This window comes from Hemiscyllium ocellatum, chromosome 21, assembly GCF_020745735.1.
Source record: "Hemiscyllium ocellatum isolate sHemOce1 chromosome 21, sHemOce1.pat.X.cur, whole genome shotgun sequence".
Classification (NCBI taxonomy): domain Eukaryota; kingdom Metazoa; phylum Chordata; class Chondrichthyes; order Orectolobiformes; family Hemiscylliidae; genus Hemiscyllium; species Hemiscyllium ocellatum.
The window spans coordinates 42612066-42828880 of NC_083421.1; the positions used below are offsets into that span (position 1 = coordinate 42612066).

The 216815-nt window shown below is 39.8% G+C and overlaps 1 protein-coding gene across 10 annotated transcripts; it reads right to left on the reverse strand.

Annotated features, from left to right (window-relative positions):
• Nucleotides 1-280: 280 nt before the first annotated feature.
• Nucleotides 281-159530, reverse strand: strbp (spermatid perinuclear RNA binding protein). 10 transcript variants are annotated; one of them, XM_060841391.1, is made up of 21 exons: nt 159349-159530; nt 118461-118533; nt 98668-98865; nt 84726-84920; nt 66632-66810; nt 65523-65758; nt 59683-59848; nt 59078-59225; nt 55635-55729; nt 55131-55226; nt 54678-54789; nt 54214-54311; nt 48842-48956; nt 44979-45083; nt 37189-37397; nt 30903-31070; nt 27275-27409; nt 20596-20736; nt 20091-20217; nt 9715-9759; nt 281-529 (listed from the first exon to the last, which is right to left on the reverse strand). In XM_060841391.1, exons 5-21 carry the CDS (start codon nt 66668-66670, stop codon nt 435-437), a joined length of 2130 nt encoding a protein of 709 aa, XP_060697374.1. In that variant the 5' UTR covers nt 66671-66810; nt 84726-84920; nt 98668-98865; nt 118461-118533; nt 159349-159530; the 3' UTR covers nt 281-434. The 10 variants fall into 10 exon arrangements, with proteins under 10 accessions (XP_060697374.1, XP_060697371.1, XP_060697373.1 ...); XM_060841388.1 differs by having other exon boundaries at nt 118461-118539; XM_060841390.1 differs by lacking the exon at nt 118461-118533.
• Between the last annotated feature and the right edge of the window lie 57285 nt (nt 159531-216815).

Here is a 216815-nt window from a genome sequence, read left to right on the forward strand (position 1 = left end):
TTTACCACATGTTATGACATTTCATTTCAAAATTTCACTGTTGAACCCATTCAGTAAATGGCTAGCAGCAGAGCTGACAAAGCAAGTCAAATTCACAATACTTTTACTTAAGTACAAAAACAAATACATGTAATAATTTCAAATGCAAATTCTAATGAAACAGCAGAGGATTAATATATATTAAAATGGAGGAATAGGGAAAGCGAATCAACTTTATAATACAGTTCAAATTTCTAATCGGAATCATTAATAAACAATGCTCATGATTTTGGTTTAAACATTTAAACTCTAAATTTAAAGTAAGCTACTTCCAATGTATGTTATTCGTGCAAGGGCTGGATAGAGATATGACCATGAAACAGTCTGCCTTTGTTTCCTAGCCCACAGCTGAACTAACACAAAAATACGTTTTCAAGTCTCACAACCTGATGGTTCTAGAAGTCAGAGTCGAAATCCTGAGGACCCAAGTGAATAATAAAAGGTGCGATGGCCCGAGGCTGGTAATAGGGATTGTCAATGAAAAAACCACCTACAGTAAGGAACAAAGCAGAGAAGCAAAACTGCACATTAATTACCATTGCAGTGAAGCTATTTCATGAGCATTTATATTTCTCTGCTCCTTTAGCTGTATGTGGAATTTTCATTGCAAAAGGGGCAATCTTAGTCAAAGACATTAAAATTCTAAAACACATTTCCTACTTTGATATCATATAGTTCATTTTCAATAAAGCAGAGAAATGTAAAATTTGCAACAACCGGGGTTTCAGACACTGCGATTAGACACTTGGAATAAACAAAAAAAAGACAAGATCCATGAAAAAAAACCACAGCCATCATTTTGGAAGATGTGCAACTGCTTGCTTATAGATCTTATGGAACACAGGTGCAATGGTCAACTTGTCAAAGCAATGAGCAGCAATATTCCTAACGTTATCCTAGAGACATCCAAACAAACCTTTCTATGCAATGAAAACAAAGCAAGACAACAAATTGCATGCATGCTCAAAACTCAGCTTTGCAAAGAACTAAAAGTATAAGCGTTTATGCAATTTAGGGCAGCTTTGCAAAGCTGTAAAAATTTAAAAACAAGAATAGTTTCTCTTTTCAATTTTTTTTGCTGATTACAGTCAACTGCAGGAAGTGGTCCGCTTTTGGAATAATATTTCTGAATTTGTTCTTTAGGCATAATTAGAAAACAGAGAATTTGCCCATATAATTATAGGAAATATTCCCAAATTAAAAATGCTATACACAGCTTAAAGCAGCTTTTCATATTTAGCCTTTAAATCTGCCACTTGAGTTCTGAGATGTTACAACTAAAAAATTTATTTAATGTATGTAACTTCGGGATGAGTATGGCTGAAGACATATGATGTCAAAATAAAGAGGGATTTTTGAGACAGGGAATCATATAATTATAAGACTTATTATAGTCTGTCGTGAAATGGAAAAGCTCCTAGTTCACTTCAAATGGGTGGAATAGCTAGTTTTCACATATGGAGATATATTAGTGTTTCTTTTGTTTAACCTCAAATACAGTCAAGAACATGGACCACCACATTTGCATCAGACCATCAATGTGATCTCAGCATTTTAGCACTCGAGCATGTACCACAGGATGAAGTCCTTACGAAAAACATAACTCGACATTGCTGGATTATTTACATGCAGAGCAAAGGACTACTACAGCAGTTCTTCATAGTCCTTTTCAAGGTGACGCCATTTTAACTCACCACCATCTTCTCAAGGGTATGTAGAATGGTTAAAAGAATGGTTTCGCTACTATCACTATTATTTTATCTACTACTTTAGATTTCAGCTGAGCTCTTTGTATTCCATGGTGACAGAAGGCTCGGAGAAGCACCATGCGCACACTTAATGAACTCTTCTGCCCTTCCATTCAAATATCCTCATCACAATAACTCAGAAATCCCTCTTTCCAAATACTCTCTCACTCATTCCCTCCCTCTACACCCTTCATACTCACAAAACCCTTTCCTCTCTCTCTGCTCAGATGCACTCAACTCATCCACTCCCTCTTCCCTATCCTCTCACCCACCTGGATTTCTGCACTTTGCCCAGACTCATTGCTGCTCTTGTCCCTGCTGTCAATTGGCAGCTGTCATTGGTCCTCAGAGGGTGTCACTTTGATCTGCACTGTGGGGAAGAGTGAGCTGGGGGTATGAGATTGGGTCCTGGGGTTCAGACCCAAGTGGGCTGGGAAACACTATTTCTTCCATCACTGGGCAATTGCCGAGTGCCTACAGAGGCTGAGACAGAGGTGATAAAAAACAATGACTGCTGTCAAGGACAGAATGGGGCTAAAACCACAGCCAGCCAGAACCCTTTTCCGGGCTCAAGATTGGAGCCTGAAGTAGAGTAGCAGGCATGACTGCATTGGGAGCAAGTCCATAGGCAATGAAGCCTCATACTTTGAGAAGATCTACCTGCCCTATACCGGTTGTTGTCATTTGTGCAGCAGAACTGTCATGAGAAAGATGGCCAAGTGCAGGGATGTATTTTGGAGGTTGCACATCGGAGCAGCCTCCTACACCACCTAAGCACCCAAAAAGGAAGATATCAGGGTGGTAATTTAATTACTTGGAAGTCAAAGCCAGTCCAGATTAAAGACAAAAGGTGATGAGTAACAGCGCCCCCAGTCAGATGGAGGCAAGAAGTAAAAGAATGGAATTCTGTGATCCAAAAAAACAGGAGTTCTACAAAACGACAAAAAAATTCTGATTCCTACGTGTTAAAAATAAGGATATGTGAAATCCTTAATTATGTGGAGTGGATCTGCTTGCCATTTGTTTCAGAGTCAAAAACCCAAAGCTATATTTACTAGTTAATACACAAATCATTCCACTAGAACTGTGAACCCATAAAATACTTTTGGAATACTTTCTATATGCTGGTTTTAGACACAAGCAAGATTCAACAATAACTGTTATTGGTTGGGGACTGTTCAAGAACTTTTTTCACTTTTCTAATGTCAAAAGGAATAACCCAATGATAACAAAAATGTTAACAATCCAGATCTGAGTTTTATTTTTCATCAGATGTATTTAGAAAATCCAAATCTGGGTGGTGCAAAGAGGGGAGCGAATAAGAAATAGATTTTATCTTGCCTCCATTGAGAGTCTGACCAACATCAATTAGTCTCTGATTTTGCTTTCCTGTCTTTAGGTTTAGCACTACTTGGCTAAGATTAATCACTGTATCTATTGACTCTGCAATCAATGTTCCATAACTGAAATGCTAACATAATATCACCAGACTACCTTAATCCTGCTTCTTCTTGGTTGGGTTTGTAAAGCATCAATTGAAATCTACAATGATATTTTACTAATAATTATGTCTTGAAGTGTCCAGCATTGCATTCAGCATGAATTCAGTTTTAACACTGTTTATATATAAAGAACGAACCATGGTTACAGTGAAAAGGCACTTAATCTTCGAAAAAAAGATCCATTTATAATAATGTTTAAATACCACAAATCTCAAAGCCATAGTAATGTTGACAATAGCATTATCTGTTTAAACTTTTCCAAATACCCAGGGCCTACTACTACTATTGGGTTTCTCTAAATTGAAGGGTTTTGCAGGAACTAGAATTAATTAGATGGCTTGCCGGATCATTCCTTTACATTCTTGGTTATCAGATGTACTACTTTATTTTGTATCCATTTGTATTAAATGTGCAATAAATAATACAGTGAACAATTAACTTAAATGACATATTTAGTTTTTTGATCTAACAACTATTTTCTACAGACATCACTCCTTAGTCGACTTATAAACGTCAATAAACAGTCACATTTCTTATAAATTCAATGTCAACACTTCTTTCCTGACAGACAAGAGTTCACACCAGTCTCTCAAGTAGAGGAATTGTTTAGTTAGGTTTGGAAAGAAAACTTTTAAAAACCTTCAAAACTTCAGAGGAATTTAGAAAAAGTAGATGTTGACTGATAACAATGCTTAAGTTTAGGACCATTTTAAAAAAACCAGTCCAGTTAAATGATAACTATTTTCTACACAGTCCATGTGCATTATGTTTGCCATTTTTATGTGCTAATTAAATGATTTTCTTGAAATTAAAATTCAATAAATAATCTAAAATTACTGCTGTTGCTCCAGTTGGCCTGATGTTGAAATAATAAAATATTTTCAGTAATCAGTATGCAATTGGCATGATTTTCACTTTTGCAATCTGCCCACAATTCTGGATTAGATGTCCAAAAAGAAAAAAATGGGGAATTTCTCCTCAAACTCCATGGGAATTATTGTTTTACAAAAATCAATTTGCCAGGAAAAGCTATGAACTTGTTGATAGAAATCAGTATACAGAACTTCAAAGGAGGCATGATCAATAGGAAAGCTATTTAGACAAAGCAAAGCATTTGGGATCTGAACAGAAGAACAGAGCATAAAAACAAAGCAAGTTATGCCAAACTCTTATAAATCACTGGTTAGGCCCTAGTTGGAGCACTATGTCCAATTTTAAGCCAATACTTTAAGAAGGATATGGCTATGGCTCCAAGGATTAGAGAATATGATGAGAGTTTACATAAATTAGGCTTATATTTTCCACAATATAGAAGTCTAAAGGGCAATTTGATTAAGAATTTTAGGAACTTGAAAGGAATAAAATGATACATGGGGGAAATTAAAAAAAAATCTCTGAACAGGAATTTGAGCACAGGAGATGACCTTAAAAACAGAGAGCAACCATTCAGAGGGAATTTTAGGAGAAATCTCTTCGCAAAAGGTGGTAGAAGTGTGGAACCAGTAAATGATGATAATCTGGAATGCACTGCCTGACAGAGCAGTGAAATAATATTTAATAACTTTAAAAAGAGAACTGGATGAATTTGACCACAATGGGAAAAGGCAGAGGAGCTAGACTAATTGGATAGCTCAAGGAGCTGGCACAAGTAAAATCAGCCTAACAGTTATGTTTTGTGCTGAATGGTTGTATAATATGCGTATTTTGCTTTCACACTGATTTACAAGTGCTGTATGTACATTTTAAATATATATACATCATTATGGAGATTTAGCAATAGCATATATATGATATTTCAGATATTGTTCAGCAGGAATCTACAATTTTGATAAGAAATTTCCTATGTTCCTATCCTTCTACAGTATCAAGGCTCCTAGCAAGAAATACTTAAAAAGTACTTAAAAATTTAGTACTTTTAATTTAGACTCAATTTAGAATCAATTACATTTCAGGTTTTTTGTACACACCTTGAGAAACTGCTATCATTGACTTCCATTCTTACCACAGTCCAATATAGTCAAAAGATTTTAAGAGGAAGGTGTCCTTCTCAGAATAAACAGCAAACAAACCTGATTGGTACCTTAATCTTAGAAAGAAACGTTGTAATCAAGGACGATCTTAAAATAATTCTCAAAGCCTATAAAAGTGGCATATCACTTCCACAAAAGGCATGCATATACATAAAAAGGGCATTGGAATAAAAACGTTGGTTAACAATTATATAAACACAAGCATCTGAAGTTCTGTTAGGCTTGACAATGATGCAAGAATGATGGCCCATGAGTGAGACGTGTCACTTGTTCAAAAAAAAACAGCAGCACTCAACAAGAATTGGGACAATTAAGTAGCGAATATCCATGGGGACCTTGTTGCTGCTTCAGATTCTTCATTTTGTGCAGTGGGAAAAAGATTCTCAGCAAAGGAGTTTTTGTTTTGTTTTAGTACTACAGCTCATCAATTAAAAACCTGTCTACCTCGAAGCAACTAATGCAAGTTAAGGTTCATCTCAAATAACTATAAAAAAGGCCACAAGAACCAAATATGAGATTATGGAGGCAAGACAGCCTTAAGCCAATTTTAACACACATGCTTCATACCAGGAGTGTAGGAAAGACATAGGTATATTAGCTCACTTGCAGCTTCCATCATTTGTATAACATTCAATGTGACCTATCCTTTTTTTGAGACAACTCAAAATAAATTTTTAAATATTGCTATAAATAAAATTTTAAAAATTGAGGAGGGAGGGCAAGTACCATTTCATTACACAAATGATGGCCAGTACAGAGCATATGCACAATACTGGGTTAAGGCTTTGCTACATAAAGTGATTTATAAAACAGGCAATACACTGGCTAGTTCTGAAACAAAGTGTTTATTTGTGATCAGAGATCTATTATCTATACATCCTTCACAAATAAGCTTCCATAAAATTCTTCAGAAGCTATGATTCAATTAAAATGTCTGTGAGGTTTTTTTTAAAAGTTTATTACTTTCTACCACAGAAGGCTGGCATAAGTTATATTGAGAATGAGGTAACATTTCACAGTACATCTTCAAGTTTTAATGAACTAAGCCTTTTTGTTAAAATCAAAAAGATAGGAAAAATTATTTTACAAATAATTTGCTTCATACAACATTTTCAAAAGAAATTTAATTAAAAAAGCAACTTTTTTCTCCTAATGCTCACTTTTTTTGCTATTGTGATCAGAATCAGTTGTTAGGCTTCTAATACAGTAATTAGCTGAAAAAGGAGTAAAGGGGAACAGGATATGTTGGAATTTTCATAACAGGGAACAGAAGCATTCTCTTGCCTGGCAAACCTATAGAGAGAGAAGAAACGAAAGGACCCCAAATAAGTTTAATGGTCCATTAAAATGACTTAAGAATATAAGGTTCTGTCACCGTAGATCTTTCCAGATTAGCCATTCAATTTCAATGTATTTATTTTGCTTTATATATACCATCTAATTTTATTGAACCAGTTTACAAAACAATAGACATTAAAATGGATACTATTACAAACTGTGCAATTCAAATGTTTGGAAACTTGAATTTTTATGCACAGCTGTGCCCACATGATATTTTTATTTAAGTCCTGAAAACAAGTATAAAACTTTGAACATTTCTTTATATGCTATGTTTTAAAATAAAACTTATCCTGCTGAAAACAAACCTCATTATTTGCATAAATGATTTATTAAATAATTATTAAATGGAACAGTAGGAGTAGCTGTAATTCTGCTAATTCGAACAAAAATAAATTGAGATTTCTATTTAACCCAGGTGTTGAAAGAAAATAGCATGCAAAATGGTGTTAAATATTGGAGCTGTGGTTCATGATACAACCTCATCATGTTTGCAAAATATTCTCTTTCCCAGCTGAGCCAACTCTCATTTTCTCTTTAAAATGTACCCATTTCTATCTTTTAACAGAGTATTTTACCAGACTTTGTAATCAGTAATATTTGGAGCAGGGAACTTGTAACAGAAAATAATTTCAACTAAACGTGTATATATTGCTTGACAATGGAGATCGACTTGGACATTAACTGTTTCACTCCAATAGTGTGTATATGAAGTTATAATTCTAGATTACTATAAAGAAGTAGTCTCTAGCCCACCCGGACAGCAAACTCTAAACAGATTTACACCAAATTGCTTCAATAACCACTTCAATAAAAGCTATACTACTACGTAGTTTTCAGAAAATCTGAATCTAAATCAGATACCATCCACAGAAACATTATTTTGCATTTCATTTGAAAAGCATATCTGGAAAGATCTATGGGTTGTTAATTAAATGTTATTTGGTTGAATACTAAGTTCTTGTGGCCTCACAAAATTCTACATATCTAGACAGATTTCTTATTCTCAATTTTAATCATCATTAGAAATCACAAAGCAGCAACAGTAGGTGTTTTAACAGCACCAGATGACTGAAGTGCAAATTTCCCAACATGCAACAGCTTACAAAGGCATTAAGACACTTTCAACCTACAGCCAAGGAAACAGCCGTGTCGAATATTGTTTTGCATCACATCTAGACACTGGAGAAACACAGAGTCTTTATAAGAGAAATGATGACAATCATCTCTTTTGAGAAATAACATTAATTTGGACTGTGTTGAACATTGCTGCAGTGACGTTGCAACAGCAACTGACAGAGAAAGAGTTGCAGTGTTCTGGATTGATTTTGGAAATATAGCAGGTAAGTTATTTCAGATGCATACCAGCTGCGACTGTCTTAGCAAACTTTGCAGATTTATATTTGGAACTACCGTGATATTAAACTGTTCACATGTGCAGCCCAACTCAGACTCCAAATAAATCTTACACTTGCTTGTCATCATTTGCACATACGACTCATTCAAAGCAACAGCATGGTGCCAGTTTCTGTGATTAAATCAAGCTTATTTTAGTAAGTTATGGAAACCTGTCTGTATTGTTGCAACATTAGAATAAGTGTGTACTACAGTACAAAAAATGTGAGAACAGTGAAAAGGTTGGTAAAAGCTGGAATTAATTATTATTCTCCCAATACTAAGCATTTACCTGCTATAATGAAGTGTGGTGGGGCCAATGACTTGAATATTGCTGAAAGTGTACTACAAAATAATGATTGTTTCAAGTTGCCTTGATTTAAAATTGTACTTTTCGATTACGTAAGCACATCTTTAAAATCTTGATTTACTAGATAAGACGACAAGTTCTGTTTGTCTACCTCAAATACTTTCAAGGTTACAGATTTAAATCAACTTTTAAATTCTATCTTTTTTCAGCCTCAACCTAATTAAATTAGATAATAGTCAAATTTATTTTGAAAATTTTGAAGAACAACTGGGAAAATTTGAAACAAATCGAAGAGTTTTACAGCTGGGGAAAGATTCGTTTTGGTCACAGATAAAATTGTTCACAAGATGAAATATTTTTCACAGTCCTGCTTTTGACCAAAATGCCAGCCATTTCACTAAGCTTTTCAGCTGTCAAGGATATGCAAACTGTCAGAGAATCAATCATCAGATGGGCAGAAATGTTGATATTCTTCTATCTTGCTGCTCATCGATTTAATGTGTGGGTTACAATATGAAGCTAACCAACCCCCTTACATTCATGTTCTAAAGGCCTTTGGAATTGGAATCTTTGCTCAAACATTTAGATAAATGAATGCTGGCATATCATTCAGCAGCATTACACTTTTTTTAAAACATAAATGGTGTAACTTCTCAACTAATTATGATTTCATTTAACATTTATAACTTAAAATTAATTATGCCTGCTTAGGGCTACAGGATACTTGCCAATTTGTCTGGCAGTGCAGTGTGCTTTGAATAGAGCATCTAATGGCTGTAAGCATTGGGACATTTAATAAAATGTACAATTTAGCAAGGAAGGGGACAAGCAGTTTATAAGCAGTCCCTCTACAATGTAATTTTTCTTTGCAAGAGAAGCTCCAACCATAAAAATAAACACAAGGTTATGCTGAATTCTCCCATTGCGTATAAAGTTGTGTCAAAGATCAATGGACTACTTTTGTACAAACTTATAGATCAAAATGAACTTGTTACTATTAAAAAAAATCTTATTTTTAATAAAATGCAACATTGAACCCTTCAGAGTACTTAAGGCAAATGAATTTTTGAAAAAATTTAAATTGTCTGAGTTTTCAATATATTCCATATTCTCGAGAATGCTACTTCATAAATGTACAAAATTGAAATCAGAAATATTTTCACAATGGTGGTTGAATGCACAAAGGTAGAATTAACAAAAAGTAATCAGGAAACATTTTTCAGTACTCGGTGGGTTGTCAATATTCACATATACAGATATCTCCACAGGGAGATATATATATATTCTAGATTAAGGAACAAAGGAAATGATCCTCAGCATAGAGTCATAATCGACTGAGTTGCCATACATACCGTAAGCTGGGGCAGCAGCACTGTATCCATATGGTGCCCCATAACCTAAAGATGAAAGGAAATCAATGTTATTTTCTTCTTTTAGTACTAATGTACTTTGTTAGTAAGAATACCCAAAGTAATAAAAGTAATTTTATTCAGTAATCTACTTTACTGCTCTTAATTTACAATATTGCGGGTCCACATGCTTGTGGTTTCATTAAGAACTACATTTACCCATTTTCAAACACTTGTCAAAAATTAAGTTAAAACTAGTTACCAAATCAATCCCAATACAATACACTGCTTTCCTTTCTTAAAAAGGACACATGTTTTTGAGAATGCCTACAATAAAATCAAAAACTAAAGCCTTCATCACGAAGAGTGAGTAATAATATTAAAACCGTAGGTAAAACATGAATATTTTCACAATTAAAATTATTCTCCTCTTTTTTCCTAATTGTTACTGAAAAGGCGTGTGCACCTTCAACAACGTCTCTTCACCAATGAATATACCAATGGGACTACCCTCATCTGATTTCACGGTTACCTTCTCATTATAGCCACAGCATATGTAGTAATGGCTTAATTGAAATGTTAACTTGTGGCATTTCCTGCCACAGAGGGTTGTTGAGGTGGGGCCATTAAGTATATTCAAGACTAAATTAGATTTTTCATCAATAATTGAACCAGTGGTTTTGGGTAAAAGGCAGTAAGGTGTATTTGAGGGTTATCAGATCAGCCATGATCTCACTGAATGGCAGAGCAGACACTATTGGCTGAATGACCTACTTCTGCTATTATGTCTTAAGAATCTCTTTCTCATTGAAATGCTGCCTCTCAAAGACACCATCCGGAAACAGTAGTACAATGAGAGCTATCTCTCACTCTCCTAATTGTGCTTTTCCTGCGATGTTATCAGGTCACTTGTAAGATATATGTCTTGGGTAAGTTGCAATTTCCTCCAAGTAAACATTGTGAAGACCAAAACCTGTTTCTTCAATTCCTGCCAAAAAGACAGACATCACTCCTATAATCATCATCAGTATATCTGTCCACCTAAGGAATTCATGTCACTGGTCATCACCTGGCTGATCAGCTGAGCCTAGAGCCAGATCTCTGACCACACATTTGGCAGGTGCAATTTGTCCTTGAGATTCCTGGCATTCCTTTCTTTGTTCCTTTTTCATACTTTCTCTTGCTGACGGGATTCTTGCAGAACTTTGAGCGAGGGTCACCTGGCATTGATGTCTGTATTTGATATCGCATTTCTTGAGGCAAGTCTTCAGGATGCCTTTGAAGCGCTTTCTTGGTCCTTTCGTTAGACTGTCTTCCATGAGCTGGGAAAAGATTTCTGCCTTAAAACAGGTTGCTTTGCTATGCTTGTCCTCCCAGCTGTTGCAGAAAACAGTCTCAAACAGCGCTGATGGTGCTTCTCCAGAGCCTTGAGGTGGCATCTATACATAGTCCAAGTTTCGAAGCCATATAGAAGAGTCAGAAAGACAAATGACTAATACACAAGGCTCTTAGTACCAGTACGCATGTCATGGTCAAAGACTTCCATCCTTTAGTATTCAAAGGCAGTGCCTGCAAATTGGATGCTACGTTGGATTTTCACATCAATAATGGTCTTGGATGACAAGTGATTCCCCAGGTAGGGGAACAGTTGCACATTTAAGAGGATTTCTCAGTTTATCTTAATTGAGTAATAGACTGGAACAGGATGGTCAAGAATGAATACCACTGTCATTGAGTTGTACCTATGCCATTATCTCAGCCTGAACTAGATATTTGCAATCTCAGCATCCTTTTCAACTCAGCTCAATCAAACATAGTCCTCTACTTTCTTCTTTTTCTTAAAATCCAGACTTTGACAATTTTTTTGATCATTCTTCTTTAGTTCAGCGTTTAATTTGATAGGATATTGAGCAACGTTGAAAAGTGAAACAAGGTATTAATACATAGCATCTTTCATAACCATTTTACATTCAAACAGCGCTTCACAGCCAAGGAAATATAGCAATCAATTTAACAAGCATATAACCTACTTCAAAGACATTGAGTCTGTGGGATAAATATTGACCAAAATACTGGGATAAATTCTCTCAAAATAGAGTCACAGGATACTTTATATGGTTGATAGATCATTGACAGATAGACCTTTGCTTTAACATCTCATCAGAAAAACTGCACCTTTGTCTTAATGGTAAGGTCCTGGAGAGTGTTGCTGAACAAAGAGACCTTAGAGTGCAGGTTCATAGTTCCTTGAAAGTGGAGTCCCAGGTAGATAGAATAGTGAAGGTGGTGTTTGGCATGCTTGCCTTTATTGGTCATTGTAGGAGTTGGAATGTCAAATTGTGGCTGTACAGGACACTGGTTAGGCCGCTTTTAGAATACTGCGCTCACTTCTGGTTCCCCTGCTGTAGGAAGGGGATTGTAAAACTTGAAACGGTTCAGAAAAGGTTTACAAGGATGTTGCTAGGGTTGAGGGTTTGAGCTACAGGGAGAGACTGAATAGGCTGGGGCTATTTTCCCTGGAGCAAAGGCTGAGGCGTGAACATATAGAAGTTTATAAAATTATGAGGGGCCTGGTTAGGAGCCCTGAATAGCCAAGGCCTTTCTCCCAGGGTCCAAAACTAAAAGGGCATAGGTTTAAGATGAAGAGGGAAAGATTTAAAAGGGACCTAAGGGGCAAGTTTCTCACACAGAGGATTGTACAGATATGGAATGAGTTGCCAGAGGAAGTGATGGAAGCGAGTACAATTACAACATTTAAAAGATATCTGGATGGGATTTTGAATATGAAGAATTGAGGGGGATTGGGACCAAATCCTGGCAAATGGGACTAGATTAATTTAGGATATCTAGTTGCAATGACGAGTTGGACCAAAGAGTCTATCTCCGTGCTACACAGCTCTATGACTCTATAACTGGAACTCTAAGCTTGATTTTCGTTCTAAGTCTTGGAAGGGGACTGGAATCCACTATTTTCTGATTCAGAGATGAAACTGCTATGGTCCAAACCGTAGCTAATGTGGGTGTGTAAAATATATGCAAAACATTGTGACTTGGGAGAGCAGAATGCCATGTTAGCTAAAGGGGACCTAAGGGGCAAGTTTCTCACACAGAGGATTGTAGAGATATGGAATGAGTTGCCAGAGGAAGTGATGGAAGCGAGTAAGAAAACTTCTTCCAATCTCTGGACACTTCGCCAAGTTAGTATGGGAAGAACCAAAACATGAGAATAGTAAGATACAGATGACATAACAATAAATCAATTATCTACAAACATTTTTTTCCAGTTCTTAGAATTAATAACCAATTGAGTGACTTATCTATGGACTACCATTCTAGCAAGAATTGCCATTGTCAGTAGAACTAGAAGGACTAAATTGGAGCGTGGAAAAAAGTGAAATATATTAAGACCGTTGTGTATTCTAGGGGCTCTTAACATTCAATGTATAATTTCAAAAATCCAGCAACTACGTCCCTAAAAATTAAGTGGCTTCTAAATAACAAAATAGATGGCGTTGTATAGTATTTTTGGATTAGCCACTAGACTAGTAATCTTGAACTTCAGGAAATTGGTATCTTCACCTGGTCTGGCCTACATGTGACTCCAGACCAATGTGATTAACCCTTATCTGCCAGCTGGCTATTAGGGATGAGAACTATATGCTGGCCTAGTTAACAATGCCATATTACATGAATGATTATTAAAATTCTTTGAATTTAGTTGCCAAAAATCTCAAAAGGCCCTGCACGATTTGTAACATAACTGAAAGTGGACTTTCCCGTGAACAAAATTTGATTCCAAATTCAATTCTCAATACAGTTGCTAAGTAGTATGCGAAAATGACACACTGAACCACGTCAATTTTCCTTTTCTCTCTTCCCTTTACAGAAATGCCTGACCTCCAGATGGTAGCTCCCTTGATTACTTCACATGATCATTGGCAGCACAGCATAAAGTTATAATCACTGGAAAAATAAACCATTTAACTGATTTGCCACAGATTAGTTTACATCATGTAACCCTGGGATCCATGTAAATATAAGTTTTTAAAATGGTAAAAACTTTAACCGTTGAAAGACCGGAGGCGACTGGCATTGTATACCCTTGAGTTTAGAAAGCCAAGAGGGGATCTGATTGAGACATATAAGATTATTAAAGGATTGGACACTCTGGAGGCAGGAAACATGTTTCCGCTGATGGGTGAGTGCCGAACCAGAGGACACAGCTTAAAAATACGGGGTAAACCATTTAGGAGAGAGATGAGGAGAAACTTCTTCACCCAGAGAGTGGTGGCTGTGTGGAATGCTCTGCCCCAGAGGGCAGTGGAGGCCCAGTCTCTGGATTCATTTAAGAAAGAGTTGGATAGAGCTTGCAAGGATAGTGGAATCAAGGGTTATGGAGATAAGGCAGGAACAGGATACTGATTTTAAGGATGATCAGCCATGATCATATTGAATGGTGATGCAGGCTCGAAGGGGAGAATGGCCTACTCCTGCACCTATTGTCTATAACACAGCAGCCCACCAGCAGGGAATGTGCTGTTCCTGGAGTTCTACATTGGCTACACTTTCCAGGTCATGAATAAATAAGACAGATCTCCTGTTACTGGTGCAAAGTGATTTAAAAACAACAAGGTGGGAGGGAATGCTGAAATAATCTCTGGGCATTTATTCATCTTGGGCACCTGAATAAATTAACCTTGATACAGATAAACATTTGTTACTTGTTCAAAATCGTTTAAAAAATTGTTGGTTAATCTTTGCCACATTTAGGACAAGAGTGGAAAGGATCAAGCAACCAACAGTGAATGTCTGTAAATTGAGAGACTACAAATATGTGCTCATTTAGCTGACACACCCATCTATGTCTGATGACTGACGCTGTACTAAGAGACCAGGAGCTTCAATTAAGTCTGTTTGGCATTTCAGACTTTTGCACAGGTTTAAGATGTATTTTTATATGCTCAGGTTTTAAACTGAGTTTGACAGCTGTCATGCTAGCATAATTAGGAGTTGAATTTGGAGACCTTACAGAATCCCCATTGTAGCATCCACTGCAGGAACTGCCTGGGAGATTGAATTTTCCATTGGATAATCCATCTACATCAGAAGCCTTCAGTCTCTATCGAAACTGGATCCAACATCCATCACTCACCTGGCCCTGACCCGACATACACCTTCAGCTCCAGACACAAACAGATTCTCCCCCCCTCATACAAACCAGAAACGAACTGGCCTCCCACTCCATATTAGGAGAAAGTGAGGACTGCAGATGCTGGAGATCAGAGTCGAGTGTGTGTTGCTGGGAAAGCACAGGTCATGCAGCATCCGAGGGGCAGGAGAATCGATGTTCGGGCACAAGCCCTTCATCAGGAATGAGGCTGGTGGGCCGGGGTTGAAAGATAAATGGGAGGGGGTTGGGGTGGGTAGCTAAGAAAGCGATAAGCAGATGAAGGTGAGGGAGAAGGAGATAGGTCAGAGGGGGCAGTGATGGACAGGTCCATTGGGGGGTGCCAAGTTGGAGGCTTGGGACTGGGATAATACTGGGGGAAGGGAAATGAGGAAACTGTTGAAATCCACATTTATTCCGTGTGGTTTGCAGGGTTCCAAGGCAGAATATGAGGCATTCCTCCTCCAGGCATCGGGTGGTAACGACTTGGCAGCGGAGGCAGCTCAGGACCTGCATGCCCTTAACAGAGTGGGAGGGGAAGCTGAAGTATTCAGCCACGGTAGTGGGGGGGATGTTGGTGGGTGCGGGTGTCCCAGAGATGTTCTCTGAAACAATCTGCAAGAAGGCATCCTGTCTCCCTGATGTAGAGGAGACAACACCGGGTGCAAAGGATGGAGTAGATGACATTGGTAGAGGTACAGGTAAATTTCTGACGGATGTGGAAGGATCCCTTGGGGCCTTGAATGGAGATGAGGGGAGTGTGGTATGGGCACAGACTCCAGGAGTGGGGATGTGGGCTGTCGGGGATGTGGACCTGACGAGGGAGTCGCAGAGGGAACGCTGATCGGGGTAGGGAGGGAAATATATCATTGGTGTTGGGGTCCATTTGGAAGTGGCAGAGAATGATGTGATTTATCCAGGGGTAGGGTGTAAGGTGAGGACCGGGGGGGGGATTGGACTAGACTAGACTAGACTAGACTTTTAGATTAGACTAGACTTACAGTGTGGAAACAGGCCCTTCGGCCCAACAAGTCCACACCGACCCGCCGAAGCGCAACCCACCCATACCCCTACATTTACCCCTTACCTAACACTACGGGCAATTTAGCATGACCAATTCACCTGACCCGCACATCTTTGGACTGTGGGAGGAAACCGGAGCACCCGGAGGAAACCCACGCAGACACAGGGAGAACGTGCAAACTCCACACAGTCAGTCGCCTGAGGCGGGAATTGAACCCAGGTCCCTGGCGCTGTGAGGCAGCAGTGCTGTGAGGCAGCAGTGTGGGCTGGTGGATTATAATGGGAGGGCCAGGTGGTTTTGGGGTTGGTGGGGTGGATGGCGAGGAGACGTCTCCCCCGGTCCTTACTTCTACCCCACCAACCTCTGCATATATCGCATTAACCTCTGCCACTTGCGCCACCTCCAAATGGACCCCACCAAAGATATATTTCTTCCCTATCAGCGTTCCGGAGAGACCATTCGCTCCGCGACTCCCTCCTCAGGTCCATGCCCCCACCAGTCCACATAGCACTCCTGGCACCTTTCACTGGCACCACAGGAAGTGTAAAGCCTGCACCCACATCACACTCCCCTCATCCAAGGCCCCAAGGGATCCTTCCATATCCGTCAGAAATTTACCTATACTTCTACCAATGTTAGCTACTGCATCCGTTGCACCCGGTGTCGTCTCCTCTACATCAGGGAGACAGGACGTCTTCTTGCAGATCATTTCAGAGAACATCTCTGGGACACCCGCACCCACCAACCCCACCGCCCAGTGGCTAAATACTTCAACTCTCCCTCCTACTCCATCAAGGACATGCAGGTCCTGGGCCTCCTCTGCCACCAAACCGTTACCACCCGACGCCTGGAGGAGGAATGCCTCACATTCCACCTTAGGACCCTGCAACCACATGGGATAAATGTGGATTTCAACAGCTTCCTCATTTCCCCTCCACCCCTGACATTATCCCAGTCCCAAGCCTCCAACTTGGCACCACCCTCCTGACGTGTCCATCACTTCCCCCTCTGACCTATCAACTTCTCCCTCAACTTCATTCACCTATCACTTTCTCATCTACCCACCCCACCCCCACCCATTTACCTCTCAGCCCCGGCCCACTAGCCTCATTTCTGATTAAGGGTTTATGCCCGAAATGTCGATTCTCCTGCTCCTTGGATGCTGCCTGGCCTGCTGTGCTTTCCCAGCAACACACTTTTGACTCTGATCTCCAGCATCTCCAGTTACTCCTCCCAATCCACTACAATCCTCACTGACAACCTCCAGACCTAACTTGTCCCACCCACCCCAACATACCTTAAATACTGCATCTCTTACCCAACGACGTGGCACTCTACTCCTTACTCATCTTGCATCCTACCACTTTCCCATCTGGTACTCAACTTACCTGATTCCCTACTGAACTGGAATCCTACCTCTGCTACCATACCGGCAGCCTGCTTACATGGCACGCTACTGTTTCTGATTCTTCATATCCCCAAATCAAAACACTCACCTGGCATCCTTCCAAGCAACCTACCATTACACTTACTTTATGTACTTATGATTTAACAGCAGCTGTTAGCAGTTTCAGAATACAGCAGCTGGCTACTGTGAGAAGGGGATATGGTTTGCCTTCCTCTGACAGTTATTTGTTACAAAAGCATTGATTGTCAGAGCTCCAAACTTGAGGGAACCCAGAGTAGAATCTCCTCTCAAAAACGTGGAGCTCCCTTCTTTTATTAAAAAAAAGGGGCCACAGTGGCATGAAATTGTTACTTCAGAAAATCTGATCCATAATTCCTGGATACATGAAATAAAAATATTCTATTCAAAATGGAAAAATAAAATCTCAATGAAAAATAGAAACCATATTCTGAATGACCATTCACTAAAATTATTATACGCTCTACAGTTGTTTATTTGTTCAGAAATGTAAATAATCAACAATATTTGCTTGTGGATTTCCCTAATGGATAGTCATGTATTACCTGTGATTGCCATCTCTCTCAGAAAGGAAATGTCCTAGTGGTATTATCACTAGACCATTAATCCAGAAACCCAGGTTTAAATTCTGCCAGATACCCTGAGTAGGAGTGTGACGGGTTGATTGGTTCAGGAGTTCAAGGGCTCTTATGGTGCACTGGCAGAGACACTGCCTTGAACCAGGAGGCCCACCCACTCCAGTGGTGGGTAACAACATCTCTAAACAGTGCGACTTGTTTTGCAACTGTCTGAATAATATGAAAAGAGCTAACCTAACTCTTGCATTCCTCGAGTGATACCCATAAGATAAACGAACAGAGAAACTGACAGTTTTATAGCGTAAACAAGATTATTCTCGGTAACTTCAAATGCCCTTCAGGAACTCAATCTGTCCTCCTGCTTTGGTCTGGCCTACATGATTCCAGACATAGAGCAAAGTGATTGACTTTTAAATGCCCTCTGAAATGGCTAGTAAGCCACCAGCTGCACCAAACCATCATGAAGTCTAAAAATAGGAATGAGACCAAGAAGAACCACTCAGCATAAACGTATGCAAAGGGAAACTCCTCCTTACTAACCTCGAGGGGGATTTGTGCCTCATTTGGGGAATCTGCCCCACAGACTAGCCAAGCAACAGTCTGACAAAAATCATATCTTACAATGTTTCAGACAGCTCGGTCCTGTCAAACAGCAAGATAGATCCACCAGGGTTGGCTGCACAGTGCCATACTGTTTGGAAAGGAGTGACCCTGGGAGTCCTCAACCTTGCCTCTAAGTCCCATGAAGTCTTATGGTATCAACTCAAACATAGACAAGGAAACTTCCAAGTGATTATCATATACTGGTATCATGCATCATGTATCCATCAGCTGATCAATCAGTACTCCTCCATATTAAACACATCTTGGAAATTGCACAGAGAATGGCAAGGGCATAGAAGGTACTCTGGGTGAGAGACTGCTCTATCCATCAACAACTTCTGAGGTGAGCTGAGACGGACTGCTCTTGACATCAAGGCTGAATTTAACAAGAGCTCTGACAAAACTATAGTCAATGTGATTTGGGTGGGACATCTCTCCCCTGGTTGGAATCATACCTTGCACCAAGGAAGATGGTTGTGGATGTTGGTGGTCAATTATTTCAGTGTTCAAGGCAACAATGCAGGAATTCTTGGGTAGATACTTTCTAAATCAACTTGTTAAGACATGTTTTTCCACAGCACTGGAGCAGCTTGAACCTGAACCCAGGCTTCCTAACTCGGAAGTTGGGACACTAGCATTGCACCACAAGAGCCCCAGTTCTCAAGACAGCCATAAAATCTTCAGCTAGTTCAATGACATTGAAGTTCAAAATTGCAGGGATGTTTGTTGATGATTGTGTAATGATCAACATCATTTGTGACTTCTCAGATACTGAATCACAAGACCTAAAACTATCTTTAGATTGGGGCTGATAAGTGGCAATTAACTACACAACTGTCAGACAATGGCCATTTCCAACAAGACAGCATCTGGCTATCAATACATGAAATTCAATGGCATTACCATTGCTCAATCCTCCACCATCAACATTCTGGGGATTACCATTGCAAGTGAACTGGATAAGTCATATAAATGCTGTGGCTACAAGGGCAGGTCAGAGACCAGGAACTCAGTGGCAAACAATTCACATCCTGACTCATTCATGCCTGCCCAAAATCTACAGGGCTCAAGTCAGGAACGTGATAGAACACTCATTATTTGTCTGGATGGATTCAAGTCAATCAGCAATCATGAAGATCAAAACCTTCCAAGTAGTAGATGCATGGCAGCACTAGCTATAAGTTCCCCTCCAAGCAAGACACTATTCTGACTTGGAACTTTATTGCTGTTCCTTCACTATGTGTATTCAAAATTCAAGGATTACAGCTGGATTACCACCATCTTCTCGAGGGCATGATTTGGAGATGCCGGTATTGAACTGCGGTGTACAAAATTAAAAATCACAACACCAGGTTATAGTCCAACAGGTTTAATTGGAAGCACATTAGCTTGCGGAGCGTCGCTCCTTCATCAGGTGGTAGTGGAGGGCTCAATCCTAACACAGAGTTTATAGCAAAAGTTGCCTTCTCTAGGGCAATTATGGATGAACAATAAATACTGGCTAGCCAGTGGCACTGATATCCCAAGAACAAAGAAAACAATTTGCGACTTTTAAAACTGCTATTCTGCTACATTCCATACCTGGTGTTAGATATCCTGGAGCAGCTGTTACTGCTGCACCAGCAAATGCTCCTCTGCTCAAGGCCCCTCTGCCTCTGCCTCTAAGCGTTGGGACTGCAGCTGCTGGAGTAGGGATTGGGCCCTTAGCCTACACAAAATGAATCACAAAATGCTTAAGTCAAAAATCATTTCATTCAGATTAATGTATCTGTTAAAATAAAAAAGCAGCATAATTTCAGCTTTAGAGAGAGTCAATCCAGAAGGGTCTAGTTTATTAACACACATTCCACTTACAGAGTTTAAAGCACATTTGCAGAGCTTACAAGCAAGTAATATTGAAATGTTATAGAAATTGATAAAATTGCAGAAATTTTTCTGCAATTTTATCAATTTCTATAACCTTTGGATTGGTAAATATATTTATTGCTGAATCAAAAACTGTTTGCATGTTATGTGCGATCAAACACTAACCTAATTCACATTGCTAAATGCTAAAGAAGCAAGTAGTAAATAATAGAAACTTTACCGGAGGACCTGTCCTCTTTTTCTTGTTGTTTGCAGCACTCGGACCAGAAAACAATCTTTCAAGGGCTGCTAAAGCAGCACTGGCTTTTGCGACTTTCTTATTAGGGCCTGCTCCTTTGAACTTCTGACCATCTACTTCCACCTGCAAAGAAAATGTGAAATATCAATTAGATGGCAATAGCAGTACTGATATGCAGACGAATATTGGCGCGCAAGTCCATAACTCCCTGAAAGTGGCAACAAAAGGGGATAAAGTGGTAAAGACAGCATACAGCATGCTTGCCTTCACTGGTTGCAGCACTGAGCATAAAGGTTTGTGAGTCAAGTTACAGCTTATTAGGTCACACTTGGAGTACAGTGTGCAGTCTGGTTGCACACTATAGGAAGAATGTGGAGGCTTTGGAGAGGGTACAAAAGAGGATTAGCAGGATTTTGCCTGGTTTGGAATGTATGAGTTATAAGGAGGTTGGACAAACTTGGATTGTTTTCACTCGAGGGGTCACTGCTGAGGGGCAACCTAATAAGGAGTATACATGAGATATAAGAAATAAGAAAATTACATGAGGCATGTATAGGGCGGATAGTCAGGAGTCTTTTCCCCAGAGTGGAAATGTCAAATACTAGGGGGTATCTGTTTAAGGTGAGAGGAGGAAAGTTTAAAGGAGATGTACAAGGCAAGCTATATTTTTACATAGAGTGGTAAGTGCTCAGAATGCACTGCCAGGGAAGGAGGTGTAAGCAGGTATGTTAACAAAGCTTAAGGCATTTAGATAGACAGGTGAACAGGCAGAGAACAGGAGGATATGGACCGTGTGCTGACAGACTGGGACTAATATACAATTGCATCATGGTCAGCACAGACATGATGGGCCAAAGGGCCTATTCCTTTGCTGTACTGTTCTATGTTCTAGATCCTGTAAAAACTATTAGATAATTATGAATAACAAATTGCAAATGGCTCATATCTAACTCATTATGGTAAATTGTCTGTAGACTGAACTGTACCTGCTGCCAAGGATTTGTAATGTACTTAAGGCATCAAATGAATCAATAGCAATATTTATTCATGTCCCTAACAGAATTATTATATTTACAAACCACTTCTGTCAATACCAAAACCATGTTCAGATTTGTTCAATTTCTTAAAAAACATCAGTGCAAGTATGCATATATACAAAGACTAGACTTTGAATAAGAAACGTATGCAAGTCCAACAATTGCATTGTATAGCCAATGAATGGAAATTTAATGTCAAACATTTTCTATTTATGCACATGGAGAGCAAATGATTAACATCCTTACATGAATAAATTATAGCAGGAGTTATACAGCACAGAAATAGATCCTTCGGTCCAATCAGTCTATGCCGAACATAATCCAAATGAAACTAGTCCCACCTGCTTGCTCCTGGCCCAAGGCCCTCCAAACCTTTCCTATTCATGTATCTACCCAAATGTCTTTCAAATGCTGTACTTGAACCCACATCCACCACTTTCTCAGGAAGTTCATTCCACACGCAAACTACCTTAGTGTGCAAACAATTTGCCCCTCATGTCTTTTTAAAATCTCTCTCACCTTAAAAATGTGGCCCCTAGTCTTGAAATTCCCCATCTTAGGGAAAACACAACTACCCTTAACTCTATCTATACGTCTCATTAATTTATGAAATTCTATCATGTCACCTCTTAACCTCCTACGCTCCAGCAAAAGAAGTTCCAGCCTTCCTTTATAACGCAAAACTTCCATATCGGTACGTCCCGGTATACCTCTTCTGAACCCTCTCCAGCTTGATAATATTCTTCTTATAACTGGGCAACCAGAACAGGACACTGTATTCCAGAGAGGCCTCACCAACGTCCTGCACAACCTCAATATAACTTCCCAACTCCTATACTCGAAGGACTGAGCAATGAAGGCAAGTGTGCCAAACGCTTTTTAACCACCCTGTCTAGATGTGATGCAAACTTCAAAGAATTATGTACCTGCACCCCTAGGTATTGTACCAAAATGCAATACTTCGCAAAAGATTTTAAAGTATTTTAGCATCTATGTTTCGGAATAGTCTAGTAATGAGCCTTGCCCCTTATACTCAGTGTTTCACTTGAGATAACTAGGTACATTTTCAAACGTGATGAGGAAACAAAGAATAATGAGCTCAATTCAACTTTTGCTTTTTACAACGCTGGTTTGGATTTATGCATTAGGCCAAAATAAACAGTGGTAGTTTTTACTATCTTCTATGTTTCTACAGAAGGATTAGGCTATTCAGTTGGGCGATCAGCCATGATTATGATGAATGGTGGAGCAGGCTTGAAGGGTCGAATAGCCTCCTTCTGCTCCTATGTTTACCTTGTATCTTGCAACGCTCCTGGTCATCAGATGGATATTCTTGTCTTGCAAGTTAACAGGCAGAGCAAGCAACTCCTTAGGATACTGTAAAGTGACTTTGTATCATGGTGATAGGAAGAATCTGTTCACCACAAGATTCGGCCTTGACACTTTGCTAGCTTGATTGCATAGTCAGTAGTTTTCACGGCCAAGAGGAGCTTGGTGAAGGCACTTGAGTAGGAGGAAGCAAAGTAGCTTTGTGGATAAAGGAAAAAGGGTGGAATGGAACAGATCGCAGTATTGTGCAAATTCTTCTTGGAGGTGCTTGGCAGTTAGGGTTTTAAGACAACTGTTAGTGGTGGAGAAGAGAAATCTATAGTAATCTTTGATCTCTAGAATCATTGAGTAAGGTGTGATTTTGCCAGAAAAGAATGAAATCTAATAGCATATAATATTAATCAGCCAGGTGCGCCAAAATGGGTAAACCAGTTTCCACCACAGCTTTACAAGACTGCCCTCTTTAAATTTGAGGGAGTAAAGATGAAGTCTATTCTTGGGGCTCAATTAGAATAGCAGATAGCAAATACATTATAGGGGGATAGAAAACAAAGACTAAAATGAGGGAGTGGTTAAGCAAACTGACGACTGCAGGAGCATCAGGTCTGAGGGGAAATTGCGGTCTTTGAAGAAGGAGGCCATCTGGGTTGTTCGGTATTGGAATTGGTCCTCCTGGGAGCAGATGCAGCAGAGGTGAAGGAATTGGGAATATGGGATGGCGTTTTTACAGGGGGCAGAATGGGAGGAGGTGTAGTCTACGTAGCTGTGGAACAGTCCATCTTCCGCAGCTACACTGGCACTACCCCCCACCTTTTCCTCCGCTACATTGATGACTGTATCAGTGCTACCTCGTGTTCCCACGAGGAGGTTGAACAGTTCATCCACTTTACTAACACCTTCCACCCAGACCTCAAATTTACCTGGACCATCTCAGACTCCTCCCTCCCCTTCCTAGACCTCTCCATTTCTATCTCGGGTGACCGACTCAACACTGACATTTACTATAAATCGACCGACTCCCACAGCTACCTAAATTACACCTCCTCCCACCCTGCCCCCCTGTAAAAACACCATCCCATATTCCCAATTCCTTCGCCTCCGCCGCATCTGCTCCCACGAGGACCAATTCCAATACCAAACAACCCAGATGGCCTCCGCAATTTCCCCTCAGACGTGGTTGATGATGCTCTCCACTGCATCTCCTCCACTGATTTTCCTCCGCTCCTCCGCCCTTGAATCCCACCCCTCCAATCGCCATCAGGACAGAACTCCACTGGACAGAACCTACCACCCCACCAACCTCCAGTTACATCGTATCATCCTTCGTCATTTCCGCCACCTCCAAACAGACCCCACCATCAAGGATATATTTCCCTCCCCGCCGCTATAAGCATTCCGGAAAGACCATTCCCTCCGCAACTCCCTCATCAGGTCCACACCACCCACCAACCCAACCTGCACTCCCAGCACCGTCCCCTGCAACTGCAAGAAATGCAAAACTTGCGCCCACACCTCCCCCTTCACTTCCCTCCAAGGCCCCAAAGGATCCTTCCATATCCGTCACAAATTCACCTGCACCTCCAAACACATCATTTACTGCATTCACTGCTCCCGATGTGGACTCCTCTACATTGGGGAAACAGACCGCCTACTTGCGGAACGTTTCAGAGAACACCTCTGGGACACCCGCACGAACCAACCCAACCACCCCATGGCTGAACACTTTAACTCCCCCTCCCACTCCGCCAAGGACATGCCTCCTCCATCGCCAGACAATGGCAACACGATGCCTGGAGGAAGAACGCCTCATCTTCTGCCTAGGAACCCTCCAACCACAAGGGATGAATGCAGATTTCTCCAGCTTTCTCATTTCCCCTCCCCCCACCTTATCTCAGTCCCAACTCTCAGACTCAGCACCGCCTTCTTGACCTACAATCTTCTTCCCGACCTCTCCGTCCCCACCCCCTCTCCGCCTATCACCCTCACCTTAACCTCCTTCCACCTATCGTATTCCCAGCGTCCCTCCCCCAAGTCCCTCCTCATTTCTGAAGAAGGGCTTATGCCCGAAACGTCGATTCTCCTGTTCCTTGGATGCTGCCTGACCTGCTGCACTTTTCCAGCAACTCACTTTTCAACCTAAGTAATTGTGCATGCTTTGGGATTTTTGATTTCACAACTATAAATTGCTACCTCATCTTAGTAATGATTGTAGCCTACATCTCAAAAAAGAATTATGGCTGGCGTTTAAGCACTACCACTTGTTTAACACCTTAAATTTTTCCACTCTTGACCTGAATTGTGCAATTGCATGAACTGTAAGACAAGAACATATGGGAAGATCACAACTTAAGTTTCCTTCCCAGCCACACATGATCCTAACTTGGAACTATTTTGCCATTCCTTCACAATCACGGTCAAAATCCTGGAACTGCCTTCTGACAGCTCTGTGTGTGACAATACATTTAAAAACCTGTTCAGTGATGCAATGACACACCTCTGAAGCAGATGGGACATGAACCTTTGCCTTCTGGCTCAGAGGTGGGATATTGCTGTATCACATCAGTTCTTGTGGGTGTATTTACACGCCAACAACTGCAACAATTCAAGATGTCAGCGCATTATCACTTCTTCAATGGGAATTAAGGATGGGCAATTAATGCTGATGTAGCATGTGATGCCTACGTCCCCTGGAAATTACTTAGTATCAAACCAAACATGGAGAGATGCAAAGTGGCAGGGCAAGAAATGCAAGTGACTTCTCAAAGATATTGGAAATAGCCAAACTTAAGATGCGAATAAGTGATATCCTTCCAACTGACCTCAGTGGAAATTATGAACAGTTGGTTTCATATATGCTACCCATAACAAGCATGAATGACACAAGTCGTCAAGCTGTACCATGTTAGATCTTTTTTAATGAAACATGGATATGCTTTATTATAGATACTTTGTTCATGTATAAATCTCTGTATTATTATAAAATAATTGTGATTGACACTTCAAAACATTCTTCCTTGCTATCATGCAGTAACAAAAAAGGCATTAAACTCAGTCTTTTTAAAAAAATTCATTCATGGGATGAGGGCATCACTGGCTAGGCCAGCATTTATTGCCCATCCCTAATTGCACAGAATGCCGTTAAGAGTTAACAAAACCATTGTGGGTCTTGAGTCACATGTCGGCCAAACCAGGTAAGAAAGGCAGATTTCCTTCTCTGAAGGACACTAATGAAGCACATGGGTTTTTCTGACAATTGACAATGGATTCTTCATCATCATTAGACACTCAATTCCAGAATATTTTTTCTGCTGAATTAAAATTCCACCATCTGCCTTGGTAGGAGTCAAAATCCAGTCCCCAGAACAATTTTGGGTCTCCGGATTAACATCCAGCGATAATAGCACTAGGCCACCCACATAACTTTACCTTATGAATCCTTTCCCAGTCAAAAGTATGCAACAGAATGGATTCTGTCACTGCCGTCATTGCTTGCGTACAGTTGGGCATGGTTGGTCAGTGTTTAACACTGCTGCCCCACAGTGCCAGAGACCCAGGTTTGATTCCAACCACAGGTGACTACCTGTGTGGAGTTGCGCATTCTCCCTGGATCTGTGTGGGTTTCCTCTGGGTGCTCCAGTTTCCTCCCACAGTCCAAAGATGTGAACTTTAGGTGGTTTGGCCATGCAAAATTGTCCAGTGTCCAGGGACATGCAGGCTAGATGGATTAGCAATGGGAAATGCAGGGTTACAGGGATAGGGCGTAGGGGATAGGTCCAGGTACGATGCCCTGAGGGTCAGTGTCAACTCCATGGGCTTATTGGCCTGCTTCCCACTGTAGAGATTTTATGTTTCCACATACATGTAAATCATTAGCAATATTTGGCTGAAACAGCATAATTAATGCACATAGGTTGAAACATCAGGTAAGTTTTGAAATTTCAAACGAGAAGCAGACTTGTAAACTGTGGATACTGCAATCCGGCCCATGCATATAGAGAGTTAACACTGACATGATATTATTTAAACAAAGGAGATAGAAATAAACTCAACTGTCTGCTGCAAGTACTCCAAAGAGCAAAAGTCATTCACTGATCTGCTCACAGGCATTGCTAAGAAAACACCAAGTGACATTTGCTATTTTAAATTCATTTTTTCCAAACAATATGCAATGGCTATTCAAAATTAGATATTAAAATTAAAGCATTAAATTCTAAAATAAAGTACTTTAGACACTGTCAACCTAAACTAAATACCAGTATAAACACAAATATTTGCAGTATTAATTTCTAACATACCTCCATAACAAAGCGTTTGTCATGACTCCCACCAGTTTCAGATATCAATTCATATTTCAAACCCCTTCTCTTCTCATTTAGCTCCATAACTGGATTTTTTCCACTGGCCGTTAGAATTGGGCCCTGCGTTCTCATCTAAATATGAAACAAAACAAATGAATGAAATATTTAATGCACCATTGCATAGTTTGTTTTAAACAGCAGGCAATAAGTCCATTCAGAACTTGAGTTCATGTTGGACTTTGTCGACTTCTATTCATCTGTTTTTTTCACTGATTTCTGGGGATTCCCAGCTATACCGGGAGGGTTGGAAACTCTATCAATAGTTTTTCCAACATATATTTTCTCAGAACATTGTGTATTTAGGATAGTCCCATACCATAAAAAGACTTGCACATTTATAACATCTGATCATATCTGTCATCTATGTCAAGGGAGTTTCATAAACAATAAATTACTTCGATCATTTCAGATATCCAATTTTATGGAAAGGCCACAAACTAGCACACCGTAATGTAATGTGTCAAGTTTAGAATAGGGATGCAGAATTGGTTCAAGAATAGAACACAGAGGGTAGTGGGTCACTTTTCAGATTGGAGGCCTGTGACTAGCAGTGTGCCACAACGATTGGTGCTAGGTCCATTGCTTTTTGTCAATTATATAAGTGATTTGGGTGTGAACATAGGAGGTATAGTTAGTAAGTTTGCAGATGAGACCAAAATTGGAAGTGCAGTGGATAGTTAAGAAGGTTACCTCAAGAGTACAATGGGATCTTGATCAGATGGGCCGATGGGCCGTGACATGGCAGATGGAGTTTAATTTAGATAAATGTGAGGTGCAGCATTCTGGAAAGGCAAATCAGAGCAGGACTTCTATTTTTAATGGTAAGGTCCTGGGGAGTGTTGCTCAACAAAGAGACCTTGGAGTTCAGGTTCACAGTTCCTTGAAGTTGGAGTCTGAGGTAGGTAGGATAGTGAAGAAAGGGTTTAGTGTGCTTTCCTTTATTGGTCAGAGTATTGATTACAGGAGTTGGGAGATCATTGGTTGGGGCACTTCTACAATACTGGTTGCAATTCTGGTCTCTCTCTTATAGGAAGGATGTTGTGAAACTTGATAGGGTTCACCGAAGATTTACAAGGTTGGAGGGTTTGAGTTACAGGGAGGCTGAAGAGACTGGGGCTGTCTTCCCTGGAAGGCTGAAGGCAGAGGGGTGACATTATAGAGGTTTATAAAATCATGATGGGCATAGATAGGGTAAACATACAAGGGGTTGGGGGGAGTTGAGAACTAGAGGGCATAGGTTTAGGGTGAGAGAGGTAAGATTTAAAAAGGGACCTAATGGGCAACTCTTCCACGCAGAGGGTGATGCATGAATGGAATGAGCTGACAAAAGAAGTGGTGGAGGCTGGTACAATCACAGCATTTAAATGGCATCTGGATACGTAAATGAATAGGGTTTACAGCGATATGGGCGGATAGCTGTTCCCATGCTGTACATCTCTATGATTCAGAACCTAAGACTCAGAACCTGCAACTTAAATGATCTTCTTCACATTTTAAGAACGTTTAGAACAGCTGGTTTCAGCCATATTATTTGTGGGTGAGTATCCCATTCAGACAGTATTTTCTTATAAACTAGCGCACCATCATTCATGTTCTTACTTCTGAAAGATAATTAACTGCTACAGAGTTGTAGATAGGATTTTGCATTATATTTGTCAACCAGCTGTATCTTGCTCAACCATTTGGGGATTTATGGTAGTATCTGAAGCCAATTAGCTAAACTGGGATTTTTTTTTCTAATCTGATCAAATCTGAAGGGTTAATAAATATGAAGTCACCAATTACTTATGAGTGACATAAGCTGCAGTCGCAAGCATTTCAAACAGCAAATTCATGTCACGTGGGCAGTGAATCAGGTGATAAGCAAGACTCTCAAGGTCTGAGAGGGGCATCTAGGATGGGAAGAACTTCAAGAATAGAATGTGCTCACTTGCAGTATTTCTCAAACCCAATTCCTTCATGTTTGATGCAAGTCAAAATGTTCACAAAAAACAAATTCTACTGAAGACATCTAAAGCTGGAATGAGAAACACACATTCCAGCAACACATTTCTCTCAATATAAATAGGACAATTTTATCAGAAGAAACTCAACACTTCCGATGCTGGTTTTTTGCTGCATAAAGATGGTAAAATAATAACTAAGCAGTGCTACTAGTCCATGCTTCTGAAATTTTAGTCCACAATAAACACAAAAGAGGAAAGGGTGGCTGTTATTTGTGCTTATTAACAATTCATGTGGAAAGTTTGAAATTTAGCCCTGCACAATATGTAAACATTTTGAAATAAGCTAGTCAGTATTTTGATCTGAAATATAACTATTCTTCTGAAATTTACACTTTGCAGGAAAATTTTCTCATTTTGCATGCAGCATCCACATCAAACATTGCTGGATTAGACATATCACTGATCATGACAATCTACCTAAACTGCAGAACCATGAACAATGAATTCATCTCAGAATAAGATTTCAATTTCCCCTCGTCATTATACACTTAAAACAAATTCATCAGGGAACTGGCACATAGTGGTAACTGATCCTTTTGCTGAAAGCACTGGAACATGTGTTGGATTTGAAAATTGATATCTCATGTGGCAACCATGGAGTTTAATATAAAACAAATATTAGTAAAGCAATTTTTTTTTGTTTCGGTGGGTGGGGTAGGGGGGTGATATTCAGCTCAGCTTTAAAAGCAGTTCAAACTTGCTTATCAACACACAAAAAAAAAGAAAATTCATGCTAAAATGATCAGATTGAAGATTTTTGCAGGTGCAGGGAAGATGAATGAGAGCTAAGTTTACAATATTTTTTACCTTAAAGTTGCTAAAAAAATCTCAATTTGTAGTTTAAGTATGAAAGTAGTATTTTAGTCCAACTTGCTCACTCCATTACCCGTGACTTGACCAGATAATTTTGAATCTGTTTGCCAAATCACATCCATCACACTTTCAAAAGTTGATCCATTTGGTTTTGGATGTTGTTTGCTGAGCTCAAATTAAATGTATTAAGTGGCAATCAAATTTTGCCACTTCAAATGTTCAGGTAATCAAAAATACTCCAGTAACTTGATCAGTCAAATTTAACTGAAATATACTGCTAACTTAATGGGCAACTTTAATAATTCTATTTGCACTATTAAATGTTAATTATTTTTCCTTTTAACATTTCAATTTGAAACACTGATAGACTTGAAAGCTGCTCAACCTTTGCTATTATCCAATTAATTTGCTTTGTTTCACAAGCTTTCAGGAAAATAGTTATTTGTAACTCTAAAGCACATACACTTGGAAATGTATATCTTGGTTTCTAATTGCCCAACTGTGAACTTTTGGACAAGCATGGTAACTAGTTATGTCCAATATGATTACTTTCAAAAGAAAACAAAATAATAAAAAGAAAATTATTTTTATGTATATTATTTAACTAAATATTGTGAATACCAATTTTATTTAACCTGAAACAATGCAAATAGTTAAGGGTAAAAAAAAGTGTGAGATATCAATGCAAATTAACAAACTGATTCGTTACACCATTTATTCATAGTTACATATTGGAAATCTGGCACCTCTAGAGTATTGGTACTAGCAGTAGTAGCACAGCCAACTGTGTCATTGCTAGAATTTGTAGAAACCGTTTCATTCTTATCATCGCCTGAGGACTTTTCTTCCATTTCCTGAGATTCAAAACCCATCTTCAAATCCATACCAGTTGGACAGCCCATAGCTTGCAGTACCTGGAACAATAGTGACATTAAAACAAATGGTGACTTCAGAAGTTGAATGTTTGTTTTGCCCCAGTGGAGGATCTCGAAAAATTCTATTTAGCATTCAGATCACTCACGCAATTGCATTAATCAATTCACTACCACTATTTCTTTATTTTTGAAAGTTGACAAGACTGACAAGAAAAAAGATCTAGTCACCCATCTAGTGAATCTGGAATCTCAGAGGTCAGTCTGGTTGGGGTTGTTGGGTCCTTATTTCAAAAGGCAAATTAGTTATACAATAATTCAGCGGCTTTCAGAGTAATATTTTGCTGTTCACCAAAATTAACAAGTTTTCTGAATTCAATTGTGCAACATGCCATGGATGTGTAGATTATTACCAGGGCCTTAAAAATATCATTCACAACTTTGGGTTTTTGTTAAACAACAAAACCTGATCAGCACAAGATAGCTTGCTGCATTTGAAATCATGACTGCTACAGTCAACTACAGAGCATCCAAATGAAGAATACTCGTGATCATTATTCTTGCGGCAACTGAACAAAGAGTTCTGTAAAACAGTGCACGAAGTCCAAAAACAGCAGTTTTAAATTTGTATTTCTGGCTGAAATGGAGCAGTGGATTAATTTTTTTAAAAAAAGCAATAACTGGGAAATTCTTTTACCTGGCTGGGTAGTTGAGGTCGGTAACCTCACAACCTTTAAAAAAGCATTTTGATGAATACTTAATGTGTCATACCATTCAAGGCTATGGGCCTAGTGCTGGAAAGTGGGACTAGTGTAACTAGTTATATATTTCTAGTGGTACAGATGTGATGGGCCAAAAGGCCTCTCTTTGTACTGTATAATTCTATGAATCACTAACTGCATATTAACGAACATAAAGCAGTTTCATATATTAGAATTCTATGTTTGAATCTGGTAACAACTGAGATAGTCAGCTAAACTACAGGCTTGAACTCATACCTGTTCCTGACACATTTCAAAACACATTCCTCCTTTACCGTTCACACACCTTTCTGGATTCATTGTTGGAACATGATAAACTTGTGGATAGGTTGCTAATTCACATTAAATTGTTTGGTGTGGCAGCATTTCCAAGAGATACATAGGATATCTGTACTTATGTAAAATCTAGGCCATTCTACATCTGTCTGAAAACAGAAGGGTCTCAAAAGACTTTAACAGCTGGTATTAAAAACCATAATGAAATAATTTGTTTGTAAAATTGCTCAGCAATAGATAACATGAATTTAACAGGCAACTTAACTGAATTGATAAGTGAATGAAGGAATACAGGAGAGCACACCAGAAACAGTACTAAGCATACTTAAAAAAAAAGTCAACCTGGCAAAACTACAAATCAAGATTACCTGGGAGCCAAATAGCATAAGCAGCAAGTGACAGATAGAGCTAAGTAACCACCCAACAACTAATCAGATTTCAGTCCTGCCATATTCAGTCATGTTTAGTATTGGACAATTAAACAACTCTCCACAATATTCCCATCTTCAATAATGGGTGAGTCCAGCACATCAATGCAAAGATAAGGCTGAAGCATTTGCAACAGTCTTCAGCCAGAAGGGCCAAGTGAATGGTCCATCTCTATCTCCTCCAGACCAGACTTCAGTCCACGTTATCCAGAAATGGTTGGATACCATGTATTGAAAAAGCTACAGGGCCTGATAACATACTAGCAATAGCACTGAAGACATGTGCCCCAGAACTGTGCATGCGCCCACCCAAGCCAAACTGCTCCAGTACCACTCAACATAGGCATTTACCTGACTGTGAAGAAAATTTCCCAGGTATGTTCTGTACACAAAATCAAGATAAATCCAATCCAACCTATTATTACTATCAGTGCATTCTTGATCAGGAAAGAGACAGAAGGCATCAACAGCACTGCCATCAAGCAGCATTTGTTTGATAATAACCTGCTCACTGATGCTCAGTATAGGTTCTGACTTCATTATAGCTTTGGTTCAAAAATGGACAAAAGGACTGAATTCCAGAGATGAGATGAGTTTGACCGGTCTATACACTGAGGCCACATTTGATCAAGCGTGGCATCATGGAGCCTAGTTAAACAGGATTCAACTGGTATCAGGTGAAAATCTCTCCACTGGTTAGACATACATGGCACAAAGAAAGACAGTTGTGGTGACTGAAGATCAGTCAACTCAGTACCAGGATAGCACTGCTGGTGTTCCGTGATAATTTCTAATCAACTTGTCTAGAATGGTATTACACACTTCAGGAGCAGATGGGACCCAGAGATTGGGATGCTGCCACTGCACCACAAGTGTACTAGACCTAACGATCTTCAGCTGCTGCACCAATGACCTTCCCTCCATTAGAAGGTCATTAGATGTTCACAGATGATTACGCTATTCAGCCCTATTTGCGATGCCCCAGACACAAAAGCAGTCCATGTTCAATTACATCAAGACTTGTAATAGATCTGAGTTTGGGTGGACAAGTGACAACTTTCACGTCACACATGTGGCAGGCACTGACCATCTCAACAAGAGAGAATTCAACCATTACCCTCAATGTCCAATGGCATTACTATAATTGAACACTCCCCCTCACCCCCTCTAATACCAATATCCTGGGGATTATCATTGAACAGAAAATGAACTGGACTGGCCATACAAATACTGTTGACACAAGGGCAGATCAGAGGTGTGGAATCCTGCAGCATACAACTCACCTCTGACCTGCCCAAAGCCTGTTCACCACCTACAAGGCACAAGTCAGGAGTATGATTAAATATTCTCCAATCGCATGGAATGAGTGCAGCTCTAAAAACACTCAAGAAGCTTGACACCATCTAAGATAAACTAGCCCAATTTATTGGCATCATATTCACAAACATTCACTCCCTCCACTGCCATAGCTAAGTGGCAGCATTGTGTGGCATCTACAAGATGCATTGCATGCATAACTCACCACATGACAGCACATTCCAAGCCCACAACCATTACCACCTGGGACAAGGGCAGCAGATATATAGAACACAACCATGTGCAAGTTTAGATTACTTACAGTGTGGAAACAGGCCCTTCGGCCCAACAAGTCCACACCGACCCGCAACCCACCCATACCCGTATATTTACTCCTTACCTAACACAGCAGGCAATTTAGCATGGCCAATTCACCTGACCCGCACATCTTTGGATTGTGGGAGGAAACCGGAGCACCCGGAGGAATCCCACGCAGACATGGGGAGAACGTGCAAACTCCACACAGTCAGTCACCTGAGGCGGGAATTGAACCTGGGTCTCTGGTGCTGTGAGGCAACAGTGCTAACCACTGTGCCACCCAGGTTTCTGTCCAAGCCACTCACCATGCTGACTTGGAAATATAGCACAACTGCTCCAATGTCATTGGGTCAAAACCCTGGAACTCCTTACTACGAGTGTGGATCTACTTGCATCAAATGAACTGCAGCGGTTCAAGAAGGCTGCACATCACTACCAAGGAATGGGAAATAAATGCTGGGCCAACCACCGACATTCACTTCCCATGAACAAATTAATTTTTTTTGCACTAGTTGTGGAAAGGCAGATATTCATTTGAAATCCTGAGTCAATACTGCAGAATGTGAATTATGTAGCTAATAGCCTCACACAAACTCTGTCTCAGCTATGCCACCATGGGTGTCAAAAGTAATGAGAGAATCTTCCCCTGAAACGAGTAGAAAAATTAAAAGGTATGCAGTGACTCAGCTAGAGCATTTTCACAATAAAATTGATGTAAGTATGAAAAGAGATGACATAGTGACTCTTGACTAATAATAAAGCTTAAGGAGCAAAACTTTCAAAAGGAAATGTCAATGCATTCTTGGCCAGCTCAATATTATATCACGCAGATTGTGTGAGGACCACAAATCATTTTTACCCCATTAGAACACACACATTGTAATTTACATGCAAACTTTTACTGCACTGTTTCTTTCAGGATGCAAATAGTATCAATACTCTTCCAAGTAGTGTGCTATATTGTTGATACCAGTAATAATTTAAAACTTCTGCAAAATTAGCCCTAATTTGGAATACAATTAGTTCACAACTAGTGCTGAAAATTGCAGATTTCCTCTCACTATCATCCACGTTAAAGATTATATGCAAATTTAAATCAGTCTTTTCCACACATATTCTCAGTACTCTGTAGTTTATTTTTGCAGAATTTATGCTTTACTATTGATCCAGTTGTTGTGGTTTTGCCACTGATCTTTGAGATCAAGTTAATACCTGGCTTCTAACTTCTGGTTCTGCTCTTGGTATCACTGTAATTTTGTTTCAAGATACGTAGGCACTGCGAGCAAGGACAGCGTTTGTTGTCCACCATTAATTTTGTTGAACTCAGTAGCTTTCTAGGCCACTTCAGAAGCAATGACATTTCTGTGAATCTGGAGTCTCAAGCAGGCTTGATTGAGGACTTATCATTTGATCTTTACCCAATGACATATGAGAAAAACAGAGATTCAAAACGAAGGTCTACTGTGCTCAAAAACTGTGAATAATATGATTTGAAACCTAGTGGTGTTTATCAACATGTTGTACCACCTTCATAAAACAACTTTAGCTGAGGTACATCAATCTTTAATAGCTCATAAAAGGCATATTTCCTGGAGACACTAGTCCCATAAGGAATTTGCAACCTTTGCCTCATTTATATCAAGGTGATATTACGATTGGTGACTGTTGAATGAATGAACACTAGGTCCATTGTAAATATACAAGTCTTCAGCTCACTGCCCAAAGGCAGCAGCACTGTTATCCAATAATACAAATGGCCAAAATGAAAAACAAAACTTCATAACTCCAAGCTACAAAATGTCAGAAAGATAAACAACTGGTAATCTTGGGTGGAAATTGGCATAGTGTGGACTTTCAGGCCCTATAGAGGTCAGGAATAGCAGCAAATACTGGTGCTGGCTAGTATATGCATTTCACTGATTCTGATGCTGTCTGCAATGGAGGAGGCAGCCAGCTAACTCTTTAAAAGGGTCTTGGCAATGATAATTAAAAGGAAGTCAAATAGGATTTTCCAAATCAGCCTTCAGTTCTCCATCTGCACTGGGGACTGGGTGGGGTTGCGATCCATACGCCAGAAGACTGAATTCCAGGTAGGCTGTCCTAGTTAACTTGGTGTCAGTGTAGCAAATGGCCATCACCTACAAATGCCATTTTTTTTAAACTTTAAATTTTAAAGATGTTGGAGAGATAGTAACCCAATATTACTGGAACCTATAGATTCAACAAACAAATTGCATCAGGTCACAACTGGATGCTAGTTTTGTGAACTTGTGAGTTACATGGCTCAGGAGTACCTCCCAATACCTTCAACTGGCTTGCACTCCCAGTGAACATTTCCAGTTTCTTTGAATTAGGGTACATGCGGAACTTCTTTTAATCAACCTGTTGAAGATATTTCTGTCAGGATTTAAGCTGCAACATTCTTGCATCCAGTCCTCTCTCCTATGAATAGATTTAGTTGCCAAGTTCTTGTTCTTGGATAGGAACAGATGTATGACCAGAGGTGAGAGATCCATTGAGGGGGAAATAAATTTAACACCTAAGAACTGGCATTTTGGATGGCTGAAGCAAACTTCAACAGAAGCAATCTGAAAGTAGAATACTGCAGATGCCAAAAAATGAAGTAATAACAAAAATGCTGAAACGCTTAACACATCAGGCAGCATTTGTGGAGAGCAAAGCAGAGTTAATGTTTAAGGTTGATGACCTTACTCTGTTTCACTTGGAGAGGCAGTTCGATTGAAAGACAGTCTCCTTCAATAGTTGGCAACATTTAACAATAAGTAGAAACACAATGTAAACATGAAGTGCAAGTGGAGACAGATTGAAATGAATTATTCAGCATACAATGATCTTTAAGTATAGCAATTGTATGCAAGAAATCAGAACAATATTTACTCACTAATAATGGATCGATCAAAAAAATTAAATCCAAGTAAATTTGATTGTTGCTTTCAGTGGAAGTTGCCTATTCATGGCATGATTACAGATTCCATGAATATTTTTACCCAATTAGCACTATCAAAATTTACTTGAACAAACCAAGAAAACATCACATTACAGTGGGCTACCATATCTTACCTTAACAGCTACATTAAGTTTGGCTGTTTTTTTGGAAGGTCCTGAGGCTTCATAGGTTTTTCCATCAACATCCACAGACATAGTGAAAACAGGTGCATGCACAGGACCAGATTGTGAAAGAAGCTTGTATTGCAAACCAGGTTTAATTTGATTCAGCCTCATCAGAGCATTCATAGGTTGGTTAACGTCTATTGTTTTGCTTTCCATTACTAAAAAGAAAGTGTAACAAAGAAAATCTTAAAACTCTTCAAACGTTTTAATTTTGTTAGAAAGAATAGTCCTACTTTAGAAATAAAACCATGATTTTTCTGTCTAAAAGCTTAACAGATTTAAGATGTATAAACCAAGTTTTGATTTCACCAAGTTTTTTTTATATATGGGACTTATTGTGCCCTCAGAAACCTGGCTGATTTTTTTCTGTGTAGCCAGTAGATGTTATTTTAATGAAATATTTAATTGATAAATTTCTGGGAGTTTAAGTACAAGCGTACCTTCCCACAAGTCACTGCAGACACACAGCAAATATTATGGGGAAATCATTACCATATTTAACAGGTTTGCTTCTACTGTCCTGTTCTTTCTAATATTACGTGAACTAATGCCTAACTGACTTCATCATAACCTTTTATTCCCGGAGGAGGAGCGCCTCATCTTCCGCCTGGGAACCCTCCAACCACAAGGTATGAATTCAGATTTCTCCAGCTTCCTCATTCCCCTCCCCCCACCTTGTCTCAGTCGGTTCCCTCAACTCAGCACCGCCCTCCTAACCTGCAATCCTCTTCCTGACCTCTCCGCCCCCACCCCACTCCGGCCTATCACCCTCACCTTGACCTCCTTCCACCTATCCCACCTCCATCGCCCCTCCCCCTAGTCCCTCCTCCCTACCTTTTATCTCAGCCTGCTTGGCTCTCTCTCTCTTATTCCTGATGAAGGGCTTATGCTCGAAACGTCGAATTCTCTATTCCTGAGATGCTGCCTAACCTGCTGTGCTTTGACCAGCAACACATTTGCAGTTTTATTCCCGTCACCCATGATCTAACATATATTCCTCACCTCTGATGCAGTGTAACTAACTGATCTCCAATCATTTTGCTCCACCATTAATGGTTTGAATCTTGGAAGATTTATCTCTAACACAATTTCTTACTCAACCTTTCAAAATCACTGTAATCTTTGAAACTCTGGCTCCTTTTTTAGTCGAAGTTCCATTTTGATTACATATAAATATATGAAATAGAAACAGAAATAGAGCCCATCAAGTCTGTTGCACCATGACTTTAGCACCTTTACCACAACCTGAACCTCATGTCCACCACGTAGCCATTTGACATCATGTACAAGCTAGAATGTAGTCCAATTTAAATTGGAAATCTGCAAATTTGATGAATTTCTATCATAAACTCTGCAATTCGCTCCTGATTTCATTCACCATTCCATCATTAAGAATTACATCAATATTTTGTTTAAGCTAGGAACTAAGTTTCAATTAAATATTCTAAAATGTCAGAAGGTTTTCTTCCAAATCTGTCTTTCTTTCATACCTGTCTCAATAATTTGAAAAATGTACAGCCTGGGATGACATTTAGCCTGGCATGGTCGAGTTGGATTGAAGGGTCTGTTTCTCTATGCTGTATGACTCTATGAATCAATGTTTGCTCACCTGCCCCATTCGCATGTTATGCTTCGCCTGGTCAAACTCTATTGCTTTCCACTCCGCCTCGAGAACCCAATGAATTCCAAATCTCATGTACAAAGTCTTGTTCTCTCTATACTTTTGCATACCTCGAAACTTGCCTGATCTTATTCCGATTCCCTTCGGATCTTTTCTTTTAATCCATTGTTACTGCAAGGACTTCAATTGTTTTTTTCCTCCATGCTTAAATCTTCTTTTACTATATTAGGTAATGCTTTATAGATGCAAGTTATTGTGCATTGAGATCTCTCTCTTTCAGTTTGTAAACCAAAAATACAAGTTTTTTGAGAATACCAACACTCCAATGAAAAAACTAACACTTTGCCAATATGGTTCAGAGTTGCTGAAGACTCCTAATTTGCCATCTTAAGTAGCTTCCAATTTGTTAGCTAATGCCAAACCTGCAACAACCAATATTTTAGCCCATCTCAAAACTACATTCTAAATGCCCCATTCACCACTCAAGTTTAGAAATGGAAATGGAAGCATGGAAAGAGGATATTTTACTCATGCCTTTGAAAGTATTAGTGCCAACTATAACCTCATTATCTTGTTCTTTACATGCATCCTTTAATAGATAACCATTTAAACCTTTAAGAACTATAAATACTTTTTACTCTTCAAGATTGAACGCGCCAGTTTCAAAAGTGACAGATGTTTTAATTAACTCTTCCAGATTCTAATAATTTCCGTTTGAACAAAGCTTCAATTTATGGCCTGTACTGTGATCCATTAACCACTGGAAATAATCTCTAATTGTCTTTGACACTTTCAATAATTTCACCCTAAACTGTTGAATTCCAGAAAATATAGCAAAAGTTGCAAATCCTCCCAACATTTGCATCACTTGAATAAATTTAATAAATTTCACCTTTTCATGCAATTAATATAATTTATTGAATAACGTACACTGATTCGAGTCATAGAGGTCTACAACACAGAAAGGCCTTACAGGCCATCAAGTCTGGGGCAGTTACTGTTCCCTCCACCAAGGGGAAAAGTTTTTTCCTATCTCACCCTCTTGCCTACCTATGCCTCTCAATTTTACACACACCAATCATGTCCCCTCAGTCTCATCCACTCCAATGAAAACAATTACAGTCTATCCAATCTCTCTTCATAAATGAAACTCTCCACCCAGGCAAGAGCCTGGGAAATCTCTTCTGCACCCTCTCCAGTGGAACCACGTCATAAGAAATAGGAGCAGGAGTAGGCTATCTAATCCCTTGAGCTTAAAAAGGTGTTGCTGGAAAAGCGCAGCAGGTCAGGCAGCATCAAAGGAACAGGAGAATCGCCGTTTCGGGCATAAGCCCTTCTTCAGGAACGAGGAAGGTGTGCCAAGCAGGCTAAGATAAAAGGTAGGGAGGAGGGACTTGGGGGAGGGGCATTGGAAATACGATAGGTGGAAGGAGGTTACGTTGAGGGTGGTAGGCCGGAGAGGGGGTGGGGGCAGAGAGGTCGGGAAGATGATTGCAGGTCAAGAAAGCGGTGCTGAGTCCGAGGGTTGGGACTGAGAAAAGGTGGGGGGAGGGGAAATGAGAAAGCTGGAGAAATCTGCATTCATCCCTTGTGGTTGGAGGGTTCCTAGGCGGAAGATGAGCCGCTCTTCCTCCAGGCATCGTGTTGCCATGGTCTGGCGGTGGAGGCGGCCAAGGACCTGCTTGTCCTTGGCGGAGTGGGAGGGGGAATTAAAGCGTTCAGCCACGGGGTGGTTGGGTTGGTTCGTGTGGGTGTCCCAGAGGTGTCCTCTGAAACTTTCCGCAAGTAGGCGGCCTGTCTCCCCAATGTAGAGGAGGCCACATTGGGAGCAGCGAATGCAGTAAATGGTGTGTGTGGAGGTGCAGGTGCAGGTGAATTTGTGACGGATATGGAAGGATCCCTTGGGGGCCTTGGAGGGAAGTGAAGGGGGAGATGTGGGCGCAAGTTTTGCATTTCTTGCAGTTGCAGGGGAAGGTACCGGTAATGGAGGTTGGGTTGGTGGAGGATGTGTGGATCTGACAAGGGAGTCGCTGAGGGAGTGGTCTTTCTGGAACGCTGATAGGGGTGGGTAGGGAAATATATCCTTGGTGGTGGGGTCTATTTGGAGGTGGCGGAAATGATGAAGGATGATACGATGTATCTGGAGGTTGGTGGGGTGGTAGGTGAGGACCAGTGTGGTTCTGTCCTAGTGGCGATTGGAGGGACGGTGCTCAAGGGCGGAGGAGTAGGAAGTGGAGGAGATGCGGTGGAGAGCATCGTCAACCACATCTGAGGGGAAATTGCGGTCTTCGAAGGAGGAGGCCATCTGGGTTGTTCAGTATTGGAATTGGTCCTCCTGGAAGCATATGCAGCGAAGGCGAAGGAATTAGGAATATGGGATGGCGTTTTTACAGGGGCAGGGTGGGAGGAGGTGTAATCTAGATAGCTGTGGCTGAACACTAACTCCCCCTCCCACTCCGCCAAGGACATGCAGGTCCTTGGCCTCCTCCATCGCCAGACAATGGCAACACGACGCCTGGAGGAAGAACGCCTCATCTTCCATCTAGGAACCCTTCAACCACAGGAATGAATGCAGATTTCTCCAGCTTTCTCATTTCCCCTCTCCCCACCTTATCTCAGTCCCAACCCTTAGACTCAGCACCGCCTTCTTGTCCTGCAATCTTCTTCCTGACCTCTCCGCCCCCACCCCATCTCCAGCCTATCACCCTCACCTTAACCTCCTTCCACCTATTGTATTCCCAACGCCCCTCCCCCAAGTCCCTCTTCCCTACCTTTTATCTTAGCCTCCTTGGCACACCCTCCTCATTCCTGAAGAAGGGCTTATGCCCAAAACATCGATTCTCCTGTTCCTTTGATGCTGCCTGACCTGCTGCGCTTTTCCAGCAACACATTTTTAAGCTCTGATCTCTAGCATCTGCAGTCCTCACTTTCTCCTATCTAATCCCTTGAACCTGCTCAGCCACTCAATAAGATCATGGCTGATCTTTTTTGTGGATTCAGCTCCACTTGCCCGTCCACTCACCATAACCCTTAACATCTCTCTTATAATGTCGATTCCAGAAGTGAACTTGATATTCTAACTGTGGCCCAGCTAACTTTTCATACAGTTCCAGAATCAACACCCTGCACTTAAATTCTATGTCTCAGCTAATAAAGGCAAGTACCCAAATGCCTTCTTAACCACTGTATCTGTAGATCCCACTAATTTAAGGGACCAGTGAGCATGATGACCAAGATCCTTTTGTTCATCATAAAGTCACCTAGTCAGAGAGATCGATAGCACAGGAAAAGGCCCTTCGACTCATCGCCAGTCAAGAACAATAGCTATCTATTCCAATCCCATTTTTGAGCACTTGGCCTTATATGCCTTGGCATCGCAAGTACACATTTAAACACTTATTATATGTTGTGGGCTTTTACTTCCACAACCCTTACAGGGAGTTCCAGATTCCCACCACCACAGGGTGAAAAGTTTTTTCTCACATCTCCTCTTAAAAACATTTTACCCCTTACTTTAAGTCTACGATTTCTAAACACAGATCCCTATATCAAGGGGAAAAGCTTCTTCTTGTAAATAAGAGTCATATACAGGATAGACATCTTACTCACATCCCCTCTCAACATCCTCTGCTCTAAGAAAAACAACCCTAGTTTGTCCAATCACTCATTATTACTGAAACTCTCCAACCCAGACCAACATTCTGGTAAATCTCCTCTGCACTTTATCCAGTAGTATCAGATTCTTTCTACAATGTGTATCCAGAACTGTACACAACTCTGTAGCTAACCAATATTGTATACAGTTCTAACATAACAACCCAGCTCTTAAACTCTATGGATCAGCTAATAAAAACAAGACTCCCATATGCTTTCTTACTCACTTTACCTACATGTCCTGATAACTTAAGGGACTGGTGTACATGCACTCCATGTCCTTCAGATCCTCAGTATTTCCCAGGATCCTACTGCACATCATATAATCACTGGCCTTGTTTGTCTTGCTGAAGTGCGTCATCACACTTTTACTGGATTGAATTCCATTTCTCACTGATCATTTATATCCTTCTATAAACTAAGGCTACCTTCTCCATTATTCACTACCCTACCAATTTCTGTATCATCTGCAAAGTTACTGATCAATCTTCCCATATTCAAGTCAGTACAGACTATTTCTCCATTGTCACTTCTTTTGTACTCCAAGTCCCACATATACAATATAGAATTTTTGACTTTTTGAAACCATTTCCATCTGCTGTATTGCTTTTTAACAAGCTGCATTTCTGCACAATTGGATACTTTGTGCTTGTACATCAAGAATTTTAGCACTTACCAGCTTCTGTGCATTGTTCAATTATGTAATAGTCTTCTGTTGTGATAACTCTATGAATTGCATTTGCCACTATACTTAGTTCCCTTAATTACCTATCTTTTCTTGTACATCTACATCTTTCCTCCAATTTCCCGTATTCTTTTGATACAATTCCCTCTGTACACACATCCAGCTTATTTACATTTATGGAAAACCAGAAAAAGCTCCAACTCAGATGAGTAGAACATGCCATGGGCTACATTCTGACAATCAAAATAAAACATCAACTTACTCCTTTGTTTTTGCTTTGTGTCCTGTTATTTAGGCGAGCATGTCATCATGTGTATTGTTGTTTACAAATCTATATTTGGGACCTCAAGTGCATTTTGAACATTTTTGTGTCATTGCAATTCAATAATTTCTCAAATTATTCCATGCCATTTCGAATACATGCAGTAGATCTCAGATCATCAAGTATTTTCACTATTTTCAAGTATCCTGCTATTTGGAAAGACAGACTCTGAAGCTGCTTTGCTTGGTGAAATTAAAAAATAAATCACTGTTTTTGATACACTTACCATAGCACTTTACTGAAATCTGTTACGATATAAAAGTATGCAAATGTAAAAATCAAGGACTTTAATACATTTAGATTTCCATACAACGTTGAAAAGCTTGAATGCAAGTAAGCTGAATGCATTGAGGAAACGGATATTGTTTTTCAAATGATGATTCTGACAGCCTTGAGTAGGCGCCGTGGAGGATAACTACATGGTAAGAGGTTGACGAATGACAGATACCATGTCACTTACTCTTATTGCAAAAGAATACATTTAGAAATAATTCAACAAGGCTTTTCAGAATCTTTAGTTAACAGCAAAAATGGTCCAAACAAATTGGTATTGCTTACTCAAAGTTCAAAAACTGAGAGGACAGTTAAAAATAGAACTTAACAATGGATGCAAGGAGAACCATTTCACATATATGTTTGTTGATGTCAATAAAAAAAATTCACAGGAAAATTGGATATTTTTCTGAAAAAGTGCACTGAGGATTTGACGAGAAAGCAGAGTGTTGATTTTGATCAAAAACACTAGTTTGTGGGGATAATGGCTTTCAATTGATCATATAATACATATCACATTGTTTCACATTGGGTAGTTAACCTATATCAAAATTAAGACCATAATCTTATAATTTCCTTCACGTTGAGATACTTGGTCTTAGGCATCATGTTCTTAAATTATCCTGTTCTTTAATTCAAGGGTTTTTTAAAAAAATCATATACTGAAGGTGGATCTTAAGAGTAAATATCATTAAAAGGATAATAGTTTGTTCTGATATAAAGCAATAGTTCCAGTCCCATGCAATCCCACGTTATAAGAAAATCATGCAATAGCAGCACCATTTAATACAATGGGAACAGAATCACATTATAGCCAATTACAGGTAAGGAAAGTTTGTGTTTTACAAATAATGGTTTAAATTCTTCAATTGCATTATAGCCAATTCATGTTGAAGATTCACGTATTGTAGCAGAACCGACTGCAACTCGCATTTACAGAAAGCAAGTTGTTTTGAACAAAAATATCAGAAAGAGTGTTGGTAGATTTATGATAATTCAATGTTAGAATAAACGTAATAGAATTATCACTTGAAACATATGCTTTAAAAACTTCTCCACCTGGAAGAGATAGTTGCAAATTGGGTATTCAATCGTCTAAATAATGAAAAACACAGGTTGAAATGTACCCCCAAGTGTTCTATTGTCTAAGATATATTGATGGGGAAATGTAGATATTAGCATACTTTTTCTCAGGTTCCTTTTCATCTTTTTATTTGGATCTTTGTCATCTCCCATACCATCTTCATACGGTCTCTTCAATGGTACTGACAGTGGACCTGCAAAAAAACCTGAAGCATTTTACTTCACTTTTTGTAAGGCGAAAGATCTCATCAACAAAATTATGGTGATTTGTACTGCAATACTATGGGCTTTGACCATTATCATTCTTCTAGATAGTATTTAAGAATAAGGGTACCCCTTTCAGCTTGTTCAGCCTGCTGTGTCATTTAATACAATCATGGCTGATCACATGCCTTTTACCAAAACTATTCCCATAATCTTTTGCACTATTAATAGCCTTCTGATCACCAATCGCTACATCAAACATACTCAGACGGAGCACCCACAGCTCCCTGTGGTAAAGAATTCCAAAGATTCTTTTACTTTCAAGAACAACATAGAACAGTACAACACAGTACAGGTCCTTTGGTCCTCGATGCTGTGTCGACCTTTTATCTTACTTTAGGATCAAACTAACCTTCATACCCTTCATTTTACTATCATCCACAAGCCTATCCAAGAGTCACTTAAATGTCTCGAATGTATCTGACTCTACAACCACCGCTGGCAGTGCATTCCATGCAACCACCACTCTAGGTATAGAACCCACCTTTGACATCTCCCCTAAACCTTCCTCCAATCACCTTAAAATTATGCCCCGTTGTGATCAGTGAATAACTCCTCAGTTGTTGCACAAGTAAAATGATCAAGCTACACAAGATAAAACAACAAACTTACTTTTGCTATGCACTACATATATTGCAGTATCTCAGATTCTGAGGGGGCCTACCAAGTTAGATGTTGAGGTAGTGTTTCCCCTGTGAGGGAATCTACAATTAAAATAGACAGCATAACAAACAAAAAAGGGGGTGAATTAAACTGGAGATGAAATTTCCTCTGAGGGTTGTCAGTGTTTGCAATTCTTTTCCAGAGATCAGTGGAAACTGTATTAGGGAATATATTGAAAATTACCTTGGTAATTCAAAGCAATCATACAGTTTTGGAGAGGGAGGGGGTGTCAGGAATGCCAAGTTAAGGGTCACAATTAGAACGCATGGGCATGTTGATTAGTGGAGCAGGTTTAAAGAACCAATTGGCCGACTATTCTTGGTTTTTATACTATTTGTGAGGGAATCTATACCAATATGTGTTTGGAGGGAGCAATACATTTAAGTTGTGAAATGCACCAACACATACATCAGATCTTGCTTCAAAAGCGGGTTCAACCTCAGTTGGGAGATTTCACTGGGTAAAGAGCAATCCAGATATTAGATTAGATTACTTAGATTAGATTACTTACAGTGTGGAAACAGGCCCTTCGGCCTAACAAGTCCACACCGACCCTCCGAAGAGCAACCCACCCAGACCCATTCCCCTACATTCACCCCATCACACTACAGGCAATTTAGCACGGCCAATTCACTTAACCTGCACATTTTTGGACTGTGGGAGGAAACCGGAGCATCCGGAGGAAACCCATGCAGACACGGGGAGAATGTGCAAACTCCACACAGACTGTTGCCTCAGGCGGGAAGTGAACCCGGGTCTCTGGCACTGTGCGGCAGCAGTGCTAACCGCTGTGCCACCAACATATAAGAGGTTGCAGAGCAGTCACTTGCTCTGTGCAGCTAGAAAGCAAAGTCAGCACAAGGAAGCTGAAATGGTTGTTTACTTAGTACAAGATAGTTGGGATCATTTAGATAATTAGATGTTCAGGTGTAACCTGGTCAATTTCAGTGGGATGAAATCACTGAAGAGATTGAACAGCTGTTCAGGGAGCAGTCATTGGGGCAGTCTCAGTTGGCATCCTGTTGCCTGAAAATTTCTTGTAGGCAAAGAAGCAAGACGGCCTTCAAGCTGAGTTGGAGCTGTTCTTAAAGGAAAACGGTAGCCAGGATAGAAGCTGAGGTGTCTTGCAAGGAAAACAGTGTTTGAAGGATTTTTTCTTTAATGACTCAGTGATCACTAACATCTGCGAGGATTGCTTATTGTTGTACTGGTCATTTTGTGGTAACCAGCTTGCCTGTTAATTCATATTTGCCACATGTTAATTCTGGATGTTAGCACAGATGCACATAATATTTACAGTTTGAAATGGTGACTTTTGTATAGGTGAAAAACATTTTGTTGCTTACAAATCATAGAATCTTGAAGTGTTAAACTTTTACTGAGTAACTAAGATTTCTAATTAGAATTCTAACCAAATCACAATCTTATAAAATGCACTAAACAGATGCAACAAGAGATACCTGACATTGGTACATGAGAGGAACTTGCTGCAATTTTACTGCAACTCAAGTCCAAAATTAACTGTACAGACTGTTGCAGAGAATTGACAAAAGCAATCGCAGAGAGAGCACTGTTTCCTTGGCAACTCTAATCCATTCTTTCTAAAGAAAGTTGATCCAAGATAGGTCTGATGACTCAATTCATGAGGCCTAGCAGATGTCTTCCTTGTTTTGAGGTTCTGACAATGACAACAACTGTTCTTAAGTGATAAACATTTGTCTCCAAAAATCAGTTGTCTAAATTTTGGTTGACTGCTTACTGCATGTTTTATCAGCCTAATGCCAAACATTGAGGTGGTGCCGAGGACCTGTCTCTACAGAGCCATAAATCTGCTCGAAAGAAGCGAATGCAGTCTTTGTAATTTTACAATGTAATCAACATTTCTTTTAGTCCCTGATTTGTCAGTAGTTTCATCCAGTGAAACTTTCAGTTTTATTCAAACTATTTATTCAAATTCATAATGAATGGAGCGGAGACCAATACTTTTAACATATAGCTGTCATTAAATATTCCAGCCACAGCAAGGAAGTAGAAAGGCAAGTAACATGTTAGCCATTCTTAAAAGTGGACTTGAGTACAAGGATAAGGAAGTCAGGCGATAAGTAAACAGAACTAAAGACAGTACCTCATCTACAGCATGGTGCAAACTTTGGTCTCAATTTTCAAACAAGGATATGGTTCCCCAGGAGATGGTCCAACTAAGATTCACTGAGTTTTGTTTTTGATTGAGAGGGCTGTCATATGTTCAGTGGCTGAATACACTGACCTTAAATTTTCTGTGGTTTTTATGAACTATGATCTCCAGACATCAAGCAATCGAGCTATTAAGCAGGGTAAGCTGTCAATCACACTACGTATTCTCATATAATAAATGAGAAGTAAAATACGCTTAATGTTTCAGTTAATTAGCATTTTATATAAAGCAAAATGCTTGTTATAAACATAGGATTGAGGAAGAAATTGGTATATCTAACCCTAAACGTCATTTAATTTATCTCAGAGGAAATGGCATTCCACAAATATAAAATTAACCTTGTACAGTCAATGAGGCCAGTAAGCTGTAATCAGAAGTTTAGTATGCCATAAAAACCCAGCATACGGGTTCCTTCCACAAGTTGCAACCCTTTCAAGATTTGTTTTCATGAGGTAAAAGCATCAACAGTCAGGTTGTCAACTGAGTAATTCTTTCTTGAAAGAACTGTGGAAACTTCAACAGACACTCTACTCCTGTAAACAAGTGTAGAATCAATCAAAGCAGAGCAGTAGTAATGTCCTACCTCCAAACAGGAGGCCCAGGTTCAAGACCCACGTGCTCCACAGGTGCATAGTAGCATTTATGAACAGGTTGGTTAGAAAATATAGAACCAATTACTACAACTCTGGTTTTCCCATTTAATTGCATATCTGCAGACTTAAGAAATTCACTTTGGAGGGACAATGACAGTGAATGCTGACAGTTTTCTATTATTACTACTTGTCAAAAAAAAACAGATCAGTGTGTCAAACTACATCTTGCAAAAAATGAACTTCTGCTCACCATCTCGCTCATTCACAGATCTGGACCATTTTTGAATGGAGGTTCTTGTTGATGGAAGTGGGTCCATCTCCAGTACTTTGTAGATTTGACCAAAGGCCATGAGTCTAAGAGCATGCTGCAAGCACAACATTTACAAATAAATTAGTTACAATTTCATAGACTTATGCAAGATTTTAGATTGGTTTGTGTTAGCTAACAGAGAAGAGCTTCACAAATGGCTTAGCAATTTACCCAGGGAATAAAGTGAGCGATGCAGGCAAGGAACAATTCAGTCATGTGCAAAACATATGCAACGGAGGTAGAATTGCAGTCATAATTGGTAGAAAAATTGCTTGGATTTTCATTTCTGATTTGATATTCAGCAACTTCTGCTGGAAGTACATGTGGACAAAGTGAGTATCAAGTTTAGCTTTACTGTCATTATATCTGAATAGCCTGTCAAAGTGGAGGAGTATGTCAAATAGACATCATACTACGCAGGGACACAATCTATTAACGACATCTTTAAAAGGAAGAATTAATGTCTCCCGATAACTAAATTGCATGAACTTTCCCAATATTCTCCACACAGAATGCTCCCAATCACACCCAGGCTACCAAGAATGTTTAGAAACAACACTAAGTTTAATTCATACCATTCCCTGGCTAGTTTTTTAAAACCTCAGTACCTTTTTTGCTTTCAAGAGTCCAATGGCAATTCAAATCCACGCAAGTTTCATCATTCTATTTTCTTGTTTGGGAATTTGACAGTCCCAACAAGTTAGAGGAAAAGAAGAAATGATAATAAGTTTAATACTAAAATACACAAGGAGGAAAGGCCTGGAAGCACATGTTGATAAACTTAGACAAGGAGGGGCAGAGAGAGGCTTGTGCGTACATATGTACATATACATTTTCCAATATTTATATATAATGAGATAATCTGGTCAGGTTTTATTATGCCTAGTCCACAGAACAGAATGTACAGCAAAGAAATATGCCACTGGCCAAAAGATTCATGCAGGGTATTACATTCCACATAAGCCACTCTCTGTCACTGTTCATCTAAGCCTAACAACATATACTTCACCTCCTTCCTTGGTGTCAGATGATGGCTCAATGGTTAGCACTGCTGCCTCACAGAGAGAGGAACCTGGGTTCAATTCAAACGTCAGGCTGTGTGGAGTTAGAATATTCTCCCCACATCTGCGTGGGTTTCCACCATGTGCTCTGGTTTCCTCCCACAATCCAAAGATGTGCAGGTTAGGTGGATTGGTCATGCTAAATTGCCCGTAGTGTCCAAGGACAATAATCCAAGGTAATAACTCCTGGATTACTACCTGAGCCATGAGCTAATTGGCACAGGGTCAATAAGATTAAGCAAGTAAATGAGTGGCTCAAAGATTAGTGTGGGAGAAATAGGTTTGAGTTCATGGGACATTGGCACTGGTACTGGGGAAGAAGGGCCATGTTCCGAGGGGATGGTCTTCACCTGAAGTGTGCTGGTACCAGAGAAATGCACCACTTGGGCTGTAGAAAGGGCTTTAAACTAAATGGGAGTGGGAGTGGGGGTGGGGGTGGTTCAGTTATAGGGGAAATTAGAAAACCCATCTTAAAGGAGGAGGTAGGAGTGCAGATTAGTGATGTGGCAGATGATTACCAGACAAAGGTGAGGGACAAAACAGGTGAATATCTTTATGCATCAAGGAATTATAGTTGGGAAATTTAACAATAGAACAAATTTAAAAGCTTTATAATAAATGCCCAAAGCATTTGAAACAAAAGTAATGAGTTAATAGTGCAAATAGGAACAAAAGAGTACAATTTGGTCGCGATTACTGAAACATGGTTACAAGGAGACCAAGTCTGGGAACTGAATACCCAGGGGGTATTCAGCATTTCAGAAAGATAGACTGAAAAGAAAAGGATGTGATGTGGCCTTGCTAGCGAAGGAAAGAATCAATGCTTTAACTCGAGATGACATAAGCACAGGAGATCAAGACATAGAATCAGTCTGAGTAGAAATAAGAAATAGCAAAGAGAAATAGTATTTGGTCAGAGTAATCTATACAGCAGTTCTGGGGCACAGAATAAGCCAGGAAATATTAGAGACTTGCAAGAAAGGTACAACAATAATCATGGACAATTTTAACATGCTCATAGATTGGAAGAATCAAATTGTCAAGGGTAGCCTGGAGGCAGAGTTCATTGAATGTAAGAAACTGATGAAGGAGCAGCACTCTGTAAAAGCTAGTGTTTCCAAATTAAACCTGTTGGACTATAATCTGGTACTGTGTGATTTTTAACTTTGTACACCCCAGTCCAACATGGACATCTCCAAATCTTGAATGTAAGAGGTTGTTTCTAGCAGCAGTATGTTGTGGAAGCAACAAGGGAGCAGGCCACCCTGCATTTGGTATTGTGTAATGAGGAGAGACTAATTGATGACATCATAGTTAATGATCCTCTATGGAGTAGTGACCACAGTATGACAGAATTCAAAATTCAGTTTGGAGTGAGAAAGTGGAATCCCATAGCAGTATTCTGTAATTAAACAAAAGAAATTATTTGGCATGAGAACAAATTTGGCCTACGAACACTGGGTAGAAAGGCTAAATGGTAAGACAGCAGATGAGCAGTGGCAGATGATTAAGGAGCTACTCAATTCTTCACAATTAAATTATATCCTGATGAGAAAGAAAGGTGAAGGTGGTGGTGATGGTGGGGTCGTGGAGCGATTGGGTAGCAGTTAAAAAAAAGACATCCACAGCTAAGTAAAGAGGTCAAGGACAGTATAATGTCAAAAACTAAGGTCCACCATATTGCAAAGGCCAGTGATAGGCTGGAAAATTGGGAAACTTTCAAACATAAACAAAGGGATGCTTAAAAATTTATAAAAAGAGCTACGGTAAATTATAAAAAGAAAACCAGCACAAAATATCAAAAAGGATAGCAAAAGGGAAGAGTCACTCATGTGAATATTGGTAGAATATTGGAAGATGAAACCAGAGAGTTAGTAGTGGAGAGCATTAAGATGGCGGAGACGCTGAATCAATACTTTGCCTCAGTTTTCATAGTGAAAGACAGTAATATCACTCCTGTTGGAAAAGGCAAGTCAGAACAACAGATAAAGTAGAATTTAAAACAATCAACATCGATAGGGAAACGGTACTACGCAACCTATTAGGATTAAGGTCAGACAACTCCCCCGGGCCTGATGACCGACATCCTTGGTTACTGAAAGTAGTGGCTATGGAGATCATAGATCCATTGGTTACAATATCCCAAAATTCCCTGGACAAGGAAAAGATTCCAGTGGATTGGAAAATGGCTAATATAACTCCCTTATTCAAAAACAGAGGGAGGTACAATGTGGGAAATTACAGGCCAGTTAATTTAACATCTATTGTTGGAAATTGTTAGAATCAGTTATCAAGGAAGCAATATCAGGACATTTGGAAAGTCAAAATGCTATCTATCAGAGTCAGCAAGGTTTTATGAACGGCAAATCATGTTTGACTAATTTGCTAAGTGTCTTTGAAGATGTAACAAGCAAAGTGGATAATGGGGATACTGTAGATGTAATTTATCTGGACTTCCGGAAGGTGTTTCATAAGGTGACGCACAAAAAGTTAATTCACAAGGTTTGATCAAATGGGAGTAAAAAGTGAGGTCTGCAGATGCTGGAGATCAGAGCTGAAAATGTGTTGCTGGTTAAAGCACAGCAGGTTAGGCAGCATCCAAGGAACAGGAAATTCGACGTTTCGGACCAGAGCCCTTCATCAGGAATGACTGATGAAGGGCTCTGGCCCGAAACGTCGAATTTCCTGTTCCTTGGATGCTGCCTAACCTGCTGTGCTTTAACCAGCAACACTTGATCAAATGGGATTAAGGGTAATTTATTAGCCTAAACAGATGACTGACTGATGGACAGAAGACAGAGTTAGAACAAATATTGTTTTTCTGGATGCCAGAGTGTTTGGTCCTTGGACCTAGATATTTACAATCTACATTAACCGACTTGGATGCAGGGATAGAAGACGCAGACGACACGAAAATAGGCAGGACAAAAAACTGCAATGAGGAAATAAAAACCTTACAAATGGATATAGATAGGTTAGGAAATGGGCCAAAACATGGCAGATGGAGTTTAATGTGGATAAGTGCGAGGTTATGCATTTGGGTCAAAAGAATAGTAAGGCGACCTATTATCCTAATGGGGAGAGTTTTTGGCATGCTCCAGTGCAGAGGGGTCTCTGCATACTCGGTCATGAGCCACAGAAAACTATCATGCAGGTACAGCAGATAATAAAAAAAAAACAAATGGAATGCTGGCTTTTATATTTAATGGAATAGAATACAAAGGTAAGGAAGTATTGTTGCAACTATATTGTTGCAAGGTATTGGTGAGACCACACCCGGAGTATTGTGCAGTTTTGGTCCCCTTATTTGAGAAAAAAGATGTACTGGCACTGGAGGCAGTTCAGAGGAGATTCACAAGGTTGATTCCAGAGATGAGGGATTTGTTGTATGGAGAGAGATTGAACGGTTTAGGCCTTTACTCTCTGGAATTTAGAAGAATGAGGGGAGATCAAATTAATGATGATAAAAGGTGCGGATAAAATAGACATGGAGCAACTGCTTCCTCTTGTTGACTATTCTAGGACAAGAGGTCATTGTTTTAAATTTGCTACCCTTTATCCTAAAACTAAGTTGAGGGGAAACTACTTCTCTCAAAGGGTTATGAATTTGTGGAATTTGTGACCCCAAAGTGCAGTGGATGCTGGGACAGTGAGTAAATTTAAGGAGGAGTTACAGATTTTTAATTAGTCATGGATTGAAGGGATATAGAGAGAAGGCAGGAAAATGGGGGTGAGCAGCATATCAGCCATGATCAAATGGGCTGAATGGCCTAATTCTGCTCCTATTCCTTAAGGACTTATGGATGTGCAGGCTAGGTGGGTTAGCCACATACGAAATGCAGGTTGCAGGTACGGGAATGGTTCTGGGAGGGAAGGTCTTTGGAGTAGCAATATGGAATCGTTTGGCTGGATGGCCTGCTTCTTATTCCCATCTTATTTACTTATCCAGTTAAATCCTTTCATTTAAATGAAAAGCTTTCATAATTATCACCTTCCACACTTTCTCAACTGGCAAATAACAAGATATAAAGATATGTAACCACTAAATTCGTAAATATATTTTCTTCTGCATTAAGTTTACATAACTATTTACAAACAATTATTGTTTACAGGTATAGGTGGCCTGAATACACCCATATTCAAAAACAAGCCAAAGTTTCATAATGGGAAGAATATTTCTTATGATTTACTACAATTCTATTTCACCAAGTGAAATTTTTCAATAGTCATGATTCTGATTATCAAACATACCTGGGCACTATGAGTAATGTTGTCCATTTCCTGAGGAGTCATTGAGATTAACACATCAGTTAGATCTTTTTCACAAGGATCATGTAATCCTGGACCACCTGCATAGGAAATAAACGAAGATTTAACATGTCAAGCAGCAGACATGTAGTAGAATAAATTCTCTATGTCAACATACAACACTTAGTAACTGCTTAGTTCATAACCATTCTAATAAACTGAACATATTTTCATTTGAAATTTATAAAAGATAAATGTTAAATCTTATGCACTTTAGCTGATTTAAAGTGATGCTATCCCAGTATTTGGCAGTGACTACTAATTCGGAAAGCTTCATACAAAAACCGAACACCACACATTATCTAGCTTATTAAAATTAAACAGAACTTTTGAAAAAAATGTCAAAATATCAAATTCTAATATGAGCAGTTCTAATACATTTGTTAATTGTGAATTGAGAATCTTACCAGGTAAAAGAATCCCTGATGCCAAGCACTCCATTACACGTCTCAAGGCTTCACCAGCCCCTAATGGTCTATTACTAGTACCTATGGCTTTTTCACAAATAAGTTCAAGGGGCTAAATACAATAAGGAACAAGAGATCAGTCACATATGGTAATACATAATGGAGATTTTGTTTTCACAAAATTACATCCATTTCAAATGGATGAAAGATTTTCAAGAATACTTCCAAATAAATATAATCCCAAATTCTTAGTTCAAATTCACCTGGTTAGTGCCAAGAGATAAACTTAATTACAATTTCACCAAGATAAATCCCTCAAAAGCTTGCATGAATTTAAAGTTATATTTGATGTATCAAACTACTACATTTAATTAAAACCAGAGTGTTATTCCAAAATGTCATTGTATTTGGGCCATTTTGTTTGACAAGGGTACAGCCTATATGTAAACTTACCCAGCCTTTCAATGGTCCCCATGTGGGCACTCTGTTGCATAAATCACGTAGAATACGAATCACAATTACACATGACTTTAATCCATTTGCCCTTGCCTAAAACATACAGAATTGTTGTGATATGATGTGATATGATGTAATTATCATTGGCTTTGCAGATGCAAATTACATAGTACCTTGGTACTTCTCAGTAACTTAGAAAATTAAATTAAATTATCATGCAAACAAAAATGAAAATTTACAGAGAACAAACTCCATCTCTAGAATGATCGACTTCAAATACAAGCAAAAGGATAAATGTTTAACAATTGCTTTTGTAGCCTCATGATAACTAGCAAAAATAAACTACCTATTGTAGTACACCGACTGAGCTTAAACTGAGCGCAGAGTACCAAAGCTACAAAGAGCAAATGAACAGCATCAAATGTTTCAAAATAACAAATTATTTTAACATTAAAACCTCATAAGGCTACAATAACAATAAGGTAAGAACAAGTAGCCAACCTGAAACCATTTGGCATGTCGCAGAGACGCCAAGGCGTTTAGGCATTTCTGCCTGTCCAATAAGTCCGGTGGATCTTTCATCGCAAAATTTTCTACTGGTGAATGGAATAAGAAGACAGATACAGTTTGACCAAGGGGTTTCTGTCATTCAGTACTAGGGAGTGGCAGCATCCTAGGCAAACAAGGCTCCCAGAAATTTTAATGGTTTAATAGTGCATTGTGGTTACTACAACAGCCATTTACAGTAACGTGAACATGTGAGACAGAAGCAAAAGGCATTCATTCGGGATACGAATCAATGGCATATCAACTGCAGAGTATATGATTCTGAGTCTTATTTAAAATGCAGAACACAACAGATTATACCACACAGCAGATACTTTTGTTGACTGTTAGACAGGCCTCCTTTAATTTCTGGTTTCTTGGGTAGCTCTATATTAAAATAGTGAATAGGAGAGAAAACATAACCTACTCCCAAACTTTTGAATTCTTCAGCTTGGATTTCCCTTAGCGATAATTTCAACTTATGATCAAAATGAAGAGCTCACACTATCAAAGTAATGTAAAAATGGTTTTGCAATTCTCTCTTATTGCTGCAACACAACATCAACATTTCAGACCCAGGGAACCAGAAATTAGCTATGTACGGCCTTATCATTTTAATACCTTATGCAAGTGCAACTTGTGGAAGTTCTTGTCTTCTGAAAAGTTCTCATCAAAACTGTCAGTTGGCTTTAGATTCCGATGGAAGTAAACTACCCATAGAGACTTGCAACAGAGGTATTAAAATGTAACAGAAACTCAATCTGGCAGTTAACCCCTACTGAAATTTAAAGAAGCATATAACAATTTCAAATATTTTCAAACAGTTGGAGTTTTCTGCCTTTTAAAGCAACAAAAACATCTGCTATAAAGTACAATATTTCTTACAAGGGGTACAAAGATAAACTGCTGTAGATGGGTGGTTAATAGTCTAAAACATTGGATTAGACAGCATAAAGGATGACTGTCTGCAGGGGCAATTTTTTCCTAACCATGCAATTCAGTATCAAAACATATCAAATTGCAAAATCTCACTCACTTCATCACTCAGCTATGTCCTTTCCTTCACCTCCCCCCACCCAAAAAAATAGCTTATTACCAATTTGTTCAAAACTATAAATATAGCTTCAGTCCCTATTAATGTCCAAGGGCGATGGTTAATTTAAACAGTGCTCCCACTATTAAATTTTGTTTTTTTTTTAAAAGGGTCTTGCAATCCAGTTCATTGCACTGAAAACTGTTCTCCTATAAACTTGTATTGAAATACAACAATACATTCTTTTTGCAGTCAGTCATCTTTTACATGCAAGTTCTACAGAAAAAAAAAGGTAAGGGCAAGGGACAAAGAGCAGGCAGTGAATGGGGTAGACTTGCACCAAAGTCCCTTTTAAAACACTCATGTATTCACTTCATGCCCTGTACAATTTTGAGTTTGAAATTAATGTAAGCTTCCAAAATGCGAGTTTTGCCATCAAATAAAGAAGTGTTCTATGGCTCATGATGACAGCAAAGTATATAACTCTCTGCAGAATAGATTCAGAATGTATGGCAGAAAGCCGTTCAGCAGGGAAAATTATGCCCACTGCCAATATAAAAGTTTTACAGACACCCAAACTACATTTCAAGCAGTATGAATCCAATAAACATCTCAAGAGGCTTTATACCTGTACTGTATGACATCATGACTGACTCTATATTGGATTTTACAAAATGCTAAAATGTTAAAATCTTGGTGAAGAAATTGAAGCAACGGTAATAATTAATTCAAGAACTAAATCGAGAAAGTTTAACTCAAAATTCTTCAATTTTTGTTGCTGTCACTACATTAATTTCAAACCGATAATTGTAAGTCACATGGTCCGTAGATGTCAACAACTTGCTTATCTCAACTTTTCAAATTATGCAACAGCACAAGCGACTTCAAGATTTCCCCCAACCTAGAGAGCAGGGCATGAATGCACATGAATCATTCGTATAAGACAAAATGTAAACAGCTGAGTAAGTCTCCTAAGCCCACATTGCTTTGGGTGCTGATTAGTGACTGTATAGCATACTGTGAGGCAGGAAATTCTGTATGGTATTAACTTTAGGTTAATGTGTACTTAAATCAGTTGGTTTTCACTAATGGAGTTTATTTGGAAATTTGTTAAGTTTCTAAGCTTATTTTATACCATAATTTCTTGCTGAACAGTAGGAATATTACTGAAGGGACTTGTAGCAAGTCTAGAAATGGGGAGAACAGCAACAGGGAGTCCCCTCCTGCCCAGGTGGGCACAGCTGCCTCCATTCCCATGACAGAGAGCGGCCAGTTGGTCAAAGGTCTGACATTGTCCAGTAAGGCTCAACAAACTATCACTGACACGCTTTGGAGACTAAACCAAAAAAAAAGCCTACAAGTAAACAATAAAAACAAATTAACACTACTTTATTCTTACCAGCTCTTTTCCTTTCCCAATCTCAGTGCTGTTCTAAGTTTCATGCACTTTAAATAAATGTACTCAAAGCATATTTGAAGATAATCATATTTATACTGACTGTTTGAATATCAAATACCCTTCAGGTTCAAAGTCCAATTCTTATAAGTTACACATGATATAAGAGCAGTGTATTTATATTACAGATTCTTAAATTAGAGTCAGAAAATGTAGGTTGTGCTTAACAAGTTTCAATGTTTTAAGAGGTTATTTATTAAGAGAAATTCTGTTGAAGCATTGCCATTTTAAAATCTTGCCATTGGTGCTTAGGGCTACAAACAAAACTGCATTGCCTACATGTGTTGTACTGCCATACCATTAAATACTAATGTTCTGCACAAACATTAATTATCTGCTATTCTCTTCCAAAACATATGAATCCTTTTGAAGTGTATAATGGTTGGTTCTACGTCGATGAATGCTTCTGGATTAAAATGCATTATTATTTCTATTATATTGTGCATGGTTTGTATTTTACAGCACTGAGATGGGGCAAATTGACACTGTATAGATTATTAAAAACACAGAAAGTCTTACAACATTTACATGGGCAGAACATGTTGTGAAATATGCAAGAGTCAGGTAACTAAATACAAATAAGAATTACTAATATGGAGTTGTACACCTTTAACCATGGAATACTCAATTTTACTTAAGATGGTGCTGTATTTCAATATCATAAATTTACAGGTATCAATTTATTTAGAAATCTGAATTAAAATAACTACGTTTGAAATTCTGGATAAAGAACTCTTTGCTTTTCATTTTTGAAATGGTCCGCATGCTTTGCTGTAAGTGACCGATGAGACCTCAGAAGTAATTTTCAAGGTGTGTTCAAACCTGCTCTGCAAGACCACAGAAGTCTTACAAGCAAGCAACAATATAGAAAACATGTAACACGTATCTGATAAATGCTGGGCAATATACCTCCATCTTCTTTCTTTTCCATTTCATCTCTCACCACTGGAGAACTCAGAATTATCTTGAGTGTCAACTTGGGTTCTTTTGTATTTTGAACAGTAATAGCTGCTTCTTCCACACACTTCTCAACTTCATATTTTTCTTCTGAAAGTTTCTAAAGATGCCAAAATTTGAAAACATTGACACATGCAATTTTAGTCTAAAGAAACAAAGCAGACTACATATACATTAGCATATTGTGAGGAGAGGGCCCGCATGCCCACATGCGCGCGCAGCAGAGAGAGTGTGAGCATGAAACAGCGCACATGTGCAAGACAGCAACCAGTGAGTGGAAGGGAGGGAAAGCATGAAAGAGGGAGACACATGAGGGGGGGGTTGGGTAAATCAGGTGGTTTCTTCAACCTGATGTCATGAGACTTCGTGGGGTCTGCTTCAACTAACCATATAGGTTGATGAATTTTTACTGGATTAGATCCTTACTTTGTACATTTTGGCAACAGTTATTAAACAGTGTGTCATATAGTCCAAATCTAACATTTCTAACATGCAGTCACGTTTAATCACAGTTGGAGCATTTTCCTATCAAGCAAAACAGATTTAGCCAAACTCACCTGTATTTGTATTGGCAGATTGGTATAGACAGTGTGTAATAACTTCTCGGTTGGTTTTTCTTTACACATCAGCACAAGCTCCAAATCCAGATCCCCCTTTATCAGTAAACCCTTTGCAACCAATCCAATTCGCATCACTCCACACAATACTCGACCACTCTGTTCACTGTTGAATCAAGATCAATTATATGATTTATTTTTCCTTCAAATAGGGAAAAGTAATTACATGTGGCAAATCTTCTACAAAGAGCCAAAATAATTTGTCCTTTGAAGGGCACAATATGGTGTAGCACAGTGGTTAGCACAGGTGCCTCACACATCCACGTATCTGGGTTTGATTCTAGCCTCTGATGACTGTCTGTGTGAAGTTTACACGTTCTCTCCATTTCTGCATGGTGCTCCCCTGGATGTCTGGTCTTCCTCTCATAATCCAAAGATGTGCAGGATTAACCAAAGAAAATGAGTGGTTACAGGGATTGGGTAGAGGGGTGGATCTGGGTAGGATGCTCTTCGGAGGGCCAGTGTGGACTTGATGGGCTGAATGGACTACTTCCACACTAAAGGGATTCTATAATTTCTATGGACCTGGTGTAGGAGAATGAGCCAGGCCAAGTGGTACAAGAACTGTGACCACAATTCTCTAAGTTTTAAAATACTCGTAGATAAAGATGAGAGTGGTCCAAAGGGAAGAGTATTAAATGAGGCATAGGCTAATTATATCAACATTCGGCAGGGAAGTGTGGATTGGGAGCAGCTATTTGAAGGGAAGTCAACATCTGATTCGTGGGAAGCTCTCAAAGATAAGTTGAAGATAGTGCAGGATAGGTATGTTCCTTTGTAAACAAGGGATAGGAAAGGCAATATTTGTGAACCATGGATGACAGGAGAAATCGTGCAACTAGCCAAGAAGAAAAGGGAAATGTATATAAAGTCCAGGCAGCTAAGAACAGAACGGGCCTTGGAGGAATATTGGGAGAGTAGGACCAATCTAAACGAGGAATCAAGCAGGGTAAAAAGGATCTTGAAGTAACTTTAGCGAGCAGAAATAAGGAGAATCCCAAGGCCTTTTATTCATATATAAGGAGCAAGAGGGTAACTACAGAAAGGGTTGATCCGCTAAAGGATAAGGAAGGAAGGTTGTGTGTCGAACCTGAGAAAATGTGTGAGATTCTGAATGATTACTTTGCATCTGTGTTCACTGAGGAGAGGGACATGATGAATGTTGAGATTAGAGATAGATGTTTGTTTACTCTGGATCACACTGACATAAGATGCATTGGGTAGGCTAAAAGGATATTAAGGTGGACAAATCCCCAGGACCAGATAAGATCTATTCCAGGTTGTTGAGGGAGGTGAGAGAGAAAATAGCTGGGGCCCTGACAGATATCTTTGTAGCATCCTTAATCACAGGTGAAGTGCCGGAGGACTGGACAGTTTCTCATGTTGTTCCCCTGTACCAGAAGAGTAGGAGGAATATTCCAGGTAACTACAGACAAGTGAGTCTGACATTAGTCGTGGGCAAGTTGCTGGAGAAGGTGTTAAGGGATAAAATCTATTTATATTTGGAAAAGAATAGGCTTATCAGTGACAGGCAACATGGTTTATGCGGGGGAGATCTTGCCTACAAACTTAACAGAGTTCTTTGAGGAAGTGACCAAGTTGATAGATGAAGGAAGGGCTGTAGAGATCATATACATGGACTTTAGTAAGGCATTTTGGTAAGGTTCCCCATGGTAAACTAATGGAGAAAGTAAAGTCACATGGTGTGCAGGGTGTTCTAGCGAGGTGGATAAAGAACTGGTTGAGCAACAGGAGACACAGAGTAGTAGTTGAAGGGAGTTTCTCAAAATGGAGAAAGGTGACTAGTGGTGTTCCACAGGGATCAGTGCTGGGTCCACTCTTGTTTGTGATAAACATAAATGATCTGGAAGAGGGCATTGGTGGTCTAATCAGTAAGTTTGCAGATGACACGAAGATTGGTGGAGTAGCAGAAAGCATAGGGGACTGTCAAAGAATACAGGAGAAGATAGATAGCCTGGAGAGTTGGGTGGAGAAGTGGCAGATGGAGTTCAATCCAGGCAAATGTGAGGTGATGCATTTTGGTAAATCTAATTTTAGATTGAACTGTGCTGTAAAAGGATGTGTCTTGGGAAAAGTTAATGAGCAGAGAGATCTGGGAGTTCAGGTCCATTGTACCCTGAGGATGGCTGCACAAGTGGATAGAGTGGTCAAGAAGGCATATGGTATGCTTGCCTTCATCGGAGTGGGTATTGAGTATAAGAGCTGGCATGTCATGTTAAAATTGTACAAGATATTGGTTCGGCTGCATTTAGAATACTGTGTACTGTTCTGGTTGCCACATTTTACCAAAAGGATTTGAATGCTTTGGAGAGGGTGCAGAGAAGGCTTGCGAGGATGTTGCCTGGTATAGAAGGTGCTAGCGATGAAGAGATGTTGAGTAGGTTAGGATTATTTTCATGAGAAAAAAGGAGATTGAGGAGGCACCGACTTGAGGTCTACAAAATCGTGAAGGGCATAGACAGGGTAAAGACAGGGTATAGATAGGGTGGATAGAGATTCGCCTTTTTCCCAGGATAAGGGATTTAATAACGAGAGATCACATGTTCAAGGTGAAAGGAGATACACGCGGAAAGTACATTACACAGAGGGTGGTAGGTACCTGGAACACATGGTCAGCAGAGGTAGGAGAGGCAGGCATGCTGGATTCAGTTGAGGTGCGTCTGGGCAGATGCATGAGTAGACAGGGAGCAGAGGAATACAGATAGTTAGGAATTGACCGACAGGTTTAGACAGTGAATTGGGACCGGCTCAGGCTTGGAGGACCGAAGGGCCTGTTTCTGGGCTGCAAATTTTCTTTGTTCTATGATATTTTTAAGCTTTCAAATATACTATTTATTAATATATAGATATCATATCCTGCAAATCTTTGTCAGATATGATAATTTTCTAAAGTAAATTAAATATCAAATCCAATTTTACTACTATTTCAGGAATGCCTTACAGAGCATGACTTACAGTTTCATCCCCATCTGTCCGGAGCTCACCGAGTTATCCTAATCTGCAGTCACTGGTTACAGTCTTTCTGCCAGTGAGAAAAAAATTCTCCCAATACACACTCAATAGTTTTGAACACTTCAACTCTCTCCCTTAACCTTCCCTAGCTTCTTCACATAACTGAAGCTCTTTCTACTTGCTCTCATTCCAACAAATCTCCTCTGCACCCATAAATTATGCTGTCAACAGTTGTGCAAAATAGTTCTCTTCAGATAGGCATTATCAGTGATTTATAAATACTTAAACTAAACCCCTTGCTTTTGCAATTCATGCATCTATATATACTGTTGAGGCACGAATACTAAGATCCAGTATTCCATACATGTTTATTAAATGGCCTTATTAGCTGTTCTTACTATCTTCAAAGCTTTTTGTCTGTGAACCCCAACATGTATCTGTTCCTGCACTCCCGTGACAATTGTACCATTTTGTTTTTATTGCCTCTACTCGTTCTTCTTTCCAAACTGCATCACTTACTCTAAATTTCATCTTCTGTGTGCATATTTAATCCGCCAACCTCTCTGCCTTCCTGAAAAATGCTGCATCATTTGGTATCAGTACACCTCCAAGCTTTCTGCCATCTGCAAACTTTGAATTTAGCCCTAAGTCCTGGTCAGTGGTGCGTCAAAATTATGACCACAATACCAAAACCTGGAGATATTACTGCATTCTGCCTTCAAGCCTGGAAAAAAAAACACATGCCACCATTCTCTGCAGTTTGTCTTATTTGCCATTATATATTCATGCTGCTAGAGACTTTTAACCATTACAATGATTAATGTAATTTAGTACAGAATTGCAAAGAAACCCTGGTGCTCAACAGGAGGAAGAGCATCCTTAAGATAGTTTTGGGAAGTGTCTAAGAGGATTCTGGAAGAAGATTTTCCTTCCTAATGGCTTCGATTTTGCTATCACGTAGCTCTTTATTGAGCACCTTCTCAAAGTCCATATATATGACGTCAACTGCACCAGCTTCACCAGAGGATGATTGTAAATAGTGACTCAATTGGATTCAAGAAGTCTGCTTACTCATTACAACTTAGTATGGAATTGTGAAGAACCCCCAATGCTCAACAGGAGGAAGAGCATCCTAAGGATAGTATTGGGATGTGTCTAAGAGGATTCTGGAAGAAGATTTTCCTTCCTAGTGGCAGCGTATAAAAGGGAGGCAAGCTCTAGTGGGAGCAGCCATTTTGGAGAGAGGCTGTGAAGATGAAGTACAGGCTTCAGTAGGAAATTCAGCTTTGCTGAGGAGGGTGAGCAGCATTAAGGTACAGCATTTTCTACTTGCAACTCACCTAAGCCAGTTGCTCTTTCAACTAACTGAAATTAGTGCTTAGCTGTGCTTCCCTACCTTGAATTGTTCCTTGTAGCTTTCCATAATTGTTCTAAACCTACTAATACAGTGAACAGGGTTCTAAATAGCTCCATTTGTCCCACTTCATTTTCAAGAACCAGATCAGTTATGTACTTAGTCATAGAGTCACACATCACAGAAACAGACTATTTGGTTGGAATAGTCCATGCCAAACATAATCCCAAACTAAACTAGCCCCACATGCCTGCTCCTGGTCCATTAATCTCCAAATCTTTTAATCATGTACCTATCCAAATGTTTTTTAAACATTGTAGTAGCACCCACATTTACCTCTTCCTCAGGGACTTCATTTGACATGTGATCCACCCTCTGTAAAAAAAATTGTCCCTCATGTCTTTCTTAAATCTCTCTCCTCTCACCTTAAAAATGTGCCCCTAAGTCTTGAAACCCCCCTGAGGGAAAAGACAACTATCATTAACTCTATACCTCATTATTTTATAAACTTCTATCAGATCACCTCTTAACATCCTATGCTCCATTGAAAAATGTCCTGGCCCATCCAGCCTTTTTTCATAACACAAAGCTTCCATACCTGGCAACATCCTAGTCAATCTCTTTTGAACCCTCTCCAGCTTAACAATACCCTTTCTATAACTGGGCAACCAGAATTGGACACAGTATTCCTGAAGAAGCCTCACCAATTCCTGTAAAACCTCAACATGACTTTTCAACTTCAATACTCTGTTTTGTTTCCTTTTGACAATGGTTGGTTGACTCTCACTGGAGTGTCTGCTGCTGGCCTGTTTTCTTTTGACTGGCTTGTTAGCTAGCTGGCATCTAGTACTCAGAGCAAAATAGACATCTTACCTGCAATGCAGCGAAGACTGTTGCATGGTTCTTACACTCACCTTCACAGCACATTGTACTTTGGATTTCTGATACATTACGACAACACCTGCTGACCAGAACCTCTAAAATGCTCTAGACATGTGCTACATTGTTTCTGCAGATATTTCTCATATGGAGTAATGAGGGTGGAGGCACAGTCCCAGGAGACCAACCTCAGCTCCATATGACAGAATACTTTCTAATATTTCTTAATTGGACTGAAAGATTAATTTGGGAGCTATGGCCATAGAAATATCATGTAAAATTCTAAGATAAACAATGCAATACAATGTCATTTGCCAAAACTTAAAATAATCTCACGCTTCTGCAAGTGGGACATGTTCATTAAAACTTTTGGGCTAGAGAACCTACTTAACCAATGTTGAACACATTTTACAACTATAATGTGCTAGGAACTAATTAACAAACAATGTCAATTAAAATCTGATAAAAATCAGCAGAACACCCTCTCACTGAAGCTGAAAGGAGAATCAGTTACAAAATCCCTTCTCTAAGAAAACAATGCATCACCCTTCAGCAACATTGGCAAGAACCTCACTTTGTATTGCTCTCTGAAATGCCGCTTTTCTTCACATCTGTTGCTCCATCTTCACTGGTATCCAAATTGACGGACTGCAGATTAGTTCCATCCAAATAGTCTGATACATGTTTCAATGCACATTCAACTGTTGAAACCATATTCTGCACAGCCTCAAGCTCCTCTTGGGATGGATACACCGAGGAATGTTTTGCCATAACATGTCGGTCATCGTTAGCAAATGTTCGGATTGGTCGCTTCAAAAAAAAAGAGAAGTTTATATATTGAACCAGTTTTCATTTGTATGTAAGAACTATGTTAAGATCCATGCACTGGATAATGTCTACAGATTCTCTTCTGCAAATTCCTTCATTATTCATTGTGAGAGGAATATGTAAACTTCTGTTTTTAGCCTAACTACAACTTCTGCTCAACAGAAAACTCAAAGACAATCTGGAGATCACAGTTTTCAACTTTAGGAGGCCACAAAGTGTATTGTTCTCTTTGTTCTTTCATGGTTTCATTGCTACTTGTTAAGGGATTTTTCTTCTCTCTGCTGGAAGCACATAACAACCAATGTAGCACCCTGGAGAGCAAGGCCCACTTGTAACTGTAGTATCATTATAATCACGTTCAGAAATGTTATTTGTTACCTCTGACAATTATAATTCACTTACTGAATAGTTGTACAATTAACTCAGCAAGATGTAATTCCCACTCATTATTCAAAACATATGGACAATAAGGAAAAAGCAGATGATAACAAGCTTCATTGACATATAATGGCATAACTATCCACTTCCTTACAGATATTTTAGAACAGCCCATGGTAATACTGTAAAATCTGGAGTATAAACCTTCCCTATCTTAGTGTTATACAACACTGACGGCTTACAGAGGATGCATATTTAAATATAATGGGACATTTTATGAGCTGGGTAGGGAGCAAGGCTGCCTATGATGACTGCAGATTCAAAAATCAGCCTTTGATTTGAGGAGAAAATGCGAAGGGTATAAATTCTCAATCACATATCAGATAACATAGGACAGGTTAAGAGCTTGACATGCAGAGAACTTAATTTGAAGAATGCTGAAGACCCTACTCAGGTAGGTAATGTTAGATTGCTTACCTTCTGTATGGTCTTCTTCATTCTTTCAACATATTTCATCCTCCAAATACAAATGATTAAGCCATCACCCAAACAGGGGAAAATTGCAAGACACTGTCCATTTAAGACCTTTCATCCTTGCAAGCCACATGATCTCCCCCGCCTGTGCTGCATACAAGGTCTCATTCTGTACCTCAGTTCTTTCATGGAGGAGAAAACAGAAGAGATCAAATTGATAGCGCAAAATACACAAAAAATTGGTGAGCCCAAGTGAATAAGAGAGGTGGCATGGTTGGAGCTACCCAGAGTACTGTTTTCTTAAACTGCATTGTGGAAAGTAGTTTCCTTTGCTGTTCTGCACTTCCTGCAATTTCAAACTTTCCCATATGCATTTAGTATAGTCGTATATGCAGACAGAATAGCTGAGCTAACACACTTATTTCACTTGCATGGTTTTAACATGGTCACATGGCAGTGCTTATGCGGTTGAATTAAGGTTTATTGATTGGTGTTTTATCAACCACAAGTACTGAATAATATTCATTAACTTGATGCCAAATCCACATGTTTGATTGCAAAGACGCATTTGGGATTGGTAATATAAAAGTTGACAACATGCAAAGTCATAAACAAAGTAAGAGTAAATGCCATTGAAAGATTATAAAAGAATGTTATTTCAGTACAGAAGACATTTGACTAGAATTTCATGCTTCAGCTGCTAAGGCATGTATCTACCTAGATTGGTGGTAGAGTACCGGAGGCAAGTACTTTTCCTTTCCAATTATTATAGATCAACAAATCAATAAAGTCACTTCTTGATTGTGTTTTGAGCTATTTAGCACATCAACATTCCTGAACAGTCAGTCAGTCTCTTTGCACTATTTAAGGTCTCAAGTAGGCGGCACGGTGGCACACTGGTTAGCACTGCTGTCTCACAGCGCCTGAGACCCGGGTTCAATTCCCGACTCAGGCGACTGACTGTGTGGAGTTTGCACGTTCTCCCGTGTCTACGTGGGTTTCCTCCGGGTGCTCCGGTTTCCTCCCACAGTCCAAAGATGTGCGGGTCAGGTGAATTGGCCATGCTAAATTGCCCGTAGTGTTAGGTAAGGGGTAAATGTAGGGTATGGGTGGGTTGCGCTTCGGCGGGTCGGTGTGGACTTGTTGGGCCGAAGGGCCTGTTTCCACACTGTAAGTAATCTAATCTAGTCTCAAAGCTTTAAATGATTTTGTTTTGTATTCATTCATAGCTATCACTGGCTAGGGCAGATTTGTTGCCCATCTCCTGAGGACAGCTGACAGTCAACCACGTTGCAATGGGTCAGACCATGTGAGGATGGCAGTTACCTTTCCTAAAGGGCATTTGTGAACCAGATGGATTTTTCAGATGACGACGACAATTGTCACCATTAGACTCTTGAGCCCAGATGCTTATTTAATTCAAATTCCACCACCTGCTGTGGCAGGATTCAAATCCAGGTCCCCAGAACATTACTTGGGTCTCTGGATTAACAGTCCAGCAATAATACCACAAGGCCATTTCCTCCCCGGGTGGATTTACATAACCCCATCATGTTTGATCTCAATTCCATAATTTACCCCATTACATTTTTCCAATGACATGTGCAGACCTGGTCAGTTATTCTGTACCCTATCATGCTATATAGCTGAAGAACAAAGTTTAATTTGGGGTCCGTATTACACCTGGGAGGCTGCTATTACGGCTACGCCAGCTTTTCCAATTACCCTGAGATTCCTATATATGTATTCAACTAATATGCTATTTCTCAGCTTCAATACATATTCATACATTCCCATTCTAATCTTACTGGATACATCAAACTTTGAACTTTAAATGTTGAAAGACTAAAAATAGTGGAAGTCCAAGACATACTTTGCGGGGGGAAGGAGGTTGTATTTCATGGACACAGATCACAACCATGGACAGAAAATGGAATTTTAAGCTTTAGATCTAGAAGACTAGGACACAAGAGGGGTAGAGATATGTAATGTGGAAAATGGTTTTTAGACCACTCCTGGAATGCTGTGATCAGTTCATGATACATCTTAGGAAGGATAATATTGGTCTTGGTTATCAGCATAGGAATACAGCATAGACTTATGAGGAATTGCACTGGACTCCAAAGGCTGCATAAAATAGTTATGTATTTCCTGGGATTTAGAAGTTTAAACAATGATTTGATTAAAAATTTCAAGATTATAAATAAAAACATGTAGGGTTATGATCTCCATTCAGACAAACAATATTTAAAAAGAAATTCAAAATTACACTTAAAGCTGAAAAGGATGACTCAGGATTTTACGTTTTTGCTGTAGAAAGTGACAAAGAACACACCTTATACTTCTAAATATGTAAAAGGAAGCTCTGTTTATATGTTTACCACATAATCACCCCCTCCACAAAATTACATTCCAAAACAAACAGTTCACAGTCACTTCCAGCTTCTTAAGGGTTCACATTTCCCCATTTCACGGAGTATCAATCCCAAATCACCATTTTCTAACAATTTTTGGAGAGCTTGTCAAATCTCCTACCAGAAGAACAGACTGGTCTTTCTTCTTCCCTGGCCATGGCAGGACGAATCTTGCAGACTTCGATAAAAGGGGGAGTGGGGGGGTGTGTGGTGGTGGTATTACTTCCTCCCACCCACAGAGAGTGGAATGATCTCCCTAAGAAAGTGGCGGATGCAGGTACAGATACCACATTTAAACGACAAGTTTGTGAATACAAAAGGTTTAGATGGATATTAGCCAATAGCATGCAGGTGAGACTAATTTAGTTTGGGAACATGGTCAGCATAGAGTGTTTGGACTGTGGAGTGTCTGTTTCAACGCTGTATGACTCTGACTCGTTGTAGCAGTGCCAGTGTCAGACTGGGTAGACAAGGTCAGAAGTCACAACATCAGGTTACGGTCCAAGAGTTTAATTTGAAATCACAAGGTTTCAAGGTGCTTCTACTTGGTGTGGTGTGACTTCTGACCTTCTTTAGACTCTTGAGTGAGAATTTGTTTTGCTGCAAGTAGGGTCACCTTTCAAGAAGCTTTGTAGCAAATCTCCTTCTGCATGAAAATTGAAATTCACATAGAAGCATTGTCTTTAGTTAGACAATTGTCTCTGTAATCTGGTTTGATAAAGCTCTTCAAAAACATCATAGCTGCCTTCTAAATTACTTCTTGATCAGTGTAAATTGGAATACAGAAGAAATTCTCACTTAGAATGCTTTTTACTCTAAATTCTGTATTCTCTATGGTTTTTCTTTAGAATCACAGTGAATCAGTTGGTCCATGTTCGAATGTCAAATCTTGATTTTATTGTGCCAGATTTTTTGTAATGTTTAAATCTGAAAAACACATTTAGATCAGTCAACAAGAGTCATTCTCCAATTAAAACATGGGATTCCAGTTCATTTAAAATTCCAGTTCAGCCTCCTGGAGAACATTGTAGAGGTTATACTAAGGTTCCACTAAAATTTCCTTTGTTTTTAGACAACATTTGCAGTTTTTTTTCATTCATTCTGTTTTTTTTTGGGTCATCCCACTTGAATTGTTCATTACTTGAAACAGGTTCGTCCAATTCCTTCCGAGTAAGAGATGCAGTTTCCTCATTTTGTGTTTTAATTTCCTGATCTAACATTCATAGTTAAAACTATCCTGGGCTAAAGCATTGTCTCTCTGTCCATTAGCTTGCAGTGCTGCTGCTATGTTCTGTTTTGACTCCTATGGGTTAAGATCTACAGTCAAGTTCAAAGGCAGACAAAGTCAAATGCAAGCAAATGGAATCTAACTCTTTATTGTGGTCAGAGATCTAGAATTCTTTCATTTGGAATGTTTAAACTTTTGATTCTTTGGGTACATTTTTAGTTGAAATAGGGTTACAAATAGTTCATATGGTTTTCAATGCATATTCAGTTTTAATGGATCTGGCTGAACCACATTTGGTTGAATAAACCTTCATTGCTTTTCCGACGAAATGCCTTGTCACAAAACAGTCTTCCCTTTCAAGAATTTTCATTCCTTTCTCTTGCCCCTCTTACAAGTTCAACTTGCCTCATTTGTATATGAATCCTAGTAAACTTTTATTTGGATTTCTATGTAGCTTAATAGAGAACGCAGCTGATATTTCCTAACGTCTGGAAACCCATCCCTCCCCTTGCTTGTGGAAGCTGTAGCTTCTTTAACTTAATAAGGGGCTGTCTATGATTCCAGATGGAAGAACCAAGCCAACCGAATAGTTTATGCAATGCTGGCCTCAGTAGCTTCACAGAAAGCATTCTCATAGGGTATAGAAGACGGGGCAAGATATTCATTTTAATTAGAGCTATTCTGCCTAACCAAGATATTGGAAGATCCCCCCAATGTTGAAGGCCCTGCCTTATCCTCTCCAATAGATGTACAAAATTGACTTTATACAACTGGCCACATATTGGGGTGATAAAAATACTTAAATATAAAAAACCCTCCAGAGACCACCGAAAGGGAAAGCGAGATCCGTCCGATAAGTGGGACATATTAACGCGACCACCCATCGACATGGCCTCAGATTTTGTGAAATTAATTTTGTAACCTGAGAACGCACTAAATTAATTAATTACTTGGAACGGGCAGGGCACGGTCATCAAAGGATTAAGAAAAAGGAGAACATCATTTGCATAAAGGGTAATTTTATGTTTACCCGTACCAACCCTCTGAGCCATTATATTAGAATCAGCCCATACAGCTTCCGCTAGTGGCTCAATTATTAGCATGAACAACAACGGTGAGAAAGGACAACCCTGATGGCAGCCCCTACCCACACCGAAGCTATCCGAGCCTAAACCATTGATAATCACGGCTGCTTTGAGGTCATTACACAATATTGAGACCCATTTAGTGAATACCTTTCCGACACCAAACTTTTCCAGTGTGTAAAACAGGTATGACCATTCAACCCAGTCAAATGTCTTCTCCACATCCAACAAGACTACTATTCCTGGTATTCTTTCCTGATGACATTCAAAGCCCTTCTAATATTATTAGATGATCTACGGCCCTTAATAAACCCAGTCTGGTCCTCTTTTATGATGTGTGGTAACACCCTCTCCCACCTCAATGCTAATATTTTAGATATTGGTCTGTATGATGCGCAATCTTCTGGGGCCTTTCATTTTTTGACAATGAGAGAGATATTCGTCTCTCTCCATGAATGAGGTGGGTGGGGAAGGCAGCCCTGACCATCTGAGTAATTATACATGTCTATAAGTGGACCAGCTAGTACTCCTGTAAACTCTTTGTAAAATTCAACCTGGAATCCATCTGGGCCAGGTGCTTTGCCGCTCTGAAGCTGCTTGATTGCGTCAAGGGAGTTGTCAGGGGAGCATTCAAAATCGACACGTGTTCCGGGGCTAAGTCCGGAAAGGCCAGGCTTTTAAAAAAGGACTCCATCTTCTTAGCTCTGTCTTCACAATCCTGTGATTTATACAAATCAGAGTAAAACTCTCTGAAGATTGTGTTGATCCTTTTATGATCATGAGTCAAAGTATCAGCACTTTCCCTAAGTACGTGATAGCTTGAGGGGCCTTTTTTTCCCTTGCAAAATACGTTAGGTATCTACCAGGCTTATCGCCATATTCATATAATCTTTGCTTTGCAAATAATATTTCCCTCTTTGCCATTTGGGTAAGTGCAGTATACAGGACTGTCTAAGGTGTAAGATCTAAGGTAGTGTAATCCTCTGTAACTTAGCAACAGAGGTCCTATCAACATAAGCTAACTCAGCTGCCTTCAAGCGAGCCTTGAGTAGATGCTGTTGTTCTCCCTTTTGTTTCTTTTGGGTCGCTGAGTATGAAATGATCAGCCCCTGCACATAGGCCTTAAAAGGTCTCCCACATCACCGATAGGTTACTGGCCGTACCTGTGTTAATTTCCAAAAAGGTTTTGAATTCTTGAAAAACATGTTTTACGACTTACTATCCTTCATTAAGACAGAATCCATATGCCAATATGTCAGGGGGTCGTTTAATTGTCCCTAGTCTTGATTACCGTGTACACTGCAGCATGATCAGAGATTATCATTTTACCTATTTTGCAGGATAGTATGGAATTCAGAAAGGTAGAGCGAGCAAAAAACAGATCATTCTAGTGTGACACTTATGTGGATTAGAATAAAAAGAAAAATCTTTGCCTTGCAGTTGAAGGCATCTCCACACATCTATTAATCCTAGCTCCTTATTCAAATCCACCAATGTCCGGATCTAGGAGATATACCCGCAGTACTCTTGGGTATCTTGTCACCTCCGGGTCCATAATACAATTAAAATCTCTTCCTATAATTGTGTAACGAACCCCCAAGCCATCAGTTTGGAGAATGCTTCTGTTATAAATTTGAAAGGGTGTGCCAGGGGACAATAAAGATTCAAAATCCCATACTCCTCTCCATTTATAAGGGCTTTGATCAGTATATATCCAGATTCATCCTTTATCTGACTTAGGATTTTGAAAGGAAAGTTCTTCCGAATGAGAATGACTACTCCCCACTTCTTGAACTGAAAAGATGAAAAGAAGGCCTGATCAGATCCTCCCTGTTGTAACTTCAAGTGCTCTTTATCCAGTAAATGTGTCTCCTGTAAGAGAGCTATATCAACCCTTTCTTTTTTGAGGTTTGATAGTATTTTCTTCCTTTTGATTGGTGAATTACACCCCTTGACATTTCAGGTGCACCACTTAATTGAATGTCTAGCCATGATCATCTAGGCAAGTCAGAGACCCCCCCGGGAGGAAGAAACCCACCCAAAACACCCCGAGCAGACTGTAGAAAATTCATAGAAATTCTTTACTGCACTCACGCCAATATAGTGAAAAACTAGGAAAAATATAAAACACATTTAAAAGGGGCATCACTTCCTGTCAGTAAACCCATCGTATCCTCTCCCAACCAGCACCCCACCCTCGACCCAGGCACCACATAGTAAAATAAAGAAAGTAAAATGTACTATAAAGCTAAAGTTGAAAGTGAGTTCCCCACCCCGCCCACCCACACGAACTCCTAAATACATTTAGTAAAGACAATACCAAGCATAAGCATATAAAACTATAAAGTTACAATCTCAGCAGGTAGTAACTCAGCCGAAAAGAACCTGTCCATTCTCCTTTTGGGGCAGATTGTTATTTGCCATGTGCATGCAGTATTTGGCAAATACACCATTAAAACCTCTATAGTCCATGCATCAGCTATAAGCCCATAACCCTCAATTCCCTTGGTCATTAAAAATCCATAACTCAGCCTTGAATATACTTAACAACCTTGCCTTGAGCTCTCTGAAGTAAAGAATCCCACAAATTCATAACTATTGGAGAAAGAAGTCTCTTCTCATCTGCCCTAAAAGGGTGTCTCCCTCATTTATCTGACAGGGAGAAAGAACCCAAACACAACTATCCTGTCAAGATGCCTAATAATTTTGTATGCTTCAATAAGGTCTCCTCTCATTACAACCTGCTCAACGTATCCTCATACGAAAATCCAACCATCTCCAAAAACATCCTAGAGTACCTTCTCTGAGCTGCCTTGAATGCCAGTTTAACTTTCTTAGATATGGAGATGAAAGCTATTCAGGTGTGGTCTGATAGATACTGGAGTACTTTTAGTAAGATTTCATTATTTTTATACTTGATCCCTTTGCACTTATTTTCCCTATTATCTGAACTTGTATACAAGCTGTTTTGCCATTCATGCACAAAGATCCCTCTGCGCTGCAGCTTTCTGTAGTCTTTCTTCCCATTTAAATAATATTCAGCACTCTATTCTTCCTGCTAAAGTGTGTAACTTCGCACTTGGCCACATTAGTGTTTTCCCCACTCACTTAACCTGTCAATATCCCTCTCCATATACTCACTGTGTCATACTTACCAATTGCCATCCCATCTATTTGTTTCATCCACAGGATCAGGAACTATTTTATGTGGCACTTTTGCTACAGTAGGAAACTAATATAGAGTAGTACTTGTTGAGACAGGAAACAGATGTAATTTAGGAACACAATCTGCACACAAATCTGTAACAATGTATCGATCATGATATTGGTGTCAACGTGATCATCACACTCGATTACCTAAACACAACTTCTAGTATTGTCAATATATGCATTTCCAAAACAAAACTCACCATAGACTTGCCGATACTCTTAGACTATTTATAAAAGGACTATCACAATAGTACCTTGATGGAAACCTTAATTTATTCATCCATTCGTTAGAGATGCTATAAAAATGTAGCAAATTTCTTGCAAATCAATATTTCACCAAACTGTGCTGTGTATTTCATACCCTGACATCCCAGAGTAAAATGCTGGGTTATCTTGTATAAACTCTTGGTTGTATGGCTATTTGCTGGAACATTTCTGTATTGTGTCCCTTAATTGCTTCAGTGTATTAAATCAAATTCTGTTCTTCACATCTTTGTTACGATGCAGGTTTAAGTTCTGGACTGATGCTTTTGTGATTTATTATTACTTGCCCCCTAATGTGGGGTCAGTCAGACACACAGCTAGCTCAGCAAAATACAAAGTGTGCAGAAAGTTTGTACAAAATATTTCAGGATGTCATCGATTTCACTACATGCTCCCATAAGATCTGATATCACTACAATAAAGAAACTGTATCGTGACATTCCAAATAAACAAGTTAGACTCCTACCTGGTGTCATGAGAGTTTTAACTTTGTCTACCCCAGTCCAACACTGGCACCTCTTAGCTATATGGCTAGCACATGGATTCGATGCGTTATGATTTGGTCCCTGTTCTGGCTGAAGTAGACTTGAGGCTTCCTATTTCAAACTATTAATACTTTTTTTAAAAAAGGCATTTCTCCTTGGATTCTTGAATAAACACCATAAACCAGATTTCAAAAATAGAACAGGTTCAAGTTCTAAATTGAGGCAAGATGAATTTTGATGGAATTGGACAGGAGCTTGCAAGGGTTGAGTGGAGTAGTTTGTTTGCAAGCAAAGGGACCTCTGGAAAATGAGATAACTAGAGTTCAAGGTCTACAAGCTCCTGAGAGAGTGAAGGGCAAGGTTGGCAAGAATAGGGAACCCTGGATGATAAGAGATATTGAAACTCTTACCAGAAAAAAGGTACAGGCAGCTGGGATCAAGGAAATCCCTGGAGGTATACAGGGATTACTAAAGAAGGAAATCAGGAGGACGAGATAGCCTTGGTTGAGAAGATTAAAGTGAATCCAAAGAGGTATTTTAAGGAAAAAGAATAACCAATATACTGTACAGCTACAACATGACCTCCCAACTACTGTACTCAATACTCTGACCAATAAAGGAAAGCATACAAAACACCTTCTTCACTATCCTATCTACCTGCGACGCCACATTCAAGAAGCTATAAACCTGCACTCCAAGGTCTTCTTGTTCAGCAACACTGCCGAGGACCTTACCATTAATTGTGTAAGTCCTGCTAAGATTTGCTTTCCCAAAATGCAGCACCTCACACTTATCTAAATTAAACTCCATCTACCACTTCTCAGCCCACTGGACCATCCGATCAAGATCCCATTATAATCTGAGGTAACCTTCTTCACTATCCACTACACCTCCAATTTTGGTGTCATCTGCAAACTTACTAACTAAGCTTCTTATGCTCATAACCAAATAATTTATATAAATGATGGAAAGTAGGTGGATCCAGCACCAATCCTTGTGGCACTCCACAGGTTACAGGACTTCAGTATGAAAAAAAAACTATTGGAAAGATGTTGTGAAACTTGAAAGGGTTCAGAAAAGATTTACAAGGATGTTGCCAGGGTTGGAGGATTTGAGCTATAGAGAGAGATTGAATAGACTAGGGCTGTTTTCCCTGGAGCATCGAAGGCTGAGGGGTGACCTTATAGAGATTTATGAAATCATGAGGGGCATGGATAGGATAAATAGACAAAGTTTTTTTCCCTGGGTGGGGGAGTCTAGAACTAGAGGCATAGGTTTACAAAGGAAAGATATAAAAGAGATCTAAGGGGCAACTTTTTCACACAGAGGGTGGTACGTGTATGGAATGAGCTGCCAGAGGAAGTGGTGGAAGCTAGTACAATTGCAACATTTAAAAAGACATCTGGATGGGTATGTGAATAGGAAGGGTTTGGAGGGATATGGGCCGGTTGCTGGCAGGTGGGACTAGATTGACTTTATGACCCTAGAGAGAGAATAGGGCCCCTCAAGGACCAAAATGGACATGTATGTGTTGAACCACAGGAGATGGGCAAGGTTCTCGATGAATATTTCTCCTCTGTATTTACCATGGAGAAAGACAAGACAACTTAGGAGAAAGTGAGGACTGCAGATGCTGGATATCAGAGTCAACAGTGTAGTGCTGGAAAAGCACAGCAGGTCAGGCAGCATCCAAGGAGCAGGAGAATTGTCGTTTCGGGCATTAGCCCTTCATCAGACATAGGAACTCAGGCAAGTTAAAGGTGATATCTTGGGAACAGTCCATGTCACAGTCATAGTCATAGAGATGTACAGCATTGAAACAGACCCTTTGGTCCACACCATCCATGCCGACCAGACATCTCAAACCAATTTAGTCCCACCCGCCAGCACCTGGCCCATATCCCTCCAATCCCTTCCTATTCACATACAATTGCAACATTTAAAAGGCATTTGTATGGGTATCAGCCTCCACCACTTCCTCTGGCAGTTCATTCCATACACGTACCACCCTCTGCATGAAAAAGTTGTCCCGGAGGTCTCTTTTATATCTTTCCCCTCTCACCCTAAACCTATGCCCTCAGCCTCTGATGCTCCAGGGAAAACAGCCCCAGCCTATTCAATCTCTCCCTATAGACCAGAAAATAACACTTTCTTAATTCCTCTACAGTACACTGCTCCAGGTTAAAACTATTCACTTATCTGTTTCTCTGCTGTGACTTCGCCCAAACAATTTCTCCAAGATCAGTTGTGAATTTCACTGTTTGTTGATTTTCCCAGATGCACTCCGACGTCCAGCGAATTCAAACAGCAAGGGCCATCTTCACCAGCAGAGAGGTGGTGTTGGATGTATTAGAACGTATGATGGTGGATAAATCTCCTAGTCCTGACCAGATATATACAAGAACACTGCAAGAAGCTAACGTATAATTGCGGGGGCCCTGGCTGATGGTTTTGCATCATCATTAGCCATGGGTGAGGTCCTGGAAGACTGGAGAGTAGCGAATGTTGTGCCATTATTTAAGAAGGGCTGCAAAGAAAAGCCTGGGAACTGTTGACTAGTAAGCTTAACATCTATGGTGGGTAAGTTACTTGAGAAGATTGAGGGATAAGGTTTGCATTCATTTGGAAAGTCAGGATTTCATTAGGAGTAGTCAGCATAGTTTTGTGAGTGGGAGATCATGCCTCACAAATTTGTTAGCGTTCTTTGAAGAAGTGACCAGGAAGGTTGACGAGGGCAGGCCAGTAGACATAGTCTATATGGATTTCAGTAAGGCCTTTTCTAGGTTCTACATGGAAGGCTGTTCTGGAAGGTTAGATCACATAGAATCCAAGGCAGGCTGGCAAACTGGATACAAAAGTGGCCTGATGGCAGGAAGCAGAGGGTAATAGAGGAAGGATGCTTGTCGGACTGGAGGCCTGTGACTAGTGGAGTGCCTCAGGTGTTGGTGCTGGGCCCATTACTGTTTGTTATCTCGATCAATGATTTAAATGAGAATGTACAAGACATGATTAGTAAGTTCGCTGATGACACTAAAATAGACGATATGGACTGTAAGGAAGATTATCAGAAATTGAAGCAGGACCATGATCAGCTGGGGAAGTGGGCCGAGAAATGGTAAAATGGAGTTTAATATAGATAAGTGTGAGGTCTCACATTTTGGAAAGCCGAATCAAGGTAAGAGTTTCATTATGAATGGTTGGGCCTTAAGGAGTATGGTGGGATGGAAGGACCTTGGAGTTCAGATGCATGGTTCTCTAAAAGTTGAGTCACAGATAGATAGGGTAGTGAAGTAAGCTTTTGGGACACTGGCCTTCATCAATCAAAACACTGAGTATAGAAGTTTGGAAGTTACGTTGCAGTTGTACAAGATGTTGCTGAGGCTGCACTTGGAGTATTGTGTTCAGTTTTGATCACCTTGTTAGTAGGATGTAGTAGACTGTGAAGGAGGTTATCTTAGAGTACAACAGGACCTTGATAAGATGGGCCATGGACCAACGAATGGCAAATGGAGTTAATTTCAATAAATAGGAGGTGCTGCATTTTGGTAAGGCAAACCAGGGCAGAACTTATACAGTTAATGGTAGGGCACTGGGGAGTGTCAAGGTGACAGAGGTGCAGATGGATAATTCTTGAAAATGGAGTCTCAAACAGACAAGATGGTGAAGGCGGCTTTTGGGACACATTCCTTCACTGGTCAGCACACTGAGTATACGGAGTTGGGGTGTCATATTGCAGCTGTACAAGACATTGGCAAAGCCACTTTTAGAATACTGTGTTCAATTCTGGTCTCCCTGTTGTAGGAAGGATGCTGTTAAACAGGAGAGAGTTCATAACAGATTTATAAGGATATTGCTGCAAATAGAGGGTTTGAACTATAGGGAAAGGCTGAATAGGCTGGGACTTTTCCTCCTGGTGCATTGGAGTCTGTAATGTGACCTTCAAGAGGTTTATAAAATCATGAGGGCATCGATAGAGTGAATAGCCAAGGTTTTTCCTCCATGTTTAAGGGCATCCAAAGCTAGAAGGCATAGGTTTAAGGTGAGGGGGGAATATTTAGAAGAGTCTTGAGGGGCAGCTTTTTCACGCAGAGGGTGGTGAGTGAATGGAGTGAGCTGCCAGAAGTGGTGGTGAAGGGGTTACAATTACAACATTTAAAAGCATCTGGATGGGTATATAAAGAGGAAGGATGGAGGGGGATATGGGCCAAATGCTGGCAATGGGACTAGATCAATTAAGGATATCTGGTCAGTTGGACCGAAGCTTCTGTTTCCGTGTTGTATAACTCTACAACTCTTCTTCCATTGCCTTTTCAGGAAACAGAGTTCCAAACACTCGCAACCCCCTGAAAAATATTTACTTCATTTTTAATTGAATGATTGTTTATTTCTGAACAGTGTCTATGCGTTCTAGATTGTTCCCTATGAGGGAACATCCTCTTGACTCTCAAAACCTCTCAGGATCCTATATGTTTCAATGAAGTTGCTCTATGCTCTTTGAAACTCAAGCTGATAAAAGCGAACATCTATCTAATGTTTTTGGAAACAGCAACATGTCCATTCAAGAAATTAGTCTCCAAAATCTACCCTGAACTGTCTGCAATGTACTTAAATGCCTTCTTAAATAAAGTCCTGTATAAAAGTGAATAAACCCTCCTTTGGTATTCAACTCCCCATGCACTCTATTAACTTTCCCAAATATTTGCTGCACCTGCAAACCAATCTTTTGCAATCTATGCACTTAGGCATCCAGATCCATCTGCATCTCAGAGGTTTGCATTTCCTTAAGATTCCTTAAACTTTAAAAACAATTATTCCTGCCAAAATGGACAATTTTAAAGTTTCCCACATCATAAGCCACTTGCCAAATCTTTACCCACTCAATTAAGGCAACACACATATATTTGCTTTCTTTCCTACTAATCTTTGTTGTTGGCATATCTAGCAACAGTACCATCCAACTCTTATTCCAAGATACTTATGCAAATTGTAAGCAGTTGAGATCCAAACATCGATCACTGTGGTACACCAATCAGTACATCTTGCCAACCTGAGAAAGATCCACTTATTCCAATTCTCAGGTTCCTCTTGGGAATGGGCAGAAGATTGATTGGCTATGTGCTATCACAATACCTTTAGCTTTTATTCTACACTTAAGTTTGGATATAGCACTTTGTCAAATGCTTTCTCATAATCGAAGTATTGTATGTCCAACAGTTCCCCATTAACCACAGTAAAGGGCAGCTCTTCAAAAGAGCTCCAATAGATTGGTTAAATATGATTTCCCTTTCCAAAACAACGTTGGCTCATCTGATTATCTCAAACGTATCTAAGTGCCGTGCTATAACTTCTTTCATAACATAGTCCAACATTTTCACCATGTCAGTTACCTGGTCTGTAGCTTCCTGCTTTTTGTCTCCACCCTTTTTGAATAAAGGAGCTTCAATTTAGCAGGAGACTCTGCAAATCTAGGGAGTTATGGAAAATTAAAACCAACACATCAATTATGTCAATTGCTACTTCTGTTAAGGTCCTAGATGAAATCCATCAGGACCTATGCATAAGTTAGCCTACAGCACCAACTATTTATTCAGTACCACTTCCCAGGTGATTTTAAGCTGAGCTCCATGTTCCCTTTTATTTATTGATTTATAGCTGTGGTTGAGATGTTCCTTGTACTTTTTTTATAGTGAACAATGATTAAAGATACCTTCTCAACTCACCTGTCATTTCCTTATTTTCCATCAATTATGTTTTCTTTATCTGATGCTATCTTTAAGCCTTTAGATAACCATGGATAATGGATTCATCTCTCGAAAGCTTTCTTGGTCATTAGAATGTATATATTCAATATATTGAAATATCCCTTATGTCTGCCAGTGCATCTCTATTAAACTACCCTTCAACCTAATTAGCCAATTCACTTTAGACAGTTCTGCTTTCATGCCTCATTATTGCCCTTATTTTAAGTTTAAAGGCTTTACACCACAATATTACAACTGTAGGTTGTAATGCCATTTGGGACTCAATTTTGAGGCTGTGCTGATGCAAAACAGGTCCCTAGTGGATATTACAATTCAGAAGAATAACTTAAGAAGTTCCAGGCCTCAGTCTCCAAACACAACAGATAGTAATTTGTAATAGCATGCCCTCTGGACCCATTATAAACCAAGACAAAAAGCAATAAGTGACCCCAGACAGTAATTAAAAAAGAAGATAGTGAATTGTGCAATAAAGTGCTGAGAGTGCTCTTCTGACATCATAGGCAAATCAATTAATTTAACATTAAAACAGTGGTTATTTTAACACTGACAGATTGTTTCTATGGAAGTTAGAAAACTGAATACATTTACCACGTTGAACGATGGAGCAGGCTTGATGGGCTGAATGGTTCACTCGTTCTTATCTTTTGTGTTTCTTAACGTAGAAGTAATCAAATATATAAAATACATCCACAGGAAGTTTTTCCTGTTAACTCTTCACCTCCACAACCACCATCACGAGTTGCAAGCTCTGCCTTCAAGACATTCACCATCCTGTCTTGAAACATGTCTCCGATCCTTTAGTGCCACAGTTGTGTCAAAACCCTGGTATTCCCTCCCTAATGGCATTGTGGGTCTACCAAAACCACATGACTTGCAGCAGCTCAAGGCAGTAGCTCATCACCACCTTCTCAAGTGCAACAAGGGACGGGTATTAACTGCTGATCCAGCAAATGATGCCCACATCCGAGTGAATAGAAAGAATTCAAATATTACTTAGCTAATTATGTGCATTAATATTAAATTAACAGATATTCCATATGTCCTGGACACAGTGTCAAAATATGACAGTAATTTATTTCAAGTCAAGTAAGGTAATAGCTCTTGCAGCAAGATCTGTCATATCACACAATAGCAAAAGGTACTGCTGTGGAAAAGACAGACATGGAAAGATCTCAAAACAGCCTCAAATTTGACACCAGCTTGATATGTACAGATTCAGAACTATCCTTGCAAGACATAACCTCAAATGCAACAAGCTTTCAGAAGCTATTAAATAATCTAGGGTTAGGGAACCCGACAGAATGGGAAAAAGATTTAACCAAACAGAAAGAAAGTAGTTTGAGAAAAAATTCAACACTACTGCAAAAAAATATTTTAAGAGGGTGCCAAATATCTTTACTCCTCCCAGCCTGGGTTTGCTACTCCTGTTATTCAAAGTATGATGTGAAACAACTAATACAGATGAGGAAAATAGATGTCAAACCAGAATAGGAGGTTCACTAAAGATCAAAAAGAAAATTGCGAACAGTCTGCAAAACAACATTCAATAACTGTAACAGTCCTGGCCTAACCTGATGAACTAAGATGATATTCCCTTTAAAAACAAAGATGTTGTTAGCATATCACACTAAGACAATGTACAAATAATACAACTGATACTGATCCCTCAAGAGGAGCCAAGTAAAGAATTCTCAAACCAGCAATAAGCTGTGGATAAAGACTTCACATTGCACTTTTAAAATGTTTCCCATTTGTTACCAGGAAACGTTCCTTTCTTTTTCTAGTGGTCTCAAATATAGAAGTCATTTTATATAAGAAAAGTCGAACAGATAGGTTTGCACACTACAGATCTATTATATTATACACTTTTAATAAAATCATTAATATTTATACATTCATCTTCCTTTACTGCCCATTTTTGACAAGTCTTCCCCTACTATATATCCAGACATACCTTTTACAGAAAAGGGTCGACCAGTAATTTCTCCAGGTGATTACTGACTAGTAATCCTGAACAAGCAACAGGGAACTATTGCAGCCACTAGCGATCAACAGTCAAAGTCACAGAACCATAGAAGACAGAAACAGACCCTAATGTCCGACTCATTCATACTGACCAGGTTTCCCAAATTAAGCTAGTCCCACTTCATTGCACAATTCATGAATACTCATTTTATTGTGGTTTTTGGATTTATTTTCCATTTTTGTTTCTTCATTCTATCTCTACGGTGATGTTGTACTAAACCGACAAAATAAAATTCAGAACTCTTGGTGCATCTGCATTTCCACTGTTCTTTTCATAATGTGTTAATATCAAAATCTAAGCTCCAAATTTTATGTACACAGTTTATTTTCATTTCAGTTTGCAAACAGTTGTGCAAAATATTATGCTAAATAAATGATGGATCCGAGGAAAGACACTTGATACATTGTTAAAACACACCCATGCAGTGCTTGGATATAATGCAGCCTTTGACTATCATCTAGACTATGATTCTTGCACTTTCAAATTATACCCAATACGATACTGTGCAGCATATTGAAAGCATTGTGGTTAAAGCTGATTTATAGTCATTAGACCGATGAACAATTTGTATCAAATTTTGCGAAGGTTAACAGACTCTCAAAACATTTGCAGTGAAATTAGTATCTTTGTTGAAAGTGTGTTTCCTGACCCCCCCCCAACATACCACATATGTGCCAACACCCATCTCCACTCAACCTTTTTCCCCTTCCCAAGCCACACTCTCCCCACTGCCCTTGAGCCAGCCCCACCCCAGTTCTTCCAGCTAATGTAGATACTTCTAAAAGATTTTCTTGATTTGTTGGGACATTTTTCAACTTCCGTCATTATTCTGTTATCAGTTAGTATCTGGTACACAAAACTACAAATTTCCTTAAAAATTTATTAGAGACTGGGTGAAGACTTTGGCCTTTAATTCCTCTCATGATTACAATAAATTCAAAGCACACTAACCAATTATTTTAATTTCATCATAAATAGATTTTGCTTCTATTACTAGATCTGATTTTAAAGCAATATACAAGTCCATAATCAAAAGTAACACTTCTAATAATGTAAATTTTAATAGTATTAGTAGCTATTAGAATATTTTCCTTAGGTTTCATTAGTCTTTTTTGACATTATCGTGTAATCAGGTGATATAATAAAGTAATTTGAGCAGAAGGTTAAATGATGCTGACATGCAGCATCTGTTCACTTAACAATAGCCAAGCTAGCTGATACATCTGTCAAAGTATCCTGATTCACTCACTGCAATGATTCTGCTACATGGAGGACAATGGCAAGCACCTAAAATTTTAGCTATGCAGCACAGTGCAAGGTCATTTGGCATCTTATAGCAGCATGTTAACACCGGTTTCATTACAGCGTGTAATTTATGAACATCCTCTTTGTAATTAATAATTCATATGCTGCAGACTCTGGAGGCTTAATTCTGTGGTTTAAAAATCTTGGAAATAACTCAAGACAATACACTCTGTACATGGAATTATAGTACCCATATAGTTAATATCAAACTACTGAATAGATTTTTGTTTTACTGAGCTGCTTTGATTGCATCCATTAGACCAACAGCTAATGTATCACATGAAACAAGGTCAGAAGTGACAAAACCCAAGAACATACCATGATTCTCCACTTGCTGTTCCAGCTTCCCTTCTCCGTCTTTTCCTGTTAGATGCTCCTTATGTTCAGCAATTTTGTCTTGCCACTGGTTTTCCCTTTCACAGCAGAACTTCCTCATAAGCTCTTGTAATCCCTCTACAACTCAGATCTCAAAAGTAGCAAATGGTACAGCAAGATGACGTTTTTTAAACGTACCTATAAAGAAAAACACCAGCAGTCCAAAGTGAATTCCTAGTAAAGTGCTATTATTATACAATATCTTTTAAACTAAAAAAAAATACAAATCTCAATTCTGAAATCATATGATTCTGTGTAACTGAAATACCACTCCATTAGAATGCAGACAACTTCACAAAAGTGGTCATACTATTAAGGTTAAATTGACAGAAGCTCTGGAGAATATGGAACCAGCAGTCTGCAGTATAACTAATTGAATGCTTAGTTGCTCCTTAGTCCCAAGATTCTGGATAGGTGAAGCAAGTCAAGGTTTATTCCTTCCTGCTTGACACAATCAGAAACCACATCTGTTGCTGAATGTGCACAATATTTAAAAGCCTGTTATTTTGCCCCCCAGATTGATGAAGTGTATTCAGTCTAAAGAGATTAATTAATTCCCATCTTAAATATTTTTTCACATACACACAAACTCTCAATTTGTTTTAAGAAAAGAGTTTAGCTTCCAAATCAGAATGCTAGTTTTCCAGTTTTAAACCGACTGCAGTGAGCTAAAAATGCCTTCTCAAAGATTTAGTAATGCAAACTTTTTATGATAGATCTTGCAAAGTGTAAATTCTGCCAAATGCGTCTTTGCAGAATTTCACTGATTATGCTTGACATGAGATTTTTTTTTGTTTGTTGTGAACTATTAACTTTTTGTTTTGCTACAGTCAGCAACTAGGTAGCAAAGGTAGACACATTATTTTGCCAAAGGAAAAGCCCAGAAGACAAATCAGCTAACTGCAGAAAACTCCATGAGGTGCAAATGCCTAAAGAACACACAATATGGAATCTAACTTGTTGGCTGCATAATTGGGCTGCAAAAGGTTGCATACTATTGTCAAATAAAGGCAACATATTTAATATTGATATAGGAAATCCAGATTTTTTTTCAGTGTATTTTCAAAGGGCTGTTGATATATCTGAGATGACATCCTGCCAACAAACAATTGGTTTTGCAGTTTTCTATCAGCAGAAAAAACCAAACAGTAAAGTGTTACAGACACTGGAAATCTTAAATAGTCAAATCCTGGAAATAACAAGAATGACCAGCATCTGTGGAGAAGAGCTTAAAATTTAAGTCTGACATCCTTTTGACAAAAGGGTTTTCACGTCTATATCTCTCTGCAATTGGCAATGAACAGCTTTGGAAATTACAACACATACACATACGTTAGGTCCATCTTAAAAGTAATGGACAGAAAGTGAGTGATTAGATTAGACTAGGTTTCCTACAGTATGGAAATAGGCCCTTCAGCTCAACAAGTCCACAGTGACCCTCTGAAGAGTAGCTCCCCTTCCCTTTTATTTACCCCTGACTAGTACATCTAACACAATGAACAATTTAGTGTGGCCAATTCACCTGACCTGCACATCTTTAATTGTGGGAGGAAACCGGGGCACCCAGAGGAAACCCACGCAAACATGGGGAGAATGTGCAAACTGCACACAAGTTGTCCAAGGTGGGAATCAAACCTGAATCCCTAGCTTTGTGAGATAGCAGTGCTAACCACTGATCCACCATGCCAATATCTTGATTGACTTATACGTTTCTTGTGAAAAAACACTGTTTTATAACTGTTTATATACTTGGTTTGTGATCCAACAAAATGAAATCATGAGAATCATGTAATGGCGTATTTTACACTTATGAATAAAATGCATCCTAGTGGTCAGTGATGCCAAACTTTAAAAAATACCGAGACTGAAAACTCAAATATAACAGACTTTGAGAAGTGAGACTTCTCAGCATATTACAGAACACTTCAATTAGATTCAAGAATCCAAAAAAATCCAACTTCAAAGAACAGGATATGATCTTGTTACTTTGGTAGTTTTGGATGTAGGTTTGCTCACTGAGCTTCAAGGTTAATTTCCAGACGTTCTGTCACCCTACTGGGTAACATCTTCAGTGGGCCTCAGGCAAAGCACTGCTGAAAATTCCTGCTTTCTATGCTTGGGTTGGTGATGTCATTTCCTGTGGTGAAGTCACTTCTTTTTTTCTCAGGGGTTGGTATATGGGGCCTAACTCGTTGTGTTGGTTGATACAGTTCTAATTGGAATGCTACGCTTCTAGAAAATCTTGTGCATGTCATTGTTTGGCTTGTCCTAGGATGGATGTGTTGTCCCAGTCAAAGTAGTGTCCTTCCTCATCCATATGTAAGGATACTAGTGAGAGGGTCATGTCTTTTGTGGCTAGTTGGTGTTCATGTATCCTGGTGGTTGGTTTTCTGCCTGTTTGTCCAATGTAGTGTTTGTTACAGTCCTTGCATGGGATTTTGTAAATGACATGAGCTTTGCTTGTTGTCTGAATAGGGTCTTTCAAGTTCGTTAGCTGCTGTGGTGGGTTTGTGGGCTACCACGATGCCAAGGGATCTGAGTAGTCAGGCAGTCATTTCCGAGAGGTCTTTGATATAGGGGAGAGTGGCTAGGGTTTCTGGACGTGTTTTGTCTGCTTGTTTGTGTTTGTTACTGAGAAATCAGCAGACTGTGTTCATTGGGTACCCATTCTTTTTGAATACACCTTTGCTCTGGGTAGTTCCTCTGTGCTGCAGAGTGTGTTGGCTCATTGAAATAATGTTCTGCTGCAGCTTCATTTGTGGATATTGGGGTGATTGCTTCTGTAGCAATCATGTATGAGCTTGGCATTCCAACCGAAACTCTATCAACAAGCTCGAGTTAGACCCCATCTACCAACCCCTGAGAAAGAGAATAGGAAGTGACTTCACCACAGGAGGTGGCATCACCATCCCAAAGAAACCCAAACATAAGTAGAAAGCGGCCCACTGAAGATGTTACCTAGTAGGGTGACGAAATGTCTGGAAAGGAACCTTCAAGCTCAGCCTTGCAGAGTAAGGTCAGGGGTTAGGCCCTGTTATTTGTAGCTGGGAGCAAGAATTGAGGCTGAGGCTGCATTGCTGTCCTGGTGTGAGAGGGTTTGGGATATCTATCAGGGTTGAGAGGAATTTATAGGAGAGTGAGGAGCCAGTTGTTAAGGTCAAAGATGAGGAAAGGGATTTTGCATAGGCTACATCAACAGCTAACCATTAAATTAAGCCAAATCTCAAAAAAGTATTAATCCCTACATTATTATCTGAGGCATTTGTAAATTGACATAGGATAAATAAGATTAAAATGATGAATATATGGTTGAAACACTGTTACAGGAAAAAATGGATTTCAGCTTGTGGGACACCTTCAGCAGAGTAGGAAAAGTGGGAGCTGTAACACTAGGATAGACTTCACCTAAATCTTGCTAGGACCAGTATTATAGCAAATAGTATAATGAAGGAAATAGTTGTACCACTTCCTAGAACATTACACCTGTATATGAACCGAGTAAATTAAAAAGGACAATACAGCAAGGTAGCAATTATGGCAGGGAGGATGATTGCAAAGAATGTACCAGCAGATTGAGATAGAGTTTAGAAAAATGGTAAAAATAAAATTAAGGGCTCTGTATTTGAACATGTGTAGCATTTGCAACTAACATATGAATCATCAACCAAAGATAAATTAATAAATGACCAGATACCCATTCTACAGGGAGGCTACAAGGAAACCAAATCTGGTAGCTGAGTATCCAAGTGTACATAACATTCAGCAGTATTAGGATGCTGAGAAAACGTAGTAGGGTAGCTCTATTAATTAAGCATAGCATTAGCGGTGTACAGTAGAAAGAAAAGACCTTTGTTCCTAAAGTTTTTTTAAGATTACTTACAGTGTGGAAACAGGCCCTTCGGCCCAACAAGTCCACACCGACCCGCCGAAGCGCAACCCACCCATACCCCTACATATACCCCTTACCTAACACTACGGGCAACTTAGCATGGCCAATTCACCTGACCCACACATCTTTGGACTGTGGGAGGAAACCGGAGCACCCGGAGGAAACCCACGCAGACACAGGGAGAACGTGCAAACTCCACACAGTCAGTCGCCTGAGGCGGGAATTGAGCCCAGGTCCCTGGCGCTGTGAGGCAGCAGTGCTAACCACTGTGCCACCGTGCCGCGCCCGAAAAGCAGAAAACACTGATGGGGTGTTGTTTATTCGATGCTGATCAGAAGTGATATTGTAAACAGCTACAGAAATCAACAAATAAGCAGTGCATGTAACAAGGATAAATCAAATATGTACAGGGTGGAGTTTCAATCTACAGAGACACAGTGAATCTAATTAATGCAAATATTGTGAAGGATAAGTCCTTAGAATATCTGCAAGATGGTTTCCAAGAGCAGTACATTGAGACACTAACAAAGGAATAAGTTGTTTCAAATCTCGTATTATGCAATGATAAAGGGCCCATTGATACCTTGTTTTAAGAAAGTCTTTAGGAAAGAGGAATGATGACTTTTCATATTAATGTTCAAAAACCCAGAAAACAAAGTATTTCAACCATGACTAACAAAATAAATCAACAACGTCATTATATGAGGGAAAATGCATGTAAAGTTTCCAAAAAAAGACAAGCCTAAGGAACTAATGGTATTTCAGAATCCTGCAAAGAAAGACAGAGAAAAAGATTAAGAAAGGGAGATGGTTCATTACAGTGGAGTCAAGAGAATTTACAATGAGAAATAAGGAAATGACAGAGAAATTAAACAAATGCTTTATGATTGGCATCCCTAAGGAAAATACTAAAAACTTCCTGGAAATAATGGAGAATCAAGGGGCAAATTTAAACGAGGAACGAGATAACAATTAGTGAAAAGGCAATACTAGAAAAATTACTGGATACTTCAAACAGATAGATCCCCTGGACCCAATTATCTACATCCCTGGAAGCTGAAAGAAGGGTCAGTAGATATAATTGATTCATTGTGAATAGTCTTTCAAAATTCTATAGACTTTGGAACAGTTCCTTTACATCTGAAGGTGGCAACTATAAGCCCACAATTTAAGAAATAAGGGGATAAAACACAGGAAACTACGTTTAGTTTAACATCAGTCATAGGTAAAATGCTGCAATCTGACTAAAGAATAACAGGATACAAAAAAAAATGGCACAACTGGACAGTCAACATCAATTTATAAAATGGAAATTGTATGTTATAAATCTGCTGGGAGTTTTTCCTGAGGATGTAACGAGCAGAATAGGTAAGAGTGAAATAGTGAATGGAGGTACATTTAGATTTTCAGAAAACTTTTGATAAAGTCCAACTCAACAGGTTAGTAAACAAAATTAGAGCAAAAGAGATTGGGATCAGGAAGGAGAAGAGTACACCAACATGGATTGAGAACTGATTAATGAACAGAAACCAGTGAGTAGAAATAAATGGGTCATTTTCTTGGTTGGTACACTGGCTAGCAGTGTATCCAAGAATCATTGCTTGTATCCCAATTATTCAGAATCTGTCAATTACATGGATGTGAAGATTAAAGGCAATGTTTCTGAGTTTGCAAAAGACAAAATGTAGAAGTTAGAGTTGTCAAGAGGGGATTTGGAGAGGCTAAGTGCAGCCAAAAATAAGACAAAGTTGATAAATGCTAGATTATTCACGTTGGAAGGAAAACAAAGCCAATTTCTTAAAATGGTGAGAAACTGACAAGGGTTGAACTTCAAAAAAAACTTGAAAAGCCCTACTAACGAGTCACTGAAAGTTCACATGAAGACACGGCAAGCAATTAAGGTGGCAAATTGTATGTTATCCTTTAATACGAGGGGATTTCAGTATATGGGTGATGAGATCTTACTTCAATTTTCCAGAGCCTTGATGAGACGACACTTCTAATATTGCGCATACTTCTGGATTCCCTAACATGTGAAAGATGTACTTGCTAAAAAGAGTGTGTGCAAAGATTTACCAATAAAATTCCTGGGATGCAGGAATTGGTTATGAGATAAGATTAAATGTATCTTAATTCTCGGAAATTCAGAAAAATGATAGGTGATCTTATTCAAATGTAATTCTTACAAGGCTCACCAATTAGATGCAAGAAGGATGTTTCCCTTGACAGAGTTGGATGGGACAGTAGAATGTGGGGTCATAGCCTAGGCATAAACAGCAGACCATTTAGGACAGAGATGAGGAAGAATTTTTTTCCTCAGAAGGTGTGAGCCTTTAGATTTCTCTACTTCAGAACGCTCTGGAGTTATGTGTATATTCAAGAATTAATCTGTGGAATTCTTTACCACAGAAGGTTGCTGAGGCTGGGTCATGAAAAATATATTCAAGGCTAAGACATGCGTATCTTTAATCAGGAATAGAATCAAGAGTAATGTGGACAAGGTAAGAAAGTGAATCTGATGATCAGATTCAGCCATGATCACACTAAATGGCAAAGCAGACCCAATGGACTGAATGCCCTACTTCATTTCCTAAGTCTTATGCAATTGATAAACTTCTACATGATGCCCACCACCAAATCCTCTTCTCTGTTCTAAGCATTCTGAAGGCATCATTCCATTCATGATAATCTGGTCTTATTTGCTGTAAGATTAACTAGATAAAGTATTCCCACATCTCCACATGATTAAAATATTAATAAATTTAAATTATATTACAATTATGACTGAAAATAATTGAGTTATAGATAGAGTCAGAATCATAGAGATGTACAGCATGGAAACAGACCTTTTGGTCCAACCCATCCATGCCAACCAGATATCCCAACCCAATCTAGCTCCACCTGCCACCACCCGGCCCATATCCCTCCAAACCCTTCCTATTCATATATCCATCCAAATGCCTCGTAAATGTTGCAATTGTACCAGCCTCCACCACTTCCTCTGGCAGCTCATTCCATACATGTACCATCTTCTGCATGAAAAAGTTGCCCCTTAGGTCTTTTATATCTTTCCCCTCTCACCCTAAACCTATGCACTCTAGTTCTGGACTACCCGACCCCAGGGAGAAGACTTTGCCTATTTACCTTATTCATGTCCCTCATAATTTTGTACACCTCTATAAGGTCACCCCTCAACCTCGGAAGCTCCAAGGAAAACAGCTCCAGCCTGTTCAGCCTCTCCCTATAGCTCAAATCCTCCAACCCTGGGAGCATCCTTGTAAATCTTTTCTGAACCTTTCAAGTTTCACAACTTCCTTCTGATAAGGAGACTCTAAATGCATGCAGTATTCCAAAAGTGACCTGAACAATGTCCTGTACAGCCACCACCCAACTCCTGTACTCAATACTCTGACCAATAAAGGAAAGCATACCAACCACCTTCTTCACTATCCTATCTACCTGCGACTCCACTTTCAAGGAGCTATGAACCTACACTCCAAGGTTTCTTTGTTCAGCAACACTCCCTATAGCCTTACCAAACTGTGTTTCATTTTGCTTTCTGATTTTAAAAAAAAACTTAACTGATACCAAAGAATCAAAACATATGGTAAAAACGTTGCTATCGTATAGGATAAATTAGAAAAATGTCCATTAAATATTATTCAAAATTCAACAGCTCTCATTCGTCACGGTCTCCAAGAAATCTCAAAAATGAATAAACAGAAGTATAAGAATGATTATCTCCCTGAATTGTTTCTTTCCCAAATATAGTAAACTACAGTAAAGACAGTACAGTTCTATATGCAGCAAAAGGTCTCTAGATTACCAGTCATCAGATGAACACAGAAGACATAGAACATTTGACTCATCTTAGTTCATCTTTCTAAAAAGATATGTCAGTTCTCTCCCGTTGAGATATCAAATTTTTTTTCAATACTTGAAGTGTTTCATTTCTATTCCAGTTGTAGAGAATTCCGTTGTGTGCATCGATTATTTTTCTGTAATAAACAACTTCTGGAGATATACATTAAGTTTCCTTTTTACTAGACCCATTCTCAATGTTTAAGGAGTAATTGTCCATTTCTTCACACTATTCACTAATAATTATTTTGCATTCTCAGGCCAATAAAGCAGTTGTAGATTCATAGAATCCCTGCAATGTGCAAACAGGCCATTTGGCCCATTGAGGAGAAAGTGAGGACTGCAGATGCTGGAGATCAGAGCTGAAAATGTGTTGCTGGAAAAGCACAGCAGGTCAGGCAGCATCCAAGGAACAGGAGAATCGACGTTTCGGGCATAAGCCCTTCTTCAGGAATCAGGAATTTGACCCATCGAGTTCACACCAACATCCGAACAGCAACTCTCTACCCCATCCCCTGTAATTCTACATTTTCCATGGATAATCCACCTAGTCTGTGCAGCCCTAGACATTACGATCAATTTTGCATGGCCAATCCACCTAGCCTGCACAGCTTTGGACTATAGCTGGAAACTCACACAGACACGGGGAGAATGTCTGTGCGGAGTATGCACACTCATCTAAGGCTGGAATCAAATCCTGGTCTCTGGTGCAATGACACAGCAGTGCTAACCACTGAGCTACCTACCGTGTTGCCCATTTACAGATAGATGAGGCTGTTCATTCTGGGAGAACACAAGAACATTTACTTAAATTGAGAAAAGCTGCAGAAATCTATGCAAATCATTTTAGAGAAGCAGAGCTGTTTCAGTTCTCCGCGACTGACACTATTTGCTGAACAATGGGCAGCAGTAGATGATAGATTGAGGCAAATCTCTCACAACAGTTGGATAAGTTTAACACATTCTCAGAGGTTACTTGGAGATTTACCCACTTTCACATATGAGGACACGCTGAATTTCTGATGACGTTTTAATGGTATATAACATTATCTCGGTTTCTTTCTCCAGATACTGCCTGACTTGCTGAATATTTCCTACATTTTCATTTTTTACCCCAAATACCCAACATTCATATCAATGTGCTTTCAAATGGGTTAAATCTTGAGGTACACAATATGTAATGTCTCTCCACAGAAATAAAAATTTTTATGCACATCAAGGCTTGGCTCCAATTATAACATTCAGCACTTAATGATATGATGAATTACAACAAGAGGGTTCAACAGATCTAAAGCAACAGAAAACAACAACTACTTCAAAATGAAAAGATTGCAAGCAGGCAGATGTAAGAAAAGGCAGATTCATTTTGAACAGGTATTAATTCAGATAAAGCGGTTGTTGCTGATGGTTAAATCCCAGACATTATGTATTTAGCTTCTCATTAGCATTATAATGGAATCATTGTCATGTTGACATTACAAGTGACTTGGGGAATTGATGTTTTACTATATCAGATTCATGGCAAGCCTTTAACGGCAACCACAGAGCAAGTCATAGAGATGCACAGCATGGAAACAGACCCTTCGATCCAACTCGATGCTGACCAGATATCCCAACCCAATCTAGCCTCACCTGCCAGCACCCCGGCCCATATCCCTCCAAGCTCTTCGTCTTTCTACTTCTCAGTTTAGAAATCTTCAAAACCTCTCTTTGGCCATGCTTGCTCTCCTTTCACTTTATAACCTTGTTTCTTGTCATAGAGTCATATGGATGTACAGCATGGAAACGGACCCTTCGGTCCAACCTGTCCATGCAGACCAGATATCCCAACCCAATCTAGTCCCACCTGACAGCACCTGGTCCATATCCCTCCAAGCCCTTCCTATTCATATACCTATCCAAATGCCTCTTAAATGTTGCAATTGTACCAGCCTCCACCACATCCTCTAGCAGCTCATTCCATATACGTACCACCCTCTGCGTGAAAAAGTCGGCCTTCAGGTCTCTTTTATATCTTTCCCCTCTCACCCTAAACCTACGCCCTCTAGTTCTGGACTCCCCGGGCCCAGGGAAAAAAGACTTTGTCTATTTATCCTATCCATGCCCTGTATGATTTTATAAATTTCTATAAGGTCACCCCTCAGCCTCCGACGCTCCAGGGAAAACAGCCCCAGCCTATTCAACCTCTCCCTATAGCTCAAATCCTCTAATCCTGGCAACATCCTCGTAAATCATTTCTGAACCCTTTCAAGTTTCACAACATCTTTCTGATAAGGAGACAAGAATTGCACACAATATTCCAACAGTGGCCTAAACAATGTCCTGAACAGCTGCAACATGACCTCCCAACACCTGTACTCAATACTCTGACCAATAAAGGAAATCTTACCACACACCTTCACGATCCTATCTACCTGCGACTCCACTTTCAAGGAGCAATGAACCTGCACACCAAGGTCTCTTTGTTCAGCAACACTCCCTACGGCCTTACCATTAAGTGTATAGTCCTGCTAAGATTTGCTTTCCCAAAGTGCAGCACCTCACATTTATCTAAATTAAACTCCATCTGTCACTTCTCAGTACATTGGCTCATCTCATCAGGATCCTGTTGTAATCTGAGGTAACCTTGATTGCTGTCCACAACACTCCAATTTCGGTGTCAACTGCAAACTTACTAACTATACTTCTTATGCTCACATCCAAATCACTTATATAAATGATGAAAAAGTAGGGGACCAGCACAGATCCTTGTGGCACTCCACTGGTAACAGGCCTCCAGTCTGAAAAACAACCCTCCACCACCACCCTCTTGGCTTCTACCTTTGAAACAATTCTGTACCCAAATGGCTAGTTCTCCCTGTATTCAATGAGATCTAATCTTGCTAACCAGTCTCCCATGGGGGGGGGCCTTGTTGAATGGGAAAGAAAGTGAGGACAGCAGATGCTGGAGATCAGAGCTGAAAATGTGCTGCTGGAAAAGCGCAGGTCAGGCAGCATCCAAACAGCAGGAGAATCAACGTTTCGGGCATGAGCCCTTCTTCAGGCTTATGCCCGAAACGTCAGTTCTCCTGCTCTTTGGATTTCCTGAAGAAGGGCTCATGCCCGAAATGTCGATTCTCCTGTCCTTTGGATGCTGCCTGACCTGCTGCGCTTTTCCAGCAACACATTTTCAGCTCGGGCCTTGTTGAATGCTTTACTGAAGTTCATACAGCTCACATCCACTGCTCTGCCCTCAATCCTCTTTGTTACTTCTACAAAAAATTCAAATCAAGTTGTGAGATATGATTTCCCATGCACAAAGCTATATTGACTATCCCTAATCAGTCCGTGCTTTTCCAAATACATGTGCATCCTGTCCCTCAGGATACCCTCCAACATCTTGCCCACCACAGATGTTAGACTCACTGGTCCTTACCACCTTTTCATATTAAAAAAAAGCAATACAAGTTTAGAATCTAGCACAGAATTTAAGACCATAAAAAATAGAAAGAGTGGCCATTTGGTATCTTGAGTCCGCTTCACCATCACAGGATCACCACTGGATCATTGCTGATCCGACATTTCTCACATCTAATTTCCTGCCTTTTCTTCATAACACTCAAATCCACCAGTGATCAAGAATCTCAGCCTTAAATTCTGAGGCTATGCTTGCTGCTCCTAGATTCTCCTATGAGGGCTAACATCCTCTCAGAAGTTACCCTGTCAAACTTTTAAGAATCCTCCAGTATATAGAGTCCCCACCCATTTCGTCTTTGCTCATGAGACGTCCCACAATACCAGGAGATCATGGCGAACCTTCTCTGAACAGCCTCAAATGAAACAATTTTAAGGGGATCAAAGCTGCTCTCAGTAGTCCAGATACGGACTCATCAGCACCTTGTACAGTTGCAATAAGACCTCCCTAGTCTTATACTTAAAACCCCTTGAAATAAGGGACAACGTTCCAATTGCCTTCCCGATAAACTATTACACCTGTGTGGTTTTCTACGTTCCCTGAACAAGTACACCAGAGTCCCTTTGTGTTGCACATTTCTACAGATTTCCTCCATTTAAGTAATAGTGTTCTCCCTTCTAAAATAAACAACTTCACACTTTCCGTTATTATACTCCATTTGCCAACATTTTGCCCAATTACTTAACGTATTTACACCTGTTTGTAAACTATCTGCATCTCCTTCACAACTTGCCTTTCCACCTATTCTTGTGTAATCTGCAAATTTGGCTACACTACATTTACTTCCTTACTCCGTCATTGTAGAACCACTGATTCTGATAGAACTTCACTAATTACAGGTTGCCAACTTGAAAAAGAACCCCTTATCTCCACTCATGGCTTCCAGCCCAGTAGCCAGTTCTCTATCCACACCAATATACCAACTCTAACACCGTGAGTTCTTATCTTATGACTTAACCTTTTGTAAAATACCTTGTCGAATGCCTTTTGGAAGTCGAAATACAACATCTGCTGGTTCCCCTCTCCACTCTGGTTGGAACTTCCTCAAAAAAACTCTTAACAAATTAATCTAATTTCTCTTTCACGAAGCTGTCCGGACTTTGCTAGATTAATGATTTTCCAAAATTCTTATTACTTCCTTAATAATTAATTTCAATATTTCTCCAACAGAATCGTGTATAGCAAATGCCATGGATATTTGAAGAATACATCAAGACTACATTCGCGTGGGGAAAAGTAAACTTGCCTAACTTAAAAAGCTGCTCCATTCCAAAAAACAATGTCAGCTGGTTACATTATATTTTTACCTTTAGTGCACTAGTTTAACAGAAAAAAAACTTTTGCAGCTCTTTCTTGTAAGCAAAAACATGCATTTATATATTGCATTCACAGTTTGGTTGTTTTATCAGAAAATTCCATATGGTAAACTATCCTGATGTGAAATGAACAGGAGCTCACCTGAAGGGGAGCATTTTCACCACATCATTTAAAAACAAATCTAAAAGGATATTAAGTCATTAGGAAAGCCTACCATCTGTGTAAAGAATGCTACGGTGAGACAGTTCCTCAATTTTGATGTAGTGATAGGGGTGGAATGTCACCAAAGTATTTCCAAATCAAGATGGCATGTGACTGGGAGGAAAGTTTGGCATGATGCCCTTCAGATAGTAGACAGAGGTTGTGGGTTTGGTTTGAATGATATTGTTGAAAAGGCAGCCGTGGAATGAATGTTAAATCCATTACCCAGCTTCAGAAATGCAACCTAATGAGAGCTGGCAAATTGAGGCACTCATCCCAAGGTCAATATTAAAACCAGAGAAATTTTTAGAAGTTTGGTATTAAAACTGAAAACAGTGGCAAACAATTAAACAACTCACTCCTTAAAAATGGGGAGTACAACACATCAGTGCAAAAGTTAAGGCTGAAGTATCCGTAACAATCTTCAGTTAGAACTGTTGAGTGGATGATCCATCCAAGCCTCCCAGAATCGCCTTCAGTCATTTCATTTCACTTCACATTAGATCAAGAAACACTTGAAGACACAGGGTTCTGCCATACTGACAAAATTCCAGCAATTGGACTGAAAACCAGAGGTCCAGAAACTAGTGTACTGTAGCACAGTAACAACACTGGAATCAATCCAACTATTTAGAAAACTGCCTAAGTATCTTATCCACACAATAAGCAGGACACATCCAGATAATTACTGCCCACTATTCCTAATCATCAGTAAAATGGTGGGACACGTCATCAACAGCACTATCAAGAAGCACTTGCTTAGCAATGATCTGCTCCTAAACTCTCACAAATAGTAATTGCTGGAGAAACTCAGTAGTCTGGCAGCCTCATTGAAAAGAAAATGAAGTCAACATTTTGAGTCCAGTGACTCTTCTTCAGAACTGAAGAAATCTGTATCCATATGCAGCAAGACCTGGACCGAAAACAGCAAATAATATTATTGCCACAATAAGCATCTTCACCACAGAGTTTCTTAGTATTCTCAGTACTGAATCTCCATCAACATCCCAGAAACTAAAGGTGGATTCACATATACATGCCATGGCTACTCAAACAGGTCAGAGGCTAGGAATCCTGCAGTAATTAACTTACCTTCTGACTCCCCAAAGCTCGCCTACCTTCAAGACACAAGTCAGGAGTGTCACAGAATACTCCCCACTTACCTGGATGACTGCAGCTCCAACAACACAAACTTGACACCATCAAGGACAAAGCATCCAGCTTGATTGGCACCACATCCTTAAACATTCACTCCCTCCATCACCGACACTCAGCAGAAGTGTACACGATCTACAAGATGCACTGCAGAAATTCACCAAGGCTTCTTAGGCAGCACCTTCCAAGCCAACCATCGCTGCCATCTAGAATGACAAGGACATCAGATAAATGCCAATATAAAGGAACAGCACCACCTGCAAGCTCCCAACCAAGGCACTCATCGTCCTGACAATGAAATATGTTCCTGGTCCTTCTTTGGGTGAAAATCCTGGAATTCCATCCTAACAGCATTCTGGGTGTTCCTAGGCCAAATGGACTGCAATGATTCAAGAAGTAGCTCACCATTATGTTCTGAAGAGAAACGAGTGATGGACAATAAATGATGACCCGCATAGCCCACATTCCTTTAATGAATATAAAATAAACACTCAGGCCTGCTAATCTATCCAGGAGGAGAGGCAGTCTTTTCCTTACCAAGCTCAGTTATTGGCCTAGACATTACAAACAGGGTCAGCAACCTTGATCAAATTTTTAAAAATCCATTACCTTTACTTTTAAACATCAGCACTGAAGATTCCTCAATGGAGGCCTCCTTTTACAAACTTACAAGTCCTCAAATCCAGCAACATATAAGATTACTGCAGAAATCACATGCTCCTTTACATCATTCAGTGCCATATTTGTTAGTTAGAACATCCAGCAGACATTTTGAAAACTACTGTAGAAAGGTAAATATGTAAGGTAAGCAAGGGGTAGGGGTGAATGGGTAGGGACAAGTGGGCAAGTGGATTGAGGAGGCTGTTGAATTAGGTCAGGTTGAGAAGCGTTAGATCTAGAGTTTGGGATTTTTTTGGAGGGTGGGGGGCATAGTCAAGGTTTATTGTGTATTAGAAGGGCACGGCAGTATTTGAGAGAATAGCTTTTTAATTCTCCAACATTTCACAGGTAACTATTAAGCTTTAGTGAGTTGGGACAATTGTGAAGTCTCTCACCTCAAAACTTCTCAGAGGATTCCAGTCAAGTAGAATACCCATCAGAATTTTCACTATCCTGGACAAATTCATCAGAGTAATCTGTATCAGGAAATCTGCATGGTCCCAATATGCAACTTTACTCTACACTGCTCTAATGTCTATCTGACCATCAGAATATCTGGATCAATAAAAGGTTTTTTTTAACATATTAACAGATAATGCTCTTTTGAATCCATGAAGGTGTTGACTCGAAGTATTAACTCAATATAATGCTCTCTTCAGATCCAAACATTATGCCATTTTGTAAACACTGCAAAGCTTGAAAATATTGGTAAAATCCTAGAGGCATGATTTCACCATGAGTGTTAACACATGCAGTAATAATTTAAGATAATATTTTGTACAAATCCATGGTCCTTGTGAATAAGAAAGTTCATTTTCTTAAAAGGGGATCTTAAACTAGTAATGCACTGCACGATAATGCAACAGTTCACAATTTTTCCAAGGCTTTTCATGTTTTAAAGACTTATTGTTTTTACCTAACAGACTTCCTTGCATTAGTAGCTACCCAACAGAATCCTGCATCATGGGCAAGCACTGTGGTTAGCAGCTTCTGGAAGACAGATGTTACAAACCATGGCCAGCTATTGAGTCTACTTTTCTGACTTCTCATTTTTCAGAAAAGTCCCAGGAATTTTGGTGATAAATATTCTATAGCTGATATTCAAACTTCATGAACAGCGGCTATATTATTTTCGCAGAATTAAATGATGGTCAAAATAGACATCTACCTAAGCCCAGCAGATTCATTTAATACTATCACATGATTTTTGTTACTAACGCAAAACTTGGTAAAGTAGTTATGTTTTAAACAATTTCTAAAGGCAAAATAGAATGTCATTTAAAAAAAAAGGAATACTGAAAGTTTGCTAAAATCTGGCCAGGGACAAACCGACATAAAACTTGGTCATCAGGAAAAAGCCGCTCTGGCCAACACTCATAGAAACTTAAGGCAAAGTTTTTGCAATTTGGCAAAAAAGATGTACACACTGGTCATTTCGTAAATAGACTCCTAAATGTAGATCTCGAGGGAGAAGAGAGACAGCTTCCTTCTGTGCCAAAGGAAGAAACTACTTTGGAGATAACTACTCAGCAAGATGCTAGTGATAACAGGTGATCAGATTGAAGAGAAAGGAATTACAGAAATGTCAAAGACAAATAAGTATTAAGAGCATACTATGCTATTGTCTAGCTGTATGATCATGGTCAGAAGATGGCATGAGATTTAAAAATGGACACTGGAAGACTAATTCTGGGATCATTAACAGGGAGAATACAACTTGTTGAATGGCAGGGAGAAGTTTGGGACTTGATCTGCAAGACTCCATATTTGTTGATATTGCGGCATAATGCAAAAACATGGCACTGAATTTTCAGTTCTTAATTAGTTGATAGGGAGAATACCTTTTCTGTAGTTTAGTGCATTAAGTTGCCTAAGTAATGTCTCAATGGTGGCTGTAGTTTGTTCGTTAAGATTTTAACATATGAAATCTTTAGAAGTTATCAATATCCAATAAAATCTCTAAAAAGAGATGCGAATTTTCCAATCCCTATGGGTACCATAACATTTTTAAAATAGGTATGCTATGTTTCAGTCTCAAATAACATTGAATAGCAGGTAAACAGTAGATAAAGAGAGGCTGCCGATATCATCTACAGCAATGGAAGAGTCACTTTAAACTATATACAAGAATCCATCAGCAAGTAACAATTAAAATCTATAATAAATAACAGAAGTGCCTTCAATACTAAAAGTTGCCACCGAGTGATGATACGCTTCAATTTGAAGACTCACCAGAACAGTTTGAAGAGAAAGAGACTTGAATTAAGGCTTCAAAGAAATATGTAAATTAATGCTAATAACCACTTCTCTTTCTCAAGAGGACATCAAATAATTCATCACTAATAAATGATTTGCATAATCTACAGAAAGATGTAAATCTTTGGCACACGTATCTACCTAACTTTAGTTGAACAATACACTTAAATTTAATGATTTTCTGTATGAGAGAGAAAATAAGAAATATTTTTGTAAAAAAAAACAATTTAGTACACTCTATAGAGGATACTGATGACTGAAGGGAGTTAAAAGAAAAACAGACAGAGAGAAAAAAGATTTGAACTAACAGAGTTAAAACAAGATATTATTTGTTGTTGGTTAATTTGGAAAACAAAAATGTCCAAGAAGTGAACAAATAGAAAAAAGAAGAGTTAAATTCGAGATAGAATGTGCAACAGGCCTCAGAGCACTTTGAGGGAGCAAGCAGGACTAGAATGGGTGCTAGGGGAGATGTTCAAAATTGAGAAGGCTTTGGTGGTTTAATGACAGGATGGTCATTCATCAAATGACACAAATGAGAATCATTTTACAAAAAAGAAAACACAGGTGGAAAATGAGAATTTCTTTTTATATGATTTGAAGGTGTCAGTGTTGGACTGGGGTGTACAAAGTTAAAAATCACACGACACCAGGTTATAGTCCAAGAGATTTATTTGGAAGAACTAGCTTTCAGAGCGCTGCTCCTTCATTAAGTGGTTGTGGAATATATATATTTTTATATGCAAGGAGTTATGATCCAGCAGCCTTTTTGTGCAGCCTGATACCAATTAAAGTGACTTCCAAAATCAATTTGGACTGATTACTTGAAAACAGAAACTTGCCAGGCTACAAGAAAAGCACAAGGGGAGTAGAACTAATTTGATAGCTCTTTCAAAGAGCTGATATAGACACAATAGGCTAATTTGGTCTTTTGTGAAGCAACCTTCCAACTCGGCACTGCCCTCATGACCTGTCCTACCTGTCCATCTTCCTTCCTAACTATTGTTTCACCCTCCTCTCTGACCTATCAACATTACACTTACTTCCATCTACCTATCGCACTCTCAGCTACCTTGCCCCACAGCACCACACCCTTCCCATTTATCTCACCACTCCTTCAGCTCACAGCCTCGCTCCTGGTGAAGGGCTTTTGCCCGAATCATTGATTCTCCTGCTCCTCGGATGCTGCCTGACCTGCTGTGCTTTTCCAGCACCAGACTTTTGATCATAATTATATGATTATCTAATAGTAGTAAGAAGAAGTAGCGCAAAGGCGAAGGGTAAGAAACAGCATTACTCCAGCAAGAGGATTTGGAAACAAAGCTGCTTTAAGCCTACATTCCTCCTAAAAATACAGACATCCATTCAGCTAATTCTGCAAGGGAACTCCAGACTTATACAACTGAAGATATAGATATCAACTGTGGGACAAAAGTAGTGGTGATTATGCAAGAGCATCTAGAATTTAGGAAAGAGTGTTCCAAGGGTTGTACAGCTCAAAGATCAGGAATGAGAAAGACTAAAATCATGGTGGGAACCAAGATGAGTCAATAAACACAGATGCAATAAAACAAACAAATGATGAATTCTGGAAGTCTGAAGGAAAAATAAAGTTTGGAGAAATTCAGCAGGTGTGGTGGCAGTGTCTATGGAGAGAAAAACAAAGTTAATGTTTCAAGTCCTGTGATCCATGTTCAAAAACAGGTGTGAACACGTGAGTGTATACAGCTTGATGCAAGATAGAGTACAAGCAGCAGGTTTTGCCATAACCTTAAATTTAGTGAGGGTGGAAGACTGAAGGTTAACCAGAGAAGCTAGTTTGGAGATATCAAAATGAATGGGCCATTTCAATATTAGCTGAGGCAAGTACAGAGATAGCATCTTGGTGATGGAGAGGAGACAGGCATTTATAATGTGAATCAGGCAATTTTACTTGCAACTTTTTAAAACAATATGGAAATATATTTTGCACCTCTTACTTTGATCAATAAATAAGATAGCAACAAGTTCTCTGCAATGGCTAACAATCATGTATCTAATTTGCAATATGATTTTAATCTTTGCCATAATTCTTCCTGTAAGTCAGTCCTGTCAGTAAATTATTTTTATTTAATTTTATATCTATTTGCAGGTACTATTAAGACAGAGCTCTCAAAGCTAAAACAGAATGATTTAGCTTAAAAAAACCTCCAAATTTCTTCACCTCACCTTGGAATGCAGGCAGCATCAGATACACAGAGAATAAATCAACATTTACAAGGAAATTACAGTGAAAATGATGGATATAGAGTGCAATTCACTGCAAAAAAGTGCTGCATTAGTGTAAATCCAGTAAAATGCCATGTAATTCACCCAGAAAGTAGTGGCAATCAAAAAGTGTATGGTTGTAAAAGAATAACAAATGCCTTTCTTGACGTTGAAGTAGGCACATAACCATCAGCTTGCTGCCATGAAATATGATCATTTAATTGTTATGTAGCATCCAACATTAAATTGCTCCAGAATTTTAATTCTGTTTGTTATAAATAAAGTGGTAGTATTGTCAACACTTAGGGCCATTTCATACCATCTACCTTTTCTTTCCATATAATAGAAAATGGATCTGCTACCAGTAGCATGCATGCATCTCTGGCGAAAGTTCCAAAAAGCACAATGAGAAGTATCACCAGTATTAGTTCCTGCTTCTGGAGAATCTGAATTAACAGTAAAAGAGCACAATCATTCAAAACTAGAACTGTCTTTTTAAAAATCAACCCGTTCTGAAGTGTTATAACACACCTTGGGACAGGGAGAGACTTGAATCCAGGTATTCTGGCCCAGAGGCAGGAACACTACAATTGCAGCATAAGACTATTTCAATTGGAATTAAATGCCCTTAACAATCAAAACTCTAGAATCAAATCAATTGCCTACCAGCAATGAGGCAAGAATGGACCAACTGAAATCTAGGACTCGTCAGCACATTGTTGGCCTGTAATTCTCCAGGTACAGATGAAAGATAAACTTCATTCTTGCAGTTTTAATTATCTGAACCTTGAAATGTTATTTTCTAAATGACTGATAACATAATTTAGATGTAGAGGTGTCAGTGCTGGATTGGGATGGACAAAGTTAAAAATTACACAACACCAGGTTACAATCCAACAGGTTTATTTGAAAGTACTGTACTAGCTTTCAGAGTGCTGCACCTTCATCAAGTAGCAGGATCATAAGACACAGAGAATTTATAGCAAAAGATCAGAGGGAGTGTCATGCACGTAACTGATACGATATATGGAATAAACCTAGATTGCTGTTAAGTCTTTCATCTTTTCAAAAGGGTTGCAGGTTTTGGTTCATTAATATGTAAATCCCAGAACTTCTTTCAAATCACATTCTCGAGATCGAGATGCGATGGCAAAGTCTCACAGCGTAGTCTATGTTATGTTGTGATCTCTTGTTATAAGTTCTGTCTCTCTTATGATCCTGCTCCATAGCTAGCTGATGAAGGAGCAGCACTCTGAAAGCTAGTACTTCCAAGTAAACCAGTTGGACTATAACCTGACATTGAGATTTATAATTTAGGAAGAACAAACCTTCACATTCTCTGTGAATCTGCAAGTTCTTTACAGCCACAAAAATTCTCTTATCAGCAAGGCATAGTTAACCTGCTTTCAGTGCTAACGGTGAGCAATAAACACTGGCTAATTTACTGCCCTCTTCAAGTAGTACCTTATTTCAAGTTCTTTAGTCTTGCCCCATAAATCAGTGCAACCCATGCGATCTAACCCACCCCTATTCCCCATGAAAGCTGACAGCTTACGTACCTTTGGTTTACCAGGTGAATAGGCTGGCTCTTTCTGGTCCTTCGTGGAGCTGAAGTAAATGCAGCCCAAGTAGAAAGAGGCCATCAAATGGCTGTTACTTGATAATTAGAGGGAATTAATTGGAGATGGACCACAAAGGTTGACCATGGACATTCTTGTTCAAAACCTGAAGTTCTGAGGTGATTGGAATGAGATAGGTCTCTTACTGGTACTAAATCTGTCTTATTATCTGCCTTGCTTGTCACTTCCCCTGCTGCTTCTCAGAAGAAAAGATTTGCTATTAAAAGTATTCTTAGATTCACTACAGTGTGGAAATAGGCCCTTCAGCCCAACAAGTCCACACCGACCCTCCGAAGAGCAACCTATCCAGACCTATTCCCTTACCTGCACCTAACACTACAGGCAATTTAGCATAGTCAATTCACCTAACCTGCACATCTTTGGATTGTGGGAGGAAACCAGAGCACCCAGGAGGAAACCCACGCAGACACAGAGAGAATGTGCAAACTCCACACAGACAGCTGCCTGAGGCGGGAATTGAACCTGGGTCCCTGGCGCTATGAGGCAGCAGTGCTAACCACTGAGCCACCACAGCTTAAAGTGTAATGCTTAAACAAAGTTCAGTGTCCAAGTTTAATGTCGATCTGTTTCTGTTGTAACCACGTTAAGCTTATGTGGATCCAGAGATTGGGCCCTGATTTTGGACATTTTTGATCAAAGAAAAAACACCCTTGCTTGATTTGACATGCGTTTTTCTGTGTATTTTAATCCCACTTATTATAAATTTGGACTTCTGAAATTTCATAAAAGTGGTGTGTGAATCATCAACGCCACACTCACAGGAATCCGATTCACGAGAGAGGAAGAAAAGGACAACCAGCTCCCATTCCTAGACGTGATGGTACAGAGAACACCGAACGGAGAATTCAGCACGAAGGTATACAGGAAAGCCACACACACAGACCAAGTCCTGAACTATGAAAGCAACCACCCCAACACAAACAAACGAAGTTGCATCAGGACACTATTCAAAAGGGCCACAACACACTGCAGTACACAAGAACTCAAAAAAGAGGAAGAAGAACACCTATACAAGGTATTCACCAAAAACAGATACCCACGCAATTTCATCAACAGATGCCTAAGGGAAAGGCAACAAAACGAGGACATGCCACAACCCAAAGGACTAGCCACACTACCATACATCAAGAGCATTTCCGAACTGACAGCCAGACTGCTGCGACCACTAGGACTCATAACAGCACACAAACCAACAGCCACTCTCAGACAACAACTCACCAGGACAAAGGACCCGATACCCAGCAGCAGCAAAACCAACGTAGTGTACAAAATCCCATGCAAGGACTGCACAAAACACTACATAGGACAAACAGGAAGACAGCTAACAACCCGCATCCACGAACACCAACTAGCCACGCAACGACAGGACCAGTTATCCTTAGTAGCCACACACACAGACGACAAACATGAATTCGACTGGGACAACACTACTATTATAGAGCAAACCAAACAGAGAACAGCCAGGGAATTCCTAGAGGCATGGCACTCACCCACTGATTCAATCAACAAACACATCGACCTGGACCCAATATACCAGCCACTGCAGTAGACAGCAACTGACAACCGGAAGCGGCAGAGACAAGCCACTATAAATGCTGAAGGAAACATGACAGAAGCGCTTCACAGGATGCTCCCAAGCACTGAGGATGTCACCTAGAAAGGGGACGAAACGTTTGCAACAAAAACTCCCAGCTCGGTGAACGGAACCACAACTTTTTGGTAATGTGATGACCAGAACTGTATTAAAAAATGTGGCCAAACCAAAGTCCTATACAACTCTAACATGACCTGCCAACTCTTGGACTCAAAATCCCACCCAATGAAGGAAAGCATGCCGTACACCTTCTTGACCATGCTATCGACTGGCGTTGCCACCTTCAGGGTACAATAGACCTAAACACCCAGATCTCTCTGCAGTTCAATTCTCCCCAGGGCATTTCCATTTACCATATAGTTTACGTTTGAATTAGATCTTCGAAAATGCATCCTCATATTTGCCCAGATTGAACACCATCTGCCATTTCTCTGTCCAATTGTTCAATCTATCTATATTCTACTGCATTCTTTGACAGATCCCTTCATTATCCCACCAATCAGTGTCATCTGGAAACTTGCTAATCAGACCACCTATACCTTTCTCTACATCATTTATGTATCTCACAAACAACAGTGGTCCTAACATGGATCCCTGTGGAACACCACTAGTCACAGTTCTCCATTAGCAAGTTTTGAGAAGATTTGTAGCTCAGGTTGAGGTTCTAGATGTAAGTTTGCCCACTGAGCTGGAAGGTTTGCTTTCAGACATTTCGTCACCATCCTAGGTAACATCAGTGAGCCTCCGGTGAAGCACTGGTATGGCCACTTTTTTTTTAATCTGTTTAGGTTTCCTTGGGTTGGTTACATCATTTCCTGTGGTGATGTCATTTCCTGTCCTTTTTCTCAGGGGGTGGTAAATGGGATCCAAGTCAATATGATTGTTGATAGAATTCCATTTGGAATATCATGCTTCTAGGAATTCTTATGCGTGTCTCTGTTTGGCTTGTCCTAGGATGGATGTGTTGTCCCAGTTAAAGTGGTGTCCTTCCTCATCTGTATGTAAAAATACTAGTGAGAATGGGTCATGTCTTTTTGTGGCTTGTTGATGTTCATGTATCCGGGTGGCTAGTTTTCTGCCTGTTTGAAATAATATTCTAATGCAGCTTTGTTTGTGGATGTTGGGATGACTGACCAAATGCTGAACTACAGAAGCATTGAACATTGTCCAAAAAGTAGCATTATCCTAACAAGGCGACAACACTAGGAATTCTCCAGTCCTCCAGTACCTCACTCGTATTCAAGGATGTTGCAAAGATATCTGTTAAGGCCCCAGCCATTTCATCTCTTGCTTCTCTCATAACCTAGGATAGATCCCATCCGGACCTGGGGACTTGTCCATCTTTATCCATTTTAGAATACCCGACACTTCCTCCCTCTTTATGCTGATTTTACCTAGAGTAATCAAACATCTATTCCGAACCTCGACATCCGTAGGTGAAGTTCTAAATTGAAAAAAGCTAATTTTGATGGTGTGGGAAAAGATCTGCTACCCTGCCAACCCATAATAGGCCCACAAAAGCAAACTTGGCCAAACTGTACAAGAAACACCCAGAATGCCTCAGCAGGGACCAAGCAGGCTGACAAGTGAAACTAGACAGCACTCGTAGACTAGGGAATACACTTCAAGCACCCACTAACAATGACAAAACTATCCCAAAGCCCCAAGGGCTGTTTCACAACCTAGCAAAACCAAAGCCACACAAAGAACAGGTTAGACAGAGAGGCACCAGCAAGAGCAATACGCCCAGAACAAGATAATGGAAACACCTCACCACTTCAGGGGAGACATTAGCACCTACCTGCGAAGAGGAATGGAAGCTCCATTGATACTGATCAGGATGCTGCTTCGTGTAGAGAATTAGGACATTTCTCTGATAACTCTTTTCCGATTAGCACCATTGTAAATGGATTACTCCATTTTCAGGTACATTCCAGATAATTGTATTTTCCACTTTTCTAATTAGCCTTATTGTACAGGATTATTATAAAAACTGACTTTTCCTCAGCTCAAGGAAGTGCCAGTTCTGCGTCAGCCTAGTCAACTTCTCTTCCAGCCATATCACTTCTAATAAGCAGCATGTCAATTTCACCCAATCTGGTTTGTGAGGTCTCTACTTTATTGGACAAATTTCTCCGACAGATGGTATTAGGCAAGAACTTTCAACAGCTGACTGGGGACAGATGTTCACAGGTAAAAGGATGGCTGGAAAATGGGAATCCTTCAGAAATGAGATAACGTGAGTCCACAGACAGTATTTTCCTGTCAGGGTGAAAGGAAAGGCTGGTAAGTGTAGGGAATTCTAGAGAACTAAAGAAATTGAGGGTTTGGTTAAAAAAAAGGAAACACATGTCAAGTACAGACAGGATAGATCAAGTGAATCCTTAGAAGAGTATGAAAGCAGCAGGAGTATACTGAAGAGGGAAATCAGGAGGACAAAAAGGAGGCATGAGACAGCTTTGGCAAATAGAGTTAAGGAGAATCCAAAGGGTTTTTACAAATACATTAAGGACAAAAGGGTAACTAGGGAGAGAATAGGGCCCCTCAAAGATTAGCATGGCAGCCTTTGTGTGGAGCTGCAGGAGATGGGGAGATGCTAAACGAATATTTTACATCAATATTTACAGTGGAAAAATTCATGGAAGGTATGGAATGTAGGGAAATAGATGGTGACATCTTGAAAATGGCCATATTACAGAGGAGGAAGTACTGGATATTGAAATGCATAAAGGTGGATAAATCCTCAGGGCCTAATCAGGTGTACCCTAGACCTCTGTGTAAAGCTAGCGAAGTGATTGCTGGACCCCTTGTTAAAATATCTGTCTCATTGATAGTCACAGGTGAGGTGCCGGAAGACTGGAGGTTGGCTAACATGCTGCCACTGTTTAAGAAGGGTGGTAAGGACAAGACAGAGAACTATAGACCAGTGAGCCTGACCTCAGTAGTGGGCAAGTTGTTGGAGGGAATCCTGAGGGACAGGATGAACATGTATTTGGAAAGGCAAGGACTGATTAGGGATAGTCAATATGGCTTTGTACATGGGAAATTATGTTTGACAAACTTGACTGAATTTCTTGAAGAAGTAACAAAGAGGATTGATGAGGGCAGAGTGGTCGACGTGATCTATATGGACTTCAGCAAGGCATTCAACAAGGTTCCCCACAGGAGACTGGTTAGCAAGGTTAGATCTCATGGAATACAGGGAGAACTCGCCATTTGGATACAGTACTAGCTCAAAGTAGAAGGATGGTGATGGTGGAGGGGTGTTTTTCAGACTGGAGGCCTGTGACAAGTGGAGTGCCACAAGGATTGGTGCTGATTCCACTAATTTTCACCATTTATATAAATGATTTGGATGTGAGCATAAGAGGTATAGTTAGTAAGTTTGCAGATGATACCAAATTGGAGGTGTAGTGGACAGCGAAGAAGGTTATCTTAGATTACAACGGGATCTTGATCAGATGGGCCAATGGGCTGAGGAGTGGCAGATGGAGTTTAATTTAGATAAATGCGAGAGGCTGAATTTTGGGAAAGCAAATCTTAACAAGACTTATACACTTAAATGGTAAGGTCCTAGGGAGTGTTGCTGAACAAAGAGACCTTGGAGTGCAGGTTAATAGCTCCATGAAGGTGGAGTTGCAGGTAGACAGGATAGTGAAGGCGGCACTTGGTATGCTTTCCTTTATTGGTCAGAGTATTGAGTACAGGAGTTGGGAGGTCATGTGGCAGCTGTACTGGACATTGGTTAGGCCGCTGTTGGAATATTGTGTGCAAGTCTGGCCTCCTTCCTATTGGAAAAGATGTTGTGAAACTTGAAAGGGTTCAGAAAAGATTAACAAGGATGTTGCCAGGGTTGGAGGATTTGAGCTACATGGAGAGTTTGAATAGGCTGGGGCTGTTTTTGTTTGGAGCATCTGAGGCTGACGGGTGACCGTATGGAGGTTTATGAAATCATGTGGGGCATGGATAGGATTAATAGACAAAGTCCTTTCCCTGGGGTCGGGAGTCCAGAACTAGACAGCATAGGTTTAGAGTGAGGGGAGAAAGATAGAAAAGTGACCTAAGGGGCAACCTTTTCACGCAGAGGATGGTGCATGTATGGAATGAGCTGCCAGAGGAAGTGGTGGAGGCTGGTACAATCTCAACATTTAAAAAGCTATCTGGATGGATATATGAATAGAAAGAGTTTGGAGTGATTATGGGCCAGGTGCTGGCAGGTGGGACTAAATTGGGTTCAGATACCTGGATGGCATGGATGAGTTGGACCAAAGTGTATATCTAAGACTCTTCGTCCCTTTTCTGGGTGAATACCAATGCAAAGTACTCATTAAGAATCTCACCCATTTTGTCTAACTCCATAACTTTCCTCTTTTATCCTTAAGTGGGCTAATCCTTTCTTTAGTTATCCTTTTGCTCCTTATATACAAATAACAAGCTTTGGGATTTTCCTTAACCCTGATCATTAATGATATTTCATGACCCCTTAATTCCTCGTTTCAGATTGGTCCTACTTTCCCGATATTCTTCCAAAGCTTCATCTGCTGATTGCTTTTAAAAACAGTGTGACAGAAATTTATTCCTGGACAAGGTTTTTGTTTACAATTGGAGAGTTTAAGAGCAAATAAACAGTGTTGCAAGGGGAAACTTCCAAAACTTTGAAAATAGCTTTTTAGTTTTTTTTGGGGGGGGGGGGGGGGGGGGGAGAAAGAGTTCTGCAGCATAAGGCCAAAGCTATATGTGTAAAGCAATTGCTCCTGAGAAAGGGAGAAGATGGTTCAAAGTTATTATCTTAATGCAAGGGGTTTAGTAAAAGTTCCAGACTAGAAGTATTTAGTTAAAATCCTGAAAGCAATATCTGAAGCTGAAACGTTTAAGCTGAATTGTAAGAAAGCTCCAGGAAGAGGTCATCAAATTCTCTCAAGACTGGGAGAAAAAGCCACAGTTAAATCAAGTCCTATGCAGGTGGGTACTATAAAAGGCTTTTTTTTGGATTAATGACATTAAATTTTTACTGTGTCTCAAAATTATGAAATGTGTATTATATTTAAAGTTGATTTATTCTACTTTATCTTCATTTCTTTTGCATAATAAACTTGTTTTATTGATAAAACATGGTCTACAGTAATGCATGCTCATGTTTCAGTGAGCAATCAGCTCAGTAACAACCAAGAAAAAAAAATCCATCAAACAAGACTTCAGTTTGAGGTCTGACTCGTCCGCTAATAATATCAAATGGGAACACAAGTCTGAATCCAACTCTAATCTGATTTTAAAATGATAATAATGTTAATGAATGGCAGTTTCAACTTTACTGACAATTGCACTGGAAATGTTTTGCACCTGGAATCTGCATCCAAGACTCCATTTGATATTTTTAAAAAAGTATTAACATCTCAATACTGCTAGCATGTTCAGTAAAATAGTGCCATATGACTGAGGATCTAGGAAAGAGAAGTGCATTTTTGAACTCATTAATAATCATTTGTACTTGATTTACTCCCAGGTGAACAGCAAACCAAGTTTTCATTTCAGCTGACTCATGAATTACTTCAACTCATTTGTCACGACAAATAAAAATCAACAGAATTCTGTTTAAAATCAATACCAGTGTAAGTGAAACCATTGTTGAAAGCAGAATCCAATACGAAGGCTGGTTTGTATTTATAATCACCAAATGCTGGTGCTGAATAGTCACTTAAACTATGAGTAAAAGCACCTTTTCTCCCTTTAAGCACAAAGTGAGGACTGAGTTTGGCACTTCCAAAACTTAAAAGTTCCTCTCATTTGACCCTTTATTTTATTATTTGAACCCTCATTTTGATGTGTCCTTTATTTAGACACAAGGTTAGGCAGTGAAGAGCACAGCTGCTGCCTACCTCTAGTCCTAAAATAGAGGAAAAAAATATGGAAACTGGAGATCCGAAACAAACCAATAAACAAACTGCTGAAGCAACTCAGCAGGTGTGGCAGCATCTCTGAAAAGAAAACAGAGTTAAAGTTTCAAAACGTTATTCTATCCTATTCAGTTCACAAACTTGATCTAGAGATGAGCTTCCAACCTCCATCACTCAAGCTAGCTAGTTCCACCCTGATTTCATTCCTGTTGAGCTCATCTACTCCTGGACACACTTTTGACTGGTTTCCCACTTTCTACATTCCATAATTCGAGGGCATCCAAATCTCTGCTGTCTGTTTTAATTCACATCAAGTACCATTTTCCTAGCATCCCTGTTTCCTCTGACCTATAGTGTCTTAGAGCCAAGCAATGAAAGACAGTGTCTTGATTATAAAATTTTTCCCTCCTCATCTCTATAATCTCCTCAGCCTCACAACTCACTGAATTATCAGAGATCCTCTAATTTTGGCAATATCTTATTGATACTTCTCTACTCACTTTTTCCTATAAGTGATACCCTGAAATCTCTTTGACCAAGTTTGGCCATAAAACTGTTTGGATTATTTCACTTTTTTTTACCTCAACTATGCTGTCCTTAGATCAGTCTGTTATTTTTCTCAGTCTGCATAGAGAATGTCTTCCCAGTTAAAGCCTTAAAATTTCCCTTACTTTATCAGAATTAGAGTGAGGTTGATCATGGCCCAGTAGGTTAGGGGAAGGGAGAGAGGGAAGAGGCAGGGGCAGCTAATCATGTAGTCTCCATTTCAGTGACACTTACTGATGGAAGTGAAGGTGAAAAAGATGGGGGAAGGGTCTGTTGCCATGCTGTTTGACTCTGAGTGTATATGAAAGGGATTTCAGAGATCAGGGTCTGTAAAACATAAACTACTGACTCTAAAAGGCAAATGGATAAAATAACAGCCCAAACACAGTGGAGAGTGAACCACATAGTAGGTTTGCAATTCAAAGCACCCACAAATTTTTGCAGCACTAAATTTAATGCCCTTCAGTTCAGTGCCACAATGCTAGATTTTTCAAACTTACAACAGCTGGCATTATTCCTTTATCAATACATTGGATCTGTTACCCAAATCATAGCCATAATGCCACATAAGAGAATCCTGAAATGTACATTATCATTGACCAAACTAAAATTGGTTCAACCGTTTTATCAAAAACATCTGAATCAATAATTTAAACTGCATGGTCCATAAACAGTTTCATTTCTCAGCTTATGAATGTGATCCTCTGTGAGTAGATGGACAGTGCAACTCATTCTTGTTGACACAGCAAAAAACTGAAGTCAAATCAGCTGTGCAAACTTTCATAATTAGTGACATTTTGTGCTGCAGAGACATGTAAAACTCCAAGCTGTGTTATTCCAATTTAAGCTGATGCAGAATATTAAAATTCAGTATTCCCCACATGACACCTTTCTGCTGAGCATATGATGATATTTTTATTTTGTTGTCCAATAATAAACAAAGTTAAAAATTCTTCTAATATATTATAAGACACAAATGATCAAGCATTAAGTGATATTTTTATATAAAACCTCAACAATGACACAGCTTTATGCCAATATTGTGCTGAAGTCTTGCCAACTTTGCATTACTTTGAGAGTCTACATTGTCCTTCCATATTTTTAGTTGTCTCTTGCCAAACAATATCTGCTGATTGGGATAGCAAACAAGAATTTGACTCTAACACTACCAGACCAGTGATTTATTAATTTCAAACTTTCCTTCTGTGTACTTCTAGGTAAAGCACGAAAGCACCTTAAGCACATGGCGACAGTACTGTAGCACACACACTAGTGATGTGCAATTACCGATCTTATTTATTTTAATAATGGGTACATTCTCTTAGATGTCCATCATGTGTATACTACTTCTGTATATAAACAACTTCAGATTCCTTAGAGGTTCTATGTGGCATCACGTACAAGATAGTAGAAATGTCCACAGATTAAAATTCATGATTTTGTGGAAGAAAAATACATAATACTGAGGTAACCTGTCCATGCTGGTCAAGATGATGGTATTTTGGAGGGGTAGGGATTTTGAGGGCAACAGATCCTTAGGTCCAACCAGTCCATGTCGAACATAATCCCAAACTAAACTAGTCCCACCTGCCTGTTCCATATCCCTCCAAACTTTCCTTTTTCACATACCTACCAGTGTCATAACTAATCAAGATCAAACATTACTTCATCAAGAAATTCATTCCACACGGGAATCACCCTCTGTGTAAAAGATTTGCCCCTTATGTTGTTTCTGAAATCTCTCACCTTAAAAAATGTGCCTCCAAGGGTAGCGGCTATATTAATGTGCCACAAAAGCCCTACCCTTTAGCACATACTTGTATACATCAGAAATACTTTGATTGCCTCATTTGTGCTTCAAACAAGTTTCAGGGCAACAGGTAAAAGGAGTATCCATATATTATTATAGGTCAATGCTTCCATTTGTTGTTCTGTGGAGCTATGAAGGCTTCATATTTAGTAACTTTTTTTAAGGACTTGAATATTGATGGATTGTGGGAAAATGGACTTTGTGCATGTTTTGTAAATTTTTTGTTAAATGATAAATGAAAGGACAGGCCAAGTGTTGTCTACATGGACTTTAGCAAGGAGTTCGAGAAGGTTCCGCATGGTCACCTTTATTGGTCAGAGTATTGAGTACAGGAGTTGGGAGGTCATGTTGCAGCTGTATAGGACATTGGTTAGGCAACTTTTAGAATATTGCATGGAATTGTGGTTTCCTTCTTATTGGAAAGATGTTGTGAAACTTGAAAGGGTTCAGAAAAGATTTACAAGGACGTTGCAAGGGTTGGAGGATTTGAGCTAGAGAGAGAGGCTGAATAGGCTGAGCTGTTTTCCCTGGAGCATCGGAGACTGAGGGGTGACCTTATAGAGGTTTCTAAAATCATGAGGGGCATGGATAGGATAAATAGACAAAGTCTCTTCCCTGGGGTGGGGGAATCCAGAACTAGAGGGCATAGGTTTAGGGTGAGAGGGGAAAGATATAAAAGAGACCTAAGGGGCTAATTTTTCACGCAGAGGGTGGCATGTGTATGGAATGAGCTGCCAGGGAAGTGGTGGAGGCTAATACGGTTGCAACATTTAAGAAAGGCATCTGGATGTGTACATGAATAGGAAAGGTTTGGAAGGATATGGGCTGGGTACAGGCAGGTGGGACCAGACTGGGTTGGGATATCTGGTCAGCATGGACAAGTTGGACCGAAGGGTCTGTTTCTGTGCTGTACATCTCTATGACAAATTGGAGATTTTATGTAAGAGCCTCTGGAAAATCATGTGACTTCAGTCAATTGTTTGGAATTAGCTCTTAGAAATCACATGTAGGAACAAATTACTGCAAATGCTGGAATCTGTACTGAAAACAACATGCTGGAGATCACAGCAGGTCAGACAACATCTATGGCATGCTCTTTCTCCATGGATGCTGTTTGACCCACTGTGATCTCTAGCATTTGTGTTTTCAGCTTCAAAATCACATGCCTGGTTTTTATGGCTACAGTGTTTGAAAATTATTTTGGATCTCAGCTGGTGGGAAGCCTGCTGATCTCCCTGCCTTTTTAAGAAGCCTTTGCTCAGAGTCCAGTGTGAAACCTAATTGTTCTCTTTGAACATTGTTTGGAAGACTGATTATTACTGTGTATCCTAAGCAAAATGTACGTTTCCCCAGAAAGTTATTTTGAAATTCATCTGAACATTTTACACCTCATCTTCTGCAACTACTAATCATTATTGGCCAAGAAAAAAAAAAGTGTTTCACCTCCAAGAAAGTGAACCTTTTTAAGAGAATTTTCCTTCCTTTCACCCGGTGTGTGCATGCGTGTACATGTGTGGTCTACTTAAAAGGTGCAAAGATTTATATTTCACAATGTAAATTGTGTTAATCAGTTTGCCATTTTGTTAAATAGGTTTTGTTTTATAATAAATTATTACAAAGTCAATTTAAGAAATTCTTACTCTCAGAAAATATGGCCAATTATATTCTTCCTCCATACAGGGAACTGAGAGAAACATTTAATTTTATGTTGCAGCCCAGGGAGTAGTGGGACTAGACAGAGACAGTGCACTCATGTAATTTTAGTCATAACAGTGTAAATTTGGAACAATGCAAATGAATAAGGTATTTTAACCAATAACCATTGGTAGTCTGTTTATTGAGTGTTTCCACTATTGGTGCAAACAACACTGCCACAAACATGTTTTCACAAAAAGCATGTCAAAAATTAAAATATATTGAGATGACAAAGCTCACAAATTGTTCATCTCTTTCCACTTTCAAAGCAAACTCTAAAAAGTGGCACTTCAGTTTAAGGAAATGATCAATGCTAGTTCAAGAATGTATAAACATACTGGCATACATGAAACTTCATTGTGCATGTAATTCACACTGTGCAACCATGGTCAGCTTTCTATTACTCTCCAATCCACACTTGAGAATGTGTATAGGGTATAAGTAGGTAGAGAAAGAGTTATGTTTCGAGTTTTGTGAAACAAGGGGTTCAGCTAAGCTTGATTCAGATCAGGTAAGAACTTGCAGTTAACAATGGGGTGCTGGAGGCAACGATAATGGGTTAACAAGGTGGAAACATTCATTATGTAGAGCCATTTAACAATATTGGAAGCATTCAGTATGTAAGGTCAGTTTAATAAGGTGAAAAGTATTCATTATGTGAAGCCAATTAAGGTTAAGAACATCCATTATGTTATACCAGATGGCTGATTCTAACGGTTACCCAACATTTATGTATGTTGCCTTATTTGGATGTTCCTCCCTGTAAAATTACTATATAATTCATTAAGAAACTGCTATTCGAGACAGACGACCAAGAACTCACGTCTCTGTGCACGTGGGCAATCGTCCTTTTCCTACAGCACCCGGAATAAGGATGAAGGAGGTAAAACTATACTGCGTCCCTAAGCGTTTTGCTTCGACTAAGGGGACAAATACAGGATGACGCACCGACTAGCTTTTAAATTGAAAAGTGAGCATCCGTGATCAATGCGTCTTGCTTTCACTTTTAGTGGGTGGAAATCAAGAGTTGTGTGACACAAAGTCTAACCAATGACTAAAGAAGAGTTCAATGGGTCAATCTATTCAATATTATAGCTAAAAGCATTTTTTTTTGAAAAATCAAATCCATTAAGACATTCACAAAGAAATGTTTCATATGCCGTGTATAAAAAGTAATTCCACAGTTATACACAATACTCGGGCATCACTTATTTATCAAGCTTCAAATAACATTTAAACAAGGGGTCCTCAATGATCCATTAGCTAACCCTGATATTCTGACACTGAAATAAAATACGAAACAATTGCTCAACAACACTGAAGTGATTTCTATGATTCAAAAGGACAACTGACACAGTGTACCATTGTTACCAAATAAGAGGTTCTATTGCAATAATGGTTATGCAGCCCTATTTTGTAAAATATGTACATGAAATGAGTCACAGCTGCCCAGCCCTACCTGGCCTGCAGGAGATGGGATGTAAGCTACCTTCCTGAACTGTTACAATCCATGTGTTGTAGATACATCCACACTGCTCCTTGGGAAAAAAAATCCAGAATTTAGATTAAACAGCAAGTAAAGTAACAATATATTTCCAAGTCAGGATCGTGTGTAACACTTTTTAAAAGTAGGGGTTAGGGGCTGCAAGAACACAAAACACACAGGTTGTGATCAAGAATTTGTAAGTTGCAGTCAACAAATATAGAAGCCAGCATGTAGAAAAAGTTTTTAAAAAAAATAAAATACAATGTCAGAAACTGAATATTTTAGTTGACAGATTGTCACCACCCACTGACTATGCTTACAGCTGGCTTGCTTTCCTGGAGGGAGAGGAGGAAAGAGAAAGTGACACAATGATAATGTCACTGAACTAATAACTCAGAAGCCCAGGAATCAGGTCTGCGGGCACCAATTCGCATTATGGCAGCCAGTGGAATTTACATTAAATTAATAAAATGTTTGGAAATGAAAGCTAGTCTCAGTTGTTGACAATGGTTCACTATTTCAAATGGCCCAGCCAAAAACTCAGTTCAAGGGAATTGGGGATGAGCAACACAGCTCTTGCCAGTGATAATATCCTACAAAAGAATTTCGTTTTAAATGAACAGTTGGATACAAAACTCTCTCTGTCAATGAGTGCATTCATTCTGATTGTTCACAGTTCACAACTTCAAAAGATTTCACTTTTGTTCCATACAGATTGCTTACAATTTGTATTATGTGGCAAATATAGTGACATGAACACAATGTTTGACAAGCACCAGAATCTATTAGGCAGCATTGTTAAAGAGGGTCCAATAAAGTAACTGAAGCAACCATAAGGATCAATTACATTTAAGCATCCACATGTGGGGTTGGATAAAAAGGACAAAAGAAAATAAATTGACGTTCTTTCTTTCTGATACCAATGTACCAAAAAGTGACTAAATATGGCAAATGTATATGATGAATAAAACGGAGTGATCAACTATTCTGCTATGAAATAAAATAAACTCAAGGATGTCAAATAGCAACACCTCAATTCAGCTAACAAAACCAAACTGAGAATTGACCCCCAAACAAGATGTAACTAAAGTAACACATTTAGCAGAAGCCTACCATTTTTCTTAAAAAGGGGCAGTGCTAGAGAAACTCAGCAGGTCTGACAGCATCTGTGGAGAGAAAGGTTAGAGTGGTGCTGGAAAAGCACAGCAGCTCAGGCAGCATCTGAGGAGCAGGAAAATTGACATTTTGGACAAGAGCCCTCCATCAGGAATGAGCCCCATTCCTGATGAAGGGTTCCTGCCCGAAATGTCAATTTTCCTGCTCCTCAGATGCTACCCGATCTGCTGTGATTTTCCAGCACCACTCCAATCTTGACTCTAACCTCCAGCATCTGCAATACCCAATTTCAACTTCTGTGGAGAGAAAAAAAGAGTTAACATTTTGGAATCAAGTGGCCCTTCTTCAGGACAGGTAGCAGCTAGAAAAAGGAAAAAAGAGAAGCTAGAGAGGTGATAATGGGAGTTTTGAGATGGTGAAAATGAGTTGGTTGTACTGAAAGCACCCATGACGTGATAGCATGTGGTGCGAGGGGATGTGTTACAGATATGAATGGTATGGAAACTTGAAATTGGAATCCTGAAGGCTGTGGGGTCTCCAAGTAGATAAAATATCACTCCTCCAGCTTGGGTAGGGCTGGGGTAAAGCACTGCAGCAGGCCTGAGACGGAAATGCTGGCATCAGAACTGTGGTGTATTGACATACCACCAACACCACCCTTGTTTGACAGGTGTTCAAAAACAAACCAAAACACAACTGAAACAGGGCTCTGGCTTTCTCAATGTTACAACTCTCTCTACTTTTGATACTTTGAAATAGCAACAGACCACTGGCTAAAAAAAAGTGAATGAACAATGGAATGCATCTTTCACTCACCATGGTACCAGCAACAAATACATAACTTTGAACTCCGTTCCATCTAAGCAGGCCAGAAATGCTTGGTATTTAGCATTGTGAAATGTGTAATTAACAGCCTGATATGACAGACTGAATGCATTTTACGTCACAAGTGCACCACACAGCAGTTCAGAGGTTTGCTCCAATGTTATCCTGTGTGAGAGTTTAAAGGAGTTACACTCTACAAATTGGGCAGGTTGCACGTACACTTCAAGCTCCCTTCACAAAATATGATACAGAAAGACAGCTGGAGTTAGTATCTTTTTGGGCTGGTGAAATTGGGGGATGTGGATTGGTAAGTTGATGGTCTCAAAATAAATGGCTGAGGACCACCACTCAAAAGAGAGAATACTTTACAATAGAATACGTAGAAGTGGACATGCTCCTCATAGCTCCAAATAAACTTCACAATTCATGCTGTCTACTCCAGCCCAATCATATCACACCCCTCAAATATTTAGAGCATTGGGATTGAAATGCTGCATATCTGAAACAGCCTTCTTCTAGATTGATGAAAGTCTAATATTTTGAGAAACAGGTTGTTATAATTTCTCTGTCATCTATCACAGAAAGGCCTAAAGCTCTCACTTTTATATTCAGCTACAAAAGAACAAAGGAACAATCAGCTTTCCTGAAAAGAAGAAAAGCACTGTCTTTTTCAATTCATGTACTACTTAGATTTTCCACCCTATTTTGGCAAGGGTTTCATTTCCCCTTTAACCAGTTTCCTTCTCTGCAAACTACTATGATCAAACCACTTCATGTGTGGTATCTTCCTCAGTTATTAAACAGAGAAATGAAGTTGTGAAAGTATAAAAATATTATGCTTTCTGTAGCATCTGAATCTAGTAATATCCTCAATTCTACATACTTACCCATGACAACTATTTATTGTAGAAAACTACAAGCACTGCCAAGTCCACTTGAGCAGATTATAACTAAACTATTTGCTACTGGCCATCTGAAACAGTATGCTACTTCTTGGAACAGAACATTATTATTGCAAGTCTATTGCCAAAATGTAATGCTTTTGTTAGGAATTCTCTGAAGTCCAGTCAACACAACAGTATTATTTACTGGACCTCTGACATCCTGATAATGCAAAAGATTTGAATGAGAGCTCATGAACAGTCAAACTCCAACTTCTATGCAGATTTTGTGAAAAATATTATTGTTTAAAATATACAAACGCAATAATTAAAATCCTGACATTCAGTTTGTCATTTCGCTTGATAGATGTCAAATTTATATCCTTTATTAATATTTAGAGCAGCTAAAAACAAACCAAACTATATCAACTGTACCAATTGAAGTTACAATGATCAAAGTCCATATATTTTTCAAAAATCTGGTTATTCCAGATTTCCAGATAACAACTGACCAGGTAACAAAAGGCAAGATGAACGGTCAACCTAATTGTTTATGCCCATGTAGATTTCGCAAATTCCTCCACGCTTCAGTTATAAGTCTATTTAAATTAAAGCTAAAATACCCTGCAGGCAAGACCACATCATAGTTGACAGCAGTGACCATCTGTTAAAAAACTCCGAGGTGGAAGTTATCTGGAAAACTAATTGATGAGTAACTGGATATTTAGCAGCATAACATTCTGAGTAAAGACAGCCCTTTGAATCTTTAAGTGAAACACTGACCAAGAAGATGGAGCTAAATTATAATTCGTTTTTGCACTTTTGAAGATGAGAAACTTTTAAATCAAAGGTCTTAGATACCAGCTTATAGTCCAATAGGTTTATTTGAAATCATAAGCTTTTAGAGCATAGCCATTCAGGTGAACTGGACTTCACACAACTGGTGTAGTGTGAATTCTGACTTTATCTTCCCCAGTCCAACACCAGCACCTCCACCGAGAAATTTCTAAGATTGTTAAATTGAGGCAATGAAAAAAAGCTGCAGACAACTTAAGCTGGTAGCATAGAACATACTGTTCCTTAAAAAGTGATAACAAAAGTAACAATCTTACGATAGCTGCTGAGTCTGGTTCTTGAAGAAGCACTTCTAAATTTCCTCTGCCAAAGTCTAGGAGTATTTTTAAGGCCAAGTCATAGCAGAAACCTAAATATGGAATGGATACCCAGTGCCACCTTTACGGAATTAAAACTATTCAAAACAACATCTGCACGTACTGGAGGGTTTTCGCAAAGTTAACACATCTGGTCTTTCTAGAGACAAATTAGAAAATCCAGTAAAGATTTGGAAAGTTCTGAAATATCAGCTAAAAGAAAGAATTAATATGCCCCAAGAGGTCATACAGACCAGTTTCCTGTCCAGTTTGTCAGAAGATGCTGCAAAGCGTAACTTTTCCAAACAGGAAGGGTCAGAAACACTGAGTCAATCATCACGTCCAACCCAATGTCCACACTCAGAGTGGCATTACAAAACAGATGATAAATATTGATTTAATGATCATTAGGTATTGAGCAACAACACAAAATTTTCACATTGCAGTGCAACATTTTCATACATTGCTGTGCAACATTTTCATACATTGCTAATAGAGAAGCAAACACCACCCCAGCACGACTTGTGCTTTGGCTGCAAGTGTGCATTACTTTGCCCAAACAGTCTAATTTATTTTGAGACTCGAGACTTTCTTCCTGAATAAATACAGAAGTATGAGAGAGACACTCAACAAGTACAAAATTATATTTGCACCTCTGCCCAGTGTGTTATTTATATGAAATATAAATACTTGGATACCAGCGAAGGTTAGGATATGCAACAAATTTAGATTATACAAAGTTATTACTGTCAATGGTGATACATTGTGAAGGGACAGAAATCAGCTCAAACCAGAGTGAGGAAGAACACTATAATGATGTAAATGATGCAGTGATGTAATACAGCAACCAGCAACACACACAAGTTGTCTCAGGTGCAAACAAGAACAATCCGTTACCTCTCCCAAAGGCTAAATGAACACCAAATCAGGAATTGCTGTCACATCTCCAAAGCGTTACGTTAAAGTTCAAAGTATTAATTATGTACATCTGTTTGGGATAAAATTTATAAAAGGCTGAAGGAGTATTGCGTCTCAGTTAGTATAGCTTCAAAAACATATTCATTACATCATCACTGTATCATAGTGCATGACCCAAAGATTTCAGACACCACCTTAACTGGTATTACATGAAGGAAGACATGCAACAAGCATGTTATGTGTATTTTTAGGCTTAATGTTATCCCAGACACTGGTGTGTCTATGACTGTAAATAATAGCTAGCTGTAATAAACATCAGGGGGATTCTTCAACACCATGTTAACCACCTTCTGGTTTCTTAAGTCACAAGAGATAACAAAAGCATTGGAATATTTTGCCTGATAATGGCAGCTAAAAATAAAAACATATCACAACATTTAACCGCTATGGATGATTCCAAGTAATTAGTTCCACAATCCTATCTTGGAGATTAAATGGCAATTACATTTGGTACAAACAATTTCAAATGAACAAGACTATGAAGTAGACTATGAAGAATTTCAAAAGCTCAATGCAAGTTTGACCAATTTGCTTTGATTTCCACTAACTTGGATAAAATCATCCCTCATTTCTTTTCCTTCCAAAGATAAACAAACAGTCTTAATTTTAGTAAACTTCAGCCAGTCAGTCAATCGTTTTGACGCTGACCAGTTTTGTATCTAGGCCCTGGTTTCAATTTTTAAGAGCAGAACTGAACTTAATATTGTAATTCATCTGACATAACACCACATGGCATTAACAGTTTGGCACTAAACTTGATAATTCTATTTTTCTACTGGGAATAGTCAAATATAGTTATTCTGAGGTATACTTTTAATTGGAGATTTATTTCAACCCCTCTACCAGTTAGTTTAGTACCATGTTGTTTTCCCCTAACTGTGTTTCCTCCAATGTTTTTCTGTAGTTCCTTAGATGGTTCACTGTGTAGTGATTGGAACCAGGTGGATTTCGTTGACAAGATCCATGATTGGGGTTGTTAACCTGGGCCAATAAGGAAGACCTGACTGATCAATATTAACAGGGGACCTTTGGGATTTGAGGTTTGTCCTCATCTCCCTGTAAAATGGTCAAACGGTGGGGTTTGGGGCCTAGCTTTGCTGCTCCTCTCCCTTGTAAAATTACTGTCTCTTGTACAGCTGTAAATGTTTATTGTAAACTGTTTTGTAATTTGTTTAATTAAAAAAAATTAACAGGGGACCTCACTGGCCACCCGGGCGTTTTCCTATCTTCCTGGTGGTGGAAATTGAATAAAGATTTGTGCACTGTGTCTCACACCTGCATGCACACACACACACACACACACACACACACACACACCCCCCATGGTGCTGGGGAAAAAAATAAGCACGACCGCAGTTAGGTGGTAGAGAAAAAATAAACAGGAGTGTTCACTACTTGTCACTGGGGAAAAAATATAAACAGGGGACCTCACTGGCCACTCGGGTGTTTTCCTATCTTCCTGGTGGTGGAAACTGAATAAAGATTTGTGCACTTTGTGTCTCTCACTGCGTCTCACACCTGCACACACACTATGGGTGCTGGGGGAAAAATGAGCACTACCGCAGTTAGGCGGTAGTGCGCGGGTTAATAAAAAAGGGGGAAAAAAAGAAAAAAAAAGGAGTGTCTAAAAAATATATATAAACGGGGACCCCCTTTGATGTGAAGGACACTGCTTGTCACTGGCCACCCGGGTGTTTGCCTATCTTCCTGGTGGTGGAAATTGAATAAAGATTCGTGTCTCACACCTGCACACACACACCATGGGTGCTGGGAAAAAATAAGCACTACCGCAGTTAGGCAGTAGTGTGAGGGTTAGTTTAAAAAAAAGAAAAAAAAACAGGGGACCCAGCACTACAGCAATTAAGCAGTAATATGGCAAAAGGAGAAGAAAAAATTTTTTTGAAACCAGGGACCCGGGATTTGAGGTTCCTCATTTCCCTGAAAACTGGTTGGACAGTAGAGTTTGGGGCCTGGCTTTGCTGCTCCTCTCCCTTGTAAAATTGCTGTTTCTCTGTATACAGCGGTTAATGTTAATTGCTTTGTAAACTGTAAATTGTTTAATAAAAAATAAACAGGGGGACCCTCTGGAGAAGGAGCACGCAGTGTCCACTAACACCCTTAAACTGTTCAGGGAGAGGTGGGCGCTGCAGGGAATGGAGTGCATTATCTCCCCCTCCGACTCTATTTTGATTTAATCCCTGCCCTCCCCTTCACTGTTTGATCACGCAGCATTGTCCTTTGATGTGAAGGACACTGCTTGTCACTGGCTACTTGAGTGTTTCTTTCTCTTCTTGGTGGTGGAAACTGAATAAAAGGTTCGTGCACCTTGTGTCTTTCACTGTGTCTCACACCTGCACACACACAACGTGAGTGCTGGGGAAAAAATAAGCACTACTGCAGTTAGGCGGTAGTATGGGGGTTTAAAGAAAAAAAAAACAAAAAAAAATGAACAGGGGCCCCCAACTGCTTGTTCTGTGGTGCTGTGGAGTGCGTGGGCAATGCATATATTGGTTGTGGGCACTTGCACTTCCTTTTTGATTTCCTTAAAAACCTTCTCTGTTTTTGGCTTCACTTCAATCCCACGCTCCTAATCTTTAGGCACTCTGTGTAGAGGAAGAAGGGTAATCAGAGGACCTCTACGTGAGTCTGCTCTTGGGCCTGACCAAACTGGCCACAAACAGGTCCAGGCAGCAGGCTGTGGATGGGGTCATTATGGCCAATTGCCTGCCCCTCTTCTGCGGATATATCAGAGTCTGGGTGTCCCTGGAGAAGGAGTGTATGGTGTCCATCAACACCCTTGAGATTTTCAGGGAAAGGAGCGCACTGCAGAGAGTGGAGTACATTATTTCCTCGTCCAACTCTACTTTGATTTGATCCCTGCCCTCCCCCTCGCTGTTTGACCACACAGCATTGCCCTTTGATGTGAAGGGCACTGCTCGTCACTGGCCACCTGATGTCTCCTTTCTTCCTGGTGATGGAAATTGAATAAAGATTTGTACATTTGTTGTCTTTCACTGTGTCTCAAAGCTGCACACACACAACATGGGTCCTGGGGAAAATATAAGCACTACTGCAGTTAGGTGGGGAGGAAGAAGAGAAAAGAAAGTATATTAAAAAAAAACAAGAGATTTAGAGTCTCATCAGTTTCGGGCACTGATTCTGTGTTGGCTGGTGCTATATTCATTGCGTTACTGTAAGTTTCTGCTTCTTTTTCAGGAGATACCCAACTCCAGAACTGGCTGCATTATTTAGCCAGTTTGTTAACTGGTATTCTTTTTTTATGGAGGACTGATTTCTAAACTGCCTGATCCACACAGTCAATGTGTTTCAGGTGTAACTCAGTTCTCATTAGGAAACTGTGTGTTTCACTGTGTTCTTCTTTTCTCTTACATTGAGAAAAGGACAATGTTGATTTTGTGGCCAGACTTAGCCCTTGGACTCTAGTTTTCTTTGTGTCTTCACTGTTTTTTGGTGTTTGAACTGAGCCCTTGTGAGAAAATACATCTGACCAGATGAGCTGTTCCTGTGGGAAGGCCTGGCCCTGGGGCTGGGCCTCTGTAAAGCCTGAACACCTGTGTGTGTGCATGCTGGGAGGTGAGCACTTGCTGCAACCTGGAGTTTGAGAGTAGACCCTGCCTTCAGACCAGACCAAACACCCCTGAGAGTTAACTGCACCTTTACAATGTACTGTGTTCCAGTGAGTGGGCCTGGTTCTAAGGATGGGCCAGGATTCTATGGAGACTGAACAGCTGTGTGCTGTGGGGTATACATTTGCTGCCTTCAGAATTGGACTCTGCCCTCGGTTGTGGACTCTGTAGTTTGGAGTGGACTCCATTTCTGACAAGGCACTTTGTATACTGGAGTGGACTCTAATCCTGACAATGGATTTCACATTTTGAAGAGAACTGAATATGGTAATGGACTCTGTACCAGAAAGGAAAGCAGGACGAGCTGTCCTAGAGGTGGTCGGAAGGTGTGTCAGGGTGGTCTGCCTTTACAGTGGCCAGAAGGTGGAAGGGCCGGGTGGTTTGCAGGGTTGCTTGGGGTGGGCGGGGGGTGGATTTTATGCACTCTTTTTTCTGTACATAAGACAAACAGTCCAATTACATGTCATTGTTACTGTTTTGTGACCGAAAGTGGGATGTGAGGTTTGTCCTCCTTCCCTGAAAACTGGTTGAACGATAGGGTTTGGGTAAAAAATATGAGGTCTGCAGATGCTGGAGATCACAGCTGAAAATGTGTTGCTGGTCAAAGCACAGCAGGCCAGGCAGCATCTCAGGAATAGAGAATTCGACGTTTCGAGCATAAGCCCTTCATCAGGAAGGATGGGTTTGGGGCCTGGCTTTGCTGCTCCTCTCCCTTGTAAAATTGCTGTTTTTTTGTATACAGTTATTAATGCTAACTGTTTTTGGTATTGTTTAATGAAATAAAAAAAATAAATAGGAGACCCCAAGCGCTTGTTCTGTGGTGCTGTGGAGTCTGGGGACCATGTATATACGGGGTGGTGTTTGCACTCCTTTTTGATTTTCTAAAGCACCTTCTTCTGTATTTGGTTGCACTTCAGTCCCGCGCTCCTGATCTTTGGGCACCCAGTACGGAGAGGGGAGGGCAGATCTGAGGACCCCCCTCATGGGTCTGGCCAAACTGACCATAAAAAGGTCCAAACAGTGGGCCGTTCGGGCTGATTGTCTGCGCCTTTTCCACAGCAACATACGAGCCCAGGAGCATGCGATGTCTACCAGCTTCCTTGAGCTGTTCAGGGAGAGGTGGGCAGCTCAGGGAGTGGAGTGTTTTATTCCCCCCTCCAACTCTATTTTAATTTAATCCCTACCATTCCTTTCACTTTTTTGATCACACAGCATTACCCTTTGGTAAGATGGACATTGCTTGTCACTGGCCACCCTGATGTTTTCCTTTCTTCCTGGTGGTGGAAACCAAATAAAGAAACAAATATAAACAGGGATTTTAGAATCACCTCAATTCAGGGGATTGACTCTGTGCTGGCTGGGCCACAGTCAGGATGTTACTGCTGCTGTTGGTTTCTGATTTTGTTTGGAGAACCAGATTCCTAAACTGGCTGGTTTACAAAGCCAGTTTTGTTAACTGGTATTTCTTTTTGAATACAAAAAGAGAAAAAATATTAACATGGAGTTTAGAATCTCCTCAGTTCAGGGGATTCACTCTGGGCTGACTGCACACAAGTAAATAAAAGGTGACTTGGTGACAGGACTCTGTGCAGTTATTTCACATTGCAATCCATTTGGTTCTATTCCAAAAGTTGAATTTTTTCACCATAACCAAAGAGAGTTTAACGTATTTAACATTATGCAAAGGGAACGAACAATTTGTGCCATTGCCTAACTACCATAAAATGACACCATAAACCAGTCACACCAGTTAAACAAGAATTGACCTATTTTCTCACATACCAGTGTTTCCCTCCTCGATCACAAACTAGTTTTAATGTGCTCCAGAATTACAAATTCAGTTCTATCCCATACCATGTTTAGTTTATCCATCTGTCCTCAAAATCAATAGATTTTGGAACTTTTAAGCAAATATGATTTCTATTATAATCTTATAATTTTGTCACGCATCAACTTAATTCAAAAAATGGATCAAGTCACAGATCCTTCCCAACGTTTCAAAAGAGTTACAATTTTCAAATGAGTACTGAATTAAAACTAAAATATCAGTTTCTCATGAATTTCAACAATATCTCATCAAAAGAGAAACCAAAACCACATATTGTATTTTTATTTCCCCTACATTTTATTAATGGAATCTTCCCATTCTATTAGATTGGACGGCCAGGCAAGTACCAGGAAAAAGTTGATGAGTCCAATACTGCCCAACCTTGGACCAGTTTCCAGGCATGTGTTGCCACAGGATTTGGTAATCCCTTCAATAGAGATGGGGAGCTGGAGAATCGACATTTCAGGCACAAGCCCTTCATCAGGATTCCTGATGAATGCCTTATGCCCAAAACGTTGATTCTCCTGCTCCTCAGATGCTGCCTGATCTGCTGTGCTTTTCCAGCACCAGACTCTCGACTCTGATCTCCAGTATCTGCAGTCCTCATTTTCTCTTCTTCAATAGAGATGGTCAATTAGTGCAAACAAAGCCACACTCAAAGGGCCATTTTTCCACACCAGGTGAATCTTACTTGCCAGAGTACGGAATCTGGTAGTGACTTGGAAATGTTGTCTCAGAGGAAAGTTGGAGCACTGTCGGAGCTGGCTACGCATGCCCCATGTCAGAAACACAGGGGTCCTCTGCCAAAGAAGTAGCCAGACCCTGTCACATCTCTGCTCCATTTGGCATTTCTCATGAGCTGGCCTCCATATTTACCTCTTGCTGGTGACCATATATTTGAGATGTGTTGGCTCAGCATCCACAGAAGTTCCCAACACTGCAGAAAAAAATCAGTTCTACACCTTCAACTAAAGGTATGCAACATAGCAGTAAATTTATGGCTGAGTGAAAAACTTGTAAGCTTCAAATTTAAAACGACCGGCTAAAGATAAAGATGTGCTATACAATACCTATAAGCATCTCACTTACTCCCCTGGCAATATAGAATAAAATACGTATTTCTGTCTCATTCAGTGAACTGGTAGGAATATATCACAGTTTATACTTGCTAGATAACATTCCAGATAACTAGTTTTGCAACTAGACTCTTGATGGCACAATAAATGCTGCCTTGACATCAAGGCCAATCATCCTCACGTACCCTTAAGTGCAACCTTTTCTTCCACATTTGGACAATGACTATCATGAGATAAGCAGCCAAGTGGGTCTGATGGTACCCAGAATCCATATTGCTGGGGGCCACAGAAGGAAGAGACAGACTGTCCACTTTGCACATTGCTGAGTATATTTGCAAATGTTTCAGCCTTTAGTAGACTCCTTCATTGTTGAGGATGGAGATGTCTGAGCATCATTCTCTCCCAGGGTGTTGTTTAATCTAACTCTACAAATCAAAAGTGGAATGACAGATCTATAGAGCTCAGATCGAACCAACTGAATGTGGGGTCATTCAGCTTTGTCTACAGCATGCTGCTAATGCATGTCTGACGTGCATTTTGTTGTTTTTAATTTCACCAGGTAAACCAATTTGGTGGTAATGCTAGTATCAGGGAATATACCAGGTCATGACTTTACTGATTGTAGTTGAACACTACTGCTGCTGTCACAAGGCACCACAGTGCCTCATGGATGATAAACTCTTCAATTACTAGATGTTTGAAGTCCATCACATTCAGCACAGTGGCAGTGCCAAACAACAAATGAAGAGTACACATGAACTGTGCAGCAGTTACCCAACAATTCAGTCACAGACAGATGCATCTACTGCAAGTAGATATATTTCATCCCCACTTGTTGTTCACTTCATCACTTGCTACAGCCAATCTAACAGCTGTGTCCTTTTAGACATAACCAATAGTAATGCTATAAACCACTCTTGGTGAAGAACGTTGAAGTCTCTCATCCAGAGCATATCTATGCCTGCATCATGCTTAAATGCTTCTTTTCAATTAGTGTTCAACTTCATGGGGTCAGAATTCAATGTTGGCAACTCTCAAAATACCTCTCTCCAGAGTGTATACTATGGTGCTACCATCTCTGGTGAAGACAGTGCTACTGTTGTTTAGGACATTATCTAGGAGCAAAAGTAGGCAATTAATCCCCTTGAGTCTGCTATACCATTCAACACAATCATGATTGATTCCACCTCAGCCTCAACTCCACTTTGCTGCTCACTCTCCATAAACCATCAATCCATCCAATTAAAATCTGCCTGTCTATCTCCACTTCAAATGTATTCAATCACCTAGCATCCACTCCACTTCGGAGTAGTGAATTCCAGAGATTCAAACCTAACAGAGAAATAATTTCTCATCCGTTTTATCCTAAAGCTAAGGCCTCTCATTCTAGATTATCCGACTAGGGGAAACATCCTTTCAAAGTCTACTTTGCCAATCCCATTTAGCATCTTACATAACTAAATGAAATTTTATTCTTCTTTACAGGCCTAAATTGCTCAAGCTCTCCAAAAGACAAACTCATCTCTGGAATCAAACTAGTGAACCTCCTCTGAACTGCCTTCAACTGCTTCTTCAAGTAAAAGGGAGAAAAATTATATATTATACTCCAGATGAAATTTGATATTGCCTTGTGCAGATGCAGCAACACTTTCTGATTTTTATATTTCATTCCTATAGTAAAAAATACAAAAAATCTTTTTACCTTCTGTTACCTGTTGCACCTGCATACTGGTTTCTGCAATTCGTGCACAAGGACACCCAGATCTCCCTGCATGAAGGACTCTGACGTTTCTCTCCATTTTAGGTAATAAATTGCCTCTGTTCTCCCAACCAAAATGGATAACTTGCCACTTATCGACATTAAACTCCATCTGTCATGTTTTGGTCCTTTCATCTAACCCATCCATATCCGAATGCAAATTTATTATTTCTTTAATGCAACTTACTTCCCAACCTATTTTAGTGTCATCTGCAAATCTTGCTGCAGTATTTCCTAATCCTTCAAAATAAAATTAATATAGGTTGTAAACGGCTGGTTCACCAACAACTCTCCCCTCCCCCCCATCTTTTTTTTCTTGCAAATATATTTTAGTTGGGAGTTATTGAACATCTCCTTAAACAACTGCCACTTTTAATCTTCCTGCCCAGCCTAGGACCAAATCTGTCCTCATGCCCATGTATTTACCTTTGTTTAACTCCAGAATGATAGTGTGGGACTCCAATTTCTCAGTCCCTAAACTGAATTTGAAACTCTAGCATGCTAATGGTCACTCTTCCCTGAAGGATTCTTTACTACAATGTCAATAATTAATCATTTCAAAACACCAAGTACCCTTAAATACTTAATTGTCAAATGTAGTCTTGCTGCAACCTTACTCAATATGGAATCCAGAAATCGTGCACTCCCTAGTTGGTTCACCACTGCACGGCCCGAAGAAATAATCTCTAATACATGCAAATTAATTCTTCCTCGAGGCCACCCTTTCCAATTTCATTAATTCATATCACTCAATTATTGCTGTATCTTTCTTACAAGCCCACAATATTTCCTGGTTTATATTACCCCACTGCGAATTATGACTGCCATTTGAGGGATGAGAGTGTGGTGCTAGAAAAGCACAGCTGGTCAGGCAGCATCCAAGGAGCTGATGAAGAGCTTATGCCCGAAATGTCGATTCTCCTGCTCCTCAGATGCTGCCTGACCTGCTCTGCTTTTCCAGCACCACACTCTCTACTCTGATCTCCAACAACTGCAGTCCTCACTTTCTCCTACCATTTGAGGATGTATAGATTATCCAAATGGACTATTTAGTTATACCCGGACTGATCCTATATGTTGATCTCCAGTGCCTATATCATTTCTCACTTTAGCACTTATTTCTTCCTTTACAAGCAAAGCTATACCACCCCATAGTCTTGCTGCAACCACAACTCAGGAGCTACCACAAAGTAATATCCATTCATCTTGATTTTCACTGTTAACTCACCAAATTTCAAATGTTTTCTTTTCCCTTCTCTTTTCTCGCCTCTTATTTTACTTACCTCTTGTTGAAGAGTTTGGTCATGGTGACGGCAAGTGAGCCCAGCGTGGATTCGTGCCTGTGGTGGTGGACGCAGCTTTGGGGTCCTGGCAGCTTCTCCATCTATGAGGCAATCCTAATACTGAGTCATAACTGCTGCAGCAGTGGCGCATTTGGGTTTCCCATGGCATCTACGTCCATCACAGATTCATGCATGTTTTTGGGCCTAGAACCAACCATCGGCAGGGTTGGCAAAGCAGCTTCATGGTGGCAGCAGACTTTACTTTTGGCTACTGCAGCACACTTCGACATCAGTGGCATCTGCATTGGTGAGGTACAGCGAAGACTCATGATGACATTTGCAGTACAGGCAAGATGGCACCAAAGCATGACACCTTTTATTCCGGGGCAGCAGGGTGGCGAAAGTGACTTCTATCTGGCCATTGGGGCTATAGCTGAGCACTTAACAAAAAGGACTGTAAAAAGTTGAACACTTCCTTTATTTTTTAAATTTTACGTTTGGTTTATTTTTCTGTTTTAAGATGGCACTGGAGAGAGGCGACACTCCACAACACTTTTCACTGTATTTTGTGACAAGATACACGTGCCAATACATAAATCAAATCAAATTTTCCCATCGAAGATTAGGGAATCGCTTGCTTGATTGGTCGGTGGGATAGCTCTCCCAATTTCTGCATTAACCACAAGATGGGCTACCCAGTTTAATTCATTTATTAGACAGTAAATGCTCAACACAATTGCCATAGCAAATCACTTAGTAACAGTTAACCACATTATGATGGATCTGGATTCATACAGGGAAAAGAAATCTGTTGTTCTTTTGAAAGGTTAAACATTTCTGTGAGGAGAAAGAAGTGCAAGTTAAAATAATTCAACTTCCCCAGAATAATTTGTTTAAAAGAGTCAGCAGTAAGTCAAGCATCACTAATTCTTCTTTGTCGATATAGCAATTTTTACTGCAGTTTCTTCACTCAGTTATTCAATATGCACTGATAACATGCACTATTAACATTATTTCTTAAACATTCCATAAATATTTCTTACACAGCATGCCAGAGGATTCATATGAAAACAAATGCCACGTGATGATTTTAGCAAAGTGCAACATATAGATAAATAAAAGGGAATCAAATATTATTTTCATACCACCCAAGGTATGCCACCTAAGGTGTCTGGAAAAGCTGCCATTGTTGGAGACTGTAATAATGACTTGATTCGTAAAAGTGGAAACAAATGAGTGTAGTGTAATCCAAGACAGGAGGAACAAAGTTTAACAACAGGAACCAAATTATAGTTTTCTTAGTTCTTACTCATTAACTTAGTGCGCAAAGCTCCTGAGTACCTCTTGGACTACTAAACAGGGTGGCTTAATTTTTGCCATACACTTTTGTGTCATTATCTATTGCCAGCAAATATACGGTGATAATTACCTTGGCAACCAATAATTGACGTTCTCAAAAAAAAATTTAAACTGAAGCTTCCGTACAACAGGTTACGAACACATGAATAATTTGAAATGGAGCATAATTATATTTTTTTTAAAATACTTAGTAGTTGGATAATTAAATTGAATAGAAGCGGTTTTAAATAATCAAACTTTCTGGTATTGAAAACTGACAGAGTAACCTTAGCAGGTTTTCAAGTATAACATTTCAAACACGATTCAAGGAGGCATTATATATCTCAAATTCCATATTAACATAGCCCAAGAGTGTACTGAATATCGCAATGAAGTACCTACCACTAGTCCAAAGACTTGTGCTTTACAGCTAATAGCTACCAGCTAAATAGCTAAAACACTATTTAATCAAGCATTAATTATGCATATATAGCTACAGACTATATATAGTTCAGCAATAACTAATTTGTGTTCATTTGTCTGTTGCACATGTAATCGATTTACAAAGCAATTATATTCTCAAACCACTTGACCATTAAAAAAAATTATATAATTCAATTGAGAGATTCAAATACTGTAATGAGCACTTAGGAAATTTTAATCCCGTGTGCACAGTTAAAAATTGTATTGACAAAACAGTGAACATTAATAATAACTACAAAACCTTTAATTATATATCTAGAAAAGATAAGTGCAAAGTATTTATTGTAATAAAGTTTAACAAAACTCCAACAGATTAACAAAGATGAAAAGCTTAATCACACATTTGATATATTTGTTAATTTTATCAGAATCCATAAGGAAGCTTCACCTTCAGGGAAGAAAAGTCAAAAAAAAAGGTACTGCAAGCAAGATTATTGTTTGGCTAAGATCAACTTTGATCAAACAGTAAGATACTTCAGAACCAACCAACAAAATAAAGCCACTGACACAAAGTAAAAAGCAAATTATAAAGATTTTCTCACTAGACCTTTCGTCACCACATTGGTTAGCATCCACAAACATTTGTCTGTTCTGTCTCATTGGTATCCGTACATTCACATTGGTGTGGATGGAATGGATTTTTAATCGTGGGATATTGGCAGCACCAGCAATGGGATAGAATAGAGCCAGATTTTTTTTGGGAGGGGGGGAAACGGTGCATGGAATTTTGCATGGCAGCTACTTCAATAACGATCCCAGAATGGGACAGGAAGGAACAGAGTATATCAACATAGAAAAGCAGGGGAAATGATGACAGCATGAGGGCCTCTTCAACCGATTTGCAAGTGCTCTTAACACCATCCAGTGATACATTACATGTCACCATCTCAGTACATATTCAACCAACTGTAAAAGGTCAAAAATCCAACCATCGGCTGAAAAACAAGGCCTAATTACAATGAAGTACTCACACCTCATCACTTAAGTCTGGAAGGAAACAAGCATGCCAGGTGATCTCAGGGACACTGTAAATGAGACCATGTTCAAGAAAGGAAATCGGTCTGACTGTGGAAATTTGAGGGTTTTCCCTGTCTGTCGAGGAAAAAGACATCACGAAAATCAGTCATTGGCAAATTGCCCTCCATTATGTCAGAAATTTTGCTACTGTCACAAGTCTAGCTCTTAGCTGTAGCCATCCCTAGAATGTGTTATTGTACAAAGACTACATCTAGTAACTAGGAATACAAAAATATACAATAGAGTTAAAAAGAGTCTTCAATCAAAACCTATTATGATCATTATTTGTTCAGATTAACCATCACACTCTCTCATAATTCACTGCATTTTGTTTCATTTCAAAGATCCTGTCTCTCTACTTTGAGCAGTTCATCAGATAAATGTTACTTCAGACCAAAGCTGACAACTACTAACTATTATTTGCACGGTTCCAGAATTCATACACCAATTACTGAAGTTCCAATTCTGTCTTCTGTTGTAATAGCCAGATTTTCTAAAAGGCACTTCCTTGGTCATTCCAGTTGTTTTTAGCCTTTCCAGTGTAGCAATACTTGCAGCTAGTTGTTGGTCCATTTCCAAATCTTACAAACATTGAATTGTCCATCCTTTCTAGCCCATTTATCGCTAAACATTTTTCTTGAATTTCATCAACTTTAGGTAACAATTCTTCTTCGATTGAATAAAAGTGAAGCTAATTTTTCATACACATACAACACATATGCAATTCTTAACTAACAATGTGTTCAGAAGCATTATGACACATAATGGATGAGGATAGATATTGGAGGTTCTAGTCAAGAATACAAAAGAATCATATTAGATAGACAAATGGGATTGATTGAATCTCTTAAAGAGTGTAACAGTGTAGGGGCATTCGTAAAAAGAAAACCAGGAAGACAAAAGAGGGGATATGAGATAGCCTTGGCAGATAAGGTTAAAGTTAATCCAAAAGAGTTCTACAAATACATTAAGTGGAAGGGAGAAACTAGAGAGAGATTAGGACCCTTTGAAGATCAACGAGGTTGTCTTTGTGTTGAACCTAAGGAGATAGGAGTGATATTAATGAATGTTGTGCACCAGTTTTAACTGTTGAGGAGAAAGTGGAGGTTAGAGACCTCAAGGAAATACAAATCGTTCTGTTATAATGTACGTTTCCTCAAAGCACATTCATTGTAACGCAACCGACAAATTGAGGATGCTGTTTCTACAGTGTAAACCAATAACCTGGTATTGGCTGTACTGTGATTACAGTGCCAATGATTTAAGCGCAGTTTCTAAAGTGCCATAGCAAAAGAATGCAACCATGTTATCGAAGAACTAACTGCAAACATTGATGTTTTGAAAATAATTCACATAGAAGAGGAAGTGCTGGAGATCTTAGGAAACATAGAAGGAAGATAAATCCTCAGGACCTGATGATGTGTATCCCCGGATGTTGTGGGAAGTCAGGTAGGAAACTGCGAGGCCCGTAGCAGAAATATTTGTATCATCATCTGTAAACATGGGTGAAGTACTAGAAGATGGCTAATGTTGTACCATTGTTTAAGAGAGGATGAAAGGAGAAGCATGGAAACTATAGACTTGTGAATCTAACATTTTGTTGGAGGCAATTCTGAATGATAGGATTTTCATGCATTTGGAGAGGCAAGGACTGAGTAGGGATGGTCAGCATGGTTTTGTGCATGGAAAATCATGTCTCAACTTGACAATTTTTAAATGAAGTATCCAAAAAAAAGAGTGATGACAACACTTAAATTATGATTACAAAGAAATCTCAATTAATTGGATCAAAGGACTGAGGAGTGCTAGAGGAAGAGTAATTTGGATGAATGTGAGGTATTGCATTTGGTTGAGTCTTATATAAATTAATGGTAGGGGTCCGGGCAGTGCTGTAGAACACAGAGACCTATAGACCATAATCCTTTGCAACTTGAGTCACAAGTAGACAAAGGTGGTTAAGAGGAGTAGTTAGTATGCTTGCCTTCATTGCTCAGACCACTGAGTATATGATTTGGGATGTCATGGTAAGGTTGTACAGCATGTTGGTGAGGCCTCTTCTGGAGTACTGTGTGAAGTTCTGCCCATCCTGTTATAGGAAGGATACTTTTAAATGAAGAGGGTTCAAAAAGGATTTAACAAGATGAATGGAGGGTTTGAGATACAAAAGTAGACTGGAAAGGCTGTAACGTTTTTGCACCAGAGCATAGGAGGTTAACGGGTGACTGTAAGTGGTTGAAAAAAATCATGAGGTGCAGATATATGATGAATGATCAGGGTCTTTTTCCTAGAATGGGGTAGTTCAAAATCGGGGCATATTTTTAAGGTGGAGGAGAGATTTAAAAAGGACATGAAGGGCAACATTTTTTTAAAACTCAGAGTGGTTCTCAGTATGTGGAATCAGCTGCCAGAGAAAGTAGTGGATCTGGGTAGAGTTACATTTAAAAGACGTTTGGATAAGTTCAAGAATAGGAAAGATTTGGAGGGATATGGTCCAAGCATAGGCAGGTAGGACTAGTTAGAGATCGTGTTCGGTTTGGGCCAGTCAGACCAAATAATCGGTTTCCATGCTGTGTGACTCTATCCCCTTCACAACTGGTGAGATTTGAACCAAGTCTTTTTGCCCAAAAAGATAGAACACTACCACTTAGAGTCATAGAGATGTACAGCATGGAAACACACCCTTTGGTCCAATCCATCCATGCCGACCAAATATCCCACCTGCCAGCATCTGGCCCATACCCTCCAAACCCTTCCTATTCATATATCCATCCAAATGCTTTTTAAATGTTGCAATTGTACCAGCCTTCACCACTTCCTCTGGCGGTTCATTCCATACATACACCACCCTCTGTGTGAAAAAGTTGCCCCTTGGGTCTCTTTCATATTTTTCCCCTCTCATTCTAAACCTCTTGTTCTGGACTCCGCAATCCCAGGGAAAAGACTTTACCTATTTACCCTGTCCATGCCCCTCATAATTTTGTAAACCTCTAAGGTCATCCCTCAGCCTCCAACACTCCAGGGAAAACAGCCCCAGCCTTTTCAGCCTCTCCCTGCAGCTCAAATTCTACAACCCAGGCAACATCCTTGTAACTCTTTTCTGAACCCTTTCAGGTTTCACAACATCTTTCCGATAGGAAGGAGACCAGAATTGCACGCAATATTCCAACAGTGGCTTTACCAATGTTCTGTACAGCCGCAACATGACTTCCCAACTCCTGTACTCAATATTCTGACCAATAAACAAAAGCATAGCCACTGATTAAAAGAGAATAAAGTTCATCCTCAATTAATGCCCAAAAATAAATTGCATAAAATATAAAGTATCCAGACCGGATGTGCAAAAGATTAATGAAAATCTTTTCAAAATGCAGAGGAACTCATGTTAATGAGGAAGAGAGTTGGGAATCTATGTAATGAATCATAAAGCTACTGCTGGAACACAAAGGTAATTTGAAACAATTAATGGAACATTGTACAACACAACAGTCGTAGCCTAGACTGTGGTGCTGGAAAAGCACAGCAGGTCAGGCAACATCCAGGTAGCAGGAGAATTGACATTTCTGGCATAAGCCCTTCATCAGGAATCTGAGCCTTGGTTGGAAACCATTTGAGCTACTGAATCAATCTTACATTAACAGTAACTATGATTTAAAACACTACAACTCCAATTGCAACCCGGAAATGTGACAAGAACAATAGTGCATAAACACTCAATTCATAATGCAGCAGCTTGCCCATGTGCAACTGTTCCTGACAGCGGAGGGAGTATTAAATTTTCCCTCTATCCAAATTACTGTAGGTCACCTGGTTTTGTGCAGCTACCTATTACATCCTCTAGTGTTAGGGCTGAGTTTTTTTTAAATTCATCATGGCATGTAGGTGTTGCTGCTGGGCCAGCATTTATTGCTCATCCCTCGTAGACCTTGAGAACATGATGGTGAGCAGTCTTCTTGAACCTCTGAAGTCCATTTGGTCTTAAGTATACTAACAATGCCTTCAGGGAAGGAGTTCCACAGTGAATTGACAATGACAACATTTCCAAGTCAGGATATTCAGCAGCTTGGAAGGAAACTAGTGTCTCCACGCTACTTGTCGTTCTCAAAAGTAATATGTATAGGTTTGGAAGACACCAAGGAGCCTTGATGAATTTTCACAGTGTATCTTGTAGATGGTACATTGCAGCTACTCATGATGTTGATGATGGAGGAAGTGAATATTTGATGATGTGGTGCCAATCAATCAAATTGCTTTGCTTTGTCTTGGATAGTGTCATGCTTGAGTATTGTTGAGATTGGCTTTCAATCAGGCAAGTGGAGAAGATTCATACACCTGACTTCTAGATGGCGAACAGACAGACGGAAGTTAGGTGATGAGTTATCAGTTACAGGATTCCCACTCTTGAAACTCCTCTTATGCCCATATTTATAGCACTAATCCAGTTCAGTTTCTGGTCAATGGTAACCCCAAAGAATGTTGATAGTGAAGACTCAGCAATGGTAATATCACTGAATGTCCTGGGGCAATAGTTAAATGAGATGGTCATTTACGTGAGATGGTCATTGAATGGCACTGCTGTGGAGCAAATGATAAATGCCTTTCATTAGCCCAAGCTGGGCTATTGTCCAGGTCTTGCTGCATTTGTGTACGGACTGTTTCAGTATCTGAGGAGCTGCAATGTTGTACTATTGAAGCCATATTTCTACCTTATCTTCAGAGGGGTCACACCCACATAGTAGAATGTCATTTAACTTGTCAAAATGAATTATGAACCAGACCATGAAAACAAACAAAACAAAACACACACTGTTTATGTAGGGTGTTCGAAGTTCAGATAGCTCAGCTTTGAGAAAAAAACACTTAAAGACCCTTAATTTCAATCCCGGAGCATTGCTTCAAATCCTATATGGGTTGTATATAAAATACTTCTGTTGAATTTTACCAAATGGTATTGCATAGTTTCAGCTAATTGAAAGTAGGGAGTTTCACTTAATGAAATTTCCTGATTCCATACCTTCATAAGTCACTAAATCATCAAAAAGCTTTTATTACTTTATATTCCCTTTGTAAAACATGTTAGATAAGGTAGATTCAAAATCTTGCATTTGGTAAAAGGCTACACGGTACTATTAGTCTGTGCCAAGACAACTTATTCATCTTAATGCAGCATCTGACTCAGACACTGCACAAGCATAGGAAACACTCCCTTAAATGTTGCTCCACAAGTACGTGCAGCCAATTCAAGATGATTTAGATTTAGTTCTTCTTGAAGCTCCATTTGCTCTTTGAGGTCTTTAAGTTTCTTGAAATTTTACTTAGTCTTTCCATCTGGCCTTTCTCAAGATGTCTTGAGCATGTGCAACACAGATTCAGCAGAAATTATACAAAATGACTGTAATTTTGGCTCGTATTCCCTTGAATTTGAAGATCAAACCATGATCTGAGATCTTTAATGATGGAAGGATATGATAGTGTAGATTTCTGACAGAGAAACCTAGAACAAGTGGGCCTAACCTCCCGATCGGAGCTGTACATTTTATGAGTGAAATTAGGAAGCATTTTTATCCCAACTAGTGTTAAATCAAAATCCGAGCATTCAGTGAAGTCCCTGTCAAAATACACACCAACTGAAACCATCATTCTGGATTAGCTGGTGTACATTTCTTTTCAGGAACTCTAAAGAAATAGAAGTGTAAAGATTGGTGCCAGTTCTATCCCTCATCTTTGTATACCCCTTTAAAGTAACCCACCTTCTGCCTAACACTATTAGATACAAAGGTATCTAAGATACTCCATCCCCTCAACACACACATTTTGTTTTATTTATCCAGTAGTAGTGAAAAGCAGAGGCTCCAAAATGTCTTCCGAGGGAGTAGCTGTTATCACATCCTTCTAAGAATGTTTCTTTTATCATTAGTTTGTCATCTACCTCCCAGTTTCTGACCCAAGCCACCTCCCTGGCACTTTAAAGACAATATTCAGCATTATATGCTAGATTTCTGATGACACAAAGACAGGTAGGAAAGTTAACTGTGAGGACACAGAAAAGTCTATATAGAGATTCGCAGGTTAAACATGGGTGAAAAATGACAAGATTATAAAAGTGGGAAAATGTGAACTTGTACACTTTGGCAGGCAGAACAGCAAATCATTTCAGTACTTAAATGGAGAAAGAATGCAAAACTTTGCAGTGAGGAAGATCTGGATGACCTGTGATGAATCACAATAACTTAGTATGCAGGTACAGCAAATGATGAGGAAAGCAAATGCATTGTTGCTATTTATTGCAAGGGAATGGAATATAAATATCAGAACATTTTGCCAGTATTGCGTGCGCTGGGAGATCCAGAGGTACTGCACACAAATTTTACATCCTTGCTCAACTAAGGAGACAAGAAGAATTAGAAGCAGCTCAGGGAATGTTCACGAGTAATTAATGGAACGACAGGACTGTCACGTGGAAACAGTTGGACTCGGTGAAGTTTAAAAGAATGAGAAATTATCTTATTGAGACACAAATCAGAGTGAATTTGTTGGGATAAAATGATAAAATGTATTTCCCATTGTGGAAGAAACTAATTTTTAAATCCTAATTCTAAAGAGTCTCCCATTTACGACAGAAAAAGGGAATTTCTTTTCCTCAGGGTCACTAATCTGTGGAATTTGCTTCCCCAGAGAACTGTGGGGCATAGGAATATTGGATATTTTTAGAACTGGAGTTAAATATAATCTTGATTGATAAGGAAGTCAAAGGCTCTTGGAGGTGGACAGGAAAGTACAGTGGAGACCAGAATTCAAATCAATCAAACACCATCTTACCAAATGGTGGGCAGGTTCAAGGGCTGAATGGATCATTCCTGATAAAAGGCTTCTGCCCGAAACCTCAGGTTTCCTGCTCCTCGCATACTGCCTGATCTGCTGTGCTTTTGCAGCACCACTCTAATCTCCAGCATCTGCAGTAACCACCTCTGCCTCAAGGGTTGAATGACCCACTCCTGCTCCTAATTTGTAGGTCTTTATGTTCATGTCATGACCTCATTTAACTCACCACTGGAAAGGTAATTAGGGATGGGCAACAAATACTAGTCTTGCCAGGGACTTACACATCCCATGAGCAAATAATTAATCAAATTATTGGAAATTAACATGAACCCCAAACACTAGCAAAATCAAAAGAGCAATAAAGTAGCTTGATAACATTCACCATATAATTAATGCTTGCAGATTATTAATCAGACATTATATAAAAAAGTAATTTATAAACTCTTGCATGCTCATGGTCAGTTTCAGCCAAGCCCTTAACATCCCACAATTGTGGAAGACTCCGCAGCTCCCCTCCCACTTTATTTCATCTCCAAAACCAAACTAAGTAGTACTTGTTCTGAATCCCCTCCCCTACCACAGCAGACCCTCACCCAAACCCTCAGTTCTGACCACAGAGGCTCAGCTATCCAACAGCTTTATAGCAACACAATCTCCTGGGGGCTCCACAAGCCACTTCATGACCAATTACATTACAAGTGAAATCCAGCACTGATTCACTACAACCAGGTAAGAGTCTGTTATATTACTTCTTCCTTTCTCTCCACCAGATGAAAACTGCAGCTAAAAACTTCAGCCCTGCCATATGGCCATCCGTAGAGCACACCCTCTTTATAAAATGAGTGACAGCAGCTGGTGGGGTGAGGCTAAGTGACAATAGCTGGGGTTCAGGCATCAACTGTTTTGGAGCTTCCTCGACCTGAAGATTCTTGACTGCACACTGAACAGCCTGAACATTAGGGATTGACTGAAAGAAAGAAAGAAAGAGCGAGGTCAACTTCAGCAACTCTGAAGAGATGGAAGTTAAACACTCATTTCCAATGGTGGAATTCTAAATGTTAGGTGGAAATTTCTCATCTAACAAGCAAGAAATGGTCATCTTCCATAGCAAATGCAGAAATCAAGGTCCAACAATAAAAATAACATTCTCATTTTTCAACGTTCTTCCCAAAGAAATAGAAACCTAAGACTTGGTTTGGTTTTCTTTTAAAATGTGGCCTTGCTAGCTATGACATGATGTTTATTGACTGCCGTATCTGTACTTCTAGATCTCCTTATTCTTCCATTCTGCCTAGACTTGCGCCATCTAAGTAATAAGTGAACCCCCTGCAATATGCACTACCTCCAAGTCTTGAAGTTCACTTGTCAATTACTGGCTCGCTCTCCCAAGTTTATTGTCTACTATCTATTACAGTTTTCTAGCAACATCTATCCCCCAGTTTGGGGTCATCTACAAATTTAGAAATTTGTATTTTTGGTTCCAAAGTTCAAATCATTAAAAGTAGCCGTACAAGCACTAGTACTTACAGATCACTATGTTTCAGTTTCTGCCACGCTGAACTCTCCTTTACTTGTAATCTCCGCTTTCTAACTTGAAGCCAGCTCACAATTTATTATCATTTGTGCCCAGATTTCTCAGTCTGACCCTATACAACCTGTCTATTATGGAGCATCTAATTTCACATCTTCAAAAAAAAATCCAGATAAATTACATATTTTTCATTACCACCATCAACTCCATTTACAACTGCCTCAAAGTTCAATAAAGTTAGTCAAGCAAGATTTCCCTTTATATTCTCCATGCTGAACGTGCATTCTGATATTTATCATTCTGTTCTTTCCTTTAGTAAGGATTGCATTATTTTTCCTACCACCAATATTAAGCTGGCTTATGTATGATTCTCTGGGCATGGTCTGCCTCTTTTCTTAAATGCAGGAATTACATTAGCTATCTGTCAGTCTTCTGACACTTTACCTTCTTCTAATTAGTTATTTTTAAAAAGGTGAAAGAATGTTTTTCTACCCATTTCTTTGATTGCATCTCCAAATTTTGAAAGAATCAGTCTGGCTTTATCCTACTGGAGTTTGACTTTATTTAATGTATTTCTTTTTGTTTTAAATGCAGTTATCTCATTACCTATATCATATCTACTTGTTCCCTGGTAAATAGTGAAGTGAAATAGTTATATGATATTTCAGCCATTTCTCATTCATCATCTGTGGTATTAACAAAAAAAGGCTGTGATAGTAACTGGATCATGACAGTCAGACATGCTGGCAAAATATTTTACTGGTATTTTATGTTCCTTGATAATTTAATTCCATTGCTGTTTGTTTTCCTAACTGTTTTATCACAGTCTCTTCATATTCTCTTTAACATGCACTTAACACATTCCACTTTTCTAAACCTATTTTCCCCCAATTTGTCAGTTTCCCATTTTCTTTTAGCAGAATAAATCTTTCCTGAACTTTGCTCAACACCATTTTAGATGTTTCCAATAATGGTTTTTTTTAAGCATTGTTGCTACTGTCAATGTCAATTTTCCCAAGTTCTATTCTCAAAGTCAAATTTTCTCCGATCATACTTGTACCCTTCACTATCAACTTAAAATGCACAATGTATGTTGTTCTACTCGCATGCACTGGTTCATGCCTTACTATAGATGCAATAGCAAATCTTCCCTTAAGTTTTGTATTACATAACAGTTAGAAACCAGTCCTTCACACAACGTAGAAACTCCATTCCCCTATCCTTTTTGTTTACCTCTTCACTGCAATTAATATCAAGCCAGTTGATCTAAGGATCTTGCAAAAACAATACAGGTGATACTTCCCTAGTAATTTAAGGTACTTGCTGTGGACTTGCCCAAATCTGACAGCCAGGTCTGCATTGGCTTTAGTGGTGATAAGCTAAAAAGGATGGAACTAAGTTAGTTGGAATGGCCTAAAAGCTTGAGCAAAGACAGGTTAAAATGGTTTAGGAAAAGCATTCCACAGATTGGGACTTAGGCAACTGCAAATATCATCATAATTGATGGGATAAAGAAAGGGTGGGATACATCAGAGAAACAACGACTTTGGGGTAGGCCAGTAGAGTCAGTTAGTGTGTTAAAAGGAAAAGGGGATGGAAGCTGATCCTAGGTATTGTGTGATATGGCTTAAAAGGATGGACAAAGAATTGGGTCGCATCAGCCTAACATGAAAATATTGCTAGAATTTTATTTTTGTTGCATAAAAATATTGTAAACTCCCTACCTAACTGCATCGCAAGAGGACTTTCACCATACAGATTACATATAGAGCAAGATGCTGCTCATCACCAAGTTCTCAAAGAAACTAGGATTAAGCAATAAATACCAGCTCTGCCACATTGAGGAAATAACAATTTTAAAAATTCTTTGCAGTTTTGTAATTTATTTCGAAGCAACGTTTTGATCGCATTTAAAGCCAACTATACTATAACCATGATTTGGAGATGCCGGAGTTGGACTGGGGTGTACAAAGTTAAAAATCACAACACCAGGTTATAGTCCAACAGGTTTAATTGGAAGCACACTAGCTTTCAGAGCGACGCTCCATCAGGTGATAGTGGAGGGCTCGACCTTAACACAGAATTTATAGCAAAAATTTGCAGTGTGATGTAACAAATTATACATTGAAAAATTGATTGTCTGTTAAGCCTTTCATCTGTTAGAATACACTGATAGTTTCACTTCTTTCATGTGTAAATCACAAAGGTTTTGTGATTTACACATGAAAGAAGTGAAACTATCACTGCATTCTAACAGATGAAAGGCTTAACAGACAATCAATTTTTCAATATATAATTTCAGTTACATCACACTGCAAATTTTTGCAATAAATTCTGTGTTACGATCGAGCCCTCCACTTAGACCTGATGAAGGAGCGTCGCTCCGAAAGCTAGTGTGCTTCCAATTAAACCTGTTGGACTATAACCTGGTGTTGTGTGATTTTTAACTTTATACTATAACCACTTCATTTCACAGCAAGTTCTTCGCAGAAAGTTAATGAATAATTACACATTGATTAATTGATTATGCCCTCCTTCTTCCATCTCCTCTGCTCCTTTGATTAATTGTAGCTATGCAAAAGACGGCACAACCCAACAGCACTTCACAGGCGGTTCCAAAGCACTGAAGAAGTCACCTAGACATGAAATGTCTGCAAATCAACTTCCAGCTCGGCAAACACACCCACAACTACGGCAACAGACAGCTATAAATCTTTACACAAATGTTGATATGGGTTTGTGTTTTCTGTTTCAGCATTTTGAAAATGACGCTTTTTCTATACACTTTATTGGAAGGAAAGCTCAAAAAAAATCAAATTATTTTGCTGGGAGAAAGTCTTTTTTTAAACACATGGCAAATCTTCTCCATGTGACATTAATTTTTTTTAAAATTTGATTCATTCCAAACATACAAATTCTGTGCAAGAAAACTTGCTACAACCCATAATTAAAAACTAATTTTCATTGCCTAAAACTTAAGTAACTCTTGCCATATTGAAAGTATTTTGTTCAAATCGAAAAATGCTGACAATCATACATTCCACATGAATAAAAAAGCAGCAAGTATCATAACTGAAGTAAATACTGTGCGAGCTGGAGATCTGAAATTCAACAAAGATACTGAAGAAACTCAGCAGGTCTTGGCAAACAGAGAGAAACAGTTAATGTCTCAAGTCAAATTATGACATCTTTGGATCTGTCACAACAGTTGAGTTGCCCTTTCAATTTAAATTGCATGCACCTATATTTTGAATTAAAAATAAATGTCTTAACATTTTCTTTCAAAGCCAGTATCAGACCAAGACCATGATTGACAATGGAAGACACAGCTTTGAAAAAAGGTGACCGGGCCCACAGGTGCCAACCTGACCTCCTAGTCAGTGCCCGTTTAATTCCCTTTCTAACATGACCATCCTTGGCCTTCTCAATTGCCACAGCAAATCAGACTGCAACTTGGAGGAACAACAGCTCATCTTCCGATTAGCAGCCTACAGCCTGCAGGACTCAACACTGAGTTTTCCAATTTCAAATAGCCTCTCTTCCCACCTTGAGATATTAAAGGTTAATTTGCTCTGATGACCTACAGGAAATTGAATGTCCCAAGGCTAGGGGGAGATGCCTCTGACTTACAGGTAGTTTGTAAGGAATTTATATTCCAATCCCCTGCCATTCAGAGCCATTTCCTAGTTATTCAGAATAAAAGAACTGCATTATCATCTTATTCAAAATCAATAAGAACATTACAGTTGGAATTTTGAGTACTCCCTGTAGTTAAAAAAAAGATTCACAATAGATTTGACCATTAAGAGGTGATTTACATTATATTCTGGAAATGATGTAGTCACTGTATTGTGTCTTGAATGGTATGTGACTGGGTGCGGGTTGTCTTGTGGGCATTTCTGACTGTGATGCAAAGATTTTGTTCTCAAAGAAAGACTGTTTCCTTTGTTCAGAGAGATCCCTTGACATGACTTCACAAACATTGCAAAGTGTGTTAAAGGGTTCCTCCAGAAAGCTTATTTTGTACTCAGCTTAATAAATTTTGTTTGTTCACAGAAGGTGGCGTCTGCAGTTGCATCAAGAGTGTAAGAATCTCAGGGAAAAAAATCCCACTCCCTTCCCAGCCCTTCTGCCGCCCTTCCATTCCTCTAATCGACTCTTCCTCCCAGCTACCAACCGGATTCATTCTTCCCATCAACCAACCAGGTCATAGCCTCTACTTGTGTTCACTTATCCCTACCTCACCATCCTGTCCTCACTCCCCCAACCACCCCCTTACACGCGGTTCCCCTTATACCTACCCCCAATCCTGAAGAAGAATCATTGGACTTCTCCACCTCATGATGCTGCCTGGCTTGCTGTGTTCTTCCAGCTGCCTGATTGTCTACCTTCTATTCCAGCATCTGCTGTCTCTTGTCATGAACAGAAATTGTGGTGTCTCTGCTATGATGATCAAAATCACATTGGGAAGTGTATTTCCTCAATCATCAGGGTCATGAACAATTCCATTCTAAATGATATTGTTCATTTATTTTAAATTTAGCCAATTGTGACAATACTATGGTTTTAAAGAAGTATATTTTGTCCAAGTTTTAAAATGATAAAAGGTCGGGACAGAGGCGCCAAGTTGTCTGATTGAAGCCAATGAAATAAACAGCTTGCGAGCCCTTTTTTAAAAAAGGGTGAGTTGGAACAAGAGAAGCAGCCTAAATGGGTGTGGTCAAGAATTGCATGAGAGACACAATTTGTATATTACTGAACTTGCCTTTGCTAAAAGTCATTTTATAAGATTTGGATCAGAGTGATGCTGGAAAAACACAGATCAGGCAGCATCCGAGGAGCAGGAAAATCGACGTTTCAGGCAAAAGCCCTTCATCAGGATCTGCAGTCCTCACTTCTGCCTAGTTCATTTTATGGGATGTTACAATATTAGAACAGTTAATTAGTAGTTAATGTATTTTGTTAAGCATTTCAATAGAGTTATGGGTTAAGCTAATTCTTTTATCTATATTTATACTACAGTTAAAATACAAAACATGTGTTTGGTCAAACTACTCGATTAAAAGCTTTCAAATTGCATCTGGAATGCAGCATTTTACACTTAACTTTAAAATAAGAAAAAGTTAGGGTCCAGGCTATCATAAAAATTTTGGGGGGAATTTAGTCTGATCCATAACATAATACAGGTCATTCTGCTATGACACACGTTTTGTTAACACAAATTCACTATAACACGATTGACAAACTGGATGACACTGTTTCTAAAGTGCAAAGTTATAACCAATACACGCTTTATAACATTATTCCAGTCCCAATAGTTTAAATAGTGCTGCCATTACATGATCTTTTTTAATGACATGGGATTACAGGAGAACGGAACTACTGCGTTATAGCAGAACTGACAGTACATTGCAAAACAAATGCAAAATGAGGCAAAATATTGAAATACAAGCTAATCTACAACACACAAACCACAGGGATTCAAGGAACAGCTCTCATCAAATTTAAGGGCAATTAAGGATAGGCAATAAATGCTGCTCGTGCAAGTGAGATGCACATTGTATGAATTAAGAAAAGTACTTATTCACATAAATACATCAGAAAGCCTCATCCTTTACATAAGTGAATGCACAAGTGAGTGTAGACTGATGAAAAAGTAACAAAAAGATTCATCTTAATTTTTTTTAGGTAACCAAGTCTTACTTAAATTGTATAGTCCTATTCAAATTGTCCACAATTAAGAATTGTGTGCCCAGGCCCTTTAAGGTTTCCCATCCTTTCAGAGTCATACAGATCTATAGCACAGAGAAAAAGGCCTCCAACCCACACACTACAAGTAGTTTAAGAAGTAAGAAGTTACATTTCATTGATACCATGTGCCCAAAACAAATAGTTAAAAAAGATTCAATAATCCTGAAAGGGAAATTTGTCTAATCAAATTTCAGAATATTGAGGAACCTGCTCAGGAACTGGTTATTTTAGATCAAGCATTGTGGGAAGAGACAGCATTCTTCAGTAATCTCACAGTAAAGGAGCTCAAGATAGAGATCAAATGATAAATTTCATATTAAAATTTCCATGTGGTAAGATTAAATTTGAAATTAGATTCCCAAAGTTAAACAATAACATTCACAAAGAAGGGTAACATTAGCTTAAAAGATACGCTGCTGATAGTAATGGCACACATTCCTAGAGTCATAGAGATGTACAGTACAGAAACAGACCCTTCAGTCCAACTCGTCCATGCCGACCAGATATCCCAACCCAATCTAATCCCATCTGCCAGCACCTGGCCCATATCCCTCCAAACCCTTCCTATTCATGTATCCATCCAGGTGCCTCTTAAGTGTTGCAATTGTACTAGCCTCCAACATTTCATTAAAGAAATAATTCATAATTCTAAATACACATTCCCTTGAGGAATAAAATCTCTATTGGAAACATGGTACAAGTGGCTAATTAGAGAAATTAAGGATAGGATTTGATTAAAAGGGGTTTATAATATTTCAAAAAAAAGTCTAACCTGAGAAATTATTAACTTACTTTTAAAAACCTAAAGGGGAAGCAAACAAGTGTAAATCGATAAGATATATAAAAATACACTGAAGAGCTAATACAAGGATACAAAAATGAAAATTATTTCTTGTCTCTGTCTGAAAAAGTTAAGGGGAATAAAGTAGTGGCAGAAATGTTAAACAATCAAAAAATTGTTTGTCTTCATGTTTTCCCTTGATATTCAAAGGCATTACCGTCACTGAATCGTGCCACTATCAATGCGATTTTTGAGATTTGTAGCTCAGGTTAAAGTTCAGGTTGTAAGTTTGCTGGCTGAGCTGGTGGTTTGTTCTCAGATGTTTCATCACCATGCTAAGTAACATCATCAGTGAGCCTCTGCTGAAGCACTGGTGTGCTGTCCCACTTCCTATTCAGGTGTCCTGGCCTGTTAAAAGGTGGGTGATATCATTTCCACTTTTTCTTAGAGGTTGGTAAATAGGGTCCAAATCTGTGTGTTTATTGATGGAGTCCGGTTTGAATGCCAAGCCTCTAGGAATTCACGCGTGTGTCTCTGTTGAGCCTGTCATAGGATGGATATGTTGTCCCAGTCAAAGTGGTCGAGGAGAAAGTGAGGACTGCAGATGCTGGAGATCAGAGCTGAAAATGTGTTGCTGGAAAAGCGCAGGTCAGGCAGCATTCAAGGAGCGGAAGATTCGATGTTTCGGGCATAAGAAGAAGGGCTTATGCCCGAAACGTCAAATCTCCTGCTCCTTGGATACTGCCTGAACTGCTGCGCTTTTCCAGTCAAAAAAGTGGTGCCCTTCTTTGTCTCTGTATATGCATTCTAGTGATAGCTGGTCATGTCTTTTGGTGGATAGTTGGTGCTCGTGTATCCTGGTGGCTAGTTTCCTGCCTGTCTATCCGATGCAGTCCTTGCAGGGTATTTTGTAAATGACATTTGTTTTGCTAGTACAGGATTCTTTAGGGTCATTAGTAGCTGTTTCAATGTGTTGGTATGTTTGAGGGCTACCATGATGCTAAGGAGTCGGAGTACACAGAACATAGAAAAGTACAGGCCCTTTGGCCCTCGATGCTGCACCGACCTGTGAACTAATCTAAGTCCATCCCCTTAGATTATCCCATCATCATCCATATGCTTATCCAAGCACTGCTGAAATTCCTCTAACGTGGCAGAGTTAACCATATTGGCAGGGAGGGCATTCCAAGCCCTTACCACTCTCTGAGTAAAGAATCCATCTCTGACATCTGTCTTAAATCTATCACTCCCCAATTTGCAGTTTTCCCCCTTGTACAAGCCCACCCTATCTAATCCTCTGATCATTTTGTATGTCTCTATTAAATACTCTCTTAGCCTTCTTCTCTCCAATGAGAACAGGTCTAAGTCCCTCAGCCTTTTGTCAAAAGACTTTCCATCCAGAACAGGCAACATCCTGGTAATTCTCCTTTGCACCTTTTCCAATGCTTCCACATCCTTCCTGTAATGAGATGACCAGACTGTACACAATATTCCAAGTGAGGCTGCACTAGAGTTTGTACAGTTGCAACATGACATCCTCTACCACTAAAACCTAACACACCGCTTCTTAAAAGCACTATCAAACTGGGTGGCAACTTTCAGGAATCTATGTACAAGGACACCAAGATCCCTAAATAGTTTTTTTTCAATTAAATACTGGGAAAATCAAAGCTCTTGCCTTGAATCCAAAACACAAATTTTACAACTTTGCAAGACCAACTACTATCACTTTTGGAGCCAACCTGCAAAATCCAAGTATGCTATAGTTAGAGTTCCAACCTCATTTACTCCCCAACACTTCGGCTGTAACAATGTTGAAAACTGTGGTGCTGGAAAAGCTCAGTCTTGTAGTCATCTCCGAGATGTCTTTGATATATGGTAGTATGGCTAGAGTTGCTGGGTACATTGTCTTCTTGTTTGGGTTTGTTGTTTAAGAACTGGCAGACTGGGTTTAATCGCTCTATAGGTATATATGCTGTGTAGGTATTTTTCTTCTGTTGTTCGTAGTTCCCAGGTGCTGCAATGTGTTGTGGCCCATCTATATAATGTTTTGATGTAGCTCCATTTGTGGGTGTTGTGATGATTGCTCCTGTAGTTAGATATATGGTCTGTGTGTGTTGCTTTCCTATAATTGCTGGTCTGCAGTTCTCCATTGACACTTCGTTCTACTGTGACATCTAGGAAGATGTTCTCTTCCTCTTTGGTGAAATGTACGCCAAAGATACACCAAGGACACAGACAGCATCAACTCCATCAGCAAGACCAGCATCCTCAAGCTAGTAGACCTGTGCCTCACTCCTCACTTCATCTTCAATGTCAAGACCAACAAACAAATCAACAGGCTCACCAATATCAGGATTCTTAACAGACGCAATAATGCAGACTTGGACTAACAGCCCTGCCCACAATCCAACCCAAGTTTTGAGTCAGTTATGTGGATGACACTTTTGTCATCACAAAATGGAACAAATTAGAAGAAACCTACAATGTCATCAACATCCTTACTGGCATAAATTTCACCAAAGAGGAAGAGAACAACAACAGACACCCCTTCCTAAATGTCATATTAGAATGAACAGTCAATGGAGAACTAGACCAGCATCTGCAGGAAAGGATACTTAACTACAGGAGCAAGCATCCCAACATCCATAAACGGAGCTGCATCAAAACATTATTTGAACAGGCCACAATACACTGCAGCACCCAGGAACTACGAGCAGAAGAAAAATACCAACACAGCAAATACAAGAACAATAGGTACCTGATAAACACAATCCGCCTATTCTTAAACAACAAACCCGAAAAAGACAGCATAACACGCCCAGAGACTCTAGCCACACTACCATACAAAGACATCTCGGAGATGAGTGTGAGACTACTCCAACCCCTTGGTATCATGGTAATCCACAAACATATCAACACACTGAAACAGCTACTAATGAACCTAAAGGATCCTTACCAGCAAAACAAATGTCATTTACAAAAAACCTTGTGAGGACTGCAAACATCAAACGACGTGACCAGCTATCACTAGAATGCATATACACAGACAACGAAGGGCACCATTTTGCCTGGGACAACACATCCATCTTATGATAGGCTAAACAGAGACACACATGGGAATTCCTAGAAGTCTGGCATTCAAACTGGAACTGCATCAATAAACACAATCGATTTGGACCCCATTAACCAACCTCTAAGAAAATGAAGTGGAAATGATATCACCCACCTTAACAGGCCAAGACACATGAATAGAAATGGGACAGCACACCAGTGCTTCAGCAGAGCATGGTGACGAAACACCTGAGAACAAACCTACCAGCTCAGCAAGCAAACTTACAAACTGCCAGTATCAATACTGTGAGGGTTATCATTGGCCAGAAAGTGAAAGGGTCATCTGTTTAAATATTATGGCTATGTGAGCAGGTCAGCAGCAGAAAATTCTGCAGCATGTATCTCACCTCTGTCCCCTAAATACTCCACCATTTATGAGGTACAAGTGAAATATATAGAATACTCTCCAATTGCCTGGATGAATGCAGCTCAAACAAGAAGTTTGTCACAACCCTGGGCAAAACAGTGCACTCAAGTGACATTCCATTTACCATTTTTAACATTCACTATCTCCACCAAAGCAGAGTGACAACAGTGAGTACCTTCTGCAACGTGATGCAGAAATACACCAAGACTAATTCAACAACATCTTCCAAACCGGCAACCTCTACAATAAAAAATGGCAGGGGCAGCAAATAAATTGGAACATCACTCGCTGCAAAATGCCTCCACGTCACACACCACCCTGACGTTGAACTATAATCACTATTCCTTCAGTCATTAAGTCATAGGCATGTAACTCCAACTCAAACAACACTGTTGGTGTACCTACAGAACTTGGACCACTGACATTCAAGAAGCTGTCTGACAAAACTCAAATAGGGATGGGAAATAATTACTGGCCTGGTCAGCAGCAGTCACAGAGCATGAAAAAAATGAATTGAAAAAAAGCATGTTGAAAAATAATAGAGCCAAGAGACCAACAAGCAAGGAATTTAATTACATCTAGTAAAGAAACATTACTGGAGAAATTGATGGGACTGAAATCTAAGAACCTTCTGGATCCAATGTCTTACCTGCTAGGTTTTAAATGAGGTAACTCCAGACATGGCAGGTGCATTGTATTTGCTTTTTCAGAATTTCCTAGATTCTGAAATGGCCTCAAGAATGAAAGGTGACAGAAACCAGAGAACTGCAGCTCAGTTTAGTCTGCCATTAGTAGTATGGAAATTAAGAGAATCTATTAGTAAGGAAACAGCATCAGAAACGTGTAGAAATCATAATACAGTTTGGCAAGGCACAGTTTTATGAACAGGAAATTGTGTTTGACACATACTCAAAAAAATTAACTAGGAGGCTCAGGAGAACAAGTGGATATAGCATATTTGGACTTTCAAAAGTCATTCAACAAAGGTGCCCCACAGATTATTACACAAGATTAGTGCATACACTGAAACACAAGCTGAAGACCATTCAGCCAACCTGCCCTATAACACAGTCATATCTGATTCCTGTGTCTCAATACCATGATCCTTGGTATCTTTAGCCTTTAAAAATATATTTCCTTAAGTATATTCAATGATTTAGCCTCCATAACCCTTTGTGGTAGAGAATTCCAGAAGTTCACCAAATTCATTCACTGCAAAACCAATTTGTGGAGGAGCAATGAGTAAAGTGCCATAGGGATTGGTGCTTGGACTCAAGTAACTTAGAATGTCAATGGCTAATTAGGTGTAACATATTCAAGTTCAGTGATGAAAGATAAGGCGTCTGCGTGGGTTTCCTCCGGGTGCTCCGGTTTCCTCCCACAGTCACAAAGATGTGCGGGTCAGGTGAATTGGCCATGCTAAATTGCCCATAGTGTTAGGTAAGGGGTAAATGTAGGGGTATGGGTGGGTTGCGCTTCGGCGGGTCGGTGTGGACTTGTTGGGCCGAAGGGCCTGTTTCCACACTGTAAGTCTAAGTCTAAGTCTAAGGCAGACAGTAGGTTCAGAGAATGCTGGGAGTAAGACCTAAAGAAGTTGTAGAAGATTAGAGGCCAGTAAAGCCATTGGACAAGGTGACAGTGGGTGAAACTTCATGAAGGAAGTGTGAAATTATTCATGCTGGTAAGAAGAATACAAACATTTTTTTAAAAAAAGGCTAGACTAGTAAATGATGGTAATCAGAAGGTGAACAACTCAAAGGCAACATGCAAGTACAGCAAACAATTGGGAAAGCAAATTATATGTTAGTTTTCGTTACAAAGCATTGGAATTTAAGTGTAAGGATGTCTCGTTGCAATTGTATTAGAATTTGATTATATCACACTGAAGAATCTATATACTGTTTTGTTTGCCTTATCCGAGGAAGGAAATAATTGCTTGGATAGGGGTTCACCAGATTAAAATCTTGGATGGGTCTAAAAGCATGAATTAAATAGAATGTGCTTACATTCTTGTGTGTTTAAAATGAGAGGTGAGCTCATTGAAAATGGTTAAATACTTGACAATAGATCATGAGAGAATAAAACCAAAAGAGCGGAGGTTGCTGTAAATCAGAAACAAAAACAAATTGTTGGAAAAGCTCAGCAGGTCTGGCAGCATCTGTGGAGAGAAATAGGAGTTAACGTTTTGGGTCAAGTGACCCTTCCACAGAACTGATGATGGCTAGGAAAATGTCAGTTTATATGCAGACAATAGCAGGGGTGGGGAGATAAAGAGTAAACGATTGGTGGAGATAAGAGACAGACAGACAAATGCTGAAAGGCTGTTTCCCTTGGCTGGAGAATACAGAGTTTTACGTTAGAAACTCAAGGTAAGAGATAGGCCATTTAGGGCTACGATGAAAAGAATCTCATCATTTAAGGGTTCCGAATCTTGAACATTCACTATCCAAGACAGCTTTGAATACTCAAAAAGAATATATTCAAAATTCAAATAGATTTTTGGCACTAAAGGAAATAAGTGAGGAAATAAGGCAGGAAACTGCAATGGATGTACAAGAGAAAAAATGAGGTATGCAGATCAGAGTCGAAAAGTGTGGCGCTAGAAAAGCACAGCAGGTCAGTCAGCATCCAAGGAACAGGAGAGTTGATGTTTCGGTCTTATGCCCTTCATCGTGGATTCCAACACCACACTTTTCAAATGGATGTACCAAGGGCTGACACAAGCTTACCAAATGACTGCAGCTAGTTTACATGGTCCTAATTGTAAGCATGGGATCAACTTCATGTCAACTGTTGACAGGTAACTTTATTGCTTTGCTGTGAAGCAAGTTGTTTGAAGAGTACTCCCGTAACTCAACAACTGTATGATGAAGCCAGTCTTCAAAATGTCCAAAAAGGCAGATTTCTTATGGCAATACACTATAGTTCTAAACCAGAACACAAAAGTGTGCCCAAATATGAACGTCACACTGATCAAAAAATTTCAAACTGCTGGAAAATAAGATAAACCCTCTCTTATGTATAAGAGCTATCGTTAGTTCATTTAACAGGTGATCAAGTTTCAATTTGCAGAAAACAAACGAAGTTAGTTTACAACATCATATCACACCTGAAAGTTTAAGATTACTACATCTCAGAACATATCATCCAATTATCTTCTCCAACTTAGACTGTATTTAAAATTTCAAAATGCATAATTATTCTAACACAATTCCAATTTTGCAGTCAATTCAGAGAAAGTCCATTCCAATATTAGGGTATTTTTAAAAACATATTAGGAATTATTAAAATAAAGTGTATAATATTTGTACATGGCCTAAGTTTCGACGCTTTGAGCACAGGAAAAGCAGAATCTACAGCAGTTGTATTTTTAAAAAAAGAACTTTCGACATTGCTCGTCTCCAATGCCATCATGGTCACCTTAATCTCAGTGGTTCCTAAGAGACGTACGTAACTTTAGCAAATCACAAAAAGATCTGGAGAAGTCAGTATAGTGTGTACTCGACGCGGAAAACGATTCACTTACATGTATGCTATAAATATACTGCGGAAGACACCGTAGGTATTTTGCAGTATTGCATATTCTAAACTTAATGCAATTTTGCAAAACTGAAAGAACATACCAAATTTATATAGGAGAACATTTACAAATAATATCGTTTGGCTTATTTGGAAAGCTCTGGAAATTTTAACAAGGCGGACTGGTTTTGCAATGCATAATTAAATACTCTGCATAGCAACAGAAGAGAATTTATAGAATTCCGGCTGACACATCTTACTGCCTAAAATTGTATACGAAATGAGGTTGAGTTTGGTGTACATTTCCCTTTATACACTGAAAACAATGAATCTCACCAAATAAATAGAAATAAATTTGGGTCAAGGACAATGCGTCAAACCGAAATTTGCACAGAAAAGAAAATAGACAAACCAAAATTTGAAACGATCTGGACAGGACATATCTGCTTATTATTTGCAAAAGAAATCCCTTTTTCCCCCAATTAGAAAACGTCGATTTGTGTCAAAGTGCTCACGTCGAACAATGAACCTACAGCGACTAGCCTGCCAAATAGTGGACCTCAAAAAAAAACCCAAAACGGTGCTCACTTTCACTAACTTACAGGTTAATTACATTGAAAAGGCAATTAGATTGAAAAGGCATTTAAAAAAAACTGCAGAGAGGGAATCTCCAATCTTATACGAATTACAATCAAATCGTCCTGCGTGGGAGGAATCCACGTTCATATGTTTCTTGCCGTACAATAGCAGTACAATGTGAGAATGAGACAAAGATTTGTGCGCTTTCATGTTCAAATATTTTCTGGTAGCAAGGTAGTACAAATCGGTCCCTCGCACGAGACAGAAATCACCAAAGGCATTGCTGTCAGAAAACCTTCGACTATTTTTACAGTGACATGGAACATTTCACAATTAGAACAAATGCACAAAAGGCTCAAGACTCGGGGCAGTCAAATTAGGTAATAAAATGTCTTAAATCTTACATAACACCAGAGTTCTATTTATTCGTCAGTGTCAAAACAATTTCACTTAATTAATTAATTATAAAACAAAGCCACAAATTAAGGCGGGGGCACTTTACAAAAACGCCCATATCTTTGTAATTTAATCTCAGCCAGGTTAAAAAAAACCTTTAAACACCCACTTTCCATGTCAAAGGTCATCAGTTCCCAATGAAAAAAGTAGTCAGGAACCCTTCAGATACAATTATTTTAAATTACCTAACCACGAAAGTACATGAACAAAGGAAAAACTCCTATCCACCCCTAGCATCTACGTAATTTTGACTAAATTCGCCTTGCTAACCTAGCGACCTTCTCTAATTAAATCAAAGTTTTATTTTAAATTTTTACCAAAATGTTCACACACAACAAAATCAATGTCCTATAGGGCACAATTTATGGCAGGAAGCAGTGTTGGACACATCTGCGCATGCTCAAAAAGGCCCGGGGGAATGGGTTCACTATTTCGCAGCTTACAGGATGGGACTTAGACCCTAACTCTACCACGCGAGAGATGGAGAGGAAAAAAATAACACAGACGTTCCGAGCACGTTGGTAATTAAAATAAAGACAGAACATAATGAGCCGAAACTCACCACAATCAAATCGGTCACTGGTACCTGGTGTCCCAAGAATGTAAATTCATTCGCTTCACGGTAGATACAGTCAATTTAAGCCCATGAATAGGAATCTAAGTGAGCTGACCTAGCACGTCCTCCAGTGCGGGAACTCAACCCTCACTCCGAGCACCGGCACCAACCGCCGCTCACGTGGGGCCGCACCGCCTCCTCTCATTGGTTTGTTCCGCCCCTCTCCTTGGAGACCGGGCCTTCAGCACATCGGAGCGCAGAGCAGCCCGACTCGAGGTGCTGTGAGGAAGATAACAGCCGGGAGAGGTAAGGAACCAGGGAGAGAGAGAGGAAAAAAGAGGAGGAGGAGTAGGGAAGAACGGTAGACAGATGGAAGACTGGTGTTTTGAGGCCAACAGGAGGAAACCCACTCAGGCCGCCGAGTAGAAGAAGGAAGCTCCATTTTAAACGGGACCCTGGAGTACGGAGGGTCTGGAAGAAGTTGGAACCCCCGGGAATAGGTTTGACATGGAGGTAGTACCACAGTAAGCAAACGAAACAGATCTTATCACACTGGAGGATGGGTGGACTTATTTTTCAAACTTAGCTTTCTGGAGCTCATTGGATTTTGACAGGAATTCCAGAAGTTTGGTTTTGTAGGGGGTGTCTGTTGTTAAAGAGTCCCACTTGATCACTTCACACAGACGAAGGCAAATCCTTTAAATTCATTAAAGCAAAATAATGGTTGTGTTCTGCATCCAAGTTAACTATTAACTGTCAACTTGTCCCTAAACTTAGATAACGATTGGAAGGATTGCTCAATAGTCAAATATATTTTGGTTAATTGTGTTTGGTTGTATTTCTCAAGTCTTCTTACCTTTTAGCTCTGTGGCCAGCCACACCATGGTCCACTAGATTCATATATTTTTATTTCTGTTTACAATTATCCACTGAGCTGTCAGCAACTTGATATTTGAAAAATAATGGAATCTTGGACTTAAGCTATTTGTGTGGTTTCTTAGTGCATACCCATATGGTTCCTGAGGATGAATACAGTTTTCTGTAAGAAATAGGGCAAGTATTCAAGTGTAAGAAAAGTACTTAAATCAAAATCATTTATTTATTTTAAATGGAGAATATTCAATATTGTAATTTCAAGTCATTGTTGATTAAATATAATGTTGACCACTTTTGAGGCATCAGGATGCTGGGAATATGTTTTGGATGAGCAAGGGAACTGCAAAAACTTGGGAAGATCATGCTGCTATGGTGAGACAGAAACTGGGTTTTTGGGAGCACCACTTCCCCGTCCGTGTGGGTAAAATCCTGGCTATCAAGTATGAGGTACTCTTGGTATTGCTACATGTGATGTAGTTCTGGCCTGTTCCCTGAATCTGCATCTTTGCAGTCATCTTCCACTTCAACAGGACAGTGATAAAGGCTTTTGGTATGCAAACCTTTATTGGTTATTGCATTGAGTATAGTTGGGAGGACATGTTGTAGTGTACAGGACACTGGTTAGGTCACTTTTGAAATGCTGTGTTCAATTGTGGTCTCCCTGCTAAAGAACGGATGTTGTGTCACTTGAAAGGATTCAGAAAAGATTTACAAGGATGTTGCCATGGTTGGAGGGTTTCGGGGAAAGGAAAATGCTGAATAGGCTTGGGCTATTTTCCCTGGAGTATTAGAAGATGAGAGGTGACCTTCTAGAGGGTTATAAAATCATGGGTGGTATAGATAGAATGAATAACCAAGGTCTTTTCCCCAGGTTGCAAAGTCCAAAACTAGAGGGCATAGGTTTAAGGTGAGAGGGGAGAGATTTAACCAGGACCTTGAGCAACTTTTTCACGCAGAGGTGATGTGTGTATGAAATGAATTGCTAAAAGTGCTGGAGATTGGTACAATTACAACTTTTAAAAGGCATCAGGATGAGTATATGAATAGGAAAGGTTTAAAGTGATATGTGCTAAATGCTGGCAAATGGGACTACATTAATCTAGAATATTTGGTCGGCATGGACAAATTTGACTGAAAAGTCTACTTCCATTCTGTACAACTCTATGACTTTGTCTGTAGACAAACCATTTACAAAGCTCTGGATAAGGAAGGGAAAAGACATAACCAATACTTCTCTCAACCTGATGGCGACCTTTGTGTGTGGCTACATCAAGCTATACATAGACCCTTGGTATGCAGGCACCAAATGTCACCACTTACTGAGGGTTCTACCTGTATCTGATGTTACGAAGGATGTGTGTAGCCTCAGTGCCACAAAAGCTGCAAGTAATAATGGACCACTACATATCACCTGTCCTTAGTGAAATAATTTGCAACGAAAACACCTTTGACCATAAGTTCATCCGGTATAGTTAGCATATAATGTCCTAAAGACCCTATGGGAAAAGGAGAGAGTGGATCCTATCGCATGGTTCCCTGAGCAGACTGTGAAAGTCATTTTGTACTATACCTGATTGCCAGAACTTTTCAACAAGCACTGAGACATAGCTTGGCTAGTGGTGAGAAAATCACCACCCTTCAGATACTTCATGTACACCCAGTCTCTGTGTGCCACTGCACATTGCCCTCAATGCAGCTGCACTGGTGAAGAAAGTGTCACTGATCTCCTCCTAGAATGTGCCTTTTCAGAGAAAGTTTGGAGAGAGATGCAATGATTTCTGTAAAAGTTCATCTCCAGCAACTCTATGATGCAGGACTCTGGGAATAGAGCACAGAACTCACACATGTTGACTGTGCTTGGAGACCTATCAACTCTGTGAAAGAAGCTCTTTGGTCAGCCAAATCTTGTTGGACTTGCCACATAAACGAGTTGACCTTGAAGTCTGGCACATTCCTAGGTCCAGGACTACATGCTGAGGATGCACTAAAACTTGTAGCAGCTGCTGCTGCTAAGGCACTCTGGGGAAAGACCTCCATCTCAGGTTGATCTTCCAAAGTATAAAAAGGACCTGTTCAGTTATCAGACCCTCTCGCTGCCTCAGAGTATATAAATAGTTTCCTGCATGAGTAAGGAATGCCTTTGATTTTTGCAATTGCATGGAAATGTTAAATTCCAAAGTTTGTTTTTCTTGATGTGCAAAGACTATATTGAACTGTTTTCATACCTATGAATGTATATGACATTTTCCGTGAATAAAGTGTATTTTTCTTTTTAAACAAAAAGGCCTGGTCTTCATTAGCTATCTATAAAACCTACATGAAACAGACATTCTAGCAGCTGAGGCAATTGAATCCAAAAATGATGAAGCTTTCCATGATCTGAGAGTCAGAAGTATGCAAGATTTTGGAGGTGGTTAAATCCTCATTTCACTCCAAACTTTTTTCCATCTTTGGTTATATTGTAGCACAGGAAAAAGAAGATTAAGACCTCCTAAATCTGCTCTTAGCATATTTTTATAAAGCATCCAGAAATCCATGATCCATGATACCCATAGCCACTCCATATGTTTGCTGTTCAGCTGGATCCTTGAGCATGCCTGGGAAAACATGGAATGAGAGAGACCAAATTATGCCCACCAGTGAATCCATTAGATAGAGCAGCAGAAGTAGGCTATTCAGCCCATCAAGTCTGCGATGCTATTATGAGATCATGGCTGATCTGGTAATCCTCAATCCCACAATCATGTCTTTTATCCATAACCCTTGACTCCCTTACAGATTAAAAATCTGTTGATCTCCGTCTTGGGTATTCTTTATAGCCCAGCCTTGACAACCACTGCACAGTAAATAATTAGAGAGATTCATTACCCTCGGAAAGCTGGTTTTTCCTCATCAGTCTTGAATGTGTGGCCCCTTATTCCAAGATCATGCTGGCATTTCCTAGACGCTCCCAAAGGGAACAAGTTTTCTACCCTGTCAAGTTTTCCAAGAATCTTTATTTTTCCTTAAGATTGTTTCATTCTTATAAATTCAAATGAGTACAGGCCTGCTCAATCTCTCCTCTGATACCAGCCTAGCAAACATTGTCTGGACCGCCTCCAATGCTAGTATATCTTTTTTTTAGGAAAGGGGCCTAAAAATGTTCACAATATCCCAGTTGTTGTTTGACTAGTGTCTTAAATAGTTTAAGTAAAACCTTCCTACTTTTATACTCCATTCTCTTTGAATTAACGGCCAACGTTCCATTTGCTTTTCCTGAACTCATACTAGCTTTCTGTGATTCATGGATGTGGATTCTCAAATTTCTCTGCTTAGCCTTCTGCAATTTTCCTTCATTTAAAATAATATTTTGTTCCCCTATTCTTCCTGCCAAAGTACATAACCTAACATTTACCCACATTCAATTCAGTCTGCCAAATTTTTGCCCATTCACCCAACCTGTACTCTTCATCAGTTATCTTCCCACATATTTTTCTGTCATCTGCAAACTTGCTTATTGTACATTTACTTTCCTCATCTAAATCATTAATATATATATATTAAATAATTGTGTCCCCATCACTGTCCTTGAGACAAACACTCTACACATTATCCCAGCTCTCACGTTATTTAGCCAATCCTCTACCCATGCCAATGAGCTACTTCCAAAACCATGGACTTTTATTAAAGAGCTTAATATGTGGGACCTTATCAAAACACTGAAAATCCAAATATATTACTTTATATGTCCTGAACTCTAGTAAACTTGTTAGGCGTGAATTTATCTTGAGAAAGCCTTGCTGATTCTGATTACCATGTTTTGTATTTCTATATGCTCTAATATTACATAATTTATAATTGACTCTTTTACACTTTCTCATGAATAAATATAAAACTTACTGGCCTGTAGTTATCTATGTTTCTTTTTGTCTCTTTTTCCAGTTTAAATAAAGGTGATACATTGGCAGTTTTCCAATCTTCCGGGTCTTTTCTAGACTCTAATGAAGATTACTGCAAGTGCATGCACTATCTTTGTAGCTACTTCCTTTAATACCCCAGAAGGCATCCTATTTTAGTGAAGCCTTCCCAGACTGGGGTGAACTGTTTTTATTGTATCATCAAACATGCAACTAGATTGTAGTCCAGTGTTCCAGTCTACAGTTTTAATTAACTAGGCCATTTATATCAGGTGCTTCTTAATGATTATTGGGATATGAGGCCATTCTAATTGCCCTTGAATAGTGGTGAGCTGTCTTTTTGAACTGCTGCAGTCATAGAGATGTACAGTATAGAAACAGACTATTCGATCCAACTCCTCTGTGCTGACCAGATACCCTAAATTAATCTAGTCCCATTTGCCAGCACTTGGCCCGTATCCCTCTAAACCCTTCCTGCCCATCCAGATACTTTTAAATGTTGTAATTGTACCAGCCTCCACACTTCCTTTGGCAGCTCATTCCATATATGCACCACCCTTTGTATGAAAAAATTGCCCCTTAGGTCTCTCTCAAATCTTTCTCCTCTCAATCTAAACCTATGCCCTCCAGTTCTGGACTGCCCATCTTAGGCAAGATTATTTTCCCTATTTACCATATCCATGCCACTCATGATTTTGTAACCATCTGTAAGGTCACCTCTTAACCTCTGCCCCTGCGGGGGAAACAGTCCCAGCCTCTTCAGCCTCTCGCTATAGTTCAAACCCTCCAACTCTGGCTACATCCTTGTAAATCTGAACCCTTGCAAGTTTCACAACATCTCCCAATAGGAGAGAGACCAGAATTGCACACAATATTCCAAAAGTGGCCTAACCAATATCCTGTACAGCTGCAACATGACCTCCCAACTCCTGTACTCAATGTTCTGACCAATAAAGGAAAGCGTAGCAAATGTCGCCTTCACTCTCCTGTCTACCTGCGATTCCACTTTCAAGGAGCTATGAACTTACACTCTAAGGTCTCTTTGTTCAGCAACACTCCCCAGGACCTTATCATGAAGTGTATAATTGCTGCCCTGATTTGTCTTTACAAAATGCAGCACATCACATTTATCGAAATTAAACTCCATCTGCCACTCCTTGGCCCATTGTCCCATGTGGTCAAGATCCTGTTATAATCTGAGGTAACCATCTTAACTGACCACTACACTTCCAATTTTGGTGTCATCTGCAAACTTACTAACTATACCTCCTGTGTTCACATTCAAATCATTTACATAAATGACAAAAAGCTGTGGACCCAACACCGCTCCTTGTGGCATACCACTGGTCACAGGCCTCCAATCTGAAAAGCAATTCTACTACCACCCTCTGTCTTCTACCTTCAAGCCAGTTCTTTGTCCATATGGCTAGTTCTCCCTGCATCCGCATAATCTAACCAGTCTACCAAGAGGGATCTTATTGATTGCTTTACTGAAGTCCACATGAATCACATCCCTCACCAATCTTTCTACCCTCACAATCTTTCTCATTGAGTGTTTTGTAAAAGTAATCAAGTAAATGAGACATGATTTCCTAAACACAAAGCCTAATCAGTCTTGCCTATCTATGGAATCTCTACAGTGCGGAAACGTCCTTCGGCCCAACAAGTCCACACTGACCCTCCAAAGCGTAATCCATCCAAGCCTGTTCCCCTCTCCTATATTTATCGCTGAGTATTGTCCCTAACTTACACATCCCTGAACACTATGGATAATTTAGCATAGCCAATTTACGTAACCTGCACATCTTAGGATTGTGGAAGGAAACCCATACAGACAGGAGGAGAATATGCAACTCTACACAGACAGTCAACCAAGGCTGGAATCGAACCTGGATCCCTGGGGCTATGAGGCAGCAATGCTAACCAATGAGGCACCATGTCACCTCAGGTCCTATTCCCTCTCTAGTTATTCTTTTTTCCTTTTCATATACTTAAGGGTGAATTCAAAAAGATTCTTTATCATATCAACCAAGGCTATTTCGTGCCCCCTTTTCGCCCTCCTGACTGACGTCTTCAGTAAACTCCTGTATCCCCTTTACATCCAAATGCATATAAATCCTGTCCCTCAGGATTCCCTGCAATAACTTGCTCACCACTGATGTCAAGCTCATTGGTCTATAAGTTCCCTGGCTTTTCCTTACCACCTTTCTTAAATAGTAGCACCACATTTGCCAACCTCCAGTCTTCTGGCACCTCACTTGTGATTATTGATGATCAACATATCTCAGCAAGGGGCCCCCTAATACTTCCTTAGCTTCCCACAGAGCTCTCAGGTTCACCTGATCAGGTCCTGGGGATTTATCCACCTTTATGCATTTTAAGACATCCACCACTACTTCCTCTGTAGTCTGGACATTTTCCAAGATGTCACTATCTATTTCATGTTGTAATGGTGCAGAACACACACAATGCTATTTGAAAAGGGGTTCCCATATTATGACCCAACTTTACTTCAGGCAGGCTCATGCAATGGTAACTTTGTGCTCGCGGTTTTCACAATGCTATCCATTTTGGTTTAATCAGAATAAGTCCTAGGGCAGGAGCTAAATTCATAATGTGAAGGAACCCTTAAATGTTAGCCAAAGTTAATCAATACTTTAGACTACAGTACTGAACACTTTTAGAGATACAGTGCAGAGAATTCAGATAAATATATCTGCTAAAACTAAATTCAAACTATTGGTATGTGACTTTAAATTGATTAAACATTTAAACTGGGAATAGGAAAATTGAGAGGAAGTAGAAGAGGGTCATGAGCAGAAATGAAAAAGTGTTGATCGGTAGACAGGGGCAAAAGGAAAACTCTCAGTTTGTTGATTTACATGTCCAAAATAATACAATAGAAATCGGGCTAGGTGATCAAATCTTAAACAAAAACAGACATTGCTGGAAAATTTGAGTCTGGCACCATCTGTGAAGAGAAAGCATATTTACAGGAAGGATCACTGGACCCAAAACATTAACTCTTTATTTCTCTCCTCATATGCTGCCAGACCTGAGTTTTTCCAGCAATTTCTGGTGTTATTTCAGATTTTCTGCGGTTCCTTGTGTTTTTTAATTAAATCTTATGGTGCTTTGATGAGACTGAACCTTTCATACAGTATCTAATTCTGATGACCAATAAAGGATGCTTTCAGGTTCTGAAAGCACAAATCTCAAACCTCCAAGATCAGGAGTCTGGATTTTGAAGAAAAACTGAGGAAACATGAGAAAGAAAATATCTTGGTGGTGATATTATGGTGTTATGTAAACTTGGCAATGACATGAAAGAAGTTAACGAAGAATGTTACTTGAAATAAAAATTGTGGGACATATACAAGGGGAAATGATGAAGAAAAACAAAAGAATGTTCTTAAAACCCTCCAACAATTAAGATCTGAAATAATGAGATACTACACTTGTGAATTAAATCTTCAGTGGCAATGAGGCTAGTGACATTAATTGATATTTACTGCTCTGTTAAAATTTACCTACGTTTGACTAGACAAACCATAATATTGTTTTCTGGCATGTTTAGTAAGAATGTACTGCAAATTTACATTAGAATCTCAAACGATATATGGCATTAAAACATAATGTCTCAAATTTTGTGAGGTACAAGGGTAAATTGGGTAGCCATTTTATGATCAGCAGTTTTAATTTCACGTGCAGGTGCTGGGAAGTTAGTGCCTAATTTACTATATAATAATGGTGAGCACTAATTACCACAAAATTCAGGCCATCATCTTGTGAGTCGTCAACCACAAAGAACTTCCCTTATTTCCCATCCCCACTGAAAGAGAACAAACATTAGATGATGTACTATAGAACTACCAAGAAAGGAGTTTATGTTCTTTAAACGTTTCTAGCAAGTACGGCAAAGGTGGTATATGGTGACCTGCACAACTCACTGTGACGTTTAAGTGTATTGTTACCGTCTCGAACTACACATGCACATGTGCCCTGTCTAATAGTTCCAAGATATGGAACTTCAGCTGCACCTGTTTGTCTTTCCTGAATCAAACCTTTAGAAACACATCCTCAAACCTGAGTTTCTGGATACCCCTTCCATCATATTAACAATTTTGATTTAATTCTTTTAATATAGCTTTCTCTATTATTAAAATAAAAACATTGGTACCATAAAATGTCCTTTAGGGCATTATCCACTTTCTGATCAATAAATTTCATTACAGAAATATATACATATTTATTTATGATTTGGATGAAAATGTAGGTGGTCTGATTAATAAGTTTGCAGACGACATGAAAATTGGTGGGAGTTCTGGATAGTAAGGAAAATTGTCAAAAGGTACAGCATAATATAGATCAGTTGGAGAAATGGCAAATGAAGTTTAATCTGGACAAGCATGAGATGATGTACTTTTGGACCTCAGATACAACAGCAAAGTATACAGTAAATGGCAGGTCCTTTAGGAATACTGATATACAAAGGGATCTTTGAATGCAAGTCCGTAGATCCCTGAAAATGGCAATACAATGATGTGGTAAAAAAGGCATTGGACATGCTTGCCTTCATCAGTCAGGGTACTGAGAATAAAAGTTGACAAATCATGTAACAACTGTAAAGAACTTCAGTTAGGTCAAATTTGGAATATTGTCTGCAGTTCTGGTTGCCACTCTATAGATAGGATGTAAAGGCTTTGGACGTTTAGCAGGATGTTGTCTGGATTGGAGTGTATTAGCTATGAGGAGAAGTTCAGATAAACTTGGATTGTTTTTGCTAGAGCATCAGAGGTTGAGGGGCAACCTGAAAGAAGTATGTAAAATTATGAGAGGCATTTATAGGGTGGATAATCAGAGTCTTTTTCTCAGCGTGGTAATGTCAAATACCAGTGGGCATTGGTTTAACGTGAGGGGGGTAAGTTTAAAGGAGATTTTGTGAGGCAAGTTTTTTTATAAAGAGGGTGGTAGGTACCTGGAATGCGCTGCTAGGGGAGGTGGTAGAAGCAGATACAATAACAATGTTAAAGAGGCACTTACAGGCAGGAAATAGAAGGATACAGACCATGTGTAGGAAAATGGGATTAATTCAGAATGGCATCTTTGTTGACGCAGTAGTGCTGGGATGGGAAGTCTTTTCCTGCATTGTGCTATTCTATGTCCTTGTGAAATTTGGGGTTTCAGCTAATTCTCATGATTTAAGGCAATTAAGAATAAAGCACATTTTTACCTTTCAGTTTTCATTATCATCTGTCAGGAATAGATTATCAATTGTGAAATATGTCACTCTGGAAGACTGACTAAACATTTGCGTACAACAACCTTCGCTTTGTACTGAAACATCATGGGTTTTGTTTCCTGTTATGGATTATATGCTGATATTTTCCCTTGCATATTGTTGTGAGAATAATTGTGAGAATGCATCACTTCATAGGTCAACTATCTAACATTCTCAGTTGCTTTTAGAATTATGGATTTTCTCAAATGTATTTTCTTACAATATCGTAAAACTAACCAGTTGATGTTCTTTGCTTTCACAACTTGATAACATTGTACTCTTTTTGTTTCACCAAATTCTTCTGTTCCGAAAGGTTTGCTATCAATGATTCTATAGATGGTATTACTCCATTGGATCTTGCCAGCTTAGTCATTATTCAAATATAACAAGTGAGTTAAGGATAATATTTTGCTTACAATGAACAGCAGTCTTGTAACTCGATTTCAGATTTGTTACGAACTACAATGATCTGTTGCAGAATGTAGAAACCAAATACAATGTGGCACAGTAAGAAATCACAGAGGATAGCGAGTCTCAGAATTGTTGGCAGATAATTCAACTGCTGGGGGAATCGATGCAGGAGACGTTATCTCGGACCAGGAACCACAAGGCCTTGCATAATATCTGCACCAATGCAAGTTGGATAATAATCGGAACAGGAACCTTGACTGAAAATAATTGCAAACTCAAAGCATAGATTTGGGTTGTGTTTGTCTGTAGTTATTCAGATTAGTCAATTTATACTGGGGATTTAAACTGGCATCTTCCTAGTTTGTCTGGCTCAGTTGCATATTGACTAAATTTACAATAGTCATTAGAGGATCCAAAAGCTTCCTCAGAGCAAAAATGGTTTCTTTTCTTCCCTGCATTAAAATCTAAGCTGCTAGCATGAGATATTTTCTGTGAAAGAATGATTAACTATGAGGTCCTCCGTGATTTGGGGCTGAAATTGTGAAATCAAGTGATTTTTTAAAAATTGAATCCATGCACTGGAATATTCATTCCTGACCTGGAAAATGTCCACTGCATTTTCTAAATGTGTTGAGTTATGTGAGCTCATGGGATGATCTGTCACAATCACAAGCCGTTGAGACTTACTGCCCTCTGTGAATCTCCTTACTGTGCCACATTGTATCTGGTTTCTACATTCTGTGGGAGGTCATTGTAGTTTGTAGCAAATCTGTAACTGAATTACAAGACCACTGTGCATTATATGCAAAAACACTATTTTTAATTCATTGTGGAATTTGAGCAACACCAACAAGGCAACAATTTATTGGCTATTTCTAACTACCTTTGAGAAGATGATGAGGAGCACCTTTTTGAATGTGTGGTCCCATTCTGTGTTGGTGTATCCATACTGCCATTAAGTAATTCGTTCGGATTTTGACTCCATGATGATGATGGAACAGTAATAAAATCTCATGCCTTACTATTTGGTGGGGAACGTCCCAAACGTCAGCTGCTGTTATTCTGCTAGTTATTCTAGTTAACAAATAAATCACTATTAATCTTGTAATGCAATTTTTACATGTATTTCCAATCTGTTTTAGAATTCAAAAACAGTTGAGCAGTTCTATGTATATTTAAATGAAATATTAAATAACTTCTTTTATTTGCTTTAGGGATTGTTTCAAATCATGAATTGTGTTGAATTGTTACTCTGATGAGAAAACAGTCACGAAGTGGATTTATCAGCCAGCTATTTCACCATTTAGTCCTGACTTGTGGAAGATCCTCTTGCAGCCTAGAATCAGTATAATTTTGACACCCCATTCTAGGACCAGATATATTTAGTGACATGCTATAATTAAGGAAATCCCTTAAGCGATATATTATTTTGTATATAATATTGAATAACGCTTAAAATAAAGCAATCTGTCATGTTAATATGAGAGAAATGCCCAGACACTTGGCTCTTTGTGGTCTTTTTGAGGCTAATTGTTGGCCTGGGTACCAAGAATACCAGCATTGCACCCATGTATGTCTTTCAGTTGTGCCATCTGGTCTATCATATCCAACTAGGATGATGAAAGGAGCCAGCATTTAACATTTTAGTTGAAAGCCACCATCGTTGACAATGCAGTGCTCCTTCAGTATTACCTATGTTATGTGCTCAAGATCTGAGTTGGCCTTTGAATCCGTGAACTTTCTGGCTTAAAAGGAGAATGCTACCATGAGCTAAACTGATATCATTGCTTAAATTAGAGAAGGCAAAATTTTGGAAACATCAGCGTAAAACACATAGGAATGATGAAAATAAAAATGAGCTTATAGTTTAGATGATGGTTAAAAACTTAGAAATATATTACTGTAGAGAATGCAAAGTAAGCGATCACACAGTTCAAACTTTTAAAGAGTTAAATCTATCTTCATGGAATGAAAGTGCCCATTATCTTAAGCATAGCAGCCTGGTGGTTAAAGTAATGGACTAATGACCCATATGTTATGAGTCCACATCCACTAGAAAATGTTTTTTTTTAACTTGTGATTTGTGGACTGAACAGGAGGTCAACTACAGAAGTTGTCAGAATATCATAGAAATTCAATTGTGTCCACAATCTGCCATCTCTACTCAGTCTGCCAAACAAGTACCTCCAGTTCCATTTGAAACAACTGATTCTTGATGTCTTCTAGGCACCTAGGGATAAGCAATAAATACAGTTTTGCTGGTATGTGATCAACATTGCACATTAACCCAGTAAGTATAATGCAAGGTAAGAATCTTGGCCTCACTTAGGAGTGAGGTTTATCAGGATCTCGTTAAAGTTAAAATATCCCAGTACATAAGTTCATCCTTACAAGATAATTAAATAGAACTGATGACTATCTCTGGAGATATTTTCCAATGGTCCTGGGTTTGAAAATTAGGAGAGAGGGATATATTCAAAACAGTGGTCTATGGTATTTTAGATTATCCAGATAGATGCCAGAGATCTGACAAGAAGGTTCAAGTAAACAAAAACTGGTCAGAAAATAATGCATTTATGAAATGTGATACATTCAGTGAAGCAACTTGGGTGCCAATGAACATTTTTTTTTCTTTAATGTTCAGTATTCCAGAAATAGAAGGCTACTGGCCTTATCTCTCAGTTAGAGTTGCACTTGCAAAAACCTGCCTAATGCTCATTCGAAAGATCACCTTTGTAACTTCTTATAGAAGAGGGTTGTTTTCTGTGCCGAATGAGAGAGCACAAATGAAGCATATGGAATACGTAGATCTTTCAGGGAAATCCCCTATGATTATTATTCCATTCAGCCTTTGGATATCATCAACATAAGACTTTAATGTGTGTTTTTATTCATCATATTTACTCACAAAAACAGGATTTTTGTTGCATTTGGATGTCCTTTTCTAAAGTCTTTTGAAACTCCATTAAATCTTATAAGATGATGTGAATTGTTTACAATTTCTGCAACACAAATTTGGGAAAATAAAGTCCGAGAAGAATATTTTTTACTCTGCCTTAAAATATTGAAAAGACTGTTACAGGATGTTTTCAAAGTTGCAAGAAGCCTTTTTATAGTGAGGGTGTGCTAATTGAATTTTAATTCAAAAGCCTGGTTCCATTCCAAACATGTTAGATTGGTTTAGCATTCAAATTATAAAGTGCGATTGTTGTAGGTGGTTCACCATGGGACATGTCAGTGCCATCCACTCAGTCTTCTGAGCATGCAGACAAACATAATTTACTGTACTAAGCCATTGAGTTACTTAGTGCATTTAATTGTTCAGAGACTTCTTCCAGATGTTTTGGAGAATGCATTCTTGTGTGTGTGAAAGTATATACGTAAGTGGACTTGATCATTCTACATGTACCAGCAATTTATCTGCTTAACAGTATCACTATGCTGACAGCCTAGGATTTCAGACTATTGCAATTAGTTCTGATTTATTTTTGACATGTTTTGTTGTGAAAAGCAAAAATGATATGAGCCTTGCATCCATCTGCCTTTTACCACTGAGATCACTTAAAGCTGTTTGAATTTTTTTGTTTGAACTGTAAAATTGTTGAAAATTATGAGCTAAATTTTTTTAAGATGTAATACTGAAATGGGATACTTGATAAATTGAAGACAAGATAAATGCCTTCAATATTTGTGACATTTATATTCTATATTCTTTTTTGCAAAAATGTTTTCTACCCACTTCTTCCTCATTTACCAATCACAAGAAGCAAAATAGTCTCTGACAGATTTTCTGAGATCTTTTTGGCTGTTCCTTCATTTGAAGAAATATCATAACTTCCATTGGCACATGTGAGAATTACTTAATGAGGAATTCATGGGCAACAGTGATTTAGCAGACCACTGCAACTGCCTATTGCCTTTTGAGTTTGTTTTGAAGTAAGTATTAGGCACAAAATTTTAAAAATATGCCTGTAAGTCTCTAAGGATATGAATATCTAGAATTTCTGCTTTGATATTGTTGATGAATGTAAGTTGTTTTGGAAGAACTGTTTATATTGATATTGAATTAGAAAATTCTACACTCTTCTGATCATTCTGAACTTGGTTTCATGTTTGATAAGTTGAGAGTAGAAACACAATGACTAATCAGTAAAGAACACATTTACATTGTGCTGTTACTACTGATGAACATTCAGATATATACGATATATTTCCAATTAAGAATAATTGTAACACTTCAAGGTAAACACTGTCAATGGTGCCAGCCAGATATGAATATTCTTCCCTAACTATATTTTAATGACTGAATCATTTCTTAACACTACAAGGCACCAAATAGTAATAATTAACCAAATTCATCAAATTAGAACAATTTTCTTTAATACCTCCTGAATCCTCCTCGTGATTTTTCTGTATGTGTCTAACATTTCAGTATATTCCTCCAGCACCCTTTCTAATAAGATAGGTAGCAGCATAATATGTGTGTGTGTTTGTTTGTTTGTATGGGGCGGGGGTCAGGGGGAGCCATGTTATCAGAAGTTCCAGCTCAAAAATGTTATTGGATGAAATAAAGGGCAGGAATAGCTTTATTGAATGCACTGATATTTTCCACATCTTCTAATCATAATAGTGACTTATATTTGTATAGCACATTTAATGTAATCCAACAACAACAAATCAGTAAATACTTAGAGTATTCAATAGAATTTGCTGCTTGGATACCACAAATTGCATGGAAAGTTCCCAAGTCAGCAAAAATGTTGATTTGTGAGTGAATCTGAACAGCATCTAATTATTTGTCATGAATAGAAATTTCAGAAGAGTACTTGTCAGATTATATGATAGCTCTAAAGTCGAAGGCATATCTGACTTAAGAGATGCAATCACCACTTAACTGGTTTTTAAATTTTGGCAAAAGAATAAACCCTTTCGTCAGAACAATAAAAACAATTAAATTTAAAAATTGATATTTTTATTTCACAGCATCCCAAAAACTGCAAATTTGCCATTTAGGGTGTCAAAATAGTATATTGTTACACACGTAAGTGCATAGCACATGATGTACTGCACTTTTTGGCTCACTATGTCAAGATTGGCAGTGCTGGTCTCTGATTTGCAATCAACTAAGAATGACACACTTTGTGAATTGACAATGAGCTGTGGTGTTTCAGATCTGTAGTCTGCATATTGATGTTTTATTTAACTTTAAGCTATGTTACTCAGAAGTCATTTTCCTTAAGTACTCAAGTTTATCTGAAATTATGACTGAAATGAAATCAGTTATAGAAATATAAAATTTAAGCATTTAGTAAATAACACTTAAAATACTACATATTTGTTTCCATTTGATCCCATTTTAAAAATGCATTAAATGTATTCTTATTAAGAATCAGAACCAGCAATGCAATTAGTTACACAAGATGAATCTAGGGCATCAATTTCAAGACCATGCGGGTAATTGGAATTTTAAGCCAAGAGTTTAGCTAATCATTTTTAACATTGTTCCCCTGACATTCTGTATATTCCACTTGGGACAAAAAAGTAGATTTTTTTTTCAAATCCCAGTTTATGCTGCCTTTAAATCATCTGCCATCGTTGATTTAAGAGCATGAGAAGTTAATTCACCATCCAAGTTCCATCTTTCTTTCAGAAGAAATATCGTGCTTGCTTTGAACACCATGAGATAGAGCTGGCCTGAGATTGAACACTGCTGAAAACAGTGCAGAAGGTCACTTCATAATTATAGAATTACTCCACTACAGATGAAGGCCATTTGGCACCAGCACTCCAAATGAGTTAGTGCTGTCTTCTTGTCCTTTCTCCATAAATGTGTACATTATTTCTATTTACGTAATCATCCAACATTCTCTGCAATGTCTTGATTGAACCAGGCTCCACCACACTTCGAAGCAGTGATTTCCAGGCACGAACCACTTGCAAGACAAAAAAGTTTCTTTCATCACACTTCCTTCTTCTGTAAGTTACTTCAAATCTGTGCTCTTTGTTCTTGATCTGTTTATAAGAAAGGCCAGTTTCACCCTGTTTGTTATATCCAGACCTCATGATTTTAAACTTCAATGAAATCAATTCTTTGTTTTCCATGGAAAGGAGAAGGCAATATCAACTCCACCAATCTATCTTATTAGTTTTTATGGCTACAATTTTTCTTGCAAACCTCAGTTGCACTCACTCCAATGTGTTCACATTCTTCCAAAAGTGCCTAGAACTATAGGTACAGCAGCTGAGGTCCAACATTTCTCCTATTCAGGATCAGCAGAACTTGCTGTTACTTTATGCCACTGGTAATAAATCCTATAATACTGTATCCTTTACTAGCTCCTCTTTCCACACGTCTTGCTATCTTTTAATGACTTAAGTATGCAAACATTCCAGGTTGTTCTACTTCTGTCAACCTCTGGAGTAGTACCCTTTATTTTGTACTGTGTCTCCATGTTCTTTGTACCAACTCTCACTTCTTCATGTTCAATTTCATCTACCACCGAATATGCCACTTAGATCGTTTACACTGCTCCCATCCTCAGTTTACGATGATTCCAAGTTTTATCTTGTCCTGTAAACTTCCTGTGTCTTTTGAGCGCTAAGATCTAGATTATTAATAGTAAAAAGGCCAAGTTCCTAAAGTTTGACTCCTAGGGACTTTCATTACAAACCTTCCCCCAGTTTGAAAAATATTCTTTAACAATTACACTCACTTGTGATCACAATGCCAATTTGTATCCATGTTACTACTGTGCTTTTTATTTAATGAATTATAACTTTTCTCTCATCCGTACGGCACTGTATTTTGGTAATGCCTTTTGGAACATCAACAACGTTATCTTTATCACCCTCTGTTAGCTCTTCAAAGAACTCTAGCAAAATGTCGTCAAACAAGGATTTTTCTATTGTCTAACAATTTTAACAATAACCAGGCATGGAAGCAATGCAGTTTTAATAGTTTCTTATGATTTTTCAGACTGCAGTGATGCTAATTTTAGTACCATATTAGTCATTATTACTGTAATTTAACTTAGTGAAAAATATGTTGGGAATGGAGAACTGGAAGAAACATTGTTTTAAGTTCCATTAACTCCCTGTCAAGGGAGTTGCTGGGCATTTCTGCAGATTGCTCACTTTTTGTTTAAATGATTCATTCACATGATATAGGTATTGCTGACCAAACTAACATTTTTTGCTCATCCCAAATTGCCCAGAGGGCCATTAAGAGTCAAGATATTGCTTGGGTCAGGAGTCACTTGTAGACTGGACTAGCTGAGGATGGCTGTTTCCTTTCCTGAAGGACATTCGTGAACCACCTGGGTTTTTCTGACAATTTGACTATGGTTTCATGGTCACCATTAGACTCTTAATTCCAGATTTCTGCTTCTATTTCTGCCAAACTTGTCTTAAACTGATGAATTCACGCAACCTCATGATGCCATACCATCCTTTTTGTGATACATAGCAGGAATCGCAAAATTAAATTTCAGCACATAGCATCACACATGCAGGCTCCAATGTATTCATGCTTTTACCAGTATAACATCTCTAAATTATGTGCTTAATGTCAAAAAAAGGTTCTGAACTGACAGTTGTGATTCCAGTAGGTTTTTATGGCCTTTCACGTAAGGGAATGTGCATTTACTAATGAAAAAAATACTGGCCTTTTCCTTTTATGAAAGAGCTAACACAGCACTTGCTAGACTTTCAGTACATTAATCTTCCACTATAATTCTTAACTCCAAACTTTACCCCAACTCCTGTCTTCTCCCAACAAGTGATAACTTTATAATATTTTACTCTTATAGCAATGTTAAAAAAAATCACACAACACTAGGTTATAGTCCAACAGGTTTATTTGGAAGTACTAGCATTCAGAACATTGCTCCTTCACTAGGTGACTAATTACCTTATGAAGGAGCAGCGTTCTGAAAGCTAGTAATTCCAAATAAACCTGTTGGACTATAGCCTAATGTTATGTAATTATTAACTTTGTCCAACTGAGTCCAAACCAGCACTCCACATCTTATAGCAATGACTGAGCAAAGTTATCTTTCAAATTACCATAGTTCCATAATATCAGGCAAAAGATACCTGTAGATATAGATGCGTATATTTGATTAATGCTGAGTGTGGTATGAAAAATAATGAACTGGAGAATCTCTGCTAGCACAGCTAATTTGACCCATACAATTGTGATATCTTGAGCATCACATTGCAAACACTCTCACCTGGAAATCACTTCAGTCACAACCAAAGACCAATGAGGAAATTAAAAATTCCTCTCCAAACCCCTGAGGCAACTGAAATGATACCAGTAGACCTCTGTGGCATTGATTCAAGTTGGATGGCAACATGCCTCTATTACAAAGAGATATCCCATTCAATCAAAAACAGGTAAATTTACATTTAAAGAAATTGGTGAATTAATGTTCACTGTACCTTGGGAGCAGAAGAATCTTCCTTACATGTAATCTACTTCTGCCTTTGCATTCTATCCTTCTTTTCAAAAATAGATTTTTTATTAATTTAGCAAGTGTATTGATGCATATAAAAACAGAAAAAATGCTACTTTCCATTCCTAATAAGTAAAAACAGTCTGTACGATTATTACAGAGTACATAACACTCCAGCAATGTGGCCCAACCCTCGCTCAAAGGAATAGACTGTTCTGCAGCAGAAAGACACGTCTCTACGTACTGGAGATTTCCAGAGCAAATTTCTAAAATTAAATATGAAGCAGCATAATTCAGTGGATGTACTTCATTGCAAGAGAATTAATATTGGAATTCATGTGAAATTAATACTGTCTGAAACAGCTGATTAGATTAGATTTCCTACAGTGTGGAAACAGGCCCTTTTTGGCCCAACAAGTCCATACCAACCCTCCAAAGAGTACCCACCCAAACCCTTTGCCTCTGACTAATGCACCTAACACTATGGGCAATTTAGCATGGCCAATTCACCTAACCTGCACATCTTTGGACTGTGGGAGGAAACCCACGCAGACATGGGGAGAATGTGCAAACTCCTCACAGAGGATCGCCTGAAATTGGAATCGAATGTGGGACCCTGGTGCTGTGAGGCAGCAGTGCTAACTACTGAGCCACCCTCTTAATGAGCAATAAAGGGAGTGAGATTGTGTATGTTATAAAAGCAGTGAGTAGTGTTTCATTCTAAGTTATGAAATTTACCACATGGTTTCATTTTATTAAGTGTTTAATGTTAATGAGACCTGAGCTTGCATGTCAAGCAGTTCCGATCTTGACTCCAGAAATCATGCTTGAAAATGCAGTGCACAGCCAATGAGGCAGACTACACCCAGTTTTACAACATTAATTTGCCTGTGGAGGTGGCTTTGTACCTCTGGTAGAACCTCCTCAAATTTACCCTTATGAGTCATTCAGGGTGGTCATAATGTTTATCTGCTAAAAACTGAATTATGATTGAAGGACAAAATCAGGAAATAAAGTTGATGGAAAATAACCACAGTTCTTGACTTTCATAAAATAAATTCAGCCAAGTTCTATTTGACAAAAGCAGGACTGATGTGCCAATACAAACGTGCACTGACTGTGGGGCTCAATTGAGTGAAGCATTTTGACTAATCTGGAAAAAAATTAATTCTTCAAAGCAGCTTTGACATAGCAATGAATTATTTGCTCTTGATAGATTAAACTGTGTGGAGCATATTCGTAATACTATGAACAGATTGATGTGTTCTTTTCCTTATTCTTTGCTGTCCTAAACATATTAAATGAGAAAATAGGCTCAGAAACATTTACTTTTTGGGACACTACAAGTGTCATTTAAAATGTATCAGACTTTCAAATTGTTTTGACACTGGTACTACATTTTGAAGTCCAAAGTTCGAATTGGTACATTCTCTTAAGTGTGCATGGTTGAACACATGAAATGGCAGTAAGGATTACTAAACTAGCAGTATTTAAATGCATCATCAACTAATTGAGTCAACTGATTTATTGGTTATGGCTGTTGCTACAATTTTACATGTTTTGGTGCATTCGTAATTATATCGAGTTTTCAAATTCTACAGGGAGTGAAATAGCAGGTGCTGAAGTACTTGAAGTCAACAAAAAGGATTCTTCACACACCATTCCTCCTATATATGAGTGCGCTAGTAAGCCTAATAAGCCACTTAAAATAGAACATGACTCGGAGACTATTATTATGATTCCCTTAGAGACCATTAACATTTATAGCGAAATCTGAACACCCAGTAATTAACTGACAGAACTACACCACAAGATTTCACATTTTTAAACAAAAACAAGCTTTATTGTACAGAAAAATACATTAAACAATGCAAGCACCACTAACTACAGTACAATTTATAAAGATTTACGCTATAAATGCTTATTAGTTTCTCAAAATCGAGGCATGTTGCTTGAAGAGGGAGGAGGACAGAAATGGCTCTCAGCAGGAGTCCTTATCAGCAGTGTTTTTATGGACCAGTTTTCTTGCCTGAACCATAGCAAGGAGCAATTTGTGAGATATCTGCGTTTTACTGAAGAAATTCTGATTGAAACGTTCCAAATACAGAAGCCACATTGCTAGTTGTTGCGAAGCTAATCATGGTGATAAATGTTTACAAGTCAGGGTCCATTTCAGCTGAAGCTGGAGATATTTCTAGCATCTTTCAGTTTGCTGTTTAATATTATGTAAGCCTATCATCCTAATAAATCTGTATGTTTGAACTGCCAAGTTGACTCTAGCAAGAAAGAATAAAAAGGTGTACGGTTTTATGAAGCTTTGCTTAAATGTCTGAGCCTGAGCAGTTAGTTTTGGTACACCAGTTAATTGAGGTGAAGTGCCATCATCATTAATCCCATTGTTGTTATTTGTCACCTGTGCAGTGCTGTTCCAGCAGGGCCTGTTGGTTAAAAGTTAGGAACAAGGGCGTCACATTATTCTTAGTCTAGACAAGCTTTCATACCTTCACAAACTCTGGCTGAAATCAACAAACTCAGCATAGGCAAAGGATTGAATCAACCATCCTTCTGTTCTGAATGACCCAGTTCTAAATAATATGCTGCTTAGACACCTGCTTCTGCTTTATTCAAATTTGGAAATATGAGTTTACTTTTTGCATCCTTAAGTCATTATGTGGCAAAATTTTCAAAATAAATCTATATTGCCACAGGGTTTGCATTGTACAGATTTTAAAATGGGATAATGGATTCTAATATAAAGTATTGATTCCTTTCTGAGTGCACTGTATTAACAGTGCAAATATCAGCTCCTGATTATTTACCTGAAATATTAATTATAAAATTAAAAAGGACATTGTTTTCCATATGTTCTTTTCAACTTGATGTCTTTTTTATTTTTCTCTACCTCCTCAGTTAGATTTTTCAGCCCAAGCTGATTGACAGGTGAATTAATTTCCTCTACCGGTCCCCCACCGCAGCAGAAAAATGATTGCAGTGTTCACATTATAATCAATTCCAGATAATATTCTGAGACATATTTTTCAGCTTTCACCTTCAAAAGTTTTTGTGGGGAGGGGGAGGCAGAAAGGTTAAGAAGGGAAGACGTTTCACATAATTATGATAAATTTTCATACACAGTTATCTTATTAATTCAGAGTCTATCTATACAGGCATATGCAAGTTCAGAGTCTATCTATACAGACATATGCAGATAATGGAGAACACACAAAATTACATAGCTTGCTTGGTCACGTAGCCATCCTAAGGATCATTCACCTGTTTCAACACCCTTTTTGTAAAAGAAAGCTAAGCAAAAAGATTTTCTGCTACATGTATTATCAATATTACCATTTTAGGCAAAGTCATTACTCTTTAAATAGTGTCACACAGGATGAGCAAATGAAGCCTACTATAGGCAGACACCGTAAAACCAAAATTATATAACCTTTACACACCGAGGGCTACATTTAAATTTTCCTCTCTGGAGTTGGTGATCAAATATTAGAATGAAAAGTTTTGCCTCAACAGTAAATGTGAATTTCAGAAAAAATACAATTACAAAGCAATAAATACAAATGACCATTTAAAAAGTGCCAACAGCATAGTTAGTGAATGAACTTTTTTTATTGTCTGGAGGCAGAGCTAGAGATGAAAAAAAGACTAGTCCCTGATTACCAAGGGTGGAGTTGTGCCAAGATTAGGAGTTGAGTTTAATTTACTAATCTTGGTTCACCTTTGGGTCATAAGCCAAGCTGATCTCAGCAGAATTCACATGAAATTGGGTTGGAAGTGGGTTGGCTCTCAGTCTGGGTTTGGCTGTCCTTCCAACTTGCTTCGTGGATAGATTTTTGGAGGGGAAGAGGAGAGGAAGCATGGGTGTGTGTCTGACTCAGAGCCACTCTCTAACCCACCAATCTGTTAGTCACACCCACACTACCTCATCAGCTACTCACACCACCAAATCACTCAATCACTCACTCCCCAATCGCCCCCGGTTGCTCACTCCCTACACACACCTCCATCACCCACTTTCCACACAACCCCAATCCCTCGGTCACTCCCCTACACTCAATCACTTACTTGGAAAGTTTATTGCTGAGGAACAGTATGCAATGCCTGTGAAAATACCAACATGCACTTCCTCACACTCCGTCTAACATTCTAGCTGCATGGTGCCTTTCCTGTCTCTGCATGTCCCTACTCCCTAACTGATCCTCATTCAATTGATACTATCCACTCTGGCAGTCCACCCAAACATTATTTTTCTCTCACTGCCAGTCTTCCACCACCTCCCCCCCACCACATGACACCCCCCCACCCACTCTCACACACACCCACACACATACCGAGCTGCCTGCCCAATTCTCATTTCCCTCCTTACAAGCTAATGCCTCCCAGAAAGTGCTCCATCTCGTGCCCTGCAGAGTAACCGCCAGGCCTCAGACCAAGTAATACCTCACATCGCGTGGACATTTTCTTCTTGGAGTGGGAGAAAAGCAGTTCCCTGCAAAATCTGTCGGTTACACTGACCTGTGTTTTAATCATAGCTGGCTGGCCACATACAGATCCCTCAACAGGTGACCAGCTATTGGACAATGCTGAATTAAGCCCTTGTTTAGATTGGATTGGCTTTTGAAACTTTCCAAAGCTGCTTTGGAGAAATCACTGATTATGTACTACGCAAACGTGAAGTCAACTAAAAATCACATTTTAATTTCATTTATGCTATACTTAATTAGGCTGTTGAAAGTGTACCCAAACAAATATTAAATAAAAAAAGTCGGTGTTAGCAGTCTCATTTTCAACAGAATAAGGAGATTGATCAAAGCTCAAGGACAGTAAATGGCAGAAGGTTTTACAGGAAATTAGATACAATAACTCAATCAATATGACAATAACATTTCCACTGAACATTAAAACAGACGTGTTCACTTCAATATTCTTTAGAATAGAAGCATTGTATGACCTTGTATCACATAAATCAACCAAGACTTAGTTAGTGGCATTTCTGAATGTTGTGGGTTCAAGTCCTACAGTTAGTCTTGAACACAAAAATAAAAGTGACTTTCCAGTGCAATAAAGAGGGAATACTGCACTGTTGGAGTTATGATCTTTCAGAAGGTATGTTCAAAAGAGACCTCACTTGCCCAACCAGGTTAAAAATCCTGAGGTACAATTTAAAGATGGGGAGGCAGAGGGTTTGGGGAAAAAAGTGAAGGTGGCTAGTTCTCATCAGACACTCCATACCTAATGCCCAGTCCTTTGACCAGGCCTTTGAAAGCTTTTGGTCACAGGGTACTCACTGCTTGAGGAGACAACCTGCTGCACAAGTTAACCTATCAGACACATCACATGGCAACAGGCCCCACTTGCAGCTGGTGAGCTGAGGTCTTTAAGTGGTCTTTCGTAGGCCATTCAGGGACATGAATTGGTTGTGGGAAGGGAAGGTTGACCATGGACCTTCCTGTCCAGAATTTGATTCCAGTGGAGGTAAGAAGGCAATGGCACCATCATCTCACCATTGCTGCCTCTATGCTCTGGGAGCAAAACATCCTGCCCAGAATTTCTGTTTGATGTAATTTTGATTATAATACACAAATGTCTTTTCTCTAGGGTGGGGGAGTTGAAAAGTAGGGGGCATATTTTTGAGATGAGAGGAGAAAGATTTGAAAGAGACCTGAGGGGCAACTTTTTCACACAGTGGGTGATTTGTATGTGGAATGAACTGCCAGAGGAAGCCGTAGGTGCAGGTACAGTTACAACATTTAAAAGACATTTTGATAGGTACATGACTAGAAAAGGTTTAGAGGGATGTGGGCCAAATGCAGGCAAATGGGACTACTTTAGTTTGGGAAACTTGGTCAGTTGGGAAATGTGGACAAGTTGGACTGAAAGGTCTGTATGATTTTGTATAAAAATACTTGCTTTTCACATCCCTTGTACTTAAACCTTTGTCCCCTAGTAATTCCGATGGTTTTATAATTAGGCTCAAGCTCTAGATTTTTTTGTTTTTAATTTAAACTTTAACTGGTTTAGGGAAATCTTTAAACCAAGGTTGTGAACTCTGATCTAAAGGGAATGGACCACGAGATGCAAATAAAGTATGGAGGAGAGCTGAGGTCAGTTTTGTCACAGCATCGGGACAGGAAGCAGTAATAACAGAGGAAATACTATGACAGGTTACTGAGTAGGCAATGGCTAAATGGTTGGAGTTGAAAAGTACGTATCAGATCAGCTTTTATCATCATAACCAAGAGGCAGATCGGACACTATCCTGGGAAAAATACACCAATTATCCATTCTATCTTATAATATTGCAAGCTTCTATCATGTTGCCTCACAGACTCTGATGTTCAAGTGAAAACAAACCAAGTTTTTCCAATGTTACTCATAGCCAATACCTTCCGAACAAAGCAACATCCTGATAAATCTTTTCTGTACCCTCTCCGAAGCCTTCACATCCTCAGGACATTTGTCAATGAAATTGTATGCAATATCTCAAATTTGGCCTAATTAAAGCTTTATACAATTGCAACATGATTTGCCAATTCTTAAACTCTGTGCCTCAACCAATGATGGCAAGTATGCCATATGCCTTCTTGACTACCTTATTCATTTGGGTTGCCACTTTCAAGGAACAGGGAGGCCCACCCTACAATCATATCAAAGTAATTGCACCCTTCTTGTTCCTGAGTTCTACTCATATGGCCTTACCGGTTGAGCCTTCCAAGCTGTCCTCCTCTCAATACAGCTGTGATATTGTCCCTTGTCTGTAATGCAACTCCCCCACTTCTTTTACTTCACTCTCTATCTCATCTGAAATATATAAGTCCCAGAACTGCAAGACTTGTCCCTCACTCTCAACCATGTCTCTGTAATAGGTACAACGTCATACTAGTATGTATTAAACCCAAACTCTAAATTCCTCTGCCTTACCTATTGTCCTCCTTGCATTAAAACAGATACATTTCAGACCACCAGTCTCATTTTGTTCAGTGACATCTCCTTGTCTGTTCTTCTTATTGTTTTGATTTTTTAACCCACAGAGAAAGAAATTTATATGATTCACTTTCTGTAATCCAGCACTTGAATATTAGCAGCACTGATTATTGCAAAGGGCAAAAGTACCAGTTCAGCTAAATCAACTTAAACTTTTATGCAGAGAACATCTATCGCCTCGCAACTAATTCTGTCGCAGTGAGGGGAGATCCTGCATTACAAACTTACTTTATCTTCTTGAGGCAGTGGTCGAGAAATTCAGATGCACTCTTTCTTAAGTAGACAGGAGATCCCATCTCCTACATCTGAGTCGTGAGACCCAAGATTCCCCACATATGGATCTTGAGCCACCTCTATAATAATGGAGCCAATATGGCATCAGTGGAGACTATTGATAAGTCAAGTCATTGCTAGCATAACATCAAATCTCAGGTAAGTGGAACTAAAGTTTGGACCAAGATGCTGGTGTTCAGGCTAAGGGAACGGAATTGAACCTTAAAAACAGGCACTTTTGAGACTGTAATATTCCAAGTGGATGCTGCTAATTCCCATTATATTGTGAGCCCAGATTTCCAGAAAACCTAGAAAATGTTTCAAATTAAGGATAGTACATGAGTTTAAAGTATCCAAGATAAGCTTGGAGATTGATAAGGATCATTTTAGAGTCTATTTGAGCCACCAAATTGTCCTAAATCAAAGAAGTATTCAAAGCTGAATAGATAGGAGAGAGGCTTATGTGCCAATTTTAATGAAACAGCAGGGGAACTATAGAAGAACTTTGACAAAATTCAGACAAGTTATTGCAGATAAAATTCAATACAGATATAATACAAGGCATAATATATAAAAAGATTAGTCAATATTTGTTTAGTTTAGACATTGTTTTACTAATTAGGGAGAGACTGATAACTCTCAAATCCAATCATTGCAGTGCAGCTATCAACAAAGCAAATAGGAGGGTAAACTGGATTGTCAGAGCAGTGGGATATAATTCTGAAATTGAATGATACTTTGGTCAGGCCAGACATTCCATATTCTATTTATGTCAGTAACTAAAACACAAATAAGCATGCAAGATTTTGAAATGACATAAAGAAGGGTCATGGGATCACTCCCTGGTTGAATTAGTGGCCCGAATTTTTCTGACGGTCATTATTGTAACACGAATGTGAATTGTGCCTGGGGACCCTGCAGAATCCCCATTGTTGCAAACTCTAAAGGAATTGCTTGAGAAGTTGAAGATTCCATTTGGGCAATTCCAAAGCTGAAGCTCTCCAAAGGTCTCCATTTGAATTACAGAATTCAGAGAGTTCCAATGAAGTTAAGTAAGTAGTTATTTGGTGGAAAAGTTAAACAGTTAAGTTTGCAGTCTAATTTCTGAAAAACTACTCAACTGACCCTATACTTACCTCATTTTTGCCAGAAACTTGCATCCACCAGATTCTGACCCAAAACTTCTCGGGCCAACCCAACCCCCTTCCCCCACCACCACTGGGCCTGACTCCCTCCCACTTCCCCACTGTTGGACATATTACACCTTTCTTCATTCTGCAGCCTAACCCCTCTTCCACATAGGTAGACTTCTCCCACTCCACTCCCAACCCATTTTCCCCACTACTGAATAAGATCTCCACGTTTCTTGTTCTTCCCCACCATTGGACCTGACCTCCCCCATCATCCTGGACTCAACCCCCACCCTACCCATTATCCTGGATTTCTCCATGCCACCCCAAATTACTCTAAACTCTACATCACTGACCTGGCCCCTTTGCCAATGTGCACCCTACCCATCTTCCATCCCTCCCTCGCTACCCTACCCACGTAGTACCTTATATATTGGCACCTTATTTAGCTGACTCCCGACTAGTCCCCTACCCTCCCACCATCCTGTGTGAGGGGAGAGGTGGGGGGCAGTGACTTTCGGCGTGAGATTGCCACTCCTTGGAAAATCTGTCATATTGTATACAAGAAAAGGTTAGTAAGGCCCAGTCTCCACATTTCGCGTGAGAAGCAAATGGAAGGCAGCCCTACAAGAAACATTTCTGACTTGAAGGTGTCATGTGGTCTAGTTACGTTAATTGTTTTATATTCAATTATACTGAACCTAAGAGCCTTTTTAATGTAGTCCTAAACTTTGCAATGACCCCCTTCATTTTGTACAATTTTGCATGATTTCCAAGTCTAGATAGAAATGGCTCATTTAAACACAGGCTTGTATTGCCAATTCAATTTCACCTCTGTTGTGCAAATTGCAATGGGCCCATTTCAGCTGAATATTTTAATACACATCATTGGAGAAGCTGGGAGGATTGACCATTAAAATCCAATGGAACTCTCTGTCAATGTCCTACTATCTTTCACTGCTTCTCATTTTAACCTGCCATTCTTATCAGGCACAAGGGCCTTCCGGCAGCAGGAAACTGCGAAAATTATTCAATGATAATGATGAACATGGATGATCGATATTCAATGCACACCACCTGATATTAATATCTGAGTTCTCCATGGAGTAAAGTGACTTTTCAAAAAGAGCACAAATATTGACTGAAATGATTGCCTTGATCACTTGACCATACATATAGGCAAGCTTTGTAGTCTATGACCCTGCTCGACTAAGTTCTTTAAGTTGATACTCCTTTCCCCTGGTGCTGTTTCATACACACCTTGTTCAAAAGTGGTTCCTGAACATACTGTATGGAAAGCACAAGTACAGAAGAATTCAGCAAGGAACCCCTATCATGCACCATAATATCCTGGCTTTACTGCAGCTAAAGTATTTGGGTGATATTATCCTTTTTATCCTTTTATAATTTAGAATGGCAGCAATTGCCTAAGTACTTCAGTCTCATATAGTGTACAAGCTGTGACTTTACAGTGATTAAAAAAATAATTTTTAATACCAAACTTAGTGCAGGCACCTGGCGTGATCTCTGATGAATGTCAAGAATGAGGATTCAGTTTAAGGTCATTTTGCATCACAAATATACATAGCTACTTCATCGGAATAGAAGTTCCTCTTTCAGACATTGCGTTGTGAGGGACTTCTCTGATGAAGTCAAGGATTTTATGGGTAGTCTAACTGGAGCAGAGATCTAGCATGATGGGTTCAGTTGACTGTGTCTCTTCAAGTGCTCCTTAAGCTCATATGCTCCAGATACTCTGCCCTAATAGATACAAAGAAATTGTGCTGGAACATGAGCAGAATATAGGTGTAGAACAGAGCCTAGCTCTGTGAACTGGCAAAAGCAGATACAAAGGCAGGGTGGAAAATAATTTATGAAATGACATCAAAGCTTACCTTTTTAGGTCAGTCAGTATGAAGGGAAACAACCAAAATGTTTCCAAAGGACAGTAAAAATTATACTGCCTCATATCTGAAAGTAATTTCTACTGTAGATTTCACTTTCTTTCCCTATTATTTTCTGTATTTATGTATGCATGAGATAGCAAGCACACCAAGAGGAAAATATGACTATTCCTTCAATTCATGCCATTTTGTGTCTGCATGCATAAGGTTTTTATTTTAATTTGAAGCCATACTCTGTTTATAACTTACCTGTACTATCTTTTTTTAAAAGACTGTTTTTGCTTTCTTGGTCCTTTTTATTTCTTCCCTGACTTTCTCTTCAATGATTTTTATATCTTTTCCTGCTACACGGCAGTAAATGGGAAATACCTTCACTCTCTCTTTGCAATCCTTCTATTTTCTTTGGCATTGCTGAAGTAATGAGGCATGCTGTTAAAATAAGGGAGAATGTGTAAGCTGAATGGCCAGAGGGTTGCTGTCACATATGGGAGATAAGAGTAGAAAGGACTCCACAAAATGATCCAAAAAGCAAAAGGAATTGAACGACAGTCCTGTGTTATAGTCTCAAATCTGCTTCATTAACATTTCAGATACGGTTAGTTATTTTCCTCAGTATATGAAAAAGCAGGTTCAACAATTATTGCCAATGAAAAGTTTTTGTCTTCTCACATAATTAATGTACGAATGTGCTAAAGTCGAAGTGAAGTGAGAGAAAACTTCTTGTCCTTTCAAATAACACATCTATATTTATGTTGGCATTCTGGAGTAGGTGGAAATGGAAATTAGGCACAGAATCTGACAGCTTCTATCTGTCCAATGTCACTTATATAATGTCCCTCTGGAACTGATATTGCATCTGTAAGATTTTCGGTTGCCATATTTCTAGTAAGATACAAATGTTGGAAGTTGAGCATTAGCTTTTAATTGTGCCATAGCAATGTTGGAAATTCAGTGAATTCCTAGTGTATAGAGTAGCTAAGGAAATAAGCACAGGGTAGAGTAGCTGCCCACACAAAATAAATAGGTTTTATTGTAGAAAAAAGCTGAGTCCAGTTTAGCTTCTAATCATCTGAAAACAAAAATTGTCCTTATGCCACGTTAAAGCTAAGCTCTGAAGCAAACTGAGGTGTGTAAATTTATCCCACATTTTCCACCTGGAAAATAGGCATAACGAGGAGCAATTTCAACTCCAATGTTGCCAAGGGAAGGCACTGTGTTCATAAACAAAAGGTGTTGGCACACATAACATTATGAAGATTTAAGTGTAGTTCTCCTAGTTTTTGTTTCTGGACAAAGTGTTTTTAATAAGATTTGGGAGAAAGTTTGATCAAGGACCATGAATGCAAGATAAATTTAGAGGGGAAACATTGCTGAAGACATATGTGTAACTGCAGAAAGGACTGTTAATGCAGGGGTCACTTTCAAGGTTGGTCATTTTCTTGTAAGCACAAACTTCTCCAGTTGTTTTCACAACAATCTAGAGGCCTCTTTCTCTCTTTGCAGCTTCTATTATATTACTTCTTTGCAGGAAAATCTTGTGCCGCATTCAAATAATACTTGGAAGATTTTCACCAATGCTTTATTGTTGAACATTTAGGTCAATACAAGCACATAATGAACTTCTTCAATATGCCAGTAGTGTGCACACTTCTGATGGTTGTGTACATCTATCACAGCCCTTAAATTCAACATCGTTTACTCAATCTTTGGGGGTATCTTTGAGATGCCGTAATCCGGGGCTGCATAGCATCAGCAGCTCTGATTCAAAGACATGCTGGTTATCTCTCTCGATTCAATATTATTGGAACCACTGCTTTCCTTTAAAGCAGCAGCATTATTATCAGCTCCTAGGAAAACAAACATTTTGTAGTATAATTTGAAAAGAATGCAGATGTTTTTAACATGAAGTCCTTTACAATTCATTTAACCTCCATTCTATGAAGTGACTATTCCACTGCAAAGCATCTCACTCATTCCATTCTGCATACAGTTAAGATATGGACAGCCGGATGACCTTAAGTTTCACAAATCACGTATGCTTATCACCCATATGATGGTTGACTCAGACTGGCAGTCAGGCAAGTCTTGTTTTTTATAATACTCATCTTAATTTTCAAATCCTACTTTGGCCTTGTTCTTCCCAATTTTGTAATCTCCTTTAGTCCAAAAAGCTATCTGTGTTCTTCTAATTCTGGCCTCTTGAGCATCCCCAATTTTAGTAATTTTAGCATTGCTGGCCTTGGCTTCACACTTTTGAATTTCCTCCGTAAATCTCTGCATCTCTGTATCTTACTTCCATCTATTAAGACTCCTTAAAACCTATTTCTTTGACCAAACTATTGATTGTCTATGACCCAATATCCTCCTGTGGTTTGGTGCCACATTTTATTTTATAATGTTCTTGTGAAGAGCCTGGGAAGTTTGTTACATTAGAGAAGCAATAAATGTAAGTTGTTCTAATAAATAGTGGCAGTAAAGGAGAAAAAAATATGGTTTAGGTAATATTGGTAACTCCTATATTTCAGGCATCCTGCTTTCCTGTAAAATTGTACATTGTCAATTGGAAGGAACCTGAACAGTAATCCTCAAGCAAGTAAATTCATGTCGCTTTATTCACGCATCCATGATTACGGGTTGGCTGATAATCTCAATAATTCCACTGGCAGTTTGAAATGATCTTAATGTGCAAATGATACCAACTAGCAAACAGATTGGCAGCCAAGCTTCACTTTTGTCAGCTTTACTTGTGAATCAAAAGTGGAAGCAGAGGCAAGATTGGAGGTGTGACAGATCTTTTAATCAGACCAAAAGATGTGAGGTGTAGACTCCACCACTTTCTGGCATTTGCCATAATTAGTCCTGAGGTAGGAAGGCTCATGACTGGAGAGGAAGTGGAGTGGAGTGTGGGTGTTTCTCTTTGATCAACACCTCATTAAAGAATCTGTTGTAAGTAAAACAGGGCTTGTCCTTTCTTCTAGTTTGCATTGCGACCTAACACCAGTTGCTGCTTCTTATGCTGCGGTCCCCATTTCACTGTCATTCTTCTTTGATTTTGGATCAGTTGTTGCTGGGCTTCTGATTGGTTTATTATTACCAGCTAATACTTTTCCTAGTTGTACTGCTTATTATAGTGAGCTGCTTGCTGGGGACTGGCCAGCTGCTCTTTCCAGGATTTCCAACCTTGGTCCTTGATTCTAGGGATAGCCTCCTGCACTTATCCTCCTCTGTAGGGGACGACATGAGGCTCTTGCTGGCTCTCCAACCAGTCGTCAAGATCTCCAGTGATCTCAGTCGAATTCCACCCAATGTTCCAGCATAGAATTCCCTGTCTAATACTTGCTGTCAGAAGTCTGACAGCAAGATAAGAGCACAGAGCTTAGTTTATCTACACAGCAAAAAAAATAGAATGAGATGGCATCTTTATTAATTTATTCAAGATTCTCAATGTCATCAATAAATCAAACTTTGAGAAATAGTTCACCACAGCCATGGAATGAAGAGACAGAAAGCTTAAGAGAAGTGAAAAATCGATCTGATAAATCTGATAAAAATGCACAATGTTTGGAGTGGAAGAAGAACAGCACAACTGACATCATCGGTAATTTGAAGAAAATGTCCCGGAGGCATTTGCTGAATTGAGGAATACTGTATTTGCAATGAACTGTATGTTATGTTTTTTGGTCTTGTACATTCTTATATTTTCAAACACCAGAACGTAAATGCATCCTTTAGGTCCTAGTAAGTGCATGCTGATCCTCCCTGAATGCTTGCTTCCTTTTGATTCTCTGCAAAGCAGAGATCCAGGAGTAATCCCAGTAGGAATGTTGTTGCAGCAGTTCAGCAATAGGAATAGGAAAACAATGCAGCACTACAACAATTACTACAACACACTTCTCTGTGACACAAGGGTCAATAAGTGACATGTCTTCAGAGATGATCTGTCAATATTGCAGTTTCAATACTCGTTTTCAAAAACTGATTCCATATGGAGTATAATGCCTAGCAACCATGAACACTTAGTTTCTCAGTGCATGTAAGGAAAGCGGCATGAAATGGAGTAAATCACAGTAAGCTACAAATAACACTATGCAGTCATCAGCACTCCATTTGCAGTCAAACTAACAATTATTTTCTGTACCAGATCAAGGCCTTTGAAGAACCATAATGGAGCTAATGTATCAGTGGAAATGTGTTGCAATGTGCCTTCTGGCGAGAAAATCAAGGTTGTGTTTGTAATTCCAATTGCAAAGGGGTTGTCCATGCAGACACAGAGTGAGCAGTGCCACAACAAGGTGCCTGCATCCAAAGACAGCAAGCCACAGAAAGTGTGAATTGGAAATGTTATAAATGCATTGAAATCCTGGTGCTGCCTTGCTCTTCTCTATCTCTGAGAGCAGGGTGACCTGGTGCTAGCGACAGGGGGTAAAGGAGACTGAGTGAAACTAAGAGCAAGGTGATACAGTATTCATATTGGGAGTGGGGTGTGGGGAAAGACATCGGCATCACTGCCACCACATCCAGTGACAATGTATTTGCAAGAGATGCATCGAATTATGCAAATAGATTTTAACTGCCACTGAGTGGAGTATTTTGATGTTAGGATGGCAACAAGCTGAGCATTTTGAACCTCTGGTGCATTCATGGTAGAACAATTTGCTGAACTCATTCATGAGGCAATACATCTGCTCACTGTCTACAACCTTAAGGCAAGCATGTCAGTTCTTGCTGATTTAGCTCTACAGGGACATTTGCATCTGAGGCACGCTCTGTAAGCACTTTCTGGAAATAAATCAGTTACATAATCATTTTTGAAATTAAATTTCTTTCTTGCAGAATCTGGACATCTCTTGTTTGTGAATCACGTTAAGTGCATTGAACCATCTATTTTAAGTACTTTGCGACATTGTAAAAGTAATTTGGACCAATAATCAATTCACTTGATTGAGCATGTCATGACTAGCTAAAGGCAAAGGATCCCAGTTATTGGCCAATAAGTAGTCACTAACTTGTCAATAAGGAAAGCAGGAATGTTAAATGCTTCCAAATTATACAATCCATTAAAATAATTATTTTCCCAATAACTTTGTAAACTCAACAGCAAAGCTTTGGTGGAGAGTGCCCAGTGCTCTATATACATTAAAGTATCATTAATGCAAATTATAAGAAATACAATGATTATACTTGAATCACTGTGTTAATAATCTCCATGTAGCCACCTTTCTTATTATGTGCTAAGTGTAAAGTACAGGTGTAATCCATTGAATCATATATTTCACTAAATTGCAAGTGAGTGATAAAATCTATTTTACATGCCAATAAAACAATAATTTTCAGAATCAAGTTAAGTAAGTTTTGTTATTTTGAAATATTCAAACTTATGGAGATGACCAAGACTGAAAGGAGATAAACGGTGGCAATTCTTATGGTTCAGTACCAGGACCATGCCTGTCTTTTGGTTATGATTTGATGGTTTTGATTCTGGGGTACTGAATGCATATTTAAAGTTTTCAAAGGACATTAAAGTTTGACATGGGAGCTGAGTGGTTCACACTACAGTCTCACAGCGCCAATGACCTGGGTTTGATTCCAGCCTCAGGTGACTGTGTAGAGTTTGCACATTCTCCCCGTATCTGTGTGGTTTTTCTCTGGGTGCTCCGGTTTCCTCCCATAGTCTAAAGAAATGCAGATGGATTGGCCATGCTAAATTGTCCATCATGTCCAGGGTTGTGCAGGCTGGGTGGATTAGCCGTGGTAAATGTAGGGTTATAAGGATAAAGTAATGGGCTGGGTCTGGATAGGATGGTCTTTGGAGGGTTGGTGTAAACTTGATGGACAAAATGGCCAAAGGGAAGAAGTGTTTGCACAAATCTTTGCTAATAAAGTGTACAGGATCCTCAGCTTTAGAAGTAGGCAGAATGGAAAAGTCAGGAAGTTATGCAAAACCTAGATAAACATCAATTTGGCTCTATCTGGAATACTGCAATTCTGGTACTGTATTTTAAAACGAACATATGATGGCTTTAGGCAGAATATGAAAGAAATGTACCATAATTACAAGGGATTAATGTAGATAGGTGATTCCTTTTTATACAGTGCTACCTTGATTGCCAAAGGCCGCCTTCTGTACTGCATCTCTCGGAGAACGATGCTATGATGATAAAGAATTGTAGTTACATGGAGAAGCTAGGGTTAGTTTCTTGATTTGATTTATTATTGTTACATGCACCAAGACACAATGAAAAGTGTTATTTTGCATGCTTATACAGGCAGTTCATAACATACAAAGTGAAGGCTACAGGAGACAGTAGCAGTAGCTCAGTGATCAGCACAGCTGCCTCACAGTGCTAGGAACCCAGGTTCAATTCTAGCTTTGGGTGATTGTTTATGTAGAGTTTGCATATTCTCTTTGTGTCTGCACAAGTTTTCTCTGGATGCATCTCACTGTCCAAAGTTATGCAGATCAGATGGACTGGTCATGTTATAAAACCCATCTGGGGTGCTTTTTGGAGGGTCAGTGTCAGCCAGTGGGCTCTTGCTCTATAGGGATGTTAAGATTCTGTGAGATTTGAAAGGCTTATTTAAAACCATGGAGGATTTAAATAGAGTAAACAAAAAGAAGCTGTTCATGTGGCTGAAGGACTGAGGACTAGGTTGTGTTTGCGAGCTCTTCCACTGTGATTGGTCAGGACTGCCGAGCACCGAGCCCACACCAGGTCCAAGGTAATTGATGGCCTGATGGATTTCACTGGATGTCTGCTAATATTGACATTTTTTGGCCAAACGTACTGGATGACAGCTACAACACCTCTCAGTTGACCCTCATTGTTTCTCAGCAGTTTTGTAAGGTGCAAAATCTCTATTCATTCTTTCCAAAAACAAAGTGAGCAGTCCTGAAGATTGGTTGAGAGTCTTAATGGAATAAAAAAATATACTAGGCAGAATTGAGCCGCAACAGAATATCTAGGTGGGGAGAGAGAGGTCTTGACAGAGAAATAAAGTATTCTGAAGATGTCATTGGACTTCAAATGTCTGTCTCTCTCTCTCTCTCTCTCTCCACAGATGTTATTGAACTATATAGAACATAGAACAGTACTGCACAAGTACAGGCCCTTTGGCCCACAATATTGTGCCGAGCATTTATCTTAATCTAAGATCAACCTAATCTACACTCCCCTCAACTTACTGCCGTCCATGTGCTAGTCCAGCAGTGATTTAAATGTCCCTAATATCTCTGACTCTACTATCACTGCTGGCAGTGCATTCCATGCACCCACCATTCGCTGTGCAAAGAACATATCTCTGACATCTCCCGCACACCTTTCTCCAATTACCTTAAAATTATGATCCATTGTGACAGCCATTTCTGCCCTGGGGTAAAGTCTCTGGTTATCTCCTCTATCTATGCCTCTCATTACCTTGAACATCTCTATCAAGTCCCCTCTCTTCGTTCTTCTCTACGGTGTGAAAAGCCCTAGCTCACTGAACCTCTCTTCATGAGACACGCCCTTCAATCCAGGCAACATCCTGGTAAATCTCCTCTACACTCTCTCTAAAGCATGTACATCCTTCCTATAATGAGGCCACAAGAACTGGACACAATTTTCCAAGAGTGGTCTAGTCGGGGTTTTACAGAGCTGAAGCAAAAACTTGTGGCTCTTAAACTCAATGCTCCTGTTAATGAAAGCCAAAACGCCAAATGCCTTCATAATAACCCTATCAACGTGGGTGGCAACTTTGAGGGATCTATGTATATGGACCCAAGATACCACAGTTGCTTCACATTGCTAAGAATCCTGTCTTTAGCCCTGTATTCAGCATTCCAATTCAACCTTCCAAAATGAATCACTTCGCATTTATCCAGGTTGAACTCTATCCACCACTTCTCAGCCCAGCTCTGCATCCTGCAATGCCTTGTTGTAATCTGCAACAGCTGACAACATTATCTACAAAATCAGCGACTTTTGTGTCATCGGCAAACTTACTAATCCACCCTTTCACTTCTTCAGCCAAGTCATTTCTAAAAACTACAAAGAGCAATGGCTCAAGAACAGATTCCTGCGGGATACCTCTGGTCACTGACCTCCAGGCAGAATATTTTCCATCCACTACCACGCGCTGTTTTCTTTTCGCCAACCAATTCCCTGAAAGAAAGGGAGGACTTCAGATGCTGGAGATCAGAGTCGAGAGTGTGGTGCTAGAAAAGAGGTAGCCATGGGCACCCGCCTGGGCCCCAGCTATGCCTGTCTCTTCATGGAACAGTCAATAATCCACAGCTATACCGACACCATTCCCCATCTTTTCCTACGCTACATCGATGACTGTATTGGCGCCATTTCATTCTCCCATGAAGAGGTTGAACACTTCATCAATTTCACTAACATAGTCCACCCTGAACTTAAGTTCACCTGGACCATCTTGGACACCTCCCTCCCCTTCCTGGATCTCTCCACTTCCATTGACGGTGACCAACTCAATATGGACATTTACTACAAACTCACTAATTCCCACAACTAGCTGGACTACGCCTCCTTCCACCCTGCCACTTGTAAAAATACTATCACCTATTCCAATACCTCTGCTTCTGCTGCATCTGCTCCCAGGAGAACCAATTCCACCACAGAACATACCAAATGATCTGCTTCTTCAAAGACCTCAATTTCCTCTCCCACGTGGTTGATTATGTCCTCCAGCGCATCTCATCCACTTCCCGCACCTCCACCCTTAATCCCCACCCCTCCAACCGCAACAAGGACAGAACACCCCTGGTCCTCACCTTCCACCTCACCAACCTCCATATACATTACATCATTCTCTCCCATTTCTGCCACCTATAAACAGACCCCACCACTAGGAATATATTTCCCTCCCCACCCTTATCCGCGTTCTGTAAAGACCATTCCCTCCGTGACTCTCTTGTCAGGTCCACGCATCCCACCAACATACCCTCTCCTTCCGGCACCTTCCCCTTCCACTGCAAGAATTGCAAAATCTGCAGCCATACCTTCTCCTTCACCTTCGTCCAAGGCCCCAAAAGAGCCTTCCACATCTGACAGAGATTTACCTGCACTTCCACATCTGACAGAGATTTACCTGCACTTCCACATCTGACAGAGATTTACCTGCACTTCCACACACATCACTTACTGTATCCATTGCTCCTGATGTAGTCTCCTCTACATTGGGGAGAAAGTGAGGACTGCAGATGCTGGAGATCAGAGCTGAAAGTGTGTTGTTGGAAAAGCGCAGCAGGTCAGGCAGCATCCAAGGAGAAGGAGAATCAATGTTTCGGGCATGAGCCCTGAAGATTCTCCTTCTCCTTGGATGCTGCCTGATCTGCTGCACTTTTCCAGCAACACATTTTCAGCTCTACATTGGGGAGACAGGATGCCTACTTGTGGAACACTTCAGAGAACATCTTTGGGACACACGCTCGAAACAACCCCACTGCCCTGTGGCTGAACACTTTAACTCCTCTTCCCACTCTCCCAAGGACATGCAGGTCCTGGGCCTCCTCCATCACCAAACCCTTACCACTTGATGCCTAGAGGAAGGGTGCCTCATCTTCCGCCTTGGGACCTTCAACCACATGGGATCAATGTGGATTTCACCAATTTCCTCATTTCCCCCTCCCCCACCTTATTCCAGATCCAACCTTCCAACTTGGTACCACCCTCTTCAACTGTCCTACGTGTCCATCTTCCTTCCCAGCTATCTACTTCACCCTCCTCTCTGACTTATCACCTTCACCACCACCTTCATTTACCTATTGCATTCTCAGCTACATTCTCCACAGCCCTACCCCCCTCCCATTTATCTCTCAGCCTCATTCCTGATGAAGAGCTTATGCTCGAAACATCGATTCTCCTGCTCCTTGGATGCTGCCTGACCAGCTGTGCTTTTCCAGCACCACACTCTTGAGCCAAATTTCCCAGTATCCCATACCTCCTAACTTTCTGAATGAGGCTACCGTGCATAACCTTATCAAATATCTTACAGAAATCCATGTACACCACATCAACTGCTTGACCCTCATTAACTTGTCTTGTCACATCCTCAAAGAATTCAATAAGGCTTGTGAGCATGACCTGCCCCTCACAAAGCCCATGTTGACTATCCATAGTCAAACTAGGTTTTTCCAAATAATCATAAATCCTACCTTTCAGAATCCTTACTAGTACTTTGCTTACCACAGATGTAAGACCGACTGATCTATAATTCCCAGGGATTTCCCTACTGCCCTTCTTGAAAAGAGGAGCAACATTCGCATCTCTCCAATCAGCTAGTGCTACTCCCATGGAGAATGAAGATGCACAGATCATTGCCAGAGGTTCAACAATCTCATTCCTCGTTTCTTGTAGTAATCTTAGATATATCTGGTCCGGCCCTGGGGACTTATCTATCTTGATGCTTCCCAGAATTTCCAGCACATCCACTTTCTTAATATCAACCTGTTCAAGTCTATTAATCTGGTCCACAGTGTTCTCACTATCAACAAGATCCCTCTCTCTAGCGAATACTGAAACAAAAAACTCTTTTAGGACCTCCCCTAGCTGTTCGGATACCAGGCATCAGTTCCTACCACTATCCTTGACTGGTCCTACCCTCCTTCTGATCATTCTCTTATTCCTCATGTAAATGTAGAACTCCTTTGGGTTTTCCCTAATCCTTCGCACCAAGGCTTTTTCGTACCCCCTCCTAACTCTCCACAGTCCATTTTTGAGTTCTTTCCTTGCTACCCTGTAATCCGCTAAAGCTGTACCAGATCCTTGCCTTGTCAACCTTAAGTAAGGTTCCTTCTTCCTCTTGACGATAAACTCCTCTTCTCTATTCCTTGCCTGTCTCAGTGAGACACAGTTATCCAACGCTTGCAACAAGTGCTCCTTTAAAAGCCTCCACATCTCTGTTGTGCATTTCTCATACAATTGTTCCCAATTTATACTCCACAGCTCCAGTCTAATTGAGCAATATAATTTCCCATCCCCCAATTAAATCCCTTCCCATACTATCTGTTTCTATCCCTCACCATGGCTATGGTAAAGGTGAGACAGTTGTAGTCACTATCACTGAAATGTTTGCCCACCAAAAAATCTGACACGTGGTCTGGCTCAATGCCAAGCACCAAATCCAATAGGCCTCCCCTCTGGTTGGTTTATCTACATACAAAACACCCCAGTGACTGCTCCTTTCCTGTTACTGACTTTCACCCAAACTTGACTCAGTAGAAAAACCCTCCTCAACAACCTCCTTTTCTGCAGCTGTGATGCACTCTCTAATTAACAATGCTACTGTCCCTCCTCTTTTACCTCCCTCCTTGTTCTTTTTAAAACTCTAAACCCTGGAACATGCAACAACCATTCCTGCCCCTGTGAAATCCATGTCTCTGTTATGACCACAACATCATAGTTCCAAGTACTGATCCATGCTCTAAGTTCAGCACTCTTATTACTGACACTTCTTGCGTTGAAATAGACACACGTTAACCCATCCTTAACCCTATCAACTGTGTATCCTTCCTGACAGACACTCTGCATTCTATTTCTGCTCTATCAACAATCTCCTCTAATCTGTAGCTCTGGTTCCCATTCCCCTGCCAAAATTTAAACCCTCCCGAAGTGCTCTAGCGAATCTCCCACCCAGGACATTGATGTCCCTCTATTAAAGTGCAACACATCCTTGATTTACAGCTCCCACCCTCCCCAGAAAGTACCCAAATGATCTACATATCTGAAGCCCTCCCTCCTGCACCAGCCCTGTAGCCGCGCTTTCAGCTACCCTCACTCCCTGTTCCTCGCCTCACTAGCATGTGGCACCAGTAATAATCCTGAGAGCTGTTGAGTTCCTCTCTGACTTCCTGTTTGTATTATTAGAGTACATATAAGTTTAGTTGGAAAATAGTCAGTTTGCTAACAAACAGAGAAAGAGAATTAGAGTGTGTCAAGAAAAATGAGAATTTACAAAATGATAAGAAACCTCTTTTTTGTTTCTATTCACTTGGAAGTTTTAATCTCCAACTTCTATGACCTTCACAACCACGAAAGACAAGAATAATAAATATTCCTATGTTGGGAACACCATCACCTCCAAGATCGCCTCCAAGCCGCGTACAATTCTGAACTGGAAAAACATACATCTTGTTCCATGTTTATCAGCGACTCAGAATGCTGGAATTCCTTGACTAATACTGTCATGGAAGCACCAACATCGCAAACACTGCAGCAATGCAAAGAAAAAGCTCCCAATCTCCTTCTCAGGACAACCAGCAGTGGCCATTAAAAGTGGTTTTGCCATTATGTCCACATCATGTAACCAACAAGAAGTTAACCATTCCCCTCCTGGCAGAATGCGCTGTATGTAGAGACTACAAGCTCTCTAGGAAGTAGTAGATGCATGTATAGTTACAATATTGAATACGTTTAGAGGTATCTAGGCCAAATAGAGGCAAGAGGAGCTAGTTTAGTTTTAGAAACTTGATCAACATGGACGAGTTGGACCAAAGGGTCTGTGAATGTGCTGTATGAGTCTCTGGCTCTCTGTGTAGTGAGACTATCTAAAGGAATTAATTACATTCTGCCAAGCCTAATGTGTCCAGTTTTGAATGCCTTATTTTGAAATTTGTAGGGATCATTCCAAACAACCTACAGATATAGTTCAGTAGGAAGTGGATAAAGATATTTCCATGTCTCAGACTATATGCTGCACATTTTACACTGTTTTAAAAGATTCTACAAGGGAAAATGAAAGATATTTGAGAATAAAGATGGTTTCCGATTATATTTTGGGCATTCCTTCCCATTTCCTATTGGTCTTGCTGTTTATTTCTGGTAGATCACTTTGTGTTTGCCTGATGTGTAAATCGCTCAGTCAACTGTAATGAGTCTTTTCCTATTTTTAATCTATCGAAAGAGGCTTTAAGTTCTGTAATTAAATTCCCTAGTAGGTAGATAAATAATCATACCTGGGGGTTCATCTCAAAGAAAGACAATCTTCAGTAGGTTTCCACAGTCAGTAGATAAATACATCGAGAGCAAACAAAATTCTTGGGTTTCTAAGGAGAAATCTTTGGAAACCCTGCAAAAATAATAGAATTATAGTCTATCAAATATTTGTTCATTCAACCCTGGAGTTTGTAGGATCTTTGTGTGACAATAGATATAAACAGGATTAAAGCGAACTAAGGACATGTAGCACAATTTTGCACTAATCACTATTAGCAATAGAGGAGTGTCACAACTTTAATCAAGACGGTTTGGAATGGCAATCACAATGGCAAAGGAGGGAGAAAAATAGACTAAACACAATCTATACAATATGGAATGGACAATTCTGTGGGAGTTGACAGAAATATGTACCTGGTATCATCTGGCAATGACAAAACATGAGGTTGCTGTCTACATAAACAACAGACGTTTTGTTTCAAGATGGTGAATTAGCCATACTAAATTGCCCGTAATGTTAGGTAAGGGGTATATGTAGGCGCTTGTTGCGCTTTGGCGGGTCGGTGTGGACTTGTTAGGCCGAAGGGCCTGTTTCCACACTGTAAGTAATCTAAAAAAAAATGGTGTATCAACAATCTTTCTTCCCAAGGACAATCCCACAATAGAACAAGCTGACAAAGGGACAAAGGAGATAGTCACAGCCTTGAATCCTTCAAGACCAATATTTAAATATTCTCTATTTATAAGTTTTCGTGTCTGGTTGGCTTTTGCTACTTGTATAAATGTTGATGAATTAATTACCTTCTGTTGGGGCCCTCCATTCAGATGCTGATTTGTACCAGATTTGCCATTGATAGCAGCAGTCTCTGTGGATGCACACATGATCAAGGTGAATGAATATTTCTTCAAATTCTATATCTTACTAACTGCTGACTAACTAACTGCACTTTCGCACACTCTTGCTTTCATTGAGGTCCTTCACTTGCTTACCAACCATTTCAGTCAACCACGACTCAATATCTCACTTTCACAGCCTCAACTGAGCCTCAAACACTTTGCTCTCGTGTAATCCACACAATCACATCTCACGTTCTGGCTAATCCCTGGATGTAGACACACTGTCCAAACATCATGCACTACAATCATTGGCAAGATTTTCTCTCTCTTAAAGGTGACCCACAATAGGCAGCAGCAACAGTTAACTCTAAGGTAGCAGGCACAGTTTCACGTGTCCCATTTCTCTGGAGGATATGGTAGTTTATCATCATCATTATCAGCGCTGCATTGTGGCGAAAGCTACTGTGGTGCATCCTGTGTCAAAGGGCACTTACTCAGAAGCACCTGGAGTAAAACAGAAATTTCATCCTTAATTTCTTTAAATTACATCTGCAGCCAATTGACCATAAAAAAAAGCTCCAAACTGTATTCAAAATGGATTGTTCGCCTGTGCCTGGAGCAGACATGGTTACATTATGAGCTGAAAACTGCAGTATTCAGTTTTACCTTTGACCTTTAAAGGCTGGGATCACCTCAGGTGCAATAGCCACAGCAGCTTGGGACAGGCACTCCCTTGTGTCCACTGCAAGAGCAAAGCATGTTCCAGTGCTGCTGTGGCATTGAAACAGAATCCAATGGATTCCATGCCTTACATCACAAGATAGAGGAGACTTGAAGGGAACAAGCTGAGATCTTGCAGCTATAAGTGAACCTTCACACATACTGCTGGTGTTTTGCTTATGCCGAGAATGTAAGTAGGTCAGGTGTATCTGCAATGCAGCCCATCGCTCTGTAAACCTCTCAATTCTACATCATTTGGGAATAGTTTCAGAACGCATCAGGTCAACTGAAAAATGCAAATGTGCCCTGTTCAGGTTTTAAAAATGTTACTGACTCCAAACCCAAAGGAACTGTGGGCTGAAGACAATTATAACTCTTACCCCAATTCCCTAAGGTATGTCCTTTGCTGGAAATGCTAAGTCACTAAATTTGTCTCAAACCTAATAAAACTAATTTGGATAGCACCCCCCGCCCCCAACAATCCAGCACTCCCCTCCCCCTACCCCCAGAATCGAGGATGGAATCCTGCTGCAAAGTTAGCTGCTGTTGTGCAAAGAGGAGCTGGCAGCTTGCACCAACCTGCTAATTAGAATGATTGTGCCTTGTAGAGCAGCACTCTGCCTCAGCAGGGATCCCAAGTTCAAAGCAAACATAGCACTTCTTAAAGCTAGCCAACATTACTTAAAGACGGACAACATCTCTTAAATATGAGGAATGTTCTGGCATTTTTAGGGGCTGGAACTGGTTAGGGAAGAATTGAAAAGTCGTGCCATTGTACAGAAATTGTTGAACAAACCAGAGAGCATGCCTCATGGTTACAGATGTCATACTCAGGTGGTTGATGTGCATAGGAGGGCAGAGTTACCTTCTGGTGGGGCCCTCCATTCAGATGCAGATTTGTACCAGATAAACTTTGCCATCGATACTAGCAGACTCTGGATGCACACATGATCTTTTTGATTCCTTTTTGATTTTTGTATCGGTTTCATGGCTTTCTTGAATGAATAGATCTTCAAATGCTATATTGTACTAACTGCTGATTAACTAACTGCACTTTCTCACAGTCCTACTTTCATCAAGGTCCTTCACTAGCTTACCAACCATTTCAGTCAACCATGACTCATATCTCACATTCATAGCCTCAAACACTTTGCTCTGGGGTAATCCACATAATTACATCTCACATCTTGCACATGTTCTGGCTAATCCCTGGATGTAGACACACTGTACAAACATCATGCACTACAATCATTGGCAAGATTTTTTCTCTCTTAAAGGTGACCCAATAGGCAGCAGCAACAGCTAACTCTAAGGTCGCGGGCACAGTTTCATGTGTCCCATTTCCCTGGAGAATATGGCACTGGACGTAACTGGGGCAGCCAGTTGATTGAGACAGTGGTTAGCAGCAGGACTGAAAGATGACTCTGTTCTTGCTTGGTCCACCTCCTCACACCAAATGTCTCCCCAGTATCACACAAACTTTGGTTTATAAATTGCAGATGGTGTAGCCACATGTCCATTGCTTGCCGCACTTCCCTCATTTCATTCTCAGACATACAAGAACTACCACCTGGTCAGTCAGTAGGGCAGGAGGTGAATGGCCTGAGGGGTGATCAGTGAGGATCAGTGTGGGGTGATCCCAGAAATTCACAGCAACCAGCTAGTACTGATACTGTGCTACCTTAGGGAGCAGAACGGTGGGGGAAGGGTCTAGGCATGATATGCTACCAGGCATAGGTGGGCACCCAGCAGGGCAGCCAGAAAGGATGGTAAGCGCCAGTTGCAAGGAGGTGAGATAATTCACTGTTCTGATTAAGACTCTGATGGGGCAGTGTACAGAAAGAAGCTAATGGCCATTTTCTAAAGTTTATTCATTCACAGAATGCGGGTGTCACTAGTCTTTTATTTATTGTCCATCCCATTTATCCTTGAGAAGGAGATGGTGAGCTGCCTTCCTGAATCATAGTACTCCAAGTGGTTCAGGTATTTCCTGTAAAGTACTGTTAGGAAAACGTTCCAGAAGTTTCATCCAGTGACTGTGAAAACGTTTCTACTTGCTGCCAGTGGGGTTCACCTGGTTTTCATTCCTTTTTGATTTTTGTATTAGTTTCATGGCTTTCTTGACCATTCAGGGGCTATTTAAGTTCAATAGGTAAGTGCCTGCAGCCACACGTGGGTCAGATCAGGTAAAATTTGAGGATAGAACATTTCCTTTCCTACAGGATACAATTGCGCCAGATGAGTCTTTGCGACTACTGATAATGGTTTCATTTCAGATAGTAGTTCCAAATTTACAAGTTGCCACGCTGAGATTTGAGCCCTTCTTGCCCAGATTACTAGTCTAGTGACATTACCAATATGCCATTGTCCCGTCGCACCTGGTGCATTGGTAATCCTGCCAGAAAGCCTATTGCCACCATCCAGGAACATGGTGGAAAGTGGCTCCACTGGGAAATAGGGTTTCATGCAGAACTCAGGTCCATTTTCTCCAGCCAGAAGTGTTGGTCATAGGAGTATTTAGTGACCTGATCTGGATGCAATGTCATAGCTGGTGTTTTTGCTTGTATCAGTGCATAAACAATATCTGAATGCGTCAGTGCAATCTCAGATTGAGTTCATGATATCTGAGCTGACTGATATGCAGACTCAGATTGCTTTCCTCCTGGTTGCTGACCCCAATGGTCAAATGGGCTTTCCTGTGCCAGATTGCTGATGAGTTGCCCTTGGTGAGTGTTGGTGGCTCCATGCAGCACAAACCTGCTCATCTCTCTCAGGAAGACTGCATTTTTGTCCCAGCTGATCACACCCCCACTGTCCTGACAGTAGCCATCCAGTCTGGATTGCTGCCCTCATTGCTGAGGTGGTGCAGAGTGAAGCCGGACCCTGTAAGGCTTCTTGACAGTGTACTACAAGGTCAAATACAATCTGCCCCATTGAAAGTCAGCATCGTTCCACAGTCCTGCTGCACCACTGGAGCAGCAATATATGGGAGTACCAGAACAGCAAAAGCCATACACAGGACAGACAGCAATAATACATACATGGGTTATTTGTTCAGTTTTGTATGAATTATGGATGTCGTGTAAATATAATTTGGAATGGTTGTCTTGTGTTGGCTTTAATTTCAGGGAGGTCAATCAAGAGAAGTGAGCAGTAACCTTTGCAGTTCCTATAAATTTCAGCACTGAAATGCAGTGGCTTAAAAGCCACAAGTTTTTGGTTGGTGGCACAATCCATTATGGGCAAATCTGTTAACCTGGTTAAGTCATGTATGTGCTCCACATGTTTCTGCCTGTTCATAGTGACAATGAAGTTTGGTGTGCAGAACCTCTATCGCACCCAGCTACAGCAATGGCCAGTGGACAAGGATCCTGATGTGCAGAAGTTTACTACCACATTATGCAGCTGAAAATGTGTTGCTGGTTAAAGCACAGCAGGTTAGGCAGCACTATGCAAGATGGTGCATTGGGGAATGCTTTCCAAAGATCTAGGACAAGTTAATGTCCACAGTTGCCCTAGCCCAACTAACTATCTTAGCTCCAAGAATAGAGAGAGTGTTCTTTCAGGAGTAATTGGATGGGGGTTAAAATCTGGTGTATTATGCATCCAGGGCATTATCAGACCAGAGACGTCTAATACTGGTTTAGAAAAGGAGGTTCCCTTGTTTGCCTGGGCCTGCAAGAGGTTTTCAGACTATTTTATTGACTTGAAAGTTCTTATGGAAATGGATCCATAAATAATTGGCTCCCCAATGAGATAAGAAAGATTTGGAAAGGATGCCTCCAAGGATGGACAACTCTATCTTATAAGGTTTCCTATGAGACCAAATATGTGCTGGGGAAGCTACAAACAATGGAAGATGCACTCTTTGGAATGATTGTTGACTGTTTCAAGGACTGCTGAGGAATTTGTTTATGAAACTGAATTGTAATCTTGGACCAAAATTGTACAATCAAAGCAAATTCAATCAAATCCGACTGAAACAAGAGAAAGACCAAAAATACGTTGCTCTTCAGTGGGATTATGTCAAACATTGACTTGACCAAATGTCCATTGGATTAGCCATGAAGGCTTATTTTGAATATGACAACATCGCAATGTTTTAGGTGACTGGCTGGTGTTTGATGAAAGACTAGTCATTCTAGCTTTTCCGCAGATGCTAGTCTAGGCAAAATATACCAAGGACACTTGAGTACCATCAAGTGCAGAGCCAGAGTTCGGGCATTGGTATGCAGGCCAGGAATCTCAAAGGTGATCAAAGGTCTTGCAGCTAATTGTATTCACAAGCCCAAAAGAGACAGCCATTGATCTCCACCAAACCATGGAAACCAGCAGACAGTAGAACCCCATATCTGCAGATTCAGTTTCCATGGTTTTGGTTATCCGTGGTTTACCGCGGCCTAGAATAATTACACGGAACATTCCCGAAATAATTCCAGGGGGCTGCCAGGGAGGTAGGTTTCCCATTTAAATGATAGGGTTTGCTACTATCCATAGTTTTGGACATCTGTGGTCAGTCATGGAACATATCACCCTTGGATACTGGGAGGGGGTGGGGGAGACCTGTATTTATGTTCCATTGACCATCTTATCTTACTACAGTTGATTGTTTCTCATAGTGGAGAAAGGTGAGATATCTATATACCACTACTGCAGAAGCAGTTGTTAAGGTCTTGCATAAAATATTCACAAAGGATCTCTGATATGGTCATGTTAGACAATAAACCACAGTTTGCAAACAGTCTTTCAGCCACTTTTGGGTTGGAACACAAACTCACCAAGATAGCCACAGTCGAATGGGCAAACTAAGCATGGGAATCAGAAGGCCAAATTCCTTTCGAAGGAAATTTCTGCCTTCTACATAGCTTTGTCAAATGGCCCATTCCAATGTCATTTATTGTCATCAGAATTGTTGATGGGAGGAAATTGAAGATGGAAATCCTTTCCTACTAAAAAAAACTTAGAGCCATAGAGAGGTACAGCATGGAAACACACCCTTCGGTCCAATCCTTCCATGCTGACTAGACATCCCAACCCAATCTAGTCCCACCTGCCAGCACATGGCCCATATCCCTCCAAACCCTTCCTATTCATATATCCATCCTGATGCCTTTTAAATGTTGCAATTGTACCAGCCTCCACCACTTTGCCTAGCCATACCATCCTCTGCGTGAAAAAGTTGTCCCTTAGGTCTCTAATATCTTTCCCCTCTCACCCTAAACCTATGCCCTCTAGTTCTGGACTCCCCCACCCCAGGAAAAATACCTCGTCTATTTATCCTATCCATGCCTCTCATGATTTTATAAACCTCTATAAGGTCACCCCTCAGCCTCTGCTACACCTGGGAGAACAGCTTCAGCCTATTCAACCTCTCCCTATAGCTCAAATCCTCCAATCCTGGCAACATCCTTGTAAATCTTTCTGAACCCTTTCAAGTTTCACAACATCTTTCCAATAGGAAGGAGACCAGAATTGCACTCAATATTCCAACAGTGGCCTACCCAATGTCATGTATAACTGCAACATGATCTCCCAACTCCTGTACTCAATACTCTGACCAATAAAGGAAAGCTTACAAATGCTTTCTTCACTATCCATCTACCCGCGATTCCACTTTCAAGAAGCTATTAACCTGCACTCCAAGGTCTCTTTGTTCAGCAACACTCCCTAGTAACTTACCATTAAGTGTATAAGTCCTGCTCAAATTTACTTTCCAAAAATGCAGCACCTCACATTTACCTAAATTAAACTCTGTCTGCCACTCCTCAGCCCATTGGCCCATCTAATCAAGATCCTGTTGTAATCTGAGGTAATCTTCTTCACTGTCCACTACACCTCCAATTTTGGTGTCATCTATAAACTTACTATTTATACCTGTTATGCTCACATCCAAACCATTTATGTAATTGATGAAATGTAGTGGACTCAGCACCGATCCTTGTGGCACTCCACTGGTTACAGGCCTCCAGTCTGGAAAACAACCCTCCACCACTACCACCCTCTGTCTTCTACCTTTGAGCCAGTTCTGTATCCAAATGGCTAGTTCTCCCTGTATTCCATGAGATCTAACCTTGCTAACTGATCTCCCATGGGGAACCTTGTCAAACACCTTAAATGAAGTCCATATAGATCACAGCTACTGCTCTGCCCTCATCAATCCTGTTTGTTACTTCTTCAAACAACTCAATCAAGTTTGTGAGATATGATTTCCCACACACAAAGCCATGTTGACTATCCCTAATCAGTCCTTGCCTTTCCAAATACATGTACATCCTGTCCCTCAGGATTCCCTCCAACAACTTGCCCACCACAGACGTCAGGCTCACTGGTCAATAGTTTCCTGACCTGTCCTTACCTCCTTTCTTAAAAAGTGGCACGCCAACCAACCTCCAGTCTTACAGCACCTCACCTGTGACTCAAATGATGAAAATATCTCAGCAATAGGCCCAACAATCATTTCTCCAGTTTCCCACAGAGTTCTTGGGTACACCTGATCAGGTCGTGGGGATTTATCTACTTTTATGCATTTTAAGACATCCAGCACTTCCTCCTCTGTGATAGGGACATTTTGCAAGATGTCACCATCTATTTCCCTAGTCTATATCTTCCATATCCTTTTTCACAGTAAATACTGATACTACATACTCATTTAGTATCTCCCCCATTTTCTGCAGCTCCACAGAAAGTCCACCTTGCTGATCTTTGAGGGGCCCCAATCTCTCCCTAGTTACCTTTTTGTCCTTAATGTATTTGTAAAAACCCTTTGGATTCTCCTTAATTCTATTTGCCAAAGCTATCTCATGTCCCCGTTTTGCCCTCCTGATTTCCCTCTTAAGTACACTTCTACTTCCTTTGTATGCTAAGGATTCACTCAATCTATCCTGTCTATACCTTACATATGCTTCCTTCTTTTTCATAACCAAACCGTCAATTTCTTTAGTCATCCAGTGTTTCCTATTACTAACAGCCTTTCCTTTCACCCTGACAGGAATATATTTTCTCTGGATTCTCATTATTTTATTTCTGAAATCTTCCAATTTTCCAGCCGTCCCTTTACCTGTAAACAACTGCCCCTAATCAGCTTTCGAAAGTTCTTATCTAATATCATCAAAATTGGCTTTCTCCAATTTAGAACCTCAACTTTAGATCTGGTCTATCCTTTTCCATCACTATTTTACAATGAATAGAATTATGGTCACTGGCTCCAAAGTGCTCCTCCACTGACACCTCCGTCACCTGCCCTGCTTTATTTTCCAAGAATAGGTCAAGTTTTGCACCTTCTCTCATAGGTACATCCACATACTGAATGTACGCACTTAAGAAATACCTCTCCGTCTAAACCTTTAACACTATGACAGTCCCAGTCAATGTTTGGAAAGTTAAAATCCCCTATCATAACCACCCTATTATTCTTACAGATAGCTGAGATCTCCTTACAAGTTTGTTTCTCAATTTTCCTCTGACTATTAGGGAGTCTATAATACAATCCCAATAAGGTCATCATCGCTTTCTTATTTCTCAGTTCCACCCAAATAACTTCCCTGGATGTATTTCCCAAAATATCCTCCCTCACAACAGCTGTAATACTATCCCTTATCAAAAAGGCCACTCCCCTTCCTCTCTTGCCTCCCTTTCCTTCTTTTTCTTCAGCAAAACTCAATTTCTTTAGTCATCCAGCATTCCCTATACCTACCAGCCTTTCCTTTCACCCTGACAGGAATATACTTTCTCTGGATTCTTGTTTTCTCATTTCTGAAGGCTTCCCATTTTCCAGCCATCCCTTTACCTGTGAACATCTGCACCCAATCAGCTTTTGAAAGTTCTTGCCTAATACTGTCAAAATTGGCCTTTTTCCAATTTAGAACTTCAGCTTTTAGATCTGGTCTATCCCTTTCCATCACTATTTGGTGGGGTGGGGTGGTGTTCTGTTAGCTAATGGTGCTTAAAAAGGTTAATATCGGAGATTGCTTTCAGCTGCAATTGATCTGATGAGGTTGTACATTCTTATAGTGAAGAAAAAACGTCCAACTCAAGATCTTGCTGAAGGTGAAATTATCATTGTTGTCTCCTAATAATCTTTATTATTACTGCATTTAAAAACAAATGAAACTGGTACCTGTTGCTGTTACACAATTGATATGACTGCACAGTGACTGGTATCCCATCACAAGTCACTCTTTATGTCCACGTGCACCGTACACTGGCTGTAGCCAGCCAGCTTGGAGCGAGTCCGTGAAGTCAGGAATCTCCTGTCTAGTTTTTTTTCTCTCAAACTTGTTTTGAGGTGTTTGTTATTACACACCCCTGAAGCAGGTGGGACTTTAACTCGTGAATCCCAGTTAGAGGGCAGGGACACCACCACTGTGCCATAAGAGACACATGATCTCCTGTTAGTTTTTTTTATTAAGTAATTACAAAAGAGTTTACAAAAAAAGTTAACATTTACAGCTGTATACAACAGCAATTTTACAAGGGAGAGGAGCAGCAAAGCCAGGCCACAAACCTTACCATTCAACCAGTTTACAGGGAATTGAGGGCAAACCACAAATCCCAGTTCTACATATAAAAGACAGTGACAATGATGTTTATACATAAGACAACCCTGTTACATAAAAAAGTGCAGACAATACATCCCAGCAAGCCCCTGTCCCTCCCACCTTCCGGCCACTCTAAGGCAGCCCGCCCCATGCACCTTCCGGCTCTGTCTACCCCCTGCCTCTTCCAGTTCTTGGTCCGCCCTGACACACCTTTTGACCATCTCTAGGACAGCCTGCCCCAGTACCTGCCCAGGGTGACAGCGGTCAGGACAGCCTACCCACCTTCTGGCTTCACTAACCACACTCGGCACCTTTTGACCACCTCTAGGACAGCCCACCGAAGTACCCGACCAGGGTGATAGCACTGAGGACGGCTACCCACCTTCTGGCTCTCAGTCTGCCCCTACATACCATTGGGCTCTCACCCACCCAGATGCACCATCCAGCTAATGGGCTATCCTGGCACATCTTCCGGCCACCTCTAGGATAGCCCATCCCCTTCCCTGGGATGACAGTTTGCAAGGTAGTCCACAAGCCTTCTGGACTTCAGCCTACCCCTATGCACCATCTGGCTCTCGGGGCGACTGGCAGAGTGGCCTACCCACCCTCCGGCTTTCAGGACAGCCTACTAACCTTCATATTCACAGGATGGCCTACCCACCCTCCGGCTCTCAAGGTGACAGCTTTCAGGATGACCCAGGAGCCTCCCAGCTCACAGTAAGGCCTGCCAGACCCAGGGACACAAGATAGTGCAGGTGATAGACTTAAGAAACACCACCATATAGTTAATTACCAAAAAAACAGTCCTTTCTAGTACACAGTCCAAATCTATAGAGTCTTCAAAATATAGTATCCATTTCCAGGAAGAGTCCACTCCAGTATACAATGTGCATTGTCGGAAATAGAGTCCGCTCCAAACTGCAGAGTCCGCAGCTAAAAATAGAGTCTGCAACCAAGGCAGAGTCCACTCCTGAAGGCAACAAATGCACACCCCACAGCACACAGGTGTTCAGTCTCCATGGAGTCCTGGTCCAGCCTTAGAAAACCAGGCCCACTCACAGGAACATAGTACATTTTACAGGTGCAGTTAACTCACAGGGGTTTGGTCCAATCCTGAAGCAAAGGTCTTCTCCCAAACTCCAGGATACAGCAAGTGCTCACCTCCCAGCACACACACTGGTGTTCAATCTTCAGAGGTCCATCCCAGGGCTAGGCCTCCCCACAGGAGCAGCTCCTCTGGTAAAATGTCTTCCACAAGGGCTCAGTCCAAACTGTAAAGACACATACAAAAAAAACAAAGAAACTAGAGTCCAAGGGCTAAGCCCCAACACAAAATTAACATTGTCCTTATCTCAAAAAATAAAAAGAGAAAAGAGTAACACACAGGCTGTAACCAGCCAGTGAAACAACAATCCCCTAATGAGAACTGAGCTACACCTGAAACATTATGTGCATCAGGAGTTTAACAACCAGTCCGCACTAAAAGGAATGCCAGTTAACAAACTGGCTAAATAATTCAGCCAGTTCAGGAATCAGATTTCCAACCCCCTCCAAAAAAAAGGGAAGCAGAAACTAACAGTAACATACTGACTGTAATACCAGCCAGCACAGAGTCAGTCCCCTAAGTTAAGAAGGCCTCTGAATCTGTTTATTTTTTTAATTTTATCAAGCAATTACAAAACAAAAACAGTTTACAAAAAACAGTTAACATTTACAGCTGTAGATAACAGCAATTTTACAAGGGAGAGGAGCAGCAAAGCCAGGCCCCAAACCCTACCATTCAACCAGTTTACAGGGAATTGAGGACAAACCACCAATCCCAGTTTCACACAAAAGACAGTGACAATGATATTTGTATATAAAAGGACAATCCAGTTACTTAAAAAAAGTGCATACAATACAGACCCAGCAAGCCCTGTCCCTCCCATCTTCCGACCACTCTAAGGCAGCCCACCCCTACACACCTTCCGACTCTCAGTCCAGCCCATGCCCCTTCCAGTTCTCGGTCTGCCCTGACATACCTTTCGACCACCTCTAGGACACCCCGCCCGGCACCTGCCCGGGGTGACAGCGCTGAGGACGGCTACCTGCCTTCTGGCTCTCAGTTTGCCCCTACATACCATTGGGCTCTCACCCACCCCAATGTGCTGTCCGGCCAGTGGGCTCACCTGGTACACCTTCCGGCCACCTCTAAGACAGCCCGTCCCCTTCCCTGGGACAATAGCGTGCAGGTTAGCCCACAAGCCTTCCGGATCTCAACCTGCCCCTACGTGCCTTCTAGCTCTTGGCTGCTCTGACACACCTTTCGACCACCTGTAGGGCAGCCTGTGCTTATTACCCCTTCTCGGGACGACAGCGCTCAGAACAGCCTACCCACCATCTGGCTTTCGGGGTGACTGGCATCAGGGTGGCCTATCCACCCTCCGGCTTTTGGGAGGGCCTACCAACCTTCAGGTTCACAGGATGGCCTACCCGACCTCCGGCTCTCAGACTGACAGCTTTCAGGACAGCCCATGAGCCTCCCAGCTCACAGTAAGGCCTGCCAGACCCAGGGACACTCAAGAGAGTGCAGGTGATAGACCCAACAAACAACACAATACACAGTTAATTACCAAAAAACAGAGTCCTTTCTGGTGCACAGAGTCCAGATATAGAGTCTTCTAAATGTAGAGTCCATTCTCAGGAACAGTGTCTACTCCAGTTTTTGAGGCACATTGTCCAAAATAGAGTCCACTCCAACTGCAGAGTCCACGCCTGAAGGCAGCAAATGCACACCCCACAGCACACAGGTGTACAGTCTCCATGGAGTCCTGGCCCAGCCTTGGAAAACCAGGCCCACTCACAGGAACATAATACATTGTACAGGTGCAATTAACTCACAGGGGTTTGGTCCACTCCCAAAGGAAAGTTGTCCTCCCAAACTCCAGGATACAGCAAGTGCTCTCCTCCCAGTGCACGCGTGTACACACACCTGTTCAATCTTCAGAGGCCCAGTCCCAGGGTTAGGCCTCCCCACAGGAACAGCTCCTCTGGTAAAATATATCTTCCACAAGGGCTCAGTCCAAACACCAAAAACAGTGAGGATACATACAAAAAAAAGGAAACTAGAGTCCAAGAGCTAAGCCCTACCACAAAATTAATATGGTCCTTTCCTCAAACAGTAAAAGAGAAAAGAGTAACACACGCGCTATAACCAGCCAGTGAAACAACAATCCCCTAATGAGAATTGAGCTACACCTGAAACACATTATGTGCATCAGGAGTTTAACAATCAGTCCGCACTAAAAAGAGTGCCAGTTAACAAACTGGCTAAATAATTCAGCCAGTTCAGGAATCAGGTTTCCCTACACCCCCCTCCAAAAAAAGGGAAGCAGAAACTAACAGTAACATACTGACTATAATACCAGCCAGCATAGAGTCAGTCCCCTAAATTAAGAAGGCCTCTGAATCTCCTGTTTATTTTTCTTTTCCCCCACACTACTGCCTAACTGCGGTAGTGCTTATTCTTTCCCCAGCACCCATGCTGTGTGTGTGTGCAGGTATGGGACACAGTGAAAGACAGAAGGTGCACGAATCTTTATTCGATTTCCACCACAAAGGAAACACCCGAATGGCCAGTGACAAGCAGTGCCCTTCACAAAGGGCAATACTGTGTGATCAAACAGTAAAGGGGAGGGCAGGGACTAAATCAAAATAGATTTGGAGGGGGAGATAATACACTCCACTCCCTGCGAATCTCCTGCTTATTTTTTTTCCTGTTTATAATACTTTATTAAACAAATTACAAAACAGTTTACAAAAAAAAGTTAACATTTACAGCTGTATACAACAGCAATTTTACAAGGGAGAGGAGCAGCAATGCCAGGCTCCAAACCCTACTGTTCAACCAGTTTACAGGGAAATGAGGACAAACCTCAAATTCCAGTTTCCCATATAAAAGACAGTGACAATTGTACATAGAAGGACAATCCAGTTACATAAACGATACATACAATACAGAAATGGTAATCCCCGTCCCTCCCACCTTCCGGCCACTCTAAGGCAGCCCATCCCTATGCACCTTCCGGCTCTCGGTCCACCCTGACACACCTTTCAACCACCTCTAGGACAGCCCATCCTGGTACCCACCCAGGGTGACAGCTGTCAGGACAGTCTGCCCACCTTCCGGCTTCACTAACCACCCTCAGCACCTTTTGACCACCTCTGGGGCAGCCCGCCCCAGTACCTGCCCGGGGTGACAGCGCCGAGGACGGCTACCCGCCTTCTGGCTCTCGGTCTGCCCCTACATACCATTGGGTTCTCACCCACCCCGATGTGCCATCTGGCCAGTGGGCTATCCTGGCACACCTTCCTCTAGGACAGCCTGCCCCCTTCCTTGGGACGACAGCAATGCAGGGTAGCCCACAAGCCTTCCAGATCTCAGCCCACCCCTACACACCTTCTGGTGCTCAGCAGCTCTGACACACCTTTCAACCACCTCTAGGACAGCCTGTCACGATTACCCCTTCTCAGGACGACAGTGCTCAGAATGGCCTACCCACCCTCTGGCTTTCGGGACAGCCTACCAACCTTCAGGTTCACAAGATGGCCTACCCACCCTCCGGCTCTCGGGGTGACAGCTTTCAGGACAACCCATGAGCCTCCCAACTCACAGTAAGGCCTGCCAGACCCAGGGACACGCAAGGCAGTGCAGGTGATAGACCCAGGAAACACCACAACACAGTTAGATACCAAAAAAACAGACTGTCCTTTCTGGTACACAGTCCAAATCTATACAGTCTTCAAAATATAGAATCCATTTCCGGGAAGAGTCCATTCCAGTATACAATGTGCATTGTCAGAAATAGAGTCCACTCCAAACTGCAGAGTCCGCAGCTAAAAACAAAGTCCGCAACCAAGGGCAGAGTCCACTCCTGAAGGCAGCGGATGCACACCCCACAGCATACAGTTGTTCAGTCTCCATGGAGTCCTGGTCCAGCCTTGGAAAACCAGGCCCACTCACAGGAACATCGTACAGGTACAGTTAACTCACAGAGGTTTGGTCCACTCCCAAAGGAAAGTTGTTCTCCCAAACTCCAGGATACGGCAAGTGCTCTCCTCCCAACACACACGTGTTCAATCTTCAGAGGCCCAGTCCCAGGGCTAGGCCTCTCCACAGGAACAGCTCCTCTGATAAAATATATCTTCCACAAGGGCTCAGTCCAAACACCAAAAACAGTGA

Excerpts from the sequence above, each read along its gene's own strand:
- strbp (XM_060841387.1), bottom strand. The coding sequence starts at position 66,670 with ATGAAATATGTTGAAAGAATGAAGAAGACCATACAGAAG. Across the intron at positions 55,227-55,634 it reads GACATGCCAAATGGTTTCAG|GCAAGGGCAAATGGATTAAA; the intron begins GTTGGCTACTTG and ends TGTATGTTTTAG. Across the intron at positions 37,398-44,978 it reads GAAAAGGAACCTGAGAAAAA|TAATGGAAAGCAAAACAATA; the intron begins GTATGCTAATAT and ends CTTTCTTTTTAG.